Raw genomic sequence first — 285,283 nt, 5'->3', positions numbered from 1 at the left:
AATCTGTGGGCCCCAGTGCAAAATGAAAATACAGACCAGTTGAGGGGCACATGGCTGGATCAGTCGGTAGAGCCTGACTTTTGATCTCAGGGTTGTGAGTTTGACCCCCACGCTGAGTGTGGAGATTACTTAAAAATAAAATCTTTAAAAACAATGGGGCGCCTGGGTGGCTCAGTGGGTTAAGCCGCTGCCTTCTGCTCAGGTCATGATCTCAGGGTCCTGGGATCGAGTCCCGCGTCGGGCTCTCTGCTCAGCAGGGAGCCTGCTTCCTCCTCTCTCTCTCTGCCTGCCTCTCTGCCTACTTGTGATCTCTCTCTGTCAAATAAATAAATAAAATCTTTTAAAAAAAAATAAAAAAAATAAAAACAAATATATGGGGGCACCAGGGTGGCTCAGTGGGTTAAGCCTTTGCCTTCGGCTCAGGTCATGATCTCAGGGTCCTGGGATGGGTCCTGTATCGGGCTCTCTGCTCAGCTGGGAGCCTGCTTCCCCCTCTCTCTCTGCCTGCCTCTCTGCCTACTTGTGATCTCTCTGTCAAATAAATAAAATCTTTTTTTTTTTAATATTTTATTTATTTATTTGACAGACAGAGATCACAAGCAGGCAGAGAGGCAGGCAGAGAGAGAGAGAGGAGGAAGCAGAGAGCCCGATGCGGGGCTCGATCCCAGGACCCTGGGATCATGACCTGAGCCGAAAGCAGAGGCTTTAACCCACTGAGCCACCCAGGCGCCCCTCAAATAAATAAAATCTTTAAAAAAAAAAACAAATATAGGGGCGCCTGGCTGGCTCAGTGGGTTAAGCCTCTGCCTTTGGCTCAGGTCATGATCTCAGGGTCCTGGGATCGAGCCCCGCATCGGGCTCTCTGCTTCCTCCTCTCTCTCTCTCTGCCTGCCTCTCTGCCTGCTTGTGATCTCTGTCTGTCTTGACCTGTTGCTGGAAATTCTGATAATCATTATGAAATGTACACTTATGGGACATCCTGAGGTTGGGCCCTGTAGGGAAATACTTTTTTTTTTTTTTAAATCAATTTTACCGTGGGGCGCCTGGGTGGCTCAGTTGGTGGGGCAACCGACTTTTGATTTTGGTTCAGATCATGATCTCCCAGGTCGTGGGATGGAGCCCCGTGCTGGGCTCCCTGCTCAGGTGGGGAGTCTGCTTGAAGATTCTCTCCCTCTGCCACTCCCCCTGCTCGTGCACGTGCATGCACTCTCTCTCAAATAAATAAATAAATCTTTAGAAATAATAAAAATTTTATTAAAAATTTTATTAAAAAAAATGAAAATCCATTTTACCAGGCTATAACTTACATGCCATAAGATAACACTTATTTGAACTGCCCAGCTTGTAGCACTTAGATAAATATATAAGCTCACATTCTGCTTGCTTTTTTTTTTTTTTTTAATTGTGGTTAAAAAAAATACCTAACATTAAATTTACTATCTTAATTATTTTTAAGTGTCTGGTTTGATAGTGTGAAATAAATTCATATTTTGTGACCCACCATTAGGATCTTTTCATCTTGTAAAACTGAAACTCCAGTAAATACCAATTCCCCCCTTACTGCAGGGGAAACGTTTCTTTTTACTTAAAAATGGAGCATTCAGGGAGCACCTGGGTGGCTCAGTGGGTTAAGCCTCTGCCTTTGGCTCAGGTCATGATCCCGGGGTCCTGGGATTGAGCCCCGCATCAGACTCTCTGCTTAGCGGGGAGCCTGCTTCCCTTCCTCTCTCTCTGCCTGCCTCTCTGCCTACTTGTGATCTCTCTCTGTCAAATAAATAAATAAAAATCTTTTTTAAAAAATGGAGCATTCAGAATGTATAAGGAACTTCTTAAAATAGTCTCAAAATAGGGCTACTTCCAGAAAAAGTCAGTGAGTCATTAAGGTGCAAATAAGGATTCTTAAGGGTGCAAATAAAAGAAAAACAGTCTGACTCAAATTGGCTAAATAGTAAAAGGGAATTTGGAGACTCCGGTAATAAAACATTCTTCTATCCAGAGCTTAAATGATGTGACCTGCCCTAGCTTCTCTCTTTGCCTCTCAGCTCTGTCCCTGGGGGCTGTGTCCTCTCCCAGACAGAGGACAGCACCACCAGCCCACCCTCTCTTTCTGGACCTTTCTGGCAACCCAGGCACATGCCTCCCCGGATCCCCACTGGATCAGCTCAGGTTTCCTGCCCACAGTGGAACTGATCTCTATAACCAGAGCAATGGAGTCTGTTGATTATCTTAAGCCAGTTGGGGTCCATGTGGGAGCTCAGGTAGGGGGTTGATCCCTTAAAACTGCATGCCTGAGAATGGGAGAGCGACAATTTAACCAAGGAAAATTGGGTGCAGGTGATAAAGGGGGAACAGATGCTGGGGCAACATTGTGATGTTATCACTGATATGCATTTTATATAATTAGGTCAGTCGATCAGTACTCAGAGAGTCCCATAACAAAGTAACATCCTGATGAACCTCTGGGGTATGGATCAGGTTGTCCCCAAATCAAGGGTTCAGGTGTAAGTGATTTATGAAGATGGTGCTCCCAGGAGAAACCTGTAAGGGACTGGGGTAGAAGGAGCAAGACGGGGAAGGGGAGGGAGGCCCAGCAAGGAAGCCATTGGGGTGATGATTCAGCCTCAGCCTGATCCCTCCAGAACTGAGTATCAAATCACACCCCCAGGGGTGCCTGGGTGGCTAAGTCAGTTACGCATCTGCCTTCGACTCAGGTCATGACCCCAGGGACCTGGAATCTAATTCCAAGTTGGGCTCCCTGCTCAGCCAGGATCCTGCCTCTCCCTCTCCCTCCGCCTCTCTCCCCTGCTCACACTCTCTCTCACTCTGTCTCAAATGAATAAAAAAATTAAAAAAAAAAATAAAATTACACCCCCAGGAAAAGGAACTGGCCTGTCATCATACTTTCACCCCAGTCTTTAGCTACTTGGCCTTTGCAAAGGAGGATCTTAAAACTCTCAGATCTTGTCCCATCCTCCAAGCAGTCAAGGAGGATCTGATGCCCAAGGTGGCCTTCTGCAGCTTGCTGGTGGAGGCCCCTCACAGCAAAGCTGGTGCGATCTGGATGCACAGAGCCAATCAGAGGCAGGCCTTCCGGAGAGCCCACTGCAGAGAGGCAGTGACCAGGATCTGCTATGGAAGCTGATGCCAGATGGGCAGCTCCAGGGGAACTGAGAGCAGGGCTTCGGCAAGTGTAGCACCTAGAAGGGAGACACCTCGGAGAGTGCCACACGGAGCGGTAAGCTGCAGGTGGGGCCAAGGCACACCCCAGTACATGACTGGGAGAATGCCGCTATAGAAGTGAGTGGTGTTGTATACAAAGTGTGGTGTTGATTGGGCCAATCCAGAAGTGAGGATACCCTTCTCCAGAGTCTCCTATGGCAGGGTATCAGCTCCCACCACCCAAGCCTCAGCTCCGAGCTGGCAGCCTGCTTGTCTGGAGTTTGCGAGCTGCTCTGCACCCAGACTCCAGGGCTCTGGGGCCCTGAGATCCCAGACCTTCTGCTTGGATTAGGCTCCATCTCTGTCCCTCAGTAGCGCCTTGCTAAAACCCTGTAGCCTATGGGTCGAGCCACTGAGGTCCAGGGCCCGGGAAGGAAACACGGAGGACCTCCAGGCAGGCTCTGTCTGGGCTCAGCCTCTGCATAGCTGTTACTACCAGCGCGGGGTCCAGATCCTGGGGCAGCTCTCTCCCCTGTGTTCAGCCTGTGGGCGCTTCCCGTTCTCCCCCATGCCTGTGACTTTTGTGGGAGGCCTGTCCTGGACTTCTGGAGTTGTTCCGTAGGCATGGGATCTTGCCTTTCCCAGGGCAGCCCTTAATCACTGAGTGAGAGTATGGGAGAGGGCAAGCCCAGTTTTCTCGCCAGGAGGCACGACAACCTTAGCATAGAATCAACACTCCGGAGCTTCCTGAGGGACCAGATGAGGCTCGTACTTCACCTGGATCGCCACCCTACCTCAGCTTCCTCCTTCTACCCGCCTCCTACTTTTCCCACTCCCTTCCTGTCACCCCTACAAACCCTTCAATATCCTCAGTATCCTCTAGTGCACACGGAAGCCTCATTTCAATCTCTTTCTGGGGAATCTGACCCAAGTCCCCTCCGGAAGCTGGAGCACGATCTTTGAGAAGCTCCAAGCTCAAGTTCTTACAGCCTCATGTCCTGCAAAGGAAAAAGCTCTTCCCTGTCAAACTCCGAAGAGAAAAATCCCAGAGAGAGTTCTGCTTGGCGGACATGGGTCATGTGTCCATCCCTGTAATCATCACCATGGACGGGAAAATGGGGTCCTACAAACTCCCCAACAACTACACAGTGAGAAAGTGGGGCACCTGAGGGGCTGAATCGGTGGAGCTGCTGACTCTTGAATTCAGCTTAGGTCATGGTCTCGGGTTGTGGGATCGAGCCCCACATCAGTCTCCACACTCGGCATGGAGTCTGCTTGAGATTCTCTTTCTCTGTCTCCCTCTGTCCCTCCCGTCTGCTCTCTCTCTCTAACAAATACATAAAGTCTTTTTTTTTTTTTTAAGATTTTTATTTATTAATTTGACAGAGAGAGATCACAAGTAGGCAGAGAGGCAGGCAGAGAGAGAAAGGGAAGCAAGCTTCCTGCTGAGCAGAGAGCCCCATGTGGGGCTCAATCCCAGGACCCTGAGATCATGACCTGAGCCGAAGGCAGAGGCTTTAACCCACTGAGCCACCCAGGCGCCCCCCAAATACATAAAGTCTTACCAAAAAAAAAAAAAAAAAAGGTGAGGAAGCATTTCCTAAGTGACAGAGCTACTGTTCCAGTCAAACAAAACAATAAATGGTGATTGCATTTGTTTTAGTTTTTTTTTTAAGATTTTTTTTTTTTTTTGGACAGTCAGAGATCACAAGTAGGCAGAGAGGCAGACAGAGACAGAGGAGGAAGCAGGCTCCCCGCTGAGCAGAGAGCCCAATGCAGAGCTCCATCCCAGGACCCTGGGATCACTACCTGAGCTGAAGGCAGAGGCTTTAACCCACTGAGCCACTCAGGCGCCCAAGATGATTGCTTTTGTAAGAATATAGGTTTTGGGGGACACCTGGGTGGCCCAGTTAGTTAACTGTCTGACTTTTGATTTTGGCTCAGCTCTTGATCTCAGGGTCCTGGGACTGAGCTCCACATCAGGCTTCACCACATCGGGGAGTCTGCTTGGGATTCTCCCTCTCACTCTGCCTGCTCCCCCCACCACCACCCTCTGTCTAAAAAAAAAAAAAAATAGTAAGTTTGATTGCATGTGACAGTGATCAAAAATAATACCGCCTCACACAAGGTAGAAATGATGTTTTCTCTGACATAAAGGTACAAGGCAGTATACCATCTCAGCTCAGTGATGTTGCCAGAAGCTTTGGCTCCTTCTGTCTTCTTGCTCTGCCCTTCCTGCTCTGTGTTGCTTTTAACTGCACTATTCAGTATGGCTCCCTACCCCCCTGCATTGCAATCACTATGGTGGAGGTAGGGGGAAAGAAGAGGGGAGAGCATATTCCTTTTTCCTATAACCTTTTCTCTCATTGTCCCATGGACCAGTACCTAATCATGTGGCCACATCCAGCCGCGAGTGAGGCTGGGCAGAGTCCATTTTATTTTTGACAGCCATGTGCCCAGCTAAAATATCATTATACTGCAAGAAAGGGAAAAGAGACTTTGGGAGATAACAGGTCTTCCAAGACTCCCTTCAAATATTATATTTATGGGCATCTGGAAAAAGCAACTGAGATTTCAAAGAAATGGTGGGCAGGCCAGTGTGAAAAAGAAACAACTTAAAGTAATGTGTCTGGGTGGCTCAGTTGGTTAGGAATCTGCCTTCAGCTCTGGTCATGATCCCAGGGTCCTGGGATCGAGTCTTGCATGGGCTCCCTGCCCAGTGGGGGGCCTTCTTCTCCCTCCACCCCCTCACCCCACTCAGGCTCTCTCTCTGTCTCGCTCTTTCTCAAATAAATAAATAAATAAAATATCCCCCCCTCCAAATAAAGTAGTGCCTCTCAGTCATATTCTACAAAACCTTTTTTCCCAAGGGTTACTGAGAGGGGTGGCAGGAAATTGGGGTTCCACAATCAGACGCATTTGGGACATGCTGTGCTAAATTCAAGGTATGTTAGGAAGTTCTTTGGTTGTGTTTGTTTCGAATCACAGGACTTCTCAGAACTGTAAATGTGTGCATGTACCTCTAACACGCCCACAGAGGACACCAATGGCATTCACACTCCCTGATACTTCTGGGAAGGAGGGGTGTTTTCAGGAACTAGGCTTATGGGGCACCTGGGTGGCTCAGTCAGTTAAGCATCTGACTTTGGCTTAGATCATGATCCTGAGATCCTGGGATTGAGCCCTATGTTGAGCTCCCTGCTCAGTGGGGAGTCTGCTTATCCCTCTCCCTCTCCCCCAGCTTGTGCTGTCTCTGTCTTAAATAAATAAATAAAATCTTTTTTTTTAAAGTTTATTTATTCAAGTTATCTCTGTGCCCCATGTGGGGCTCGAACCCCCAAAATCAAGAGTCAGGTGCTCCAACAACTGAGCCAGTCAGGCGCCCCTGTAATGAGTTATTTTTAAATTCTAATTCTTAAAAATAAAAATACTAATAATAAATTCTAATTCTTTTAATAACATGACATTAGTAATGTGTAATAATATAAACAAGAATCACTTAGACTTGGTTTAAAATTTTATTAGTTTCCTTGCTCACCACTATTTCTTTTATATAACATTTTCTTTTCTTCGTTTTTAATTGTGGGAAGGTGCCTATAACATAAAACTTGCCGTCTTAAGCATTTTTCAGTATGAAGTTCAACGGTATTAAGGACGTTCTGGTTGGACTCCATCCTCACCATCCATCTCCAGAGCTCTTCTCACATTGTTCAACTGAAACCACACCCACTGAGCACAAGTTCCCTGTGCTCCTCCCCCCAGCGCTGGCACCTACCTCTCTGCCTTCGGGCTCTGGTCATTCAGCTTCTCCAAGTACCTCAGATGAGAAGACTCAGACAATATCAGTCTTTCTGTGGCTAGCTAATTGCACTTAGCATAATGTCCTCCAAGTTTATCCTGTTGTTGCAGTTGTCAGAACTTCCTTCCTGTCTAAGGCTGCATAATATACATTGCACACACACATGCACACACCCGTACACACACCACTCATTTTGTTCATCCATATACAACTCTTTCTTAAGCTCTCTCTCTCTCTTTTTTTTAAATATTTATTTGAGAGAGAGAGCATAGGCACAGGTGCAGTGGGTGGGGAGTGGAGGGAAGAGAAGGAAAGGGAGAGAATCCCAAGCAGACTCCATGCTGAGCGCAAAACCCAACACAGGGCTGGATTCCCAGACCCTGAGATCACAACGTGAACCAAATCCAAGAGTCAGGAGCTTAACCGACAAAACCACCTGGCCACCCCAAGCTTTTTTTCTTTTTAAATAAATTTGGGGTGCCTGGGTGGCTCAGTCAGTTAAGCGGCTGCCTTCGGCTCAGGTCATGATCCCAGGGTCCTGGGATCGGGCCCCGCATCGGGCTCCCTGCTCAGCAGGGAACCTGCTTTTCCCTCTCCCTCTGCCTATTTGTGTTGTCTCTCCAGCTCTCTAATAAAAAAAATAAAATCTTTTAAATAAATAAGTAAATATTTATTTATTTATAATACATAAAAATAAATAAATTTGTCTGCTGAACTAGCAGTAGACAAATACATTACTTAAACATATAATTAATATTTAAATGATATATAATAATTATAATTTATATTAATACTTAAATTATAATATATATTGCTTTAGATTTTAGTATTACGTAAAATTATTTTGGTAATTTCTCCTTATGCTGAAAATAACACTTCAAGTTATGTTTTCAAGTGGGGCATTTGGTCCATCTTGAACTTCCTACTTTTTGCCTACGGTAGGCAGAATGCTAAAGATAGGATTCTTTCCACACCACATTCTTATCCCCTAGTTATTCAAACACTAACCTATAGGCAACTTTGTCAAGGGATTTTGCAACTGTAATGGAAGTTCCCAGTCCATAGATGTTAACACACAGAGGTTCTCTGGATAGGTCTGAGCTAATCACAATAAGCCTTCCCAAAGCAGCAGAAGAAAGCAGAAGAAAAAGCAATTCATAGCATGAGAACGGCTTGATATGTCATTCCCTGTTAGAAGATTGTGAGAACCACACGAGAAGGGATGTGGGCCCTATTAAGAAACCATGAGAGAGGCCCCCAGTCAATAGCCGGGGAAGAATGGGACCCTCAGTCCTGCTACACGAAGGAACTGAATTTTGCCAACACCTAAAAAAGCTTGGAAGTGGATTCTGGCCCAGTAGAGCCTCCAGAGAGGAATGTGTCCCTACCATAGTTTGATTTCCGCCTTATAACCCCTGAGCAGAAGACGCAGCCTAGCCTGCTTCGATGAATGATCTACAGAAGTATAAGATAATAAATAGGTGTAAGCTTTTGGTTTTTTTATTTTTATTTTTACTTTTTTAGGGAAATGCTACCCACAACTCTGAGATCAAGAGTTACATGCTCTACCAACTGAGCCAGCCAGGCACCCCTCAACATGTGTAGGTGTAAGCTGCTAAGTTTATAATTTCTTTTTAAAGATTTAATTTATTTATCTGACAGAGAGATAGAGAGAGATCACAAGTAGGCAGAGTGGCAAGCAGAGGGAAAGGGAGAAATAAGCTCTCTGCTAAGCAGGGAGCCCAACATGAGACTCAATCCCAGGACCCTGCGATCATGACCTGAGCCGAAGGCAGACGCTTAACCAACCGAGCCACCCAGCACCCCAAGTTTATGGTAAGTTTTACACGGCACCAAATAGCAAATACAATGCCTCTTCTAAACCATCTTAGTCCCCACACAGGGTTAGCAATCATGTTTGATGCTTCATCTTTCAAATCCTCCCTCAAAGGATGAAAAGTCGTTTACATGGGTCCATGTAATTATGGACCTATTTGTGGGATTTATTTGAAGTGTGCGCCACAGGCTGTGGAAGCAAAATGTGCATGTAAAGGGCCTCTGGGATCAGGAATACCCACAGAGACTCGTGGCTGTCCTCCTGAAACAGCTGGTTTGCCAATGCATAGTCATCAAAGCCTAACCCTTTTGAGAGAAAGAAACAGCGTGAGGGACGTTATTGGCCATTTGGACCACGGGCATAGCTTTGACCCTTTTTCCAGGGTAGCCAGTTCCCTCTCCTCCCTGATGCTATAAGCCCTCTATTGCCTCAGCCCTAGATGGGAGATAAGTGAAGGTGTCCACTAGTCTGACAGCTTCCTACCAGCTGTTGTATACTTTTTCTCTATCTTCAGTCTTTAAAACAAAACAAAGCAACCCTTATTTTTGGGCAAATGACCCAAGTTCATTTTGGAAAAGCAGAATATATTAGATAAACAGGAAGGGAAAATATCCATGAACATTCTCACCACACACAAATTATACGTACATATTTGTGTGTGTGTGTCTGTTTGTGTAACACCTCTTTGTAATTTTCTGGGTATCTCTTTCTCTAAATGCACACATCGTTGTCTAGATTCATCTTGTTATATATATCACTTTAATTAAAAACCTAGATATCCTTGTATGTCTATTTATGTCCCCATCTTTCTCCAGCTCCACATCTCCCCGTACTCACACCTGTTTCTGTCAGTTTATTTGTGACTGTTTATTTGAGAGTTTTTTGTGACAGTTTATTTGAGAGAGAGAGTGGTGGGGAGGGGCAGAAGGAGAGAGAGAGAATCTTAAGCAGGCCCCACACCCAGCGTGAAACCCGATGTGGGGCTATCTCACGATCATGACCTGAGCCGAAATCAAGAGGCTGATGCTTAACCCACCGAGCCATCCAAGTGCCCCGTCTGTGTATTCTTGACTTGCCGCAGCCCTGCGGTAAGCCACACGGGGCCCAGTGACAAATATTTCCGGAGCCAAGACATTCACGAATGACTGGAGTCAAATACATTCCCATTTCCAAGTTTTCCGGTCATTTCTGGGGCATCTACGGATATCACCCTCTGACTTTTGAGTATTTCCTGACAACCACTCCGTTGCCATTCACCCGGAAAAGAGACAATGCCAGCTCCCAGCAATCAAGGAAAAACAAACACACACACAAACAAAATCCCTAGCATCTTCCGAGAAACCCGTTTCTTTTCCTCTGCCACACACCCGCTCCAGAGCAGACCCTCCACCACCAATCACAACAAACTAATAAAACCTGCCAGGTGATTTGCCCGGAGTGGGCAAAAATCCTCTCCTACAAATATTTGTTGAGTCTTCTCCCACTCAATAATTAAATCCTGCTTTCGCCTTACACCTGGATGACTGGAACCACTGTGGTGGAAGAGTGCCACCTGCCACCTGCCCCAGCTCTTGGCTCACCTGGGACAAGAGGATGGCAGAGCAGGGAGCCTGGGCTTCCACCCCAGGCAGAGTTCTGGGTATCAAGACAACTTCTTCGGGCTTCTCTTCCTTGGATTTCCTTCCTTCCCTGTATCACTTCCGCACTGCTTCCTGGAATCACTCCCAAACTACTTATACCCAAAATCTGCTTCTGTTAGAAGTCAAACTAAGACTAGCGGGGATATTAGCTTCTTCTGAGGTCAATGTGGACACCTAGCAGTTGTAAGCGGGGGCTCAGATCTGAACTGGTTGGGAGCTGGGGACCCTGGTTAGGAGGCGTGGAAATTGCAAACAAAGAAGTCAGTGCGGGGATGAGCACACTCGTGTCTGCGAGCTGACCCAGGTCGGTGATGTTCTGTCTGAGTCCAAAATGTTCCAGGTGTAAACTCTGTGAATCACAGGTGTGAGTAAGGTTCTTTGGGCATGTTTGGGATTTTGATATGTTTTTGTTTTTAAAGAAATATCCTTGTCTCTGCTCCCCAGTCTTGTCCCCCTCGAGGATGGCCTTTAGAACAACACTAGGAGGACAGAGAAGTATTTCACATCCTCCTTCAGGGAAGGCAGTGTCTTTCAGGGAAAACTGACTCCACCCTGACAGGCTGGCGAAATGGCCCAAGGCCAGGACCCAGGACGTGGCTGGCCAGTCCCAGCCCAGTCCAGGAGCCCTGCCAGTGTGGCAACGATGTGTCACCAGCTGGGTGTGCTGGCCATGATTGGCTTGACCATGACTGGGCAAGGCTGTGAGGTTTCCCAGTTTGGGTCAGTGTGGGTGTGTGGGCAGAACAGAACTAGGGCTGAGGGCAGAGACCAAAGCCAGGAAATTTTGTCGGCTCCTTTCATGGCATATCAATCCCTCTGCCCCTTGCTCAGATCAACTTCTGTGGTCTTCTGTGAAGATCACTTTTCTGGTCTTCACACAGATGGGGATTTTCAATGCATCCCACCCCTTATGCTGGCTCTGCCCACCTCCAGTGCAACTCCAATCTGACCTACAGTTGTGGTAGCCGGCCTGTCAGGGCGTGACCTGCATCCCACACAACCAGTGAGTCACAACCTCTATGGTCCAGTCTGTGGGCTGGTCACTTCCTGCCCTTTATGCCAGAGCCCTGCTTTGAGCCCAGTCTTTACACAAGCCCTGACTTTAACCAGTTATTCCAGAAGCATCCCCACATGGGAATCTGGGAAGCTGGTGGTAGTAAGGGGCCTCTGCTCTGGTCTCCTGGCCATAGCCACTGCCTCTCTGCTGCCTACTTGTCTCTAAGATTGTCAGAGCACCTTTGCTGCCCATAACAAGGGCCACTGGGAAAAGCAACAAACAGCTAAGGGAGGTGGACCATGGAAATCAAAGAAAGAGAATTCTTTGTTTCAGTACCTCTTAAGAGTGCCTTCATCGCTCCTGACAACTGGTCAACCTGCATCTAAGCCTTTGAAATTCCCTTCCTAGAGACCTAGGTCATGCCATTCATGGACCATTCCATTTTGTTAGGAAATTATTGCATATGAAGAAACCAAACCTGCTTTCTATGAAATTTTCCATCTTTTCGTATGTTTATTGGAAATTTTTATTTCATTCACAAAATTCATAGAGTTGTCTAAATTTTCAAAGTTGTAGCTATAAAATTATACCTAATATTTTTGTCTATTGAAATGTCTATGCTCCGTTGTTCTTATTACAAATGTTATCTTTTCATTATCCTTTTCTTTCTTTAGTAACATTTTTCAGAAATGTCTATTTTATTGTGTGTGTGTGTTTTTTTTTTTAAGACTTTATTTATAGGGGCACTTGGGTGGGTCAGTGGATTAAAGCCTCTGCCTTTGACTCAGGTAATGATCCCAGTAGTGGTAATGGCGGTCCGGCTTTGCCAATATACTAAGAACCGCTGAACTATATACTTTAAACAGTGAATACTAAGGTGTGCGAGTTGTATCACAATTTTTAAAAGTATGGGGCACCTGGGTGGCTCAGTGGGTTAAAGCCTCTGCCTTTGGCTCAGGTCATGATCCCAGGGTCTTGGGATCAAGCTCCGCATCAAGCTCTCTGCTCAGCAAGGAGCCTCCTTCCCCCTCTCTCTCTGCCTGCCTCTCTGCCTACTTGTGATCTCTCTCTGTCAAGAAAATAAATAAATAAATATTTTTAAAAATATATTTTATTTATTTACTTGACAGAGAGAGATCACAAGTAGGCAAAGGGGGGGCAGGAAGCAGGCTCCCTGCTAAGCCGAGAGCCTGATGCGGGGATCGACCCTAGGACCCTGGGATCATGACCTTAGCCGAAGGCAGAGGCTAAACCCACTGAGCCACCCAGGTGCCCCTATTTTATTGTCTTTCTTTTTCTTTTTTAAGATTTTATTTATTTATTTGACAGAGAGAAATCACAAGTAGATGGAGAGGCAGGCAGAGAGAGAGAGAGGGAAGCAAGCTCCCTGCTGAGCAGAGAGGCCGATGCGGGACTCGATCCCAGGACCCTGGGATCATGACCTGAGCCAAAGGCAGCGGCTTAACCCACTGAGCCACCCAGGCGCCCCTTTATTGTGTTTCTTTCAGTGAATTAGCATTGCATTTGCTTGATCAAATTTATTATTGTGTTTCATTTGCCTTTGTTTTGCTTACTTCTGCTTTTATTTAGAATAATTTCTGCTTATACTTTCTTTGGATTTATTTTGCTGTTCACCCGCCAGCTTCTTGGGCTGGAAACTCAATTCACCTTCCGGTTTTGTTATCAATGCACCTATGGGTATGCATTGTCCCAAGTACTGCTTTGCACACATCTCCCAGATGTTGACATGTAGCTCTCTAATTATTGTTTATTTCTGAATACTTTGAAAATTTTTAATTTTTTTAAAGATTTTATTTATCTGTCAGAGATAGAGAGAGAGAGCACAAGCAGGGGGAGTGACAGGCAGAGGGAGAAGCAGGCTCCCCACTGAACAGGAGCCCAATACAGAACTTGATCCCAGGACCCCATCATGACCTAAGTGTAAGGCAGACACTCAATTGACTGAGCCACCCAGGCGTCCCATTACTTTTTAATTTTTCTTTAATTTCCTTTTGAAACCAAGAATCTTTGCATAAGCTTTCATATGATTTTTCAAGTTAACAAATTTTTGGTTAAATTTTTATTGTTATTTTGTAATTCTACTGCCTAGTTGTCAGAGGATACAAGTTGTATGAATTTTCACTTATTTGTAACGGTCATCCATCTGTCTCTGGTCTGTTCTCTGGTTCCTCTCGAAGACATTTTAATTCCTCTTTCACAGGATGCTCCGAAAATTTGATAGCAGCTACTTAGCAGTCCCTGGGGAAGAAGGGGACTACCCCAGAGCATTGTCCATCTTCTGGGGACTTTTTAAGCTGTTCGGATGCCCCTGCCCTCTGTCCCTCACCCCATCATTGTCATCATGTGTTGAGACAGGAAAGGAAAATCTGCTCTGAGTTAAACATTCACTGTAAGACAGTTGTGGCGTAGCCCATCCTGTCCTGAGGCTCATCTCTGGAGACATTTGAACCTTTCAGTGTCCCTCTTTAGTAAACCTCTGAAGTCAACATAGTGCTCATCAGACTGTAGGGCGCTGTGCACTTCCTCTCTCCCCGAAAACATACTTCCCTTTATGTGTTTCAGAGCTCGCTTTGTCTTTTTCTTTTTTTAAAAAAAGATTTTATTTATTTATTTGACAGACAGAGATCACAAGTTGGCAGAGAGGCAGGCAGAGAGAGAGAGGGAGAAGCAGGCTCCCCGCTGAGCAGAGAGCCCAATGCGGGGCTCGATCCCAGCACCCTGGGATCATGACCTGAGCCAAAGGCAGAGGCTTTAACCCACTGAGCCACCCAGGCGCCCCTAACTTTATCTTTTTCATAGACTGTAAACTAAGCCCCAAACCAGAGTTTACCACACTAGGTTCCATGGAACACCAATTCTGTAGGTATTAATAGGTGATAGACAGAAAGGGTTATGTTTGGGGACTGTTGAATTAAACAAAGATAACTGACTACTATGTCATCTCAGATCCTCTGTATCTGCTAGTGTGTTAACTGACTTTATAAGAGGAGGGAAAAGCATGGCTGTGTTCCTCAAACTAATCTGGAGTGGAACCCTTCTGTAGGACACTAGGTTAATGCTCTAGAACAGACAACATATTCCATGTTGCCCTATTCTTGAATAGACTCCTATGAAACCTTTTGTCTTGGTTGAATTTTGTTCCACCTAATGGTTAGAGTCAGTCCTTTACTTCAGCTTCCCAGTGTTGATTCTGTAATCCAGTTTTTCTTACTGGCGGTGGATCAGAGCAGCCTGCCCTGTGCTCATGCCAGCACAGATAAGTGCTTGGAAAGGACCAAGGACGGAGCCTTGAAGTGTGCCTTGGACTAGGGAGGACATACGTATTTCATCCAATGACTCTGATTGCCAGAGGCTCCCTACCCCAGCACGTCTTAGAGTTCCTTGTGTAGGCAAACCACCTGGGAATATTGCTAAAAGCAGAATCTGAGTCAATGAATTTTTTTTTAAAGATTTTATGTATTTATTTGACAGAGAGAAATCACAGGTAGATGGAGAGGCAGGCAGAGAGAGAGAGGGAAGCAGGCTCCCTGCTGAGCAGAGAGCCGATGCGGGACTTGATCCTAGGACCTTGAGATCATGACCTGAGCCAAAGGCAGCGGCTTAACCCACTGAGCCACCCAGGCGCCGCTGAGTCAATGAATTTAAAGCAAGGTCTGAGATCTTGCATTCCCAACAAAAGCTACCAGATGATGCCGAGGCTGGCAGACCCGGAACTACATTTTGAGTAGCAAGGTCTCAGAGCACTGTGCTGAGAAAGAATCTGAGGCTGCATCTGTGCTTAGTGGGAAAGAGTGCCATGATCCACTAGTAATGTCTGCTGTGGGCAGAGGCGTGAACCGTGAATACAGGCTATCTCTGCCCTATAATCTCTATGTAGAAAATGATGTATTATTCAAGACTAGAGGGAGAAAAAGGTCATTCATACCATACAGTGTTATGTAAGCATGAAAATGAATATCTGTGTCTTCTAGATGGCATAAATTCTAAGATATGTGTAAGAAGGCAAGATTGGAGAATAAATTATATGCTATTCCTCCATTTGTGTAGAATAATCAGTAATCCTATACTCCGAGGATACCAAGACTTGAGAAAGCTATAGAAAACAGGGACATTGTTACACCACTGGTGGGAATATAAACAGGTATAACCACTTTGGAATATTGGGTGGTGCTATTATCGGAATTGAAGGCATGCACCCTCTCCCTCATCCTCTGCCTGCCACTCCCCTGCTTGTGCATGCTCTCTCTATCAAATAAATAAATAAAATCTTTTTGAAAATTCCAGTATAATTGACATTCGGTATTATATTAGTTTCAAGTGTACGATATAGTGATTCAACAATCTATACATTCTTCAGGGGGCATCATGATAAGTGTACTCTTAATCCCCTTCACCCACCTCACCCATCGCCCCCCCCACCTCCCCTCTGGTAACCACCAATTTGTTTTCTGTATTTAAGAGGCTGTTTTTTCCTTATCTCTTTTTATCTTTCTTTCTTGTTTTGTTTCTTAAATTCCATATATAAGTGAAGCCATATGGTATTTGTCTTTCTCTGACTGACTTATTTCACTTAGTATTATCTAGATCCATTCATGTTGCTGCAAATGACAAGACTTCATTCTTTTTTTTTTTAAATATTTTATTTATTTATTTGAGAGGTAGAGAGAGACAATGAAAGAGAGGGAGCATGAGAGTAGAGAGGTCAGTGGGAGAAGCAGACTTCCTGCTGAGCAGGGAGCCCGATGTGGGACTCGATCCCAGGACCCTGGGATCATGACCTGAGCCAAAGGCAGTTGCTTAACGAACTGAGCCACCCAGGCGCCCCCTCATTCTTTATTTATGGCCAAGTAACATTCCACTGTATACATATGTATCATGTCTTCTTTATTCATTCATCTATGGATGGACACTTGGGTTGCTTCCATATTTTGGCTATTGTAAATAATGCTGCAATAAATAAGACTGCATATATCTTTTTAAAAGATTTTTATTTTTTTTAATATTTCTTTTATTTATTTGAGAGAGAGAGAGAACAAGCACACAGAGGGGGACAGGGAGAGGGAGAGAGAGAAACAGACTCTCCACTAAGCAGGGAGCCCGATGCAGGGTTCAATCCCAGGACCCTGGTATCACGACCTGAGCTGAAGGCAGATACTTAACCAACTGAACCTCCCAGGTGCCCCTATTTTTAATTTTTTGAGAAACCTCCATACTGTCTTCCACAGTGACTGTATCAGTTTGCATTCCTATCAGCAGTGCACAAGGGTTCCTTTTTCTCCACATCCTTGCCGAAACTTGTTATTTCTCGTGTTTTTTATTTTAGCCATATTGACAGATGTGAGGTAATACCTAATCAGGCTCTTTCTTCCCCTAAGCCACGTTCAGTTCCATTCATCAGAAATTTAGTGAGTGGGGCGCCTGGGTGGCTCAGTGGATTAAAGCCTCTGCCTTCAGCTCAGGTCATGGTCCCGGGATCCTGGGATCCAGCCCCACATCAGGCTCTCTGCTCAGCAGGAAGCCTGCTTCCTCCTCTCTCTCTGCCTGTCTCTCTGCCTATCTCTCTGCCTACTTGCAATCTCTGTCTGTCAAATAAATAAATAAAATCTTTTTTTTTTTAAGATTTTTTCTTTATTTATCTGACAGAGATCACAAGTAGGCAGAGAGGCAGGCAGAGAGAGAGGAGGAAGCAGGCTCCCTGCAGAGCAGAGAGCCCGATGTGGGGCTCGATCCCAGGACCCTGGGATCATGACCTGAGCCGAAGGCAGAGGCTTAACCCACTGAGCCACCCAGGTGCCCCTAAAATCTTTTTTTAAAAAAAGAAATTTAGTGAATTTAGTGAATACCTGCTATGTGTCAGGCCCTGTGTTAGGTTCTGAGAGTTCAAGGACAAAACACATTGCTTTTCCTCCTCCAAGAGTCCATATTTTAGCAGGAGAAGCCCCACATACAATAAATAACAGAGCAGTGACACAGAGGTTGCTGGTATGCCGTGATAATGGAAAGAGGGAGAACAGACAAGGATGGGGGCGTAGAGAGGTGGTGGGTCCCTGGGAACACTGCAAAATTTTTCCCAGGGAGGATGGAAGGGTAGGGAAAAGCATTCATTCTAGGCAGAGAGGGCAGGTGACGTGAATTAACACCCCATCTGCTGAGTCTGGAAACTGGAAAGGTGAGGAGGGGCCAGCTGGGAAGGGCCTTGAAGGCCATGAGAAGAAATATGGACTGTCTCCTGCTAAGTGAAGGAGGGTGGTATTAGGAGAAAGCTGGGTGGGTCTTAAAAAGTTTCAAACCAGGGACGCCTGGGTGGCTCAGTTGGTTGGACGACTGCCTTCGGCTCAGGTCATCATCCCAGAGTCACGGGATCGAGTCTCGCATCGGGCTCCCAGCTCCATGGGGAGTCTGCTTCACCCTCTGACCTCCTCTTTGCTCATGCTCTCTCTCACCGTCCTCTCTCTCAAATAAATAAATAAAATCTTAAAAAAAAAAAAAGTTTCAAGCCAGACCAAAGTTTACTGTAACAGTTTTACAAGAAGACACTTCGAAGAAAACGTGGAGAAAAAGAGGCAGGGAGCCTTGTTGTGAGCTATTGTCTAGGAAAGAGGTCATGATGACCGACTTAGGATTGTGGTTGTAGGAAGGAGGGGCCAGATTCAGATCACAGATTCAGGTCACTAGTGTCAGTCACTTCCATTTTCCATTCTTAGATTCTAGGGTTAGAATTGGAATAATCCTAGAGAAGACCTAAGATAACACTGTCTTATATCAGGTCCCCTAGAAGCAGAGCCTGATGTGGGAATTCAGGCATACATGAATAACTGGAGGGGTGCTCCCAAAAGAAGGGGAGTGAAGGAGGCAGAATGGTGCAGAGGAAGAAGCTGAGAAAGATGTGGTTTCATGTGGAATCTAGCCTTAGCGTGATCCCAAGACAGCTCCATGGCATGGCTCCCTCCACTATGCTGGTCTCACCTTGAGCCAAGAGGACCAGCCTTTTATTTTATTTATTTATTTATTTATTTTTAAAAGATTTTATTTATTTATTTGACAGAGAGAAATCACAAGTAGACGGAGAGGCAGGCAGAGAGAGAGAGGGAAGCAGGCTCCCCGCCAAGCAGAGAGCCCGATGCAGGACTCGATCCCAGGACCCTGAGATCATGACCCGAGCTGAAGGCAGTGGCTTAACCCACTGAGCCACCCAGGCGCCCAGGACCAGCCTTTTATACAACCAGGTAAGAGTAACCACACAGGCAAGGGGACCCTGGTTGGCCAAGACCAATTCTCTGGAGGAGGGGACAGTTGTAAGTCATTAACAAAAAATACTCAGAATGGCTGCCCCCATTTTCATCCTGTCTCCAAATTCATATGCCCAAGCACTAACCTCCAGGACCTCAGAATGTGACTATATTTGGAGAAAGGGCCTCTAAAGAGGTGATTATGTTAAAATGAGACCATTAGGGTGGACCCTAGCCCAACAGAACTGGCATCCTTATAAGAAGAGACTAGGACCCTCGGAGAGGGATATTCATGCGCACAGAGAGGAGGCTATTGTGAAAGCACGGTGGAAAGGCCGCCATCAGCAAACCAAGGAGACAAGGCCTCAGAAGAAACCAATCCTGCTGACACCTTGATGTCAGACTTTCCAGCTTCCAGAGCTGTGAGAAGGCTCATCTCTATCACGGAAGCCCCCCTCCCCCCACCATCCCCATCCCAGTCTGTGGTATTCTATTATGGTCGCCCCAGCAAATTAAGAAGCTGATCAGCAGGATTTGGATGGTGCCAGCAACATTCACTATATCTTCATTTATGCTCTTCACCCAAACCCTCTCTCCTTTCCTTCCCCACCTCCCTTCACCAAACAGTTCATTTAAATCTGTCTTCCCTCTCATCGTTAAGAACAATGGCCTCCATGGCAAGAACCAGCTGATTTCCTGGATGGGATATGGGCCACCTGCCCCAGACAGGAGTCAGCCAGCAATCTTACTGAAGACGTTGTGACATCTCAGGTCAAAAAAGGGCAACCAAGACTAAAGATTTATGGTCCTTCAGTTACAATGAGCAATCACAAGTGTTGCTATATTTCATCCATTAACCCACCATCAATAGACAGGTCCAATGACTAAGGGTGATGTGTGTGGTCCTGGCCAGTCTACAAAGAGCTAAAGAATTGTTCCCAGGATTTGCTATGAAGGGGGAACAGAGTTGGCTAAGCTTTCAGAGATAAGCTTTTAATTGATGTGACCGTCATTAAGATTAATATTTATTGGTGACTAATTTTCCCTCCACCGCTGGATTTTTCCTGTGGCAACAGTAACTGTGTTGATCTCATTTCCATGTAGCAATGGCAATTCCTCGGCCTGCCAACTTGCTGAAACAATGAGTTCCCAAGAAGCAGGTACCAAGTCTGGTAAATTTATCATTTAGGTCTTGGTAGGTGTGAGTAGAGTTTTGACTTTTTCTCGAGGTGAGATCAGGAGCCATTCTCCAATGGTACATTCGTTTGCTACAGTTACCACAACAAAGTTACCAGAGACGAGGGACCTTAGGCAACAAAAATGGATTTCCTCACAATTCTGAAGGCAGGAAGTCTGAGATCGAGGTGTGGGCAGATCAGTTTCTCCTGAGGCCTCTGTCCCTGGCTGGCAGACGGCCGTCTTCTCCCTGTCTTCACACTGTCCTCCCTCTCTGTGTGTCTGTGTCCACATTTCCTCTTTCCACCCCCAATGACTGCATTTTAACTGAATTACCTCTTTAATAGTCACATTCTGAGGAACTGGGGATTAGGGCTTCAATATAGGAACTTTGTTTTATTCTGTAGATTTTATTTATTTGTTTGACAGAGATCACAAGTAGGCAGAGAGGCAGGCAGAGACTGAGAGAGAGAGGGAAGCAGACTCCCGGCTGGGCAGAAAGCCCGATTTGGGGCTCGATCCTAGGACTCTGGGATCATGACCTGAGCTAAAGGCAGAGGCTTAAACCCACCGAGCCACCCAGGTGCCCCAGTATAGGAACTTTGAAGGGACACATGTCAGTCCCTAACAGACGATTTTGAGCAGGAAGAGATGGTATCTGATTTTTTTTAAGGACCCAGTATGGCTGTGGTGTGACGCACAGACGGCAGGAAAACAAGGGTGTCAGGAGGCCCTGGCAAATAATTCAGAGGACAGAAGGGGGTGTCTCAGCTAGCGGGGATTTGGTGAGGAAGGATCAGACCCTGAATATGTTTTCAAGGTAAAGTGGAGAGGATATGCTGATGGCCTAGAGGCTGACACAAAGAGAAATCCATGAGTCTGTCCCAAGGCTGGTAGAACACCTAAACACCTTTCACCTTGGTCTTTTTCAAATATATCAGAACTACCAGATGTCAGAACTACCCGATGATATCAAAATACAGATTCCTGGGGGATGCCTGGGTGGTTCAGTCGGTTAAGCGTCTGCCTTTGGCTCTGGTCATAATCCCAGGGTCCTGGGATCGAGGCCCACTCACTGCTCAGCAGGGACCCGGCTTCTCCCTCTCCCACTACCCCTGCTTGTGTTCCTTCTCTTTCTGTGTCTCTCTCTGTCAAATAAATAAGTAAAATCATGAGAGAAAGAAGGAACGAAAGAAAGAAAAGAAAGAGAAAGGAAGGAAGGAAAGAAGGAAGAAAATAAACGCAGGGGCGCTTGAGTGGCTCGGTTGGTTAACCCGCTGCCTTCGGCTCAGGTCACGATCCCAGAGTCCTGGAATGGAGCCCCCGCACTGGGCTCCCTGCTCAGCAGGGAGCCTGCTTCTCCCTCTCTCTCTGCTGTTCCCCTGCTTGTGCTCTCTGGCACACTTTCTCAACTAAATAAATAAAATCTTTGAAAAGAAAAGAAAATGCAGTCCATATAGCAAGAAGTAGGAAATAAAGAAAAAGCACAAGAAAAAACCTCAATGCATAAATAAGATGAATTACAGCAATTATAATAATAATACAAGCTGTTAAACTCTATTATTGAAAGATAAAAATTTGCAGATTAGGACACAAAACCATAACTATATGCTGTTTATTAGATACATCTATAATGAAGTAACAAAAAGGTAAAAACGGAAGAACAGTAAAAATTACATCAGAGAAATACAAATAAAAAGAAAAGTAGTAAGTGGGCTTCGGTCAGGGAGGATTCAAGGTAGTTATAAGGTGACAATGATAAAATTCAAAATTTTAGTTCTACGCATTAAAATATTAGAAATAAAAATTGTTCAGGGGTACCTAGGTGGCTCACTTGAGCGCCTAACTCTTGGTTTCGACTCAAGTCACAATCTCAGGGTGCTGAGGTTTAATCCCAAGTAGGGCTCCTTGCTCAGTGCGGAGTCTGCTTGAGATTCCTTTCCCTCCTTTTTCCTCCCACTCTGCTTGTCCCCATGCTCCCACTCTCTCTGTCCCTAAAATAAATAAATGCGGGGCACCTGAGCGGCTCAGTGGGTTGAGCCTCTACCTTCTGCTCGGGTCATGATCTCAGGGTCCTGGGATCGGCCCTGTGGGTCGGGCTCTCTGCTCAGCAGGCAGTCTGCTTTCCCCCCACCCCACCTGCCTCCTGCCTACTTGTGATCTCTGTCAAATAAACAAAATCTTTAAAAAATAAATAAATAAAAATAAATAAATACAATCTTTAAAAAATTGTTCAGTCTTAAGAGAAAGTAAACAGAACAGTCATTATAGAAATTTTATTTACCTTCAGTATTAACCTATCACAGAGGATAAGAAATAAATAACATTAAAGAGGTTCTGAATAACACAATTAATAAAATTGATTTATTAATTGTAAATCAAAGCGTGTCTCCTAGAAACATAGAATATATCATTATATTCAGCACCGAAGACATTGGAAACATGCACTATTTATTAGACTACTAAAAAAAATTAAAGAGGTTAAAAAGTCAGTGTACTTGCAAAAGCAGGAAACATCCAGGCCATTTTCTCTGACTACAATGCAATAAAATCTGCAGATGAAAAGTGAATGTTTAATTAAAAAAAAAAGTTAACTACTTGGGAAATTTTGGAAGGTACCTTTCTAAGTAACATTTAAGACAACAAAGAAAGAAGCCAAAACTGTAGTTAGTTAGAGGAAAATTCATACCTTAAAAAGTTTTCAATATTGACAAGACATTAATAGAGTTCAAGAAGTTGAGAAAATTGCAATGAGATAAAATTAGGGAAACACAAATAAAGGAAATCGATCAGTTAAGAGCATCACCTAATAAAATAGTAGAACACAAAATAAGCTTCTCGCTTCTGTTGAGTTAATTTCTAAACAAAGGATCAAACTTTGTCACTGTTAAATAATACTTATTATGATAATATTTTTCGGGGGCTCTGTCAGGATAATTCCGCATGAGGTCACCTAGATTTTCTGATTATCATTTACCTCACACTGGTCTGAATTAAGGATGGAGGCTTGGTTGAGGCTGTAGAACCTTCTTATTTAAAAAAATATTTTTTAAAATTAAGCTTGTTAAATCTTTAAAAAATGGATTATTGAGGTGCCTGGGTGACTCAGTTGGTTAAGCGTCTGCCTTTGGCTCAGGTCATGATCCCAGGGTCCTGGGAATGAGCCCCTCATTGGGCTCCCTGCTTACCAGGGAGCCGGCCTCTCCCTCTCCTTCCATCTGCCACTCCCCCTGATTGTCATACGAATAAATAAAATCTTAAGACAAATAGATCATTGAGGTGTGCCTGGCTGGCTCAGTGAAAAGAGCATGAGACTCGATCTCAGGGTCAGTAGCTCAAGCTCCATGTTGGGTACAGAGAGTACTAAAAGAATAAACTTAAAAAAATGAATTATTTGGAAAGGTTAACGGAATAGTCAAGTCCCTGGCAAGTGTATCATTAAGGAGTGCTCACATACATATGCAAGATTTTAAGGATTAAAAGATTTAAAAGACCAGGGAATTACAAGAGAATCCACAGATCAAAGAAGAATTTTTTTTGAAGATTTTTAAAAAAGATTTTATTTATTTACTTATTATTTGACAGAGAGAACACAAGCAGGGGGAGCAGGAGAGGGAGAAGCGGGCGCCCATTAAGAAGGGAGCCCCATGTGGGCTCAATCCCAGGACCCTGGGATCATGACCTGAGCCAAAGGCAGATGCTTAATCCACTGAGCCTCTCAGACAACCTGAAGAAGAATTGTTTTTAAATTAAGGAAATAACTCACTCAACAACATAACACAAAGAACAAGGAAGGATTTTTCAAGAAATTGTATTAACTGATTAGTAATGGGGGGGATATATTTAATTTTTCCTTTCAAATAATTCACCAAAAACTGATTTACAGTACATTGTATGTTCTCTCTAGGGCTGATTATTTAAGTTTAAAAAAATTTTTTTTAAGATGTTATTTATTTATTTATTTGAGAGAGAGAGAGAGCACAAGCTGAGAGAGGAGGCAGAGAGAAAGTGAGAAGCAGACACCCCACTCAGCAGGGAACCCGAACTGGGGCTCAGTATCATGACTCTGATCATGACCTGAGCCGAAATCAAAAGAGGGGAGCTTAACTGACTGAGCCATGCAGGTGCCCTCTTAGCTCTTATATTTGGGTCTCTGATCCATTTTGAATTAATTTTTGTATGCAGCACTAGGTAAGGGACTAACTTCATTTTTTTGGCATGTGGATATGCAGTTGTCCCAGCACCATATTTTGAAAAGACTGTCCTTTCCCCCCATTGAATGATCTTGGCAACCTTGTCAAAATCATTTGACTATATATGTGAGGGTTTCTTTTCAGGCTCAGTCTTCACAGCGGAATCACCTGGAGGGCTTTAAAAAACTCTGACGCCTGGGCTCCACCCTTCAGGGGTTCTGATGTCAGTGCAACCTGGGCGCGGAGAGGTTTTACTCATCCACAGGGGCTTTCAAGGTGCATCCAAGGTTAAGTAAGGAAGAGCTAATATTGACCAAGCGCTTATGCTGAGCCAGGCTCCATTCTCCAAATTTGACATCCTTGAAATCGAACCTAATAACCTGATGAGATTAATCTATTGTTTTCTCATACAGAGTGGCCAATGAGTCACAAAGAGATTAAGTACTTGCCAAAGACACACAGCTCACAAGTGGCAGGGTCTCCACTTCAACTCCAGAGCCCATGCCCCTTATTAAAATGCTGCGTTGTTGGGGCACCTGGGTGGCTAGTGGGTTGGGCCTCTGCCTTCAGCTCGGGTCTTGATCTCAGGGTCCTGGGATTGAGTCCCACATCAGGCTGCTCAGTGGGGAGCCTGTGCTTTCCCCCTCTCTCTCTCTCTGCCTGTCTATCTGCCTACTTGTGATCTCTGTCAAATACATAAATAAAATCTTTTTTTAAAAAAAAATGCTACATTGCCAATGGTCACCTGCCAGTCTCAGCCATGAGCCCTGCCTCAAGATGCCCCTCGAAGTAAAGATGGCCCATAATTTAGAAGGCAAGGATATGTCCACCCTTGGTAGACTGGTCTGACAGTCAAGATTACAAAAGAGAACCAGGAGTCTGTCTGAAGTTCCGGAGACCAACTCCAGCATGGACCCTCCAAGGATGTGACCCCAAAGCCCTGGGCTGCCTTTCAGAGACGTCAGAGCTGTGATGTAAGGCCACCTGGCCCCTCTTTGGACTCTTCTCTCTTTTTTTTTTTTTTTTTAAAGATTTTATTTATTTATTTGACAGACAGAGATCACAAGTAGGCAGAGAGGCAGGCAGAGAGAGAGGAGGAAGCAGTTTCCCTGCTGAGCAGAGATCCCGATGCAGGGCTCGATCCCAGGACGCTGGGATCATGACCCAAGTCGAAGGCAGAGGCTTTCACCCACTGAGCCACTCAGGCACACCTTTCTCTCTCTGGACTCTTCTTATTGACATCCCCAATCCAAGCTCATGGATTTCATCATGATGTGTCGTTCTTCACATGATGCTTGTGGGCTCCAAGCCCCCAGCATTGTCCCAGTCAAACAAATGTGCATGTTGGGGCCTGTGGCCCTATAGAGAATTGAAGTGGTCATTTCCCCCAGTCTTCTGAGAGATCTGAAGAGTATTTCAGGGCTGTCCTCACCCCAGCTGAGGAGTTCCAGGGAGCTTGAGGGAAGCCAGGGACGAAAAAGTCCCTGTTCCCCATTCCCTTTCAGTCATTGTACAAGTAAGTCCTGAAAAGAAAAGGGGGTTTCAAATCATGGAAAGTTGAGGAATTTAAAAGAATAAAAAAAAAAAAGGCCTAAAATATGAGTTCAGAACATAATCTTCATTTTATTTTATTTTTATTTTAGGAAATAAACTTTATTTTATTTTATTATTTTAAAAAAGATTTTATTTATTTTTTTGACAGAGAGTGATCACAAGTAGGTAGAGAGACAGGCAGAGAGAGAGAGAAGCAGGCTCCCTGCTGAGCAAAGAGCCTGATGTGGGGCTCAATCCCAGGACCCTGAGATCATGACCCAAGCCGAAGGCAGCAGGTTAACCCACTGAGCCACCCAGGTGTCACAGAAAATAACGTTTATTTTTATTTTTATTTTTATTTTTATTTTTATTTTTTTTTAAGATTTTATTTATTTATTTGACAGGGAGAAATCACAAGTAGATGGAGAGGCAGGCAGAGAGAGAGAGAGAGGGAAGCAGGCTCCCTGCTGAGCAGAGAGCCCGATGTGGGACTCGATCCCAGGACCCTGAGATCATGACCTGAGCCGAAGGCAGCGGCTTAACCCACTGAGCCACCCAGGCGCCCCAATAACGTTTATTTTTAAAAAAACGAGTCTAGGGGCGCCTGGGTGGCTCAGTGGGTTTAAGCCTCTGCCTTCGGCTCAGGTCATGGTTCCAGGGTCCTGGGATCCAGGCCTGCATCGGGTACCCTTCTCAGCGGGGAGCCTGCTTCCCTTCCTCCCTCTCTGCCTGCCTCTCTGCCTACTTGTGATCTCTCTCTGTCAAATAAATAAATAAAATCTTTTAAAAATAAATAAATAAAAATTAAAAAACGAGTCCAGTGAGAAATTTTATTTTATTTATTTATTTTTTTAAGATTTTATTTATCTATTTATTTGACAGACAGAGATCACAAGTGGGCAGAGAGGCAGGCAGAGAGAGAGGAAGGGAAGCAGGCTCCCCTTCGAGCAGAGAGCCCAATGCGGGGCTTGATCCCAGGACCCTAAGATCATGATCTGAGCCAAAGGCAGAGGCCTTAACCCACTGAGCCACCCAGGCGCCCCCAGTGAGAAATTTTAAAAGCTACATGTATGGGTTATCTATTAATGCATAATAAGTTACCTCAAAATTTGGCAGCATAACATTGCTATACACATTCATTATCTCACTAGTTTCTGTGAGTGGGTCAGGAATTTGGGGAACAGCTTAGCTGGGCATTTCTGCCTCAGTGTCTCAGGGGTTTGTGGCCCTCCAAAGTCTTAACAGAGCAAGGATCTACTTCCATGGTTCCCATGGTGATTAGTACAAGGCCTCAGTACCCCAGGACATGGCAGTTGGTTTCCTGCAGAGGGAGTGACCTGAGATGTCCAAGATGATCAGCCATCATTCCTATAGCGTCCTATTCATTCCCCAGGTCACTTCCCTACCCCATTCGATAGGAAGGGGAGCACCCAGGGGCTGGAATACCCAGAGGTAAGATCACTGGGGACCATCTTCGAGCCTGAATGCCATACTATGTAAATACAAAGAAGAGGTAATGTGTCTGTATTCTGAGCAAGGCACTGCCCTAATGTAGTAACACGTTTAGTTCTCCCTATAACCCTGTAGCTTCAATGTCTTCTTATTCTTGCTTTACACATGAGGAAACAGGCCCAGAGACATCCAGCTACCAACCGAACGCTTCACAGCTAGTAGAGATGGAGGCAGAAATTGAACTCAGGTAACCTGGGGCTGAAGTCGTGCTGTGTGCCACCCAGGGAATCCCACTGCCTTGATGGGCACCAGGGGGTGGGCATGAAAAAAGTGAGGGTTAAATCAGAAGAGCTAGAGCGAAAATGGAAAGTAAAGAAATAGAGCAGGAAAAAGAAAGCGAGGAGCGGGGTGAGAAAGGAGTGAAAAATAAAGGGATAAGGTAGATCAATAAAATAGGGATGGTTTAAAACAGAAGCTGAAGACAAAGCAGGAAGACTATACTTTAAAATCCCACCAAGTAAGATTAGGAGTTTTAAAAACAATCAAGGAAGAAACACAAAGCTAAAGCCCAATGAAAGGAAGGTTTGGTTTACAAAGCTATAAAAGAAACCGAAGCCAAACCCATGCATGGTAAAATAATCTGTGAAGAGGGTTAAAGAGGAGAAGGGGTGGAAAAGTCTCATTGGAGGCAGCTGAGCAGACTCAAAGAGGGTTTTTAGGACACGACAAGTTTCTAGCTTGTCCTAAAATAGGCAGGAAAGCCTCGGACATCCTCTCCCTCTGCAGCCCCCGATGGCAGGGCCCCTAGCTTCCACTTAAGGAGACCTGGGGCAGAATTTTCTAGAACACTGCTTCTCAAAGTGGGGCCCTTGACCAGCGACACCTCATCACTAGAGCTTGTTAGGAATGCAGAGCCCCAGGCTTCTCCCCAGGGCCCCTGATTCAGCATCTGCTTTTTAGCACAAAAAAGACGGAGCCCTGCTGCTTTGTAAGAAATGTCACATTTCTTCCCTCAGTGTTTCCTTTAGGAAGTTATTTTAAATCTCTGAAGCAGTATAAAAATAATGCAACCAACACTTAGGAACATACAATGCAGATATAACAAATTTAGCATTTTGACCAATTTGCTTCACATCTGCTTTGTTTGTCCTTAAAACAGGGATAGTAGAGTTTCTTCCTCCCTTGCCACTCGCCACCCCCCACCCCGAGGGGCACCCCCCACCACCTCGGTTCTCCTTCCTTTCCCAGAGATAGCGGCTGCTATGAAGTTGGCATTTTCTCCCCTGTATTTTATGTACACCTTTATTACAGATGTAGGAATGCAGAAACACAATCATTTTGTGTGCATTTAACTTTACATGAATGGTATTGTAGCTTATGTACCTTTCTTCAACTTGCCTCTGTAATTCAGCACTGGGTTTTGTTTTTGTTCTTGTTTTTGTTTTAAGATTTATTTATTTATTTGAGGCATGGGACTGAGAGGTGGGAAGGGGAAGGCGCAAAGGGAGAGGGAAAGAGAATCTTGAGCAGACTCCCTGCTTAGCCTGGAGCCCGATGTGGGGGGCTTGATCTCACCATGCTGAGATCATGACCTGAGATGAAATCTACAGTCTGATGCTCACCTGAGCCACCCAGACGCCCGTGTAACCTGGCATTGAGTCTTACAGGCCGATATGTGTTGACAGACTGCGGCTGAGTTCATTCATTTTAATAGCTGTCTAGTTTTCCTTTGATGGCATATTGTGAAATGTATGGCTTAGCTCTCCTGCTGAGTGACATTTAGGCTGTTTTCAATTTTTGGCCATGATCCAAGGAAAAGCTGAAATGAACATTTGCCCGTCTTTGGGCACATGGATGAGTGTTTCACAAGGGCACATACCAAGGAGAGATTTTCCAAACCAGTTTGCACTGGTGCCAACCGTGTACAAGTATTCCTCTCTGTTCAAGTTCTTGCCACCTTTGATTGCATTGCTGTTTTAGACACTGTGGGCTGGATACCCAGGTCGTGTTCTAGCCCTTTCTGCCGGCTTTCTCTCTATTGCAGAGACGGGACAAGCAAATACCCACTTTCTCATCTCCCTTTTGTCTGTGGTGGCCATGGAACACAGCTCTGGATCTTATACCTCCCATGCTTCATTCAAGAAAAAGAGTCAGAAACAGAACTGACAAAATGTCCACATGAAGAATTGATTGCAGGTGCAAAGGTGTCATTGTATCATTCTCTTCCTTGGTGGATGTTTGAAATACTTCATACAGCAAAAATCTGCCAGGCGGAGGTTAAAACGTTTGCTTCTCAGACAAAGAGGATCAGGATGTTAGCTTTCTTCTTCCCTCTTTGATTCTGCCTTTAAAACTGGGTGAGATGGGGCACCTGGGTGGCTCAGTGGGTTGGGCCTCTGCCTTCGGCTCGGGTCATGATCTCAGGGTTCTGGGATCGAGCCCCACATTGGGTTGTCTGCTCAGCGGGGAGCCTGCTTCCTCCTCTCTCTCTGCCTGCCTGTCTGCCTACTTGTGATCTCTATCTGTCAAATAAATACATAAAATCTTTAAAAAATAATAATAAAAATAAAACTGGGTGAGATGCCAGGAGGCACACCAGCTACTTTACAATTGTGCAGTTGAGGTCTTGAACTGGTGCCCCAAGTTGGTTATCTCCAGATTTCTCCAGACTTCCTGTTATGTGAGAAAAAGAATCTTGTAATTGTCTGAGTTTCTGTTAGTTAGATCTTCTCTTACTTGTAGCCTAATGCATTCCTGATTTATACAGCCAGGTTTGCTAGTTTTTGCCAGTCTGAAGATATAAGTGATATCTCACTATGGATTTGGGTTTTGGGTTTTTTTTTTTTTTTAAGATTTTGTTTATTTGAGAGAGAGCACAAGTGCAGGGAGGGGCAGAGGAAGAGGGAAAAGCAGACTTCCTGCTGAGCAGGGAACCTGACAAAGGACTCTATCCCATGACCCCAGGAGCATGACCTGACCTGAAGGCAGACGCTTAACGACTGAGCCAGCAAGGCATTCTTCATTTTTTTTTTTTTTTAAGATTTTATTTATTTATTTGACAGACAGAGATCACAAATAGGCAGAGAGGCAGGCGGAGAGAGAGAGAGAGGAGGAAGCAGGCTCCCTGCTGAACAGAGAGCCCAATGTGGAGCTAGATCTCAGGCCGGGAGATCATGACCTAAGCCGAAGGCAGAGGCTTTAACACACTGAGCCACCCAGGCGCCCCTTCATTGTATTTTAATATGCATTTTCCTGCGTGCTGAAGAAGCTGTTTCTCTACATGTTCTATGTTTTGCGTGTTTATTGATCATAGAAACCATTCCTTTGCCTGTTTTCCTTTTGGATTTTTGCCTTTATTATTTGTAGGTTAAAAAAATAACTGGGATACCAATTCTTTTTCAATTGTATACATTACAGGGGTGTGTGGGTGGCTCAGATGGTTAAGCATCTGCCTTTGGATCAAGTCGTGATCTCTAGGTCCTGGCATCAAGCCCCAGGTCGGGCTCCCAGCTCAGCAGGGAGTCTGCTTCTCCCTCTGCCTCTGCAGCCCCCATGGCTTGTGCTCTCTCTGTCTCTCAAATGAATAGATAAAATCTTTTTTAAAAATTACATATATCACAAATAGTCTCTCTCAGTTTGTAGCTTTTCTTTTTCCCTTTGTTCAAGGCTTTCCATGACTATGTGAGAGTTGTCAATGTATCTGTACAAACGCTTTACATTTTAATGTAGTTAAATTTGACAGTATAGAATCGTGTTAAACATTCTTCCCTATCCAGAGACCTAAAGATAATTCTCCAAAATTTTCTTCCACAAGTTTTATTTTTAATATTTAGGTCTTTAATCCCCTTGGAATTTATTTTGAGTGTGGTATGAGCTAAGGATCTCGTCGATGCTTTTCTCTATGTGGAAAACCAATCATCCCAGTCCCAGTTACTAAAGAGTCCACCCCTTTCTCCCTGTGTTGGTAACTCCACCTCCCTTACGCACTGTGGTAGTAGCCCCATTGCTAGCTAGACCCCCAATGATCCCATGTCCTGGTACTCAGGTTCTTATTAGTCCCTGCCCTTGAGAGGACTCACTTGGAATGAATGGAATGTGCTAGTAATGAGTGTATGTCACTTTTGAGAGTAGGTTGTTATCAGAAGACTGTGGCTTCCATCTTGGCCTTTCTATCTCTCAGTTTCTCAAATCACTCACTCTGAGAGAAGCCAGCGGCCATGTTGTGTGAGCAGCCCTCTCTATGGATAGCCCCATACGGTGAAAACCGGAAGCTTCTTGCTAGAAGCTATGTGGATACGCTTAGAAGTGGCTTTTCCTCCCTTCATATTGTTACAACCCTGGCCAAGGATTTGCTTACAAGCTCAGGAAAGACCCCGAGCTAGGACCATTCTGTCACTCTTAATTGCTAATCTTCAGGAAGTGTATGAGATAATGAGTGTTTGTGGTTTTAAGCTGTTAAAATTGGGATAACTTGTGACACAGCATTACTCGCATATTATCTGCAGTTTTTTATTTGTTTGTGTGTTTCTTACCAATTCTTGCACTTTTCTTCTTTTTCTCTAAATCTTCCCTTATTATGAACAACTATATAAAGAGATCTCTCTCTCTCTATATATATATATATTTTTTTAAAGATTTTATTTATTTATTTGACAGAGAGAGATCACAAGTAGGCAGAGAGGCAGGCAGAGAGAGAGGAAGGGAAGCAGGCTCCCCGCTGAGCAGAGAGCCCGATGCGGGACTCGATCCCAGGATCCTGAGATCATGACCTGAGCCAAAGGCAGCGGCTTAACCCACTGAGCCACCCAGGCGCCCCTCTCTCTATATTTTTTAAGATTTTATATATTTGACAGAGAGCGAGAGCACAAGCAGAGAGAAGAGCAGGCAGAGGGAGAGGGAGAAGCAGGCTCCCCGCCCTCAAAGCAGGGAGCCTGACTTGGGGCTCAGTCCGAGAACTCTGGGATCATGACCTGAGCTGAAGGCAGACGCTTAACCAACTGAGCCACCCAAGCTCTCCGAAAAAAATATTGATAGAGGCTATCCTTGTCCTTGTTTCTGTCTTTAAAGGGAATTCTTTTAACATTTCACGCTAAGAATTTATACTTTTTGTTTGGTAAATTTCTTTCTTTTTAAATAATTTTTAAATTTTTTAATAAACCTATAATGTATTATTAGCCCCAGGGGTACAGGTCTGTGAATCGCCAGGTTTACACACTTCACAGCACTCTTGTTTGGTAAATTTCTTAACAACAAGAACAGGGTAAAGTAATTCTCTCTCTCTCTTTCTTTTTTTAATTTTTTTTATTTTTTTTGGGGGGTGCCTGAGCTCAGTAGGTTAAGTGTCTGCCTTCAGCTGAGGTTGTGATCCCAGGGTCCTGGGATCAAGCCTGGCCTTGGACTCCCTGCTCAGTGGGGACCCTACTTCTCCCTCTGCCTGCCACTGTCTCCTGCTTGTGCTCTCTTACCCTCTCTTTGTCAAATAAATTGAAAGAAAATTTTTTTATTTTATTAGATTTTATTATTTTTTAAAAGATCATTTATTTTATTATTTATTTATTTTTTAACAGAGAGAGAGAGAGACAGAGTGAGAGAGGGAGCACAAGCAGGGGGAGTAGGAGAGGGAGAAGCAGGCTTCCTGCCGAGCTGGGAGCCTGATGTGGGGGCTCCATCCCAGGACCCTGGGGCCATGACCTGAGCTGAAGGCAGAGGCTTAACGACTGAGCCACCCAGGCGCCCCTATTTTTTTTTTTAATTTTTATTTTAGAGAGAATGGGGGCAGGGGCAGAGAGAGGGACAAGCAGACTAGAGCCCAATGTGGGGCTTGATCCTATGACCCTGAGATCATGACCTGAGCCAAAATCAAGAGTTGGCACCTTGACCGACTTAGCTACTCAGGTGACCCAAAGTAATTCTCTTCTGTTTCTAGTATGCTGAGTGCACCCCGCTCATAACTTAGACCTTTTAGGATGCCTGCGCCCACTTAAATGCCAGAGTCAGCTTCTCTGGGCGGGAGGGCTCCTGTGATTCTCCCCAAACGAAGGAAGCTTGCTTTGCCCAGTGAAGAGAAGGGAGGCTGAATGCGCTGGGGAATCGACAGCACCAGGGTCAGTTCTCAGCAATGACTTTCTCTTGGGAACTGGAGAACAAATCCCCCAGCTCACTCACCCCTCTGCCCTCTGCTGGGATAATCATGACAGTCTGCTTCCGGGGGGAATTCAAAGGAAGACACTGCTTTCATAAAATGCTTGTGAGATTTATCGCTTGTTTTTTTTCTGAATCTATTGAGATGGCCATGTGGTTTTTGCTTCTTTAATCTATAGCTGTGTAAATTATATTCCTATGTTTCAATGGTCAAATAACATCCTTAATTTCTGGGATGAACACTACTTGGTAATGCTTTTTCCCACATTGCTGCGTTCGATTCACTAATGGATTTTTCAGAATTGTTCCATCTCTACACATGATATTAGACATTCCCTCCTGCCCCTGTCCTTGCTGGCTTGGTGTCAGGGTTATACTAGCCGTAGTCCGGTGACTAGCTTCATACAAATTAATGAAGCTTATTTCTGAGCTTGAGGAAGCTAGAGGTTTTCTGTTCCTGGAGGGTAGTAAGAGCACCTGTGAAGACACGGGGGCTTGGTGCAGTGTTTTGTAGAATTTTTTTTTATCTGGGTTCAATCTTTAATGTATAAGTGTGGTTAGGTTTTCTGATTCTTGAACAATTTTGGTAATCGATATTTTTTCAGGTAATTATCCACTTTATCTCATATTTCACTTGTATAGTTTAACCTGCAGAGTTCAGAGTTTCAGGACAACTGCTTGTCTCCCCACCACCCCTATTCCTCACCCTCCCCTGCCCTTGTCTAAATTGGGCAGACACCAAAGGGGCAAGGAAAAAGGGTGTTTTCATTCTCCACAAGATCCAACAAGCTTAAAAGAAATGGGGGAAGGTGCTGATAATTTCTTTAAAGATTTTTCATTGTAATTTTAAAAGAAAACTCATTAAAGACACAGATGTTCTTAGTGGGTAGCCTGGTTCACAAGGGCCCACAGGCTAGGCAAGAGCCCCAAGGGTGATTTCAGGGAAAGGTGAGAACCAACTGGGCAGCAGAGTGACTTTCTTGGCACGGGGACCAAGATAAGGCCAGAGGTTTATCTGGCACCAAGTCTGTGGCCGCAGTATGGAAACCTGGAGGCTAAGTCAAGGAGGTGGAACTTGACCCCATAGTTACCTGGTCTCCTATCTTTTGCCAAATGCCTAGTTCTGGAGAATTGCAGGGTTGGGGTGGGGGAGACAGACATTTTCTTATTATTTTTAAGCTATATTTTAAAAGACAGCTTGGGAGTGGAGGAGAGATAAAGCTGGGGAGAGGCTGGAGCACTGGTGGGGGGGGGACGCCTTCCCCCCACCCCCTCCCGCCACCTGAATCTCACCAGAGCAGGAAAATTCTGCAATCAGGTGGGATGATTTCGCCTGGGTGTTGGGAGGAAAGGGTGTGAAAGTGCCTTCTGACAAGAATGCACAGGGGGTTGGGAAAATCCAGGGCTTTGCAGCTGTGTGACCTCGGGCAAGTTAATTCCTAAAGCCTTGAAATACCGGAATAAGGTCTCTGATTTGCAACGGAGTTTCCTGCAATTTTAAATGTCTTTGGCTGGGCCAGAAGGATCTGGAGATTGGTGGAGTTGGGAGGAAACCTCAGGGTCCTATTTCCCCAAGGCCCCTTCTCCAACCTCAGTAATACCCCTATTCTAATTTCACTGGTCTACTGTACACTGGGGATTGAGCAGAGAACTTTGTGATGAGGAAGCCATAAGATTCTGTGATTTAAAAAATTGAATAGTAGGGGTGCCTGGGTGGCTCAGTCAGTTAAGCATATAACTCTTTTTTAAAAATATTTTATTTATTTATTTGACAGAGAGAGAGAGAGAGATCACAAGCAGGTAGAGAGCTGAACAGAGAGTCCAATGTGGGGCTCGATCCCAGGACCCTGGGGGATCATGACCCGATCCGAAGGCAGAGGCTTTAACCCACTGAGGCACCCAGGCGCCCCAAGCATGTGACTCTCGATCTCAGCTCAGGTCTCAGTCTCCGGGTTGGGTTAAAGTCCCATGTTGGGCTCCACGCTGGGCCTGGAACCTGCTTTTAAAAATAAATAAATAAATAAATAAAAGAATGTTAAATAGTGAAAGGAACTGCCATTGATATTCAGTAACCACTGGATTTTTAAAATTGTTTTAATTATAAAAAAAACTTTTAGGGAGCTCAGGTCATGATCTCAGGGTCCTGGGATGGACCCCCAAATTGGGTTCTCTGCTCAGCAAGGAGCCTGCTTCCCTGCCCCCCTCTCTGCCTGCTGCTCTGTCTACTTGTGATCTCTCTCTCTGTGTCAAATGAATAAAAATAAAATCTTAAAGAAAAAAACTTTTAAAAGATTTTATTTGTTTATTTGTCAGAGAGAGAGCACAAGCAGTGGGAGCAGGAGGTAGAAAAGGGGAGCCAGGGCGCCTGGGTGGCTCAGTGGGTTAAGCCGCTGCCTTCGGCTCAGGTCATGATCTCAGGGTCCTGGGATCGAGTCCTGCATCGGGCTCTCTGCTCAGCAGGGAGCCTGCTTCCTCCTCTCTCTCTCTGCCTGCCTCTCTGCCTACTTGTGATCTCTGTCTGTCAAATAAATAAATAAAATCTTTAAAAAAATATATGTAAAAAAAACAAAGAAAGAAAGAAAGAAAAGGGGAGCCAGATGCGGGACTTGATTCCGGGACCCTGGGATCATGACCTGAGCAGAGCCAAAGGCAGATGCTTAACTAGCTGAACCATCAGGCATCCCCCACTGGGATTTTTTTTTAAACAGCAAAACATAACATTCAAAGAAAGAAATGCACAATGATGTACAAGATGGACTGGGGAGGGGAGAGACTAGATCCTTCGTCCTCAAGGAATGGTCTGTAGACCATGAAACATTAGCATCACCTGGAAGCTTATAAGAAAGGTAGAATCTCAAGTCCCAACTCAGACCTACTGAAGCAAAATTTGCATTTTAACTTTAGGTGATTTAGAAATACTTTAAGCCTGCATCAGTGAGGTCCAAAACCAGGGGTTTCAAACCCAGTTACCCAGAAGGACCAGAGAGGTCCTGTAAATGAATGAGGAGTCCATGGCATGGGTGGAGTAAATGGCAGGAAGACCCCACCCCTTGTCCCCAGGGGCTGGGACCCTCAGCTACAGCTCTGAAGACTGGCCATGCCCTAACAGAAGCATTTCCAGCACTTCTGATTTTCTAAGAAAAGCATGAAATCCAAATTCCAATGTGAACTCTCCTGAATTTTTAATCTTGACAAGTTTTGTTTTTTTTTTTTTTTTTAAGATTTTATTTATTTATTTGACAGAGAGAAATCACAAGTAGATGGAGAGGCAGGCAGAGAGAGAGAGAGGGAAGCAGGCTCCCTGCTGAGCAGAGAGCCCGATGCCGGCCTCGATCCCAGGACCCTGAGATCATGACCTGAGCCGAAGGCAGCGGCTTAACCCACTGAGCCACCCAGGCGCCCATAATCTTGACGAGTTTTTACATTGTGCTTAATTTTGAGATTTTTAAAAATATTTTATTATTTTTTTAAATTAATTTATTTATTTTCAGAAAAAACAGTATTCATTATTAATTTTGAGATTTAAAAAAAATGGAAATGAGAATAATAAAACGAGTTTGTTTTCTTCTAACCAGAAAGGGAAGTAAGAGAGGAAGGAAGGAAGGAAGGATGGATGGAAGGAAGGAAGGAAGGAAGGAAAGAAAGAAAGAGAAAAGAAAATAAATGAAATGAAAAGGGCAAAGGAAAGAAAAGGGGAAAGGAAAGGAAAAGAAAGGAACAGAGAAGAGAGAAAAGGAAAGAAAGGAAAGGGAAGAAGAGGAAAGGACTCCAGGACTCCATAGGCTAAAGCAGATTCCTCTGGGAATGACATTTTGTAGCTCTGATAATTTATATAGTACAGAGCAAGAGAGGGAGAGAGGGGGTGGGTTAGGGCTGCATCCCAGATTTTGGGAGGGGTGCTTGGGAGAATCATGGAAGCCCGAAAGGGTGGAGAGAGAGAACAGGCCAGCTTCAGGGAAAGTTGGCTAGCCCCGTTTCCTGACACGATGAGTGAGTTGAGGCTGTCCCTTTCCCATGGCCGTGGATGGGGATAGACTATGTTGCCCCCAATAAGAATCAGGAAGGCTTGGTGTTCGTCGTGATATGAGACTATTTCCAGGTTATGTCCATCAAACCAAGCATGCCACGAAATAGTGTGTAGGGTATACTGTGAGTCTTGGTTTGGGTAAATTCTGAGACAAGAACTTGAAAGCAAGTAGTTTATTTGGGAGGTGAGCTGGGGAAACACTAGGAAGGTGGTGAAGAAGTGAAACAGGGAAGAACAGCCAGTAAATGAGTGGCTTATCCATCAAACAACTACTCAGGGCAATGAAGCTGAATCCTGCTGAGAAACTCTAGAACCAAACCCCCACCCTAAGTTATCCTTCCAGATGTATGGGTGGAGAGTCAAGAGTGTTAAGACTTTAATCCAAATCTAAGTATGAGGAAACCACAGCAAACCCAAATAGAGGGACATTCTGCAAACCAAGGGACTTGAACTCTTCAAACACACACACAGTATGAAAAATAAAAAGAGGCAAAGAAACTCTTCCAGATGGAAAGAAATTAAAAGGGCAGGACAACCAAATGCAACTGGGGATCCTTAATTGGACTCAAGATCAAAAAGAAAAAAATAGAGGTGCCTCGGTGGCTCTGTTGGTTGATCGTCCCACTCTCCTCCGTGTGCTCGGGTATCTCAGGATCAAGATGGAAAAGACAATGCCTCCCTGCAGTAGGGGGTGAGACACTCGTGATGGAAAGAACACCTGGCAGCCAGTGAACACAGCACACGTGTTCATTTGAACTTCAGTTTCACAATTTTGCCCTGGGCCAGTACACACACGAGAGAAAGAAGTCAGTATCCAGAATATCCAGAGTCTATGGAAGATTCTTTTTTTTTTCTTACCATGATGAAATGCTCTCTATTACCGTGGAAATCTATTCATTACTTGTCTATAGCCACATAGCACACATTTCCATACCTGAAGTTTACCTGTTGGGTATTTTACATGGAAAAAAAAAAAAAAAAAAAGCTTTATTGATGGGTGCCTGGGTGGCTCAAGTCAGCTGAGTATCCGAGTCTTGATCTCAGCTCAGGTTTGATCTCAGGGTCGTGAGATCTCAAGGTCTTGATCTCAAGCCCGAACTCTATGCTGGGTGCGAAGCCTACTTAAAAATTTTTTTAAATAACTGTATTGAGATAATTCATCTATCATACAATTCACTCTTTTAAAGTGTACAATATAAAGGTTTTCAATAATCCACAGAGTTGCGCAACCCGCACCACCTCCATTGTTTGCTGTCTTCCATCACTCCCAAGAGAAGCCACTGTCCATTTCCCTCCAACTCTGCCAGTGTTAGCCACCATTAATCTCATCAAGCATCATGAGGAAAGTACTAGTTGTCGGACCTCAGGCAGGTTACTTAATGTCTCTGAGCCTCCGTGTCTTCATCTGTCACATGGGGACAATGATTGTGCCTCCCTCCCAGGGTAGTGGTGAGGGTTAGCTAAAGTAACGACTGTAACCTCTTTGAAACCAACAGTATCTTTTTTTTTTTTTAAAGATTTTATTTATTTATTTGACAGAGAGAGATCACAAGTAGACAGAGAGGCAGGCAGAGAGAGAGAGAGAGGGAAGCAGGCTCCCCGCTGAGCAGAGAGCCCGATGCAGGCCTTGATCCCAGGACCCTGAGATCATGACCTGAGCCGAAGGCAGAGGCTTAACCCACTGAGCCACCCAGGCGCCCCAACAGTATCTTTTTTTAAAAAAATATTTTATTTATTTATTTGTCAGAGAAAGATCACAAGTAGGCAGAGAGGCAGGCAGAGAGAGAGGAGGAAGCAGTCTCCCTGCCGAGCAGAGAGCCCAATGTAGGGCTTGATCCCAGGACCCTGAGACCATGACCCGAGCTGAAGGCAGAGGCTTAACCCACTGAGCCACCCAGGTGCCCCTGGAACCAACAGTGTCTTGATCAGAGTGAAGTGCTCAATAAATGTTACTCCCTCTCCTCTTTCTTTTTCACTTTTATTACAATGGACCCAGGGAGGTTAAGCAACTCTTCCAAGCTCATAGAGCTGGGATATTTTCCAAGCCCAGCTCTCTGTGTATGTCCCCACTGCTAGGACACTCCTTAGTTCTTTTTTTTTTTTTTTTTAAGATTTTATTTATTTATTTGACAGAGAGAGATCACAAGTAGGCAGAAAGGCAGGCAGAGAGAGAGAGGGGAAAGCAGGCTCCCCGCTGAGCAGAGAGCCGGATGTGGGGCTTGATCCCAGGACCCTGAGATCATGACCTAAGCTGAAGGCAGAGGCTTAACCCATTGAGCCACCCAGGTACCCTGTCACTCGTTACTTCTTATCCAGACTTTTCGTCACCTAAGTAGTCTTCTTTCCATCTAGCTCTTTGTCCACTGCTTTTCCTCCACACTTAGTGACAGGGAGCTTCGTAATAAACATCTTAAATCCCCACGTGGGGTGTTAGTAGACACTCTCAGTGCTCCACCCAGGGGCCCAAGGGTCCAGCAATCCCACTTCTGGGTATATAGTCAAAAGAATTCAAAGCAGGATCTCAAAGAGATATTTATACATTCATGACTGCAACATTATCACGAGAGCCAAGATGTGGAAACAACTTAAATGTCCGCCCACGAATAAACAGATAAAGAAAATGTAGGATGTATACACACAATGGAATATTATGCAGCCTTAAAAAAGGAGATCCTGTTACTTGCTACAACATTGATGAATCTTGAGGACATTATGTTGAGGAAAGTAAACCAGCTACAAAAGGACAAAGACTATATGAGTCCACTAATATGAAACCTCTAAAGCGGTCAAAATAATAGAAACATAAGGTACAGTATTGGTTGCCAAGGGCTGGGGAAAGGAGAAATTAGTGTTTAATGGGTAGTTTTCGTTTTGCAAGATGAAAAAGTCATAGATATCTGTTGTACGACAATGTGAATGTATAGAATACTGCTAAACTGTACACTGAAAAATGGTTAAGATGGGGTCACGATGGGGGGCACTTGGGTGGCTCAGTCAGTTGAGCCTCTGACTCTTGGTTTCAACTCAGGATATGATCTCATGGTCCTAAGACTGAGCCACTTCGGGCTCTGCACTCAGTAGGCCGTCTGCTTGAGATTCTCTCCCTCTGCCCCTCTCTCTCCCTGTTCATGCCCTGTGTCTTTCTCTCTCTCTCTAAAATAATAAATACAATCTTTAAGAAAATGGTTAAGATGGTAAGTTTAGTGTTATGTGTTTTTTGCCACAATAAAAAAGAAATCACAGAATGACTCCCCACCAAACCACACAGAACTGGGATGGCAAGCATTCTGTTGTCGCTGTTACACTCAGGATGTTGTAAACAAAGAAGGTGCTGCCACATTGGCCACCACCAGAACCCCCACACCTGTGCCAAGTTCATACTAGCAAGTCACTATTCTGAGTCTTGCCTCTCCTCCTTGTGACTCAGCTTTCATACAGGAGCTCACATGAGCATTTTGATAGGTGGACATGTTGTTTTAGCTTCCAGCCTTTTCAGTCCGGGAAGATGCTCTAGAAAATGAATCCCAATATCACAGCAAAGGGCATCTTTTCAGGTATTCCCAATGCAAGAGCAAATCCTGAATAGTCCAAGTCCATCAAACATTATAATCACCTGGAGGGTTTGTTAAAACACAGATTCCTGGGTCCCACCTCCAGAGTTTCAGAATTAGAAAACCCAGGGTGGGGCCCAAGGATTTATCTTTTAAAACAATTCCTTTGCCATGCTGTTGGCTTAAGGATCACGTTTTGAGAACCACTGGTCTAAGCACTGTTTCCAAACACATTCCACACCCTGCCCCATCCAGCTTCTTGGATGCTGCTGTCTGAGGGCTTCTGGGACCAACAGCTTGACCTACCTGTAGACCACTCACAGCCCAAGCACACCTCAGTGATTGGTTCAGCGGGGGGCACACAGATGCCTTTCTGATCAGCTGAGCTGAGACATAAGGTTCCCTTTTCTTTCTTCCTTCCTTTCTTCCTTCTATCCTTCCTTCCTTCCTTCCTTCTTTTTAGGTTTTGTTTCTTAAGTAATCTCTACCCCCAATGTGGGGCTCCAACTCACAATGCCAAGATCAAGAGATCAAGAGTCGCATGCTCCGTTGACTGAGCCAGCCAGGTGCCCCTAGATGTGAGGTTCTGGTGATGGCCATTGGAAGAGTTCCTTGTTCTGAAAAAGATGCGTAGGAAAAAACCAGTCCCATGTTACACCTGCAGCCATCGAGCCATCCTGCAACCCTGAGGGGAGGTAAGCTGCTTTGTTGATGAGATGGGCTGGACAGATGAAAAGGACCTGGGTCTTTGAAGATGTCATCAAACCATTCATCAGCACAAACACATCCTTACCTCTGGGTTTCTTGCTATCAGAGAGAATGCATTTTCCTTACTTCCTTATATTCATTATCTCTTGCACAGAAGTAGAACTCAGCATTCTGTGTGATTTTTGGCCAAGAGCAATCTAGTTTATATACATTTTAATCAGCTTTTCACTTATATTCCATGAACACTCCTTCCTGTCATTTGTTATTTTTCTACATCATCAAATAGAATGGCCGTATAACACTTGGGCTGTGATGTATTTAACAGTTCCCTCTTATTAGACATTCAGGAGACTTCCAATTTTTTATTACTTTAGACCATGCTATGATAGACACCCATGGCCATAAATCTTTGCACACATCCATAATGATTTCCTTAAAATCAGCTTCAGTGAGTAGACTTGTAAGATTAAAAGGTAGGCATGTTTTAAAAGTTTTAAAGTGTGTCTTACTAAGGTTTCCAAAAAGGTTCAACTGATTTAACCCCACCACCAGGAATGTGGGAGAGTTTTCATCTCCTGACATTGTCACCAACACAAAGTATTATGTTTTCAGACATTTTTGCCTCATTGAGAAGCAAAATATGCTACCTTGTTTGGATTTATGTTTTCTGGAACCAGTATTTGCCATGCTATAAATTAAAGATGAAAAGGTTGTATCTTAATTACCTAGGTCACTTAAAGTCTGTATTTTAAAAATTGAATTGTGGACTCTATTTTTATGCCCTGAATAAGCTGATAAGCTATTTCCACATATAATTTCTGTTTAAAGAAATCAGGTAAGGAAGACATGCTAGGGAGCAAAGGGCAGGTAGCAGGGACAGTATTTTGAAGTGTGGTGACGGAGGGCTGCTCCAGCAGAGGCTGTCCTAAGAGGCTATCCACTTGTCCAAAAAATGTCTGCAGAACAGTGGTGAGGCAGCCCCAGAAAGCAGGCACCTATAACGCTGGAAGAACACACAATCCATTTCAAAATTTGATTTTTAGGCAGCCGTCCGCATTTTCCGACATAGAGTTCCACACCTCTATATGTTGGACCTAGATTCTGAATAAACTTGTTATTTTTTATTTATTTAAAAATTTATTTATTTATTTATTTGACAGAGATCCCAAGTAGGTAGAGAGGCAGGCAGAGAGAGATGAAGGGAAGCAGGCTCCCCACTGAGCAGAGAGCCTGATATGGGGCTCGATCCCAGGACCCCGGGCTCACGACCTGAGCCGAAGGCAGAGGCTTTAACTCACGGAGCCACCCAGGCACCCCTAAACTTGTTATTTAAAAAAAAAAGATTCTTTTTGTTTATTTGAGAGAGAGACAGAGAGAGCAAAAGCAGGGCGTACGTAGGAGCAGAGGGAGAAGGAGAAGCAGGCTCCCTGCTGAGCAGGGAGCCCAACTCAGGGCTTGATTCCAGATCCCTGAGATCATGACCTGAGCTGAAAGCAGATGCTTAACCAACTAAGCCACCCAGACGCCACTAGAATAAACTTATTATTAAAAGAAAATCAGAACAAATAAATATAGATCCCATCTCTCCAGAGAATGACCAACACCCTGCAAAATGCCTCAGAAGGTTTTTTCCTTTTGTTTTGAATTGAAGTAGCGTTAACACAGAATGTTACATGAGTTTCAGGTGCACAACATAGTGATCTAACAAGTCTACCTGTCGTAACTCCCATCTGTTCACCATACAACGCTACTGATTCATTCCATATTCATTCCATAACTGGAAGCCTGTGCATCCTACTGCCCTTCACCCATTTTGCCTATCCCCCCACTCCCCTCCCCTCTGGCAACCACCAGTTTTTCTCTCTATTTGTAAAGACCATCTGCTTTGTTTGTTTGTTTTTTACTTTAGATTCCACATACAAGTGAAATTATATGGTACTTCTCTTTCTCTGACGTATTTCACTTAGCATAATGCCCTCCATCCACCCGTGTTGTCATAAGCGGGAAGATCACCTTCATTTTATGGCTTAACAGTATTTCATTTCATGTATATCACATCTTCTTTACCCATTCATCTATTGAGGACACTTAGGTTGCTTCCATACCATGGCTATTGTAAATAATGCTGCAATAAACAAACGGGTGCATATATCTTTGTGTGTGTGTGTGTGTGTGTGTGTGTGTGTGTGTATTTAGTGTCTTTTTTTTGTATTTATTTTTTATTTATTATTTATTTATTATTATTTATTTATTTATTTTTTGTATTTATTTAGGTAATCTCTACACCCAGTGTGGGGCTTGAACTCATGACCCCAGCATCAAGACTTGTATGTTTTTTTGACTTGAGCCAGCCAGGCACTTCTTTTTGAATTAGTGTTTTTGTATTCTTTGGGTGAAAATATTCAGGAGGCTTTTTTCCACAGGAGATCTAGTTAGCATGAATTGATGGAGAAGAGACACAACCAGATGCATTCATAGCTCATTAAAAATATTTTAATAGGGGCACCTGGGTGGCTCATTGGGTTAAAACCTCTGCCTTTGGCTTAGGTCATGGTCTCAGGGTCCTGGGCTCTCTGCTCAGCAGGGAGTCTGCTCCCCCCCCACCTACCTGCTTCTTGGTCTACTTGTGATCTCTCTCTGTTAAATAAATAAATAAAGTCTTTTTTTTTTTTTTAAAGATTTTATTTATTTATTTGACAGACAGAGATCACAAGTAGGCCCCGAGAGGCAGGCAGAGAGGGGGTGGGGAAGCAGGCTCCCTGCTGAGCAGAGAGAGCCCAATGTGGGGTTTGATCCCAGGACCCTGGGATCATGACCTGAGCCGAAGACAGAGGCATTAACCCACTGAGCCACCCAGGTGCCTCAATAAATAAAATCTTTAGAAAATATATTTTATGAAGAACTTAACATATACAAAAAAATGAGCTCAGGTCTGATAGGGTTACCAGACTTAACAAATAAAAATACAAGATCCTCAGTTAAATGTGAACTTCAGATACATAATGAATATTTTTTTTAGCATATGGATGTTCACAACATATATGACACCTCTAGCTGGAAGGAGTCCTACTTGTGTCTTCTTTCTATCTCCTTGAATTTTAGTGAAACTCTGTTGGTACTTATCTGAGGCTGTTCTTTTCTTTTTTATTTTTTAAAAAATATTTTATTTATCTATTTATTTGGCAGAGAGAGACACACACAGCAAGAGAAGGAACACAAACAGGGGGAGTGGGAGAGGGAGAAGCAGGCTTCCCGCTGAGCAGGGAGCCTGACGTGGGACTCAATCCCAGGACATTGGCTGGGATTACGACCTGAGCCCAAGGCAGACGCCTAACCACTGAGCCACCCAGGTGCCCCTGAGGCTGTTCTTAGAACCACATGAGAACTTAAATGCAAACCTTTCACAAAAGACTTGTATAAAAATGTTCACAGCATATAATATTCCCAACTGGGAACAATTCCAATGCCCATCCATGGCAAAATGAGTGAATAAATGGTGGTCTTCGTGCAATGGAACTCTGTGCAGCAGTGGAAGACAATAAATTCCCGTCACTTGTAACAACATGAATGAATGTCAGACATTATGCTGCGTAAAAATTGCCGGGCACAAAAGAGCACGTGCTGCATAATTCTTTTTATAAAAAAGTTCAAAAATGGGCAAACCCAACTGATGGTGATACAGTAGTGGTTTTATGGGGAAGGTGGGTAATGACCAGAGGAGGGCATAAAGGAACTTTCTAGAAGTTATATCCAGAATCCTAGAAAGTGCGTGTGTGTGCACACCTGTGTGTATACATATATTTGTGTATTTTAACTTATACAAATCCATACACAGGTAGAAATTCATCAAGCAGCACTTTCAGCTGTGTGCTTTATTGTAGTTATATTATACCTTAGTTTAAAAAAGGGGGGGTCAGGCGCCTGGGTGGCTCAGTGGGTTAAGCCGCTGCCTTCTGCTCAGGTCATGATCTCAGGGTCCTGGGATCAAGTCCCGCATCGGGCTCTCTGCTCAGCAGGGAGCCTGCTTCCTCCTCTCTCTCTCTGCCTGCCTCTCTGCCTACTTGTGATCTCTGTCAAATAAATGGATAAAATCTTACAAAAAAAAGGGGGGGTCTAATCACCCTCAGACCAAGATCTCTAACTTTCTCCAAGTCGGTTTCATGCATGCACCTCTTTTTACACCGTGATTTCCCTCTAAATTCCCTCTAGCTGGGCTGAGTACGAATTTTTAAGGGAAGTTTTATTGCTGGAGGGTCTCCATCAACTACTAGACGATGTTCTGTGTCCTCATCACCCACTGTTCTCTCCCGCTTAACTTCAGTCTCCTGTGCTGGAGGAGCCCCCAGACCTTATTACCAGGCCTTGGTTCCTTTCCCTCTATGCTCTTTCCCTCCATGGTCCTACTGAATCCACTGGCTTTGAGTATCGTATGTCACTGTTGGCTCCGATGTGTGCAACTCTGGCCCTGTCCTCCTCTCTGAGGTCAATAAGGGAATCCAGAGGCAGCTATGACATTGTTTGCTCTGGGGGTGTCACAGGTTGAAGTCTCCCCGCCCCAACCCCTCCTCTATCCAGAACCCATTGACAGAGTGGCCGCTCACCTACGGGCTGCCCAAGCTCCAAACACAGATGTCCCCAGATTTCTCTCTTTCCTTTGTGTTCCACATACAGCCCATTAGCAAGCCCTATCATTTTTATCTCCAAAGCATTTTGAATCTGCTCCATATATCTATCTCTCCTGTTCTCATCCCAAGCCACCATCTTCCACCTAATTGGCTGTAACTCCTCCATATTCGATTTGCTCTATACTTGACCCTCCCATCCATTCTCCACAGGGCAGCAGAGTGACCTGAAAACAAGAAATGAGGTCATGTCACTCCCTTGCTGGACCCGTCAGATGACTTCCCTTCATACTTAGAAGGCCTGCTCCATCTAGCCCTCTCATGACCAACTCTTCAATCTCATTCCTTTCCTCTTCCCACTGTCCATGTCCCAACCATACCAACCACTTCTCAGTTTCTCAAATGTGACAAGTTCTTTCCTGCCCCAGCACCTTTGTACTCACTGTCCCCTCTTCCTGGAATGTTCTTCCCCTAGCTCTTTGCATAATTGGCTTCTTCAAATTTTAGCAATAATATCCCCTCTTTAGGGCTTCTTCATTACCTTACCGATGATGGCCACCCCCCCCCCCAATCTGGATCATGGTCAGTCTTTTTGATGACTCCTTTTTAGCACTCACCACCAACATAATTATATTTTATTTGCTTTTTCGCTGGTTGCCATATCATGTCTTAGAAAAAGTCCTCTGAGCATCAGGAGCCCAACCAGACACTGGGTAGATGACGATTTCTTCTCTAGCCTCCATACTTACCAGTATACAGGCTCACATGGAGCAGGTGAAGTGAATTTCCTATTTATCAGTTTTGTCGATGGTGTCTAGCCCCATGTCTGCCAGGTTGCATGTGATCATCACCATGTGATCAAGAGTGGCTGTCCAAACTTGTATTGGATGAGTGAGTGGGACAGCCAACAGTCTGGGCACAAAGGTTCTAAATTCCAAGTGAGCTTGCATAACTGGAGACCTTATCAAAAACAAAGAGAATGAAATTTCATATAAATGAAGTGTAAACACAGTCCAAGGAAAGATCGAGTGTGTGATTTCGGCTCAAAACCAATCGTGGGCTCAGTCCTGCAACTAGATTAGGCCTCTTGTGCTAATAATTTATATTTGTAAAAGGCAGTAGAAAACATTTGCAGAAAACATGTTTGCGGTAAGTATATCATTTAATGCTTATACCAACCTGGGGGTAGATGGGCAGACAGAATTATCTTCACTTTGCATATTGGGAGACATACCTGTAGGTTGGTAAAATGATTTCCCCAAGGTCATCCACAAGGCATAGTTGGGGCAGGGACCCTGTGCCTTTTCCCCAAGGGTACGTGAGTTGTGTGATACATTTGTTCTAAGACCAAAGGCATATTCTAAATTAAACCTTCACATCCTATAGTATATATGCACATCTTTGTTTCCTAACATGCACATTCCTGGAGACTAGTTTGGACCAATTTATGTCCTGGAGCCTGACTTTCTGCTAGGGCCCATGCTAGGAAGGGGATTCGTCTCTACTTTCTTCTGGAGATGGACCATGTTATTTAAAACAGAACACCCAATTTACTAAATGTAATTTTTTTTTCTAAGTCGGTTGTTGCATTTACTTAATAAAAATGTTTGTAATATACATACAGAAAACCACACATAAGTGTACACCCTAATGAAATCTCACTAATTGAATATGCTTGCCTGCCTGGCACCCAGATGAAGGCATAGAACATGACCAGCTCCTCAGAAGACCCTGTGGGTCTTTCCTTAGTCACTGTCCCTCCACAGGGTGATAGATAGCATCCTGAATTCCAACAGCTTGGGTTAATTTTACCTCTTTTCTACTTTGTATAAATATTGATGGATTTTGTGCTTTTCCCATTCCCTCCCCCTCCAGAGACTAAGACTATGAGATTCTAGGCTCAAATGACTCCTTTACTGGATAAAAGTGTTTACCCAGGCAATTTAAGCCTTTCGGGCTTTGCCTCTAACTTTTGTTTCCCTCTTGGTTTCCAATTCTCCAGGAACCGGGAGTTAATCCTGAGTCTTCCCCTCCGTTCATACTGTATCTCCCATCAGTGCTTAGGCCCTGGTGGTTCAGTCCAACAGCTGACATCCTTGACTATTCACTGAGCATCTACTGTGTGGCAGGCATCATGTGACCAGCCAGCAGGCAAAAGTTCGTACATAAATCAAGGTCTCTGCCCTGGGGGAGCTGACAGTTAGTGAGGCAGGGGAACAAGGCAGAAAAATAAGGTATTTCAATATAATTTCATTCTAAGTCCTAGGAAGTATGCAGGGGTACACCTATAGCCACCTAGGGGCTCAGGGGAGATTTCCAGGAGAGTCCAAGGGCGGGGGTGGAGGGAACTTAAACAATGAGCACAAATGATCTAGAGAAAAGGTTAATATGATCCAGGCAGAAGGAATAGTGAAGCTGCTGAAGGGTTTTTGAGGAGAATGGACAGAACAGAAATGGACCGAAATGGACATACTCCCCCACTCCTAACACGAGGGTTTGAAGGAACAGGAGGAATGGGAGTCTAAGCAAGTTGGGGGGTGCGGGGGGATATGGCCAGAGACCTAGAAAAACCAACAGGAAATGCAGCCACAAAGCCAAACAAAGGAGGAGAGATTTTCCTAAGAAAACACAGCCCTGGCTGTGCCAAATACCTCCAGAAATTTCCAATAAGCTACCCACAGAGAAGGTCCCCTAGATTGTGCAATTTGGGGCAAATGGCGAGTTTACCTGGTAGGTCCAAAGGAAAACAGGGACAGAAGCCAGATTGCCAGAGGGAGAAGAAAGGAGGATGTCAGGATGGAGACAGGGACGGAGGTGGCTCTTTAAGAAGCTGAACTGAGAAGGGAAGAAAGGTGCAAGAGCTGGGAGGATGTGGGTTGTGGAAGGGGGTGGTGAGTGCTGAGATGCTACCTGAGGGAGGGGACTCTCCAGAAAGGCTGCGTGGCGAGGGGGGGGGGGTCCCTCACAGGCAGGTGGGGCTGAGGGAAGCACCTCCCAGGAATGGTCTCCCAGGTGGGAAGCAGGAAGTTGGGAGTAGGGACAAATGGTTAGATAGGGAATTTGAGATTGGGGTGGGGGGGTGTGGAGTGCAGGTTGGAGAGGTCACTTGTGGAGGACAAATAAAAGGCAGAGGGCTGTTCCCATGGGCAAACCCTCTTGTGTCATGGCACAGACATTCGTGGCTGCCCTGAGCTGGGCTTCCTGCTGGAACTGGTATTCTGGGTTAAAGGTGTGTACATTTAAATAGATATTTTAACAGATACGGGGCATGCATTGAAACAGATAGATGTTGCCAAATTACATTCCCAAAGGCAGACTAACTTAGAATCCTTCCCACAGATTTTGAGAAAGTCTATTTCCATGTGCTTTTACCAGCCTTGGATGTTATTAATCTTTGCCAGTCTGATAGGGGAGAAACTGTATATATATATATATAAAATATTTTTAAAAGATTTTATTCATTTATTTGAAAGCCTGGAGCCTGACAGGAGGCTCGATCCCAGCACTCTGGGATCATGACCTGAACCAAAGGCAGATGCTTAACCAATTGAGCCACCCAGGTACCCGGAAAATGATATATTGATGACTATATTCCTGCCCCTTGGGAAAGAGAGGCCCTAGCTCTCAGAGAAGGGCTGGGTGGGGTCCTCTAGTCCTCAACCACTGAACCCAGGTCCTTCCCAGGCCTCAGGCCAGCCCTGCCCTGCCTGCTCCCAGCCTGAACTCTTGGGCTATCATGACCCCTCCTGTGCCCTTAGCTTCTCATCCTGCCTTCCTCCTTGCAGATTGTTTTCCCTGCACTCCTAGTCACTCCTGCGACACCGAGGACACTCTGTACCCGAGAACAGCTTTACTTATAGCTGGGTCTTTCCTGGTGGCCAGCCCACAAGGAGGGGACATTTTATGGTACAACCGGACAACGGAGTATTTTTCTACCTTAAAAAGGAATGGAACTCTGATACAAGCTCCAGCAGAGACGACGCCTGAAAACATTATTCTAATGGAAAGAAGTTGGATGCAAAAAGATAAATATTGTATGACTCCACGTACCTGAGGCACCCAGACTAGGCAAATTCACAGAGGAGGAAGCAGAATAGTCATTACCAGTGGGCCATGGGGAGTTAGTGTTTCATAAGGACGCAGTTTGTTTGAGATCATGAAAACATTCCGGAGGTGGACAGTGACAGCGGTTACAGAGCAGTGCGAATGCACTTCATGCCCCTGAATTGTACACTTCAATAGTTAAAATGGTAAATTTTGTGTTGTAGAGATATTTGACCACAACTTAAAAAAGAAACGAGGGGCAGCTGGGTGGTAAAGTCAGTTGAGAATCAGACTCTTGGTTTCTGCTTAGGAAGTGATCTCTAGTCCTGAGATGGAGCCCCTCATTGGGCTCCACACCGGGTGCAGAGTCTGCTCGAGATTCTCTCCCTCCATCCCTTCCCCACCTGCATTCTTATGGGCCTGCTCGCACTCTCACTATCTCTAAAATGAATAAATAAAATCTTTTTTTAAAAAAAGATTAAAAAAAAATTTTTTAAAAGATTTTTTTCTTTATTTGACAGACAGAGACCACAAATAGGCAGAGATGCAGGCAGAAAGAGGGGGAAGCAGGCTCCCCACTGAGCAGAGATTCCCAACACGGGGCTGGATCCCAAGACCCTGAGATCATGACCAGAGATGAAGGCAGACGCTTTAACCCACTGAACCACCCAGGTGCCCCTAAATAAATCTTAAAAAAAGAAAGACAGTGCTGACACCTGTTACAACATGGATGAACCTTGAAAACATTGTGCTAGGTGAAAAAAGCTGATTGCAGAGGATCACCTATTAATGTGGTTTAATTTATATTCAATGCCCAGAATAGGCAAATGCATAGAAATAGAGTATAGATTAGTGGTTGCCATCTATGGCCATACTACCCTGAAGGCGCCCTATCTCGTCTGATCTCAGAAGCTAAGCAGGGTCGGGCCTGGTTAGTACTTGGATGGGAGATTAATGGTTGCCAGGGGCTGGAGGGAGGGGAAAGAGGAGGAACTGCTGATAATAAGTATAAGGGTTCTTTTTGGGGTGATGAAACGTTCTGAAGTTGCAGTGGTAATGGCAGTCCAGCTTTGCCAATATACTAAGAACCACTGAACTGTATACTTTAAACGGTGAATACTAAGGTGTGCGAGTTGTATCACAATTTTAAAAAGCATGAGGGCTACATGGTATTTCATACAGTGCTTATATGCCAGTTTATTCAGTCATTCCCCAGTTGATGCCCATCAGGGTTGCGTTTCAGTTTTTTTTTCCTGTTTGAAACAATGCTGCAGTGAACATCCTTGAAGATGTGAAAAAAAAAAAAAGAGAGAGAAAGAGAGAGAGAATATTTAGGCAGATCTTTTTTTTTTTTTTTTTTTTTTTAAGATTTTATTTATTTATTTATTTGTCAGAGAGAGAGAGAGTGAGCCAAGCACAGGCGGACAGAATGGCAGGCAGAGGCAGAGGGAGAAGCAGGCTCCCCGCCGAGCAAGGAGCCCGATGTGGGACTCGATCCCAGGACGCTGGGATCATGACCTGAGCTGAAGGCAGCTGCTTAACCAACTGAGCCACACAGGTGTCCCTATTTAGGCAGATCTTGGGCTCTCCCAGGCTGCCTCATATCTGGGCATATCCTTATGTGAGTCTGATTTAGAAAAGTGTCACTTCCTCTGACACCAAGGCATGGTGTAGGGAAGAAGCTTTCACCCTCTTCTCCAAGCACTTTCTCAGAAGAAAAGACTTTGAAATGACTGTCATTTTGCTTTCTTCTATCGTTCGAAGACCTATTATAAGTTATATCAGCCCCATATTACCCTGAAGGGACAACTCGAAGTGGGGGGACTTATGGTTTAGATCAGGGCTTGGCCTGTTTTTGTACCAGCTAAGAATGGTTTTTACAGATGCACATTTGTGACTGATTTGATGATAGGAGACACTAGCTTCAAGCTCAAATTAAGCAGAATCTTATTCTCTGTTGCCCGCCCCCTCAAATTCCATTTTTTTTCCTTAGCAGACTTGTACTACCAAAAGCTTATACTCAATTACTATTGTTGTATTTTGAATTTTTTAAAAAAATATATTTATTTATTTGACAGACAGAGATCACAAGTAGGTAGAGAGGCAGGCAGAGAGAGAGAGGGAGGCAGGCTCCCCTGCTGAGCAGAGAGCCTGATGTGGGGCTCGATCCCAGGACCCCCAGGACCATGACCGGAGCTGAAAGCAGAGGCTTTAACCCACTGAGCTACCCAGGCATCCAGTGTATTTTGAATTTTATCAATAAAAAAATTTGTGGAAATTTTCTCTCATTTTATAACCACCCCTATAATCTCCTAGGTTTTGCCTCTTGGCCCACGAAGCCTAAAACATTCGCTATCAGGCCCTTTGTGGAAAGTTTGCCAATCTCGGTTCTATACTCCAGAGAGATATCGGAAATAAATATTGTAAAGAAAAGCACTGTATAAAGATGGAATGGCCCCAAGCTATAATTACCTCTCAAAAATAACACAGCCTGGAAATGACAGAAATTTCAATCAAATTATCCAGGTCACAAAACGTTCTGCTGATTTAGTTTAGAGAAGTTAAGGGGAAAGAAAAAACACCGTTTATATCTTCTATAATAGGAAAGGAAAATGAATAGGAAATAGGGAAATGAAACAAATAGGAAATTATTCATGTATTTTTTGAGTTGATGATAAAAATAATTATATAACAATAAGGACATGGATACGTATTGACTATGTAAAATATACTTACGTATTCCAGCCCTGAATAAGCATTTTATATTAAAGATCTCACTTAATCCTCATAAAAACCCTGCAAGGTTGAAGTCAAGGTCATCCCCTGTCTGCCTGCAGCAAAAAATGGTACTTTGTTCAGAAAAAAAGAAGCAGCTGGAGACTAGCTGGTAAAGGGCCTTGAATGCTGTGCTGGGAAATAGCCTATATTCTGTTTCTTTTTACCAGGTTACTCTGTAGACCCAGAGGCCCTCAAGAATTTCCAGAAGGGGGGAAGGGTCAATTCTGTGTTTTGGGATGATAACAAGGATGGCTTTGGGAGATAACTCTTGAGGCCAAGAGGCCAGAGAGAAACTTTTTCAACAGTCCGAGGAAGAACCGGTGAGGGCCTGGGATGGTGCACATAGAGAAAAGAATTCCAGACACACGTCTTTTTTCGATTGGCCAATAGGTTGACAAAATGTACAAGGGGGCTGGGGAACAGGCAGTCAAAGGCAACTTCAAAGTTTCTGGTGGCAAAATGGGAGAACCCGGATAAGAAGTTTGTAGTAGGAGAAGGAGTAGGGAGATACTTAAAATTCCTGGGTAGTATCTAGGGAGGTTGTGTAGGACAATCGGAAATGTCCAGAAGATCAGAAAAATCCAGAAGTTCAGAAAAACATCTGATCAAGAGAGAGAGATTTGGAACCATGAGGAAATGGCTGCTTTTCAGATGGGGTTCGAGAAGGAAGAGACAAGGGAAAAGATGGGAGAGAAAGGAAATGTCAGTAAAAACTAACCTTTTTAAGGGTTGAGCATGGGGCAACTGAGAAGGAAGTGAGGGGGGAGTATAGGACATGCAAGACCCAGAGGAGGAGGAGGGAGAAGGAGGGAGAAGTCAATGGAAGATTACAGAGCCCTCTCAGTAGAAAAGAAGGGCTCTAAACAGGCAATTGGATTTGGTCCTTAGAAGGTCACTGGTGACGTCTGAGAAAGCAGGGAGTGACAGCATCAGCCTGAGGAGGGATGGGGAAGAGGGATGAGGAAGAGAGGCTGGGACAGTGGAAGATTTTTTTAGGATAGAGAAAATCTGTGAGGGAGAAAGGGACACTGAAGATGCAATAAAGACTCTCCCGCTTTTCTATCCCAGATCTCACATCCTGGCTGAGCAAGACACAGAGTACTCCTGCCCCACCCCCCAAAATAGACTTTGGCTGGAAAATAGTCTCACTGCTGGGGATGTTACAGGGAGAGGGGACATGAATTTTTCTCTAGGTGTTTGGTCACAAACTTTTAATCTCTTATTTCCTCCATCTTCCGTGAGGCTCTGAACACCTGACATTCCAATGTAGAAAAAATTTTTTTAATTCAAATATAGTTGACATACAATAGAATGTGTACTGAATTTTACAAGCTAACTCTTGTATTTTAAACCTACAAGTTATTAGAGAGGTAAATATGATGACACACTATTGATTCTTACAAACACAGACTATACTTTGTATTTGGTGAAATTCCCAGCGGCTAGTCATACCCCTCCCCCCTCATTGATATGTATGATACCTATACCATGGAGTTCCCCAAAGTGGGTGAATCAGGCAGAAATTCCGATGATGAAATCTGCTCCTCCCCATGTCAGGTCAAACACAGTCCTCGATTCTTCAGCTCTCTCGAGACTTGCTTGGGGGAACTAGTCAGTTATTATTCGGTGGAAACAGCAACCACGACAGTGGTTTCAAGATGGAAGGTGCTATGAGAGCGCTAATTATTAGTGTTTTGTTTGTTTGTTTGCTTGTTTGTTTCTGGCCATATATTCAGAGGGTCTTCAGCAGTGGCTCGCGAAGTGTGAATATCGGACAGCAGCCGCAGCAGCATCACCTGGAAGCTGTCAGAAATGCAAGTTCCTCTCGTTCCAGACCTCCGGCCTCAGCAGCCAGGGGGTGGGGCCCAACCACGTGCGTCTCACTCGTGCACTCAAGGTGGGGCTGCGAGGCGCTAAATTTTACCCGCAGCCCCTTCCGCTCGGCGGCCCTGACCCAGCGGCATCACCCGGGGGCTTCTTTAGAAATGCAAAATCTCCGGCTGCCCCCCAGACTCGCTGCATCACAACCCGCAGTTAAACAGGATCCCCGGGGCAGCGGAGTGTGAGAAACCCCGGGCTGTGTTACGGTGTCCGCATGATGTAAGGAGGCCCTCTCCTCCAGTAAGTTGAAAAACCTGACGGCCTAACCCGAGAAACGGTGAAATTGCCGTGAAACCTCCAGCCACCCCCCCCCACCCCCAGCCCAATGCGCCGCGCCAATTGCACGATTATCTTCCCGCAGCGGTGACAGGGCTCAGTGTCAGGCAGGGTAAAAGGGGAGAGCCAGGAGGGGGAGCCTCCGGGCGGGCGCTCTGCCTTCCAGGTGGGCCCCAGGAGCAGGTGTGGCGGCAAGGCGCGAGGAGGGGGGCGACTTCCACGCAGGGGAGGGAGCTAAAGGGGACCTGGGGTGGGGGGCGCGCAGGGAACGCCGCGGGGGGCGGCTGGGGTGGGGGCCGGTTGCCCCGCCCGGGGTCCCGCGTGAGAGGGGGCACAGCCCCTCCCCTGGGGGGAGGGAGGCCGCCGGGCGGGGGGTCGGGGGCGGAGAGGGAGGTGGGTCCCGGGCCGGCGCGGGGGCGGGCGGCTCCACGGCTCCCCGCCCCCGGCCCGCCCCTCCGCGGCGCCATTTTGCAGGCGGCTGTCGCGGGGACCGGAGGCGGAGGCGGCGGCGGCTGGCACTGCGGCGCCGAGGCGCGGCGGCAGGACGGGAGACCAGCGAGCTGCAGCCAGGTGAGAGCCGGACCGCCGCGCCCCCGGCCCGGCCCGCGAGCCGCACCTGCCGGGCCGGGCCGCGAGGTGCCCGCCGCACCCACGAGGCCGGCCTGGCACGGCCCCCGCGCGCTGTCACCGGCCCCGCGGCGCGGCCTGCGCCCCCCAAGCCCCGGCCGGTTCCCCGGGTCCCCGCACCCGCGGGCCAGGGTGGCCGCGGAGCCCGTGGATGCCCCGCAACCCCCCAGCCTCCGCCGCCCCACCCGGCCCGGTCTGGCCCCTGGGCGCTCACCCTGGCCGCCCCGGGAGACGCAGCGCGCTCGGGCCCTCAGGCCGCGCCGCGGGGAGGCAAGTGGGTCCCCCCGGGACCGGGCTGGCCGGCCGCCGCCGCCTCCTCCCGGGCCCTCGGCCCACGCGTCCTGGGGTCGCTCTCTCCTCGTCCCTCCCCGCGAGGTGCGCGCGGGCATCCCCGCGCCCCCCGGAATTCAGGGCCATCAAGAGGGCGGCGGGGGGGGGGTGGTTTGCCTTGTACATTTTTTGCTTTCTTCTCTCCTACAAAGGCTGTGCCAAGTAATTTTAGAAGCTGCTGCTCCGACCCCAGGGCCTTTCTCTCAGGCCTGTTCCCCCGGGGGTCGCGAATTCCCGTTGTTGCTACCTTGCTGGAAGGAGAAATTGACGTTCTTGAGTGTAATTACTTCAAGGGCTCAGGATTTTCTCCTTCCTTTGACTCTGGATGTACCCTTGAGTGGGTAGCTGACAGGAACTCGGCCTACAGTCTGGGGGTTTTAAGCATGACTGATGAGAAATTCTTGATTGTCAGGGCAAAGGGTAAATGAGGGCAACTGCAGGTGGAAGAAAGTCACCCATAAGGGATTTCTAGGTCTGGGGTGTCAGCCGCGGCTGTTACTTTTATTCCTGCAATGCTGGAAGATGGGAGGGGGAAGATGCTGCCCCTGCTGACGTTTGGGTGTGCTGAGGAGGCCGGTGATGTGCGAGGACATGGGACCGGGAGTCCCGAGGCAGTCTGGTTTGAGCTGTCATTAATTAGCCATGTGACTTCTCGCGGCCAGTTTTCTTCCTCTCTAAAGCCAGAGACCAGAATCAGGGGTAGCTGAAGCTTTTTTATTTTTATGTTTTTGTATTTGAATGCTGTTGGGCTGGGGCCTCACTCTTTCCAGTTGTCTGCACCTGCCTTTTTAGCTTAGCACATGACTTTTCCCTGAATAGCCCCGGAGGTGTTGGAAACGGGTGAGATTTATAAAGGGCCTTTCTGCTCAGACATTCTGAATTCTGTCCCGGGTTATGGTTGGCTGTCTCAGGATGACTTGTGAACCGGTCACTCGTAGTCTCTTTTCCCTTACCAGAATTTAATAGCTTTTGGGCACTAGCCTCTGAAATGGCTGGCAGTGGGTATGCAGTGGAAGGCCTCCTAGCACACCTGGTAGTTGAAAGGAGGTGAGCAGGTGTGTCTAGCCCAGCTACCTGTTTCACCTGACAGCCTGAGCGTGAGTTACCTGCTTTCTAGACCATTTCCTTTGTCAAAATGGCGACCGGCTTCTTTCTTTGAATTCCAGGGCATTTCTCTTGGGTTTTTTTTTTTTTTTTTTGGCTCTGAGTGGGGAATGATTTTTTTTTTTTTTTAAAAAGGAAAGGTATTTCAGGAACTTTCCATATTGACGTTCCCCCCCCCCCCCCCCTTATTCACATGGTTGCATGGCAGTTGTATTTTCTGACTGGCAAAAGTTAATTAAGCTGAGTTTTAATGTTTCTTAGGATGTTTCAAAAATGCTTTTGAAAGTACTTGGGTAGAATATTGGAAAGGGTTTTGCTAGGTTTCATGCCAGCCACATTGCCTGTCGCATTTGTACAGCAAAGCCTAGAGGTCTTAGTCCTTCCTGCAGGAGTTAGATCTCACAGGACCAAGCTCACATAGCCTTCCGTTAGTCCATCTGCTAATTTGGTGTCAGGTGCTATTGAACAAATAATTGTGGAATCACACTCAGTCTTCTGCCCTCAAGAAGGCCAAGGTCTGGGGTATTAGAAATCCCGAGTTGGCTATTGCCTTCCTTTGCAGTGTCTCTAAAGACAAACCTGGGATCCTCTTGGGGACTCCTTTCTGGCACCACTGGTACCTTGAGAAATTTTCCCATTTTGCTTAAGGGGACTAAAAGTCAGCATCATAATTTGCAATTACATAGTGCTTTGTACTTGTAAATGAAAGCTTTTTAAAAACTTATTTTTATTTAATCCTCTTAGGCTTTTTTTAAATTTAAACATTTTACAGTCCTTCCCTGACCTGTTTCTGGGCCTTGCCTATAAAACTCCCAACACACTAGTCTGTTCCCAATGCCAGATAAACTCATTAACTCATTTTCTTACTCCCTGCTGTTCTTCCAGTTATTCTCTCCTCAGAGGGCTGCCGGTTTGGGCTTTTATTCTTTTGCTGGAGAACATTCCTGCTCCAGGTTATGCTGTGGCTGTACATTATTGACTTAGGATTTAAAGGAGCTCTGTGTGCTTTATGGAACTATCTTCCTTTTCTCCCCAGCTTTACTTTTTCTAACCTGTTATTTTGTCACAGGTTCTATATTGACTGTCAAATCATGGAGGTTTGCTTGCAGCTTCTACTTTTCACAGGATTTGACATATTTAGTACATTTTAATTAATTAATTTATTTTTTAAAAAGATTTTATTTATTTATTTGACAGATCACAAGTAGGCAGAGAGGCAGGCAGAGAGAGAGGAGGAAGCAGGCTCCCCGCTGAGCAGAGAGCCCCTATTTAGTACATTTATTGAGAACCTGCTGTGAGCCCGGAAGTGTTTTTGGTGCTCTGGTTGCTGCATGGAGATTCTCTGCCCTAATGGAGCTCACACTCTTGGTAAGGTGGCAGACAGAGATTTCATGCCCTGAAGAAGAATCTGGCAGGATTGAGGGTACTAAGTGTTGACATTGAAGCTGAAATTTTAGGAAGGATAGACAGGAAAGCCCTGAGTCACGTCTGAGTGAAGATGTGAAGGAAGTGAGTCATGTGGATATCTGAGGGCAGAACATTCCCAGTTGAGGAAGCAGCAGGTGCAAAGGCCCTGAGGCAGGAGAGCATTTGGTTTTGCTGTCAAAGAGACAGTGGGAATTGAAACATGTAAGGCCATGTGACAGTAAGGCTTATGGGTTTTACTTTGATGGGAATGGGAGCTGATGGAAGGTTTTGAGTAGAGGGGACAGGGACTGACCTAGGTTTTAACAGGGATTTGCTGGTTATTACTGTTTGAGAATCAACTAGAAGCAGGGAGGGCGGGGCAGCACTGTGTCTTCTTGGGTGAGGGCTGAGGGTGGTGGTCAGACCAGGGTGATTCTGAGGGGATTCTGAGGTGGGGATGAGGAGATGCTGATGGACCAGATATGTGAGGGGAGGGTAGTGGTGTACCAAAGAGAGTTGAGGGCAGTGTCCAAGTTTCTGGCCTGTGCACTTAGAACGAAAGGAACCCAAGATGTCCAAGGTAACAAAGGGCATGGTGACCAACCTGACAAGCCCGAATGCAGTCAGAAAGGGAGGGAGTGGGTGTTTTGGGGGAGCTCCTCCTTCACGGAAATGTAAATCTTTTGGGGTACTTCTGTTGTCCATAGTCTTAATTCTCTCCTCTGACCTCGGCAAGTCTCTGACCTCAGGTGTAGGTGGCTTCTAAGGCCCTCTGAGGATGTACTCTATGAAGGAGAGTTCCATCTACTCTCTATTCAATAGCACTTTCTTGTGCCCCTTCAGTGGGGTTGCATGTTATGCAGGCCTAGAATCTAAAGATAGCACAAAAAGCAAAGAGCTGGATTCATCAGAAATGACCTTTGAAAATTCCTATTTCCCAGGAAGTGTGGCAGGCATGAGCTGCACATACAGTTTGTACTGAGACATCTGAGTCTGTGAATGTGACAAACACAGGTGAGAACTGTGGCTAATTTCACAGTAGATAATATTTGGGACTTGGTGCAGTGTCCTCACTGCCGGCCACTGCTCAAAGGCTTTAGGTCGCAGCCCCAGACCCTTCTGCTGGCCATCGTTTGATTGCAGTTCTTACTCACCATATCTCTGCAGCCTCAGTGAGGGGGGGTCCCAGTTGCCTTGGGCTGTTGCTCACCCGGCCGCCCCAGACCATGGCTTTCTCTGGTCACCGGTCAGGAAAGCCTTCATCCGCAGTTCTTTCCATAGGTTCTGCCCTCGGGTCTGTTGCACTGGGGTGCCTCTGAAGCCCGCTGGAGGCTCACCCTCCCGGCAGCCACCTCCCTCTCAGTTCACTCTGAACATGAGTCTTACAGTGTTGAGTCCCCCCATCTTCTAAGATGAATATGAGTGCGATTTAACAAAGCGCACTTCTTGTCTGGGAGCCTTCCCAGGCAATAGAAGGGACCCGAGATGGGCTCAGTGCTAAGCACTGGACATCAGTATGGTTAGGCAACTGGCAGGTAGAGGCGTCCTGGGCTGCATTTTATTGATGAAGAAATTGGAATTTGGTTAACTTACCTGAGTTAACTCCTCCTGGGTCTTGATTTCTCCTCTTCAGCTCCAGTAGTCCAGGGATAGAATGCTCTTCCCAGGTTTTGTCTGAAGCTCTGGGTTTGTAAGTCCCTGTTGGCCTAGAAGAGGGTAGAGAAGCTAGAGTTGGGTGCCAGGTGCTCTGCCAGCACCTCCTGTGATCACGAATGTCTTTTGATCATGGCAGCCCCGGTTGAAGGCCATTACTCTGGTTCCCACTTCACAGCTGAGGAGGCTGAGGTTGGGATCATTCTTGCTTTGTACCCTCCTTTTTCTCTTACTGGCCTGTTTTTCATTCCCAGCTATGGTGTTCCTCTGTGTACTCCAGCTTGGTCCTTGGCTCCTCCTTTTTTTTTTTTTTTTTTTTTTTTTTTTTTTTAAAGTAATGTCTACACTTGGCACCCAACATGGGGCTTGAACCCACGACCCCGAGATGAAGAGTTGTACACTTCACTGACTAAGCCAGCCAGGCGCCCTGTGTCCTTTGTTCCTTCTGTTAGCTCTCCCTGGCATCTCCTGTAGGAGTCTTCCGCAACCCCCACCCCAATCTCAGCATATAGTCCTTTCTTTTACTTGGTCTCCCTTCAAGGTGGCATCCCTTTCCCACCAGCTTCATTTAATTAAACTTGCATTAGCATTTTCGTTCTGGACCATCCCTTTTTAGGAGGCCGTGGTGTTATGACTCTAGGGATGGTCTTCTCCACCCTTCTTCTGGTGGAGAGTCCTGCTGGAAATGCTGTTCTTCACATATTGCCACTGTAGTTGGGATTTCAGCCTCAAATTGGTTTGGCTCTCTTGTCCCCTCCGCAGTGCTGGCTGAAATCCTTTGCTGTCTCCAAAGGCAAATCCCCTGGCTTGGGGGGTGCAGTCTCTTCCTTGTCTGACGTGGTAGAACTCAAACTGGAGAGTTTCTCCTTCAGAAGGTCTGGGGTGGGGCCCAATAATTTGCATTTCGGATGCTGCCAATGAGAGAATCCTTGGCACCTGTTCTGGTAAATCGAGTTTTACTGAGGCACAGCCGTGTGCATTCAGGACACCATATGACCTGCAGGCCTGAAATATTTGTTCTCTGGCCCTTTATACAAAGAGTTTGATTACCTCTGCTTCACAGTGGTATGGATGACCTCAGTGCTGAACATTTTCTGTTGAATTCATATTTTATCATTGAGAACTCTATATATTAAAGAGACTGATTCACAAATTATTCCTCAGAAGTATGATATGGGGGATATATGCATATTTTGAAGTGTTAGGGAGTATAACAAGCATGGTACTTTTAAGTCTTCTGTTTTATCTAAAAATAATGTGAGTTTTTTTATTCTATTCCAGAAACATCAGTGCTTGGTTTAATATGAAACATTTTTCCTCCTTAATCTTTGAGTAAAGTTGATGCTACTGGATATGTTATTTTAATCCTACTTTCACTCTGTTTGAGAAATAAGCCATTAAGATTTGCATTTTTTTGTCATAAGTTGCAAATATTTGTCTATGCTTTGAATTCAGATCTGTCAATCTTTTTCTTTCTCGTCCTCTCTGTATCCTAAGAATTTATTAATATTTTTTATATGTTTTTTCGTTCTTTTAAAAAAATATTTGGCTGTTATTTAATACTTGGAGTGTGGCGTGGAGTATGGATTTTTTTTCCTGTACATTTTTTCCAGCACCATTTGTTAATTCATCCTTGTCTTATTAAATTAAAATGACACCTTAATCATAATGAATCCTTAGATCTGTTGTGGGAATTGCTCTTTTATTCCATTTATCTGTCTGTTCCTTTGCCATGACCTTGCTATTTTCATCATTATAATCACTCTATAGTAGGCTTTACTCTCTGGTAGTGCCTATGCTCTGTTTTTGTTGTTGTTTTATCCCGTATTTTTCAGTTTAGGGTTTCAAAATAACTTATTGGGAAATCTCATTAAATGTATATAAATTTGGGGAGACTTGTCATCTTTATAATATTGAATTATTCTGTGATTATGAATCTTTGGGTTTATGCAATCTTTTATAGCTTTTGTTTTTTCCCTAATGTCTGCAGATTACTTGTTTCTTGCTCTTTATTTAAAAATATTTATTTAGAATGAGGTGATTTCCCCTTGCCCCTCCCTTCTTCCCAGTGGTAAAGAGCAAGAATAGAGAAAGAAACTGATTACATTCTATGTATCTTCCAACCAAGCACCTGTATTACTCAGGGTGGTTATGTTAGCCAAAATCGGTGTCCTAACAAAATAAAAAGTTACCCCCCCGGGCGCCTGGGTGGCTCAGTGGGTTGGGCCGCTGCCTTTGGCTCGGGTCATGATCTCAGGGTCCTGGGATCGAGTCCCGCATCGGGCTCTCTGCTCAGCAGGGAGCCTGCTTCCCTCTCTCTCTCTCTCTCTCTCTCTGCCTGCCTCTCCATCTACTTGTGATTTCTCTCTGTCAAATAAATAAATAAAATCTTAAAAAAAAAAAAAAAAAGTTACCCCCCCCAAACATTTACTTCTTTGAGAGAACACACAAGGTGGAGGGGGAGAGGGAGAGAGAATCTCAAACAGACACCCCGCTGAGCAGGGAACCCTATGTGGGGCTTGATCACAGGGCCCCAAGATCATGACCTGAGCAGAAGTCAGATGCTTAACCCACTAAGCCATGCAGGAGCCCCCATTTGCGGTCTTTTTCTTATACATTTCTTTTTTTCTTTTTTTAAAGTAGGCTCTGTGCCCAGTGCAAGGCTTGGACTTGCTACCCCAAGATCAAGAGTTGCATGCTCTCCTGATCCGCTCATATGCCTCATACATTTCTTTTTCTTAATAAATTATAGAGTATTTATAGAACAGGTTTTAATGTGACAGTCCTTTTAGTTTTTACCGGAATGCATTATTGTATATAATCTTCAATGATATTAAAGAAGTGTCCTCTTCTCAAGGTCTGTTTCACTAAATTTCAGTATTCTATGTACATAATGTTTTTGACAAAGTTTGTCACCTTGACATTGACCCTGCAGTTTTCTGTACCACAAAAATCCTTGGTAGAGTCTGACCCTGTTATTGTGGTAATTCTCCACAAAGAAGTTCAGTTTCCCTGCTGATTTGAGGATGACCTCAAATTTCTTGCCAGGAGGAATTATAGGAGTTCTATCTTATCTTCAGGTTCATCCCAAGGGCTTCTATTTTCTGACCATGCTGTCGTATTGTGCAGCTGCTGGCGTCTTTTGTGTCCAGGTTTCTGGCCCACAGTCTTTGAAAATGTGCTCTTCCTCAGAGAAGTTTTTGTGGCTTCTTGTTTCCCTTCCTTTCTCTTTCATCCCTGTGAAGATGAACTGAATACTCTAGCAATCTCCATTTGCCTCCTCTGTTGAAGTTCTGCTTTTTGCACCTGCTTCCTGACCCCTGGTGTGAGTTCAGGCCCTGCCCTGTCCTGCAGCCTGTGGGTCCCTCCCCACACCCCATTTCAAGTGATGGGTTTGTGCCCTCACCTCTTGAGCTCCCTGTGGGATCTGCTGTGGGCTCCCCCACGGGGGGGGGGGGGTGCCCAGATGCTGCTCTGCTCCCCCTCAGAAGCCCTGGTGGAGGTAGATGGGGCAGGGAATCTTTTATTCCTTGGGCAGTAAAGGCAGATGGGGTCCAGCTCACTTGTCCTAGCCTTTAGTTCAGTGCCTGGGGCAATGCTCCAGAGTGGCTTCAAATTTTTTTCTCCCAATTTCTGTTTTCAACTCTTAACATCTCATACTTTCTTTCTTTTTTTTTTTGGAATAGGTGGCAGGTGTCAGTCAACTCCTAAAATACATTTTCCAGACTTTGTTTTGACTGACTCCCTTTCATTGAGAAGTATATACACATCAAGTGTGCCCGTGCGCATCTCAAGCAAGTTTCACAGAAACCATACCTAACTTCGTGTACTGTGGGTTCTGAAATCTTATACTCCTGTTTGATGAAAAAATCAGTTGTGATGCCCTGAACTGAGATTGAGATCTGGCCATGAAATCCATACATGACTCCGCCTGTGAGTTGGAAAGGTTATCTATCCATACTGTCCTCTGGTTAAGGAACTGCATGGGCTTCAGAAGGAACAATGGGGAAGGAGCTCGACACAGAATAACCTGCAAAAAAAAGAAAAGTTTCATTGAGTTGTTATTCCATAAACCCCACCTTTGTATTTATTTATTTATTTATTTATTTTAACCCCACCTTTTAAATTAAAAAAAAATTTTTTTTAAAAAGATTTTATTTCTTTGACAGAGAGATCACAAGTAGGCAGAGAGGCAGGCAGAGTTAGAGAGAGGGAAGCAGGCTCCCCGCCAAGCAGAGAGCCCGATGCGGGGCTCGATCCCAGGACCCCGGGACCACGACCCAAGCCTAAGGCAGAGGCTCAACCCACCGAGCCACCCAGGTGCCCCAAATTTTTTTAAATTTTTAAAAAAGATTTTATTTATCCATTTGACACAGAAATCACAAGTAGGCAGAGAGGCAGGCAGAGAGAGAGGGGAAGCAGGCTCCCCACTGAGCAGAGAGCCTGATGTGTAGGGCTCTATCCCAGGACGCCGCACCCCCCTTCCCCGAGATCATGACCTAAACCAAAGGCAGAGGCCCAACCTTCTGAGCCACCCGGGTGCCCCTGAGCCCCACCTTTTTAAAGGGTGTGCTTCAGTTGTTTTAGTATGTTCACAGAGTTGTGGCCCCCACCACTATCTCCTCTCCACACCATTTTTGTGAGCCCAGACAGAAAACCCTGTACCTATCAGTGGTCGGTCCCCAGCCTTCCCTCCCCTTCCCTCCCCTCAGCCAGCCTCTGGCAACCACGCACCTGCACTGTTTCTGTGGATTTGCTTTATCTAGATATTTCCTGTAAGTGGAATCCTACCATATGTGCTCTTTTGTGATGGGCTTTTAGCCTGTTTTCATAATTTATCCACATGGTGGCAGGTGTCAGTGCTACATTATTAGTCGATGGACATTTGGGTGTTTCTCCATGGTGGCTTCTATGAGTTCTGCTTCCCTGCATGTTCCTGTGCATGGGTTAGTGTGAGCATGTTTCCCTTCTTTTGGATAAATATCAAAGTGTGGGATTACTGGGTTATATGATAATTCTATGTTTAACACTTTTGGGAACTGCCAGACTTTTCCAGGGTAGTGGGTCGGCAAGATGACAGTTGTCCTCATCCTCAATGACCCTTGTTAGTGCCTGTTTGGTTGTAGCCATTCCAGTGGATATGAAGTGTTATCTCACTGTTGATTTCATTTGCATTTCCCTAATGACTAAAGAGGGGGAGAGCATCTTTTCATGTGCTTATTGGCCATTTATATAATGTCTCTGGAGAAATGTCTATTCAGATCCTTTTTAACTGGGTCATTGTCTTGTTATTGTTAATGTTTTATGTACTAGTTTCTTATCTATAAAAAGTTTATAAACTTTCCCCATTTTATGGGTTACCTTTTACTTTCTGATGTCCTTTTCAAACAAAAGTTGTTTTGTTTTAATTTTGATTTATTTTAGAAAGAGAGTGCAAGTGGGGTGAGGGGTAGAGGGAGAGAGTAAGAATCTCAAGTAGCCTCCCTGCTGAGTTTGGAGCCTGACATGGGGCTCAGATCTCACAACGCTGAGATCATGACCTGAGCCAAAATCAAGAGTTGGGTGCTTAGTCAACCAAGCCACCAGGCACCCAAAACATAAGTTTTTAATTCTGGGGGAAGTCTCATTTACCTATTTTGTTGTTGTTGTGCTTTTGATGTTTTATCTAACGAATCATTGCCTCACCCAAAGTCGCCAAGATTTGCCCCTATGTTTTTTTTAAGAGTTTAAAAAAAAAAAAATATATATATATATATATATAGTTTTAAGTAGTCTACCTGACTTGGGGCTCAAACTCATGAATGCTCCTCCAACCAATCCATCCACAGTGAGTTTTGTGATTTTTTTTTTTCTTAAGAGTTTTATAGTTTTATCTTTTAGATTTAGGTCTTTGATTGGTTTTGAGTTAATTTTTGTATATGGTATGAGGTAGGGGTCCAGCTTCATTCCTTTATGTGTGATTTCCGGTTCTCTCGGCACCGTTTGTTGAAGACTGTTCTTTCCTCATTGAATTGTCCTGGCACCCTTGTTGTAAATCACCTGATCATAAATGTTACAGTTTACTTCTGGATTCTCTCTTCTGTCCTTAGATCTGTTTGTCCATCCTTATAGCAGGGTGTCATAATTACTGTAGATTTGTACTAAGTTTTGAAATTGGAAAACATGAGTCCTCCAGTTTTGTTCTTTCTCAAGATTGTTTTGTCTATTCTGGGTCCTTTGCATTTTTATTTGAATTTTAGGATCATTTTGTCGATTTTTGCCAGAAAGGCAGATGGGATTTTTGATAGTGATTGCATTGAATCTGTAGATCAGTCTCAATAGTATTGCCAAGAACTACATATTTTTAACTGAAAAATTTCACGAGATATTATCTATTTGCACTAGGAGCAATGCATTTTATGTTCTAGCTTATTCTAGCCCATTCCATTCTTTTTTTTTTTTTTTTTTTTTTTTTTTTAGTTAAAATAATTGCTGGCCCCAGCTCCCTGAATTGATTCCTCTATTCATGTTCGTGGGTTGTTAATTTATTGTTTGTAAAACATGCCTTGGGTCAGTGGTCCTCAACCTTGACAACAAATTGGAATCATCTGGAGAACTAAGAAATGACAGCTGCCTGGTCTCATCTGAGAAGCTAAGGTACACTTGATCAGGAGTATAGCCTAACTGTTGGGGTTAAGAAAAAAAAAATTCCCAGGTGATTTCAGTGTGCAACTAGGGCTGGGAACTTTTGCTCTCAGTGAAGTCAAGTGCAGCTATTTGCCCCTTTGAGAGCCTCTGCCTAGTTGACTGAATGTACTGTGGGATGAAGAGTGCGTAATGTTAGCTGCAGAGCCTCATGCTAGAGAGGTCCGTGGGCTTTTTCTTCATTTAACCTGAGCACTGACATTGTTTTTCCAAGAGATAAAAGGCTTTAACTTTCTCCTGGGTGTGTGTAGTTGTCAGTGGTCTGTAGAGAGGGCAAGGATAGAGCAGTCCCTGGGGAGTGTCCTTTCTCAGGAATTTTTGTGTCTTGCTTTTCTGTGATAGGAAATGGACTGATTTGAGAAGAATATGCAGGAAATGCATGACTTTTTTAGGGATTGTTGTATAAAGAATCCTGAAACTATTGGTTAGTTATTATTGAAGTATATGAGGCTGTTGGTTAGAACTGATCAGAATTAAAGTCAGAATTACTGGAAAAATAGCTGAAAGTGAGTCCTGTCTCAGAATATTAAGGAATATTAAGACTGTGGTGGAAACACACAAAATAGCTTGTTTTACTCCATGAATATTTCTTTTCTCAATTTACTTGAAAGTAAAATTTTTTGTTTGTGCACCTGTACATATGCACATGTGTATATTCGTATTTTGAAATAGAGATACAGGGGCTTTTTAAACCATTAAAAAAAAATTTAGCAATGTACTTTAGGCATATGACTAAATCATTAAATAGCCCTTTAAAACATGGCTTTTACAGCTCATTTGTGCTGAATGCATCATGTTTTATTTGACAAATCCTTCTATTGTTGGGCATTTAGCTTATGAGCCGTTTTGTGCTGCGGTGAACACAACACAATAGTGAACAGCCTTGTATGGAAATCTGGGTGCATTTTTCAGATTATTTCTTTAGGCTGCTTTTTTGGAAAGGACATCATTTGCATTTTTAAGGCTTTGCTACATAACATATACAGGATACTTACTGTATCCAGGTTAACATACTGGGAATCATTGTTATGGTTAAGCTTTCCTCCCTCCTCCCTTTTTTTAAAAACCAGTTTGGGCAAAGAATAGAATCATATTTATTTTGCTTTTCTTTGATAACTAGTGGGTTTGAACACTTTTGAGTTTTGGGGGCCGTTTATATTTTGTTTGGCTTATTTATTTCTTTTACCAATTTTTCTAGCTTTGTGTTCCATTTTTTTCCTGGTGATTTATAGCAGTTCTTTTTACAGCCAGGATATTAGCATTTTAGTAAATGTTACAAATATGTTTCCCAGTTTGTCTTGTTATTTTATGATGTATCCAGGAAGTGTTGTGTGGTTTTTTTTTTTTTTTTTTAAGGTTTTATTTATTTATTTGACAGAGATCCCAAGTAAGCAGAGAGGCAGAGAGAGAGAGGAGGAAGTAGCCTCCCCACCAAGCAGAGAGAGCCTGATTCGGGGCTTGATCCCAGGACCCTGGGATCATGACCTAAGCGAAAGACAAAGGCTTTAACCCACTGAGCCACCCAGGCGCACTCCAGGAAGTTTTATTTATAGATCATTTTTAGGGCTTTAGCTTTTAAAAAAAAAAAAGTCATTTTTCAGACTCTAAGGTTTCAAACAAAGCATTTTTCTTAAAAATGAATAAAAATCTGTCAGAATGTGATTTTGCTTAAAAGGTTTTTTAGATTTCAAATCTGCTTGTCTTTCTAAGTATGATGGGAATAATCAGCTGAATTTTAAAAAGTTAGATATGAACTTGAAGGTTTTTCACCATCCTGGTCCCAATAATTAGGAACTTTAAGTGGGAGCACCCGGAAGTTGGGTGCTGTTATTCTGAAGAACCAGAAAGGGGGGCTAGAGGTCATCGACAAGCTTTCCACTCCACTTTTAAATTTCGACAGTTCTGGTGTTTCGTACTTTTCTGTTTGGGCATGTATGGTGTCTCTTTGAGGTTGATGGAGTTCTTGAGCTTTCATTCCTTGTTTTTATGCCGGTACTATTAAAAAATGGAGACTTTTGCATCATACTTAAATAATAGCCTCTAGTAACTCTTTCTAATTATGTCCTTTAGGCTTTTTCCAAAATATGGACTTGCTGTGTATTCCAGGTCTCTGGAAACGCTTGTCCTAACTAGTTTTTAGTCTTTGTTAGTCTTGTTAACTCCTGAGGTCGTGGGCGGGATTTTAATAACACGTGCAGCACAGGACTCAGAGAAGGTGCTCTGGGCTCTCTCTGCCTATCCACACTATTCTCTTTCCCTTTCCACGGTTCCTAGTGGGAAATGAGACTGGTTTGGTATCCTCTTGCTGCTTCTGGCTGGGTGTGAGACCCTGCTTTCCCTCTGTGCCCCTCCCTTCCTTGGCTGGTGAGTCTGTGGGTTTTCTAATCGATCCTTTGTGTTCATTCTGAGGATACTGAGGTACATCTGGGGAGAAGTGGCCTGTCTGAGACCTCCGCATGACCATCTCCAGGTCTTTCCTGGTTCTGAGTTCAAAATTCTGACCCTGAGTCACTTCAGTCTGATGACAGGGATTATCTAATTGTGATCATTCTTAGACACTGGAGAAGTTTTCAGGAGTTCTGGGGCTAGCAGGTTCCTGGGGGGATCTTGTCATCCCTCTTCACACACACTCCTGGTTCTATTCCAGAATTATTCCTGTCTTCCATAGTAATGAGGCCGTGGAAATGGGTACAGGAGGGGGGAGCAATAGCAGGGGAGCCCCCTTGAGCTGTCAAGTCTGGGTGGGTCAAGGAGCAAGCACCCCACACCAGCAGGCAGAGAATGGGGCTGTTCAGAGAGAGATTGGGGCATTAGAGGATAAAGACACGTCCAGTCTGATGGGAAGCTTTTGGGGTTAGCTTTTCAGCTTAGTTGAACTTAGCTGTACTTGTTCACGTGCTAAGGCACAGTTTGTTAAGGAAAAATGGAATGGTTTGTGTTAGCTGAGCTTGACTTATTACCACTGATCATTGTCATTGGGCTGTTTTTTTTAATTTGGTCATTTTGCCAGGAGTATAAATCAGACATTACTCCTTAGATCTTTGGGTAATTAAGGAAGATTGGCAACCCTCCATTTTTCTTGAATTAAGTCATTATTATCCTATTTGTAATATGGGATTAAATGTGTTAAGCAAAGGAAAGGCATTTTTAATTTTTTTGAAAGACAGTTGCAACTTAAGCATGTGGGCAAAATTATTTTTATTGGCTTGTTTTGCATGTATATTTACGAGTTTTAAGCTTTTTTTTCTAATCACAAATGTAATACATGTTCATTAATAATGTAAAACAGACAAGCATAAAGAAATAGGACCCCACAAACAATCTGACACTCAGGAAGGATCACTGTTAATATTTAGGTAAAGTATCTAGACTGCCTGTTTACCAAACAAACATAGTTTTTATATAAAAATGGGGAGGGTATTCTGCCTCTTCCCTCCCTCCCCCCACTTAGTAACAGAGCGGGACTGTTTTCCTGAATGGCTTTTGAAGTGTTTTATTGTAAAGCATTTTATTGTCATAATTTAGTTAGCCAGCCCTTAAATATTGAATATCGACTTATTCTATAACTAAAGTAAATAAAATTATACTCATCTAGTTATATTCCTAGAGCTATGATTTTATTGGATATGCATTTTTATTTTTTTAAAGAATTGATTTATTTGAGAGAATGGGGGAGGAGGGATGGGTAGGCTCATACCAGCAGGGGGAGGGGCAGAGGGAAAGGGAGAGAATCTCAAGCAGACTCCCTGCTGAGTGGGGATGTGACACTGGTCTCCATCCAGGAACCCTGAGATCATGACTGAAGTGGGAAGAGCCGTCTGCTTGACCAGCTAAGCTACCCAGGCGCTCCTGGATATGCATTTTTAAAGGGATGGATGTTAAACATTTAAAAGTTATTTTGACCAAAAACATATAGATGAAAATGAAGGTGAATATTGCTTTCATCTTGGAGTGAGGAGGGGCTTCCTAAGTACAAAAGTATTAGAAGCAATTGAAAAAGATGTGAGATTGGACTTAAGGGAGGTGAAAAAGCTGTTCTTTATTTCAAGTGATATAAACAAAAAGAAAAAAGCAGTCTTTGACTTTTTCTGGGGGAAAATGTTTGCAACATGACAAACAGTTAATGTCCATAATTTGTAAGGAGCTCTGACCAGGGAATAAGAAAAAAGTCAAACCTACTGAAAAAAATGGACAAAAGGCACTTTAACAGTTCATAAGAGAATTATAGACGCATGGATCAAAGAAATCAAGACTGAAACCAGATGTCATTATTCGCATGTCAAATATGCAAAAGTTAAAAAAAAAATCCAGGACTGGCAAGTGAATTTAACATACAGTTTTCTTCTCTTGTGCTTTCTTTGTTAGCTTGTCAGTTTTCCCAGAAGGAATTGGGAAGGTTTCCCATTTCCTATTTCGTTACCAGGAGGTTAGGATGTAACTGACCTATAAATTTGTCTTAAGCCTGGCATCTTTTTTTGGGGCATCATTCTTTGTTTTTGTAGTTTTCTCTATTTGTGTACTGTTACTTGTTCAGGATTTTAAAAAATTGTTTTAAAAAAGTTGCCCATTTTGCTTAAAATTTGGAGTACATTCATGTGTACTTTTAAGTCAGTTACAAAATACAAACTCAATGTAAGAGCATGAAGAGTAAGTAGTACGTAATATCTTGTGTTTTGCCCTCGTTTTCAGAAGATAGCCTTTGTCCTGTTCAACAAGTATTTTAAGTTTCATGGAAGAGGTTTGGTATTTGTTTTTTGATTTAGGAGTAGGTATTTTGTCCGCCTTTTTGGCATCTATGGAATTGACAAAATGATTTGGTTGCTCTGTTTCTGGTCTGAGAATGGTACTGGCCCCAGGGCTATGTCCTTCTTGCTTCTGAAGTATTAACATCCTTTTTTAAGGAAATAGTAAAATATAAAGATAACAGTTCTATATATATGTCTGTTACTCACCCCCCCAAAAATTTTGTGTGTGTGTGTTTTTTTCTCTGTGAAATCAAAACCTTGAAACTGTAGCACTTAGTACCTTTGCATATCCCAATTAAGAAACTAGAGAAGAGTTGTAAATATTTTTGTGTGCGTTCAGAGTGGCCTTTACAGGGGGAAAGTCAGGAGGAACGTTATTGAGCTGCAAGTGATGTTTCCTCTCAACTGCTCACAGGGGCCTTGGCTTTGATCTCAGCCTTGTAACCCTGTGTGCAAAGGGCAGGTCTTCACATTTCCAGAGTGTGGTGGCATACAAAGGGGAAGGGTGCTGGCTGGTGCTGGGACAGAAGTTCAAGGATGCACACTGATAACTCAGTCTTGCTTTTGTGGAGTGGCTCCTCCTGCTTAATTTTTCTCTCAAAAATACACTTGTATTTTTCCAGTATTAGAACTTCTGACCCGATTTCTGTGTTTTGGTGTCTGATAGTCTAGTGGAGTAGAAAGCCAGTCCTTCCAAACCCTGGTTTTACTAATCAGCTTAAAAAAATACTTTCCAAAAACAAATCTTCGTAGGGTCATAATACTTGCCCTTGTCCTTTGACGATTTTTCTCTGATTTGTAACTAAAGTGACATTTTGGTAATATGCAGCTTTGCCCTCATGGAAGCTTTTTTCCTTAATTAATATTTTTTAGCCTTTTAAAGGATTTATGAAAGAAGCATACACATGTTGGAAAATAATTCTAACTTGTCAGAATTGGATAAAGCAAATTGTAAAAGTCACATGGGCCTCTTTTACCTCCCTGCACTTCCTGGCAGTTTGCTCTTTATCCTTCCCAGCCCTTTCTTATGTCCACAAATATGTTCGGTAAAATTATACTTTTAATAAAAATGGGATTATACTACACATACTGTGCAACTTGCATTTCTCAAAGGACAACATACATAATTTCAGTTTAACTGAAAATAAGCTATTCTTCAAAAGCGTTTCTTTAGTTACTTTTTTCCCTGGTAATTCCATTATTCCTCTTCTTGACATAATCTTCACTGATGGATGTTGCCTTGGTGCTTTTCTTCTGAATCTTTACATTTTTAATAAACATAGCTTAGAATGGATTTATGGTTATGCAGATTTTATTTTTGGAAATAAATTACCTTTCTCTTCTGCCCTGAATGTAGCGTTTTAGCAAGAGAAAAACCGTTTCTCCATTCATATGCTCATTATTTCAAACTGAGTAGTAATTTTTGTCCCCAAACAGCAAAAGACCAATATTTAGTTTCTGAAATTTAAAAAAAAAAAAAAAAGGATCCCTGGAGGCTTCCTGAAGGCTGGACTGATACAAGTGTGATGGCATGTGTATGCTTATTTGCCTCAAGGCCGTCAGTGATTGTGATGCTAACTCACTCCTGAACAAACAGTAGAAAAAGTTGCAGCATTAAAAAAAAAAAGTTTGCAGTGGAACTTTTCTCTTTTTTTGGGTAAAGATTTTATTTATTTGACACAGAGAGATCACAAGCAGGCAGAGAGGCAGGCAGAGAGAGAGGGGCGGGAAGCAGGCTCCCTGCTGAGCAGAGAGCCCGATGTGGGGCTCTTTCCCAGGACCCCAAGATCATGACCTGAGCCAAAGACAGACCGTCAACCCACTGAACAACCCAGGCGCCCCTGGAACTGTTTTCTAACAGGAAACTTGGTATCTGGCTAAACTCACCTGTGTTTTTCTTTACAGTGGTGGGCCAGACTCCTGACTGGTGTTCCAGAGACAGCTGCCCCAGGTCAGGCTCTGGGTTCGTTTTTATTGTGAAACATATGCACAGGTATAAGGGTTTGTAAAACAATAAAATGAACATCTGTGTACCTATTGATAATCCAGCTTAATAAATAGAGTACGAGCCAGCTTTTTTTTTTTTTCTAGAAGCACCCTCACAATACATTTGTAAGAGGCTTTAAAAGAAGGTGATTTTTAAGTAATCACATCTTCTCTCCGTTTCACCACAAACAGCATTGGTGGGGTGTTGTGGTGCTGGCATTGAACACAGTGTAGAGTCATAAAGCCCAATCGTCATAGGCGTGGTGGTCCCTGACCCCAATTTTGTCACATAGGAGCTCCAGGACCTTGACCAGGCTTCGCCCCTCTTGGTTTTCTTACTTGTGAAGTGTGGACCCAGTCATTTCCGAGGGCCGTTGCGAAAATAAAGTGCACAGGTATGATACGTTAACCTGAAAAATAAAAGTTATTTTATGGGTTTATTAACCGAGATTTGCAACTTTGGACATAAAAGCTATGGCCAACAAACAAAGGAGAAAAAGGTTACTTTATGGAGAATGAGGAAGTCTGAAATCCTTGGAAGAAAAGTAGGAGTTCAGGGTGATGTGAGGGTTTGTCTTTGGCTGAGTTGCAGGAGTGGTTAATTTCTTAGATGAGATACTATACATTTTCCCCTCTTCCGGCCTGTTATTGATGATTCTTTCCTCTTGAGATTCTTCTGTTAGGGTTGTAATTTACAATTCTTATAGTTGGCATTCAGTGATACTGGCTCCCCCTTCTAACTTCCTGACTCTATTTTAGTGAAGTTTCCCTTTATAAATCTTTGTATTTCCCCCTTTTGATTGAGATTTTTCTCCAAAAGCATTACTGATCAGTAGTCAGAGTCTTATAATTTAGTGGCTTTTGTCTCTCAGTGCTAGGATGGACCTTTCCTGTGTGTCATGTCCCACACTGGGAGAAAATTCTACAGATTGGAAATTCTACAGATTGAGGTCACTTTTGAGTAACAAGGAGGGGTGCAGGGAGAACTCTCTGGCATCTCCCATTTCTAGTGCATAGTTATCCAGATTGTAAGCATTGGAGATTTTCTCTTTATTGGGTATGTTCATTAAAAAAAAAAAAAAAAGATTTTATTTATTTGACAGAGAGAAAGAGGAGCACAAGCGAGGGAAGCAGCAGGCAGAGGGAGAGGGAGAAGCAGGCTCATGGCCCAGCAGGGAGCCCAACGCAGGGCTCTATTCTGGGACTCTGGGATCATGAACTGAGCCAGAGGCAGACACTTAACAGACTCAGCCACCCTTGTGCCCATGGGTATGTCATTTTTATAAAAGTTTGACAGGCAACAAGTACAGAATCAAAAGTAACATGACAGTTCCAAATTCTGTGATGGTTCTTTTTTTCTTTCTTTCTTTTTTTTTTTTTTAAAGATTTTATTTATTTATTTGACAGAGAGAGATCACAAGTAGGCAGAGAGGCAGGCAGAGAGAGAGAGAGAGAAGGAAGCAGGCTTCCCGCTGAGCAGAGAGCCCGATGCGAGACTCGATCCCAGGACCCTGAGATCATGACCTGAGCCAAAGGCAGAGGCTTTAACCCACTGAGCCACCCAGGCGCCGCTCCCCCTCCTTTTTTAAAGATTTTATTTATTTGACAGAGATCACAAGTAGACAGAGAGGCAGGTAGAGAGAGGGAGAGGAGGAAGCAGGCTCCCCACCGAGCCAAGAGCCCAACTCAGGACCTGATCCTAGGACCCTGGAATCATGACCCAAGCTGAAGGCAGAGGCTTAACCCACTGAGCCACCCAGGCATCCTTGTGTGATGGTTCTAAACCAGAATCCTAGATCTGAAAGTAGCCATCTAGGGGCACGTGGGGGGCTCAGTTGGTGGAGCGTTCAACCCTTGATCTCTGGGTTGTGAGTTTGAGCCCCTTGCTGGGTGTGGAGATTACTCAAATAAAATTTTTGAAAGGAGCCAACTAAAAATATTCATTGGCACTGATTACAATTTAGGGGAGAAAATTCTCTCTATAGGAAGCAGACCCAGAGTTCATTATGCCTACTAGAAGTCATCCCTTTGAGCCCATCATGAAAACAGAATAATGAATATGACAGGAGCATTTTTAAGAATGAACTGAGTTCATTTGGGAAGGTACAGTGCAGGTATAAATATGAAGCAATAGCTGGTGGGCTTTTTGCGAAACAGCAAACTTCTGCAGATACTTTAAAACAGTATTGTTATCTTGAAAGAACTGTTCTAACCAAATGTAATAATACAGTAAAGTTGATAATTCAGAAACCATGAGTTTTGGATTAGAATCTAGACTCTGTTAATAGTCCAGATGAAAAAGAGACTTTGTGAATCCTGAACCTTCTAACAGGCCAGGGCTGGACATGTTGGGGGAAGCAGTCTCATCCAGATGTGTCTGCTTCAATTCTAGGAAATCATTACTTTCAGGTCAGCAGGCAGTGTGGAGGTCCAGTCAGGGTTTGCTGACTTTCGACAGGTTGTGTGAATGCAGCATGTCTGTTCCCTGGGGTTTGGCAGCACGTGGGTGGGTTAGCAGCACCTAGGAGGGGTCTTTCCAGGGAGGCTGAAGAGAGTCTTTCTGGAGGTCTTTTACTGTAGATGAAATTTCCAGGTGCAAGGTGTGATTCTGAAGTTTTCATCTCCAGAGTGTGTGGTGAAAACACGTCTCTACTAGCGCCTGGTTATTTTCAACAGGAGCTACGAGGCTTTTACACAGTTGAAGTGTATCTCTATCAACCATGGGTCAAAGGCGGCGGGGACGGAGTGTATCAGTCGTTCTCCGGTTATTTCAGAGGGTCAAAGTCTGAAGGGCTGGGTCTGAGTTAGCAAGGGCCAATGTCAGTGCTTTAGGCCCAGATAAGAGGGGAGGTCTCTGCCGATTTTGCCTGTTGAATCTTAATAGTGCCCTTAGCACATTGGACCAATCTGAGGGCAGAAGTGTCGTAAAACTGGCTGAGCGGCGCAGATTTGCTGAAACACCTGCCTGCCAAAATGGGTTCCTCCATCACTCTGAAGTTAAAGAGGAGTTCTCCACATGAGGATGATTTTTTTTCTAACAGAATTTTAGCTGCAGAAACAGTAGTGGCCTCGGGTGCGAGAGACAGCAGTGGTCCAGGGAGAAAACATAAGAACCATGACTAAAACATATTTAAATCCGTGAGATGGGGGGTAGCTCTATGAAATCCATTTGCCAAACCTTGAATGGCCCCTTTGGTAATTTCAAGTGAGTGGTGTGAGTGAATTTTTTGCATTATGTTTTGGACACATGGGGCAGGTGAGGTAGGCACTTTTTGTGGCTTTATTTATATCTCCCCACTGTATTGGTTCATGAATTGGGCCAGATTATTTGGTCCAAACCACAGTTTATTTATTTTTTTTTTTATCAAAGCAACAATGATTAGATTCCCAGTATTGTTTTTCCTATTCTGGGGGCCAGTTGTCAGGTGTCTCTGGTCAGTTTTTCAAAAGCCTCATTTGGGAGAGTATCTCATTGGACTGTGAAGGAGGTTTGGCTCTTGATTTCTTTGAGAGCAGTGTTTTGGTGGCAGTATCGTGGGGTGGTTTCCTTCGGCCTCCAAAGAGTTGAATCTGGAATGCCCAGGAAATGCAGTAAAAGAGCAGCTGGCAAAAGTAGGGCATTTAATGAATTTTAACCCTAGGAGCCATTTTTAATCTTATCCTCCTTGGATATAAGGGTACCACATTGTTGGCGTAACATTCCAGAGTGCTGAGCTACCTGAAGGCAGACCAGCTGTGGGTATAAATGTTTGTGGTTTGATCTTTGGCCAAGGTACAAGCTTGCCTGAGAGCGTGAAACTCAGCCTGTGGGGCTCAAGTAGCTAAAGGTAGAAGTGCTGCCTGGGTCCCTTCCAGAGGGGCCACACTAGCATTCCCAGCATGGTACTTGTCATTCTCATCCTCTAAACCAGCACCATTGGTAAAACATGAAAAATCCGCCTTGGTTAGAGGAGTTTGCTAGGAATTGTCACAGGAAGTCCAGAGGTGATCTGTCGGTTTCAGGCATTTGTGAGGGGTCTCCTCCGTGAAGGAGGAGAGGAGAATAGCAGGCTTAATTATGGTTATGGCAGTGAGAAGGAGTTCCGTGACGAGCAGGTAGCAGAGGGATCCCCTAGGAGGTGAGGCGGCTGACTAAGCCCCTGAGTGTGGTGAGATTTTAGGGGGGTTTCTGCAGGCAGCACAAGCTTGGTTAGAGGGAATCCTGAGACTCTTTCTTCACGGGCCTGAACCAGAAGGGCAGTGACAGGAATGGTTCTGAGGTGGGGGCTGAAGGGACATCCCTGGGCACAGGTTCCAGTGTTTGGCTCTCCTATCCTGTGGGTTAGTGATGGTCCCCCATATTTTTGGGTAAGTACTCCAGGCATTTTCTTTCTTCTCACACACAATGAGGAAGGGGGAAGTTGATCATTAGGATGTCGAGGGCAGGAGGGCAGGAGGCTTTATTAGGCTTTTCTTTAAAGTCTCCAAAGCTAGGTCTTCTCGATCTTTCTGAATGACAGGGTCAGGTTTGTCATTTTTCAAGTAAAGCATACAATGGTTGAGCTGTAAGAGAGAAGTTTGGAATCTCAGTTTTGACAGTAAACAGCCAGCCCCCAAATACTTTGTAATTGGCACTTAGTTTAGGTTTTGGGTGCTGTGAAACCAGCCTGAGTCTAAATGTAGTCCTTGTTCTGAGATCAGGTGCCCTAAGATGAACCTGAGTTGTTGCAAGCTGCAATTTGTCTTTGAAGACTTTATGTTTTGTTTTGTTTTTAAAGGATTTTATTAATTTATTTGACAGAGAAAGACATCGAGAGAGGGAACACAGCAGGGAGAGTGGGAGAGGGAGATGGAGAAGCAGGCTGCTCGCCAAACAGGGAGCCCGATGCGGGGCTCAATCCCAGGACCCTGGGATCCTGACTGGAGCCGAAGGCAGATGCTTAACCGACTGAGCCACCCAGGTGCCCCAATTTTATGTCCTTTTGAGGCCAAAAGTTTTTAACAGATGAATGCTGCCTCCTGTGGAAATGTTTAAGAAAAGGAGCAGAAAAGCAGAACATAAATACATATTGTAACCAACTAGAGCCTGCAGGAAACTTTATATCCTCTGAATCAACTTTTAAGGTTTATAAGGAGTTAAGAAGGACTGCCTGTGTAATCTGGAGCATTACTGTCCAGGTTTATTACTGTTCTTCCCAGGTGAAAGCAAGAAGATACTGTCCTTATGAACTGGAACACTAAAAGTGCACTATATAGAACAATTACAGGGAAGGAGGATTTGCTTTTAGTGGGAAAGGACATCAGTGTGTGGGGGTTGAGAACAACAGGGTGCCCAGGGATAATGTTACTTACTGCTCTGAGGTCCTGGACTAGCCTCCATCCTGGGCTAGCCTCCATCCTGGGCCAGGTGTCTTCTCACAGGTAAAGTAGGGGCTCCCAGGGCCTAATACAGGGGATGATAAGGCCCTGAGTCTGTGGTCTCCTACTCCGGGCTTGATGCCTTAAAGGGCTTCTTTATTTATAGGGCATTTGTTCTGGGGAGAGGTGGCGAGGGATCTGTTTGAATCTTGGTGGGAGGCGTGCTGTGAATCCTGCCAGTATCAGTTGAGGAATCTGCCTATAAAGAGGGTGGCAGCTGACCCGATGGGGACAAATGCGCCGTGTCCCCAGACTCCCCTATCGTGCCATCAGAGATGGAGCAAACAGAAGAGGCTGAAGGCTCATTTAATCCACCTGGTTGGCAATTTTGATTCTAAACTTATTTCCTTCTTTCGGGAGAAATTCTGGCATAATACTTTTCCTAAGAAATCTTGTCCCAGTGAATGAATGGGATGGAGAAACTAAGGAGAAAAGGGTGGGAATCTCCAAGGGTCTAACCGAAAAGGAATAGGTGCAGAGACAGGAACCTGTGAGGTTTATGAGAGAAGCCCCTTTCTCCACCCCAATTATTTGGGCTGTTTTCATGCTCTGTTGCCTGTAGGACCTACTTTCCAGGAGTGGCATAGCGCACAGAGAATATAGCTGTGGAGATTTCATTCTCAGTCTGAAGAGTGGTTTCTTCAGGCCAGTTAAGAGTGGGGACTGGGAAGAGCCCCTGTAGGTCCTTGGAGCCCCATTGCTGGGAATTAGGAGGACGTTGGAAAGGCTGGCAAGAGGGCTGAAGGCTTCTGGAATGTTTAGGTTTGTAACAGACTTTTTTCCCATTGCCCTGGCCCTTTGCACCTATAGCAGAAACCAAGGGGTTTTGGTCTGTTTAGGGGCTGTCATTGGCCAGAGTTGAAAATTGAGAGTTTAGTGGTCTTTCTTTTAGGTGGCCCTTGTGGGTGTGAGTGAGCTGGTTTGCCAAGCTAGCTAAATGTGGAGTAGATGCAGTTTCCCATTCCATGCTGCTCCTTCAACTAAAAAATCCTGGTTCAACCTGTTAGTAAATGAGAGCTAAATGCTACCCAGGTGTATTCTCTAAAGGAAGACTAGAATCTTCCCCAGAGACACTTTGGAGTTGGTTATAGTAGTTACGATGAGGTCATCAGGCTGTTGTGTGCAAATCTGAATTTTGTTCCAGTCAACAGGCTTAGGAAAAGCTACTGTAATTGTCTGATGGAGATTTCCGGTGAGCGTTCTAGGATCTTGCCAAAGTTAGGGGTTTGTTTCTCTAAATGTTTTAGGATGTTCTCATGGGGCTAATTTCATCCAGTGTTTGGCGTGATCCTCCCCGAGCGCATGGCCTGGCTGATACAAATCTTAGAAACCAGGGTGGTAAGTTGGAATAAGTGTGTTAAATTCTTTAGCAAATGTGAATTCTGAGTCACTTTAGGAAACTCTTCAACTCTGGTGCACAGTCTGGCATTGGTCCAGGGAACACAAGAGATTTGGGTTTTCAGATCCTCAGAAGACTTAACTTTATTTTTTTAATTTTTTTTTTTTAAAGATTTTATTTATTTATTTGACAGAGAGAAATCACAAGTAGATGGAGAGGCAGGCAGAGAGAGAGAGGGAAGCGGGCTCTCTGCTCAGCAGAGACTCGATCCCAGGACTCTGAGATCATGACCCAAGCCGAAGGCAGCGGCTTAACCCACTGAGCCACCCAGGCGCCCAGAAGACTTAACTTTAAAGGGGCAGTTTTTATTATGTTCAGGAAAGGAGGGAGTGGGAGAGTTTCAGAGGAAAAGGGAAGTTCAGGAGTGAACGCAAGACAGCTGCTGCACATCCTGAGACATAGAAGACAGGAAGGAAAAAGGCCTCAGAAGCCCTCTTCTCTCTTTGTTTGCCTCCGTTATTCTAGAAATTGTATTTTGTAGACAAGCAATTTTAGATTCCTGATAATATTCCCTGTTCCCAAGAAGTTGGGTAAAAGGCTAGCACAGTTTCAGTCGGAGTAGCCTGGTTCATAACAGGAGCCCAAATGAGCATTCTTATAAAGAACAAAGCCTTAAAACAGATGCCAAATAATTCTTAGAGAGCTTAAAACACAGAATGGAGCTCAAAATCCAGGAGAAAAATTATGTTCAAGTTCTAGGGTTGGCGAGAAAGCAGTGAGCTCAGGTAGCTCTGTGGATATGGGTACCTTTTTGTTCATCAGCCTTGGAGTTGTTGGCAGTCTTCTGGATCCCACTTCTAATCACCAAATAATGTTAACCTTCAAAATTTTTTTTACCAGCAAAAATGAGTTATTTGGGACATTATGGACAAACCATAGGCAGGTACAGCAGAGAGGATGATTATTTTATGGAGAAGGAAGAAGTTGGGAGTTTGTAGCAGAGCCCGTTGGAGGAAGACACTAGTTCAGGGTAATGGTGGCTTGTCATGGGCTGAGTTGGCCAGGGTTGCAGATTTCTTGTAGGGGCTGCAGTGCACTGTCTTGCTGTTTTGAGCCCTATCATTGATAATTCTTTCCTGTTGAGATTCTTCTGTTGGGGTCTGTGATGGACAGTTCTTCCTGTGCTTAACTGAGTTTTACTGGCTCCCCCTTATAGCGTCCCCTGCTTTCTTCCCACTGCATATTAATGATGTGTCCCTTTATTAAGTTTTTTAAAGATTATATTTATTTATTTGACAGAAAGAGATCACAAGTAGGCAGAGAGGCAGGTGGGGGTGGGGGAAGGCAGGCTCCCCGCTGAGCAGAGAGCCCGATGTGGGTTTCGATCCCAGGACCCTGAGATCATGACCAAGCTGAAGGCAGAGGCTTAACCCATGGAGCCACCCAGGTGCCCCATCCCTTTATTAATTTTAACAGGTCCCTGGGGCTCCTGGGTGGCTTCATCGGTTGAGCATCTGACTCTTGGTTTCGGCTCAGGTCATGATCATCTCAGGGTTATGGGATTGAGCCCTGCGTGTGTTTCTGTGCTTGGTGGAATCTGCTTGTCCCTCTCCCTTTCCCACTGCTCCTCCCCTCCTCTTTGAGCTTGTTCTCTCAAAGAAAGAAAATCTTAAAGATTTTTAAGAGGTACTTAGTATGATGAGCACTAGAGAACACTAGAGAAGTATGTAAAAAGATTTTTTTTTTTTTGGTGAAAAATTGAGGTGTTATGCTAAGGAATATAGAGTTTCAAAGATTATCAAGGAAGAAACCCCAACTAAGTACAAGATTGCTTTTCCCATGTATTCTAAAATACCATCTTCCAAAATATTCAGTGCAGATGAAGAGCCGATGTTGAAGGGCAAGAAGGTGCGTTGTGTGATCCTGCCCAGGGGCTGGCTGGGGCCTCCTAGATGCTCCTTAAGAATGAATGTGTCATAGAACAGGTTCTAGGATTAGCCACAATGAGTGAGAAGTAGACTCCATTCATGCGGAGTGCCTCCTGGTAGGTTCATTATTGCTCTGTTTTTATTTACCATCTGTTTTTCTCTAGCTAGGACTTGACTCTGCTAACCGGGATCCCCCTGTGGTTTCGAGCTTGGACCTCAGCACGAGGAAATGTAGCTCAGCGGCTTGTAACGGAAAGCATATGGACAGGTCTGCGGCGCGGCATTTAGGTGCGTCTGAAACCCAGTCTTTCTCGTTCTGCATTTCACGATGCGGTTGTGCTAACAGCCCTTTAGTGTTAGAATTCATCTGTGCTTGACCTTGTCTTTGCACATGTCCCCAACAGTCTAAATGCAATCCAGGGAATAATTAATAGTTCTATTAATGCTAATGATAAGGTAATAGACTGCTTTAGGCCAGATTCCTTGTAAGCAGATTAAAGTAGAAAACAGGCAAAGTGTTGCTACTAACGGGTAGTGATAAGGTAGGAAGTAAATATTCTCATTTTCCTTTATATGCTTTTGACTTTTTTATCATTAAAATTTGAGTACTTATCACCAGTTGAGGCTCCTTGTCTGGGTCCCAGGTCTGAACCCTGGAGGTAGACTGAAGCCCTCTTCTTTTTCTAGCATTCCACAATTTAAGTGGTGATATTTATTACATTACTCCCCCCCCCCCCCCATCCCAAAGCTTGATAGGCATTTTGGCTATTTTAAATGTTTCGCTAATACAAACAATACTGCAATGAAATTTCTTGTACATATTTTAGGGAGAATACCCGTAAGTTTCTAGCAGTAGAATTGTCGGGTACAGTGCTTAAGATTTTTTAGTATTTTAAATTTTGACAAATTGTCCTATAGGGAAGCTGCAAGAATTAAGTCTTATTAATAATTGTTCTCTCAAACAGGTTGTCTTGTCAAAACTAACTTATTCAGTATGGTAGGTATAGAATGTTATGTTGGTGGTACTTTTATTTATTTACTTCTAACAAACTAAAATTCACAATTATAAGTGCTTTCACAAATGCTAAAAAGGGGATCATTAAAATATTTCATTTTCTAATAGAAAGTCTGTACTTTCTATTTAAAAAAAAACAAGAAACAAAAAACAAACATGGTAATTCCAAGAATTTAGGAGGAAGATCTTTGATGATCCTACCACCTAATGACACCACGGTGAGCATTTGTGGATTTGACTTTTTTTCTGTGTGCAGTTTTTTTTTCTCCTTAAGCCAGTATCAAATTATATGTAATCCATTCTTAAAATTTTTTTATTGTTTATTAAATGTTTATTAAATGTTTATTAACCACAAGAGAGGTGAGGGGAAGACTGTTCTGCCGGGGGAGTATCTGCAAAGTATGTGGTCTCTCAGCTCTCAGAGTTTCAGTTACAGTCTTTATATTTCAGTTCACACCTCTCTTTCTCTGCTCTGTGCACAGAACTTCTCTCTCAGATCTCTGGTCTTCGATGGGTGCTTGCTGGGTGTACATACCACCCCCAGCTCAAATTCAGCATGTCTAGACTTTGTTCATTACTTGCCTTGTCAAGCCCGTTTCCTTATTTAAAGGAGACACTCTAGTTCTTTCTTTCGAGGTCCTCTTTGACACTAGATCTTTTATTTTTTCTTGTTCAGCTCATTCCCTCTATCCCTTTTTTTCACTGTCCCATTCACCGTCCCAATGGCCGGAATCCTTGTACTTGGATTAACACAGCAGCTTCTTGAGGAAAATCTTGAGATTTTTCAGCAGTGGACTCTTTCTGTTCTCACCTGCCCAGAAGCTCATGTTTCATAAAGCTGTGTTGCATTTACTCGAACTCCTTTGACCCTGCAGGGGTATGTATGCTGTATGCTGTGGCTCAGTTGTTCTCGTGGCCTAGAGGCTGCCAGACTTTGGCCTACCTTGGTCTTCGTGGCAGCCCACCGCTCAGGAGACTCCATCCTCCGAAGTTGACCCCCCACCCCCCAAGCCCCACGTCCCCAAATTCATTTCTGACCATTTCTGGCCCTTTTGGGTTCCTTTCTCCGAGTGCTCATGCCCAGTTTGATAATGATCACATCTCTATAATTCACTCACTGTTCCAGTCACTGAGATGGCACACGTAATCCATTTCCATCAGTGCGGAGACTCGTGGCAGTTTAGGAAACTAGCCAAACGGTTGGTTTATTCCTCCCCCCGCCTCCTCCCCACCCCATACAGATGCTAAATATTAAGTTTACAAAGCTGAGAAGTGAGAAGCCTGCCAGTTAGTGTGTTACCCGGAGCACATAGGTGATAGATAGTTCGCTGTCCGGGCAGTCATTGCTGAGAGTACCAGCTCTGCCTGGTGCTGGCAGCCTGCTGACCAGGTGCCTGTGTCTGATCTCGGGCACATTTTAGAAGCTGATCCATAGGTGTGGACGGACTTGGATAGAAACTGGATTAAAGACTTGGAGCTGCGAGGAAGTGTGTTTTACTGGTGGCTGATTTCGAGAGGCTGCATCTGGTAGTTCTGGAGTCTTTGGTTTATAGACTGTGTGCTGTTGACGTCAGTGTCCCAATTTCTCATAACTAAACATGTTATATAAAATGCTCATTGTTGATAGTTTGATCGGTTGCAGCAAGAGAATTAAATATTTACTGGAAAAAATGGGTACTTTCAAAAGCCTCTGTAAACACTGGTGAAGACCAGGGAGCTTGCATAAGAAGGGGAGGATGATGGCTACTATGGAACAGTTATTGTGAAGGGACTCCAAGCACATTAGGTGAGCGCTGGCCTTTTCGGTGGGATGGGTTATAAAATCAGTGTGTTAGTGTTGGATTAAGACCAGCTGTTGATAAATTGCCTAAGTCCTTGGCTGACTTTGGTATGGAAAAATCTCATCAATAAATATGTCCCAGTCCTTCTAATGACTATTATTATTATTATTTTTTTTAACAAAAATGCAGGTATTATTCTGTTTTAGCTTTGCCATATGAAACCAGAACTTGCAGTTCAGTAGTTACAACGCCCCTCTGGCTCTGAGACTTGGATGGATGCTGTTAGTTTTATTTAGGTTTTGTGCTGGTCTTGAGCTTCCGGCGCAGAGCCCCTGGATCCCCTTAGGACCTTCAGCTCGTGCTCGCTGTCAGCCCATGGATTTCTGCTTTGGATTTTTCCACATCTGGCTCCCTCCCATCTTCCAGGAAAGGGAAATTAGGTTATGGCAGCTGCTCCCCTCCATCAGGGAAAGCAGATACGAGGAAAAGAGAGAAGTTAGGCAGAGTATACAACCATGGTAATCATGGCCACAGTCCACCGAAAGAGTCTGTTCTGCTTAGATTGTTACCCACACACTGACACATAACACAGGCCAGGCCGTGTCTCCTTCCCCAATCAGAACAGGCCCTGTATTACTGGGCTACACCACCAGCTCTGCAGTCTGCACCCCGGTGCCCTCATTTCTTTGAAATAAAGAATTTGATGACCCAGGAAAATCTGAAGAAGTACACTACTGTTTTTAGATAAAATCAGCCTTTAGGGATGCCCGGGTGGCTCAGTTGATTGAGCAGCTGCCTTCAGCTCAGGTCATGATCTCAGGACCCTGAGATTGATTGGGTCCCTGCTCAGCAGAGAGTCTGCTTCTCCTCCCTCTGCCTGCTCCCTGCCCAACTACCCCCGCCTTATGCGCTCTCTCTCTCTCTCTCTCTCTCTCGCTCACTCTCTTTCTCTCAAAACAAAACAAAACAAAACAACTCACTCAAAGCCTTTAGAAGTAGTTAGAATTTAGGGCTATGAGGAAATAGAGGAAAATCAGGAATCCCTGAGCACAGTACGTTTGCAGAACATTGAGAATGCCTCCCTTTTGACCACACTTTGGTCTCTTTACTCAGCTTCTGTCAGCAAGTCTTTGGAAGTGAGAGGCTGAGCATCTTGTTACAGGGATTGGAGTGCTATACTTTCTCCTTCTGGTTTGTCTTGCCTGTGTATTTACTTTATATTGTCCATAGGCAATGACTTCAGATTTAAAAATTAAAATAGGGGCACCTGGCTGGCTCAGTCTGTAGAGCCTGTGATTCGTGATCTTGGGGTTGTGAGTTCCAGTCCCACATTGGATATGGAGATGACTTTAAAGAAATGTTTAAAATGATACATATACTGTAGAAAAATAGGAGCAAAAAGTCATAATCCTGTCATCTGGAGTTAATCAGAAAATCACAAAACACTTGGGCACATCCCCTTCATTTTGTGTGTGTGTATGTACACACTGTAATGGGGATATCACGTATATTTTGTAACCTTCCTTTTCCTCCACTCAGGGATACACTCAGCACATTTCCTTAAATGTCAGTGAGTACTTCTGTTACCAGTTTTTAAATCCCCACAGTGTTCTGAGAATGTATCTACAGATTTTTTTTTTTTTTTTTTTTTTAAGAGACTACGTGAGAGCAGGGGGAGAGGGGTGGAGTGTAGCAGAGAATTTTTTAAAAAAGATTTTATTTACTTACTTGAGAGAGAGAGCGTGTAAGGAGAGCATGAGTGGAGAGGAGGGGCAGAGGGAGAAACAGATTACCTGCTGAGCAAGGGAGCTGGGTGAGGGGCTCAATCCCAGGATCCTGGGATCATGACCTGAGCCGAAGGCAGATTTTTAACTGACTGAGCCACCCAGGTGCCCTGGGAGAGACAATCTTAAGCAGGCTCCATGCCTAATGTGGAGCCTGATAGGGGCTCCATCTCATGGCCTGAGATCGTGACCTGAGCTGAACTCAAGAATCAGATGCTTAACTGACTGAGCCACCCAGATGCCCCAGAATGTATCCACAATTTAACCAACCAGTTTAGGCATTAATATTTTCCCCTTCAGGTTTGGATTATTCTACACATTATTTTAGTGAATGTTCTCATAATTAAAAACTGAGCCTATTTTAATTATTTTGTTAAATTCACTAAGAGTAGAATTGTTGGGTCAGAGACTTTATGTATTTTTAGAGCTTTTGATGTTGTTAAATGGCCACCTAGAAATGTTAAACCAATTATTATTCCCACTAGCAGCTTATCTAAGTGCCTGTCTACTAAAGGAACATTAATTATTCAGTAATCTTAAGATTTGTTGAATGAGTAATAAGTGATGCATTTTATTTGTGCTCTTTTAGACTTTTCATGTTTTTAAAAAATGTTGTCTTTTTTCTTTTTTTTAAGATTTTATTTATTTGACAGAGAGGGACAGTGAGAGAAGGAACATAAGCAGGAGGAGGTGGGAGAGGGAGAGCAGGTTTTCAGTTGAGCAGGGAACCGATGTGGGGTTCGATCCTAGGACCCTAGGATCATGACATGAGCCAAAAGCAGACACTTAATGACTGAGCCACCCAGGTGCCCCTAGACTTTTCGCCTTTTTTTTTTTTTTTTAAGATTTTATTTATTTGAGAGAGAGAGAGAGAGAATGAATGAGAGGGGAGAAGGTCAGAGGGAGAAGCAGACTCCCCATGGAGCTGGGAGCCCAATATGGGACTTGATCCACAGACTCCAGGATCATAAACTGAGCCGAAGGCAGTTGCTTAACCAGCTGAGCTACCCAGGCGGCCCCTGACTTTTCACATTTTTTTATAAGAAAGTTTATGCATGACTAGACTCCCATCAGCAATACAGTGAGAACCACATTAAATTAGGAAGTAAAACCTCTCTGCCTACTTGTGATCTCTGTCTGTCAAATAAATAATAAAAAAAATCTTAAAAAAAAAGAAGGTAAAGGGAATTTTGACAGTATTAGGAATTCTTACAGCCACACAGACTTCTCCCAAGCAGACTGCTTTTTAAACATGTGTGGTAAAGTGTTCTGAAGTCAGTTTACCTGAGAACTGTCTTCCTGACCTGGTGGCTCTCTGGATAATTTTTAGGTATATACCCTCCGTTCTCTGAAATCGTATTTTACTGTTAGCCCAAACTTAGGAACCATGTAGGTTCAGAAGAACTTGGGTTCCTCATTGTGGGACCTCAGGAAGAACATATGTTTGAACAATGAGGGATACTTGGTATGAATTGTGGTTGTTGCTTTAGAGGGAACAGCAAAGGGAAGTATGCGATTTGATTTGGATTTTAAGGGGTCCGGGAAGGATTTTCTGAGGAATTGGTAATTTAAGTAAAGATCTGAAGTGTAAATGGGGAATTCTCTGGATGTTACATCCTTCTAGGATTCAATAATGCCTGCCATTTTGAAGGCCACCCGAGTCTGTGACCTGACCCTCCGCTTACCTTTTTGCTTTCATCTACCAACTTCTTGACCATTCCTACTAATGAGAACATTGGTGCCTGTTTTGCTCCCTTTCCTCCTACTGTTTCTTCTAACATCGTTTTTGAGTTCTTGGCTCCTCAGGCCTGTGAACCTCACCCTCCCTTCACGGGATCCTTTCTGGCAGTTTTACTTCGAGTTACTTCAGCTCTCCTGAACCTTGCCCTCTCCCATATGACACTTGTGGAGTCTCTGCACACATCCTGTCCTTCATTAGGTCTCATTTGTTCTCTCCTGGTTCTTGTTCTCCTCAGGTACTTTGGCATTCTCTGGCTTCTTCTTCCCTTCTTCACTCTTTGTACCTGCTGTGGGTCCACAGGGAGTCATGTGACTATCCTCTTACTGACATCTTGGTTTCCTCAGTGAACTGTCTGGGTGACTTACCAGCCTTCTTCAGTGGCACAGTCCCGTTTTTTTTAGTTTTTCCATGTTTCTTCTCCCGTTACACTCTGCTGGAGAGAAACCAGGTATCAGAGTGACTTTCTCCTTCACCTATTTACAAGTTCTGGGCTCAGCTAGACCCTTGACTTTTTTTTTTCTTTTTCCTTATGGGAGTCCTTTCACTCCTCTTTCCTCCAGTGTCCTCCTCCATCTCTCCTCTCCACCATGACTTCCACTTCTTAGTTCATTAAGAAAACAAGTCATCTGATAGATGCTCCCTCCACTTCCTGCCCTCCTCCCTCAACTAGCATTGAGAGACCGTGGCTATCTGTATACATCTCTGCCCACTTTGTTCCACAGAGGGTATGAGGCAACCCCACAGATGGTCTGTGTGGAACGGTTTTCATACATCCTGGAAGTTTTCCTGCCAGGGCCACAGGAGAACCACTTGCTGCTCCCAGTGGCATCGTTAGGACTTCTGATCCCTGGTTTACAGAGAAATGTTTGTGTTTTCACAGAAGGCAGAGTCTTAGAAGTGGCCCACCCTCAGGCCTCTTGAGTCAACAGAGCCCATCCGGGGCATAGTCAGTGCTGCACATGCCATCGCCTCTTCAGCAGCCTTGCCTTATCTTAGATGAAAATACTTTAGATGGACGTTTTCTCCCCTGAGTGGGAGGTAGGGTTGGAGGTGACGAGGACATGAAATTTATTTATAATTAAAGAAAAATGGATAGTGGGTCTACATAGAACAAAGTCTGAGAGCTTCCAAGGACAGACAAGGCAATTAGGTCTCCTTCCTGTCTGACTGCAGCTCTGTTCTCTGCAGGCAACAACTTGTACCAGGTTTTATGTGTCTGATTTGTGTATCTTTTGGTAAGAGTTTATTTGTGAAATTTGTAAAATTGTGAAATTTCAGATACAAAGAAAACGAAAGGATGAACACTCATACCAGATACTCAGGTTTAATAAATCTAAACATGCTCTTGTCTTTGCTTTAGGTCTTTCTTTTATTCTTATTAATTTTCATTTATTTTATTCATTTATTTGAAAGAGAATGAGAGAGAGAGACTATGAGATCGGGGAGGGTCAGAGGGAAAACAGACTCCCTCCTGAGCAGGGAGCCCGATGCAGGACTTGATCCTGGGACTCCAGGATCACGACCAGAGCCAAAGGCAGCTGCTTAATCAGCTGAGCCCCCCAGGCACCTCTGCTTTAGGTCTTTCTTTTAAAAAAATAAAACATTTTAGATATTCTCTTTGTATTCTTTGCTAGTGTTCTCTTCTTCTCTCCCATATTTTTACCGTTGTTTGTTTTTGTTTTCATTTTTAAATAGGAAGGAGAGGGCGGGGAGGGGCAGAGGGAGAGAATCTTAAGCAGGCTCCACAACCAGCGCAGAGCCTGACATGCCATCATAGGACCCCGAGATCATGACCTGAGCCGACATCAAGGGTCGGAAGTTTAAGTGACTGAGCCACCCCTTGTATTTTGACTTGTGTATTACATGTTTATATACCAATAAAGCCACATTCAGTCCCACATTCAGTATTGACTGCATGATTTAAAACCTTAAGTAATAGATCTCATGTGGTCTGTATTCTGCAGCCTGCTCGCTCATTCAGGAATGTTCTCGAGGCATGTTGACCCAAGCGGCTAGATAGAGTTCATTTTAAGTGCTCTTTTTGAATTCTGTTTGAGCCTCAGAACTTACATATTCTATTGATGTGTTGGTTGTGTACTATTAAAAGCAGGGTCAAGATGCTGAGGCACGGCATTGCTGAATCCTAGTGCAAACACATTTACAACCTACTAGATGCCACCAAATTGTTTCGCTGAGAGTTTGAACCAATTTACATCTCTGGCAACAGAGTGGGGAAGTTCCTGTTTATCCACAGTCTTGCCAGCAGTTGGTATTATTAAGCTTCTTTCTACCGGCCTTATCTGGTCAGTGTGGAATGACCTCATTAATAGGATTATGCCACAGTTGGTTTATCCATTTACTGGCTAAAGGTGAACAAGTCCAGGTTTTGGCTAATATAAATAAAGCCACCAAACACACTTATGTGCAGGTGTTTCATTGAATGTAAGTTTTCATTTCTCTGGGTAGATAGCTAGGAGTGCTGTTGCTGGGTCATAGGGTAAATGTATCTTTTAACTTTGTAAGAAATGGCCAAAATGTTTTTCCAAAATGTTCATGCCATTTTTACATCCTGACCCAGGAGTGTATGATTGTCCAGTCACTCTGTGTTCTTATCAGCATGTGGTGTATCACCTTAGTTTTAATTTTTGTTTTAGCCATTCTAGCAAGTAGGTCATATACTTTTTTAACACAAAGAATTAAATTTTTAAAATTGGATATTTTAAGGACTTGAAGTAATAGATTTTTGCTATTTTTAAAAATATTTTATTTATTTATTTGACAAAGCATAAGTAGGCAGAGAGGCAGGCAAAGAGAGAGGGGGAAGCAGATTCCTGCTGAGTAGAGAGCCTGACGCAGGGCCTGATTCCAGGACCTTAGGTGAAGGCAGATTCTTAACCCACTGAGCCAGCCAGGCGCCCTTGAATTTTGCTAATTTTTTTTTCCTCCTTTAATTCAAAATCAGAGCATTTTGTTAGATGTGTGAGAATTACCAAAGAGTGATAACGGAGGCGGTACAATATAGTGCAGCATTCGAAGGCTGCTGCTAGAAAATTGGGTAAAGGTGTTTTTCTTGCTGCTGTCAGCAAAGTTCTTTAAGTTATGGTCTCTTTGATTTACTGATTGGACTTCTTTTTTTTTTTTATTGCTTTTCCTGGAAAATATGTATTAAAACTTTACAGTGAAGCGTATGCAGTCCCCATTTTAATGACATCATACACCTACTTATGATCTGCCCCCCCAACCCCTGCCAGGCCTCAAATAAGATTTAATTTGAGAATGCTTGTTGCATTATGAAAAACAGAAGTGCTGAAACTACAGAAGTAGGCCAACACCATTATTTTACAGAGCAAGATGTTTGAGGCCCACTGGCCTCAAACATAACTCCCGTGCCCACACCCCTGTGTGCGTGTACCGGGCTTCTGGGTTCCGGGGACGTGTTCTTGTGCAGACCCTGGAGCTCTGCTGCATGTTGCTGACCAGGCCATGCTGTAGCCTGTACCTGGGGTTGGGAGGCAATAGTCTTCCCAATGGATTTGCTTTGAGAGTTGGAGAAATTTGATTTTACTCTCAGTGATGGAGTTCTGGCACACACTGTCAGCACACATTCCGAACTGTGCTTTGAGACCGTGAACCAGTGGCTGGCCTTTAAATGTCAGAGAAGCAAATTTAAGGTGAACAGTGAATTTGCTTCTCTCACCCAGATGTTTACCCTTTACCACGATGCCCCCCTTTGAAGGAAAATAACACTCATCATCATTCATCTGGGTTTTAAATACATACTGATCCATTTCCCTTTGAGAATTTAGTTACTAGGCTTATTCCAAAATGTGTTGTCTTGCCAGATTGTGTCTCTGCATGTTTTGTTTTGTTTGTTTTTATTTAAGAGTATAGTTCAGGCAGTTCTAATATAACCAAATGTGAAATAGAAGCTCTTTTCTCTTATGTAATTTGGCACCTTTATTTCTTACTGGTTCACCATTGTTAGCATACTGATGGATTAATACGCCTCAAGATGGTTCTTGCAGCCAGCCAGGGGTGGGGGTGGGGTGGTGGGGTGGTGGTGGATAGGACTTACTTCCACTCCTATCCCATGCGCCAGAACTTAGTTACGTGGCCATGTCTAGCTGCTGAGGAGGCTGGGAAATGTTTCCTGAATTTTGTTGATTCTGTGCCCAGCCTAAAATCAGGGTTTTCATTTTTAAGTTATTTGTTTATTTTAATTTTATATATATATTTTTAAAGATTTTGTTTGTGAGAGAGAGAGAGTGCCAGAGAGAGCATGTACAAGCAGGAGGAGTAGCGGGCAGAGAGAGAAGCAAGCTCCCCACTGAGCAGGGAGCCCGATGTGGGACTTGATCCCAAGGACCCTGGGATCATGAGCTGAGCCACCCACACATCCCAGTCAAGGGTTTTTATAACAATTAATTGATGAGAAAACTCTTGGAGACACCTGCTGGCATCTGACACTTTTGATGAAATATAGAAGTTGCCACACAAAACAATACATATTTGGAAATAAGTTGTATATGAAATGTGTCTTAATTCTGTTTACTGTTCTGTGTATTTGAAATTATCCAAAATAGTTTTTTGAAACAGTTGTATTTTCCAGTACTTTACGGAGAGCTAGTTAAATTTTGTAACACTAGGGGGTGCTGTTAGACAATGCATTTGCTGTTTATGTTTCTAGAGCCAATTTTTTTTTTTTAAACCCCCAGGTTGGCTCATTACAGAATCAGAGCAGGTTTTGTCCAGCTGATAATTCTAAACCTTCTTTGTTGTTTTACTCAGTTTTTCAACATTTTTCTGCATTGAAATGTCAGTATATAACATTTATTTGGAAAGACAGAAGTAAGCACAACCTATATGGAAGGGTATTTTTCAAAACAATTTAGATTTTGTCGTTTAAAGGAAACATGAACTAGAGATTGCATTAATCAAATTACATATTTTCAAATGCATAATTATTTCTGAAATGTTAAGCAGGTTTTTTTTAGTATTTGTCTTCAGCTTAGCCTTTTAGTTGTTTTGCATGATTTTTTGTTCCTAAATTTACTAACCTTATAGGTACTAAGATTTGAGCTGCTTCTAATTTGTCCCTTAATACAATGGGAGAGGCATAAAACTTAGAAAATAAGATGAACGAAAAGAAGAAATACTCAGAATCCCACTTTATAGAGATGACCACTGTAAAGTAATTGGGGTATTGCCTTACTTTCCTAGTTCACTTGTCCATGTGTGTATACAATACTTCACAAAAGGGAGGAATTAATATAGGTTAATGCTAGTGCTAAGGATGTTTTTTCTGTTTTTCATTTTGTAACTCCCTACCTTTCTGACGTATCTTATTCTAGGTTTTTATTTTATTTATTTATTTTTATTACTATTTTTTAAAGATTTTATTTATTTATTTGACACAGAGAGAGAGATCACAAGTAGGCAGAGAGGCAGGCAGAGAGAGGAGGAAGGAGGCTCCCTGCTGAGCAAAGAGCCTGATGCAGGATGATCCCAGGACCCTGAGATCATGACCTGAGCCGAAGGCAGAGGTTTTAACCTACTGAGTCACCCAAGCACCCCTTATTCTAGGTTTTTAAACTCATTTGCTGAGTCAGACCTATTACCTATAAATAATTATTTTGTCTTTGATTTTCCAATATTAGCACTTTGTTTTTCTTAAAGATTATATCTATTCATTTGAGAGAGAGGGAGATCACAAGCAGGGAGTGGGTAGGAAGAGTAGAGGGAGAAACAGACTCCCCTCTGAGCAGGGAGCCTGATGAGGGGCTCAATCCCAGGACCCCGAGATCACAACCTGAGCCAAAGGCAGGTGTTTAACCTACTGAGCCATCCAGATACCCCCACAGTATTAGTATTTCAAAACCTTTTTCTTACTGTAGTTGTTGGGACAGTTTTCTGTAATGGAGGCTATCAGACTCCTTCTGTTCCTGGCTTTAATGGACACCTTGTGGGGTTTTTCAGGGCACATATCTTGCTGGCTATGGCACGAGTTGGGGATTCTTTTTGAGGATTTTTTTTCTTCTGTGTTGAATGTGCTAAGAGCTTTTTTTGTTTGTTTTTTTTAAAATATTTTAGTTATTTTTGACAGAGATCACAAGTAGGCAGAGAGGCAGACAAAGAGAGAGGAAGGGAAGCAGGCTCCTCACTGAGCAGAGAGCCCTATGCAGAACTCAATCCCAGGACCCTAAGATCACGACCTGAGCCAAAGGCAGAGGCTTTAATTCACTGAATGTGCCCCATGAATGTGCTAAGAGTTTTATTTGAAAATTGATGCTGAATTGTATTTGGTTTTTGTTTATCTTACAATTTTTTTTTCTTCTACCCATTAATGTAAGTTGTAATACTAGCTTTTTTTCTTTGTCAGGCTTGTGATCTGGATGATGCTAGATTTCTAAAATGGCTGATAGGCTTTTTTTTTTTTTTTTTTTTTTAAGATTTTTTATTTATTTATTTGACAGGGATCACAAATAGAAAGGCAGAGAGAGAGAGAGAGGAGGAAGCAGGCTCCCCACTGAACAACAGAGAGCCCGATACGGAATTCGATCCCAGAACCCTGGGATCATGACCTGAGCCGAAGGCAGAGGCTTTAACCCACTGAGCCACCCAGGCACCCCTGATAGGCTTTTTAAATTTTCATTCTCCAGTGCTTTGAACCTGAGTAGCCTAGGAAGTTCTGTTCCTTAGTGCTTACAGGCATTTGCCTAGGAAGCTACCTGGGCCCATGTATTTTGGAGTGGAAGGTTTCTATCTGCCTTGGCCTTGGGAAGCTTGTTTAAGAAATTTCTTGGCTGTATTTATCCTCTTTTTTTTTTTTTTTTGCTTTTCTAGCCAATTTTTCTTTCTCTCATTTCTTGTCCTTTAGGGTATTTTCTTACTTATTCTTTTATGTTGTAAGAGTGTTTTTACAGTTTCAGTTTCATCTTTGACCCAACAGTAATTTGGGAGAAAGGTTGAAAATTTGGAAGTTGGTACAACTTTGTTGATTAACAATTCTTTTGATCTCTTCTGGCATTATGGTCAGGCAATGAGAAATAATAAAGGCTCCTTTTTGTGGGGGATTGAACTTTTCATTTGGCATGATGGCCAGTTTTCACAAATGCTCTTTAATCAGTAGAAGGAAGGCTCTATTTTCTGGTTGTGCACAGTTTGGTTTTGTTAGCTTTATCCATTAAATTGGTGGCATTTTCTCATCAATAAAAAATAAAGCTCACATGAAGATGGAGCCTTTGCCCCTGTCTCTCTACCCTCTTGTCCCCATCTTCTTGGAGACACTGAAGTACATTTGTGAACTGTTGGTCCTTTCTTCTGTATTGTTAGCCAGCCCGTGGACTTAATTTCATTGAAATGATGCTTGGAACATAAAAATTGACATAGTATTTCTGTTGTGAATTCTTTCCCTCTTTTCCCCTGTTTAATACTTCTGGTGTGATTTCATTGTGTCTGATATTTAAGAAATAATGAGGCAGGCAGCATTAACGTTGCTTTATTTTTGTTTCACTTTGCTTAAGGTGTATTTTCGGGCATTGGCATTTGTATTCTGACACATCTGAGAATACTTTATATTTAATTCATTTATAGGTTTAGTTTGTGTTATAGTCTGTGATCTGTTTCCAATTTTAATAGTGGTTTCCTTTAAATTAAAAAAAGAAAAAAAAAACACTAAAAAACAAAACAAATCACCTCCCAAACAGACAAACAAAACCCCCTGTTTTCTCCGTAATTATTGCGAAGGTCTAACAGTGTTTTCAGAGTCCTGCTTGTTTGGGAGATGGGTTTGAGCATTATCTTATTCCCTGTCTTCAGTCTTCAATAGTGTAATCTTGCTCGATCTGCTTTATTGTTATTAGTTATATTTTTCACGTAACCTAGCGTATGTTTAGGGAATAATTTGACATATAGGTTCAGTTTTATAATCAGGTTGATCTTCACTATTTAAGAAACTTCTTCATTATTTAAGAAATCTTGATGGTTTTGACTGGTATATGTCATTAGCAGCCCTGTGTATAATGTCTCTGAATTTTGCCTCTTAGGCATTGGAATAATACCCTGAACCCCCACCCTAACCGCCCTTCTGAGCCCCTGCATATATGAGGTTGCAATTTTTTTTCTATTTTTTAAGTTTTTAAAAATTTTTTAAATTTATTTTTTTTTTGCTTTCCCACATGAAGGGCAGCTTGTCTAGGTATAAAATTCTTTGGGATAACCTTTTCTTCAGTTCTCTGTTTTCATTTTCTATAGACTTTTGGCATTTTCATGCTGCCTTGGAAAATCCTGGGGTTCATCTTAATTATTGCTATTACTTAAGTGACCCTAACACGTTCTCCTCTCCCTTCTACAACTTTTTCTTCCTGTAGTTAAATTATTTTGCCAGAATGTGTCCAAGAACAGGTTTCTTCCCCCTGATTTTTGCATGAATCTGGCATGCCTTTGTAATTTGTTTAGTCAGATTTTAATCTCAGAGTAGTTGGTTTCTAGTCTGTATCTTTCTTGAATCTTTAAGCCTGTTCTGTTGGTTGTTTATACAACAGTTCGGTGGAGCTAGAATTCACCACCATAAAGTTCTGCTGGTGAACCTGTGCAGTGCAGCAGCTCCCAGGGAATCAGACTTGTATAACCATCACTGTCAAGCTTAGCACATTTTCTTCATCCCATAAAGAAATCCCAAACTCATTAATAGTCCCTCCCCATTCCTCTCCCCCATCTCCACCCCAGCCCCAGGCAACCACTGATCTACTTTCTGTCTCACAGTGAATTTGCCCAATCTGGACATTTCATGTAAATGGAGTCCTATATGACTGGCTTCTTTGTTCTTTTTCAGTCTAGTCAAGGGGCACTGGTTATTCATATCCTGGGTTTGCTCTTTGCTTTTGTCTCTCCACGATTCTCCTCTGTGAACTGTTACTTCCTTTCTGGACTTTTCCTTGTCTCTGTGTTTTTCAAACCTGTCCTCCACCCTTTAGTTTTCTGCTGTTTCCTTGGGTTTTCACTTCTCTCTTTTGCTTCTTCACCACCCACAGCTGTCCTTCTTGGTGTCTGTCCATTTTCTTCATGTAATTGTGTGATCCTGTTTCCCTTTTTTAAAAAATAGCAACTGTTTTGTTTTTTAATTCTGTTCCAAATTGAAATTTTTCTTTGGTTCCTAGAGTTAAACCTTTTCGAAGCTAGAGTCTTCAAGAGAACAGCTTGAGGATTGATCTTGTGTTCACGATACAGAGACTGGACTCTTTTTCCCGTAGGCCACATTCTAGCTATTTCCTCTCAGCTCACTTTGGAGTGGAGGGGCCTTCTGGTCTACCTGGACATGTTGCCGCAAGGCGTTGGGTATGTCCTTGTGACCTCTGCTCCTGCTCCTGAACAGTTAAAGCTCTTGGCTTCTCCCCACTTTCACTGCAGCTTCTACTGCAGTCAGGTGGCATCTTTCTTCTGTGCCCACCACTGACTTTCCAAAGATGATTCATGAAATGAGTGTCTGTCAGAGCTGCAGTTCTCCAGGCTGTCCTGTCTCTTCCTCTGCCTTTATCACATCTTCAGGATGCCCTGTGCTGCTGGGAGATGCCCTTTCTGCCTGCCTGTTTCCCAACAGAGCCATGTGGTCCCTGCGTGGTGTTGGGGAGATGGAGGCAGGTTCTAGCCCTCTAAAAGCACCACCCAGGGGAGCAGGTGCCCACTGCTCGGCTTCCTGACAGGCCCTGGCCTGAAGACAGGACTACAGAGGACAGAGTCTGACCATAGGTGTGGCTTCTTCACTCTTCCTGGCACTAGGTTGTCAGCATGGGTTTGCCTTTCTGAGTGTTTGTGTGGGCACTTCCACTCTTCCATATGGCCTCTGTGGCTGGGACCTGCATGCCAGAGGCCACACACTGCCAGGCTCTGGCAGCTGGCTCTCAGTAGCGCAACTTCTTGTTGCTTTTCCCGGCATTTCAATGAAGAGATCATGCTTTGAGGTGTATTCTTAATCTTTGAAAGTCCTTGGGCTTTGAAAACAATTGTTTTGGGAGCCCCCCATCGGGGAAATGTTTCTGGGCCCTCAGTTGGGGAAATGAAACATTACCAGGAAGCAACATGACTCTCCCCCCCACCCCCCAACTCCTTCACTGAGCTTGAAAGCAGTGCAGGTGGACTCCTTCCTCTGGACAGGAGTGTTCAGAAAGATAGGTTTTAATTTCCCTTACTTGTGTGGGTTTGAGAAATGTAATCCCAGCAACTGCCTGGTTTCCACAATAGACAAACCACCCTGTCCCATGAAACCTGGGCCACACTGATGGTGAGCAGGCCCTACCAGGAGCCTGTAGTAACCATCTGTAACCAGGTGGTGGCTGTTGTGTAACTTCTGACTAGGTGGTGTGATTATACAATTTTGGCGAGCCTGTGTGGATTATAAAAGTCGAAATTCCTTCGGCTCCTAACACGGCCACTACTGAGCATCAGGGTGATCCCGGCCCTGTACAGATGCCCCTGTGGAGCTGGTGGGTCGGACACTGACGAACAAGTGTTTCTGTGGATAGGGTAAGATTTCTCTCTCCAGGTAGGACCATTTCTTGGTACATTAGCTCTGCTTTGGGGAATTAATGTCTCTGTGTCTGTGTGTCTGTGCATCTGGGGCTACGGGGGTCTGTTCCCATTCTTGTCTGGGACTGTGTGCACTCCGGGCTGTGGCCGTGGCTGGTTTTCTGCAAGTACATAGCTATGCCTGCCTGTGTCTCTGTAGGGGGGTGAGGAGCCTGGGGCTCAAGTTTGCCCAGCTGCTTACCAGAAAGTATTCGAAGTCTGAGTTTTTCACTGTTGCTGTCAATATTTAAATAACCTCATATTATCATTTATGCGACTCATAGAATTAGAGGGGAGTGCCCCTCATTAAACGTGCGAGAAAGAGTGACCTTAGAACCCGATCTGCAACAATTGAAATATCAGATGTGTTGTTTTTCAGGTGCTCTTTTACCTTATTTTCTGAGTGAGGTCCATTGCTGGGTCACCCACGACTTTGTGTGCTCTTATGCTTTCATTTCTGCAGAATTTTAGAGCCTCAAAGAAAAGTAAGGAACACAGATTAAACTTCATGGAAAGTTGGAGTCTTTTATAGCTGAATATATAAATTTTTTGATCCTGTAAGGTTTGGGGATTATGAAAATGTTAGATTCATCCTGTCCGTGGCACAGGATTCTAAGCGATTGCAGTCTCTGTACTGAATGTATTTTTTTTTTTTAAGTTTTATTTATTTAAGTACTCCCTATACCCAACTCGGGGCTCAAACTCACAACCTGGAGATCAAGAGTTACTCACTCTTCACTTGAGCCAGCAAGATGCTGCTGAATGGCTGTTTTATGAATTGGGAAGAACATGTTTCTTTGCAGGGCAAAAAAGCCCCCCAGCCCAACTATATAACTAACCTACTCTCAGGCATGAGATGTTTATTGACTGTCAGGAACAGGGTCCCATTTATTGAAGGTCAGGGAGAGCCTTATTATTTGGATCACCGTGTACTTGGGATTAACTTTGAGAAGAATTACAGTGTCCCAGCCCCAGGTAATTGCAGTTTAGGCAGACCTACTGTTCAGTCATCAGGTAATCCACCAGAGTAGGTGAAATTTCAGAGCGCCCTTTTCATTATCTTGGGAAAGGGTGTGAGGAGGGGAACTTGTGGTAAAGTGGGGGTTGGGTGAGGAGAGAAAAGATACTGCAGAAGAGATTTGCAAATGGAACAGGTGGTAGGAAGGAAGCAGCAGGTGGCGGAGAGAGCTAAGGGTGTGTGTTGAAGTCCAGCAAAGCCCGGCAGGTATTGTCGGCAGACAGGAAACAAGGGAACGTGGGAGCTTGACCTCTGTCGGCAGGTGAGAGGAGGACCTTTGGCTTTGACGCTGAGGGCAGGAAGAGCTGATAAGAACATTCCAGAGAGGAAGGGAATGGTCTGAGTAGTTCAGAGCGAGGGCTGATAATTAGGGCTGATAATTACGTGGGGCTTGAGGCGATGGAGTGATAAAACACTCCTGCGGGCACCTGTGCTTTTCCATTGGCGGCAGCCGGACAGAGTAGCTGGAGGGGACCCAGTGCCCTCTTGAGGAGGCGTGAGTCCTCATTGTGCTGGAAACGAGTCTGGAGCAGTACCGAGAGGGGGGCACAGGGTTAGCACGGCTCAGCCAGCCCTGGAAGTTACCTGAACACCCAGGTTTGTCTGTGTACTGGGAACTGGGAAAGGGGTGGGGGAGAGAGCAGATGACAAAGGTCATTTGGAGGTGTGCAAGAGGAGGAAGCTTTCTTTCCATTCCTAGATAGTAACTGGTGGACTTTTTCCAGCTGCGTCCAGAATGACTTTTAGAGATAACCCTCCAGGCCTCTTCTGGCCGCTCATCTTGGGAGCTTGTTCTGCTAGTCTCTAAGGGAACTGAGAGCAGCTTTCATGCTCTCAGAATGATTGTTGTGCCTTCCACTTGCCCTTGGCTGTTGTCTAAGTGAAAATCAGCTTCTCTGCCTCAGTTTTTGAAGCTGTGACAGGATGATGGGAACAGCCCTTCCCAGCACTGTTGTAAGGGTTAAGTGAAATCCTGTTTGTGTCATATGATAGGCAGTCAATTCTGAACATGTTTTTATCTTGTCATTAAAATTGCATACAAAATTTCTTTCTAGTTGCCCCTAAAATGACTCACTAATACATTTAAAATAGTCTTTTTTTTTAAAAGATTTTATTTATTTATTTGACAGAGATCACAGGTAGGTAGAGAGGCTGGCAGAGAGAGAGAGAGAGAGAGAGAGAAGCAGGCTCCCTGCCGAGCAGAGAGCCCGACGTGGGACTCGATCCCAGGATCCTGAGATCATGACCTGAGCCGAAGGCAGTGGCTTAACCCACTGAGCCATCCAGGCGCCCCTAAAATAGTCTTTAATTAAAAACACTATTGGTACAAAAAATGAGATGTTAAATCATATAGCAGGAATAAATGCAATCAAACCAATCTTGATTCTGCTTGAGTTTTCTCAGATATACCTCTGTATTTTGATTCTGGCCTATAAGCTCTTTCTTTTGCTCCATTATTTCTCCTTCTGCCCTCACTTGTCCAGGGCACATGCTTTCCCTGAATGAATAGGGAGGTTTGGGATTAGATTTTGTTTCAGGTGTATCACTTACCTCTGGAAAAATGGTCGAATTTTCTTTAGACATTTTGAGTGTCTTTTATGTGGTGGACACTGTGTCCCTGTCCCTATCCCTGCCTGGTTGGGGGAGTTGGACCACGAAGCCATGTGCTAACATGGGACAGCTAACCCAGGAATGCTTCTTGGAGGAGGCTGCTTCCTGAGCTCCGACATGGAAACTGCAGGTCATTGTGGTCCAGGTGGATGCTACCTGGGGCAGGAGAGTCATGGTTAGGATAGTCAAGTCTTAAGGCCTTATCATAATTTTATTTAAATGAAGTTTGAGCAACACATTTCTGCTGGATGAGATCAGGCCCAGAAGCTGTTGTAGCATCTGATACCTACAGCATTAGGTCAGAAACATGAAGATCACTGATGGCTATCGATCTTAAAGCCTCCAAACCAGCAGAACGTCAGCTGCTTTGACCTTTTACTGTACGCTCACCTCCCATCTTCCCCTGACCAAGACGTCAGTGAGTCAGCGTCTTCCCCTCTAGGTCCCGTGACCATCACTCTTCATGGCTCAGCCTGTGTGGAAACGGACGTCAGCAGGACAGCCCCTCTCAGGCTGGATTCAAGAGCTCTCCCAGGATTTAGAGTTTTGTTTGGGTTTAGAGCATACTCTGTCCCAGGGCTTCTTGGGCCCAATCTCCAGAAGAGATGGAAGGGTCTCCCGCAGGCAGGGAGTCGTCTTTAACATCTTCTGTTTCATTTTTCTGCTCCATAAAGCACTCGCTTTCAGTCAGGAGTGACCCTCCCTTACCCCTAGTGCCGGGAGGGTTTGCAGTGTCTGTCCTGTGGCCCCACGACCCTGGGGCCCACGGTTGCGGCACCTGGCTCCACTTCTACGGGATACCTGAGTAGTCCAGCACTGTTTTCCCAGAGGCCTTTCCTTTCCGCTTCAGAGTGAGGTTGTTGATGTGGGGCACCTTACAGGCCCTGGGGCAGGGGTGACCGCTATGGCACTGTCCCTCCTGAGTTCTCAGCAGCTGTGTTTCTGATGGGGAGCCTGGCAGTGGACTCTGGGCTCCCCTTCAGAAATCCAGGTTTTATCTGCCTTCTTTTAAACTTTTCTTTCTATTGAGGGGACAAGTTGACAGATCGGGATAGTGACAAAAGACTGACCCAGCTCGTTGCGGGGAGGTGGAGATTTTCCTGACTCTGGTCAGTGAGGTCATTTGGTGTCAGGCTCTGACAGGTGTTAGAGAGAGGCCACTTGGAGGCTGGGATCTGGGGTACTCTCTACGCTTACAGCAAGGACGTTTTAGGATATTTTGTTATCTGTGTCCTTATCTTATACTACGTGAACAAACATTTTCTATGGGTGTGCTCCTTGAAGCCCAGCAAATAAGCTGATGTAAGTTGGGGTATCCAGACTATGCCCTTTATGGCACTTGCTGGGGCTTCAGTTACATCAGTGACTTTCAGGCTCGAATTTGTTGTTGTTGTTTGACCCAAGCCACAGTGAAGTATTTTATCTTGAAACTAGAATCCCTTATCTTACGAGGTGTACTCTGAAGTTTTTTGTTCTGTTGAGATCCACTGAGTTGATATCCTAGCCCACTACTAGTGGGTAGTGACTTGCAGTTTGAAAAAAAATAAGAGCAAAAGTTCTTGGAGTGTTTTGGAAAAGGCTTTAGGAGGATTTCCCCCCCTCCCAGTTATACCCCATGACATCGTCTGTAACTGTTATCACAAGATCAAGTAATAACCACCACTTACAGGTTCATTCGTTGCTGCCTAAAGGGAGTAATAATAGCTAGGATAAATGTCAGCATTTTAAACTTTCTAAAGCAGGACCCTGTGTATTGGGCAGCTATTCAAGTCCTTTCATTTAATGGGAGTTGAGCACATATAAATTGAGGTTGTGTGTTCCAATAATCTTTTTTGGTCTTGGATTAAAAGCATTTAGGTCAAATGTTAGCATTTAACAGAATTTAATGGAGCAGCCACAGTTGAGCTATAATCCTCTAATGATGGGATTTAAGCAGAGAGGGAGCCATGGATTGGCTTTCGAAATGTGCTTTATCATTGAACCTGGCCAGCTCTGAAAGGTCTTGTTTGTACCTTGGTAAGAACCAAACTACAGCTTGGCAAGTGGAGGTTTAGAATTTCCTTATCCCAAAGTTTTCCTTGTTAGTCACACTCAGTTGTTTGGATAGGTTTCTGCAGGCAGAGAAACTATCCCACCCCTGGTTGCCCGTGCAAAGGTGGGGGCGGTCTGAGGTCCTCTAGCATCAGAACGTTTGTGCGTTTGTTAAAAATATTCCCAAGTCCCAGTGTAGGTGTATGGAATCAGAATCTGGAGGAGGGGACATTTTTTAAGTTGGTGTGATTATGGAAATTTTTAAATTCTTTTTTTTCTTTGAAAATTGATTTTTCTTTTTTTTTCTTTTTTCTTTTCTTTCTTTTTTTTTTTTTTTTTTTTAAGATTTTATTTATTTATTTGAGAGAGAGACAATGAGAGAGAGCATGAGCAAGGAGGTCAGAGAGCGAAGCCAAATCCCCATGGAGCTGGGAGCCTGATGCGGGACTCAATCCCGGGACTCCGGGATCATGACCTGAGCTGAAGGCAGTCGTCCAACCAACTGAGCCACCCAGGCGTCCCGAAAATTGATTTTTATTGAAGTATAGTTTACATACTGTAAACGGATACACACGGATGGAACCATGTTCACAGTGTAGACGATTTCTCTGTTTCTTTCCTCTGCCTTTGGAGTCGCTCCGTCCACTCCCGTGCTAGGTCGCTACTACCTGCTTCCTGTCGCTGGAGGTCAGGGAATCCGGCAGCGTATCTTGTGTCCAGCTTCTTTCTGTGTGGTATCTGTGCACTTTCTCCCTGTTCTGTACGTTAGCAGTTGCTTCCTTTCTGTTGCTGAGTACTTTTTGTAGGGACCTGCTGGGGCTTGTTTATCCATTCACTTGTTGATGGACCTTTTGATGTCTTGAGTTCTGGGTCTGTTATAATGAAAACAGCTTTGAGAACTTGTCTGCAAGTATTTGTGTAGAAGAAGCCTGCATTTTGAAGAATCTTTGCAAGTGAGTCTTAGGCATGTGAACTATTGACTCTTTCTTATACTTCATGTATCATTTTGGAGACTGTAGATTTTTGTGTCAAAAGGTGGATTTGCCGTGCATGTATGTTTTTGTTGTAGTATTGCCATCAATGTGGGATAAATGTATATTTCATTAATACTTATTGAGTATTCTGTGCTAAGAGCTGGGACTATAAAGATGAATTGTACACATGGGGGAGTCAGCCCTTTGGGAGGATTCTTAGTGGTTACTTCATCTGTTGAGTGCTTGGACTAGGAGCTGCCAGATGCTGATGGAAAGACACATTTTTTTAGGGTTTGGTTTTGCTTCCAAGAAACATGAAAAGGCTTGGTTGGTAGTAAACTCCAGGAGCAGCTCAGCCTTTAAATTCTCTGTTTGGGTAGTACTGTCCTACTTCCAAGACAGGTGGCCGTGGTAAGCCACAGCAGGAAGTTGACCCATTCCTGGACAGCAGAGAAATTGTCAGATTAAGAAAAAAATAAAGTGCAAAAGAAATGATCACTGGCTGAAAAGCTGATCAAAGAAGTGCTAATTCAAAGCTTTTATTCTGTATTTGTTCATGATTATTGGTGGCTGGAGAGCTGGTTCAATCCCTGGGGTATTGGAAGTTTGTTAAACTTCCAATTAAAGTTTAAATATTTTACTTCCCTGTTGGCTCATAGCAGCATTTGCCAAATTACCGTTTTTCTGCTCTGGCAGGCTTAGATTTATTTTGAGGTTGAAAAAGAAATATTTTTTAATGAGACTGTAATATTTTCCTGCTTGCTTTAAGGTGGTGATTTTTAATCCTGGCTGTAGGAAAGTTTTGTAAACTAGATGCTCAGGCTCCGTAGACCTACTTGATCAGGTTCAGTGGGCAGGGGACCCAACAGTAGTATGTTTAAAATTCTTAGGTGGTTTCAACATGAAATCAAAGTTGAGGATGATTTCTTTGGGGGCAGCCTTGGTTATTGGTACACCTCTTTTGTTGCCTGTTCCCCCCCTTTCCCAGCTGAGCGTAATTTACAAAACCTTTGCTTTTCTCCATTTCTCTTCTGACAATAGAAGTTATTTTACAACTCGAAACCCAAGAGCTTTGTTCCATGTGTCTTGTCACTCCAAGGCTGTGTCCTGACCACTCAACGGAAGGGACCAGACTTCTTTGTGTGACCTTGTTGAGGGGAACTGACCATGTCTCTCAATTTGATTCTCAGCAGAGGGGTGGAACCAAGTGCTGCTGTGGACATCATCAGGCTCTTCAGGGAGAAGGGGGCACGCCTTTCACTGTCCAGTAAATAGCTTTAGAAAATACGGAGACTTAAGCCCTTTGCCATCCATTAATCAGCATTTTAGTTAACACTTTGGTGTGTGCGTGTGTGTGTGCACACTTAATATCACACAGTGGTTAGGTTAGTTCTTTATCTGTTTTTATCCCTGTATGAATTGCCTTTAATTCTTTTTATTTATTATCTGATTTTTAAAAAATTGGTACCTTCTTTTATTATTGTTGTGTTTCATTATTATTGTCGTGTATCAGAAAATGCACATGCACAAGAACTTTCAGCCTAAGATCTATCCTCTTAACAAACCTTTAAATGTCTTGTTAACTGTGCAGTGTTCTACAGCAGATCCCTAGAATTTACCTTGCATAATAAACTTTACACATGTTGAGTGGCACCCCCCCAAGTCCCTGGCAACCTTGATTATATTCTCTGCCTCTGTGAATTTGACTATTTTAGATACCTCCTATAAATGCAATCGTGCGGTATTTGTCCTTCCATGACTGGCTTACTTCACTTAGCATAGTGTTGTACATACTGTTTTTTTTTTCCTTACATAATATTGGGTGAACATCTTCCCATGTCAGTAGATATTTCTATGTCATCTTTTTAATGTCTACATGGTATTCCTTTGCAGGAACATACCATAATTTTGTCATTCAATTCCCTAGTGTTGGATATTAGATTTTTCCTGATAATTTGGATTTGTTTTGTTTTGTTTTTATTTATTTGACACAGAGAGAGAGTTTACAAGTAGGCAGAAAGGCAGGCAGAGGGAGAGGGGGAAGCAGGCTCCCTGCCCAGCAGAGAGCCCGATATGGGTCTTGATCCCAGGACCCTGAGACCATGACCTGAGCCAAAGGCAGAGGCTTAATCTACTGAGCCGCCCAGGTGCCCCAATTTTTGGTTTTATTAATATTGCTAACATGCATGATTTTGGAGCTAAATTTTTCTGTCCTAATTAACAAATATTAGAAGTAAACATGAGTATACGTCTTCAGATACATATAGCCCAACTCTCTACTCATTAGCAAATTTATTTTTCATTAGGAGTGTGAGTTTGTGTATTTGTTCACTACCTTACCAATAAGGGCATTAAAAATAACCCACAAAGGTTAATAAAAAGGTACCTCATTTCAGTATACTTTGATTTGATTTTAAACAAGGATGGAACATTTATTTTGCTGCTTTTATTTGAGGGGGATTGAAGATAAGCTCATATTTTGTCCATTTTTAAAAAATATTTTTTATTTATTTGCCAGAGAGAGAGAAGGAAGCAGTAGGGGGAGGAGCAGCAGGAGAGGGAGAGTCAGGCTTCCCACTGAGCAGGGGGCCTGATGGGGGACTCAGATCCAAGGACCCTGGGATCATGACCTGAGCCAAGGGCAGATGTTTACCTGACTAAACCACCCAGGTGCCCCTGTTCTGTCCATTTTTATATTAAGGACTTTTATTTCCTGTGTATTTATAAGAGCTCTTCAAATAGTAAAGATACGAACACATGATCTTATATAGATCATATTTTGCTTTTTAACTTTGTGATTTTCTTTTCTCCATACAGAAACCTAAAAAAATCTCATATTGCCTAATCACGACATAGTATGCTAAGAAAGGAGTCCTCTGCCATAATGTTACATAACCATTAGTGGTCCTTCCTCCCTCCGGCCCTCCCTCTTTTGCACTAGCCTTAGGACTTAAACATTTTCTGGATTTTATTACCTAGTATTGCCCTGGTTGTTTTGGCATGTTGTATTGAAAAATCCGTACTTTTCCTTATGATTTAAAGTGCTTCCATATTCTATATTTCTCAGTTTTTAGGGTTCCTCTTGTCTATTTTTCTGCCTTTGTGAACTCTATTTATTACAACTTTATGTTAGGGTTCCTATCTGATAGAACACATTCTTACTCTTTTTTCAGATATTTGTGGCTATTTTTGCTTATCCTTCCACAAGAATTTTAGCAAGCCCCCTTTCTCTCCTTTTGGGATATTAATTGATTTTCATAAAATTTATATGCATTATGAATATCAGAAAATGTACATACTTATAGAAGCATTCTTATTCTGGGATCTGGTCTATTTCTCTGATTATTTAAATCTGTTTTGTAGCCCTGTTTTATTCATAAAGGTCATGCCCAATTTTGATAAAACCTAAGTGATGCTGTTATTGTCATCTTACACAGTAAGATGTAAGTAAGTAAGATACATCCTCTTATCTTCACGGGTGGGTAAACTTTTCTGTAGGTGTCTCAGGTTTTGTGGCCCAGATAATCCTGTCACATGTTCTTCCTTGTTGCTGTTTACCACCTGAAAAAAGGTGAAAACCGCTCTCAGCTGGGGACCCTGCACAACCAGGCAAGGCAGCACACAACCAGATGCTTGCTGCTGGCGTTAGGGGAACGCTTTAGGTTCATTAGCTGAGTAGGAAACTCAGTAGCAAACCTAAAAGAGCCTTGGGTCCTTTTTCTTTTTATTTTTTTAAGGTTATGTGGGCTATTTTGAATGCCCTTGTTTGTAAGGTAGTAAACAAACACACTCCTAATCAACCAGCAGGTTCTCTCAGATTTTCTCATCTCTTGGTTGTGGTTCTCATTTGGTCTTTTCCTTTCAAATACTTCCTTCCTCTTCCTCTGTCAGCCAAGCAACACCGCGGTGGTGTCGACACCCTGGCTTATCCCTGACATCAGCGCATCTGGTGTGTCACAGATGGGCTTGATGTTGGCTCTTGATTTCCTTACCCAATTTCGGAGAAGTATTAAGCAAGAATGAATGTTACATTGTATCAGGTAGCTTTATTATTATTTTTTAAACCATTTATTTATCCCACAAAGGTTGGGGAGCCTTCAGTACAGCTGCCAAGTCTGGCCCCGGGAGCTGGGGGTCAGGCGATGGCTGTTGCCCCTTGTCCTGACCACCCTGGTGGTCCAGCTGGGCAGAGCTGGCCTCGTGGCTCCCCTGTGCCACAGTGACGTGGCGGCCAGAGGATGAGGGAAAGGGAGTTTGTTTTGGAGGTGGGGCTCATGCAGAGAAGCTGGTGGAGGACCCAGCACCTGAGGACTCGAGAGATGGAGATGACAGCACAGTGGGGCCAGGCTTCCCAGTAGGTGCCACGGTGACCCCGCAGCCTTGCTGTCATTCTGAGGTGACAGACGGACTGGGGGCATGCAGACCTTCCCCAGTTTAAGATTCCCTGGGAGATTTTGCCTTTTCTTTTAACAAACACTAAACCAGACCCTAAATTCCACCCACACCTTTTTTCTCTGTCTGGGCCTTGGCATTTCCCCCACTCAAGTTGAGCCTGTGTGGACGAAGCACTCTGATCTCAGGTTGGTGCATGGGTTCTGGCCTTGAGGCTGTCTTTCTAATGCTCCAGGACTTGGCTGTGGAATGCTGTCACGTGGGGACTTCCGAGGATACATTTCTGTGCTCAGTGTTCCCTGTCTCCTCCCCTTCTTTCCCCGTCTGTGTCTTAACCTAGTAAAGCGTATCCCCTCCTTCCGAGTCTTGGCGCCCCTCTGCCCCGAAGCCTCTGTCAGAGAGAGCATCACTGCCTTGCGCTTTGCTTGGATACATCCCCTCTTTTACGCACTTGGCCCCCTGTCTTCATGGTGCGCCAAAGAGTTCTGCCCTGTAAGAGATCGCAAAGGCCGGGGCTAGGTCCCAGTAGAGCTCATGAGGGCCAGTTAAACACTCAGTGGAGAAACACAGTGCTTGGGGCGCCAGGGCAACTCAGTTGGTTACAGGACTGCCTTCTGCTCGGGTCATGATACTGGGATTGAGTCACACATCTGGCTCCCCCTGCTCTGTGGGGAGCCTGCTTCTCCCTCTCCCTCTGTCTGCTACTCCCCCTGCTTCTTGTGCGCTCGCTCGCTCACGCTCTCTCTCTGTGTCAAATAAGTAATAAAATCTTTAAAAAAAAAAAAAAAAAAAAACAAGAAATACAGACTGCTTGATGAAAAGTGGTCTTGCCACAGTGGAATTGTCCCCTTTTGTTCCTGGTCATGGGGGCAGTGGGGAAGGTTGGCTGCTGCAGGGATGATCAGGTCTGAAATGAGCATGAAGATGCAATTCACCCAGGAGAGTAAATACATTCTACATTAAAAAGCCCTATCCTGGAGCACCTGGTTGGCTCAGTCATTAAGCGTCTGCCTTCAGCTCAGGTCACGATCCTGGGATTCTGGGATTGAGTCCTGCAAGAGGCCTGCTTCTCCTCCTCCCTCTGCCTGCTACTCCCCCTGCTTGTGCTCTTTTTCATTCTCGCTCATAAATAAATAAATAAATAAATAAATAAATAAATAAAATCGATCTTAAAAGACTCTATCCAAATAAATGAATACATAAATAAATAAATTAATTAATTAAAAAAAAATCGATCTTAAAAGACTCTACCTTTTCCCTAAGGTTAACTTGGGTTTGAGAGCTCCGCTTGGTCTGCTGGTTCCCTGATGGCCATGGCTGCATGTGGAGCCAAGGGCTCATTTGATGCTTCGTATAACTATAGCATGTAGTCTTGTAAAAAAACCTTTCAGTGGTTCACTGTCCTCTTTGCTTGTCCCATCTTCAGGGAAACCTAAGCTTCTGGCCGTTATGGTACAGGTCTGTCTGGGCTACTTCAGGTATGTTCAGAGTCCTGCTGTATGTGTTTTTTGCTGTTGTTTTAGCTCATGGGAAACTGATGGGTGGAAGTAGTGAAGTCATGATGTATAGAAGATGGATAGATTCGATTATAAACATAAGAAACATAAGAATAATTCTAGAAGATCATCCACAAAATTCATGAACACACAAAAAGCTGGGTTAAGATATTTAGAATCAATAGAACAGAATTAAAGGATTAATAGCCTTACAAAAATAAAGATTTGTAAACACTAGAGGCAGAGGGCAGGAGATAAACCACAAGAGTCTCTGTACTTGCTAGAAAACATGAAAAACTCATGAGTCAGCACCTCCCAAAAATCTGAAAAATTCTCCACTGTTGCAGCTTTGTAGTAGCGTTCCTGAATGTGGGTGAGATGGACTGATTTGTTGCTGGTGGCACTGCCAAGTAGAGTCTTTCAGGATGAGAATTTTATGTCTCAAGAGCCTCTTCTATGTCCTTAGTCCTCTTCGGGAGCTCTGTTCAGGGGTTGGGGTTTGCCAAGGTTTTGTTACCCATTCTATCATTTTCCTGCCTCTCTGCAAACTTTGCCTTTGCAAGCAGTTCTTTGTGTTGTGTTGTTTTTGAATTGTCATAAAACACTTTAAGTGAGAACACGAGAAAAGGTTAATTCGGAGTGAAATCTCTGTTAGGGCTGCAGGTAGAGCCTTTAGGGTTTTCTAAGCAGTAGCCATAACTTCCCCTCCGAGGACAGAAAATCCCCACTTTTATGTATTATGTATTTACTACATAGTAATATGGGTCCCCATATTCCCCATGAGCAGCAGAAAACAGAAATGCCCCACTCATCCCCATTATTGTAAAGGGAAAGCTATTTTATTTTTATTTTTATTTTTTTTTAAGATTCTTATTTATTTGACAGATCACAAGTAGGCAGAAGGAGGCAGGCAGAGAGAGGAGGAAGCAGGCTCCCTGCTGAGCAGAGAACCTGATATGGGGCTCGATCCCAGGACCCTGGGATCATGACCTGAGCCAAAGGCAGAGGCTTTAATCCACTGAGCCACCCAGGCACCCCGGGAAAACTATTTTTAAAAAGTCACAGAATTGCAGTAAGTCACACAGATTTACTCCTTTAGGGAGTTTTCTCTATCTGATGACATCCATGTCCCTGCTTCCCAATCTGGAACACATATCCCTTGTTCTGTGCTTAGGATTCAGATGGCACACTGGGGTGTCATTTTGGGGAGGAGGGAGATGTATTTAAACCAGGGTTTCTCAGCCTTGGTACTATTCACATTTGGGGCCAGGTAGTTCTTTATTATGGAATCTGCTCCAGGCACTGTAGGATGTTTCACAGCACTCCTGGCCTCTTCCTGTTAGATACTAGTAGCTTTCCCCTGGTCTGATGACCAGGAGGGTCTTCAGACATTGCCAGACGTCCCCTGGAGGGAACACCACTCCTGGTTGAGGGCTCCTGCGTTCAACAGACGTGGATACAATAAGGCGATGTGTATGTGCAAACATTTAATCAGAAGAGCCCCTCTAACCAGTTTGATGTGTGCGCTTTATTCTCTTCTACTTGAGGCAGCATGATGTTCTGGCAACTGTTTCTTTTATTTTTTCTTTTTGTGTTCTTCCCACTGAACTCCCAAATTTTTGTATAATTCCTTCTCTTTTCTTTTTTGTCTGTATTTCAGTTTCTCCCCTGGCTCATCCAGTCATTGTTGAATGAAAGAGTCTCTAACAGAGTTCCTCGAACAGATTTCCTCCTTGTATTTCTAAACTTGGCGTTGGTGTGTCTTCAGAGTTGCCGCACAGCTTGGCTGGGTTATTCACCCTCAGTGGCACATTCACTGGCGTGGAGTCTGACATCATTTTAATGAATGCTCTGTCCCCTCTCACCCCTACCTGCTCGTGTATGTGTGTTTTTTTAAATAAAACTTGGGGCATACTTAGGCAGGTTTTATTGACCATGTGCCAACCCTTGTAGGGATCCTTTGTGTCCTCTCATTTTTTGAAGCTGAAATTCCCCAAATGCTTGTTAATTTTTGGGTGGATCTCTTTTATTGTCCAAGTCATACTTTGTTTGAAATTGAGTTTTTACTTTTCTTCTACCCTGAAACTTGGCTGCATAGAATTGTTTAGTAATTTCTTACACTTGACTTTTGCCTAGATTTTTCTCTTAGCCTGGAGCGTTGCACTTTTCCCCATCCACCCACGTTTCTCTGAGCATTCCGGATCCATCATGCTCTCCTTCCCCTTCCTTCCTTATCTCTTGCCATTTTACCTCCCTTCCTTTTTATTTATTTTTTTTCTTGATTTCTTCCTTAGGTTTATGCTGTTTATTTGATTGATAGGAATGTGTGGGCTTGGTGTTTTGTATGGCATTCTTCTAGCCCATTTAAAGGTCATCTTGAGGCGTTCCTAGAATGTTGTGCGGTCATTTAATCCTAGATTGGTTTCATCTCCTTTTTTTTTTTTTTTTAATTTAAATGCTTATGAGTGTCTCCCCCTGCCTTTAGTTAGGCATCTATAGGGGAATTCAGAACTTGGATATCCATGCAGTCATACTGGATTAAGCTATAACTGCACTCACTGTCTAGTATGGTCAACCCTAGTCACATATGACTATTTAAATTCAAATTGATTAAAATTAAATACAAGTAAAAATTGAGTTTCTTAGGGTGCCTGGGTGGCTCAGTGGGTTAAAGTCTCTGCCTTTAGCTTGGGTCATGATTCCAGGGTCCTGGGATTGAACCCCACATCGAGCTCTCTGCTCGCGGGGAGCCTGCTTCCCCCCTTCTCTCTGTCTACCTCTCTGCCTGCTTGTTATCTCTGTTGAATGAATAAATAAAATCTTTTTAAAAAGAGGGGGGGTTTGTTTTTGTTATTGTTTTGTTTTGTTTTGTTTTGTTTTTAGTTTCTCCAACAGCCCTGTGGGAAGAGACAATTGGGTTGGACAGGGCATTTTCATCCCTGCAGTGGTTTCTGCTGGAGAGTGCTGGGCTGTGAGAGCTGTACCATCATATGTGTCAGAGAGATCCCCATGTAGCCTTCTCACCCTTGGACTTGGGTATTGCTGGACCAGTTCAATGGTCCTCCTCTCAAGGGGGTGGTTCAGAATCTGCAGGGCTCCCTGAAGATTGTGGGGACTTGAAAAGTGTGATTAAGTGATGTGCTTTTTTTCCTGTTTGGATGTAACATACACTATATTTCTCTCTAGGACACACAGAGAATGTGTGTCCTGTGCCCTTGACGCGCCTGTGGTGATTTGGCTGCTTCCTCTCTCTCTCTCTAGGTGCTGAGAGATGGCGGCGCTTGTGGAGCTCCTCTCTGCCTGAGCATCGGGCCCTCCAGGCACCGGAAGAGCCAGCTCAGACCCTGGGCGCCTTGCCTGCACAAGCCTTCTCTTCCAGCCCCTGCAGTCCAGAGGCTGAACTGCTCATTTTTTCTTGATGATGGGTATCGGTAAGAACACTACGTCCAAATCCATGGAGGCTGGAAGTTCAACTGAAGGCAAATATGAAGATGAAGCGAAGCATCCTGCTTTCTTCACTCTTCCGGTAACTCTTCCCTTCTCTCTCTCCCCTTGACTCACTCTCCAGTTGTTTCCATATTGAATCAACATAGGATTAGCTGTAATACTCCTGTTTTCAGTGGAGGTTAAGGCGTTCAAAAACTGAAGGCTTTGCACGTGAGATGGTCTTTGGGAACCCTCTTGGGTGACTGTGGCTTTGGCCGTGCTGTGTGTTGGAGTCACCTGATGGGATTAACTCTGGGAAGGAAGCATGTGTGGCTGTGAACGTCATAAAACCACCCTGCCCAGTGCTTACTGTGTGCTGGAGGGTGCTGAAAGCTGCATTCTGGCTCCCAAAATGTGTTCCAATGAAATAACCTAAGACCCAGCTTCACACTCACATTTGCAGGGTAGAGAATGACTGAATGACCAACCAAAGCCAGAAGTCTTGCTTTGTATCATGGCGGCAGTATCCCAGATGCAGTTTTAGCTGAAGAGGTGTTACCAGTTAGAGAAGGCTGCTTATGCACATTCATTAATTCAGTGCTAATACTTTTCCAGATGTAGGATTATGATTTGATGTGTATAAAGTTTTACCTGAAGTGTTGGTTCAAAAAAGGAAAAAGCTCTTTAGTGAGAACTTGCTTCCAAGTGTTTTTCTCTTAGTAAGTTCATGAGGTTAAGGGCAAGAATATCATTCTAGAATTCCTGAAAGCATGGTCCTGGAATTGGCCTTACTGTGGCATTACCCAGTAAGAAGGATGTGAACACGTATCCTTAAGTACATTGATTGACTTGACTGGCATTCATATTTTGATTTTTATCCTATTAATTCCCAGAAAGATGTCCCTGATTTTACAACCAACATCACTGTTTTCTTTGTTCCTACAAAGTGAAATTTTTAAAATGCATAGAGGGAGGACGTGGGATTTTTTTTTTTTTTAAGATTTTTAAATTTATTTTATTTGACAGAGAGAGAGATCACAAGTAGGCAGAGGCAGGCAGAGACAGAGGGGGAAGCAGGCTCCCTGCTGAGCAGAGGGCCTGATGCGGGGCTCGATCCCAGAACACTGAGATCATGACCTGAGCCGAAGGCAGCGGCTTAATCCACTGAGCCACCCAGGCACCCCCAAAGTGAAATTTTTAAACTTTTAAAAATTTTAAATTTAAATTGTTTAAAATTTAAAATTTAAACTGTTTAAAATTTAAAAATTTAAATTTAAACTGTTAAGAAAAACTGATTCTCTGTTGTGTTGAAGGCTTAGGGTTGACAGGTTTTCTAGAGGAAGAGGCAAGGTGGTTTTCCAAGTTTAAATTAGATCGTCTTTGAAAAATGAAAAGGAATATTTGTGCCTGGGTGTTGATTTGTCTCTCCTGCTGCCTGAGAGCTCAGCACACAGTTTACCCTCACCCTCTACTTGAGAGACATGAACTTGAGCTTGCCTTTCCCTCCCACCTGCCCTGTCACTATGGCAGAGAGTTTTAGGTTGACTTGTTTTCATTTTATTTTTATTTTTATTTTTTTAAGATTTTTATTTATTTATTTGACAGACAGAGATCACAAGTAGGCAGAGGCAGGCAGAGAGAGGAGGAAGCAGTCTCCCCACGGAGCAGAGAGCCCGATGCGGGGCTCGATCCCAGGACTCTGAGATCATGACCCGAGCTGAAGGCAGAGGCTTTTACCCACTGAGCCACCCAGGCGCCCCTTGTTTTCATTTTCAAATTGTGATACTCTACAGATAGTTAAATCCACAGCATATTTATCTTTTTTCATATTTATTCCCTGTTGTTGGTTTTCCTCTTCCTCCCTCTTTGATCACTTTTCATTAAACCAAACAAAAACACTGAGGTTCTGTGAATGGTCGCTACCTTTGTCTTTGTATATCTGAAAATAACTGTATTTTGCTCTCAACTATTGGGTGAACATCTGTTAATTACACACTACAGTTTTCCAGTCTGTGTTTCTCTTTAACTACTTTCTCGTGGTTTGGCTGTCTTCTGCTAGTGTTAACTTCTGATTGGTTTCCCTAGTGTTATTTTACAGTTTACTAATTCCTTGTGGATAGTCGTGTGTTTATGTTAAATTTTTGTTTCAGGTTTTGTAGTTTTTATTTCTGAGATTTCTGTTTCCATTCCTGCCTGTTTTTGGTTGTTAATTTCTTGTGTATATATGTTTGTGTTGTTTAAAAATGATTCTTCATTTAAATCACCGAGGACCCTAATGTACTTATTTTAAAATAATTCTCCAGTTGTTCTGTTTTCTGTTTGGTGTAAAATCCCCTTCTGAGTGTTTCTTCTGAGATTTTTTTTCCCTCTCCTGCCACCCGGACAGGTCTCCCAGCTTCTGTTGCTGTGGTTTTGCATTGTGTTGGATAAGAATTTCCTCAGATGTGGCAAGGGCTGATTTTTTTTTTTTTTTGAAACTCACATGGAATGGGAATCAGTTTCTTTTTTTCTTTTTTTTTTTTTAAGATTTTATTTATTTATCAGAGAGAGAGAGGGGGAGAGAGCGAGCACAGGCAGACAGAATGGCAGGCAGAGGCAGAGGGAGAAGCAGGCTCCCCGCCGAGCAAGGAGCCCGAAGTGGGACTCGATCCCAGGATGCTGAGATCATGACCTGAGCCGAAGGCAGCTGCTTAACCAACTGAGCCACCCAGGCGTCCCGGGAATCAGTTTCTTTATATTTCAATTTTTTTTTAGAGAGCACATGCATGCGTGAGCAAGGGCGGCTGGAGGGGGGAATCTTAAGCAGGCCCCATGCCCAGCGCCGAGCCTGACACAGGACTCGATCTCATGACTCTGAGATCATAACCTGGGCCAAAATCAAGAGTTTGATGCTTAACCCACAGAACCACCCAGGCATCCTAGGAATTAGAATTTCTTTACACAAAGTAAAACAAAGGTGCATGACAATACTTTAAAGAGAAAAAGAGTAAATCCTTATTTAGTAAAGGAATAATGAATAGGTCACAGTAAGAGCAGGAGCTTTGCAACTTCTTACAGAAGTTAGATCATGTGATCAGAGTTGATATTAAGTAAGAGAAACATAATAAAAGCTCTCCTTATCCCACGGGAATCTTGTTAGGCAAATTTGTGTGCTTTTAAAGGCAAGTAGGAAATGTGTAATACAAGTGAATGCCACATGGAGAGAAATTAGAACCAGAAAAACAGTGAATAGTCTTGAAGAACTGTCCTGCCCTAAGGACACAGGCCAGGAAGGACTGCAGGAGAAGGTCTGCATTTGGGTGTGGAGAGCTCTGTGTCATCTGAACTCGGAGGGCTGTGCAGGGGACACCAAGTTAATAGCCTGAACTTCGTGTTGGCAGAGTCCCACTTGTAGTACAGCAGGTTTCAGCACGTCGGCATTTCAGTGCCAAGTTCACAGCTGGCTGAAGTTTTGAAGGTTCCCTAAGGCAAGTCTGCAATCAAACCCTAAGTGTCAGAGTTTGAGTTCAGTCTGGGGTGCTGCGTGAGCACCCTGGAAGGACCCCTGCCCAGCCATGTTTATGGGGGTAGGCTTGGCCTGTCAAGAGATTCTCAGGGGAGATGGCCTCAAAGTCCTGAAAAACATCTCAGTGAAGCAGCTCAAGAGGAGGGAAATAGACAGGGAGCAGCCTGGCCGTATCTTGTTCTGGGCATGAGGTTGGTGCAGTCAGAATACAGAGAACGGAGGTGGGCAGCCGGGGATGAATGCTTGCAGCCGAGTTGCTTGATCTTCGGGGTAGAGAATTCCTGCCATGGGTGCTGTGAGAGGAAGGGCCTGGAGACAGAAATCCTGGTCACGGGGGCTCTGGCAGCCCAGGTGAGAATGGCTTGTGGTCTGGGAAGGCAGGCGGGAAAGGGACTCTTTGCCTGCAGCCCATGTTCGCTGGGGGCCTGTGTGGCTCCTGCGTTCTTGGCCTTGACTTCCAACAATGGGAGGAGGTGGAAGATGGACAAAGAAGCAGAAGCATCAAATGGCAGCCAGTGACAAATTCTGGGAAGAGAATAAATCACAGAAGAGGGATCACGAGGAGCAGAATGTGAAGTCAGATAAAGATCATTTAGCCACAGGCCATTAATTGATTTATCCCTTAAAAATAGGGAGAGAGCTTCCCACAGGTTTAAGGCTCTGGGAAACAGGAGGGATTTAGACCAAAATCCCTGACCTCACAGAGCTTCCACGCTGGTCACGACATAGGCAGCACATGCTAGAGATAGGTCAGATGTGTAGATGTAGGTAAATATGAATGGAACAATAAACTCGGGAAGTGGAGTAGAAGCTGCTAGGGGTGAAGTGTTGCACGTTCAGCTGGCCGGGAAAGGCTGCCCTGAGGAGATGCCCTCTGAGTGAAGGCCGCTGTGGCCGTAATGTCTGAGGAACCGTGAGGAGGTGGTGTGGCTGGACAGAGGGCAGGATGGGGTCAATAGAGAAGATGTAGGCCATGTGGCCCTGGGAGGGATTTTGGCTTTTCCTGACCCTGAGGAAAAGCTGTTGGAGGGCTTTGAGCAGAGCGACCTGCTCTGCCTAGTTTTAAGTTTCTCTGTGGCTGCCGAGCAGGGAGCAGACCAGTCAGGAGTTGAGTGCCACAGGGCGGCTGAGCTGACAGTGGCTCCAGCCAGGGTTCTGGCTCGTGGGCGTTGTGAGAGGTGGTCGGGCCACGGATCAGAGCTGACCAGGGTACCCAAAGACTGGAGGGGGATGGAAGTACGAGAGGGCAGGCCAGGACAGCTTCCGGTATCTCACTTGAGCCTCAGGAAGAAGTGGCCAGGTACTGAGGTGTGGGGAGGCAGACGGGTGAGCAGGCCAGGGTGGGGAGCTGGGGGCAGTAAAGGAGTGTGGAGCCGGCCGCCGGGACCCTGAGTAGAATCTAGCAGGGCTGGAGATTGTGGTGCTTGGGGGAAGCAGTGTGGGTCGGAGCTACTTACTGGGTGTGAGCAGAGGGAGAGGATATTTAAAGCTGGGGAATGGAATGTTAGCACGTGGGGGATAATGTCCTTAGGGGTGAAAGGGAAGGTCCAAGGGCCTAGAAGGGTGTAGAGGTGGAGGAGAGTCAGCAAAGGTGTAGGTAAGGAGTAGTTGCTGCAGCGGGAGGGAAACCAAGAAAGCTGTGTGGACAGTCAGTGACAAAGGCATTGTGAGCCTTGTAGACGGCGAGTAAGGGTGGGCTGCTGGATTTACCAGGGCGTGGCCTGTGCCGGACGGAGTGGATTGATGGTTTGTGGGAGAGTTGTTGCAGGCTGTACCCCAGACACCAGTGGGGTAATGAGGCCATGAGAAGGTATTTGGGTCAGGGTTTGGCAGACCTGCCAGGGTGGAGAAACTGGGGATTGGGGTCTTTGGGGCTATCTAGGAGGAAAACCAGGTGGGTGAGGCCCAAGTGGCTCTGAGAGGAGCAAAGAGGTCAATGTGACCTGGGACCAGATTTAGTGTTGGGTTGGGTGTGGGCTATGAGGTCAGGGTTGGAGGCACTGGGGTTGGGCACCCGGGGGTGTGTTGAGGGAATGAAGTATGAAATAAGCACATGGATCACCAGGGCTTTTGTTTGTTTCTTTTAAAGTTGGTGTGGGGAGATGAGGTATTGATCAAACATGGAGTTGAATTAGAGTGCTCTTTTGTGATGCTTTGTGTCCATTTCCGATCAGGGAAATTCTGATCCCTTGGCACCTGGGAAATCTGTTGCCTCCTCTTCGGTCAGCCAGGGTGCAGGTCCTGTTGTGTTACTGCAGGCGTGACCAGCTGAAATCCACGCTGAACACTGTTGCGTTGGCATCTTGTAGCACAGAAAACCGCTTCTGAGTCACCAGGTAGGAAGCGGCTTGTAAGGGACGCCTGGGTGGCTCAGTTGGTTGGACGACTGCCTTCAGCTCAGGTCATGATCCCGGAGTCCCGGGATCGAGTCCTGCATCAGGCTCCCAGCTCCATGGGGAGTCTGCTTCGCTCTCTGACCTTCTCTTTGCTCATGCTCTCTCTCACTGTTTCTCTCTCAAATAAATAAATAAAATCTTTAAAAAAAAAAAAAAAAGACGGTCACACGCAGGCTCTCTGACGTTTGGGTTTGTTGGGGCGGTCCTGGTTCGGGTCTATTGTTCCTGCACACACGTCCATCCAGTTTCCCTGTCCTCCTGGAGGGGCCTGGTTTGGCGACCTTGATTATAACCAAGCATAAGCCTGGAAATATTTTAGCTCTTTGAGAGAAACTTTTAGAAAATTCTTCCATATGATTAGACTTAAACATGAAAACCCCAGCTCTGGTTGTAAAAGTCATACCTGTTGACATTAGGAAATGTGGAAAATACAGTAAAGCATTTAAATGAGAAAAACTATTTTTGAATTGGAAGGCTATGAAATGGATCAGAAAATATAGGTGGGTCTCCTTCCTCCCACTTTCTGTAGTTACTACAAATTCATTTTTCTCTTCCTGTATACATGTGCCAGCGTTGACCACTTCTGTAATCCAGCAAACCAGAGAAATGGAGGGCCTTCCTTGTTGGCCGTTGATTTGTGGGATTTTATCAGCATCGGTAAAGACATTGTCCTTGTTTTTCAAGCTATTGGTGAAGGGAGGGAAGTTTAAACCTTGAGTGGAGAAGGTGATAGATTGTGAGATGAGAAAGGAGGTCACAATATAGCAGGCCGAAAGAGATCCCCAATGCAGCTGGGTGTACTGGGTCGGGGAGCAGCAGCTCAGCCATGCTGTGGAAACCGCTGCCAGGAGACAGGTGCCCGTTCTTTCCTGTCCCGTCCTCTTTACTTCCTTCCCTCCCCTTGCTTTTTCTTCAAGAGAAGGGAGCTGGGCAGACATGGGTGAGTGAAGAAATCATGTTATGTAACTGTGACTCCTCTAAGCCCCTGACCCCGTGATGGCAGATTTGAACAGGCTCGTCCTTAGCAGTGAAAAGAAGGCACAAGATTTGTGCAAATAGTTCTCTTTAAAAAACAGCACGGAAGCCTGGAAAACACCCTTGTTCTTGTGACTTTAATGCCAGGGGCTGTGGGGTCTCTTTAGTGCATTCCTAAGTAGGCTTCGAGTTGTTAGATCTTAACACCAAGGTCTCAGTAGATGGTAATAATAGGGAAATGTTCTCTTCCTGAAGAATAATTAGATCTTGGGATCAACAGTGTGTGATTCTGAGAATGGTTAGAGGATGAGGAGAATGAAGTTTGCTGCAGTTTCCCAGAGGGTTGGTTTCACTCCTCTCTTTGTGCAGGATAAGAGCTTGAATCTATTGCGTTGTGGCCGTGATAAGGGAGGGTATGTGCTCAACAGGTCAAAACTGAATAGCCAAGATAATCAGTCTTTTCTGTTCGAAGTCTATCAGTTAGAAAATATTTTTTAGGAAAGGGGATATCGTGATACAGGCTTTGAAGTAAAAACACTGGAAAAACACTGGAAAGATGGGATACAAATGATTTTGATGCATGGTGTGAGATTCTTTCTGTTTTTTCTTTTTAGAATTTGTGTTCTTAAAAATTAATTTTAAAGGGGCACGTGGGTGGCTCAGTTGGTTAAGTGTCTGCCTTTGGCTCAGCTCATGATCCCAGGGTCCTGGGATCGAGCCTCTACTGGGGCTCTCCCCACTCAACAGGAAGTCTGCTTATCCCTCTCCCTCTGTCCCTCTCCCCTGCTCATGCTATCTCTGTCTAAAGTAAATCTTTAAATAATTTTTAAGATTTTTATTTTTAAGTAATATCTATACCCAAGTGGGGCTCGAACTCACAACTCTGAGAATAAGAGTTGTATATTCCATTGACTGAGCCTGCCAAGTGCCCTATTAAAAACCAATTTTTATGCTCTGGTTTTGAAATTTCAGATAGTATTTAGTATTTCAGCCTTTTTAAAAAAAATTTTTATTATTTGAGAGTGCACGCATGCGCACGTGAGAGAGAGAGAGAGAGAGAATGGGGGAGGGGCAGAGGGGGAGAGAGAAGCGGACTCTCCATGGATGCAGCGCTCCACGTGGGGCTCAATCCCAGGACCCTGAGATCACTACCTCAGTGGAAGTCAGACGCTTAACCAACTGAGCCATCCAGGCACCCCTAGTGTTTCAGCTTTTAATTCAAATAGAGTTTGGTAGTTTTTCTTTTTTCCTTTCCTTCCTTTCTTTACCTCATTTTTGAGAGAGAGAGAGAATGTGCTCATGAGTTGGGGGTGGTGCAGAAGGAGAGGGAGAGAGATTCTTAAGCGGGTGGGCTCCACGCCCAACACTGGGCCCAGTCTCAGGACCCCACAAACACAGCTGAAATCAGGAGCTGGACGTTCAACCGACTGAGCCACTCAGGCGCCCCTGAGCTTTGGTAGTTTTAAATGAGAGATGTTCATAATAAAAAAAATTACCGCCTAGTAGTTAGGACACAGACAATGTGGTATAAATGATGATAAAATAACAGAGTTGGTGCAGTCACTTCCTAGAGGAGGTTTACAAAGTCGACGAGCATTTTAGCTGATTGTCTTTTACTTTTGCATGTGGCCAAATCCACAGAATCTGGGCCTTAAAGCACCTCCTGTCCATTCTGCTCTTATTTAAGGGTTGCTTTGTGCTCCAGGCTTTACGAGATGTGATGAGCGTGCAACAGAAGCAGTTGCCCAGGCTTCCCCTTCCCCACCTGATCAAGCCCTCCCACCATCAGCGCCATCCCTGGGGCCACTGGGTTCTTTGGATACTCATGTCAGCTGGGGTCTTTGGTCTCCCTGCCCCCTGGCCATGTTCCTTTCCAAGCCCTGTCTGTCATTCCTGTGCCTTTTGCATTCAGATATCTTTTTCTTGGAGGTGTTTATACCTCCTGAACCCCTTACCTCTAAATTCTCAATTCACTCCTGCCCTGTGTTTACCTAAGCTAGGTAGGCAGGATCCCTGACTTGAACAGTTAGAGGTAAGGTATTTCAGATGGATTTCTTTACCGTAATCTAAGTCTGTAATTCTGATGGAGAAAAGGCTCCTTTCCTGTTAGGATTTGGTGCAGTACTTGAGGAGGATGATAGGCTTGGGTAATTGCATGGCACCAATTACCCGGTGTTTGTTTCCCCCACCCCCTTTAATTGTACCTGTTCTAAAGCATCCACGTTTTCCCCCAGGCTTTATGGTACAGACGTGGTGTTGGAATAAAATGGGAGTGTAGTTTTCTTTTCCTTGTTGTTTCTTATAGTGCACATAGGTTTCTTTTCTGTCATTGTTTCATTATTTGTATAAGTTCTTTACTTACAAGAGAAATATGTTCACTCTGGAAAATTTAGAAACTATGGAGCGACATAAGGAGGGGAAAACAAATCATTTAGAGTCCCATCAGCCAGAAAAACAGTATGCTGTTTTTGCGTATTTCTTTCTAGAGATTTGAAGTAAATATTTGAGAGTTCTTTTATAAAAGTCTGATGCACACACACACTGCTTTATAAAGCCCTTTAGCTTCATGTTTTAACCTGGCATATTGATGCCATTGAAAACGCCATTTGTGGAACACCTGGGTGGCTCAGTGGGTTAAAAGCCTCTGCCTTCGGCTCAGGTCATGATCCCAGGGTCCTGGGATCAAGCCCCGCATCGGGCTCTCTGCTCAGCAGGGAGCCTGCTTCCTCCTCTCTCTCTCTGCCTGCCTCTCTGCCTACTTGTGATCTCTGTCAAATAAATAAATAAAATCTTTTAAAAAAATTTAAAAAAAAGTTGTTTGTAGTGTGACATATGGCAAATTATGGATCTAACTTTTGCACTTTCACTGGGGTCTTGGGTTGTTTCTCAAGTGTTTGCGAGAGTAGATGTTAGCCTAATGTATGTTAAACTTATTGCAAAGCATACTAGTTTTGAATTTTCATGAGGGAGGGTACTTTTTTTCCTGTGTTCCTTGGCTGTTCATGTTCTTTGTGAATGTCTGTCTTCCCCACCCGAACCCATTTGTCTGTGCTGAGCTGTACCAAAGATCAGAAATGCCACAGACCTATTAGAAGTTACTGTCGTAGCAGTTTGAGGGGATGGAGGGGGAACTGGTGGCACTCCAGCCAGAGCTGTGCCTGTCACTACTGGTAGTCACAGCCTCCTTGTCTGCGTCTGGGATGTTTGAGAAGTAAATGAGATCATGCGTATTAGCCTCAGATAATGTACAGGGTAGGCAGTGAATAAATGTTCTACTTATCTTCTGCATCTCCACTCTGTTCCCTAAACCAGAGATCAACAGAGAGGCAGGCAGGGGACCTTAAAGGAGATGAGTGCCAGTACTGGTGTGAATCTGTGCCCCACAAACATCAGCTGTCCCATCACCATTGTCACGGGCTGTGTGGGAGGAGGAGCACTGGAGTTTTCTTCGTGGGCCACCGACAGGCACATCAGCCCACAAAGTGCTTCGGCATGGGGGCTGGAGCCAGGGAGAGGTGATGCCCCTCTGACTCCTCTCAAAGAACAGTCGTGCTGAGGGCCGGGGGCGGGGGAGGGGAGTGGACCTGGAACTCCTAGGGTACTCTGGCCACTACATCCCTAGGCGCCTTCTGGAGAGGGCTGAGGAAATGAAGAGGCTGCCCTAAGAAGCTGAGAGTGCAAGTGAAGGAGGCTGCAGTAGTGGTTGTCGAAGAGTGTCGTGGGGCTGCCATATTTGAGGAAACAGGGGAAACAGGGTAAGGGACTTTGTTGCCTCAGACAACTTCAGGGTTGCAACTATATCTTTTGGAGTATCTTTTTTTTTTTTTTTTAAGATTTTATTTATTAATTTGACAGAAATCACAAGTAGATGGAGAGGCAGCCAGAGAGAGAGAGATAGGGAAGCATGCTCCCTGCTGAGCAGAGAGCCCGATGCGGGACTCGATCCCACGACCCTCATGACCTGAGCTGAAGGCAGCGGCTTAACCCACTGAGGCACCCAGGCGCCCTCTTTTGGAGTATCTTAATCTAAGACCCACAGGCTCTGGAGGCTTAGTGTGTGTTGTAGAATACTCCCTTTGATTTCTTTTTCATGGTAGTTAATTTTGAAGTTTCAGAGAATATTGAAAGTAGTTGGGAGGTTTTTTATGTTCTTTTATAATCTTTTAAAAGGGGTTTGGGTAAAAGGCTGAGAAACACTAATCTTGATTGATACCTCTGTTCTTTTTATTTATTTAATTTTTTTATTTTAGAGAGCGCAAGTGCTGCGAGCCAGGGCGTGGGGGGTAGGGGCAGAAGGAGCGAAAGAGAGAATCCCAAGCAGGTTCCATGCCCAGCCTGGAGCCCGACTTGGAGCTTGATCCCATGACTCTGAGATCATGACCCGAGCCAAAATCAAGAGTCAGAAGCCTCACCGATTGAGCCACACAGGCTCCCTGATGCTGCTGTTCTTTAAAGACATTTTAATTATAGATACGGATACTAGAGGAAATAATCTCGTGTGTGTGTGTGTGTGTGTGTGTGTGTGTAGGAGGGAAAGAATAATGCTACCTTCTTATTAAAAGAGTAGAAAACAGTTAATTTAGGGTACTTCATTTTTACTTTCAAAGTGAGTACGTAGAAAACAGCTCACTTAGTTATTGGACACGTGAGAGTGGTAGGTGACTTATACCACACCCCAAGCAGGTGATGGACTGAGCTCTGAACCTCTGATCAGAGGCACAAGGTTTCCCAGGTCCCTGTCCCCTTCCACTTGCAGGTGTCCTCAGCTGCCATTCACTGCCACTTTGTGTGAGTAACACAGGCTCATTTGCTGTCGGTGTAAACGGACATTGCTGTGACACTGACCCTCAGCACTGCACTCCTCTATTGCGCCTGTCTCTCCTGCTTCCCATACGTTTGGCCGTCTTAGGATTACTGTTTAGAAACAAGTACATTAGCATTATTGTCTTTGTTTACTAGAAATAAAATACTTGAGTAAGAAAGACATGTTTACAGAGTGATAGACACACTGTCCCACACAGAGACCACCTCAGTCTTGCATACTGGGAACAAACGCAGGCAGAGAAAACCTGCTTGATTCACAGCTGATGGAGTGATTCTATAATACTGGTGTAGCAGAAAAATTTAAAGCCATCAGGTCTGGTTTCAAATAGTTTTGGTTGGTGGGGAGAAAGGACATCCTGTTCCCAAAAATAATCCCCTCCCCCTTTTTAAAAATAAAAACTAGATCAGTTTCCTAGGATGAAAGATGCCAAGATGCGGTGTTACAGCCATGCTATGAATAACACAAAAGGAAACGTGTTTTATTACATTAAAGAGGCTTTCCAACTTGTGTTTTATTTCCCAGTTGAAGTAATATTTAGAGATTCAAATATGTGAAATTTTTTTTAAATCCTTTTAAAAATCTGTGCTTTTCTGAAGAATGGATTTTAAATTTGATTTTTAAAAAAATTCACATTTAGAAAAAAGCCTAAAGTATCAGAATAGCTAATTTAGTAAACCAAAGGAAACATATTAGTAAAACAAAGCAGTGTTTTATTTTTTCAGTCATGTTTGGTCGTTTCCTGCATGCACACACAGTGGAGGCGGCGGGTCAGGCAGGCGCCCTTGTGGGCATCCCCACCTCCTGTCCCCCTCACTTCTCTCCGTTGCCAGGTCTTCCTCTCCCTTCAGTAGAAACTTCGTTCATCTGCTGCTTGCTCCAGAACCTCCCACCTTCCAGGACATGGCAGAGTGCTGGGAGTAGGATGTGAGGGCGCCAGGGTGGAGGGCAGCAGTGCAGCTCTGGAACTGGAGGCTGATAGGGATGGAAGTTGGACTCTGAGGTCCTCAGGCATGGCTTGACCTGTGGAAAAATGTTAGAAATCACGGTGATTTAGGTCAGTCCTCTTTATAGTTAAATAAACATCCTGCACTGGCCTGGGAAAGTAAGCGTCCTGTGTGATTTCCAGGAATCAGCCACCTTTCTGATAGGTTTACAACCACTGCTCTTGTAACAGTTGATTTCTCTGGCCCTGCCTGCACCAGCCTCTTTGGGACCAGGACTCACATCTGCCCAGGGCCCAGGCGATTGAACTGGACAGTGGCTGGGGTGCCTTCCCCCTGACCCTGACATTCAGTGCAGGGCTAGTGTGTTACCCGTCTGACTGTGGTGGTGTCTGCCTGGCGCCCATACCCAGCAGCCACAATGCTGTGCTCCCATCCCGGCAGTCTCCAGGGGCATTAGGACCACATCCTTGCTCTCTCCCGAACCACACTACCTGTCCCAGAGCGCTGTTCACACCTTGGCCCAGACTGCTGTCTTGAGTGCCCAGCAGCAGCTTCATTAAAGGTTTGCCTGCTTCTGTTCCCGTTGTCAAGCCCTTTACCGCACCTCGCCCTTCCACTCGCCTGCCGCCAGCAGAGCAGCCGTCTGCAGGGGCATCCTGTCGTGGCCAGCCTCTGCTTGACCCTGCTTTGCAGCTCCCTGGGGCCCCTTGTCTCCAGTCCGAATTCCTGAGCCTGGCACCTGTTGCAGGTGGCACCCCTTGGAGGCAGGGGTGGGGGTGGTGGTGGCATGCCAGGACTGTATCTTCATGGCCTGGGCACTGCAGGTGTTCAGACCTTTCGTCAAATGAATATGTGAGTATTTGCCTGGGCTGGGAAGCATTTGCATCTTATAGTACTTACCTCATTGTGTGTGTGTGTGTGTGTGTGTGTGTGTGTGTGTGTGTGTGGAGTAAGTCCGAAAAGGCGTGGGAATTGATAAATCCTGCCAAAATCTCCTGTTTCATGCCGATATATGAATTTAAAAAAATCATTGAGGTGAAATGCTCACAATTGGTTAGCAAAATTAACCACTTTAAAGCGAACAATTCAGTGACATGTAGCACGTTCAGTGTTGGGCAACCATCACTGCTGCCTAATTCTGAGACCTTTTCAACACCTTGAAGGAAGCCCTGTCCCCACGGAGCAGTTGTTCCATGGCAGTGGGCCATGTGTGCAGATGAAGGGGGTTTTAGCCAGGACAGGACGTTGAATCCCATCTGGGTTTCTTTGATGATTTAGTAACTGAGCGTTGTTGTAGTAGGAGAGTTCATCATGAGTGTGTGTACATCTTGGCGTCTCCGTGGGCTGAGCACTGCTGTGATAGGACTTGGAGAATGGCTCTGATAGTATGTTAGTGTTTCCTGTTGTAGACTTGAACTTGGCTGGGAAGGTCTCTCTTGCTGGCAGCTGGTTTTACGGGCAAACAAATGTCCCAAACCCAGGTAACTTGTGTAAAAAAGCTGTCGCATGACTTAAGAGGTAGTCCTAGAAATAAATCTTCAAGGTGCCGTAAGAAAACTCTGCTCTGTAAAAATTACGTACTAGTTAGTGCAGATCTCTGGCATTCTTTAAAGTAGCCTCAATGCTTAGGTTATCAGTCTGTATAAGAAGTTGAATTTTTCACTGCCTGATTTTTTCAACTATTTAAAAAAGGGGGGATTGAAATATCTTTGGACCACCTCAATCTAAGCTGTGCTGCTTACTAGATCTTTAGTTGTTATAATTTCTTCCCCATTCCAAAAAGTAGTTGTCTTCATTATAGGTAATTCCAGAATACATAAAGGGAAAAAGATGAAAATGGCCCCACTGATTAAAGACAACCACAGTTAATACTTTGGTGGACATCTTTTTTATTGTTTGTTTAGAAAGGGTTGGGTATTAAGGAGGGCCTGTATTGCATGGAGCACTGGGTGTTATACGTAAACAGTGAATCTTGGATCACTAACAAAAACTAATGACGTACTTGTATGGTGACTAATGTAACATAAAATATAAAAAAAAATTTTTTTTTTTAAAAAGGCAGCAAACAAATAACTCAAAAATACATGCCAATTCTAAAAGACCCAAATGTTAAAGGAGGAGTGGGAATAAAAAATGAAATGTGTGCCCATCATTAGTCCTTGTCCCTAGGATAGCCTTCCTATCATTGGTTTGGAGTCTTTCTACATCCTTTCCCAACTGTTCAAAACAGGGAGGTTATTAAGATTTTTTTAAAAAGCATAATTAGGATAATTCTAGGCTATTTTGTGACTTTTTTTTTTTTTAAAGATTTTATTTATTTATTTGACAGACAGATCACAAGTAGGCAGAGAGGCAGGCAGAGAGAGGGGAGGAAGCAGGCTCCCTGCTGAGCAGAGAGTCTGATGCGGGGCTTGATCCCAGGACCCTGGGATCGTGACTTGAGTGGAAAGCAGAGGCTTTAACCCACTGAGACACCCAGCACCCCTATTTTGTGACTTTTTAAAGAAGCAATATTTTTTGGAGTTCTTTCCTTGTTAGTACCTTAGTTTATTTTTTCTTTTTTAATGGCTTTTTCTTTCCAGTCACATTATTTTTGAAATCAGTATCTTATATCTTACAATGTTTATCTTTTTTTCTCCCATTGGTTGTAGTGTCTTTTTTTTCTTTTTTGAACATTTAGGTTGTTTCCAGGGATTCAGCATTTTAAATATCAGTCATCAGTCTTGAATGCACATATCATTTGCATGGATATTTCTGGAGGGATAAGTTTCTGTGAGTGCAATTGCTGGGTCCAAGAAGATGCCTATTTTGTTCTGGTGCTAACTTACCCTCCAGAAAGGCCAGTCCACCAAGAATGTAATCTCTCTAATAACTGAGAGTAGCTTTTCTCCCTACACCCTGGTCAACAGCAGATTCATCTTTTAAAATATCCCCCTAGGGGCGCCTGGGTGGCTCAGTGGGTTGAGCCACTGCCTTCGGCTCAGGTCATGATCTCAGGGTCCTGGGATCGAGTCCCGCATCTGGCTCTCTGCTCAGCGGGGAGCCTGCTTCCCTCTCTCTCTCTGCCTGCCTCTCTGCCTACTTGTGATTTCTCTCTGTCAAATAAATAAATAAAATCTTTAAAAAAATAAAATATCCCCCTAGTTTATGTTAAAAAATGAAAATTTAAAAAATTTCATTTCTATAATTTTAAATGAGGTTGGACAGCTAATCAGATTAAATATTTAATAATTAAATAATTTAATTATTAAATATTTAAATATTTAGATATTTAAGTTTTTTCCTGTGAGTTGTAGATTCCTGTCAGTTGCCCATTTCCTGTAGATTGTTTTATTGATTTGCAGGTATTTACCAACTACTGATACCGACCTTTGTGGCCTATAGTCGTTGCGCTGGACCGTCTTTTACCCCATCACTGATTTTTTACTTCTCTCTAATATACTTTACAATACCAGATGTTAAACTTTTTATGTACTTTGTCTTTTTTTCTCTATATTTTAAAAATAAAGTTGTGCTGCTATTCTTGCATAGTTATTTTTCAGTACCAATTTTTCAAGATAGATCGCTAGAAATGGAGCCATTTGGCTAAAGAGTAAAAATATTTTAAGATTGCTACAGGCTTCCAAGACCTAAGATGACTCCATTTGCCTCATCAGGGCAGGCACATGTGACGGTGGTGATGAATTCTGGTCCTTACTTTGAGGGCCCAGAAACTAGATTTTGTCAGCATGAACAGCCCCAACGCCCGTCCAGTGCCACCCGTTACTGCCTGCCTGCGCCTGTGCTGGCAAGCTAGTTTGTATAGTAACCACAGTGTGAAACGTCAGCCCGTTGGGTTATGAGCAGTGTGTGTTGCTTCTCCCGGGGGGATGCCGCTCAGAATCCTCATCATGCGGTGACTTGGGAAGGGATCTTGACCAAGGCAGCATAGGATGCTTTCCCCCGACCCCCACCAGAGTCTGCGGCTCCGGCACCCCACTACGCCTCCTGGGAGTTAGGGGGCACTCCCAGGGCTTTCTGGGGCCACTCCATTTCCGGCCTCCCATGTAGGACCTGCAGTGCACTGCTTGCCGCTGCCAGAAACACACACAGTTGCTGAGGCGGTGCACACTTGTCCAGGGGTTCTTTTAAGAAAACCTGAAACTCGGCCGATTTGGTAGGCAGAACACACACGGCTTGGGTCTGTTACGAAGATTATAAAAGGCGTCTGGGGAGAATGTTACCACACAGCGCAGCGATGTGCCGTGAAACAGCCTATAAATGAAGTGCTTCTCTGCAGGTGGTGATAAATGGAGGTGCCACGTCCAGCGGGGAACAGGACAATGAAGACACCGAACTCATGGCCATCTACACGACGGAAAACGGCATAGCAGAAAAGGTACCCCCTGGGCCCAGCCTCCTCCCCGTGTCCCAGGCCCGCTGCAGGGCGTGGCTGTCTTTCCTGGGGACTCCTCTCCATGCCCCTGACTGGGTGTGTTCTTTTCACAATGGAAATAGAAGGGATGAGGAGGAGTGGAAGTGACTTAATTGTCTTGATGGCAGTTAAGGTGAGACCCATATAGAAGTCCTTACTTTTAAAGACCTCAAGCAGGATGCTGAGGGAGGTGGTTCAGAGTGTGAGTCTGGACTCAGCTCTGGGTGCTACTGTGACCCAGATCCCTGGGGGAATTACTTAAGCTCTCTGGGTATCAGGTGCCTCAACTCCAAAGAGGGAATAAAAATGTTAGTGTCTGTTCAGTTTGTTAGGATTAGATGAAATAGTAACATAGGTGGTTATTAGTGTTGTGCCTGGTACTATTCTGTTGTGGTAAACGAGAATAAGAGAAGCCAGTAGATCTTGCGTAGCATACATTTAAAAATGACCTAGCACCGATACTTTAGAATGTTTTATAATGTATTAATTGGATATTATTGCCACATTAGTGGCATTAGAAGATTTCATATTCCTCACTCCTGTCTTTCAGGAGATGATTTGGATGATGGGAAAACTCAGATTGAAACTGTCTTTGAGAGTATTAAATATCCTTAGTTAAAGTACTTAAAGCTTTATTAAATTGTTTCATAATGTAAAAAAAGAGAAGCCTGTGGATGGCTTATGTAGACTGTGACAATGAACAGAGTGATAGAAATCACATGCTGAGATGGGAAAATCTTTTTTTTTTTTTTTTTTTTGCCTCCTCCCATCTCTTTGAGGTCAGTATATGTGAACCTATTCACAGGGGCCAGGAGAGACCTGCCCAAAGAGGGTCCAGATGTCTTCATTTATTTTTTCCCCTTTTTTTGGGGGGGGTCGGTCACTATGGCTAATTATGAAAAGTGACATATTTACAGGTTTCACGACAGCTCTAAAACATCTCAACTTCATTTGAGTTTTACTTGGTAGACTTTTATTTTTTAATTTTTAATTTTTTATTTTTAGAGAGAAAGGAGGGTGAGGTAGAGGGAGAAGGAGGGAATCTTAGGCAGGCTCCATGCCCAGTGCAGAGCATGACCCCGAGGTCGTGACCTGAGCTGAAATCAAGAGTCAGACACTTAAAAGACTGAACCATCCAGGCCACTCCAATTTGGTAGACTTTTAAAGCACATTTTATTTTCACTGTGAAAATTTACTAATTAGTTTCTATAATGTAATGTTATTCTAGAACAGTTGTATTTTTTTAAGGTAAGCTGTGCACCTACTGTGGGGTTTGAACTCAAAACCCTGAGATTGAGAGGTGCATGCTCTACTGACTGAGTCAGCCAGGCGACCCTGGATGGTACTTTAGGTAATGTTCACTTAATATTCTAGATAGTGTTCACTTAATATTTTAGAAACAGACCACTAGAAAGTCGATGCCTGCAAATAGTACCCAGCCTGGGTATTAGCACTGGAAGTTTACAGTGTCATCACTAAAATGATAAAGAACAAGGATGCTAATATTGAAATTCTAGAATAATCAAATTTTTGTGTTTGTGGTTTTTTTCCATTTTTGGCTATCTTGGCCAGTATTGCTTTTTGGTCAAGCTGTTATAAATTTGGTCAGTCTATTATAAATTTTATGGAGGCTTATTAGATTCATGCTGAGATGTTAAAATTCCTGTGGTCTTGGATTCCAAAGTGGTCCTCAGAGTGCAGGAATTCAAGTGGCCACTGTTGACATGTTGGCCTATGCCTACGTCCGCAGCTGAGATACAGCCCATGGAGCAGGATCTGGGCAGGGAGCCACCGCCCGGCCTGCTTGGGTCTCAGCATCCAGTGCTACATCTTGTAGTAGAGTGCTTCTGAATTCATAGACTCTTTTGGCTATATCCATTTTTTGTGTACTGGGCCCTTAATCAGAGTCACCAGAATTTCCAGGGTATAGGCTGTCATGATTTTGGACTCCCTCCTACATTATCCAGGAAACGATGGTCATCTTTTGAAATGAATAACAATGAGCATTAACACTGAGGGCTTTTTAACATCTCTGGCAGTACCTTTTACTGATTCTAGTGAACTGTTGGCAGGAAGAATGTCTGGCTCATTTATGCTAGACATTTATTTGCCTGTTTGAAAATCTTTTTCACTGTCTAAACTTTGAAACATTCGTATTTCTTTGAGTACTAGGGAGAGAAGATATCTTTCTGTTTCACTGGCTGCTTTTCTTTATGAAATGACAGGTTTCGGGGGAAGAGCTGTCATGTATTAAATGGTGCGAATGGTCCAGACCTTGGGCTCTATGATTCAGGCAAGGGGCCACTGTTAGTCTTCACCACAACCCAATTAGAGAGGTGCTATCACAATCCGTGTTTTAGAGAAAAAATGAAATTTAGGCCTTCTGCTGTCTTGAATTCATGCAAAGAAAACTTCGGAGGATACTACCCTGTGGGATCTTGCTTTTTCAAGGGCATGGAAAGGCTGTGTCTTGAACACTTGACCATGAAGTAACACTGGAACCTTGCAGGAGAGACAGGATGAGTGGGGGCCAGAGAGATCACCCCACATGTTCTCCATATTCATGTTTGTTTTCCTAATTATAGCAAGCTGTTAGTTGTTATGTATTTTCTTATTTTATACAAAACTTGACTTCTGGTATCTTTTAATACTCTTGAGCTCCTTATAGTAAATGCTGGTTAATATGGTGTTAGCTACAAGATACCCATCTTGGAATGTGCTCAAAGGGATTTATTCATGAAAGGGACCAGAAGGATAATGCCTTGAGTCCCGGACCATGAATCTTTAAGACCATAGCATTGAGACCCACGCCCAATACATTCTGAACTTGACCTTGGTATTACTGGGATTCCTCTTTGGGGGATGTTGAAGGAATTGAACTTTGTTTATAGTGAGGGTATTTGGAACAGGAATGAAGTAACTACATAAACGGTTTAGATGTTCCCATTGAAATATCAGCAATTTGTTGTTTTACAGTGTTTACAGCAGCACGTGAAGTGGTTGCAGCAGTATTGGGCAAAATATGTTTATAGCATGTGTGTTTACAGCAGCACGTGAAGTGGTTGCAGCGGTATTGGGCAAATCACTATTAATCACAATTTCAGAGAGTCCATTGTTTCTGGCAATTTCTAAGCAGCAACCCTGCTCTTCCTGGGAGGCTGTGTAGCATGGTGGCAAGTGCAGCCTTTGTGGACAGCCTGTTTTCAACTGCTGGGCGACCCGCTTGGCTCCTCAGGGTCTCTACCTTCTCATCTATAAAATGGGGTTATTATGATGTGTGACTTCCTAGGTCCCTTGCATGGGGGACCGGAGAATGTAAAACAGCATGCATGAGGTTTTTAGGAAGCAGAGATTGCCAAAATGTGGAACTAGTTACAAGTGAAGTAGTTATAATGTGTACCCACTTGAATATCCCACTGGCTTGGCACTGGGGTCTTTTGCTGCCCATTGTTTCAACAGCTGGGTGGTTGCAATGGTTACCAAGCTTGTTAAATAGAAGATGAACCTATTTTTTTTTTAATTTTTTATTTTTTATAAACATATATTTTTATCCCCAGGGGTACAGGTCTGTGAATCGCCAGGTCCACACACCCCATAGCACTCACCAAAGCACACCCCCCCGCCAATGTCCATAACCCCACCCCCCCTTCACCCAAGCCCCCTCCCCCCAACAACCCTCAGTTTGTTTTGTGAGATTAAAAGTCACTTATGGTTTGTCTCCCTCTCAATCCCATCTTGTTTCATTTATTCTAAAGATGAACCTATTTTTGTAATGTTGAGATTTATTTTTAAAGTTAAAGACCTTTTAAACTTTCAATCCTTGTGGATTCTGTTTAAAATTAAGGTACCAGCAGTTCTTGAAAAAGGAAGTTCCCTTGGAATAGATTAGACAAGAATACAGCATTGGTAATTTTTGAAGCTAGAGAGAGATTTGGAAATATTCCATATTTCCACCTTTGTATATGCTTGGAAAATTGTGTAGTACAAAGATAAGAGAATAATTGAGTCATACCTTGTTGTTGCTACTCTTTGGTTCTCTGGTATTGATTTTGGCTGTGGAGAAATTGGGCCAGTCTTGTTTTCTTTTTATCAGCATCTTGGTATTTTTGCCTGTTTTTTGGATTCTTTGTTTATCTTTGATATTCAGTAACTTTACTTAGATATGTTTTGATGTTGACTATTCTGGGTCAGTGTTTTTTGGCACTTGGAGTATTTAGCATTAAGGACCCTTTTATTTTAGGAAAGCTGTCTTAAATTCTGTCTTTATTTTTTGTTTCAGTCTATTCTTTTGGTTTTCTTATTTGAGGGACATATTTTGGATCTCTTTTGCTAGCCTTCGCTAGCTATCCTTTCTCTCTAATCATTTTTTCTTATGTTGTTTGATTTCTTTTTTTTCTCCCACTTCCAGCCTGTGACCCTTACTTTGTTACTCATATCTGTTTTCTCTTATGCTCCTTCATGTGCACTTTTTATTCCTTTTCTTAAAAAAAATTCTGTCAACATGTTTTATTTCCCTTTGTTTTTAAATTTCTGTTTTAAGGTCTTTCTTAATGCAGTTGATTGTTTTATTGAGTTTTCAAAATATCTGAGTCTGAGCAACATTGGTGGTATCATGGCTGCCTTCCAGAATATCTGAATAGTTTTTCGTTAATTCATTGGTGGGTTTTTCTAATTTGTAAACATATCCGTTAGTTCTTGGAAATTTTATTATCTCTTAAATTCATTTTTATATTACATTTTAGACTTTTAAAAGCTTTTTTTTTTTTTTTTTTTTTTTTTTTTTAAAGATCCATTTGAGAGAAAGTGTGTGTGTGAGAGAGACAGAGACAGAGTTGGGCGGGAGGGGCAGAGGAAGAGGGAATCTCAAGCAGTTTGGGTGCTGAGTGCGAAGCCCAATGCAAGGCAGATCCTATGACCCATGAGTTCATGATCCGAACTGAAACCAAGAGTTGGACATTCAATTGACTGAGCCCCCCAGGTACCCCTAGACACATTCTTAAGAGCAGGATTCTCCTTCTCCCTCCCCACTCTGCTCCTCCCTGCTCACTCACTTTTTCTCCCTCCCTCCCTGTCTCAAATGAACAGAAAAACTTAAACCAAAAAACCCCAGGCTATTCCAAGGATTAACAGGCTGTCTCCCAATTGCCAGGCAAGGACCTAGCCATTTTTTTCTTTTTTAAAGATTTTATTTATTTTGACAGAGAGATCACAAGTAGGCAGAGCTGCAGGCAGAGAAAGAGGGCGAAGCAGGCTCTCCACTGAGCAGAGAGCTTGATGTGGGGCTCAATCCCAGGACCCTGAGATCATGACCTGAGCCAAAGGCAGAGGCTTAACCTACTGAGCCACCCAACCACCCCCCAAGCCATTTTTTTGAAATGTGTGAGGGCTTGGACAACCCAGACCTGCTGAATTAACCCTTTCCTGCACATTAGTGCATACAACACTGTTCACACCCATGTGTTTTCGCTACCACCCCTACCAACAGATTTTTTAAAGGCACACGTGATCCATTTTAACTTATTCAGGAATGCAGATCTGCCACTATCTTGTTTAAAATGGAAGGAAAAGTTCTCTGAAAGGTCAACCTCAGTTCTCGTTTGGATTAGCTCAAATGTCAACTTACATCAGACGTTTATTTACCCTTAGGCTTTAAAAGGTGAGGCTGAACTGCGTCACTTCCTTTGTTCAGTGGTATTTGGGCCCCAAATCCTTGTCTGCCTCTGCACAAGAAATCGATTGACGAACAGGGAGTCAGTGTCTTTCTGTGGACCATATCCATGGACAAGAGGGCACAAGTGGGGCTAGATAATGTCAGAAGGTCATCATCTTTTTTGTGAACCATCTTACTTTTTCTTTTTAGGCACTTTTTTTAAGTTACAAAAGACTTAAAGTGCCCATCTCGGATTCTAAGAAATTGTTCATAGAGTTTTAGAACCCAGAGCAGTTTTGAGGGTACATGAGATGACTTGAGGTTATCTTGAGTTTTCTGTTTAGCTGAGAAGTAATGTAGACATCAACTGAATACGTCTAGACTATAATCTAAAGTGTCCAGTCTTTGTGAAGATTTTGGCTCAAAAAGCATACAACACTTAATGTTTTTAGAAGTCTGTAGTAATGGGGAGGGGGAAGGAAAGGAAAAAACCCTGTCCCCTAAACTATCAATATATCTTTAGTCTGTTTTTAAACAAAAATTGAAATCCTGTGTCCTTTCGAATTTTACTTTTCACTCGCCATGTGTCAGAGCAGCTGTGTTTTGATAGGAGGGTGTAGGACTTTGTTTTGAAGTTCAGCGATCATCCCTGCAAGGAGAAAGAGAAGGGTAGAAGGGACAGATTAGTGCTCTTTGTCTGAAAGTGGTTAGCGTTTTAAAACGTTTTCTTCCTTTGAGGCACCACTCGAGAACTGCTCATGCCAAGGCATCCGTTTATGGGGTCAACCAGGGAACGTCCCTCTCTGTGTAGGGCCCCCTGGGCTTGGAGAGAAACCCTGAGCAAGCTGGGTGCTCTTGGGGATGAGTCTGTGACAAGGGATACCGAGCCCCCAAACTCTGAGGACTGGTCGTCTCGCTGAGTGTGTTGAGCCTTGCATCAAAGGCAGCCAAGGCTGATTTTTGCAAAAGCATGGCCACCACTTCATAAAGTTGTTTCTCAGTAATAGTGGCCTGCTCCAAGCTGAGTGTGTTCCTGGTCCTTGCTTCTATTAAATAATGCCTTTTCTCCCTGTCACTCACAGAGCTCTCTTGCCGAAACCCTGGATAGTACCGGCAGTCTAGACCCCCAGAGATCGGACATGATTTATACCATAGAAGATGTACCCCCCTGGTACCTGTGCATATTTCTGGGGTTACAGGTAAGATGGCTCCCTTAGAATGTAACTACCAGCAGATGTTCAACTTGTCTGTCTGGATTCTTTAAAAATTCAATTTTGATTTTTATTTATGGACAACTTTATTATAAATTTCTATTTTAACAATGGCGACTGGGACTCATTAGCATCCGTTTCATAGTAGTGAAAGGAAGAAAAGAACAGGAGGAAGAGGTGGACGCAGGCATGAAAGAGGGAAAACTCTCAAGGAATGAGCAGACGAGTGATGTGGCAGGAAAGAGGAGGGGCCGGTGAGATAGAGAAAGAGGGGAGAATGCAGTGAGGGAGGGAGGAGAAGTTTTGATCTTCACTCCTGGTCATGTAGTCCAGTCGTGGTCATTTCTGCTGTGAAACAGGGGTGACACCAACAAGTGCCCTGTTGGCCGGGATGCACATAGGAGGTTTCAGTCTTCTCTGCATGGGAAGGGAGACCCGCTGTCGTAGAGGCTTCGTCTGCTGCGGACTGCCGTGGGAACACAGTGGGCAAGCCACCAGATGCTGGGAGACCAGACAGGTGGTGACCCAGCTTGACGCGGGCCCTGCATCTTGGGTGTTTTTCTCCCCTCTCTCTGTACCCTTTTCCCACTTAGGGGTTGGTGGGAGGCCCAGAGGCCCTGACGCCCTGGCCTATATCTGCCTTGGTTGTTTTAGCCCGGACTCTGTTCTGAGGTTTGACTTCCTTTTTTCCTTTCTCAAGTTGGAATGGGTTGTTCCACCTGAGGTATTTCAGATGCTGAGAAAAATCGGTCCCAATGCACCCCAGACACGTGTAGTCACTTGGAGGAGGGGAAGTCTCTGCAGACATCTGATGCTTTGGTCTGGTTCCCAGCGCCCTCAGCACCTCTGTCCCCACCTCCCACACGGGCACCAAAGCAGCTGGTTACCTGGACTGAAAGGTGTCTAGTAAAGGAGGAGTCACAGCCAAAGGAGCTAAGTTGTCTTTAGCTTGGGCTGAGTATCCTGAATCAGATTCACGAAACTCACTTTTGGAAATGTTTATATTACATATGTCTTTAGAAGTTTTCCCTGGTCTTATAGGATCAGGAAACCTTGCATGTGTCATGCCTTTCTTGACGATCTGCAGTGCTCTTAAGCTTATGAGCAGCTCTGCAAAGTCCCAGACAGGAACGTTCTGTTCCCCGTCCGGAACACCTCACAGTGTTGCATAGTGGAGTGTCGGGCGTTAGGCAACCCATTCTGGCAAATGAGAGCAGAGACGGGAAACTTGGGAAGGGAAGTAGGAAGTTTGCAGATCAGAAGAGGGACCTGAATAGACAGACCTCTGGGAGGAAGGGAGGTGAGCAGCGAGTGCCCGGAATGTCCCACCAGGGGCCAAAAGCGGGGGCTAGGTCCCAAAGGAGGAATGGGGGATGGGCACTTTCTGGAGGGTTCCCACAGCTCCCACACACCCATAACCCTTTCCCGATGGTAGTCAAACAATGCCAGGCCCTAGAAAAAGATGGGAAACACCCTGTGCGTAGACGCTTGAGTAACTTTAACCTACAGACTGGAGAGAATTTAAGAAAAAATAAATAAATAAAAGGAAGACGGATGATCTCAAGAATATATATAGAATGCCACGTGAAATATTGGCAAATCACACCCGAGAAGAAAAACCTAGCATGACTGCTGAGGGCTTGTTTTAAGAATAGTTCCATGCAACACAATTTGTGTCAACAGATTAGAGGAAAGGGATCTCAGATCTTAGTAACTGATGCTAAAAAAGCATTTGAACAAAGCAGGTGTTCCCAGTCAGAGTTCTGTAAATAAACCTCACCTGTGCAGGCCGGGCTCAGGCGAGCCATAGACAGGAAACTGCCAGGAAGGTGAAGCGCTAAAGAACGGAGAGGATGTGCTACAGGGTAGGCATATGTACCCTGAACACCAGAGAGTCTTCCTGTGGGCTGTTGTTCACAAACAGCCGGGACTCCGGTTCGGATAGGATCGGACAGAAACACGAGGAAGCGCTCCTCTCTCCCCAACCCCTCCTGTCGCCCACAGCACTACCTGACGTGCTTCAGTGGCACCATCGCCGTGCCCTTTCTGCTGGCCGACGCCATGTGCGTGGGCTACGACCAGTGGGCCACCAGCCAGCTCATCGGGACCATTTTCTTCTGCGTGGGAATCACAACCTTGCTGCAGACAACGTTTGGATGCAGGTGAGATTGGGGTGTTGAATTGGGGTGCTGAAGCCCCCTGAGGCATGGAGTGAGGCCACTCACTCAGGGCTGCTTGGAAGGACTAGCTGGAGCTGGCAGGGTGGGGGGCATCCTAGTGGCCACGGTCAACCCTCCAACCCCCACCCCCGTGTTTCTTTTCTTGGTGGAGGGCCCAGCCTCTCTTCCCCAGGTGGGCAAGCTGGAGACTCAGACTCACTCTCCTCTCCTTCTGGGTCCCCAGTGGGCAAGTCTCATTCTCTCCAGGATCCCCTTCCTGTCCCCCTTCCTTTAGTTCAGACTTAACTGCTCTGCTCGTGCCCACTGGTTTCCCTGCCTCCAGGGTGGCTCTGCTCTCCACTCTGTGCCCCCCCTGCCCATCTTGCTCCCGTTGCATCTTCCCCTGGGCTGCCTGCCAGGTTGTAGCCCCACTCCCCCTTCAAAGTCTGACCACTCCCACCCCATAGGCTTCTCCCTTGCTCTCTGTCCCACCACCCTGCCGTGGGCTGGCCTCTGAGCCCTGCACTTGCTTTGGGCTGAGCTCCTCCCTGAGCCCCCTGTTTCTCCTCCTATGCTTGTGCTCCCCAGCAACCAGTAAACCCTGCTTATCCTCCCGGCTTGTCCCTCCCCCTCTGTGAAGCACGCTTGTGTCCCCAAGGCTTCTGTTGTTGCCTCCTCTGAATCCCCACACATGCATCTCGTGTACAGTCTTCTGATGTGGCTCTTAGTCCACTCTGTCCTTTTTTGTTTTCGTGTCTTTTCCCATGGGATTGTGCTCCCCTCGGTACCAGGGCTCTGGCTGGTTCACCTTGCATCCCCAGCCCCCAGCTCAAATGGGTATGGAGCCGGCACGGGAAGGAAAAGAACCGTCCTTGCCTGCCTCCTTGTGCGGGCCGCTCATTCCTCTGCTCTCTGCTCTTCCACCCTCATCACAGTTCAGCCTCCTCCTTTGCCCCCGGCTCTGCTCTCGGCCTGGAGCCTGCTGCAGCAGGACCCTCTGTCCCCACTGGAAGGGCAGCAGATTACACTCGGGAGTTCTGTCCCCTGCTCTGTCAGAGACAGCCTGAGGAGGGCTTTGCCTTCTCTGCTGGGGGAACAAGAACAAGAAGCTACAGAAAGCAGCTTGAGACTCATGAACTGTATTCTGAGGAGTCTGAACCCTCAGGGACCTCCCGAGGGTTGCCCTTACCTGGGGACAGGAGAAATATGGGAAGGGCTGTGAGCAGAGTTAAGGTGTTCTGATTGGCCTTGCAGGCTGCGTCCTGGGAAGGGATAGGGCAGCTTCCTGGCAGGTCTGTGGATGGATAGAAGGCTGTGGGGGTGTCCAGCTCTTGGAGTTGTCCAACCCCAGCCCCTGAAAGCCTGCCTATATCCACCACTCTGAGCACCTCTCTTACCCCAGGAGGATGGTCTCCTTAGAGGACCTGTGAGGGGAGGGGCAGGGTGTCATTGACCTGTGAGAGGGAAGGGATGTGTTCTGGGCATTCCAAGGAGGACTTGAGTTATTTTCTTAGAGCCAGGTAGATAAATTTGGTTGGGAGCATCTTTCAGTCCTTTGAGAAAGCATTCGAGGTTCTGTATTTCAAATCCAGAGTGTATTAAAAAGCTTTTGTTGACTGACTCGGGAGCCTTACCTTCTATACAGGCCATTGGTTCTTTGGCAGGGTGGCTGGGGATTGTTCTTTTTCTAAACAGCTGACTCCTTGGGGAACTCGTTGCACAAACCATCTGTAAAACTGGGCAGTGCTTACAGTTGAGATTGCTAGTTGATCTGAAGAGTGAAGATTGCTGATTGATCAGAAGAGTGGAAGCATATGTCTTTAGTGTAGTAAAATATGCAGTATGCAGCTCTGCCCTGGTCTTATGCCAAGGAGGCTAGTCCTGGCTGGCAGTTGAGCCTGGCAGCCGCAGGCACAGTTGCCTGCTGGTGAGACAGAAGTGGGGGGCCCTTTGGGTGAGGGCAAAGAGATGGGAGGGCACCCATTCAGGACCCCCTTACCCCTTACCCATCTTGGGGCACAAGAGACCTAAACAGAACAGCTTGGGTCTATGCACCCACCCCCTAGCAGCTGAGCTGAGAAGGAACAGGAGAGGGCTTTGAAATACCTGCTGGGATCGCTTGGGGACCCAGCCTGTAGAGCTGCAGTAGATGTGCGCATGCAAACATTTGTGTGTGCACTAAGTGCCTGTCTGCACCCTGTGCCCAAGAGGCGTGGTGAGTGTGGCTTTCTTTGCTCGGTTTCATGGTGGGAGCGTTGTGTCGGGGAAGCCCCACCCATGTCCTTGGGAGGTGTGGGAAGCCGTGGGTCCCATCCTCACTGTGGTGTGGCTGTGTGCCTAGCTATAGATTGGGAGGTGGGTCTCCGTCTGCCAACCGTGTTAGTGAATGTGTGCAACTGGGGCAGGACAACGTGTGTTGAGGTGCTTTCATGTGGTTTCGTCTTGGGATGTGGATTTTCTGTGGCTGTCACAGTGTGGTGGTGTCCATACTCTTAACGTGGGAAAAAAGAGGAGTAAAGTACTGACCTGTTCCAGCAGATAGGCAGCGAACAGTCTGTGTGGGAGGCCCCGGGTGCCTGGACCCAGCTGTGCGAATTGTTGAGATGAGCGTGTGCTATGAGGCTTATGGGACAGCCACCTGCACCTTTGGGGATTTGAAGGGAGAGTCCTAGGAGAGGTGATAGCATGTGAGATGGGTCTTGATGACTCAGTGGGCTCCTGGCCCAGGAGGGTTGAAGGAACTTCCATCCTGGGCAGGGCAGGGGCAAAGTCAGGAAGTCAGCCTGATGAGGCCTCCCCCTTGACCAGAGGCCAGGCTGTGGGCCAGTCTCTGATGCTTGGGTGTTCTCTCAGCGGGACAAGAGAGCTTGCTTGGGCTCCACTGGCGGGGCACTTGCCTACTGGGGCTGTGCCTCGAAAGACATTACTTGGATGTAGTATGGAGAGGGTGATGGGCCAGATTCAGGGGACCAGGGATATCTAGGAGAAAGACAGTGGGATTCATGCAAGGATTCTGGAGGGGAAATAGGAAGGAAAATGTTAGAGGTTTCAGGGTCCCTGTGTGGAGCTAGCCAGGGGCCAGTGGGGAGAGACAGATGGAGACAGAGTGTGTGTACGTGTGTGTTTTTCAGGGTTGAATGATGAGTTCAGCTGTAGCCTGCGTTCTGGAAGTCCATTTCTGCTTTTGATCCTAAAGTGGAAAGAAAAACATGGGTGTGCCTTGGTGTGTGTTGATTATTAAAGAATATGATTGGATGAATTTGAATCAGCTGCCTTTGGGTCTGGGGAGAATTGAGGGAGCAACCCACCCCCCAGTGTCACCCCCTCAGGCTTCTGGCCCTTCTTGCACTGGGTTAACTCTTGCTCTCCTTCTCTGTGCTAGCAGCACTGTTTTCCTGCCTGGGATCCTTCCTGCTAGTGCTGTGGATTCCAACTCTGCAAAGCCTTAAGCTGTTATTGATACATTCGTTTCAGTGTTTGTCCACTGTATATTTGAGGGCCTGCTGAGCACAGGTGAACTGAGATGGTGAGGGGTGTTTCCCCCTTCCTGCCTGGCTGGTCACCACCTCTGAGGTTTGTTTGCTGCACCTATATATTCAAGTGTTCTATCTCCTCTGCATCTCCCCACCCTTCACCCCTCCCACTAGAGAACTGACTTCTCTAATCCCTGCTCTTTCCCTTCTTCCTCTGGGCCCCAAGGGGCAGGGCTCCCCTCTCCAGTGGAACCACTTCCTATGCCCTTGGCCCATTTCCTGTAGGTTGAGTGAGAGAAGAGCAGAAATCCAAACAGTGGCCACATATCCCCCTGCCACCCCTACACAGCCCCTCCTCCCATGTTTCCAGCGGAGCAAGGCAGGCCTAGGACCTCAGCGGGAGGAGCCGTCCATGGTACTGAGATACCCGGCTCCACCCGGCTCCTCCTCAGGATGGGGTGGAGGAGGGGCCTCCCAGGGTCTGTTCCAGAGGCTCCCCAAGGCCATGCAGCTGGCGCTGACCCAGATAAAGGTGGGATGCACGTGTCAGGTGTTTAATTGTGTGTGGTTAATTTGGCAGTGCGGTGATGCTGCTTTAATGGATGAGTAACACTAAAAGTGAAGTATTACTGTTCTAAGGAAAACTAACAGGATTGCAACTAATAAAGGTAATTGATCTACTTTAAAAAAAAATCAGGGTGTTGGATATTTTATTTTATTTTAAAGATTTTATTTATTTATCTGACAGAGATCATAGTAGGCAGAGAGGCAGGCAGAGAGAGAGAGAGGGAAGCAGACTCCCTGCTGAGCAGAGAGCCCAATGCGGGGCTCCATCCCAGGACCCTGAGATCATGACCCGAGCCGAAGGCAGAGGCTTAACCCACTGAGCCACCCAGGCACCCTCTTGTTGGACATTTTAATGATGAACTGTAATCCTGTGGGCCGTCAGAACCTACAGTACTTGGTGTAAAGCATTAGCTGAAGGCAGGTGGCAAATAATGGTTTCTTTTCCCGTCACACATGGGGGAGTGCAGCAAGGACAGGAGGTTAGAGGGACCTGCTCAGCCCTCTGATTTGGAGCAGATGACCTCCCCAGCTCTATTTCCTTTTGTGAAAAGGAGAGGTGTCTCTTCTGAAGTTGGCCTGTAGGTGACATTTTGCCATTATTGTGCAAATAGATTATTACAAGCTTCCTAAAGTCCATCTGAGACTTGATAGAGAATGAGTCCTTGGAAGATCTTACAGTTCTGCTGGATGCTCACTATAGGCCGTGAAGGATCATTTTAACAGACTCACGTATTTACTTCCGGATCACCACAGGATCAAAGAAATAGATAAAGCCGTTGGGGTTGCGGGGATGGCAAGGGTGGGACAGTGTGGGAGGGGGGCTGCTGGTGTTGGGAGCAGGCTTTATTCTCCGTGTCCCAGCTGTAAGGATTGTAGGTGGTCTGTGTATGCGTGTGTTTGTAGTTTAGTGCCCATTTCCTTAGGCTTAGAGCCGCAGAGGGAAAAAAGTTTCATGTTCAGCTTGCATGGTATCTAGGACCTATTGTCAGACCACGAAGTGTCTGAGTTCTGTACGGGGTTTTGCCTACACTCCCCCATCCCCCTGCCTTGTGCTGAGTGCCCAGTGCTCTCTTGTACCGTGTGCAGTGGGCACGGGCCCTTCACTTTGAGAAAGCTGGGTTTAGAGCCGAAGATGGAGGAAAGTGTCAGTGTCCCTGAGCTGTGGGCTATGACCAGGTTGTCCCTCCTCCTCACTTCACACAGGCACCCAGGTGGAGAGTGGCACACTATTCCTGGAAACCTGTTTTATTCCTGAGAATTGCTCAGGAACCGGTGGAGGTGAAGCCAGTGTGTGTCTTTGTGTAAGTCCCAAGCGCCAGCTTCAGGATGCTGCCAAGTGAAGGCTCCTTGGGGGCGGGTCACGGGCGGGGCTGGCCGAGGCCACACCATGTGTGCTGCAGACCCTCCTCCCTTCCCTGCACACCTCCCTCTGCACCAAGTGCTTTCCTTTCCTCTGGGGACCATGATGGTTTGGAAATGGTGGTCGTTGTGGGTCTCAGTCCCTGATGCCCCATGATTCCTGTGGCTTTCGTGCTGCCCAGAGCCTCAGCCTGCTGGGGATAGCCATTCTGCCAAGGCTGCTGTGCCGCCGCCTCCCTCCTCCCCACCTTGCCTTTTCCTTCTTGCTCCTGCCCATTGACCTTTACCCCCTGCACTCTGCTTTCAACAACGTCTTCATTGCTGAGTTCCCTCAACTGAGGTTTTAACAGTTCTCATTTTGGTTCGTTTGTGATGTCAGTCCCGGGAACTCCTGAGCCTTGTTCCAAGAATTAATGCAAAGCTTTGAAATCCTGAGAGATTGGGGCAAGTTTGTTCCGATTCCCCTGCGCCTCCCCCTCTCCCCCCACCCCCCAATGCTAGCCAGCTGGCAGCAGTGTTGCCTCCCTGGCTTCAGGGAGGACTCAGCTACTGTATCACTTTGGCTGCTGCCACCTCTTAAAATAGAGGCCAAGTCTCTGTACAGCTCTGAGCTTTCCAGAGTCCTCACCCCTCACTCCAGGTGTCAGTGCAGAACTAGGGGTGAAGGAGGATCCGGGAACCCTGCCCCCCCACACCATCTTTCCTGAAGTGTGGCAGGTGCTTTGTTTGGGGGTTACCTCAGTCTTTTGCCTGGGCAAAACCTCCCTCTAAGCTCTCTCACAAAAGACTAGACTGCAGGTGGGCTGGCCCCTTCCCAGAGGAGCCCCTCCAGTTCACCACAGGCCTGCCACAGGCAGGCCCAGCCTTTCTTTGCTGAGAAATGGTAGGGATTGGGCCAAGAGCATCCTAGTAGCTGGTGCAGCAGCCTGTTTTCTAAGCAGATTGTCTGTCCTGAAGAGGGCGCTCCCCTCTCTCTCACCTTCCTGAGTTCTTGGGGCCTGTACGTGATGTGTGCTCACTGAGTACGGGGTGGCTGAAGGATACCTCCAACTCTCAGGTCTGGGGCTCTGAAATCTCTTTTTTTAAGATTTTATTTATTTATTTGACAGAGAGCGCAAGAGAGGGAGTATAATACAAACAGGGTCAGAGGGAGAGGGAGAAGCAGGCTTTCCCGCTGAGCGGGAGCCTGGTGTGGAGTTCAATCCCAGAACCCTGGGATCATGACCTGAGCCGAAGGCAGCACTTAACTACTGAACACCACCCAGGCGGCCCTGAGGGCTCTGAACTCTTAACTGTTCATAAAACTTGCAAGGGTGGAGGGAAGCAGTGATTAGATTGGGGATGGGGGAGATTGGGAAGTCTCCTGCATTCTGTTTCCCTATATGTACTTGGGGTATACGTGCAGTTTTTTGAACCCCTTGAAAGTAAAGTGGCTTCCGTGCCAGCTGACCCATAAAAACTTGTGGGACTGAGGGTCCCACTGGATGACTTACCACATCTGAGAGCACTGTTGTTCTGCTATACAATCTAACATGCAGGCTGTTAATTTCCCAGGAGGTCCCTAAAATATCTTCCCTACTGTCCTCTCCACCTTCCTGAATCTGGATGCAGTCTAGGTCATGTGGACATTTGTTTAGTGTATCTCTTTGGTCTCTGAATAATAGGCTGTCCCACATCTTTCCTCCATAGTTTTGCCTCCATAAAGCACCCAGGCCAGATGTCTTGTTGAGTCCAGTGGTTTGAATTTGTCTGACTGTGTCCTCAGGGTGGTATTTGATTTTTTTCGACAATTGCCCTTCTCTGTTGTAACCTGCGGGATGGGGCCAGAAGCACTGTTGATTCAGGGTGAGCCATGTTTGCCAGAATAACCATGAGGGTGAGAGTCTTTCATATTCTGTCACATGAAGCAGGCATATAGTAGCAGATCGCAAGGTTTTCCCCTAACTTAAAAAAAAAAAAAAAAAAAAAAAGTCCATTTAACTCAAATTTTGGGTAGGAGGTTATAGAATTGGGAGCCAGTGAGAACTTGGAGCTAATGACTTTTGAGGTCATTAGCTTTGCCTCAGCCCCCAACCAGCTGTATTGGAGAGCTTTGGCGTCAGAGCAGGCATCATTCCTGTTCCACTGTTTTCCAGCCTTGTGACTTTGGACAAGCTGCCTGTTCTCTGAAAGCTGTCTTCCCTCATCTGTAAAGTGGTAATTAATAATGGTGAAATTGTTAGCATCAAATGAGATAATGCCTGGAACCTGTCCACACCTGCCTGTTTGCTCTCATTATTTTAGTGGGCCTTCTGGAAGGGAAGGAGGCAGGCGGGTGCAGGTGAGGTGGCGGGGTGCAGGGGGGCAAGGGCTAGGCTGTCTGGCTGAGCATCATGTCCTTGGTCCATGTGGTAGGTGGTTGCGTGCACTCCTCAGCCACACTGACAGCGTCCCCTGGCCAGGGTGGGGCCCTGAATCTGTCTCAGGCCATCAGAAAATGGTTAGGGTACGTCATCCACTCCTCGTGCGGCCTGAGCACCCGCCACCTCTCCACTGAGCCTACTCAGGTTTAGCTCCTTCAACACTGGCTTTTCCAGGATATTTCCCCTTCATTTGACATGCTGTTTCTCTGTGAGCGTTTCTGATGCTCCCGGGGCTAGGAGACTTAGTACATGTGGGGTTATCAAATTCAGTTATCCACGAAAGTGTTTTAGGCTAACAAAGTCTTGACTGGAAGTAGTTGATACTGTTACACTTGACAAGGAGGTTATCAAAATCATATCCAGCTAGCCCTCATGAATTCCTGTGCTCTGTCTGGACAAAGCCCCGGCTGTGAGCTGTGGCTTGGGAGGGAAGCGAGTTGGCTGCTTCCACTGAGGATCTCCAGGACTCTGTGACTGGAAGTGCTGACTGGAGCGTTCATCTAATTTTAGCATTTGCCTGTAAAACAAGAACAGCACATACTTGAAGAGAAAATATTATACTTGGGGGTGAAAAACAGAAAAGATAACACTTGTCTTTAGTGAGGAGGTTTTGTTTTGTTTTGTTTTATTTAGTCAATCCAGAATGGATTAGAGATCCAAATGCAAGAATCATGGAACTATATAAGTATTAGAATAAAACAAGGGTTAAATCCTACATAACCTAGAAGTAGGGAAAGACTTTTAAACTAGGACTCAAACCCCAAAAACAAAAGGATAACAAATTTGATAACATTAAATATAAAAAATTTTAAACTTTACATTGTAAAAATATACCATAAAAATGACAAACTGGGAAAGTATTTCTAATGTATCACAGATAAAGTCCAAATCTCTAATACAAAAAGGACTCTTAAAAGTCCAAGTATTTTAAGAATGAAAGAATATATTTTTATTTATTTCTTCCATTTTAAAAAATATTTAAAAAATTTTAAATTTCAATGTAGTTAACATAGTGTTATGTTAGTTTCTTGTATATAAGACAGTGATTCAACAATTCCATACATCACCCAGTGCTTACCACAAGTGTACTTTTTTAAAAAAAATTAACGTATAATATATTACTTGTCTGTGAATCATCAGTCTTACATAATTCATAGCACTCACCATAGCACATACTCTCCCCAGTGTCCATCACCCAGCCACCCTATCCCTCCTACCCCACTCCCCTCCAGCAACCTCAGTTTGTTTCCTGAGATTAAGATTCTCTTACGGTTTGTCTCCCTCCTGATCCCATCTTGTTTCAATTTTTTCCCTCCCTACCCCTACAACCCCCCCACCGCATCTCAAAATCCTCCTATCAGAGAGATCATATAATTGTCTTTCTCTGATTGACTTATTTCTCTTAGCATAATACCCTCTAGTTCCATCCATGGCGTTGCAATTTTGGGGGGTTTTGATGACTGCATAGTATTCCATTGTGTGGGGGGGGTGTGCACACGTATGCGTTTGTGTATATATGTATGTATGTATACCACATCTTTATCCAGTAATCTGTTGATGGACATCTAGGTTCTTTCCATAGTTTGGCTATTGTGGACATTGCTGCTATAAACATTCAGGTGCATGTGCCCCTTTGGATCACTACATTTGTATCTTTAGGGTAAATACCCAGTTGCGTGATTGCTGAGTCGTAGGGTGGCTCTGTTTTCAACTTTTTGAGGAACCTCCATTCTGTTTTCCAGAATGGTTTCACCAGCTACAAGTGAACATATTTTAAAAAGGTTCCAAAAATTATGTAGGCAGAAAAAGCAGAAGACATGAATAGATCATAGAAAAGTTCTTCTCCATATGTAAGATTGTCAATTTATAATAATTAAACTAAAGCTACTCTCAGATACCACTTCTCACCTTTGGTAGATTCACAAAAAATAAAAATTTCAATGAGCCACTCTGATGGCAAGACTGTAGAAGAACATTTTATACATTGCTGTCAGGAGTGAAAATAGTTCAACCCTTATAAAGAATTTTACAATATCTAGAGTATATATGCATTTACCATTTGATCTAGCAATCCCACTTACAGAAATTTACACTGAAGATACACTCCCATACATGCAAAACAGTGCCCCAAAGTTGTTTATTGCTATATCATTTGTAATGGCAAAATATTTAACAACTCAGCAGCAGGAGACTGGCTGCTGTTTGTGCATCACACACTATAGTCCATGCAGCCCTGAGAAGAAATGGGGGCGATCTCTGTAGTGGTAGAGAGTAAGTTCCAGGATATGCAGGAAAAAACAAGTGGCAAAAAAGTGTGAGTGCAGGCATGGGAACAAGGATAATTACGAAGGAAGGAAAATGGTTACCTGTAGGAAGTAGCTGAGAATGGGATGGAAGGGATGGGGTAGGAGTGAGACTCTTCTGGTATCTCTCTCTGTGGTTTGATTTTTAAACTGTACAAATGTTCAACATGCTCAAAACCTAAATCTGAAAGGATGAAGAAAAGCAAATCCTAAAATTACAGAAACCCATGAGCCTAACTACATGTCAAATTGCTAACCACACAGAAAAGAATTCATTCACAGACTTCAGAACACAGTACTTTCCATGCCCTGAATGGGATGGAAAACAGAAATCTTAAGTCCTTTTTTTTTTTTTTAAAGAGTTTATTCAACAGAGAGAGCACAGGCAGATGGAACGGCAGGCAGAGGGCAAGGGAGAAGCAGGCCCCCTGCTAAGCAGGGATCCTGACCTGGGGCTTGATCCCAGGACCCTGAGATCTTGACCTGAGCTGAAGGCAGACACGTTAGCCAAATGAGCCACCCAGGTGCCCCAAAATATTAATAGCCTTAATAATCTTAGTAGTCTTTTTTTTTTTTTTTTTTTAAAGGATTTCATTTATTTATTCATGAGAGACAAAGAGAGAGGCAGAGGCTGAGCAGGGAGCCTGATGCAGGACTCTTGATCCCAGGACTCTGGGATCATGACCTGAACCGAAGGCAGATGCCCAACCATCTGAGCCACCCAGGTCCCTTTAGTAGTCTTGTTAGTTATGGTTTTGGTGTAATTCTGTGCTGTATTTTGTTACAGGATAAACCAAATGAATAACATATTGATGGTGATGGAAATCGGGACGCTCAGTGTAGGGAAAGGAGAGACATAAATATGGAAAGAAAGGAGATAATACTGGGCTGAGCTACAGGTGTCATTGTGACCCCACGATTCAACAATGAATCCTAGCTCTATTCACTAAATGCCACCCTAGTAACTGTGAGCACACCTGGTGTTTCATCTCGGTTTCTAAATCCCACTCTCCACTAAAATGGACTGGGCTTCCTCGGCAGCTCGGGGGTTGTTTTTTCTGTCACTGTAAAGCAGTAAATCCCTTTACTGGCACAGGGGTAGTCTGCCTTTGTGGTGCCTGGTGCCTCAGCTTTAGCCAGAAATGATTGTTCCGTATGCAGACTGGAGGCCTCATCCGAGACTGATGCACCAAGCCAGGGTGAGATGCAGAAATTGCTGTTTTCAACCAGCACCCCAGGGATCATGAAGCAGCTTCCTGGCAGCTTGCAGGGTGACTTGGAGAAGTCGCGGACAGAAAAGCTTGAGTTATAGGGGAAAGCATTTTGAACCCGAGGAAGGAGATCTTGGAATGTTTCCTGGAGGACGTGGTATTTTCTCTGTGCCTTTGAATGAAGAATAAAAATTGATTGTTGGAAGTGAGTTGATGACTGAGAAGGGCAAAGGCTCAGAAGTGAGAAGCTAGAGTGCAGGTCTGTGAAGGGGCTGTTGAGAAAGAGCATGGGGCCCGGGGCTCTGGTCTCCTGGGTTCAGAGGAGGAAATGGGACGCCTCCAACTGAGTTCTAAAGAAAATAAGGCTGAGGTTAGGTTTTTCTCCATCCTAAGGCTAGAGCCCGACATGGGAATGCGTCAGCACAGTAAAGGTGCCTGTCTGCTCAGATTTGTTTCCTCATAACGTTTAGGGGCACTATTAACCTTAAAAGCTCATCTGCAAAAACCCACCACCTCTTCCCGTGTTTCAGATAATACTTTTCCTCTACACTGAGGCAGCACACTTTTCCTGTAAAGGGACAAGCAGTAAACATTTTGGGCTCTGTGGTCTCTCTTGGGATTACTAGGCTCTACCATTGTAACCCCAAAGCAGCTGCAGACAACTGTGGCTGTGTCCTGGGGAAACCTTCCTCACAAAGACAAGTCATTTGCTAGATTGGGTTCATGGGCCGGTTTGCCAGCCCCCGGTGTAAAGAAAGGCACAGTTTGATTCGTTTCCCTTCCTGCTGTCAGGACAAAGTAAAAGAGTGGGCAGTCCTGCCCACAATGGGGGAGCCCAGGGACCCAAGGTGGTGACTGGTGTGTGACCAAGTGTAGAGGGATGAGCCCTGTGCAGGCAGAAGGTCAGCTGTCTGCTGGGGAAGAGCTTCAGAAAGCCCCGTCAGCCCCTGAGAGTATCTAGTGTGTACAGCAGCCACCCCTGTCCTCCTGCCAGTGCTGCGTGGGGTGGGCAGTGTGCTCGGGGTTGAACCATGAACGTGTGAGCCAGCCCTTTCCAGAGTCCTGCGAGCCTGGGGTAGAACAGGTGGGGATTTTCTGTTACCACACACTTTCAAAGGAATGCAGGAGCCCCAGTTGCTTGAAATGAGGGAGATTCTTTGCAGCTGTGTTCTCAGCACCTTTGGTCATGGTTAAGCCATAAAATATTTGCCCTGAAAGGTGCCCAGGTGATGGTCTGGTCCAGACGAGGTCAGGAGTAGTTCATGTCCCTGGGAGTGGAACCCAGAGCCAGTCTTTACTTTGCTACCAGTGAGTCAAGCAGTATGGTGTCGATGGCACCATTTCTAGGACGAGGTCTCTAAATGCAATCCATGTTATGTGGCCCTGGGATATGATGCTGAAAATCCAAAACGATAGTAAAGCAGATGCTATTTGGGTCATTTGAGATGGCATCCATTCCAGATGAGATGTTGACCTCCCTTTGCCCCTTCAGAGCATTTCTGAAAATTTATCCAACCAAACAGTGTTTTCCTTTAATGTATATTCCCACTTCAGGTCACCTTCACTCCCACTTTCGATGGTACTGTGCTCTGGGCCCTTCTGACAGGTAATCGTAAATGGACGGTTGGTAGAGGGCGTGCCCACATGAATGACGGCCGGCAATGCCTCTGGTCTGCCCTGTGCAGCCCTATGGCACCCTAGCGCCAGCCAGCATCCTGCCTGCTCACAGTGATTTCATGGCATGACTGAAACAGCCAGGAGAACAAGAGAATCTTGAGCCCGTGGCTGGCGCAGAGAGGTGTGTGTCAGCGCTGGGCTTGTAACAAGGCTCCTTCAGCCAGAGCCACCTCCTCTTAGCCCACTTCCTGTTCCAGTTGGGGTCAGATGTGCTGTCAGAGCACAGGGGGGCATGTGCCGGGTGCCGGTCCACTGGCCAGGACGCTGACACAAGGCTGCTGGGGAATATTTCAGAAGGATCTCTACATCTGGGAGTTGCCAGCCCTGCCAATAGAAGGAGTCATTTTTAGATTTCACCCTGAAAAGATTAAAAATAGCAGTCAAGTTCTCATGTTAGCCTGTAAAGCTACCTTCATACATTTATAGTTGAAATGTTGTACACATTCAAAAATCTTTTGAATTTGAGTAGCTTAGGTGTTCAAAAAGGCAGCATGGAATATCTAAAATGTAATTGAATGGTGGCATTTGAGGATTGAAGGCAGGAGATTTTACAGAGAGTCTGCATGCTTTCGGGGTTCTTTAAAAATAGGGTTTAGAACTCTTGAGTATTTTTTATGATTAAGCAGGATATTATATCTACTGCTGATTTGTAACTTACAGCTTTTCTTTCCTCAGTAGTTCTAGATCACTAATGTGATTATGATGCTTATCCTGTAGGATTTAGGGCAGTTTTTGATTTACAAAATGGAATGATGGGTTGGGGGGATAGATTTTTCTCCTGTGATAACCAATAAAGATGTGAAGGGGAAGAGGAGGAGGGTGGTAAATTGGAAGACACACCTGTGTTTAAGAAGGAGCTCACAAGCTCAGCAGGAGAGCAAGACGCCCGAATGCCCGACATCCCCCACCCCCGAGGGGAAAGGTGGTGATGGCAGGGCCTGGTATTGGGGTGTGGGCGCTGACCACAGGGCTCCCCCAGGGCCCATGCAGGGCTGTGTTTGGGGAGAGCAGCAGGAGGGGAGGACGGAGAAGCTGGCGGCCCTGGCCGCGTGCAGAGGAGATCTGTGTAGCCCGGGGCTCTTTCTCCCGCGCGTGCCTGCATTTACTCATGTGCTGTGTGTCTATGGAAAAGACTGTTAAGCTGTCAAATCGTGAACTACCTCGGTAGTTCCTGATGCCGTGATCATGGTTTTGGTCTCGTTTCTTTTAGGTTACCCCTGTTTCAGGCCAGTGCTTTTGCATTTCTGGCCCCTGCTCGAGCCATCCTGTCTTTAGATAAATGGAAATGTAACACCACAGGTAACTGCAGTTATTTCCACGTACGTCATTGGGGTCCCTTAGCGCAGGTGATAGAAGGGAGGCCTGGACGTGCTGCCCTCGGCGGCCTTAAATCCTTTCTGGAATCAGGCACAGAACACAGAAGCAACAAACCGCTTAGAATACTCCAGTCTGTGGATCGTGTTTCTGTCTCTCTCTCTCCCCCACTCATTCATCCCTAACCCCAGAGCAAGTAAGGACCAGAAGGAGCCTCATTTCTCTATGCTAATGAAATTGATAAATATGGGAATGGACTAGAACAACATTTGTGCTATTTTTCTGCCTCTTTTCTTTCAGTGGATTTTATGAACCACCAGTAATCACTCTCTTTGCTGCATCAGCATCCCTTCTCTGAACCATCTTTGCTTTTGAAGGACCTGGCTGCTTTGGTTTTCTGCAAATGACTTTCACTCCCCACCCCCACCCCACCCCGTTAGTGATTACAGAGATCCTTAAATAGCCTGATAAGGTCAGGAAAAAATCAGATAGGGGGTTTGAGAAAAATCAGATAGTCCTGTTGTACTCTCAAAATACTGTTACACTTTTTGGCTCTAGGAGCAAAGTTTTCCAACCTTCGTTTCCTTCCTTGCTCCTAGGAGTTAGTTGGTGACCACGGATTTGATTTAGGAACTGGAAAAGGCCCTCTGTTTTCTCCAGACTTTAGAAAAACCTCAGTCAGCAGCCTTGCTATCAGGCATTTCAGTTAGTTCCGCTGCTTGCAAAGGTTGGTCTTTGTGTGAGGAGGCCACTAGCAGTATGAATCCCCAGTTCAGTCAGCTTTTGACGCTCCGGGAGCGCTCAGTCAATGACTACATGTGGTTACGTTAGCGTTGGGAGTCCACCTTTCAGTATGGTAAGCCATACTGTCATAACAGGAATTTCAGGGATGGGTATTTTATACAAATATACGTAAAACAGGGAAGAAATTTCTCCTTACAAAGAGTGAAATGAATATATCCTGTGAAGCATCAGTGTCACTCCAAAAAAATACTGTCTTTGTTTTTGTTTTCAAGATGTTTCAGTGTCCAATGGAACCACAGAGCTGCTGCACACAGAGCACATTTGGTACCCCCGGATACGCGAGGTAAAACTTGAGCACGGTCTGCATGCGGCTTCTTTGTGTTTCTTCCCCGCTTCCCAAGAATTTGTGCTTCCTTGCGCTAAGCCCTCCTTTTCTTTTCCAACTTTGGACATGTTTATTTCTTCTGTGAAACTAAGGTGCCATCACTATGAAATGAAGTGTGCAGAAATGCTTTATGCCACCATCCAGTGTTGTTTCTTGCCCTTCATTTCCCTCCCTACCCCTTACGGTGTGCCCACGGACCGGATACACAACCTCCAGTGTAACTGGCCCAGCGGGACACGGCTCCCTGGCAGGGAGTGACAGAGGCTGGCCTATGGGCAGCAGAACTCTTCATCCCAGCCTGTGTTTGCCTGTGTGTGGGGAAGGAATTAAAGATACTGGTCTGCTGTGGTGCACTTGAACAGAACAGGGCAAGAGAACACAGCTGGGAGTCCTCAGCCATGAAGAATGGCTGACTGTTTATCCAGATCTTCCCAAACCTGGAAGATCTTTTACCATTAGTTCATAATGGACGCAGACACAGCCCTTCCCCACTGTAGGAGGGTTCTTTTAGAATTTGTATCAATAATACCTCCTTCTCCATATCCCTCAGGGACTCACTCTAGAGTCTGTGCTGGAGTGTTCCTCTGAGGCTGGCTTTGAATGTCCCATGTCTTGAGCGGGAATGATAACTCTCTCACTTGTCCGTGGGGTGGCAGGTTGGCGGTACATCTATCAGTGCCCGTTTATGTGATGCTCCTATAGTGACCATGTGATTCATAGGTTGGCTAGACCCCACTCACTCCACTGGTTTCTTTTGAGGCCTCAGGAATTTTCCAGCTGTGTCATGCCTGTTAGGTAGTAAGTCGCTGCTTGGCAGAACTGTCCAGTGTGATTGTGGGTGACATTTGGAGTGTACGATCTACAGGCTGCTCACTCTCCTGTCTCTGGCCTCTCTCGTTCCAGATCCAGGGCGCCATCATCATGTCCTCACTGATAGAAGTGGTCATTGGCCTCCTCGGCCTGCCTGGGGCTCTGCTGAAATACATCGGGCCCCTGACCATTACACCCACGGTGGCTCTCATCGGGCTGTCCGGCTTCCAGGCAGCAGGAGAGAGAGCGGGGAAGCACTGGGGCATCGCCATGCTGTGAGTGCTCTGGACCGCTTGGCACAGACTGTCAGCACCTCCCCTTCCCACCACCCAGCGGCAACCTCGGCGGTGTGGGATGGGGGGGTTCGTGGTGTTCTGAGCATTTACACAGAGCTTAGGAGATAGGTGGTGTTTTTGGTTTTTTTTTTTATTTTAAACTTGATCTGTTTCTTGGCAGAAAGTTATTGAAGGGTTTAAGTCCCAGAGGTTGGGGAGTGACATTGCAGTCAAGGTATTCCAAAGACCTGTTTGGCAGCCATGTGTAGAGTGAGGGTTGTAAGGCTTCGGGCTTTAGGAAGGGGGTATAAAATGGTGATGCCATTAGTTTTTAACTTTTGAGGTCATGCCAAGTCTCTTGCATACATGAATGGAAACACTGAGAAGCCAGATCCTATAGGTGAGACTCAAAAAAACCTTTCCCGATTGGCAGGAGACAGGGATGCTGTAGGACTGTGTGTTGGCATTGATAGGAGATGTGACTCCCCAGGCTCCTGCCTGAGTCCTGCCAGGCATTGCTGGTCCTTCAGTGTGGAAGTGCGAGTCCATTAAAGATGTCATTTACCCCTTGATGTGTTGTCAGAAAAGACATCCAGGACTTTGGTAATATTATAAGATTGATTATTAGAGCCATAGAACTCTATACCACAAATAGAACCCATATTCTTTTTGTGTGCCTGAAGAGCACATATAAGAGTTGATCTTGTCAGAGGGAAATGGTACAAAACCTGGAATTTTGCCAATCAGTGAAATTCCTAAAACCAAATAAATAATCATAGAAAGGAATTTTCTAGTTGTTTTGTTTTGTAAGATCTTCTGTAATTGTCTAACAGCATGCGCCCTGCCTGAGCCTGTGCTTTGGTACAGCTTTGTATGCACTGTAAGTTAAGGTAGGCACTGCCGCTCGCCCCATTCAACAGGAAAAGAAGCAGAGGCACAAAGAGGCAAAGTTCGTTGCCCAAGCTTGCACAGCCAGTAGGTGGCTGCCATGGTTTTCAGAACTCAAACAGTTTGACCAGAATTTACCCTGTAACACTTAATCCTGCCGGTCTGTGCTGGAACGAGTAAAGTGCATCCTTGCGAAATTATAATCCATCTCTCCTTACAGATTAAGGTATGTGGAAATGTCCAGGATTGTTCTTAATTTTCTCATTTTACTGAAGGTTGGTCAGTATTGCCCACACCAGCACGGGTGTGTAGAAGGGCGTGGAAGAATGTCTGTTCAGTGAAGTGCAGTAAGTTGCAAGAAGGAGAAGATGTAATTACCATCACACGGTAATTAGAAACCAGCAGCAAAAGGGTGAACAAAACCCCAGATCACTTAGAAGCTGGAAAGTGCTGTTATAAATCGCTCCTAGTCAGAGGGGAAATTGAAAGTTCACAATTACTGATAATTTTAGAAGATTAGGGTAAGAATTGACCAATCCCACAGAGCAGTCAGAGTACTAAAAAAAATGCACAGTCTTAGGGTGCCTGGGTGGCTGTCTGCTTATTCCTCTCCCTCTGCTCTCCCCTGCACCACTCTCACTCTCTCAAATAAATTTTAAAAATCTTAAAAAAACAAACAAGCCCACACAATCTTAAAGGCAAAGTACATGAAGAGCTTATCTCTAGAATCTAGAAAAACAGGATAAAAATGGAGGCTAATGGAAGCAGGGGACCAAAAATTAATATATATACAAAAATACAGAAAAAATAAAAGTGAAGAATCCCAACATTGGTTCTTTGGAAAATAACACATGGACACGCTTCTGGCAAGGCTAACTGAGCAGGGAAGGGGGTGAAGGCCCAAATGGAGGATAAAGCTCTAGGTCCATGGAGGAAGAGTTCTAGCTGTGCTTGCTGTCCCCAAATTTAAAAAGAATGACAGCAAATTAATAAAATGGGTGGTTTCCAGAAAAACATAAAAACCCAAACAGGCTCCTCCTCACCCTGATCATTCAATGCCAGGGTTCCTCAGAACCTGGTTTCAGGCTGCCTCCCCACCACATGCTTTTCCCCTGGGGGACCCCGTCTAGTGCACAACCCTGGCAAGCCTCTGTTATGCTGGTGACTTCCACAGAAGCCTGAAGCCAGACCTCCAGACGCTAGACTTCAGGTCCAAGCCCTGGCCTGCACCCTCCAGGTGCTGGGACACAAGACACCTCAAACTTCAGAGGAAGAAAGGGTCAAGCTTTTGACTCCCAAACCACTCCTCCCCTCCTGCCATCTTGTTCTCGATCAGAGCCACAATACACAGCCAGCTGGTGAAGCCAGAAGTCCTGCAGGTGTCCCTGATTCTTTGCTTCCTCTCTCTCCCCACGTCCACGCCATCTTTCTGCCTCACCTCCAGAGCCCGTCCCGCCACTGGACAGTCCTCATCCTCGGTCATTGCTTCCAGACTGGTCTCCAACTTCTGCTTGCTCCCTTCTTGCCCATTCACAGCCCTGTGAAGTACTTGGTCACTCTCTACTCCTTTCTCCACCTTGTGAAACTCTACTTGGACACAAGCTAGAATTTTGGAAGCTTGTAGGTCTTTTCGTTGTCTGTGTCTGAAGCCTTCCTCACAGTCCCTCATTCTGTTTATATCTCGCACTGGGCACTTGGGGCCTTTTCACTCTGGAATCTCAGACATTTGGGGGTGGGGGTGGGGTGGAAATGATCCTGAATTATTTCAAGGATGCCTTCCTCCCCTCCATTCCTGCTTGTCCCTTTCTGGAACTTTTAGAATGTTGGACCTTCCAAGCCCTTCCTCTGCTTTCCAAATCATTTTTTTCTCTGTTCATGGGAAAATTTCCTCAGTTGTTTCTGTGTATCCATTGTCCATCTTTTCCTTTTGGCTCTCCTGTTTTTTTAGTTTCCGGCCAACTCCTTTTGTACTTGGGCTTCAGCTCAGTTCTGGTCCCCTTGGCACCTCCAGCACCTGGCCCACTGCCTGTGTTTAGTAAGCACCTCATAATAAGCAAGGGGAGGACTGGGGCTTGTGAGTATACCCCTGACGCAAGAAGAGGCAAGAATGCTGTCAGAGGATTTTATCTCTAATAAAAGTTCTGGGCTCCAGTGGTTAGTGAGTATATTGTATTTCAAGGAAGGGCAAATTCCCACACTCGTTAAGTGGTTCTGGCACTTTGAGAAACCAGGGAAACTTCCCAGCCAGTTTTATCTACATGGCAGATTCTTTTTTTTTTTTTTTTTTTTTTTTAAAGATTTTATTTTTTTATTTATTTATTTGACAGACAGAGATCACAAGTAGGCAGAGAGGCAGGCAGAGGGGGCAGGGGGGAAGCAGGCTCCCTGCTGAGCAGAAAGCCCAATGTGGGGCTCCATCCCAGGACCCTGGGATCATGACCTGAGCGGAAGGCAGAGGCTTGAACCCACTGAGCCACTCAGGCACCCCTACATGGCAGATTCTGACAGAGCTAATACCGTAGGGAGGTTCTGGACCAACATTTTCTTTCCTCCCTATGGCTGGTGTCAAGCCTCAAGCTTAGTACAGATTTGTTTAGGTAGTGGCATGCCAAAGCTCAGCATCTTTTTCTACTTTGTCTCCTTGTGATCTTTTATTTATTTATTTTTAAAGATTTTATTTATTTCACAGACAGAGATCACAAATAGAGAGGCAGGAAGAGAGAGAGGGAAGCAGGCTCTCTGCTGAGCAGAGAGACCAATGTGGGGCTCTATTCCAGGACCCTGGGATCATGACCTGAGCCAAAGGCAGAGACTTTAACCCACTGAGCAACCCAGGCGCCCCTGATCTTTTAAAAGGCAAGTGTGCAGAAGACTCTTTTCAGAAAAAGGCCTTAGTGTACAGCTCTGCACACACAGTTTATTTTTTTAGTGCCATATCTAGTAGCATATTTTGAAAGAATGTTCTTTGGAACATGGTTTGGGAAAATGATCTTATAGATAATAATACAAAAGCCAGCACACTATGTGTGTCATTTTAGGAACTCAAGGATGATTAAATATTAGGGGAAAAAAGTTTATTTTTATTTTTATTTTTTTTTAAGATTTTATTTATTTGACAGAGATCATAAGTAGGCAGAGAGGCAGGTGGGGCGGGGGTTGGGGGGAGCAGGCTCCCTGCTGAGTACAGAGCCTGATGCCAAGTTGGATCCCAGGACCCTGAGATCATGACCTGAGCCGAAGGCAGAGGCTTAACCCACTGAGCCACCCAGGTGCCCCCCCCAAAAAAAGTTTTTAAAGATTTATTTGTCAGAGAGCAAGAACACAAGTGGGGTGTAGCAGTAGGCAAAGGGAGAAGCAGGCTCCCCGCTGAGCAGGGAGCCCAATGTAGGGCTCCATCCCAGGACCCTGAGATCATGACCTGAGCTGAAGGCAGATGCTTAATCAACTGAGCCACCCAGACGTCCCTAGAAAATTTATTATAGGCCCATGGTGGATTTAATTAATAAAAAACCATGATGACAACTACATCAGTCAAATTCAGTCTCTATCTCTGCTGCCAATTACTAGCAGTATGGGAATAGAAGGATCTTTCATGAATAAAAGTTTTAAGTGCCTCATCCTTTAACAGTGAGAGACAGATATCAGGCCTGCCTGCCGAAATCAGAAACCAAGATAAGCGTGTTTGTTATTACCAGTATCATTTAAGATTGTTCTGGACGTGCTAGTCAGTGAAAAAGAAAATAAAGTAATATGAGCCATTCCCAAAGAAGTCAGAGAGAAGGAAATGGTGACTTGCTCTTACAAGAATTAAAATACATTTCAGAACTTAATAACAATACTGTAGCCCTGGGAAGGATAGACATTGGTAGAGCAGAATAGGAGTGACCGAAACAGAACCAAGAAGAAATTAATATTTAGTGTAAGATGGTAATCATATCAGAAATCAGTGGGGAATAGAAGAATTACATGAGAAAAATTATTTAGAAAAAATTTAGATTCCTAGTTTATATTAAATTATATTTCGGTTGAATTAAAGACTTAAGTATAGAAAGTAAAACAATAAATGTGCCAGAAGAAAATGTACATAAATATTTAATCATGGGCGGAGAAGATATGTTTTTTTAAAGATTATTTATTTTTGCAAGAGAGAGTGTGTGAGGTCAGAGGGAGAAGCAGACGCCCCACAGAACAGGGATCCTGATGTGGGACTCCATCTCGGGACCCTGGTGTCATAACATGAGCTAAAGGCAGACATTTAACCCATTGAGCCACCCAGCCGTCCAGAGGAAGATCCTTCTTAAAGCAGATAATGTAAAGGGAAAGACTGATTTTACTACTGATGCATCTAAAACTCCCATCAAAACCCACTGAAATTAAGCCTCTGCCTTTGGCTCAGGTCATGATCCCAGGGTCCTGGGATCAAGCCCTAAATCGGGCTCTCTGCTTGGTGGGGAGCCTGCTTCCTCCTCTTTCTCTGCCTGCCTCTCTGCCTACTTGTGATCTCTGTGAAATAAATACATAAAATCTTAAAAAAAAATAAACCACAAACTAAACTATAAATGAATCTTGGATATATTTACAACAAATTCCATTAAAAAGGTTAAGGTCCTTAATTTATAGTTTCATTAAGGGAGAGTCCTGGTGGAATAATGGATGAAGGGTATCATATGAGCAGCCATTTAATCAAATAAAGGAAGTATAAATAGCTAACTAGTATGTAAAAAGGGTTAGCCTCCCCGGTTATCACAATGCTGCATATTCACAGGGATTTTTTTTTTAATTTATTTATTTTAGAGAGCTGGGGGAGGGACAAAGTGAGAGAGAGAGAATCCCGAAGCAGACTCCCCGCTGAGCGTGGAGCCCAATGTGGGGCTCGATCCCAGGACCCAGAGATCATGACCTGAGCCAAAATCAAGAGTCAGCTGCTTAACTGCTGGAGCCACCTAGGTGCCCCTTCACAGGGATTTTATATAGCAGTGGGGGCAGTGGTGGTAGGTCAGACTATACTGACACGGGTTCCTAAGTCAGCCAAGAGAGGCACAGTTAGAGGCAGGTTCTCAAGAGAGGATAAATGGGGTGACATTCCCAACTCTAAGCATTGGTTCTGGATGACAGCTGCTTTTCATGAGAAAACATTATTTTGATTACTTTCATACAGTTTTCAAACCTGTTCAAATACAGAATAGTGTAAGGAACCCCCATGTACCATCACCACATATATTAAATATATTAAAATTCTAGTCATTTGAAGTTTAACAGTAATTAGACAGGGAAATCTAAATTAAAATAATATTTCCTCCCACCCACTCCCTCACCTCAAAAACAAACAAATAAATAAATAAATAAAGTCACAATTGATGAGTGAGAAGTTCGTATTTGCCCTGTATGCCTGAACACAAACATAGTGACAGATGCAGCTTTACCAGGATCGTCTGCTTTTCACCCTAACAGTTTTCTGGGCTCATCTCTCTAAGACTGTGTGTTTAGATCTGCTCCATTCTTTGTAAAATTGCACAATGCTGAATAGTATGGAATAGTGTAGAATTTATGAAACCATTCCCCCATTGATACTCATGCTTGTTGTTTAAAGTATTCGCTGTTGTGAACAATGCTGAGATACATACTCTTCAGTGTAAGGAATGAAAGTTAAACAACGATAATTTTTTAAATTGACGAAATTGGTAGGTATTTAAAAGTATAAGACTTTATGGGGCGCCAGCGTGGCTCAGTTGGTTAAGCCTCTGACTCTTGATTTCGGCTCAGGCCATGATCTCGGGGTCCTGGAATCAGGCCCTGGTGGGCTCCCAGCTCAGCAGGGACCCTGTCCCTCTGCCCCTCCTCACTTGCGCTGTCTCGATGTCTCTCTCTCTCAAATAAATCTTTAAAAAAAAAAGTATAAGACCTGGTATTGCAGTGAGAAGCAAGTGGATGTCTTTGGTCTCTGGGTGGGATTTGTAAATTCTTTCAGCTTTTGTGTATTTGGCAGTTTGTATCAGAAGCTTTTTAATAAGGAAAAAAAGAGCTTTTTCATAAGGCATTTACTGTTTGACAGATCCATTCCAGTCCTAGGATCCTGCCCTAAGGAAATGTGTAGATAGGTGCCAGGAGGGGTGATCTACCACAGTTGTTTATGCTCCTGGTGTCACACCATATGGAAATTGTGTAACAAGACGTGGTATGTGCATAAGGCAGAATGCTAAGTAGCCACTGAGGTGCAGTTGCTTATTTCCATCTGTTGAGGTGGCATTAATAGGGGCTACAGGCTAGTTAGGAAGCATGTTGTGAAGTGTGATTCCTTTTTGGGTCAGATGATGGACCTATTAGTGCTTCAAGGGCAAGGGTGACGTCAGTGGTCCCATGTCCCTGTCTAACCCTGGTGCCCCAGACCCAGTGATGCCCTGTAAATATCCAGGGAGTGGAAGCTGCTCAGAATCTATAGGCCGAATGTTACATTGTTGTTAAGCTGGGGTGATGAGTGGTCTTCAGGATTTTGTCTTTCTTTTTGCTTATTCACCTTTTATAATTTTCCTACATTGTAGTCTGCATTGCTTGCATAATATTTGTAAGGTAGAAAGTCAGCAAGCCTGTGGTTGGACAGAACCCTGGGCTGAGGACCTGTGGCTGGCTTATCCTTTCCCCTTCTCTGCTTGGCCAAGATGCATGGGCTCAGGCACACCCCTCACCTCTGAGCCTCTGCTGTGGCCTCTCTGTGATGGGACTGCCTGCTCCACCTGCTACACAGGCTGTTTGAGGACAAACAAATTAGAAGGGGGGGGATGGGTTTTAGAGTGGCAGGAAAATGAAGTGTTCATCTGCCTAGTCCACCCTAGTTCATTTGCACTGCCAGATTTGGCCTGAGATCTGGGTGTCCTTCCTGGAATTCTCTCTCCCCCTTCCCCTTGTAAACATGCTTTAAAACGTGAACACCATGGTGCAGGCAATGACAGGTGGCTGTTGCCTGAATAATAGACTTGGGGTCTTTTGGAATCTCAGAGTGTTCACTTTGAAATAAATCAGCATTTTTTTGGAACATGAAAACTTTATGTTAATCTAAATTTAAAGTAAACCAGTTTTAGCACCCATCATTACCATAACATTTTTTTAAAAGATTTTATTTGTCAGAGAGCATGAGAGAGCGAGCACAAGCAGGGGGAGCAGCAGACAGAGAGGGAGAAGCAGACTCACCACTGAGCAGGGAGCCCGATAATTGGACTTGATCCCAGGATCCTGGGATCATGACCTGAGCTGAAGGTAGACGCTTAGCCAACTGAGCCACCCAAGTGTTCACCATAACCTTTTTTTTTTTTTAAGATACATATTTATTTATTTGACAGACAGAGATCTCAAATAGGTGGAGAGGCAGGCAGAGAGAGAGAGGAGGAAGCAGTCTCCCCACTTAGCAGAGAGCCCGATGCGGGGCTTGATCCCAGGACCTCGAGATCATCACCTGAGCTAAATGCAGAGGTTTAACCCACTGAGCCATCCAGGTGCCCCCACCATAACATTTTTAAGTTAAACTTTACCACCCTGGGGGGAATTAAAATAGCTTGGGCACATGTGTATTTCCAACTTCAAACTGGTACTGGCTCGATGACTTTGTATTTGGGCTGAGATCCCCATCGCCAGGTGGACAAAGAACTTGGGCAGGTGGGGAGAAGGGAGAAGATGGAGCAGCATGAGCCTGTTCTCCGGCTAGCTATAGACCACGTGCCTCGTTAGGAATGTGACAGTGAAGCTGCACTTGACCCACTGTCAGCGGAGCTGATAATTCCATCTCTGCAATTGGAGCTGTGCCCAGGAACAATTAAGCTGAACTTTGACTGGGAACCCACTTTTGTGCCAACTCTCCCTCGGGTCGTAAGTGAGAGTGTATCCCTATGGGCGATGAAACACATCTTTGTAGACCTTCATTGTGTCAGCAATGGGAAGTCGTCCCACACCTGCTGTGCTTGGTAGCGGGCGTGCCGGGTCCTGCTGCAGAGCAGTCATCTGATGTTGCTGCCTCCTCTGTTCCTCAGTGCAGCTGGGTCAGGGGTGGGGGGCTCGAGGTAGATGGCTTTCTGAGCCAGCCCTAGTATCCCTGCTCTTAGGATAGTGTGGCAAAGTAGTTCAGAGCCAGGCTGCAGAGCTAGACCCCTTGGCCCAACCCCCCTGCAAACTCATGCCTGCGTAATATTGGACCATTGGCTTTATCTGTCTGGGACGTGGATGGTCACAGAAGCCACCGCTGCAGAAGGCTGGGATGGTGGGCGGCATGACCCTCAATATCTGACACACAAACCTCTCAGGAAAGTTATTAATACTGAATCCTGTATGTAGGCCTTAAATGTTGAAGCTTTTTGCTTTTTGAAGCTAACTTTATGCTCTTGATATAGATCAGAAAATACGGGAAAGTAGAAAAGTCTCAAAACATTGCTATTGGTAGTCAATCCCTGAGAGCATTTTGGACCCCCTTACCTGTTTGCACATGTGCGTGTGTGTTCATGCCCGTGTGGCAAGTGCGTGTCTTGTAGCTGATTCATAGTTGTGATTCTAGTGTGCATTGTCTTGTAGGTATCTTTTTCCCTTACACAGTGTGAGCATCTTTCCTGAGTATGTGCATTCTTCAGGTTTTCTTGTCCTGTTCAGGAAAATTTAGCCAAAACATTTATATGGCAGTTTCCTTTAGCATCAAGATATGCTTAGAACTAGTATCTTTCCCAAAATGGCATTTCCAAAAAGATAAGATTTCCCAAATAACAGTTAAAAGGACTAGTAGCTCCTAGAGAAAGGAGTTGAATAATATGGTCAGTTTTGCTGTTGAAGCTTTGAGTATTATTTTAAAACACAGATAGCCTTTAACATAGTTTATTTTCTTTCTCTCTCTCTCTCATCAGGACAATTTTCCTAGTATTATTGTTTTCGCAGTACGCCAGAAATGTTAAATTTCCTCTCCCAATTTACAAATCCAAGAAAGGATGGACTGCGTACAAGTTACAGCTTTTCAAAATGTTCCCTGTGAGTAGTCACTTTCATTTTTTGACAACATTGCTTTTGTTTGTGTGGAAGGAAGTTTTAAGCAGGTCTTCCTGGGGGAATCAAGTCAGGATGGTAACATCAGGGTACTGATGACCACAAAATTGTCATTGGCATAAAGTTTACCAGTGGCAGAAGGTTCTGATTCTAAAATCCTTCCAGCAGTGTAGGAGGACACAGTTTGAGATGGGGAGATCTGTATTCCCATGGCCTCTGCAAGCACATTGTCCATTATTCTTACTTTCTAGCCAGGCTGAGGGTTCCAGTAACTTTACCTGCATAAAACTTCTTTCTTGGAATGTGATTCCATCCAGGAATGGGCTCTCAGCAGATCTGTGGTGTGTTTTTTTCCTGCAAAGTGCCAACGATGGTGGAGGTTGTGGGGTGTGAGATGCAGCCCACAGGAGGAAGGTGTGTGTTTTGCCAGCCTCCACCACCTCAGTTGGCCTCATGGAGCTTTTCCCTTTGACCACTTTAGATCATCCTGGCCATCCTCGTGTCCTGGCTGCTGTGCTTCATCTTCACAGTGACCGACGTCTTCCCTCCCGACAGCACAAAATACGGCTTCTATGCTCGGACAGATGCCAGGCAGGGTGTGCTTCTGGTAGCCCCGTGGTTTAAGGTCCCATACCCATGTAAGTACTCTGGTGGCCAGAGGGAGAGGGGTTGGGAGCTCTGAGAGCCTCTTTTAGAGGAGCTGGAAGGTGGCAGAAGGCTCTGCAGCTTGAAAAGCCTTCTTTGGTCTAGAATGTCCCATGAAGGTCTTATAATTTGGAGGATTTGACAGCGGACAGGGGGAGGCCCTGTCCCCAGAAGGCTGGGACTAATGCTCGGAGACTCGTGCCAGCTCCCTTCCCAGATGAACTAATTCTTTTGGTTCCACTGGGATGAAATCCTGGACAAGGAATCCCTTGCCAGCGTTGAAGAAGGCAAATAGAGAGCCACATGGTACCCGAGCTGCCCACACAGAGCAGGCTTAATTAGGAGAGGCCTGATGATCAGCAAGTCGACTGCTCAGCATGATGGGATTTGTGTCATCTCTTAATGGGGAGCTATACTCTGTTTTTTATTTGGTCACAGCTGTCAGAAGTGAACAGATACTCACTAATGGGTGGGAGATGGCTCTTGAGTTATAATTTAAGTGTTGGGTAACTCTTGGCAAGGTGTGGGGGGTAGGGGGTGTAGTCCTAAGCTGAGGTATCACTTGGATTCACACAGAGGACTTTGGGGCCAGCCCCAAAAGTGACTTGTATGAATCCAGCGGTTATTAATGCTTGGTTGTTCTGTTGTAAAGACCCTGTTCCCGGCACTTGGGCCTTTTAATTAGAACTGAAACCTGACCTTAGTCGGGTTCTGCTGATTTATTCCCCTGCTCAGCAGCCACATCCTCACATTTTATGATGATGAGAAAAAGTAGGAGAAGCTGAGAATAGCAAGGTTGGGTCAAAGAAAACTGTTCCAAGCATGTTAAATGACAGTGATATTGGCAGTTGTTCCATCACTAACCTGTTCATACTTAACAAAAGTTTATTCTTTCTAAAATAACATTCTCATCAGATCATATGGTCTGTGTATTTATGTACATCTGTCCCTCCCCCCAAAAAAACAATAAATGCATGTTTTATAAACAGACACAGAATCTGATATAAAATGAGGTGAAACCGGTTGGCCAGGCAGTCAGGAGGAGGAGGTGTGGGAGGTAGGAGGAGCACTGCCAGGAGGTCTTCTCTGTGGCGCCGGCCAGTCCTAAGATGAGCACAAACGAGGAACACGGGGTGGGCTGTTCCGGAAGAGCAGCTGTGCATGTGCTGAGAAACCAGAGAGATGTCCCCAGGGTCCTCCCGGCCTGTGCGTGGAGGGGTGTGGCCAAGTGGACTGGGCTTCTGGCCCCAGGATGGTGGCCCACGCTGTCGGGCTCCTCTTCACCACAGCCCTTTGCTGCCATGAGCTGCTCTGGGGCCACCAGTCATGGGGCAGAAGGGGACCCCCAGACAGCAAGAGAGTTCACCCCGACAGTTTGGCTTCATCTGGAGACAGGTTTTCAGATATCTACAACAGTGGTCCTTGGTCTTTAGCATGAGAAAAATGGTGAAAATACAGATGGGGGACCCAAAATGTCAGTAGTGCTGAGATTGAGAAACTGCTGTGAAGTGACAACATAAATTAGGCATTCTAGTTATAAGGGGAGATGAAATAACAGTTCAGACAGAAGGCTGGAAGCCAACAAAGTTTATACACACACCTGTAGTTGACTCTTGAACGAGTGGGCAGTGGTGGGGAGATGCGCCTCACCCCCGCAGCTGAAAATCTGCATATAACCTTTCTCCCCAAAACTTAACTACTAACAGCCCTACTGTTGTCCGGAAGTCTTACTCACAACGTCAACAGTCAATTAACATGTTTTGTATGTTACATGTTTTATATATTGTACCCTTACAGAAAAATAAGAGAAAAGAAAATGTTATTAAGAAAATTACAAGGGAGAGAAAATACATTTTCACTACTGTACTGTATTTATTGGGAAAAACCTGCTAGTAAGTGGACCAGTGCAGTTCAAACCTATGTTGTTCAAGGGTATACTGTATATAGAAATGAGTGGAAGGAAGAGGGATCAAAAATTTAGATGAGTACAATTTAAAATGTTGGAGTACATGGAATAAAGATTTTAAAAATCACATTTAATTTAAGGCTGCAGGCAAAATGGGAAAAAAAAAAGAAAACAGAGTAAAGAGACTAAGAAATAAAAGGAAATAGAAACAATGGGAAAGTAAGTATCCCTCCCAAAAACAAGACACTAAAATGAAACTATAGTACTCTGTCAGTAACACAATAACTATGTTAAAGATTATTTAGATTAGAGATGATATGCAAAATGTTGCTGGATAAAGAAATTATCAGCATGAGAAAAATCTCCAAACCCACCCGGAAACGCCATGTTGACCAGGCACTCCCCTCTCTACTCCCAGACAGGAACAGTCCTGCCTTCATACACATCCCAGGCTTATCTGCACACTTTACTTCTTGTCCTCTTTCTCTTCCCAAACCCATTCTCCCTGTGTGGCTCGTGTGGCAATCCAGATATCCAACACAAAGTGTCCTGAGGTCTTTTCTTTGCTTTTCTAAAGGAAACTATTTTATTTAACACAACATGGTTTACTTTTAAGGAAAAAAAAAAAAAAGCACTGATCTTACATTAGGGGACTGTCTGTATCTGGTGCTATGCTTTACTGCTGAGATTTAAATTTAGCTAGTGACTTTTCGCCACTTTTTCATTTAATGCCACCCCCTGGGCAAGATCGCCACTGTTTTGTGTCGTGCCTTCACAGCAGGGTTAAAAATCTTCTTCATACAAATATCCCATCCCAATAGGAATTTCCACCACAGCAGGCTGTGTTAAATTGTAATTTAGTAGACACCAAGCGTGGCTTGGAAGCAGCCTCTGCTTCTAATCACTTTATCTCTCCAGACCAATCCTGGTTGTGGCCACCTTCATCTGATTTAGAAACTGTCCCCAGGCATGTAGTATACTGAAGAGTGACATTTAAAAATCAACAAAGATTTTCCCCGAGGCTCGGAACCTGGGTGTGTGGTGTGGAGTCCTCTGCTGTCCTGCTTACTTTCTCCTGTTTGCCTTCCGTAGTTCAGTGGGGACTGCCCACCGTCTCTGCCGCTGGCGTCATCGGCATGCTCAGCGCGGTGGTCGCCAGTATTATTGAGTCCATTGGGGACTACTACGCCTGCGCAAGGCTCTCCTGTGCTCCGCCGCCTCCCATCCATGCAATAAACAGGTACGTTCCTCTGACCATGGAGCTCTTCCTTGGGCCCAGTGCCTCCTCACCTGGCTCTTTGGTTAATCTTGGAGAAGAGAGGGAGGTTCAGCATGGAAGTAGCCAGCCATCAGGGCTCCTTATTGGTTGTCTGCTTTGGACAAGTCACTGCCCCCATTTTGCTCTCATTTTCCTTATCTGGGACATGGAGGGCAGTTCCACCCTTCCTGCCGTGTTGACAGTCACAGAAGACACTGTCTTTGAGACCCTGCCAGACCTTAAACTCACCACAGCAGATGCGGGACGCTGCCCTTGTTCTTTGCTTGATTTGGGGTCATGGAAGGATGTTCCTTTTGATTTCTTTATTCTCTTACTGTTCTTAGGGCTAAAAGCTGTGTCATCTATTCACAGTTATAATCCCTGTATAGAGAGACGAGAAGAGCAGGCGTAGGTGCAGTCTGCAGAATTTGGAGACTTATGGGCTGTGGGGTTTATCTCCTCAGTACACCTGGTCTTCCATTTCTGGATGCTGAGAGCAAACTGGACCCTGCGGAGGCCTTAGAGAAAAGCACAGATTTGCCCCTTCCCCGCCTCGGCCAGCCAGCCGCTGCCCTTCCAGAGGGATAGAGGGTGATGAGATCCAGTGCGCTGCTGTCTGAGCATGTCTCGCTTCGGTTCTGTTCGTGTTCACACTCCTGGTTTTTACAGCTTCCTCTAAAGGATGCTGCACATGACGGAGCTACTTATATATTGATTCTTTAAAAAGTTGCAGTGTTGACAGAATTACGAAGCGTTTCCTTCCTGATGAAACTATTAATAGTAAAAGAATCAGATCAGCAGACAGCCTGTATTTGTCTTCGATCCCAACCAATGGCTCTGTTTTCTGGTTAAAAGCCTTTAATTTGGAATGTTTTTTAAACACCTGTGTCTAATGTGTGGTTCCCAGAAGTGCTTCTCACAGTTGGATGAGCATGGGGGATCCTGTTAAAATAGAATGCAGGCTCTGCTCCGGCAGGTCTGGGGGTGGGGGCCCAAGATTCGGCACTCGTGACCCTTCCCAGGAGTGTGGAGGCTCCCCGCCCAAGCACGCCACCTTTGGGGTGCAGCCACTTGGAGCATATTTCAGAGTGTTTCCCCCATTGAATGAATGCTTCTCTTTCCCCCATTCCTTTACATTTTAGGGGGATTTTCGTGGAGGGTCTCTCCTGTGTTCTCGATGGCATATTTGGTACTGGGAATGGCTCTACTTCATCCAGTCCCAACATTGGAGTTTTGGGAATTACTAAGGTAAGCTATTTTTCTAATTAAATGGTTGGGCCTCTAAGTGTTGATCCATTTCATCAATTGGTCTAACCACCATGAATCCCAAAAGGAAGGCTTCCAATTCCGAGATCATCTCCATCACCCACCCCACCCTTTTCCTTTTTCTCATTGATGGGTTTCTGGAGTGCTGATGGAGGTCTCCCTTCCTTGGCTGCCTGGGTAGCCAGGCACTCAGAGCTGTCACTGCTTCATAGGCATTCTGCAAATACTAAGCACCAACCCATGCCAGGCTATGGGCACTTGGGATACAATAGCGAATAAAACAAAATTCCCGCTGTCAGTGTTTACATTCTAGACAGAGGTAGACAAACTGCAGACAGTACGCATAGTGTGAGAAATCACAGGGCAGGTGTGGGTATTGGGAGTGAGGGCTGGTAAGTGTGAAATAGGGTCAGGCTAAGCCTCACCAAGAAGATGACCTTGAGCAAGGACCTGAACAGGGGAGGTGGAGGGAGCCATGCAAGCCCTTGGGGAAGAGCATTCAGGCCAAGGACGTGGCCGGTGTGAAGCCCTGTCCTGAGAGCAGGTCCACATGCTGCCCTTCAGCAAGGAGGCCGGTGGGGCAAGAGCAGAGTATGGGGTGCGGGTGGTAATAGAAGGTAACATCTTCCAGGTAATGGAGGACCAGGTCACATAGGCCCCAGAAGCTGCCAGAGACAGGGAAAGGACATCCCCTGGACTGTGGCTCCATTAGGCTTTGGGTTTTTTTGTTTTTGTTTTTGCTTTTGGTTTTTTTAGAGAGGAAGAGGGAGTGCATCCTTGTACACACACATGTGCAAGTTGGGCGGTGGTGCAGATGGAAACAGAGAATCTTAAGCAGGCTCCATGTCCAGCACGGAGCCCATCATGAGGCCTGATCCCCTGACTCTGAGATCATGACCTGAGCCAAAAATCAGGAGTCAGATATTTAGGGCGCCTGGGTGGCTCAGTGAGTTAAAGCCTCTGCCTTTGGCTCGGGTAGTGATCCTGGGGTCCTGGGATCGAGCCCTGCATTGGGCTATCTGATCAGCAGGGAGCCTGCTTCCCTTCCTCTCTCTTTCTCTGCCTCCCTTTCTGCCTACTTGTGATCTCTGCCTGTCAAATAAATAAATAAATAAATATTTACACCACCACCCCCTAAAAAAAGAGTCAGATACTTAACCAACTGAACTGACATCAGGATATTTTGTGAGTCTCACTTTGGCTGTTATGATGAGAGTGGACCTCAGGGTCAGGGGAGGAGGTAGAAACTGGAGCAGGAGACAGCACTAGTTCTAGATGTGAGATGGTCCCATTCCTTACAGGAAAACATCAATCTTACAGTAAAGAATTAATGTTTTCAAACCAAAGCCACAGGGACCCTCTCTTTCAGATGAAATCTGGCACAAAGTTAGTGGGTTTGCCAGGCCACAGGCCCCCAGGTTGAGCAAGGTCTGGGTCTGGAGTCCTCCCCGTGGGCCTCTTCTGCCCCTGTCCCCACACAGATCTTTGACCTGGGGCTGTCCCACGCTACAGTCCAGCTTCTGTGAAGAACCGCTCCTAGGCCTTTCTCACTTAGTACTGAACTCTAGAACCCAGTTGTCTTGCCAGAGCTCACTGTCTGCGGGGCTGGAACGTGCCTCTGCCCCAGCCACTGTACGCCGAGCAGCTGGACACCTGCTCACCATCTGGGATGGCTGTGTACACCATAGGTCTCCCTCACCCAAGCACTGTGTCCTGAGAATCTACAGCCAAGCTGTAGTCTTCTTAAGCTATCTGACCTCTGTACAGTTAGAAATACCGCCCCCCCTTCCCTGCTCTCTGCAAGATTGTATGACCAGACCCAAAGAAACCAGAGACTGCTTGGTTCATCCTGACTGTGAGTCCAGGTGAGAAGGGCGCATGGTTCTGACACTTTGATTTCCTTGGATGTCAGCAGGGCCTTTGCAGAGCCCAGTGTCCTGTGTGCACACAGCCCTGTCAGGTGCTCCTGGTTCTCAAATGCCCTATGTCCTCCAGCGCCATTTTGGGGTCCTGGCACTGTCCCTGGGGAGAAGCTGATGCCGAGCACACAGAGCTCAGGGCCATGCCTCTCTTTAACCAGTTTGCTGCCATGACCCTGTGATTCTGGGACAGACCTAGAATGAATCGGAAATACCATAGTAATGAAATTCTTATAGACAGAGGGACTTAGGGCAAAACAGTTTAACAAGCCAGCTCCCTTCTGCACCCCTTTAAAACTGATCCTCCCCTCACATAACGTAATCAGAGTCACTGTAGGGAGTAGGGGGTGTTGTTCATGGAGGTTCTTTTCTGAAATGTCACTGAAGTGGTTTGGGGAATAATTAATTACAATTTGAATGTTGCCAGCTTATTCTGAAAAGGCAACCTGCTAGCTCTCTTTAATGAGCTAATTGATCTTACCTCTGAACCCCTTTGGATTACTATCCCCAGGCAAAGGCGGCATGCATTCAGGGGCCTAGAGTTGATTTTCATTGCCCCGACTCACAGTGGGGATGATTGAGCTGTCCGTGTAGCTGCCTTGGGGTGGGAAGTGGGTCTCACAGTAGAAATTTCTCTTTGGCCCCAGCCATGCGACCATTGGAAGGACTCTGTCCAGGAGGAAGGAGGCACATGTTGGAGGCTATATTCTGCCCCTCATCTAGTGGAAGGACTTGGGACAAGTCACTTGTCTGAGCAGAACTCTCAGCTCTGAAATCTGACAATTCTAGTCCTGGATCTGTGCTGCCCAATTTGAGAGTAGCTGTATGTGGCTCTTTTTGTTAAAAAGGAAAATTAAGTTCCTTAGTCACACTAGCTACATTTCAAGGGCTCAGTAGTCACATGTGGCTAGTGGCTGTCGATGGGTAGTACAGATATAAGACATGTCCATTCTTGTAGAAAGTTCTGCAGACAGCACTGATCTGGGCCATTGTGTCCAGCTTCCAGGGCTGTGGAAAGAGGGTGATCTCTGGTTCTTCCCAGGGATCTGCCTCCATGTCCTGGCAGTTCGGGTTCTTGTTACCCCATATCCACTCCTGTCGTTCTCTGTATGTGGAGATCCTAAGCTGTTTGATCAGGAGCTGAGGCCACCAGCTTCCCTGTTGTGTGCTTGGAAGCCGTCAGGTGGGATTCCAGGAGTAGGTCTTCTCTTCTGAGTGTGCTCCGGTGTCTGTCCTGCAAAGGGGGGGTGGCTGTTTGGTATTGCAGCCCTGGTGCCATGACTTTGTCCCGGTGTGGCTGTGGGCAGATTACGTCACCTCCCTGTGTCTCCATGCTCTTGTCTATAAAGACGACTGGCCAGCCATTAGAATTAATAAATTGGTATAATGCATGTAGCAGAGTCGGACGTGTAGGTACACAGTAAGCAGTAGGTAGTGTCCCTGCTTGATATTTAGCCCTAAGTTTATTTCTAGGGACGGAGTAAACCCCACCTCTCCTGCCAGCGCAGTCCCTTCAGAGGAAGGCCGTTTCTCCCCTGCCGTGTCCCACACTGTTGAAGACTTGGGCAAGTCAGAAATGAGGGTTCAGTGTTTTGATGGCCCTAGAGGCAAAGTCAGAGTTCAAGAAAGAGTTCAGAATGGAGGCAGGGAAGGGAGTCCAGAGAGTGGGCATCAGGAGGGGTGAGGCCAAGGCTCTACATCAGCACTGAAGGGACAGGGATTAGGCCTGTGCTCCCCGCATCGCTCACAGAAGTGTGTAATAGGCACCTGGCACTTGGTTCAGTCATCAAGCTGAAGAATGGCTTAGTTGCTGCTTGTTTGTTTTGAGCCTTCAAGGCAGATCAGCTTCCCTGAAGGTTAGTCTTCATAAAGGTTTATTATTTCAAGGGTCCCTAGGGCCTCCTCCTGGCACCTCTGATCTGCTGGGAGGGTGGGCTTTGCACAGGCGGTTCCCCGTGTGCCTGGATGCTCTTCCTCCAGGAGCTCTTGCTCATCCCCTGAGACCGTCTCTGTGGAGCCCTCCGCAGCTCCTCCTTCCACCTGGCTTCCCACAGCCCGTAACAACTGTGGCAGTGCTGTGATGTGATCGTGAGTCTATGGCTTACTCCTCTCCATATTCCCCTCCCCCTCCAGTCTAACAAGTGCTGGTCACAGAGTAGGTTCCCAAAAACGTTTGCTGAGTAGCGGCAGGCTTCCTTACGATGTAACGCCACCCAGCAGAAGTCATTTTTGCTCGATTCTCCAGTTTGCATACCCTTTCTTGCTGCTTCCCTGCTCTCGAAGATTCAGTGGGAGAAGTGGGGAACCATAGATCATAACAGCCGAGCCTGGCCTCCGGGGTCAGCTGGGCGGAACAGCCATCCCTCTGTTGGCTCAGTAAGATTCTTCTCTGATTCTTAACCAACTGACGTTTGGGTCCTCTGAGATGCTGCTGGAAGCTCTAGATCAATGCGAGCCAGCGAAAGCATGGTGTGGTGGTGGGCACAGCGGACATTCACCTGCGCTGCTATTCTGTGCAGGGACCACCCAACATGTTCCTGATGGGCACTTGATATAGTGGCTGGTGCGGCTGAGGGACTAGAGCTGACATTTCATTTCATTTCATTTTAATTAAATTTAAGTAGCCATCTTCTCACTGTAAGTCATTCTTAAAGCCCTACAGACACTCCCCAGTCACTTCTGGAACCTCTTTTACTCAGTTTATGTGCTCAGGGTGTTTTCCTGGAAGAGACATCACACAGTAGGGGCCAACAGTACAGGACTCTTGAGCCTATTGTCCGCTCCACATCCCACTGCCTAGGGTACAGCAGGGTAGGTAGAAGTTTCCGGAAGGCAGAGAGCAGGTTGAGCAGATAAAGATGAGACCGTGTGGAAAATATAACGGTTCTGCAGAGGCCCAGTGTGGAAAGGCAGAGCCTTGGAATCAAGGAAGACTTTTTTTAAAGAGGAGGTAACATTTGGGCAGTCTTCTGAAGGACGTGTCTAGAACTAACCAGAAAGGGGGGGATGTGGGTGTGTTCTGGGTAGACAGGTCTAGGGATGTCTGCGAAGGGATTTTATTTCATGAGCACCAGAGGATTTAAGGAGGGGGGCAGAGGAGCATTGACATCCCACATCGCTGTGTTTGAAAGGTCACTCTACCACAGTGGAGAGGACAGGGAGGCAAAGGAAAGGTCAGAGTCAGCAAACCTACCTGGGAAGCTGTCATGGCCTCATGCTTGCCAGGTGCTGTTCACACTGTTTTCCACCTTGTCTCATTTAACGCCTAAAGCCAGACCTTGTGGTTTATCATTATAAAAGTAAGGATCCCGCCACCCAGAGAGGCCAAGTGACTTGCCCTGGTCACATGGATAGAGCAGAGTGGGGTACACACCAGGCAGGGCGCACTGAGAATCCACACTCCTTTGCCTCTTGGCTGTGCCACCTCTCACAAGCAAAGCTCCTTGAGGAGAGGGGATTCCAGAATTATCCAGGGCTGTTGTCTGATTCGGGGTGTGGGGAAGATGGAGACGAAGGTGAATTGCTTTGGGGTGGTTAACTTGGTAATGGGTGATTCTAAGAGCCCAGAAGAGAAAAGCAGGATGAACCAGGGTTTTTGTGTTTGATGTTAGGTCATCCTAGCTGCTGACTATAAGGGCATTCGAAACCTGGGACCCGAGAGCTGGAGCACAGCCACGCCGAAATGACATTACCCAGAGTGCAGGGAAGCACAGGCCGAGCCCTGGTGCTGCCTTCCTCCTGGAGCGTGGACAGGATGAGCTAGAGGAGAGGAATCTCTTTATTTGGGGTGTCTGTGTAGCAGTGGTTCCCTGAGGTCAATCATCACTATCTGACGAGACCTGTCTTAACAATAAGTTTTCAGGATCTAGGAGATGTGTGGGGTTTTGTTACACTTGCTCCGGGACGGGGGTAGGGCGGGGGGCACTGGATGAGAATGGGCGCAGAACTGGCACTGAGTGCCATCTGCTTCTGGTGTGTCCCGCAGGTCGGCAGTCGCCGGGTGATCCAGTATGGCGCGGCCCTCATGCTGGCGCTGGGCATGATCGGCAAGTTCAGTGCCCTCTTCGCCTCCCTCCCCGATCCCGTGCTTGGTGCCCTCTTCTGTACTCTCTTCGGTGAGATCCCATTTCCTCGGTAGCCTGACCTCTCTCCTCCTCTGCACATTTGCTAACGAATCCCTTCCGTGAGATGGGAGGTAATAATATATTTCTGTTTAAAAATACAAAGGGGATACATCTTCAAAACATGAAAACCTTCAGCCATCTCTGAGTTGAATTTATGTTAAAGGTAGAACCAAATATAGAATACTTGTGCTAGGAAAAATAAGATGACCTTAATCTTTAATTGGTGTATCTAATTGATTTAACTTCTCCCCTGAATGGCCATTTAAAACTGACCATTTTTACCTTGGCTCTCGACATGATCTCTGTGCCATCCAGTTGTGAACAGGGCCCAGATCTTCGGGTGGGTTTCCCAGTTGAGTCAAGATGTTTGCATAGAGGTTTTCAGGGGTAACCGATGTCCTCAGTTTTCTGCTTGGTTTAAAGAAGGTGTCGTTTGATGTTTGTGTCCCTGTGACAGCCGTGAGCCGTTTGGATCAGAGAGCCAGGTGGTCACTTTCTGACCGCATCCTGTCACTGTTCTGTGTCCCAGCTGGTTTCTGGTGGGACAGAGAAGGGACGATGTGGGGAGTCTGCAAGGCCCGTCACCCGTCTGTAGGTGAGCTCCGTGCAACTTGCCATCTGCTGTTTCTTTCCAGGAATGATCACAGCTGTTGGGCTCTCCAACCTGCAGTTCATCGACTTAAATTCTTCCCGGAACCTCTTTGTGCTTGGATTTTCAATATTCTTCGGGCTCGTCCTTCCAAGTTACCTCAGACAGAACCCTCTCGTCACAGGTAAGGAAAACTGGCCTTGAGTCTTGGGAGTAGTTGGAATCCCAGCTGTCGGTTCACAGACACCCCACGCCTGTCACAGAGGGCATTGGAACCTCAGGAGTTGTCTCCTCTGACATGTGTTTGATTCAAGCCTCACTCTGCCACCGCCGATCTGGAAGCCCCTTGCACATCCAGCATGAGCTGGCGGGTGCACGTGACTCATGTGTATGTTAAGGTCTCTTTATTGACTGGGACCCTGTCTTTTGGGACAGTGCCTGTGTGTAAAACCTTTTGATTTCTCAGACTAATGCTTTATGAAAATGTATAATTCCTAAAAACTCAACTTCATAGACTTTCAAATACATGTCTTTCTACCAGGATTGTAACTTTTGAATTCAAGATTAACCTTTTTAACACCTTTTAATTTTAATAACCTGATGTCATGAAAAATGAACAAAGGAAAACTGTTTTTTTTAAGCGGGGGAGGGCAAAGACAGAGTGGGAGAGAGAACCTCTAGCAGACTCTATACCTATCGTGGAGCCTGATGCAGGGCTTGATCTCACGACTCTGAGATCATGACCTGAGCCAAAACCCACTGAGCCACCCAGGCACTCCTAAGGATCATATGTTTTTAATATAGAAAGTGTGAGAGTTTCTAATAACAAGGAGATTCTTGCTCCTTTTTATATTTTAATATATCACGTTCATATGAGTTCATTTATATACATGCAGTTGCTCCTAATTAAAAGCAGCTAAGCACAGGAGCGCCTGGGTGGCTCAGTCGGTTAAGCGGCTGCCTTCGGCTCAGGTCATGATCCCAGGGTCCTGGGATCAAGTCCCACGTTGGGCTCTCTGCTCAGTGGAGAGCCTGCTTCTCCCTCTCCCTCTGCCTGCCACTCTGCCTACTTATGCTCTCTTTCTCTCTCTCTCTCTCTCTCTCTCTGTCAAATAAATAAATAAATAAAATCCTTTATAAAGCAGCTAAGCACAAATCAGTGATCCAGGATTCTGAAACCCTTTATCTGATTGCAAACACCACAGATGTTTTTGTTGTCTTACTCACTTTGTAATATTTTCAGCCTTAAAACAGCCATCTTTTTATTAATTTTCTTTTCCTAATCTGCTAACACCACACCCCAGTGGCTTTTTAGTTCATTATAGGGTGAGCTTCACTCTTAGATTTCTTTTCTGGGGACCACTGTTGGGGGATTTTCCTTATAGGAATAACCTCTTGATTATTGTTGAAATTATTTATAAAAGTTTAAAATGTTACTGGCAAAAATTTATCTACTTGTGTCCAACAGAAATTTGTACTTTCATGCATTGCATTGACTGGTGATTGGTGGCTCCCCTACCCCCCTGTCCTGCCCCCAGTGCTCCTTCCTGGCCATGGCTGTGACCCTACCACTGTGTTCTGTTTCCAGGGATAACAGGAATCGATCAGGTGTTGAACGTTCTTCTCACAACTGCCATGTTTGTAGGAGGCTGTGTGGCTTTTATTTTGGATAATACCATCCCAGGTATGTGGTACATACACACATGCTTATTTCACGTGTGAAGCACTCATTTTGCCAAATAAATAGGGAAGCAGGCAGAAGGAATCAGCTCGGAGCCATTGGTGGTTGAGACGGTCTTTTAAGTGGTTAAGATGACACTCCCAGCCTCCTTTTGTGAGTCCATTTTTTTGCTGATAAACCTAGCAGGTTTTTTCCTCCTTGCTCAGTTAGGAGAAAGCAAGGAAGTCCCTCACCGTGGTCACTCTCCAGGCTGTCTGCCCCCCCGTGCTGCCTGGCTCAGTCCCCGCAGCGGCTTTCATCAGCCTGCTCAGACAACGCCTCTGAGCTGCTGACAGCCCATGGGGGTTCCTTCTCCTTCCTGAGGCAGGCCCCTGCCAACTAAGACCTCAAGATAGTGAGTATGGTCGGCACGGGCTGTTGTCAGGATCGGTGACTGAGGGACCAATGGAGGTGGCTCTCTTCCCGACATCTGCAACCCTTGTTCCTCCGGTGTGCGTTCTATGCCCAGTGCTGGGTGCTGGACGAGGAGGTGATGTGGGTCCTGCCTTGCAGCCTTCCCAGCTTCCCAGAGGAGGCTGAAAAATGCTTCTGTGGACGCGTGGGTAGATTCACCTTCCCTCAAGGAAGGCTGATGCTTATTCTTGAGCTAGAAGGTTTTGTTGAGGTGTTTCCCTTGAAGACCGCACACCTTCAAAAAGCCTCTGTGAAGAGGTTGCTGGGGAAACCAGGGATGAACAACACATCAGGCAGAGGGAGTCACGTGCACAAATTAGTGGATTGCGTTAGATTCATGGATGTCAGTAACACACACTCTCAGAGCAAACTGAGAGGCAGGCTTAGGAGTCAGACAGGTGGGAATGAGAGCCCTGTCACAGAAACACTGATGGGAGGGCATAGGGCATAGTTTGGATGTAAGAGAATAATGATGTTCCTTCTACTCACTGGGGACTCGAACTCGTCATCTAGGCTTGGGCACAGAAGTATGTCCTGTGTAGCCAAGAGCAGGTTCCAGTGTACCTCTCTGCACTGGAAAGATTTATGAATCGAATCTAAGGCTCAGCATTTGCTGAGAATGAGCCCACATCATTCTCCCTCACTCCTCTGTTGGGGTACAGTGTCCCCGAATGTTAATGCCAGTAGAAGTTCATCCTCACAAAAGGGACATGACAAGTGGAGAATACAGAGCAGGTGTATCCCTCTCCTTGTCTCCCTCCACCCCATCTCTCTCTGTCTCTCTCTCTCTCTCACACGTGCACGCACACACACAGAGCGAAGTAGGATAGAACTCATTATGCCTGGATGCAGGTGGTTTGCCCTGACCAGTTGTTGAAGGCATTATAAATGGGTCCCATTTTGTGGTTTTGTGAGAACGGATTGGAGGAAGGAGATGGTGAGATGGAAGAGCAGGCAGTAAGGGGACTGTTGTGATGACCCCGGAAAGCGGCAATGAGGCGTGCTCCGGACCTCAACAGTGACGGGAGGAAATGGGTCATGTGGAAGGACAGGGAGGAGGCTGGAGCTGTCAGATGGCTTGAATGTGGAGCAAAAAGCACAAGGATGGGTTAGCGATTCTTAGATTTCTGGCTCAGGCACCTGGATGGCTGAGTGCCATCCACTCCTCCTTAAGGGCTCCTTGCTGTCCTCCTGGCAGCTCCCTGTGCGGGACAGCATGCTGGGCAAGCTCAGTTCCTGGTGGAACTGTCAGGCTAAACATTCCTTTGTATTGTTCTGTGTGTGTCTGTATGTGTGTGTTCCAGGTACTCCAGAGGAAAGAGGAATCAGGAAATGGAAGAAGGGTGTGAGCAAAGGGAGCAAGTCGCTCGATGGCATGGAGTCCTACGATTTGCCATTTGGCATGAACATTATTAAAAAATACAGATGCTTCAGCTACTTACCCGTCAGCCCAACCTTCGCGGGCTACACGTGGAAAGGCCTCGGGAAGAGTGCCACCAGCCGGAGTCCGGATGAGGACTCACAGGCCACGGTATAGCTGTAGGTCACCTGTGGCCCGGCCGCAGTGGGGCATGAATCTGTAGTTCCTTGCTGAGTAACAAGCAGTAACCTATATGTTTGTATATCTGCATTTACATTCTGCACCCGGAGCTAAGACGATTACAGATAGCTTTTTTGTTGTGGGTGGTGATCGTGTCTAATATCGTGTCTCACTTGTCTCCTTATTTAAGCCCTACCCCTTGCCCTTAAGAGCGTCCATTGAACCTGAAGCTCCTATCATCCTGTAGGAGTGGGTATTTGAAATCCACAGCGGTTCCTTGGTTTTGGTCTCCTTCCAGCACCCTGGGCTAGCTTTCCTACAAGCTGCCTCCATGGTCCAGGGACTTTCTGTCCCAGAAGCACCTGGACCTGCTCCTATTTAATTTGACCTTGGCCTACAACCCACAGAGAACCCCTCTGGTCATGGGGCACCAGTATCCTCACACTGTCACAACTGATGGGTCAAATGTGATTCTGTGTTCCCTGATTAGAGGGAAGCTATTGGCCTGATTGAAAACTGTGACATGGTTACCCCAGGCCCATGTCTGTGTGTGAGTAAGGTCTGTACAGATGTTCTTAGAATTGAAATCTGTTTGGGGGATTGGAGGGGAAGGGAAAGTACCTTGAAGTTGAATCTGATTCTCAACTGCTCTTTCTTGGTGCCATCGTGGCCCAGGCTGGGCCAGCACATTTCATATGGGCTTCTTTTTCACTCTAATGGAGACACTCTATCTGACATTTATCACTCCAGGCTGGTGCGATGGGTGTAGAGTGCCACACGATGGCACTTAGCAGATGTTCATGGGAGTCTTGACTCTGCTGTCATGTGGATGTCAGTTACTGTTGCGCGTGTCTATAAATTACAAGATTTTATTCCTATTTAATGTTATTGACTATAGCAGGTTTTTGAAATCAGTGTTTTCCACGTGACCCTCTTACCTTGCATCCCTGTCTCTTGTCCCCCACCCCTCACCTCCCATTAAGAAAAGAACCAGCATTTGTAAAGCTGTGGACACCATCAGGGAAGCTTGTCATCATGGCTTTTGAAGGCCAGTAACCATTATTGTGATTGTGTTTTGTATTGCTTGATACCATGAAAGTGTAAATACTGTAATGCCTAATCTATTTATCAAAACTGACTACTGGACCAGAGCCCAGAAACCTTATGGGTTAAGTTATACGTGAATTTGTTTTGTGAAGAAGGGAAGCTGGGGGCAGGTAATCGACAGAGTCGCCATATTGAATGGTCAGACATCCTGGTTAAATTCATCACTGCAGTTCTGTTTCGAGTCTTTTCTGGCACTTAAGGCTTACGGAGACTCTGTGTGGGTTGCCATGTTGTGTGTCAACTGGATCTTGATTTTTGCAGAGGGGTAGAGTAGACCCCCCTGGCCAAATGCACCTTTCCTATTTAAGTCATTGCAGAATGGTGGTGAGAAAAGTAGGTGGCGGGCCCCTTCTCTCGCGTTCTCATTAATAACACTAAATCCTTTCTGAAAAAAGTGACTTCTTTGAAATTTGGTTTGAAATTTGTCAGCCAAAGGAAAACCCTGAAACACCAAGTAGTGACCTTGCCACGTGAGGTGGTGCTTCCTAGGTGGTTCGTTGACCTGGCTGAGCCTTGGGTGGCCACAGGTGTTCCTGTCTCTGATAGCAGAGCATGGCTCCCCGCAGCCTCGTGTCCCGAGGGTACGTTCCCTGCTCCCACAGCCAGCTCCGTGCCACAGCACTGGGGTGTCTTTGGCAGCGTGATTGTGACTGCAGCCTCCCTGGCTCCTGGGAAGTTTGGGGCTGCAAAGTGTATTCTAGCAAGAACAGTTCAGAGCCACTGCATTGTTCTGCCAAGATCTGGTTGCAGATTAAGTTTAAAAAATTAGATTCTAAATTACTTTTAATTTTGTATGTTGTTTTTAAAAATTGTACCTGATGCCTAGTTAACTTTGGAAGCACACTGTTTAGCGACTGTCGTCCCCGTGACTTGGTTGGTAAGCACTTGATGTCAAAAGCCCTCCTGCTCCAAGGCGCTCTTAGTTTCCTTCTGTTTGTGTTTTTGCTCAGCATCTCTAATTTCTCTGCCCTGAAAAGTGGGGAAAACTGTTAAACATGCCAGAGATCCTAGCTCACTAAGGGAGCAGAAGGACCAAATATACAAATAAAAGCATCTGAACCATTGAATAATCTTCACTTTCAACCTGGCATCGTCCGTCCCAGTGGGTGACACTCAGGACATGTGCTTCAAACATCCAGACACTCCCTCCCTTCTGAAACCCCTCCTTGGACTGGGTTTTGTTGGGAGGTTGCAGGTCTGCTGGTCTGGAGGGATGGATGTCTTCTGCAAGCATTTAATTGTGGAGGGAAGCCCTGGACCTCGACCCTCTGTCAGAAATGAGGCGTTTTACCCTTCTTGCTCCATTGAGGCCAACTTTGGATTCCCTAAGTCATGGGGAAAGGGGACAGGAGGTGGGGAGGAGAGAGGGCAGCCAGACTCCAGATCCCATTGAGTCTGGTACTTCTGCGCGGCCTGTGAAACTCACCTTTGCTTGAGTGGTTGGAGTCTTCTGATGAATGCCATTTTTGACAGTGGTCCTCCTGCTGGTAGATATACTGTAGAACCAGTCTATAATCAAGAGAAAAACTTGATTCATCTGCTCTTGAGGCTTAAGCACACACGTGAAAGGGAAGTTTGGGGGAACACAGTGGCCGTGCCTCATCTGTACCTGTATACTTACCACTTACATTGTTGGCCTGCACTGCTGGGGCACATACCCACCAGGCTTTGTTTGGCCAGTGGAATGTTTCAAAGTGTTTTGGATGTAAATGTCCTTGGGCAGGCCATGCAGACTCCAGTTTCCATAGTGACCACGTACCCACCATCTTTACATTCACCTTGGTGATCTTGATGTGAGAAGTAGAAAGTGTTTGTAAGGACGATAGATGCTGTCATATCATGGTGGGTGGCAAGGGGGATCCCACCACTGGTTTTAATAAAACATCTAACATGGTTGACAGAATAGTGGGCAATGGCTCCAGTCTTTGCCTCACTAGGTAATTAAACTTAGATTCCTTCATAGAGTCTTTCTCAAAATGGTTTTAGCTGTTAACATGTAGTGAGTTTCTGGTGATTGGTGAAGGAGAAAAGTGGCTTAACCAGGCCAGCTGAAGCATCACAAGTCCCAATGGTTTCCCATTTTCATGGCAACAAAGTCACAAGCAGGATTTGCTTTATACTGTAGAATACTTCCTTTCCTGATGACGCCTTGGTTTATGCATGAATATTGCAGTATTTCCATATAGTAAAGTAACATTTCTACCCAGGATAATAGTCACAGTTTTCCAGGGAGGGAATGATATAATTTTCATGACAATGTCATGTGATAATAGAATTTCTCCATTGATGAATCTCTAGTATGTGTGTATACTTTATTTACCCACGCATCTGTTTTATCACCACGAGCTAAGTTGTTACTTCCTTAGTTCACGGCCCTGCTGAAATACCGGTACTGGCAACTTAGACTTGAAGTTGGCAATGGTAATCTTGCATAATACCAATGCGGTAGGAGTGGCAGGTGGCTAGGTGGCTGTGGCAGAGGCCTCATTCTGGGACCTGGCCGGCGCTGGGTGGCAGCATTGCACGGGTACCCCACCCCTGGGCCCCGGGGGGCTGTGCTTGCCCACGTGAATGGGCCTGAGACTTTGGGGGCTCTCTTTGCGGGCGCCACTCTTGGCCTCAGAGAAGCACCTGAGGCTTTCACACGCTGTGCGTGTGGTACTCTGTCTTAGGATTTGGATCCTCGCCACTTCACCTGCAGTGGCAGCGCGAGAAGACTGCCCGTGGTGCCGGCACTCGGCTCCCCCCAGCCCCGTGGATGCAGAAAGCACGTTAGCGCTGGGCACCCCTTTGCGGCAGCCTCACACACATTCCTGTCCTTTGAGGTGGTTCTTGACTGTGCCTCGTCCTCACTCCGTAGAAGTCCCATCCAGCGCCCCTCGACTTCCTGTGTTTGTTTCCTGGCACGTAGGGCCCCCACACTGGGGCAGCCGTCCTACTGACAATTCGAGTTAATACCCTTTTCTGTAAGTTGGTAACCACCTTTGTTTGACACATTAATAAATTTCTTGACTGTTCTTAAAGCAGTGGGGATGCCTATATTTTCCTTGAGTTTTTGTGACTGACTTTGGCTATATACCTTTCGGGGATTTTCTTTGTTTGTTTTTTATGTTTATTTTGCATACCGAGGGTATTTGGGGGTGGGGTTGTTTTTTGAGATGTGTAATTCTTTTATGGAATTTTTAAAAAGAATTTTCATATTGTTTTTCTAACATGGCTTCATTAAACGTTTAAGTATTTTAAAAATATGTACTATTTGGACCAGATGTTGTGAATAATAGTAGAGATAAAGCTATTTTATTCTGTATTTTTAAAACTGTTCCGTACGAATAAAAGCTCTCCTGGATGCAGTTCTGTGTTTATGTGCCTCCTTCTTTGGCTTGTCTTTAAGAAATGTGTCATTGGGGCACCTGGGTGGCTCAGTGGGTTAAGCCGCTGCCTTCAGCTCGGGTCATGATCTCAGGGTCCTGGGATCGAGTCCCACATCGGGCTCTCTGCTCAGCAGGGAGCCTGCTTCCCTCTCTCTCTCTGCCTGCCTCTCTGTCGAATAAATAATAAAATCTTAAAAAAAAAAAAAAAGAAATGTGTCATTAATTAAAAGTCATCACCTATGGGAGGGAAATCGACTAATAAAAAACTTGCTTCAGCAAGTCTCCGATGTTACCATGGTCAGGGTCCTGGAAGACTCAAAGGGAGGAAAGCAGGAGCCAAAGCGTCATCTGTCCCCACGACCAGAGAACCACAGCGGGGTCCCCGCGGGGATGCCTGAGTGAGGCTTCCATTCTGAGACGCAGCCTGCAGGACGGTGGGTGAAACTCTTGAGTCTCTTATTAAGGCCACAACCTCTGGAGGCTGGACAGAGAAGCAGTCTGTGCACACAGTGGAGTCCAAGGCTCCCAGAGCGGCCTGGGCCAAACCGAGTATTGATGCTGGGGCAGGAGCCGCGGAGGCGTAGGTGCCCTAAAGGCCTGGAGCTGAGCTGAAAGCAGCTGGGGACAGCTTGTTCTGTCAGGCCTCCCGGTGGGGACGTGAAGATGGGCGCAGATGTACCCCAATGTATTTCTTAATTTAGAGCAAACTTAGAGTTCCCCCATTCCTATCCCCATCCCTGATTCATCTCTGGCAGTTTGGGCCGTGAGTGGCCCCCCATAGTTACTCTCATAGGGTGTGGACCCTGCTGCACCCAGTCACCAGTACCCTGACCTGTAAGCCGCCGCTGGACATCCAGTCTGTCACAAGGTATTTACTTGATGCTATGGACATGCCCCCCCCCCAAAAAATATAAGGTATTAAAATAATAGAATACCCATGTTCCCACCTCCAGTGGGACAAAAGCACACGGTCAGTACTTCAGAGCCCTCACCACACCGTACCCCATGTACCTCTCTCCTGGTGTAACCCATCCACCATGAGAGAACCACCGTCTGGGTTTCGGGTTGGTCGTCTCCTTGCTTCACAATCTTGCCCATATAGACACATCTCTGAATAGTTTACCGCTGAGTCTGTTTTGTGTGTTTTTTAAGGTTACGTAAAAAGAGTAACAGTATTATCACATTTCCCCCACTATCGTGAGAATCTTTCAAATCGTGTTGGTATGTGTCTAGAATGTAGTTCATCCATCTTCACTGCTGGCTAGTGAACTCGAGCATTCACAAAGACGAAGCTCATTCTGAAAACTGGAGACCATGAACCAGAAGCAATGGACGTGAGGTATTCTAGCAGCAGCCCTGTGTGTGGAGTTACCATTTCTAAGGACCAAAGGAAAAGAAAAAACTTCAAACTTGAGAATTTCACGTCTAGCCACCCAAATGTCCCCATTTAAATACTTTGGGATGAAGTAGTTGATTGTGAGGAGGAAACAAAGCCGGGAGGCATTGTAGGAGATGATAGAGGGCGAGGTGAGCCGCACAGACCTCGGTTAACCTGCTCTCTTGACCCATTTTGGCTGCAATCACAGAAAACCATAGACAGGGTGGCTTATGAACAAACATTTCTTGCAGTTTCGGAGGCTGGAAGTCAAGGCCCCAGTAGATGCAGTGTCTGGTGAGGACCAGGCCCCCAGACCATAGACGGCCATCCCCTCACTGTGTCTTCACATGGTGGGAGAGGCGCAGGATCTCTCGGGGGCCTCTTGGATGAGGCCACTAGTCACACTCGTGAGGATTCCGCATCCCACCTCATGACCTGATCACCCGAAAGGCTCCGCTCCTAATACTATCATTCTGGGAATTCCGTTCTACGATGAATTGGTGGGGGTGTGTTGGGAGGCACAGTCTAAAGCACCTGGTCTCAAATTGTAATTCAAGGCCGTGTGAACTTGGCGTTGGGGGAAAAGAGGAACCTTACAGAGGAGAGAAACGTGTCAAATTCATCAATAACGATAAATGAACTAAACTTGCCGGTTAAAAGGTATATGTTAGGACAGAACAAAATCCTGATGTGTGTTTAAAACACTGGTATTCAAAAGCGTGGCTCTGTTTCTGAAAGCTGTGAGAAAATCTGTTTAGGAGTTGATAAGATCTTAGAAGCTTCATGTGAAAAAGTTTCCAAGCAATTCGACAGTCATTTTATGTGTGTTGGATCCAATACGAAAATATCTCGCCTGTATTTTACATGTCTTTAAGTCCAGAATTTTATTAATCTTTTAAAACATTTTTTTAAAAGTCTGAGGCTATAATGGTTTGGGGAAAACAAAAAATCTTTCACCACAGGTAGGTTTAAGAGCACCATTTACAAAAAACTGATTTCCATTAGTGCAAAATCGACAAAGGATGGGGGAAAATCACATGGGACAAATACAAACCATCTATTTTATTCTCAGACAAAATCTGAGACAGCTTTGTGAAGGATATGAAAATTCATGATGTAATGATAGGTTCAATTTACAAAGAGTCCTTAATTTTAAACGCAACCTCAAAATTCATCCATAAATGGATAGAACTATAGGAAGAAAGTGGCAAATCCACCTACCAGTGGAAAATTCTAGCACTTCCCTTTTGATATGTCAGACAAGCAAAAACTAGGCAACGCACAGAAGTGACCAAAGGGCATGGTTAGAACTCCACCCAAGAACTAGAGAATAGATTTTCACAAGCACTCAGGCATGTTTCTAGAAACTACTTGTCCTAGTCATTAAAACAAGCCCTGAAAAAATTTCAATAATAGGTATTATGCAAAACATGTTCCCTAACTATGCGCAATTAAGTTGGAAGTTAATAATAAAAACTTGAATTTACAAGTTTGCATATTTGGATGTATAACATATTGCTAAATAACTCCATGACTAAAGGAGAAACCGATAATGGAAATGTTCTTTAATGAAGTGTATTGGGCGTCCTCTGGTGGTTCTGTACATGCCTCCTAGAACTCTGATTTTATGTCCGCCTTTCATCTCCTGGGTCTCTCCTATGGGTTTCGTATAGTTTCACTTATGCTTTTTTCCATTTCCTCTAAGTTCTGGGAGAAGTTCTTGAGCAATGATCTAGGTTACTGGCTGGCTTTTCTAGAATACTCAACCTCTTACTTGTGTCATCTAGTGCAACTTTTAAACAATTTATTTTGGTCATTTTCCAAATGTATACAAAAATAGAAGAGCATAACCACTCCCCATGTGCCCGCAGCCCAGCTTAACAGATACCGACTCCTGGCCAACCTAATTTCATCTACACCCCTCAACTTTCCCTCCTCCATTGTTTGATCAAATCCCAGACATCTTACTTCATCTATAAATATTTCACTGGTTACCACTAAAAGGTTTTATATATATATATATATATATATATATATATATATATATATATATATATATATATATATGCTACTCGGTCTTAAAATTAATAGTATTTGATATGGTCAAATAGTTATGCAGTGTTCAAATTTGCAGTTGTCTCATGAATGTTTGAAATGTTCAGATTTTGTCATTGGTATTGGTTGATAAGTCTCTTTCTTCATTGCAGCTTATTTGTTGAGCAAATTATTGGTCCTGCAGTTTCCTACAGAAGTGCTGAGTGCAGCCCTTTAAACATGTTCTTTGCCCTGAACCTGGTGTTGGTCCCAGAGGGGAGGGGGGAGCACTACTTTGTAAGTGGCTGTGGGTCCTTTTGTGAGGCAGCACATAGTCTCTCCTCTTGTGATGTTTACAGCCATTGACACTCAGTTCCCATACCAAAGTTTTTCTGGGGACATTGCCTTTTTTTATTTGGCTCTGTAATTGCATTGCAGATTAAACACTCTTTCATGATGAGATGTTTTCCTAGATGGTGTAACCTCACAAGTCCTACCGAAAATATATCTTGGGACTTTGCTTAAAAGTTTTCTCCAATTCCTTATGTTTCATTGGGAAGTGTTTCTCTCAGTTACTCTGAATGTAACCTTCTTTGGGACTGGAAACTTTTCATGTTATCTGGTGATTTTTTTTTTTTTTTTTTCTGACTGCTTATGCTCAAGAAGGAGGTCTGTGCTTGCTCAACAGTAGGATTTATGGTGAATTTGGTTGATTACTTTCCCCCCCAAAGCTTCTGAGTTGAAATTAAAATCCTTTAGACCCCTTGAGTAGGCCTCTCCTTGGACTTTCTTCATTTTGGTTCTATCTGCATCCATTTGCCAGACTCTGGTTTACTTAGCAATAACTCAGAGGTGTTCTTCTAACATTTCAATTTTATCACAAATATCTTCATATTTACGTGAACGTGTGCTTAAAGGGAAGTAATGAAAATGTACCTCAAGATCTTTGGTTATTATCTTTGGGAAGTGGGGTTATAGTTACATTTATTCCATTTGTTCTGTCTTAATATTTTTGTAATTTTAAACTATTTTAAATACAAATCACTCAAATCTTTTTTCAAAGAAGATAAAAATTGCATTATGAATACTTAGTAATATCATAGTTTTAAAAATAAGGAAGTCCTGTACTCTTCTAATACAAATATAAAACATTGCACTTCCTCAAATTGTACTTCACATTAAAATAAGTTGTAGCCTGGGACACCTGGGTGTCTCAGTTGGTTAAGCAGCTGCCTTCGGCTCAGGTCATGATCCCAGTGTCCTGGGATCAAGTCCCACATCGGGCTCCTTGCTCTGCAGGGAGCCTGCTTCTCCCTCTGACTCTGCCTTCCACTCTGTCTGCCTGTGCTCGCTCTCACTCTCTCTCTCTCTGACAAATAAATAAATAAAATCTTTAATAAAAAAATAAATAAGTTGTAGCCAAATACTCCTCGGTTGAAATATGAAACAGCTAAAGCTACCACTCAATGTGTTGGCTGCCATTTGTCCTGTACAGGAAGATTTTGCCTTATAAATGACATGGCTTGGTGGACAAAATCTTCCAGAACATTCCATCCTTAGGGACCGGAGGAGGGGTCGCTTGGGGAGGACACAGTGATGTTTGAAAACACAAGCTCAAGCTGAATGACCCTCAGATGGTGGAATTTTGGCACTTACCCTGAGCTGTGCCCAAAAGTCTGTAATGACCACTCTTGCACCATGCCCTGTCTGTAATGACAGTGCCCAAAAGTCTGTAATGACCACTCCTGCACCAAGGCAGCCCCAGTCTGAACTGGGCTGATGTGGTCTCTGGAAAACTTCCATTGCAGCCCCAACCTTCCAACCACTACTGAGATGCTGAACCTCAAATTGCCAATTTATATCAATATGAAGCAACTGTCCTTGGATACTCAAAGTAGTCAGAGGGCCTTTTATATATTTATGTGTGTGTGCATACACATATGAGCACATGTACAATTTGTTTTGTTTTACCTCTTGGGCAGTGAGTGATCCACTGTGGTTTCAGGAAAATTATGAGAATGAATTTGAAGCAGGAAGAATCACCCTTAGAGGGATCATCTAGGAATGAGCCTCTTGCACAACAGAAGAGTTTTTTGAAATAAAAAGATTTCACATGGAGTAGCAGCCTAGTCATTTTTATTATGGTTCAGTGATCAGGTAATGAGCTTTGCAGGTATACAGATCCATGCTCAAATCTCAGAAGTCCTCTTTCCACTGTGGCAGACACTACCAAGTGTTCCCCAGGGTCTATTCCCCCACTCTCCCATGGTCATGCAGTTTCAAAAGGGTTCAAGACTACCTTTCCCAACCTTGCTACATTGTAGCTCCCTATGACCATATGATCAGGCTTGTGTGAGTGAGGGGTAAGTAAGGCTGAAGGTATAACTTCCGGGTTGTGTTCTTAAAGGATGGATGTTTACCCACATCCTTGCTTTCCCTTACAACCCCCAATTCTCCCTGCTGGAAGGCAGAGGTAGTGGCCAGCCAACGTGGTCCATTTCAACAAGGACAACACGTGGCAGGGCACGAAGATATGGAAGAAGCCTGAACTCCTCATGACAGCAGCCCAAACTTTGAAGTGAGAGAGAAACACACTGGTTTAAACCATTATTACTTGTGTATCTGTTGTAGCTACCAAAAGTGTGCCCTATTGGAGGTTAAAAACCAGTCTAAAATTGGATTAGCAATTCACACATTTCCACCTACAAGTGACCAGCTTATATAGCCTTGAGCAAGCTATTTAACTTCTCTATAAAACAGAAGTAATACTCATCCAGAGTTTGGGGATTATTGGGGTTAAGATATAAAGCCTCAACAGGCTAGGTTCCATTCCTCCTCAACTCTCCAGGCCTTGTAGGCACACACACATATTTTTATAGAGCCACAATCATGGCACATGTGTTTTTATTGGAAGAATTGCCCAGGCTAGCGCTGAGACTTGGGTATGTCAATGTGTACAGCTGTGGGTCCCATCCCTTGTTCCTCTGTGTTCTCTAGACTACCCAAGTCCTTAAGCGGCCCAGAATTTTCAAAAAGCCTCATAGATACCCAGACACATTCTCTGAATTTGACCACCACCCGGGATTTTTGTGGAAGGTAACATCAAGACCCTCTACAAATGGGACTCAAATGTCTACAAACACTTGAGGTAGAGTGAGATGGTTGCTGGGAAGCTGGGCTCCATCCAGAGCCCGATGTTCAGGGGCAAATGGAGATGGAAAAAGAAGGAAACCTGTCACTACTTTAGAGTTTTTGTCTCTCTGGATGTTTTGAAACTATCAAAGTAATATGTGCTTGTCGTGACAGTTCCGTCAATACAAAGATGTGAACAGTGAAACTCCCCCTCCCCCACTCCATCGCAGTCCCACCCCACCACGCTTAACCATCGCTACCCATCTGGTGTATCCTCTCACAACGTTCTCTTGAACCTTTTTTTTTTTTTTTTTTTTTTTTTTTTTTTAAAGATTTTATTTATTTATTTGACAGACAGAGATTACAAGTAGGCAGAGAGGCAGGCAGAGAGAGAGAGAGGAGGAAGCAGGCTCCCTGCTGAGCGGAGAGCCCGATGCGGGACTCGATCCCAGGACCCTGAGATCATGACCTGAGCCGAAGGCAGCGGCTTAACCCACTGAGCCACCCAGGCGCCCTCACAACGTTCTCTTTGTTCGACAAATGCATATAATCATAAATCGACATCTAAAAACGTTGTGCTTGTGATTTGTTGGTGTTTGTTTGTTTGTTTTTTTTTTTTTGAAATAGAATGGTGGTGTACTACATTCTGAAACCCGTTTTTTTTTTTTTTTTTTTTTTCATTTCACAGTATAGCATGGACATTCCTACAACTGGAAAGACGTCGATCTTTTTCCTGATCCTTTCTGCGCTGAGATACAATTTAACATAAAAATGATCTTACACACCATTTCTTTTTTTGTGCAGACTTCTTTCCATCATTTCTGTCTGCTCACTTCTCTTCCTCCATCTCCCTCTCCCTCTGCCCACCCTTCTGCATCGCTCTAGTAACCCACGTTGGCAACCTGCTTTGTAGCATTCCTACATTTTTCCGTGTTCACGTGACCACGTAAACTACCCACCTAACTGTGCGCACACATGATCGACACCACACCTATGTATTCATTCATTCATCTTTACTCAGGGTTTGTTCTACCAAAAAAAAAAAGATCCACTTATACACACTGTTCTGTACTTTGCAGTGTTCTCTCAACAGTATCTTATGGAGATCTCTACGAGTCAGCAGCCTTCACCTGAACTCATTTTTTTTATAAAGATTTCATAATATTCTTTGCTGAGGACTCACAGTAGTTTATTCAGAGTTGATATTGGTGTTCTCCATTTTTAAAAAAGATTTTTATTTATTTATTTGACAGAGATCACACGTAGGCAAAGAAGCAGGCAGAAAGAGAGGAGGAAGCAGGCTCCCCGCCGAGCAGAGAGCCCAATGCGGAGCTCAATCCCAGAACATGAGATCATGACCTGGGCCAAAGGCAGAGGCTTTAACCTACTGAGCCACCCAGGCACCCCTGGTGTTCTCCATTTTTAACCATCCTATATAGCTACAGTAAACATTTTTGTACACACATCTTAACAAATGCTAAAATACATTCCCACAACCAGGATGGGTAGGCTAGAGAGTATGTGTATTTTAAATGTTAAGGGATCTTACCAGATTGCTTTCTAAAGACAGACATAATTCTCTTTCCATCAGCAAAGCAGGACAACACCTCATTTCTGTCCTCACTCTTGCAGCTCTGCTGGCAATGATGCTACCTTTCTCTTAATGTCAGCCCAACGACTATAACATGGTGTCTCGCTGGACTTCGACTTACCTTTCCTTGACCACTAGTGTGTTTGAGCAGTTTGTTTAATTTCTCAGTCCCTTCAATTTTCCCTTCTATGAATGGTCTGTTCCTATTCTTGCTCATTTTTCATTTGCTTTTTTACGTTTATTTTTTTTTTAAGTTTTTGTTTGTTTGTTTTTGTTTTTTTGTAGTTTTTTTTTTTTTTTTTTTTTTTTTTTTGACAGATCACAAGTAGACGGAGAGGCAGACAGAGGTGGGGGAAGCAGGCTTCCTGCTGAGCAGAGAGCCCTATGCGGGACTTGCTCCCAGGACCCTGAGACCATGACCTGAAACAAAGGCAGAGGCTTAACCCACTGAACCACCCAACTGCCATTAGGTTTATCTTTTATTTTGTGAGAATTTTTTGTGTGTTATGGATATTTAAGTCCTCGTCTGTGTTGCAAATTTTTTCCCGAAATGTATTTGTTTTAGTATTATTTCCTGGCAAGAAATATCAGAAACAATGTTAATGGAAAAATAAATTTGGGGGAAAAATTTCACAATACAGGTAGAGCCAAATATCCATAATACATAAAGACTTTATTAACAGTTATATGGTTAACTATGTCCACGCCTGCAGAGTAACTGTGTCTTCTGCTTTAAGACAATCTCCCCACCCCTAGATTACATGTGTAATCCAAGATTTCATTCTTAATTTTTTATTTTTAATACTTTATGTTTACATGTTTTAACACTTCTGGAGGTTATTTTTATGATTGGCTGTTCTACTAATCTATCTGTCCCTGTTCCAATAAGAAGGCAAATCCAGGCTTACTGTTCTTTTCCTTATATTTGTTTTTTTTCCCCAGGTTTTTATTTTATTTTTTAAAAATACATTGCTTATTAATACCACCAGGGGTGTCCTGGATGGGGTACCCTGGGCTCAGGGTATACCTGAACCGTGCCCTGTTGGTTGGGAAGCTGGAAAGAGGTTGGGTTTGGAGGCCAGGCCCAAGGGCTTCTCAGATTAGTTTATGGAAATGGGTAGCCACAGCTACGTGGCCAAGAAGACTGAGAACTTCTTGGAGATCTGGCTTCCCTTCAGAGTTGAGGTTCCATTTTTGTACCAGGGTCCTTCTGGCTCTCTGTGAAGGCAGCCAGTTTCATATTCATGAGGCTTAAGAACTCTTGGAGAGTCTGCTGTTGTTACCATCCTTACCAGCATACTTCTGAAACACAGCAATCAGGGACTCAGAGCTCCAGTCAGTCTCTGTGGAGCTGAAGATTTTTGCCTTGTTGGAGTTGAACCACGGCTGTGTTTGGGGAGTGGCTCAGGCATTTCTTGTTTATCAACACCGTCTTGATGAACTCATCCAAATCCCTAAGCCTTGAGATTCTAACTAGAATTACATTATATACTAATCCCCAATAAAGTATGTGATACATCCTTTCATTTGTTTAGAATCTTGCTTTTAAGGCCCTCAAAAAGATTTTACAGTTTTTCAGTTATGTCTTACGGCTCTCATTAGATTTATTCAAAAGAAGTTAACAATTTCATTGCTATTGTGTATGGAATATTTTTCCAGTATCTACTTCTCCACATGTATTGTACAAACCAGATATTACTATTTATATATTTATCTTGTATCAACCAGCTTCCTAACTTCTTTTATTAGTCCTTTTAGTTTTCTTTTATTAGGCCAATTTTGAATTCAAAGTGTTGTGTTGTTGGCAAAAACAAGATTGTGTCAGATTTTCTTGCCTGATGTTCTGATTCTTCTCTTTTTTCCCTGATCGTATTGCAATTACTAGAGCTCCAAGACAAGGTTGACTAATAATGAAGATGTCAGGCGTCCTGTGCATTTCAACAAAGACAACACGGGGGAGGGCACGAATTGAGTGTTTTTCCCTTTAGAATATTTGCTCCTGGATCTTAGTAAATAGAGTTTATTATATATTTAAGCCATTTTCAGTTTTATTTAGCATTTTAAATAAGAGTGCCTGCTGATTTTTATCAGATGGCTTTTCAGCATTGAATTATTTTATTAGATGGTTTTGTCTTTTAATTTGCTGTAATGAATTACCTTGCCAGAGCTCCTGATTGTAAGCCAGATTTGCATTCGTGGAATACGGCACACAGGGCCACAGTGTCCCACTCTCCGTACATGGCTGAGTTCTATTTATTAACAATTGGTCAAAAATTGGACAGCCGTACCCATGAGGGCAACTGACCGTAAGTTTTCTATTTTTGTTGTGCCATATCAGAATTTAGTCTTCAAATTAGTGTGGCTTCGTTTAATACATTATGAAGGTTTAAATTATCCATTGCCTAAAAAAATTTAAATAGCACTAAAATCATTCCTTCTTTAGAGGAAAATAGAATGTGGCTGCGACCCCATCTGGTTCTTTTTCCGTGGCTGGTGTTTGACCACCACTCTCTTATTATAGTCTATTCAAATCTCCACTTCTGGAAATCTTTTTGCCAGAAAATCAACTGTTTTCTGTGAAATTCAAATGTATTTCTATAGAGGTGGGTAGGTATTCTTGATCATTTTTATAATACCTACGGCATCTCCTTTCTTTATTAATCAACTTTTAATTTCCTCTTCCTGTTTTCTTTTGCTTTAACTTTTTGTTCTTTTTCTAATTTCTAAAAACTGATGTCTATATTAATTTACCTCTTTTTAAAAGATTTTATTTATTTATTTGGCAAACAGAGATCACAAGTAGGCAGAGAGACAGGCAGAGAGAGAGAGAGAGAGAGAGAGAGAGAAGCAGGCTCCCTGCCAAGCAGAGAGCCCGATGCAGAACTCGACCCCAGGACCCCGAGATCATGACCCAAGTGGAAGGCAGAGACTTTAACCCACTGAGCCACCCAGGCACCCTTCTAGTTTACTTTTTTAAAAACTTTGTATTAGGGGCACCTGGGTGGCTCAGTGGGTTAAGCCTCTGCCTTCGGCTCAGGTCATAATCTCAGGGTTTTGCGATCAAGCCCCGCATGGGGCTCTCTGCTTGACAGGGAGCCTGTTTCCCTCTCTCTCCCTTTCTCTGCCTGCCTCTCTGCCTATTTGTCTATCAAATAAATAAATAAAATCTTTAAAAAAACAACAACTTTGTATTAATTGGACAAAGTTATGCTCATTTCTTCCTTCCTTTCCCTTCTCTGCCCAATTAGGTAGAGGAGATCATTGAACTTCCCCCAGATTTCGTAATTCAACAAGTAAAATTCTATTTTACTTATTTATATATTTTTTAAAGATTTTATTTATTTTTTTGGCAGTAAGAGAGAGAGAGACAGAGCACAAGCAGGCAGAGTGGCAGGCAGAGGGAGAGAGAGAAGCAGGCTCCCTGTTGAGCAGGGAGCCCCATTAGGGACTCGATTCCAGGACGCTGGGATCATGACCTAAGCTGAGAGCAGCTGCTTAACCAACTGAGCCATCCAGGCATCCCTAAAATTCCATTGTAAAAACAAAACACCAGCCATTCCTCTCCCTATTCCCATCTTTTCCCCTCAATAAGTTGAGGCAAGCTTAATACTTGCATTTCTTCGTCTTTTTAGATGACATTTAGAAAGCTGCTACTTCCCAAACCCCGCCTGTCACCCTATTACTCCTAAATTTTTAGAGATAGTTTAATAGACTTCATCCCAGCTGATTACTTGAATTTCTCTTACAGTACGTCTCTTCTATGCATAAACCTTTGCTAAGTGTTTATACCACACAATTTCACACCGTGTCTTATTTAACAGTGCGCCCTTTTAAAGGTCCACTGGTGAGCACTGTTTCCTCTTTTCTTCACCTTCTCTCAACTTGAAATCTCTGTTCTGAGTCATTTGTTTTTGGACAAGGTTCTTTCTTGAGAATTTCCCTAAGGGACAGTACATTCTGATTCTTATCCTATCCACAAATATCTTCCTTTTACGCTAACATGTTAATGAATCTTGGTTGAGTAGAGGATTTTTGGTCTGGTAGGGTTTTTTTGCTTTTTAATTTTTGATCAGTGCATGTTATCCCACTGTCCATTAGATTCCTGGGTTACCGATTAAAAGTCTGATGCCAGTTTGATTATTTTTCGTGTGTAACTGCCTGGTTCTTTCTTTCTTTTTTTTTTTTTTTTTAGTTTTTAAATTTTTTTCCTGTGTTTTCTTTCAAATCTCAGCATCAGCCATCCTTTCCTTCAGTTCATTTGCTGAACATTTTAATTAAGAAAAAAAAATCACACTTTTATAGGGACACCTGGGTGGCTCAGTCTGTTAAGCGTCTGCCTTCAGCTCAGGTCATGATCCCAGGATCCTGGGATTAAATCCTGCATTAAGCTCCCTGCCCAGCAGGGAGCCTACTTCTCCCTCTGCCTGCTGTTCCCCCTGCTTGTGTTCCCCCCCGCCCGACAAATAAACAAAATCCTTAAAAAAATAAATAAAAATCACGTTTTTATCATTGTGATTAGATGGTACAATGTCCATATGTTTTAGAGAACTGAATTTGTTACTTTTGCAAAGTAGAAAAGTAGATAAAGCAAGGGTTAAATTTGGGTTAGAAGAGAGCAAGTATGTAGTTTTTGAGCTGGATCCTGAAGGATGAAGGTGATAGGACTTGGTGTCTGGAATGGGCTTTAAAATACTTAGTAGGGAAGAAAAGGAGATAGATTTTGCCTGTGGCAAAATCTTTCTACTTGCTGAATCTGGGTGACGGGTGTGTGGGAATTCACAGTACTTTCTATGTGTAAGTATTCATCTTAAGCCTCAATAATATTTTAGTTCCTCATTTTTTGTGTTGTTCTTACATCTTGCTGGGCAGTGTTATTAATTTTTTGCTCCTGCTGCGGTGCGATGGCTAACAGCCAAGTCCAGGAAAAGCGACCCCGGAGAGCGTTTTAGGGGATGACAAACACTTGGGCATTGCTGGAGCATAAGGTGTGAGCCAGAGAGAAGTCAGTCATAAAGATGCACCTTAGGTAAGAGCTAGTTAATGGACAGCCTTGCAGGCTGGAGTCAGTGACATTGAGACCCTCCATTTCCTATCCCCCGGGCTACCTGAGTTCCCTGGGCAGAGGGGGCAGCTGTCCCTAGGCAAAGGAAGCCCAGGGACAGCTTCCTACCTCAAGCATATGTACGTTTCACTTTTTCTCTGCTTCAAGCTTGGGCATCACAGCAGTTTGCTCAGGTGAAGGCAGGGGTTCCAGAAGTGGAAGATGCAGGGATTTCTCCTCTTCCAGTACCAGACTGGTCACAGTGGGTCAGGCCCCAGACTTCCGCCCTCCGGTGGGATGACTCTAAGGCACATTCTGTGTACTGTTCCAGAGAACTCACGGGTTGGAGTCCCATTTGCCACAGTGACAGACGCCCTCCCTCCCTCCCTGGTGTTTCCTAGGATTACTTCCCCCCCAAAAAGTATGTGGTGATTTCACGATGGATTCACGAATTCTTTGACATGCCTTCCTTCCAAAGGTGGAGCTAATTTCCCTCCCCTTGAGGGCAGTGGCTTTCATCACTATGTCTAATGAATAGAATGTCGTAGTAATCACAAGGTATGTCTTCAAGTCTAGCTCACACAAGACAGAACAACTTCTACTTGCTTCTCCTGGATCCTTTGCTCTGGGGGAAGCTACTGGCCATGCTGTGAGGACATGTGAGCCGCCCTTTTGAGAGGTCCAGGCTGTGGGGCAGAACTGAGGCTTCTTGACAACACCTGTGTGCACGAGCCATCTTGGAAATGGGTTCTCTGACCCCGGTCAAGCCTTCAGATAGACTGTAGCCTCTGTGAGAGATCTTGAAGCAGAATCATTTAGCTAATCCACTCCCAACTCCCTGACCCACAGTAAAGGTAGGAAATTACCATCATTTTTTAGTGCTTTAAGCTAACTTTGTTTGGGGGGTTAATTTGTTATATGACAATAGTTAATTAAAATACAGATTCTGCTTTGGGGTAAGACATGGGAGGCTTCAGGACCTAATCCTCTAGGTGTAGGAAGTTGCAAAAGGATTTTAAGGGGGAACCCCCCAGCTCCAACGAGCAGATCCCGACTTGGGTCTTTTCTCTCTTCAGGGCACCTACTGTCATCCATGGCCATGGCTTACATTATCTTCCAACGTGGCATGCGCAAATTGGATCTCTGCCAAAAGGAAACCTTTCTGACTGTTCTCTTGACTCTGAGACCCATTAGGATTTTCTGGGTCCTCTAGTCCAGGCAGGCCGGGGGGTGACTTTATTCCAACCCTGGATCTGTTGGGTCCAGCTCCTCTGTAGTCTGCGCACCCCCCCCCCCCCCAGCTTCCATCCCTGCACCAACTCCAGAGTGCAGGGCCGCGGTGTGGTTGGTGCCTGAGGGTCCGGGAGCCTGTCTGACCGTGTTTGCAGACCCCCGGCTGCTCCTGTTTCTCCGCGGCTGACGTCCAGGTGCTCTTTTCTCTGCACCCCAGAGCCCTGAAACCGCCTCTCTCGGACGAGAGGTCTGAAGACTCTGCATCCTTGAGTGGGAGACTTCCTCCAGAACGGAAGCCGTGTCACACATCCCCACCCCCTCCCACTCTAGGTGACCTGGGACATGAGTTCCTGAAATGGTCTCCTGAGGTGGCCACGCTCACCTTGCCACCCCAGGTGGCGTCCCTGGTTCCCAGACACCGTGAAAGTAGCCTGTCCCTCCTGCCAACACCTGTAGACATATTGCGGGGAGGAAGGCGGCCTTTCTGTGCACCCCATGTGAGGGACAGAACGATGGCCTTCCCTGCCATGGGAGAGGCTGTCAGTGTCTACCCGCGTCCTCTAGGCACAGACACTCACTCGACCAATGCCGCTGTCTGGGAAGCTTTCAAGCAAACAGGAAGTGCCCGGGGACAACGCCCACAGGAGAAGCTCTCAGCCAATTGGCTGAAGGGAATCAGGGACCAGCAGCCTCATCCACTGGGTGGGGGGCTGAGGTATGCTCTACACTCTCTCCCAGAATCCCCAGCAAGACTGAGTCCCAGTTGCCCACAGTGGTACCGGGCTCCACAGGCCCCGGGTGGGTGTCCTCCACTCCCCCACTCCCCACCTCCCACCCAGGCAACCTGCACTGGCATCTGTGTCTTCGGACCTACGTTGGAGGGGACCCAAATTCTGACACCCACCCGTGGTTATCACTGAACTTCACAGGTGCCTCATCCTGGAAGTGAGGGAAGGGGGAGGTTGCATAGTGCTCCGAAGCGTCTACAAATAACTTTCTCAAAAACCAAACTAGAACAAAAATCCTCTTCCCAGCCCCATGCAGAATTTCTCTTCTTTCAGCTTCTCTGAACCTGACAGAGAATTGTCCTCTCATGTGGCAGCTTGGTGTCCCTTCCACTTAGTCACCTGGGGTCTCATGTCTTCAGGGGTCTGTGTCAGGGTGTGGGATTGGGGCGAGGAGAACAGATCTCCCAGGGCATCACAGATTGTGGCCACAAGCAAAAACCCTCTGGTAGACTTTGGTAAGCTGATGACTGGCCATTCTAAACCCTCACCCAGACCTCGTCTCCAAGTTCCTGACCCTAGGGCCAACTGCTTACTTGACATAACCACAGGATGTGCCTCAAACCAGAGACATCCCCGTCCCTCTCCACCAAAGATGCTTCTCTTCCAGCTTGTGATTCCTCTACTCTCTGGTCTTCTGGCCCCAGGCTGTCACCTGTGAGTCCTGCCCCGCCACCACCTCCTGAATTGATCGCCTCCTCTGCACCCCCACCGTTACCCCATCACACGATTAGGGCTATGTGGTGTTACCACTGGTAACCCTGCAACGTGGTTGCATCTGAGTCTGCCCAGAATCCACAACCTTTGACACATGACTGTGGTTTTTCTCACTAGCAGTGCAGTGTTCTTCCCATACTTTGGCTTTGGCTTTGGCCATGTGACCCACTTTGGCCAACGAGATGTTTTAAAGACTTGAAATGTGCTGGTGGGACGAGATGAGTTCTCTTGTGCCTCAACCATCATGAAGAGGAGAACATACCGTGGCGAGCACACTGGTCTCTGGAAGGGGAGAGAACACCAAGCGGAGCTTGAGGTCTGCAACATGAAGCAGAGCTGTCCCAACGGCCCCCCACAAAGGGTAAGTGTTTTCAACCCTGAGTTTTAGGGCTGTGTGTCGCGCCACGGTATGTGGCCCTACACGACTGACACCCCTCTGCGGTGTAAACCATCACAATTTTGTTCCTTCAATGACGTAATAACCTCTCGGCTGGTTTCCAGGTTCTAGCCTTACCCCTTGCTAATCCATTCTCCTAATGGTAGCCTGAATACAGAAGCACCAGCCTGTCCTCGAGTTCTCTGCCATGTTCCCTGTTTCATGGCTTCGACTCGTGACTTTTCTGATCTCTCAACAATTTTCTTTCAGATGTTACCTCACCATCTCCCACTAGGGAGGTGAGGTCCATGGCGCTATGAAATTCATGATTCAAGGTTCTCACTGCCAACATGGGTGAAACCCAAGCTCCTCACTGTGGGCTGCGGTGCGAGGCCTGACCAGCGCCTCACCTGTGCCCATCTCCCTGCGCCCTCTCCCTGCTCCTCCACACACTACTTTCGCCATTCCTTCATGACCAAAGCCAGCTGGCAGGACACTGGACCCTTCTCTTGCCTGGCCACTCAGCGGCTTCCAGATCCTTCTTGCCCTCCCTTCCCTGGGAGTGGGTCAGGGGAGGAAGAGGTTAAGGTTGTTGGAAGGCCTGGACAGCCCAGGCCTGTTCTTAATCAGGGCCCAGCAGGTAGGCGTGGGGCTGCTGGCTGGGTCCTGGGAAGTCTCCACAGCAGAGCGATTAGGTGCAGTGAAGGAGAGAACATGCTGAAGGTTCGTCTCTGTGCACAGCGGGGGGTGCGGCGGTCAAGGCCTCAAAGTGGTAAAGCCCTGAGAGTTGGCTTTGTGGCTGTGGAGACTCGGCCAGCTCCGGGTGGAGGGTCAGCGTCTCACACAGGCCGGGAGAGGCCCACGGACTGCTCCTCCTGGCTGAGCTGTCCTGCCCTCCCCTCCTTGGCTCCTTCCAGACATTTCTTGGCCCGGGAAGCATGCTGGTCCTCCAAGAAACTCCCCCCAGCTGGCTCCACTCGGCTGGTCTGCCTCTCCGCGAGAGAGGTGGCGTTGGCTCTTCGTCCGGCCCTGCAGTTTGAACAGTGTTCAGGCCGAGGCCCAGGGGAGCTGTGTTCCTGAGACGCCACAGGAGCCAGGGATCTCAACTCGTCCTGAACTTTGTTTCTTGGCTGTACAAATGGAACGTAAAACACGTCTCACCTTCCACCTTCTGTTCCAGCCACCCCAGACCACACACAGCCCTCTGACACGTGCAGGCTTTTCGGGGCTTAGAGCCTACTACAGCTCTGCCTGGAATAGCCTTTGCTGCCCAAGGAACTTCTGGTTGCCCTTTAAGCCTCAATCCAGATGTTACCTCCTTCTGAAGTTCCCCCCCTTCCTATATACCCAGTCCTGTCTTTCTAGGTGCTTCCACGGAGCACCTGAAACTATCATATCAGGGGCCTCTACCATTAGGGTTCCTTTGGAGCACCTGACCCCTTATTAAAACTGAACCTGGCCTAAGGCCTGGTTCTGGACTTATAGCCAACTCCTGAGGTCAGTGCTGCTGTCCCTGGGCCACAGTCCAGGAAGCAAAGATTTAAAGCATTTATCTCATTCTCTCGCTTGTCTGACAAGCCACACGTGAAACGGTTTGAAAAAAATACAACTTACCCTCTCCTTTGAACTCCCACTCAGCTAGTAGCAGAAAGCATGCTGGTTAATTTCTGGTAAACTTGCTCATTCCAGGTTAAATTAATTCTAAAATTAATGGTTAAATCTAAAGTTTTCCTGTCTGCCCGCCACCCCCCTCCCCTTCTCTCTAGGTTCTCATCTCAGTTTTGTTGCAAATGCTGCTGCTGCCAGTGGTGGGGGTGGGGGGCTTGTGTGACGTCTTGGCAGCTGCGGGCTGGGAGAGGCATGTGATGCTGGGTGGATGTCCTGCTGGTTGTGGGTAAAGCACCCTTCCACTCCGGCTCCCCCAAGATGTCTGAGCTCCCATATGGTCCTCGGGCATGGCCCAGACTACCGCCTTTTTGTGGGTGCCCTTGTCCTGAGCTACCCTCAGGTCCCTCAGCTTTTCCCATCTGGCTTCCATGCCCTTCTCTGGGGTAAGGAGAATGTCAGTTGTATCCCACACCCCCCTCCAATGGCCGCCAGAAGCTTTCTGTACCTGCCTAGGTCCCTCCCTTGACCTAGGCAGACCCCAGGTCACGGGTACTAGCTTACTGCAGGCGCCTGATGGGAAGTGACGGAGTTCCTCCCCACTTTCAGGTCCCAAACTGATCCAGAAATCTGAGGGTCTTCTTGTCCACTCCCCCAACCTTCTGGATCTAACTCTAGAGAGGAGGCAGCCTGTGGACCCCTCAGAAATCTCCACCAGCTACTAACTGTCTTGCTTCATGGCCTGCTCACCCTCCCTCCCACCTCCCTGCCTCCCATAGGGCTACGTTTACTTTGTAATTTTTTACTACTTAATATATGCATATTAAACAAGTAATTCACATAGTACAAAACCACTCAAATTGTTACACAATTTATTTACTTTTCTTATCTAAGACAACGTTGTTCAAGTCTCTACCATAGTGACGGCAAATCCCCATGCCTCCACTCTGCCTCATCTCTTCCCCTCCCCTCTTCTCCCCTCCCCTCCCTTGCCCTCCTCTCTGCTCTCCTCCTTTCATTCTCCCCTCCCCACCCCTCCCCTCCTGCCTCCCCTCTCCTCTGCTCTCCTCTCCTCAGTTCTGGTTGATTGTTACTATTGGTTCTAGGGCTTTATTACTCCGTGGGGATGAATTAATGTACTTCTGGGAGACAGATCTTCTTTGTGTAAGACGGGCGAGCACTTTGCACTTGCTCCTAAGCTTTGATCCCAACCCACAGGAAGGCGTGAGTGCTGCTGAAGCTCCGGGACCACCAAAGATGCAGACACCGCCCCTGGCTGAAACCTGCCTTCAGTGGACCCTTGGACACCCCTCCCCATAACTCTATTACCTGGGCTGTCTGCTTGCAACGTCTTTTTTCATTCCCTTGCTGTGAAAAAATGAAGAAATCAGGATACTTTACAATCTCTTACCTCCCTTGGTTTTATGGTTTTTGTATCATAATGGGGTATAACATTTATGTGGTTTTTGGAACCATAATTCCAAAAGTTGTCTTAACTTTAATCCCAAACATTAGTACATTCAGTGATCTCTTTGGATGCTTTTCCCCCTGTTTCTTGATCCATTTGCTTACCAGACTTTGTCTTTCTTCAGGTATTTTCTTCAAGATGGCTGAAGTTGTGTCGATGTGAAATATTAGTGTGTTTTATATTTGGGTTACAGTTTGGGTTGAGGTCAATTCTTGGGTCAGGTTTTCTTTCTCTGTGGACGCCATGGTGTTGTAAGAGGTACCCGACTGTTTCATTGTTTTCTAGCTTGGAATGTTGTTGTGCTGTTGTTTGTAGCCAGCCTGACCTTTCTTCCCCCAAAGAGTGATTGATTGATCCATCCATTGGTTATTTATTTATTTATGAGAGAGCACAAGCAGGGGGAGCACCAGAGGGGGAGGGAGAAACAGCCCCTACTGAGCAGGGAGTTGGATGTGGGACTCAATGTCGGGACTCTGGGATCATGACCTGAGCTGAAGGCAGACCTGTGACCCACTGAGACACCCAGGTGCCCTGGTTTTTTAATTTTTTTATTTTTCAAATAGGTGATTTGACTTTACTGCTAGGTAACTAAAGGAATCTTTATCTTTGAAGTACGGTAACATTATTAGGACGTGTTGGTGTTGGTTGGTCTATTCCTTTACCAATTCATTCAGTCAATGTTTATTGGGACTCTCCGGTGCCAGGCATGATTTTAAACGTGGGGGACAGGGCGCCTGGGTGGCTCAGTGGGTTAAAGCCTCTGCCTCTGCTCCACAGGGAGCCTGCTTCCCGCCCTTCCTCTCTCTCTGCCTGCCTCTCTGCCTACTTGTGATCTCTCTCTGTCAAATAAATAAATAGAAGCTTAAAACAAAACAAAACAAAACATGGGAGACACAGCAGTGAACAAAAAGGACAAGAACCCCTGTTCCTACACTTCATGAAACTTTCATTTTGGTGAAAAACTTAAGAAAGAAAACTCTACTCTACCCATTTTCTTAGAACATAGTATACCCTTTAAATCTGTAAACTCAAGTTTTTTTTTTTTTTTTTTAAGATTTTATTTATTTATTTGACAGAGAGAGATCACAGGTAGGTAGAGAGGCTGGCAGAGAGAGAGAGAGAGAGAGAGGGAAGCAGGCTCCCTGCCGAACAGAGAGCCCCATGTGGGACTCGATCCCAGGACCTGAGATCATGACCTGAGCCGAAGGCAGCGGCTTAACCCACTGAGCCACCCAGGCGCCCCTCAAGTTTTTTGTTTAGGGAAGTTTTCTCAATTCATATATTTGAATGCCAGTATACATGTGTTGGAATCCTTTGTTTTTGTTCCATATATGTTATTCTCTTCCTTTTAAAATTCACTGTTTTGGGTTCTAAAATATTTTTTTTTTAATTTTGGGGGGGGGCGGGTAACAGAGGGAGAGAGAATCTTAAGCAGGCTCCATGCCCTCTGCGGAGACAAACACTGGGCTCGATCTCACAACCCTGAGATCATGACCTGAGCCGAAATAAAGAGTTGGACACTTCACCAACTGAGCCACCCAGGTGCTCCTAAAACTCATTGTTATTGTCCATGTTATGGTGCTCATTTTTCTGGAATTCCTCTCTGATGTTTGAAGCTGAATTTTTCCTATTTTTTTTAGTGCTTCTCTGAGCCCTTCATTACTGTGATGATTTTATGTTTCTCTTCCACTTTTTTCCCTAAGTCCTGACAGCTTATATTTCTCCTCTTCCCTTTGTCTTAAATTTTTTCTTGTGTGCTTATAACTTTTCTTTGAATTATTGTTTATAGGTGATTTTTTAAAAGATTTTATTTATTTATTTGACAGACAGAGATCACAAGTAGGCAGAGAGGCAGACAGAGAGAGAGGAGGAAGCAGGCTCCCCGCTGAGCAGAGAGCCCGATGTGGGGCTCGATCCCAGGACCCTGGGACCATGACCTGAGCCGAAGCTCAGTGGGACCATAACCCACTGAGCCACCCAGGCGCCCCTATAGGTGATTTTTTTCATTAAGTTATTGAATTTATGAGAAAATCTTCGTCACAACTTACCTATCCAAGACAAAGTCTTTCTCAAGTGGGAGTAAGGGGTCTCTCTCTGTGGCTCTTTAGAAAGCTCTAGACAACAATATAGAATACTAACAGTAATATATATTAACAGTTATTAACAGTGGTACAAACAGTAATACATATTTACTTCTTACACTACACTATAGTAACTTGACAGGCTTTTGTCTCCTGATTGTTGAAAGCACTTCTGACATTGTTCCTATTTATTGAATGTTTGCTGTGACCGACAGAGGCTTCTACATCACGATGGAGGAGAAAATGGGAGTGTGGGACAGGAAGGGAAGATAGGGGAGTGAGGGCAGGGTGCAAGGCCAACTTCCGTTGACTTCACAATTTTTCCAAGAGTGGGTGGGTTCTCACCCCAAGAATTCTGAGGTGATGCTTCTGTTGCTTCCAATGCCCAGCCCTTAGAGATTACAAAGAAGCAATAACCTGACTTTCTCTACTCTCACCCCCGGACATATACCAACCTCAGTTTCCTCATTCAGTTTCAGTTTTTAAGTGAGGCTAGCAGAGTGAGGACCCAGTAGCTGTCATTCTCTACCTGGTCTGGGCTGCTGAGGAGGCAGAAAGCACAAAGGCTGAGAGACACCTTTGATAGACTGCCTAGATTCATATCCTAGCTCTGACTGTTGTTGCTATGATTTTGGGCACGTTATCCAACCACTCTTTGCCTCAGTTTCCTTTTGTGTAAGAATGAAGATAATAATAATACCACCTACCAGGGCTATATGAGAATTAAATGAGCTAAAACTTGTGGCAAGTATTGTGGCAAATAACGTGATAGGATTAATTTTTTCATTTCCTTCATTCACAGATATGTATCGAGCACTCTCAATATGGCTGTTGGAGAAGAACTGATAAACTGATAAATAAGACGCCATCTTGGCTGTTGGGTTGGTCGACCTGAGGAGGGGCTCACTGTAGATACACTTTGAAATGTTGCTGTGAGATCACTGAAGAAGTGACGGAGTAGGTGAGGAAAGGCTCTTCAGGGAGGGCATCCTGAAAGAAGGGGCACTGGAGCCCAGTTTTGGAGAATGAGCAGTCATCAAGAGTAGGTCCCGAATATGGGAAGGGCTTTAAGTAGAGTTCTAATTGGATTATGGAACTTAGGGGATGCAGCAGACGCTATGATTGACTGATCTTTTACTTGGATTGCATGTTTCAGTTGGGAAGATGAAGGGTGGAGGGCACTGATGGACATTACATCAAGGGTAATGGGAGAAAGAGTCCAGCAGAGAGGGGGAGGAAAGAGTATCCAGGAGGGAATGCTCGAGCCAGTTAATGGAGGTGTGAGAAGGCACGGCACGTTCAGGGAACCCACCACTCAGGGTCTCTCAAGAATGCCCAGGGGCCAGGGTTCCGTGGACAGAGATGACAGAGATGAAAGGGCCAACAGGTGGGAGATGAACAGACTATGTGACCACTCAGATAGAGACTCCAAGCAAGCACTTTCCACCTCTGCTCATTTCTTCCTTTTCTGAGATCACTAACCCATTTTACCTGCCCACCTTACTCTGTTGCAAGCCACAGCAGATGATGCCCAGAGACTGTATGAGCTGATGGTGGGCACAGGATCTCTAAGTGCATGTAGACTTAGAGATCAAGACTGCCATCTGGGGAGAAGTTAGAGCAGATATGAGGAGAGAAGGCAATACGAGAAGCAGGGAAGAAGAAAGGGAGGGAGAGAGGGAGACAGAGAGATGGGGGGCAAGAATGAGAGGAGATTGTAGGTCACAGTCTAGCCCTCTTGATGCTGGCTCACTTCCTTCCCATGAGTTCTACAAGGAATTTTATTCCTTAAAATCAGTCTCTCTTTACTTAGGCTGGTTCAGAGGGCTTCTGTTTCTTACCAGAGGGTGCGATGAGTCTACATGTACTTAGAGATCCTGTTTCTCTAAGTCTCGATTTCTGAGTCCACCAAATGCATTATTGGACAAGATGTTGTTTAATGTTTTCTCTTTTTTTGTTTTTAGCTCCTTGATTTTGATATTTCTTTTATTTCACCATGCCTAACATGGTCCCTTGCACACCACAGATGTCTTGTAAACATCTATCAACATAATTTTGAATGTGTATTGCATTATGACAGGATAACATTTTCACACCAAGTAATTAGTATTTCAATACATCCAAGAATGGAGGGGGAGCTTTGATGGAATGTAAACTTGGGGTCAAAGAAACTTCAATAGATAGCTAGAAAAATTATATGAAATCTCCTATCTAATCTGAAACACAGTTCAGTTACCAAATTCTGTTTATTTATTTTTATTTTTTTAAGATTGTATTTATTTATTTGAGAGAGAGCAAGTTAGAGAGTGTGAGCAAAAGCTGGGGGAGGCGCAGAGGGAGAAGCAGATTTTCCCACTGAGCAACGAGCCGGATGTGGAGCTCGATGTGGGGCTCAATCCCAGGACCCTGAGACCATGACCTGAGCTGAAGACAGACACTTAACTGACTGAACCACCCAAGCACCCCACCAAATTCTGTTTATAAGCACTTTGTTTAGGGGGATAGCTGTGCAGAGAGTTTTTGACGTATGCCTCTCTACCAGTACTTACTGGGAAAAGTTGCTTATTTGCAGGGAATGAACTGACTCTAAGCTATATACTTTGAGTCCTTCACTTTCCTTTTCCCCCTCTCACCATCCCCCATCTGCACTTGAAGTGGAGGAGGGAAAAATCCAGGAAAGGCAGGTCTCCTCTCTGGGGCCTCTGGGGCCGGAGACTGGCACACCTGAGTCTTCTTCTTCTTCTTCTTCTTTTTTAAAGATTTTATTTATTTATTTGATAGAGAGAGATCACAAGTAGGCAGAGAGGCAGGCAGAGAAAGAGGGGAAAGCAGGCTCCCTGCTGAGCAGAGAGCCCGATGCGGGGCTCGATCCCAGGACCCCGAGATCATGACCTGAGCCGAAGGCAGAGACTTTAACCCAATGAGCCACCCAGGTGCCACCCAGGCGCCCCGCACCTGAGTCTTCTTAAGTGCCAACTATATGAGAGCTTTAATCTGCCCTCCCATCTCCAAGGATGAGTCCAGACACTGTACTGTATAAATATTTAAGATGCTATGGAAATTTCTTAGTGGTGGATAAAGTGGACGCTTTTAATTAAGAAAGCCCTTCTCCATGACAGATAAAGCTGTGGGGTTCAGTGACAAAGTCTTTGTTACTCAAATTTCCCTATGTCTCTCCACTTTATGAGAACAAATGGTCCCATCAGCAGCCATAAACAGAAATTTCATCAGCTCACTGAGACTTCGGCCAGCCATACTTCCATACTGGTTTTGGAGGTGGGGGTGCCTGTGGGGGGAGAATTCCCAGAGGCCTCCCTTGCAAGCTCATAAGCAAATCCAGGAGGCTCCAGACTCGTGTTCACTGATATCCTGGTTGTGTCGGCCATGCCCACCTCATCTTACTAAGTTCTTTTTCTTCCTTTGTATTATAGGATTTTATCTTATTTATTTATTTTTTAAAAAGATTTATTTATTTGACAGAGAGAGATCACAAGTAGGCAGAGAGGCAGGCAGGGGCGGGGGCAGGGAAGCAGACTTCCTGCTGAGCAGAGGGCTGATGCAGGGCTGGATCCCAGAACCTGGGATCATAACCTGAGCCTAAGGCAGAGGCTTAATCCACTGAGCCACCCAGGCGCCCCCAGGCTTTTATTTTTTTTTTTTGTGCTTTCCCCTCTGGCTTTATTGAGATATAATTGACATACAACATTAAGTAAATGGAAGCTGCACAGCTTGATGATTTGATATATGTGTATATTGCAAAACAATTACACCAATAAGGTTAGTTAACACATCCATCAGTGGCCAGAGTTACCATTTTTTATCAAGTTCTTTAACAGTCACTGCTGTATAAGGAACAACCCAGACCTGAGTGACTTAAGATGCAACCATCTATTGAGCTCAGGGTTGTACTGGTTGGCTGTCTGGACTAGATTCAGCTGGATTTCTTCCTGCATCAGCGGTCAACTCGGGATTGGGTAGAGGGCTTTCAGATCTTGGTTGGGTCTTTCACATGTCTGGGGGGCCTCAGTTGGAACAGCTGGGTTGCCTTGGCTCTGGGTCAAGAGATCTCTCACCTTCCAGCAGGCTAACTCAGGCTTACTCATGTGGCAGTGGAGAGGGTAGAAGAATGCAAGGCTTCTTGAGGTCAGGGTCTGAAAAGGTACAGTGGGACTTCTGCTACATTCTGTTGGCCAAAGCAACAGTATCAACCCAGATTCAAGGTGGGGAAGTAGGTTCCCCTTTTTTGTGGGAGGAACTGTGAAGTGTTTGCCGGGAGGGGAGTAACTGTGACTGTTGTGGCAATTCATCTACTACTTTCTGGGTAATGTCAACATACCAAGCCCTTGAAATGGAGAAGCGGAATGAAGTGTAGGTCTCTCAAGTGTTGCTTAGCAGGAGGGTCCCCAACACATATCTGCTTGGGCCCCAGAGTCTCTCTGCAGTTTATGAAAGAGTTTTTGGAGTTGTAACATAGAGTTTCTATCTTCCTAGGATCCCTGGTGTGTCCAGAGGGCCAAGTTGGGGGCAGAGTTGAATTCCATCTTCCTTCTGGCACTAAAACTTTGTTACTGGACCAAACCAAACATGGTTTCTTCTTTCCTTAGAATGAAAATAATCTCCCAGGAGGACTTTTTTCACCTTCCAAGCAAATAGATTTCCAGCCAGCCCACCATGCTAGTGTGTCAGACATGTCCAGTGGCAGACCTCGCTGAGTCTTCTCTAATTCTCTATAACTCATTAGATTTTCTTTTGCAGAGTCTCTCTTCCTGGATAGCAGAGGGAAAAAAAATGGAGTCTGAGGCAATAATTCAAACAGTCTTTCTGGTATCCTTAGAGACTTCCCAAGTTCTTCCTGTGGTGGCACGTGAGGGGGTGCCTCTGGGTCTCCGCTAGGCCTCCCCGCAGAAAGTCTGCTCCAGATCATTCCTTGAAAGCAGAACGCTGAGGGGTGATGGCCCTATTCCTCAGTGCTCGGCTGCGGAAGCCTGCGGCTTGTGTACCTCATGGACTGGGTGCTCCGTGCTCCTTCAGAGCTCTGCAGTGCTCCCTGACTTCCCCAACGACGTTAACCAATGTTCCTTCACCAATATTCCCTCTGAGACCTCATCATATCCTCCCGTTAGTCCCTGACCAAACCTCCAGGGTCTACTCGTCCCTCTCCATGCTGGGCCTTAGATCAGATGATTCGTGTGTTCTGTGTCACAACCCCTCAGCCTACCTGTGACCCTAGCAGAACCGTGGGGCACAGCTTCATGCACAGTGACTCATCCCACCTCTAGTGACAAAGGCAGTGGCTCTGCTTTTCTGTCCCAGATGTTTCCTTGAAAAACAACCAGAAGTAAGAAGAAGTAAACTTTCCTGGGAGACATCCTCAACTGGTGGGAGATGAGATAAATGCCCCCAGCCCCCTGAACTTCAGAGAGGACCATTTTGAGGCACATTTTATACAGTTCCTCAGAGGGGCCCCAGAAGAATGGAGACCCAGTTGTACACCCTTTATTAGCGTCTCCTCCTGCCCTGTCTTACGTCCCTGCTTTCTGGATCAACTCCAGATAAGTGACCTGTACCCAAATCCTTACCTCAGATTCTGTTTTTGAGAGAACTCAAACTAAGACAGGCCCCGCAGAAAGCCCGAGACTCACAAGTTAGCTTCCTTCTGAGGCCCCTGGTCCTGGGGAGCAGGAAGGAACTTCTGCATTATGTCTGGACCAACAAGGACTTATAGGTGACTCCAGAAACTAAATCTAGGCCAGGCCCTAGCTCTGTATAACCATGGTGATCCACGAAGCTGACTTTAAAGGGGCCGCCCCCTCTCCTAGCCCAGTGCCTGAGGACAGGGGAGGAGGAGGTAGGCAGCCCATGTGGTAATCTCCTGAGAACCTTCCTTAACCCATTGACATACCTCCTCACTCTGGTTAAAGGTCACAATCACGGAGGATGGGACCTTTCCTTCAGACTGTCTGTCTCCTGCTTCTTCCTCTCTTCTCCCAAAATCCACTGGGAACTCAAGAGTGGGCTTTGGGCCTCCAACTCTTCCCTGCAGACCTTCCTTCTCCCCAGGCGTGTGGTAGAGCTCTGATCTACTGGCAAAGCCTGCCCCTTTCGATGTTCTGTGGAGACATGAGGAATTTGGAAAATCAATTTCTCTCTGGCCACACTTGACTTTCCTGCCACTGCTTCGCTAAAAAGATGAGGGAAGTCGACTCTGAGACTCTGAGTCAATCAGTGGCTTCCTCGCTCTCTAATCTTGTGCTGTCCCAATAGGGTAGCCACCAGCCACCTGTGGCTACGGAGCACTGAAACACAGCTGGTACAACTGAAGAACTAAATTTCAAGTTCATTTAATCTTAATTAAAATTTAAATGTAAAAACTGATATACTCAGTTTGGTTATTGGCTAACTTTAGAGTATATCTGAAACAACTTGAGCCTGTGAATCTACTTTCTCAGATAGAGATTTTATAAAGCTTAAACTGAGGTCAAGTATTTTTTTTTTTTTAAAGATTTTATTTATTTATTTGTCAGAGAGACAGCGAGCGAGAATGAGCATAGGCAGACAGAGTGGAAGGCAGAGTCAGAGGGAGAAGCAGGCTCCCTGAGGAGCAAGGAGCCCGATGTGGGACTCGATCCCAGGACGCTGGGATCATGACCTGAGCCGAAGGCAGCTGCTTAACCAACTGAGCCACCCAGGCGTCCCGAGGTCAAGTATTTTTTAAATGAAAATCTAACGTCTGAATTGAGATGTGCTGAAGTAGAGATACTCACCTGATTTCAGCCTTAGTACATTAACAGAATGCAAAATACCTCGAGTCATGTCTTTATATTGTTTACATGGTGAAAATGGTAATATTTTGAATACATTGGGTTAAATAAAATATATCATGAAAATTAATTTCACTTGTTTTGTTTTTAAACTATTTTCAATGTAGAAAGTTTTGAGTCTGTGGCTTGCACTGTATTTCCGTTGGCCAGCCTGTGTTCTAGACAGTGCTATCTGCTGCTTTCCTGGAGCCATGTGCCTCCAGGGCCAGTCCCCAGGGGTGGATGGTGGCAAGAAAAGAAGGTTTTGAGGGTGGGCTTCATATAGCTGTTTAATATTTGTGAAGTATTAAACCTGTTACAGATGTATTGTCCCTATACCCACTGGAAGGATAAGAACCTTTTCCTTTCTCTTCTGTGGCTTCTGTATGGGGAAACTGATGAAAAGAAAGATGTTTTCTGGTATCTTGAATTAATCAATTTATTCACCAGCATGGAAATATAAGCAGAGGGTAATGGATTCTTTATTTCTTTTTTTTTAAAGATTTATTTTAGACAGAAAAAGAGAGAAAGTGGTGGTGGGGGGGGCTGAGGGAGAGGGACAGAGGGAGAGGGAGTCTCTAGCACAACTGGGGCTTGATCCCAGGACCCTGAGATTACAAACTCAGCCAAAACCAAGAGTCTGTTGCTTAACCCACCAGCCAACCAGGGGTCCCAAGGACTGGACTGTTTTAAACAGGGCCTAACGGCAGGGTCCCTGACAGCCCAGTTTGTACAAGAGTCCTCCACCCCAGCTGATTGGTCATACATAGCATGGTTACCTGACTCAACCTGGGCCAGAGTTGCTCTCTTGGGGGATTGAGTAAAGGCAAAGGGACTCCAGCTCCACCTGGCTGCCGGTCTTCAAAAGGGGAGCTCCAAGCCCCAGTGATGTAAATGAGGGCCACCCTTTGTCATGTATCTGGGGCACAAGAAGGCCCATTTGTGAGCCAAGGGAAGAGCTGGCATCTCAGAGAAGACTTTCTGAGTTCCTGGAAGCGCTCCAGGCTCTGGTTGTGCCTCTCATGCAGCTCTCCCTACCGTTCTGACCTCGAGGTCATAGAGAAAACACCCTGTCCTCCAAATACATCCCCGGGTTGGTGCTCATGTTACCTGCAAAGGAGCAACTTACCAATACAGAGTAGAGGCTGAGGGGTAGGGGAGAATATTAATGGGAGAGCTTTGTGTTTATAGGTCAAGGGGAATGTACAAGTAGATTTTTTTTTTTCTTTTTTCCCTACAGAAAATGCTGATCAGTGGCCTCCTTGTTCCAGGGTAGCTGACACAGTCTTGGGCACCACCCTACAGCTGCGTTTTGGGTTCAAAGGCTTTTGTGGCTGGGCTGGGAAGCACATCACCATTTATAACATTGTTTCTAAGGGAGACACATTCCAAGATCCAAACAATGAATTTAGTAAAGAATGTTTGGCTTTTAGGAGGGATGAGCAGAGCCGGCTGTATCCTGGGGGCTGGCTATGCATTAACCATTAGCTTCCCTTCCCTTTAGACAAGGAGATTTACCGTGCAGGGCTGGGGCATGTATGGGAGGAGGGGTTTATGATAAGAGGAAGGAAATAGATAAGGGGCCCCGCAGTTGGGATTCTCCAAGTCTTCCTCCGCACTGAGCGTCCCCATAGTCCAGGGATGGATGAGTGAGGGAGGTAAGAGGTGGACAAAGAAACTTGTCTTCCTTCCCTCACGGTCACGTCTGCCCGCCCGCCTGTCGAAGTGGGCTTGCCTAGCCCCTGCTCAGCTCAAACCCTTTTTGGAATAAGGCGGGGTGTTAGAAAATGAATCCCACATCCTCTGCCTGGGGAATCCGGGGCGCTCGAGGTGGGCTCTGCGGGGCGGTGTGACCATTCCCTGGGAGTGGCTGTCACAGCTTGGGGCGAGCCAAGGGGCTTGGGCCAAGACTCCATCCGGCTTAAGAGGGCAGAGGCGAATGGGGTGAGGGGAGCCAGTCCAACCTCTCCACCCCTGCACTTCTACCCCCGCCCCGCCACCGCACCCCCCCCCCCCCCCCCCACGCCGCCAGCCCGGAAGAAGCGCTGGCAGCCTGAGCCCAGACTCGCAGGAGGGGAAGGAGGGGACGCGCAGCCCCAGCATTGTCTGGGAGGGAGGGGAGAAGCTCCGCCCCCCAGGAGGAGGGGAGGGGAGGAGGGGGATAGGGGACGGAGGGCGGGAGACGCGGGGAGGAAGAAAGGCGAGGGAAGTGGGGCGGGGGAGAGATGGAGAGCTAGAGAAAGACGGGGAGAGAGGCCGATCCGACGCGGTAGGGACGGATAAAGGCAGGGGGGCGGGATAGAGGGCGGGAGGGGAGGTGAGGAGGGCGGGGCGCCCGACCCCCAATCGCGCGTCCGCCGCCTGCGCCGCCCGGCTGGATTTGAGCCGGGCCCGCGGCTAGCAGACCCAGGCGCTGGCTGGAGCAACGCCCCCCCACCCCCGCGCAGAGGCACCCCCACTTTCCAACTCCGCGGGCGATGCAGCCGACTCAGGACGCAGGCAAGGTTCGGGGCGCGGGGCACTGGGCGCGGGATGCGGGTCGCAAGGTGCCGGGCACGGGCCGGTCCTCTCTCCCCTGCCCTCCCTCCAGCCCCGCCGAAAGTTTTCCCGCGGTGTTCCCAGCCTGGTCCAGGTCAGCGCCTCAGTCTTCCCCTGCCCTGGTCTCCTCTCTCCTCCCAGGGCCTCTGGGGGTTCCCGGGAGTGCGGAACCCCCGGGGGCCGCGTAGGAGCCAGCCCCTGAGCGCCCAGCTGCTGGCCGGAGAAAGTTGTGGCTCCAAGCTTGCCTTCCCTCTGCGACCCTTGGGGGTCCTTCTTCCCTCCGGCGCCCCCGCCCCAACCGCGGGGTTCTCGGGACTCCTTGGCAAGCTGGGGCCGCGCAGCAGGTGCCGGGATGGGAGGCCTGGACAGCGCTGGGAAGTGTCTAACCCCAAACGGGTCCCCATTTTCCCAGCCCAACGGACGGTTCCCCAGAGGGGGATCCAGCACCCGGCGCGGGCAGGCGTCGCTCCCGAGGCCACATCTGAAGGGCGCGCGGCCTCGGGGGCCCTCGGTCCTCGTGGCACTTCCCGTTTCGGTCTCCCCCCTCCGCCTACCGAGCTAGCGCCGAGGTCGTTGAGGACCTCAGCTTTGCGTCCTCTCTCTCCGGAGAGGGGCAGTTTCTTTGGGCGACCCGGCCACTTCTGCATTTCGGTCGCCTGCTTTGCATTCAGCACTTAAACTGGGAGAACCCTGGGGACAGCGCGGAGCGGCGCGGTGGCCCGACAGGGCGACGGAGGGCTTCCTCTTCCTCCGGGGCTCTTATGGGTCCTCGTTTGTTCACACCCCCCCACCCCCGCCACAGAGTGACAGCAGGAGCTGAGCGCCGCGCTTCTCAATGCTGCCCATACTTTATTCCCAGGTGTCCAGAATCCGGGTTCTCCCAGAGGACAGAGGCCGTGACTAACTAGCGTGGGCCAGGTTTCTAGTAAGTACCTTAATGGGATGAATGAAAATTAGACCCAGGGAGCTGCCAAGTAACAATTCATCCTGGAGTGGGACTCTGTTCCTGTCACAGCTGATCTTGGTACAATGGGAGGAAAGAATTAGAAACAATGATTCTTTTAAACAGCTGGGATTCAGAGCCTGGGGCCTGCTTTCCAGAGCATCTGGGGGAGGAATCTGGGTTTGGATTTATTCTACTTATCAGTCCACACTTATTTACTGGGAACTTTTTCTGGAGTGGTCTTTGGAATTAAAGAAACTTCTCGTGGCTAAGATATATTGGGTTTTTTGAGGGGAGGTGGGTTAGTTATTGGTGTGTGTGTGTGTGTGTGTGTGTTTCAACTTGTGTCTACATGTGGTGTCCCAGGGACTAAGTGTGAATCAGCCTGGGAGGCTCCCACTTGGGATCAGAGACCTTGCAGTGGGGTCGTGATCTGTGCTTTGTCCTCTGGACCTGGCAGCCTGGGAGCTGCTGCAGAGTCCTCTGGGCCCTGACAGGCTAACAGCCACATGGTGGCTGGGTTTGGGAGAGGTGGGATAGTTTGGGAAAGAGGGTAGGTGGTTCTTGCCCTGGCTGGAAGGACAGGGAGTCAGAGAGGCTGCCCTCCTGGGGAACCTCAGAGCGTGGGCTGGGCTGGGCTGGGCAGGCTGGGCTGTGAGTCCTGACCCCCCTTCAGAAGACGAAAGAGCAGGGGTAGCGTATATGGAGACAGGATAATCTGGCTGGGGTGCAGCTGAGATGTATCCCATGCTCCTTGCCCTTTTGAAATCTAGGTGCATCTTCAGGGAGCCTGGCTGAAAGGAGGCCAGGTGACCTGGGGCCCCCAGGCATGCCCCCCTCCAGGGGAAGCCCTGGGAAATGGGTGGGAAGGGGTGCCCCTTTCCCCCAAATGTGCAGACCACAGCATGCGTCCCTGTGCCTCAGGTGGCAGCATCTCCACCATCATGAGCTGGGTATGGGGAGTCTCATCCTGCCCCCGGGGCTCTGGAACCCCCCTCTCTGCATTCTGCAGAGCTTCTGTTCTTCCTGTTCCCTTAGAGGTCACTTAGCAGGGATAAATGCCCCACACCTGTTTTCCCTCCCTCAAGCTTCCATTTCTCAGCTTCGCTGTCCTAACCAGGAACTTTCAGTCACCCACTGGTTTTGCTTTGATTTCTTGGTCTATTTCCTGGAATCCCAGAGCCAAGCTTCGTGTCTGCCTTCTGTGCGTGAGCTGCTTAGGAATGACCAGGAGACTTGGCTGGAGAGGTGCCCAGGACTGCGCTTCTAATGGCGTGCCCATGACTGTCCCACAGCATAAAAGAACGCTGGCCTGATGATTGCCTTCGGTTCTCCCTAGGATACTTGGGCCAGAAGTGTCCTCACTGGGAGGGGGTTTACAGGCAGGACCTGAGGGCCAGAGAATCCTGCTGGGGTGCCAGGAAAGGGACTGGGACTTGCCAGGGTCTCCCTCTTTCCCCCAGGGGGAGAAACTGGGCAGGTCTCAGCAGTGTTCCTGGGACAGAACAGGACGGCCAGTCTCTGGGTTCAAGACAGAGCTGTTGAGAGCTGCTGCCACTGGGTTTCTAAAACTAGGGCAGTGGGGGTGCCTGGGTGGCTCAGTGGGTTAAAGCCTCTGCCTTCGGCTCAGGTCATGATCCCAGAGTCCTGGGATCAAGCCCTGCATCGGGCTCTCTGCTCAGAAGTGAGCCTGCTTCCCCCCATCTCTCTCTGCCTACTTGTGATCTCTGTCTGTCAAATAAATAAATAAAATTAAAAAAAAAAGAAAGAAAGAAAGAAAAACTAGGGCAGTGGTCCCCTTCTGCCACCTCCTTGTTTCTCTCACGGCTCCTTACAGTATCGTCCAGTGATCTACCCTCATGACACACTGTCTTATTAAACACCTCCCTGCATCTCCAGAAGAATGTTAAGTGAGTCCTTAAGATGGGGTCAGCTCCTGCAGACCTGTGATTGCTGGTTTCATTTCTTTGGCCTCCTTGTGGGTTCCCGTGGAGGGCATGTGTGTGTGTGAGGTTGGAGGGAGGGGATAGGGGATGGAGGCACAGGGGAAGTGGGGCACAGTAAACAGGGACATCCTCCGGACTCGGCTGGCAGGGCATCTCGTGGGTCATTTGGGATCGTCCCTGGGATGGAAGGCGGACTCTGGAGCCTATAATCGGCTGATGAAGCTGCTTGGGATGACAGTTTGAGGCTGTAGGACTCTGCCCAGGCCAGCTGTGGCTGATTCCGAGAGGGAAAGCTTACACCGGAGAAGGGGGCAGTGACAGGGTCTTGACTAATTCCCAGGGGATGAGCAAAGTGATATAGAAGGGCTTTCCCCTAGTCATCCCATTGATTAAACTTGACAAAAAGATACCCTTGCTGTCCTTGGACATCCCAACCCAAAGTGATTTGGCAAAGTGGGTTTATTTCACCAGCATGGCGCTCTCCCCGTGGCTGGCATGCAGTTCAATGTTTGTTTAACTGCTCATTTCTAAAAGAGGAATACAGTGTTGGATTTGGGGTTTGAATGGCATTCGACGGCTTCCAGCTCGATGATATTGGGCAACGTAATAGATGCTCTCAGCATCCTTCCTGTGTTCCCTTGGCCTCAGCCAGTGACCAAAGAAAGCTCCCTCACTTCTCTGCTGGGGTGGCATGGGGGCACGTGCTATGCTGTGTCTTAGAGTCGCCTAGTAACTGGTCCCCCTCACCGGCTGCTGTCCCTTCCCTGTTTCCCTTTCCAGCCCCCTTCCACTTGCACCCTGATCCTTGTTTTAGGGCCAGCTTCTTGGGGAAAGCAACTGAGGATGGGTTTCAGGCTGCAGTCAAACAGTCACGTAAAGCCTCTCAGCCTCAGTTTCCCCAGCTGTAAGACCACAGTTATAATTGTCTCCCGGTGATACTGTGATGGGCATTCAGAGGAGAGCCTGGCACACAGCAAACATTCAGGCTGCCATGGGCCGCTCATTGATCAAGATGGAAGAGGCCATGGAGGTTCTGGGAGTGGGCATTATGATGGCTCATGAATGGCCAGTTATAACGCCTTGGTGGAGAGAGGCTATCCTTCGGCTAGGTGAGAAAGCTGAGTGCACCTGCTCATGGCTGTCACATTTAGGCTGTGACCGGTGATAGATGCTGAACAGCCGCTTGGGTGGCACTGGGCCATCCTGGAGTCCTGCTGTGGTCTTTCCTGTTGCCAAGGGGAATTCAGCCCCGCCACCTTCTGCCTTCCTGGCATAATGGTTTCTCTTCATGACAGAGGCATGTTGTGTTCCCTGAGGAGGGGACTGATTTCTTATGGAAAGGACAGTCCCTACTTTGCTGAACTGCTATGCCATGCCACAGACACCCAAGTGAGAGTCCAGAAAATTCTATGTGGCGAAAAAGACCCTTGTGTGGCAGAATTCAACGTCCCTGCTGTGATTTTTATCCCCAAAGCTCTGTAGACAGTCCTGCAGAGGGAGTCCCGGACTCCACGGTGGCTCTGGTGGGAAATCTTATCCTAGGGATGTAATTAGGCAAGTGCAGAAAAATATGTGCACAGGGATGTCCCTTGCAGCATTCTTTGTAATAATAACCACTGAAATGGAGAGTAAACCTCAACAAAAGCAAACATGTTAATTCTGGTCCAGGTAGCCCTGACTTTTCCAAAGTTGTTTGCCTTAGGCTGCTTGGTTGTTTTTGGTTTTGTTTTAAAGATTTTATTTATTTATTTGACAGAGAAATCACAAGTAGGCAGAGAGAGTGGGGCGGGGGGGGGGGGCGACAGGCTCCCCACCAAGCAGAGAGCCTGATGTAGGGCTTGATTCCAGGAACTTGAGATCACAACCTCAGCCGAAGGCAGAGGCTTTAACCCACTGAGCCACCCAGGCACCCCCGCTGCTTGTTTTTTTTAAGAAGGATCTACCTGTTTTGTTAAAGAAAGAAATCCAAAAGGATTTTCAGTTTCTTAAATTTATTTATTTATCAGAGAGAGCGAGCAAGCACACAAGCAGAGGGAGTGGCAGAAGGAGAGGGAGAAGCAGGCTCCCCGCTAATCAGGGAGCCTAATCTGATGTATGACTGGATCCCAGGATCCTGGGATCATGACCTGAGCTGAAAGCAGATGCTTAGCCAACTGAGCCACCCAGGCGTCCCAGGATTTTTGTTTTTACGAAAAAAAGGCAAAAAGCATAAGTAGCACTCAGCATTTGTTCTGCAGTGAGCCCTTATGGAGGCTGTACCCCCCACCTCCACCGCCCGTGATGAGAGTGGCCCCTCCGAGCTCCTTCCCTGGGACCTACTCTCAGCATCTCACCGTCTCAGCATCAAGCCAACGCCGGAGCTTTGGACTGTGTCTGTGAGCATCTGTGCTTTGTCTTGATTTATTTTGTGTTACCTGTTAGCAAGATGTGTCCCAAGGTATCAGAAAAACCTAAACGAGGTTATGTTTGGGTCTGGGAACGCTAACACATTTTCCCATATAGATTAATGGTAATTGATTCTTTGCTTTAGGTCGCTTTGGCTCACGAAAAGGTTCATAGGAACTCTCTGCTTTTGGGTGGCCAGGAAACACCTCCATATGTACACACTAGAATACCATGGGGCTGCAAAAAATACAGGGGAGAGATGTGCATCTATTACTGTGGAAAAATATAATATTTCTCAAAAGCAGGTTACCCAACTGTGTTCTTTGCAAATATATCATCCCCTCCATTTTATATTTGTCTCTGGAAGGATGTGCAGGCAAATGTTCGCAGTGATTGTCTCTGTGTGGTGGCATTTCGGGGAGATACTGATCTTAGTCTTTTTTTAAGTTAAATATTTTTGTTTTTAATGATGGTAAAATATATGTAATAGAAAATTTGTCCTTTTCAGCATTTTTAAGTGTGGAATTCAAGGGCTGTGCAGTCTCTTGTCAGAGGATGCCATAGACTGAATGAGTTGAAAACCCCAGAGATGACTTTCTCGAAGTTCTGGAGGCTGGAAGTGTGGATTAGGGTGCCCACAGAGGTGGGCGAGAGGCTGTTCTAGATCTCAGACTTCTCGTTATAACTTCATGTGGCAGGAAGGATGGGGGAGCTCCATGGGGTCTCTGAGCAGGGCACTAATCCCCTTTGGGGATTAGTCACCCCTGTGAGTCATGCCCAAAGGCCTCGCTTCCTAATCCAGGCCATTCTGGGTTAATATTTCAATGTTAAAACTTGTCGGGACCCAAATGTTTCAACGACAACAGTGACATTATGTGTACTCCCTATGTTGTATGACCCTCGCCGGACTCCCTCTCCAGAGCTCTTCCCTTGTCCCAGAGACCCTGTACCCATCAGCTGTCAACTTCCCATTCCCGACCTGAGAGCCCCTGGCAACCTCATTTCCACGCACTGCCTTTGTGAATTTGCCTGTCCTAGGGATGGCATAGAATTAGAATCATTCAATAATCTTTGTGCTTCCCTATATTTGTCAAAGAAATAGAAATGTTTTACATAACAAGGAATGAAACAGCCCCATGGGAGAGTGGCGGTGTTTTGTCCCTGGGGGTTTCGTTTCAGGCAGGGCCATGAGGTCCTTGTCCTGGCCATCCGTCCCAACCCTGCCATCTTCCCCATTGGGGTTGGGGGCAGGCTCTGACCTCCCCGTTGGCCTGGGGGAGCCAAGGGCAGGTGGCCAGGCACTGACGAATGCAGCGCCCCTGGCCTCGGAGTTGACCGCAGGTGTGGCTTTCTGGTTGCTGGCAGCTGGGCCTCAGGTCCCAGACGGCGGCTTCTGTGGTGGGTTTGAGTGGGTGTGCTTGGGGTTCACTGTGCCTTGAACCTCAGAGCCGTCTTGCAGTGAGAAAGGTCCGAACCTGCTAGAGGTGGGTTATTGGGACCATCCGTCTTGAAGGCTGAGAACGACAGCCTCATCATTTTGATTTCAAGCGTCCTCTGTGTGTGTTCCAGATCCCGGGGCTGAACTTGACCTGCCAACTCCCCACCATAACCTGTTAAATTGCCACCATGGTGGCTGGGGGTATGGCTGTTGAATGTTCTGTCAGCAGGTGGGGTGGGCGGGCTGGTGTGCAGCAGGGGCATTAGCTGGTGGGGTTTGTGAGGCCCCAAGTGCTCCGGAGAGATGGGTGGTGGCCTTAGGTGGGCGGAGCCCTCTTCCTGAAGCTCCATATGGAACTTCACAGTTGATCACACAGACATTTGGGACAAGGATGGCTCTCTGGTGCATGTGACAAGGTAGTCCGGGACGTGGTGCAGTGGGGTGGGGAGCAGGGAAGATGGTGTGTCGACTCTGAGGTGAAAGGGGTCAGGAAGCTTCGGGACCCAGAACTGGGTCTTGTGGCCCTGTTTAGGCGTCATGGGAGTGGATCAAGTGGCTTTTCAATGGGACACCTTGTTCTGTGTGAAAAGCTTTTAGTTCCTTGATAAGTGAGCTTCCAGAAGGCCTGTCGGGCTTTCCAGAGAGTCAGTAAGAGGATTTAGGTGTGGGAGGGACAGACTTGCCCACTGAACTCTGAAGTCTCTTTACCTGGTTCGGCCTGTCTTCTCTCTGTCCAGTGGGAGGCTGCTCTTTTAATCCTGGGCAGTTGGGGGAGTGTAAAGATTTTACAGAGACAGCCTTTGAAGCCCATCTTGAGGAGAGGTTCTGTGTTGCACGGTGCTGATTTTTCTTCAGGGTTAGTTAGCTGGTGGCAGAGCAGGCAGAGGAGGGTAGGAACGTGGTTTTGTGGAAAACTCCCCCTGTCAGCCTCCTGGAAATGCTCTGGAAACCCCCAGATAAACCGTCTTTCCTGGTACTCGGAAGGATCTGAGATCTGTTGTGTGAGGGTGAATTTTTCCACACACTGGGTATTAAGGAGGTAGCTGCCCCAGGGGAGGGCTCAGGGTCCACAGGATTCCTCCTTTGCTCTCCCTTCTTTACTGTTTCTGAAATGCCAGGAACCTGCCCATCTTGGGGGTGGGAGGGGAGAGATGGTGGGGGGCATGGATAAAGCCCACGCTCCTCTTGGGTGCCCAATCCTGGCCCCAGGTAGCGAGGAGCAGAAACCCCATTATCTCTGCACACAAAGCTCGGCCTTAGCTTCTAGCACCAAAAAAGGAAGAGCTGCTGGGGTTCCCTGAGGAAGGGGAAGTGAGGTCAGAGATGAGTCTCAGAGAAATCGCTCAGTAAACAGGAAGAATGGCCAGAAAGAAACCTGTGCTTGTAGGAAATGGGGAGCCCGTCCTCACCTGCCCTGATAGGTCAACACATCCCTGCATAGCTGAGAGACTAACCACGGACAGCAAGCGGGGGCTCCAGGCCTCAGGCCCTCCCTGTGGGACAGGCTCCACCTAAATCCCATAATTATCAGATGGAGGAAAGCTTAATTTGCCCTTCCTGAGGTAGCACATGAAATTACCCTATAAAATAGACCTTGGTTTTAAGAGATGCAGGTCAAGGAATGTTTCATCTTTCTTCCCTTATTAGGGCCAGTGTGGCCTCTTGCTGACTTCCCACTTTTTCCTCAGGCTACCTCAGCCACACAGAAGTTGGCATGTTGCTGAATCCTAGCCTGTGAGGGGCTGATCTTGGCAAGACCCCTCTGGTGGGTGGTGATGAAGCGGTTGCTTTGGGGAAGCAGGAGGGTCTGTCGAATTGGAGGGTTGGCTTTCTAGATCTCTGGTTCCTCGGAGCCAGAGTTTAAATTCTACATATGTGCACACACACACACACACACAGCATTTTCTGTCTGGAGTTTTTACTTCCTTAATGCCTTTTTTTTTCGTCCTGCTCCAACACCCTGGTTCTCTGATAGAAGATTAGGGGACTTTGGGTTTCCTTCTAAACATCCAGAAGGTCAAAATCTTGTGGACACTGGTGGGACTTTCCTATAAGCAAGTAGTTGCTCATCCGGGCCTCTGAGATGATTGTTTGGGTGAGTCGCAGTGGTGACCTTCACCACCTGGTGGTCACTCACCTGGCCACCCGCCCGCTGGTGTGGAAGGGGAGGCAGGCCCTTCTGGCAGGAATCCCAGGACTGTTTCCTCAGATCTGCCCCAGCCACACTGGGGACTCAGCCTTGTGTACAGAAGGCCCGAGCAGAGTGGGCTAGGGTCCCATTTGGTGGCAGAAAGAGCAGGGACTTCATAGGTCAAGCTGCTGGTGGGGAGCCCAGCGTGGCTGGAATCTCAGCTCCTTACCGGAGAGGGTGGGCCAGGCAGGGGCTGCCTCTGGGGATGGGAGCCATGTTTCCCGTCAGCAGGGGCCTCATACCTGTCCTCAGTCAGGGCCCCCAGCTTTTTCCGGGTTGGAGGAGCCAGTGGTTTTGGGATCCATGAGGTGAGGGGTAGCTCTTCTTTGGACAGAGGGTAGATTTGACTTAGGGTCTGTGGCAGGTGCCCAGGTCCCTGGCTGAGGTCTCTATCCTTGGCCCCTGAAGGGTCTGCTCTACCTACATCCTGTCTGTCCAGCTATTTACTCACTGCCCCCCCTTTCCCCAGGCCCCCTGGGCCTGCTGTGGCTGGCAGCAGAAGCCCCCCATACCCAGTGCTTAGCCAGGGCACCACAGAAGGAGGCTCTGGGCTTCATGTTGGCTCTGTGACCTGGATCGAGTTGCCTGACCTCTAGGACCTTCTGTTTCCTCATCTGTAAATGGTGAAAATAAAGCCTTCCCAGTGGGTTCTTTCTTGTAAGGAAGAAGGTAAAGCTTCTAGAGCCTTGTTACCCACAAGGTTGGCATCACTGGGGAGGTGGCTTGTTAGGAATGCACGTCCTCTGACCCCATCCAGAAGGACTGAATCTGTAGCTGGGGGTGGGGGATGGGGGAAAGCAATCTGTACTGAAGTAGCCCTCCAGAGCCTTCTGGTCCACACTCCAGTGTGAGAGCCCCTCCTCTAGGGTACCGCTGGCTCAGTTGAGTTTTAGCTGAAACTCTTTTTTCCCCTTCACCTCAAGAGGGTTCTGCTTTGCCAGAACTCACACAGTTCCAGGTTTGACCCCCACCTCCCTCCTGGCTGTGTACTTGGGGACCAGGGACTTCGCTTCTTTGTGCCTCATTGGCTTCATCTGCAAAATGGGGATATTGAGGTTTCTCCATGAGGTCATTGTGGGGATGAAACGAGCCAAAGCAGATACTAGGTGGCCCACAGTGAACTCTCGTTTATGGTAGCTGTCTATGATTCACATCTGGTGTCTTGTTATTAGCTTAATAATAATAGTGTGATTGTTCTGTTCTTGACTGATGAGGGAAACAGGCGTCAAGGTGCCTCCCGAGACCTGTCTTCTCCTAGTTCAGAACTCCTAGTTCTCCTGAGCCTTTTTCCACCTTCCCACCTCTTACCAAATACCTTCCACTTCCCCTTTCGTGATGCTTAGCATGCTTTTGGGGCGGGGACTGAATGAAAGCCTTTATTCACTGTCAGATGGAAAGCTGAGAGAGTGCTGTCCATATACTCAAGACATTTGACCTTAGCTCCCTCTTTGGTGGTGTTTGGTGCCAGACTCTTTCTGAGCGGAGCGACTGGGATAGCCATGTGGGTAGGTCACCGGGGGCCTCTAGGCCTGGAAAAGGGGACAGAGGTGGTACATTCAGGGAAGGGAGCATCAGTAAGGTGAATAGGCCCTGGAGAGGACCCAGGCCTGGCCAGTAAGTGGCCTTTTATTGAATGAAGGTGAAAGGCAAGGTGAGCTGCTTGCTTCCCGGCCAGCCAGAATTTTGCCCATTCTGGGGCAGGTTCAGCTTCAGGAACCAGGTGGTGGAATCTCTGGTAATCTCTAGAACTTGGCAGGGTCCCAGGCCACAACTCTAGTCTCCTTCCTCGGGTGGCGCAATAGGGCTGGGGTTTCCTGTTTGCCATCGACACTTCTTCCTGCCCCTCTACCAAGGGGCTGAAGTCCACAGGGGTCAGCCCGATCTCCTCTGTAACCCCTGCTTGGTTACAAAGCAGAGTCCCTCAGGATACCCGACGAGACTGTCTTTAATACTATAGTATGAAGCACTGTGCAGGAGAATTTTCTACTCCAGCCCAGGAGCTTTAGACCATCCCCCTGGGGAGCAGGGCAGAGCAGGACTCAGAGAAGAGGTGGGGACAGGCCCTAAAAGGGGAAGCTGTGGGCCTCCAGTGTGCATTTCCTTTGTTTCTGGGGCCCAGAGCTGACTTCCTGCCCTCTCTGCTCTGGTGCTCTGGTTTGCGTGTCACGGGGCCCTTTGCGTCAACTCGCTCCTCTGTCCCTGCCTACACCCACCCTTTGGGATGCTCTGTGCCGCCCTCTCTTCCCTGCTGAGATATTAGTAATGGGGAGGGGGGTGCTGAAGACCCAACTCAGTTGGCTTTCAGAAAATTCTATTCCTTCCATTCCTGAAAGGCTGTTTTGAGACGCACTGAGTGGTGTCCTCAGTCTACTCAGCTCTGTCCCTATCAGATTTCTAGGTCGTTCTCAGTTCTGGTTGTACATCGGCACCCCCTGGGGAAGACTATAAAAATGCTCATACCTGGGCCCCTTTCAGTGGGTTTGATGTCATTGGGATGAGGGGCAGCCTGGACATGCGGAATTTTAAATCAACCCTGCTAACCTCCCTCTCCACACCTCGCTGTCCTCACTCAGAGAGAGTCTCAGGAGCACCTACAAGCAGAGCCTCTGAGCTGCAGTGTGTCTCAAGGCCAGCTGCTTCTCCTTCCTGCTTTGGTTTCCACTGTGGCCTCGCAGATGGCACGTCCCTCTCATCAGTCAGATGGGAGCTCTCTGCGGTTTGCCCCTCTGGGCATTCTCTGTGGAAAGCCCTCCCATCCCCTAGCCTGTCTCACTCTCCTCGCTGTCCTGTCTTAGAGACTGGGACTGCCTGGGTCCTGTTAATGGGCAGTGGCCACTCCCCCCACCCCCATCCTGCCCTAGTTGCTGAGGTCAAGGCTGGCTCCCGCTGCGCCACCAGGAAGACGGTGTCAGAAATGAAGTGGATTCTTCATCTCCTCCGGGCTCTCCTGCCAAGGCCTGGGTTGCCAGCCTTTCTGTTCTGCCTTTGCCCTTCTCTCTCTGGGGACCTTCCAGTGACTCAATAAGATGAGACACACGTGGTCCATAGGCTGGAGCAGAAACTGCCTGGCTTAGCCAGCGTCCCAGGGAGGTTCTGAGGCCAGATGAACCTCAGTGTGTTTTCCAGGTGTCCAGCAGAACGGGAGTGAGGGCCCTGGGCTTTGGAGGAACCAAGAGCTAAGAATACAGATTTTGCTCTCCTTGAAGAGAGCTTTGGATGCCTTCTCTCCCTCCTGGAGCAAGTTGAAGGCTCGATGTTTGCCTTCCTCATAGGAAGCTGAGCTGGTGACTGTCAGCGGCTTGCACGGCCCCTCATTTATTCTTGGGAAAGCTGGAGACACCTGTGCAAGGGCAGGTCTGTGAAGAGGAAGAGGAAGGGCCCCTTTGTACCACAGCTGCAGGGCTATGATTGGTCCAGAGCTCTGGCAAGTGAGTGTCCCCATTCCTGTACCTCAGCCTCACAGTGCACCTGGCCAGCTTGGGGGGTGCGGGGTGGGCAGCTGCTTCCTCCCTGCTGGATGGCAGGTGGGAGAAAGGGGATTCCTGCTCAGTCTTAGTGGCTCCCTTGTCCTCAGATGGGTTCTTGCAGGGCCGTGTGTGGGAGCTCACCCCTCCTCCCAGGACGGCTCTCAGCTGACGACAGACTAGCCCAGGGCTACAGAGGCCAGCCTGCCTGTCCAAGTCCGTGGAGCTCTTGACACCCCGGAGCTCCCACGGGATCAGGCTGTGGCTGGGCTCCAGCTGAATGAATCCGGTCACCCGGCTCCTTCCCCGGCCTGGTCCCGCTTCCCTCACTTGCTGACAGGGCTCTCTTGAGAACACGTCCTCATTAACTCATGTGTCCAAAAATCCTTGTGTGGGGCCCTGCTTCTGGAAATCCTCTTACCTAGGACAGCAGGAATCCACTCCCTCCCTTGAAAATATAATGATCATGGGAAGATTCACAGGAGAGAATCATAGGCTGGGGGCTGGGGTCCAGAAAGGGGAAGCTCCAAGCCCAGGAGGGGGAAAGCAACACCAGATGGATGATTTCTGGGTGGTGGCTAGCACTGTGAGGAGCTGGCTGAGGTGTGAGCGCCTGCCCCCCAACACTGCCCAGGGGCAGGGAAGATACTTTGAAGGGGGAGCTAAGTTTTGGATCAGGGTCTAGGGACCACGTGAGTTTGCTTGGGTCTGTAGAGGAGCATGGACACACTCATGGAGCTTGAAGAGCAGGCCTAGAAAGTTCTCTGTGGCTGGGATGTCATCACCTCCAATGGCTGAGGAAAATTCCAGTTGTCAAGACATTCTCTTGGATCTTAGGGAAGGTTGTACAAGCAGGATGTAATGGATGGGTCTTCCTATCTACCACTAGCAAAGATTCATGGTACTGCCCAGGCATTTGATGGAGCTGAAGAGAACCTAGAAGATTCTGCCAGGGTGTGAAGTCTGGGTCAGAAGGAAGGACTGATTACTTGGTGGCCCCAATGGGTCTCCAGTGTGACTGAGCCCTGAGAGGCTCCTGTCCCAACGTGGCAGACCCAATGATACATGCACCTCCAGACCTTTAAGCAGACGTGCTTCAATATACATTTTACCTCTTAAAGTCTTTCTACAGGGAAGTTGTACTGATTTAGAATTCTTGAGGGGTGAATAACGATGTTCCTAGAGGGAGGTCAGTCGGTTTTAATATGATTCAGACTTCCAAAGAGCAACTCCGCGTTAACGATTTTTTTATGAATAGTTTTTTTGAAAGTTATTTTTCTATAAAATTTATGTGTTGTGTCCAAGTCGTCCTTGCGTTTGCATCCCCTACTCTCCCCTTCCTTTTCTGTGTGGGCACCTGCGAGCTGTTTCAGTTCTGTGTCTGAGATGCTGACCCACAGGGGAAGTCCCGCCTTCCTCCCCATTGTGCTCTCTCTTCCTCAAAAAGATGGTGATGGCCCCTTGCCCCTTTGCCATTTTCAAGACATCGTGGAAGCATTGCAGGCAAATGATTCTTACAAGGCATTTTGGAGTCCCGGAGAACCCCATAAATTCTTGATAATAACAGATAAGGCCGAAGAGTTGCAACGAGCCAGCTGAACCAGTCCCTCTCCCCAAGGCTGCAGATTTCGGCAAGCGCCCTTGGAGGAAGTGTCCCATTGAATCCACATTCCAGCCCCATCAGCCATCTTCCTCTGACCCTTCCTTGTGTGAGGAACAATACTCTGTTTAAGGAATATCAGGAATATCAGAACATTGCTTCCTTGAGATAGACAAAGAAGGGTTGGGTCCTGGTATCAGTGACCTATATGTTTAATTCAACAATGTGGTAGACTAATAAGTGTTTTCCTAACACCCCAAATTCAAGATTTATAAAAGTAAGAAAAAAGGTGGGAAGAAGTTCAGGTTGGAGAAAAAGATTGAGCAACATGATCCTGGGGGTTCTGATACACAGCGATGGCCTAGCTAATATCACCCAACAGGTAGTGATGGAATCTTGGAGAATCCCCACATTTGGGCCATCAGACTACTTGATTTATATTAATCTGGCAAGTAAAAAAATTAGTGATTAGGGAGTTTGAACATCTTTTCATAAATCAATTAACTATTTGTACTTATTTATTAACTATGAATTAACTGTGTCCTTTGCCCAATTTTGTATTAGGTAGAGAACCTTTTTCTTATGGATTTATCAATTTTATAAATTAATGACATTAACCCTTTGTCTATTGTATTGCAAATGTTTTCTCTCAATTTGTCATTGACTTTTGACTTTGGATAGTGTAAAAATTTTTTTTCTGAAAGAAGTCAGAAATTTTTACAGATTGGTTCCATTTCTTTCTTTCTTTTCTTTTCTTTTTTTTTTTTCATTTATACCTTCTAGATTTGGGGTCTTTCGCAGCAGAGTTTTTCCCACTTCAAGTTGATATATGTCTTATGTTTCCTTTCAGTATTTCACGTTTTAATGTTTAAATTTTTTATTCATTTATGATTTCTTTTGGTGGCAGGAGTAAGGTAGGGATTTAGCTTCCCCAACCTCCCCTTTCCAAAGGTCAGTCAATTCTCCAACAACATTTTAACAGTTACTCTATCTTTCCCTGGCTATTTAGAGATGCTCCCCACATTCTGTATCCCCAAATATATTTGGGTCTGTTTCCATATGCTATATTGTTTCATTGATCTGCCTATTTTTTTCTCAAGTACCAAGTAGTTTTAGTAACTATAGAGAAGACTTAAATTCCCTAATTGGTGTGTGGTCTGTAGATTTAAGAGGGCATGCTATCAAAGGGAATTGTCTTGAGAACAGGACAGACTGCTTTCAGATGCAGAACAAAATTACTAAATTATAGCTTAGATAGAGGCAGTGAACAAAAGAGAGTCCTGCCCCAAACCCAATCCACGAGTTAGAAGATTAGCTGCAGAATTCTAAGGAGAAGAAGGAGATGGAAGGCAATGAGTGAAATGAGATGGTACTTTGGGGGAGATCGGGGCAGGGATGGATGGTTGGGTGGATGGATGGACAGACAGGCAGACAGTGCTCGAGAGAGGGCTAGAGACGTTGCCGAACCAAGAATGGAAGGAAGAGAATAGAACGAAGAAAGGCTCAAACAACATTTCCCTAGTTGGAGGAAGACTTGAACACTCAGGGTGAGAATTTCTGTGGACAGCTAGGCACCGCTAATCTGATTTCTACACCAGGCAGGCTGCAGAATGGGCTCTGGTTGAGGTCCCCCATGACTGCCCTGAGGCTGCTCTGGGCTTTCTACTTTGGGCTTCTACCACCAGCTTCTGGTTCTGCTGACCAGCCTCCTTTGCAAGGCATCTTATTCTCTTGTCTTCCGGGACAACATGTCTCCCTCCTTCTTTTCGAGAGATTCCTTTTCCTCTGCCCATAGCTGACCTACTGGGTACATCAGAGCCCTCCGTGCGTTCCAGACCTCCCTCTCTGGGAGCTCCATGCGGTTGCCTTCCCAGGCCGCAGACCTGGCTTTGCTTGTTGTCGTCTGCCCCAAAGGGTTCCGTGGGCCTGTCTCAAAGTCAGCCCCTGTTCCTTAGCTTGCCACGTGCGAATGTGACACCACCCCCAGCCCTGTATCATCCTGGACTCTGCCTTTATCCCCACGGTGACTCTGGCCTTGGACCCTTTTCCATATCTTTTTGCTGCTATTTCTCCCTCTGCCTCTTGAAATCCTATAGATGCGGTGAATCTGCCCCCATCCCCCCCTTCCCCGGGTCAGGCCCCTCCAGGGGTCCCCCTGCCTCTGTTCTCTGCCACAATCCTTTCTTAAAGTAGACTGCGTGGGGCAGCTGTTCCAACATTCAAGTCTGATCACACCCTCCCCTGGTCTCCTGAGGGCGGCTGTAAACACCATCCTAGATGGGGTGGTTGAAAACAACAAACTTACTCTCTCACATTCTGGAGGCCAGAGGTCGGAAATGGGTTTCATCTGGCCCAAACACAGATGTCAGGAGGGCTCTGGGGGGCAGGGGGCGGGGAAATCATTTGCTTGCCTGTTCTGACTGGGCGAGCTGTGTGCCTTAGCTCGCAGACCTTTCTCCATCCTCATCCAGCTTAGTACCTTCCCGTCTCTCTGTCTCTCTGCTGGGGTTGGTGTTCCAGAAGCTCCCTCTGCCTCTCTTATAAGGACACGTGTAATTACGTTCAGGGCCCACCCAGGTAACTTAGGATGGTCTCCCTATTCCAAGAACCTTAATTTAATCACACCTGGGGGGTTCCCTGTACTGTACAAGGTAACGTTCACAGGCTCCCTAGATTAGGACCTGGGTAACTTTGGGTCCATTATTCAGCCTACCATACCTCCCATGGCACCTCGAACTCCTTGACATGGTCAAGGTCCCAGATGCACCCTCCTCCCCATTTTGCACAGCTCTGGGGTGCGTGCGGCTTCCATCTGGACCACTCTGTCCTAAACTTCTGCCAGTTCCTTCTCATCCCGGAGGCCTCAGCCTAGACAATGCTTCCTTCAGAAAGCTCCCGGGAGGGGCGCCTGGGTGGCTCAGTGGGTTAGGGCCTCTGCCTTTGGCTCGGGGCATGATCCCGGGGTCCTGGGATCGAGCCCCTCGTTGAGCTCTCTGCTTGGCAGGGAGCCTGCTTCCCTCTCACTCTCTGCCTGCCTTTCTGCCTACTTGTGATCTCTGTCAAATAAATAAATTAAAAATCTTAAAAAAAAAATGGAAGAAAGAAAGAAAGCTCCTGGGACCCCACTCATGTCCAGTTTAGGTGCCCTTCTGTGTGCTGCCCTAGCACCTGCTTCCCTTGCTAGAACAGTCTCCTGTTACCATCTCTTACTGCACCTTGAGGATGGGGCTGTGCCTGTTCTCTTTGCTGTTGAATCACCATCAGTAAGGGCAAAAGACACATACATGTCAGGCACAGGAGAAGTGATTGTGAAATGTGTACATTTAAATCTGCATAGGGGTGCCTGAGTGGCTCAGTGTATTAAGCGCTGCCTTCTGCTCAGGTCATGATCCCAGGGTCCTGGGTTCGAGTCCTGTGTTGGGCTCCCTGCTCAGCAAGGAGTCTTCTTCTCCCTCTGCTTCTGCCTGCTGTTTCCCCTGCTTGTGGTTTCTCTCTCTCTCTGTCAAATAAAAAATAAATAAATAAGTAAATAAATAAACCATAAAAAGGGGACTTTTTTTTTCATTTTTAAAATTTAAATTCAATTTAATTAACATATACTATATTACTTGTTTCAGAGGTAGAATTCAGTGATTCATCAGTTGCATATAATACCCAGTGCTCATTACGGCAAGTGCCCTCCTTAATGCCCATCACCCAGTTACCCCATCCCCCACCCCCAACAACCCTCAGTTTGTTTCCTAGTTGAAGAGTCTCTTTTGGTTTGCCTCCTGCTCTGTTTTTCTCTTAGAAAGGATACTTTTTTAAAAAGTGGGCACTGACTAGTTATGGGTAATTATCACTTAAAAAACCACAAAACTTTCTCACCAGTCTGATTTTCTTTCCCCTTTTTCTTTCATTCTTTTCTTTTCTTCCTTCCTTCCTTCCTTCCTTCCTTCCTTCCTTCTCTTCCTCTTCTTCTTCTTCTTTGCAGTACATATGTATTCTGATTTTTTTTTTTTTAAGGTAGTATGGAGCCCAGTGCAGGGCTTGAACTCACGACCCTGAGATCAAGACCTGAGCTGAGGGGGTGCCTGGGTGGCACAGTCGGTTAGGCGTCTGACTCTTGGTTTCAGCTCCAGTCATGATCTCAGGGTTTTGGGATCGAGCCCCATGTCAGGCTCCCTGATCAGCGTGGAGTCTGCTTGAAGATTTCTCTCCCTCTCTCTTTGCCATTCTTTCCTGCTTGTGTGAGCTCTCTCTTGCTCCCTCCATAAAATAAATAAATAAGTCTTAAAAACAGAAACAAAAACAAAACCTGAGCTGAGATCAACAGTTAGACGCTTAACCCATGAAGCCACCCAGGCACCTCTGAACTCCCATTTTTTATGATTTTTTTTTCCTTTTAGGAAAAATCAATAAATTAAAATTTAGAACTTAGAATGACTGTGTCCTTAGGATACCACTTTTGGGTACACAGTTGGGAACTGAGTTTTCAGAATGAAACTCAGCCTTCAACTCCCCTCCCTGCACCGATGCCCCCTTTATTAGGGGAACTCTTATATTTGTCTCCTGCAACTCCTTTAACAAAGTGTCAACATATAACAGCTTAAAACAACACAAATTTATGATCTTAGGGTTTTTTAGGTCAGTACCTACAGGGTCTCACTGGGCTAAAATCAAGGTATCAGCAAGGCTATGTTCTAAAGGACCTAGGGAAAAATTCATTTGCTCATCCTTTTCAGCTTCTAGAGTACACCATGTTCTTTGGATTTGTGACCCTCTTCCTCTAGCTTCAAAGCCAGCAATAACAGATTGTGTCCTTTTCACATTGTATCACCATCACACTGGCTTTTCTGCCTCCCTCTTTCATTCTCTTTTATATCATGGTGATATCTTTTATATCATGTATCAACTTCATCATTTTTAAGTGCATAGTTCAGTGGCATTAAGGACATTCCTGTTTTTGCCCTAGCAACACCACCATCCATCCACACAATGCTTAATGTTGCAAAACTAAAACTCTATTCTTTAGACACTAATTCTGCTCCTCCCCAGCCTTGGCAACCAAATTTCTGCCTTATGTTTCTATGATGTTGACTACTTTGGAGACTTCCTATTAATGGCATGACACAGTATTTGTCCTTTGGTTGCTGGCTTATTTCACTTGGCTGAATGTCCTCAAGGTTCTTCCATGTTATAGCATGTGTTAAAATCCCCTTCTTTTTTAAGGCTGCAGAATATTCCATGGTATGTGTCTAACATGAATTGCTAATCCATTCATATGTTGATGAACACTTGAGTGGCTTCCATCTTTCAGCTGTTGTGTTTTATGCTGCTATAGATGTGGATGTATAAATATCTCTTCAATATCCTGCTTTCAGTTCTTTTGGGTATATACCCGGATGTGGAGTTGCTGGATCATATGGTAATTCTATTTTTAACTCTTTGAGGAACTGCTGTACTGTTGTTTACATTGGCTGCACCATTTTACATTGCCACCAGTGGTGCACAAGGTGCCCTATCCTTCCACATTCTTGACACTTGTTATCTTGTGTCTTTTAAAAAAAAATATTTTATTTATTTGACAGAGAGAGAGAGAGAGATCACAAGTAGGCAGAGGCAGACGGGGCGGGGGGTGGGGAGCAGGCCCCCTGCTGAGCAGAGAGCCTGATGTGGGACTCGATCCCAGGACCCCGGGATCATGACCTGAGCTGAAGGCAGAGGCTTAACCCACTGAGCCACCCAGGCGCCTTTTTGATACCTAGCCATTCTAGGTAGAGACACCTAGGTGTCTTTTTGATACCTAGCCATTCTAACACAAATGAGGTGATAATGTGATTTTGACTGGCTTTTCCCTACCAACCTGCTATTGAGCATCTTCTTATGTGCTGTTGTTCACTTGTATGTCTTCTTTGGGAAAATGTCTATTTGGTTTCCCTGCCCATTTATTAATTGAATTGTTGGGTTTCTTTTGCTATTGAGTTCTTTGTGTTCCTTATATATTTTGGATAGTAACCCTTTACCAGATTTATAGTTTGCAAATATTTTCTCCCATTCTGTAGGTGGCCTTTCCATCTTGCTCTTTGTTTCCTTTGCTGTACAGAAGGTTTTTAGTTTTATATAGTCCCACTTATTTATTTCTACTTTTGTTGTTCATGACTTGGGTGTCATATCCAAAAAGTTGTTGCCAAGACCAGTGCCTAGGAACTTTATTTCTGTTTTCTTCTTTAGAGTTTTATAGTTTCAGGTCTTACATTTAGTCTAACTCATTTCAAGTTAATTTTTTTTTAAAGTAGCCTCCACACTTAACATGGGGCTTGAACTCATGACCTCAAGAGTTGCATGCTGTACTGGCTGAGCCAGCCAGGTGCCCCTCAAGTTAATTTTTGTGATTGTATAAGATAGGGGTCTAATGCCATTCTTCTGCATGTGAGTTTCCAATTTTTCCAACATTCATTGAAGACACTATTCTTCCCTCATTGAATATTCTTGGCTCCCTTCTCAAATATTAATTTCATGTGCATGGGTTTTTTGCTGGGCTCTTAATTCTGTTCCATTGGTTTATGTGTCAGCATCACGCTGTTTTGATTGCTATAGCTTTGTAGTACAGTTTGAATTCAGGAAGCGTGATGCCTCCAGCTTTGTTCTTTCTGAGGATTGCTTTAGCTGTTTGAGTTTTTTTGTGGTTCCCTATAGACTTCAGGATTATTTTTTCTGTGTCTGTGAAAAATGCCATTGGAATTTTGATAAGGATTCTGTTGATCAAGAGGTGGCGTTGGGTAGTATGGACATTTTAACAATATTCTTCTGATCCATGAACATGGGATATCTTTCCATTTATTTGTTTTTGTTTTTTTCAATTTCTTTCATCAGTATCATTCAACTTTTAGTGTGAAGGTCTATCAAACACTTGGTTAATTTATTCCTAAGAATTATATTTTTTGATGCTATTGTAAATGGGATTTTTAAATCTCTTTTTCAGATAGTTTGCTGTTAGTGTATAGAAACACAACTATTTTTGTATGCTGATTTTGTATGCCGTGACTTTACTGAATTCATTGATTAAGTTTAACAGTTTTTTGGAAAAATCCTTAAGATTCTTAAAAAAAGATTTATTTATTTTAGAGAGAGAGTGAGTGTGTATGAGTCAGGGGAGAGACAGAGGGAGAGGAAGAGAAGCAGATTCCCCACTGAGTGCGGAGCCCAACTCAGGGCTCAATCTCACAACCCTGAGTTCATGATCTGAGCCAAAATCAAGAGTTGATGCTTAACTGACTGAGCCACGGATATTCTATGTATAAGATCATATTATGCAAACAGAGACAATTTTACTTCTTCCTTTTTGACTTGAATGCCTTTTATTTATTTTTATTGCTTGAAGACTCTGGCAAGGATATTCAGTACTGTGTTGAATAGGAGTGGTCTAAGTAGACACCCTTGTCTTACTTCTGGTTGCAGAAGAAAAGCTTTCAGGTTTTCACTGTTGAGTATGATGGTAGCTGTGGGCTTGTCATGTCTGTCTTCTATTATGTTGAGGCATATTCCTTCTATACTTAATTGGTTGGAGTTTTTATCATGAAAGGATGTTGAATTTTATCAAGTGCTTTTTTTTTTTGCATCTGTTGAGGTAATCGTGTATGATTTCCATGTGTGGAGCTATCCTTGTATCCCAGGGGTAAATCCAACTTGATCATGTTGTATGATCTTTTTCATGTATTGTTGAATTTGCTTTGCTAGTTGTTGAGAATCTTTACATTTACACTCATTCTTTAGGTATATCAGCCTGTAATTTTCTTTTTCTGGTCGTATGTTTACCTGGCTGTGGGTATCAGGGTAACACGGGCCTCATAAAATGAGTTTAGGAGTATTTCCTCCTCTTCGGTTCTCTGGGAGAGTTTGAGAAGGATTGGGTATTGATTCTTCTTTAAATATTTGGTAGAATAGGCTTTGCTTTTCTTTTCACAACCTGGGAAGTTTTTGATTACTAATTCAATCTTACTCATTATTGGTTTATTCAGATTTTCTTTTTCCTCGTGATTCAGTCTTGGTATGTTATATGTTTCTAGGAATGTATCCATTTCTTCTAGGTTATCCAATTTATTAGCATATAATTGTTCATAGTAGTCTCTTAAGATGATTTGCATTTCTCTCATGTCAGTTGTAATGTCTCCTTTTCATGTCTAATTTTGTTTATTTGAGTTTTTTCTCTTAGTCCAGCAAAAGGTTTGTCAATTTTGTTTATCTTTTCTAAAAACCAGCTTAGTTTCATTTATCTTTTCTATTGTTTTTTCTGATCTCTTGTTTATTTCTGCTCTGATCTTTGTTATTTCCTTCCTTCTTCTAATTTGGGGCTTAGTTTATTCTTTTTCTAGTTCCTCGAGGTTGTTTATTTGGGATCTTCCTCTTTTTTTAATGTAGGTGTTTATTGCTATAAAGTTCCCTCTTAGAACCGCTTTTGTTGTATCCCATTACTTTTGGTATGCTCTATTTCCATTTTTGTTTGTTTCCAGATATTTTTGACCTCCATTTTGATTTCCTCTTTGACCGATTGGTTGTTCAGGAGTGTGTTGTTCAATTTCCACATATTCATGAATTTTCCAGTTTTCCTCCTCCTATTGATTTCTAGTTTCTACCACCATGGTTGGAGAAGATACTGGTATGATCTCAATCTTAAGTTATGAAACTTGTTTTGTCTGTAATTTACTTTGAAATGCATAAAAAATAAGATGGATTATTGAATAGATAAAGGAATGTATAGCTGGCCCGCTGTGTGATAAGGATAGTAATTTTTCTTAAAGACTATGATTTATTTATTTAAAGTATTTTATTTATTTATTTGACAGAGAGAGATCACAAGTTGGCAGAGAGGCAGGCAGAGAGAGAGGAGGAAGCAGGCTCCCTGCCGAGCAGAGAGCCTGATGTGGGGCTCAATCCCAGGACCCTGGGATCATGACCAAAGGCAGAGGCTTTAACTCACTGAGCCACCCAGGCACCCTAAAGATTATTTATTTGAGAGAGAGAGAGAACATGGGAGAGTGAACACAAGTGTGGGGGAGGGGCAGAGGGAGCTGGAGAAGCAGATCATCCGCTGAGCAGGGAGCCCAATGTGGGGCTCACTCGATCCTGGGAGCCTGGGATCATGATCTGAGGCAAAGGCAGACACTTAACTGACTGAGCCACCCAGGCACCGCAGCAAATGTTAAGGGTAGAATAAGCATATATTCATGGCCGTTCATTGTCTTCTTCATCTTTATGTTTGAAAATTCTCATAATAAAATGTTGGAAAAAACTTTGGGGTAATGCCATTCCCCAGAGAGAGTCAATCCTTCATTCCTTTATATATAGATAGACACATGCTGGGGATTCTTAACTGGGGGACGTTTAGCCCCCAGGGGACACTTGGTAATTTTTGATCGTCATGACTGGATGGTGCTGCTGGCATCCAGTGGGTAGAGGCCCGGGATGCTGCTAACAGTGCCCTCCGATGCAGAGGACAGTCTGCACAACAAAGAATGTTTTAGCCCAAATGTCGACAGTACTGAGGCTGAGAAACCCTGACATATATATCTGAATATCTGAATATTTATACCCATTCATATTAATGTGTATATACATATATATATGTATATACACACACACACATTTTAGGCTTACATATATTTTAAACAAAATTGAACTCATGTTGTTATTTTCCCAGGTAATTAACTGCCTTAAACCTTATCCTATTTTAATGGCAATTGTAGGTGTCTATGCTAGATTCATTGCACCCAGCTCTATCTGGGCATTTTCAGGTGGCTGGCCAGTCTCTAGTGTACCTTAGTGGAGTCTGAGTCTTCCCTGACAGACATATCTCTATTCTGTGTGGTGAAGTTCTCTTCAGGGAAGACTTGTTGGTCACCCTTGGGACCACCTTGGGCATCAAACATTCTTAGTGACTGGAGCCCTCCAAGGGTTGTCAGTCTCCCCTTTGGGTGTTCCCCCCCCCCCCCCCCAGAGGCTGTGCCAAGCAGAGGCAGCAGCTAGCAGTGTGGCATCTCACTAGCCCTGGGTCAGCATTGGGTTGCCTAAGCTGTGGATCTGGGGTGGGAACAGAGAGCCATGTGCCCCCTCCCCTGGCCCAAGTTCTGCATCCCTAAGGACCCAACTTGACTTTGACCTCTGTCTTTTTTCAAACATAGGTCTCCCCTTCTGATGAAAAGAGAACAGAAGAATGGACTACAGTCACCAAACCTCCCTCGTCCCGTGTGGACAAGATAAATACATCTCCAAGTAAGATTTTTGGCTTTAGTGTTATGCCCCCAGTGGCCAGTTCCATGTGGATGGAAGCCCCTGGCAGAGGAGCCTCTTCTGCCCATGGATGGCAGGGGCTCCCGTGTGTGGGAAGTAGGGAGCACAGCAAGGTTGGTGCTCTAGAATAAAACATAGCCCTGGGGCTGGCCATGGACAGCAAAGCAAAGGGGACCTTCAAGACACAGATAGTGTCCTGGAAGGACAAATTAATGGTGGTTGCCCTTTGTGCTGTCTGTGGTGTCCCCTGAGGCAGTCCCCGCTGGGTCATATCCCTGTGCACTGGGGGTCTGTCCGGAATGGACTCAGGTGAGCTCTGAACAGAAAGAGACAGCCTTATGGCTTTATATGCACTTAAATCTCTTGAGCTTAGATTTTTTTGCTAATGGGAGCCAAAATGGACTTTTTCAAATGATAATTTCGAGAATAGATTTTTCTATCCAGCACAGGGATTCACTCATACTGAATGCTCTCTATCTGAAATAAATGTTTAACTTATCCGAGGCCAAATTGTTTTAATTCCTTTACACATATTTGGCCACATACAGACATGCAGTTGTGTGAACTGCGGCTTGTTCTTATTGCTTCACTGAGGGATTTCTTCAGGGCCCTTGACTGGACTGGCCAGTTATATTAGATCTCTGTGCTCAAAAGTCCCAAACAGCTTTTGCGTTAGGTTATTTGGAGTCACATTTTTCAACTAATTCATTTAGGCTTGCATAGAATGACTCCAATTTTTCTAGGTTTAACTTGTCAGGAGCTTCTTGGAATTTCAAGCCAGCTCTGACCTGTGGTGTGGCCCCAAATCGCTCCACTGAATGGTGGCATTCAGAGAGTCCAAACTTTTGCCTGAGAGCAGGCAAGAGCACAGGACGATGTCTTCAAGCCCCTGCCTTCCCAGCCCGCAGGTGCTAGCATGCACCTTCAGATAAAACCGGAGTAGATTGTTCTCAGGTTGGATGAGGGCTCATCCAAATCACAAAGGTGGGAAGTCCTTGCTCTCTCTCATTCAGTAGAGCTGTGTTTCCAGGGGGCCACCTGAAAACCAGGATTTAACAGCAAAGCAGGCTAATATGGGGGGTTTTAGAGGAAGATTTGCAAGTTAAGAAAACATTTTTTTTAAAAGTTTATTTATTTAAATAATCTCTATACCCAACATGGGGCTTGAACTCACGACCCTGAAATCAAGAGTCACACACCCCTCCCACAGAGCCAGCCAAGCACCGACCCCAATTTTTTTTTTTTTTTAATAAACTTAAAAGCACTTAGAATAGAATGAAAAGATAAAAACTTGTGGAACAGAATACTGCCAGGGCCCAGAATCCCCTCCTGCCCCCTTGTGGTCACTGCTCCCCAAGGTGAACTGCTCTCCGGAATTCTAACACCCATTTTGAACTCTGTATACACGGGATCATTCAATACGTGGCCTTTGGAGTTAGGCATCTTTTCCTCAATGTAAGGTCTGTGAGATCCATCCGTGGGGGTGAGGCTCATTCATATTCTTGTTACTATGTAACATTCCACTGTATGACTTCAGCTTCCTTTATTCATTCTCTGAGCTGTTGACGGGAATTTGTGAGTTTTTAAACCCGCTGTAAGGTCATGTCTCTGAAGCATTAGTCAGTGGGTCCAGATCGTCCCTTTTAACTTGCAGCAAAGCCTAGAAGTTCCAGAGTCTCCCACAAGCCTGTATTGATTGCCCTGTCCTCACAGCAGGGGTGAGGGAGAAAAAACAGTGGGGCCCCAGCAGGCTTATACATGGACTTAGTCGTGTGTCTGCCTCTCTGAATCTCGCCTCACCAAGGACTGTGTGTGGAGTTTGGTTTGGGGAGTGTTGTCAGAGCTGCGAGCCTGGGTTTGCTGGAGTTGCTCCTTGCACTCTGTTCTTGACCTGTTCTTGACCTTGATCCTGGGGAAAATGGAGATGGGGGCGGTGGCTGTGTGTGTGTGTGTATGCATGTGTGGACAGACACCCAGACTGGGGCAGCTGGAGGCCAGTTTCGAGGTGAGAAAAGAGGGAACAGGTGCATTACAAGTGGCTTCAGCTGAGAATGTCACACCTTTTGTATCTTGCTCTAAGGAACGAACTTCTCCTTCATCTGAAGACCTATAATTTGTACTATGAAGGCCAGAATTTGCAGCTCCGACACCGTGAGGTAAGGAGACCGCGGGGGAGCCTGTGGGCCAGCCCAGTCTGTCTCCATGTCTCCAGGGTCTCGGGGTCCCTGCCTCTCCTACCCCCACCCACGGGTGGCCTCTCATTGAGGATGTTAGCGGGAGCCCCTGGAGTTCTTTGGAAGGAGACTCCAGGCTTGTTTTGTACTAATGAGGATGAGCTTTTCTGTTTCAGAGATATTCCTGGGGATGTGAGCCTGGGCTAGCCTCTGCTTCAGAGGGGGGTCTTTCAAAGGGGACGTTCATGAAATGATCCTTTCCTATGGCTCTCAAGCAAGCTCTTTCTTCTTGGGCAATTCAGGAATCTTACCCAGTCCTCTGTGTTTACATACCTGGGCCCACATCAGTCAGCTCGGCATGGAAACACTTGGCCCTTCTGTATGACTGCAGTGGTCTTCCTCGGGTGCCTTCCTGGGATGCCCTTTGCTCTCCGTCCGGCTTCTCCCAGCCCCCAGCCTGAATCTAAGCTTACTCATCCCATATCCATTTCCGTTGAAGCCTGTTATCGGGTAGATGGTGAGTTATGGAGGAGCCAGGTGGAGTAATTTATACTCAAGTGTTCTAGACTGATAAGATGTGTGTAATACCTTCTAAACACATTTCAGCTCCTCAAGCCATGGCGATCCAATCCACAGAAACAGATATCAGATGGTAGAATTTCAGCTACAAAGGCAGGCTCGTTGGGGAGAGTATGTGAGATGCAGTGGCCTTTTCTGTGTCCCTCAAACCAGTCCATGTAGGCAAAGCCCTAGTGTGGGTTAAATCCTGTCCTAAAATCATACTATGTAACAGTAGGCATGCCAGCCTCAGGCTTTACCAGCAAGAAAGGCCCTCTATATGGCCTGCTCTTACATAAAGCCTTTCCCCGCAAGACCCCTCCCAGCCTGAAAGTTGTTTTCATCTCCTGCCGTCTTTGGCTCTTCCCTCCTCTCTGTGGATGATCCTGGGATCTGGGTCTGTTGTTCGGTGGACAGGTGTCCTCCTCATCCATATGGTTCATCCTGAAGATGTAGCTGTGGCCCAGGTCTGACAGCTGTAGGTTTTTTTGAGACCCTCTAAAAGGCCTGACCCTTTTAGGCACTGCCCTTAAAGCTTCTTGTAGTGAGTGGCTCTACCATTTGTAAGATTTTGGTCCTTGGATAGCTTTTCAGCAGTGTGTCTTATAGAATAAATTCTCAGAATGCTCTATGATTAAATAGAGACTCATTATAATAAATGAGATTCAGTTCTTTGAGACAAAACACACCAATGCCCTTAGAAGGGTCTGATGTTTAACCTGTTAGCAGTCAACCACCCTTGAGTATAAATTTGGAATTCTTAGAGGATTTATTCACCTCTTGGAGAGCCATAATGTTGTAGCACATTAGCTAATTAAAGTCTCTGGGATGTTATGCTGGTAGGAAATCTGATGAACATATCCTGTCTCAGCTCGTGATCGCCTGACACCCTATTTAAGGGAATGGTTGATCTGCGAGAGAAGCTAGTATTCGATAGAACAAACTTGGGGAAATGTTACTGCAAATCTCCTTCATCCAGCGGGTCAGATTGGTAAGCATATGTTCTAGCTGAAGACATAGCTTCCCATGGTGGGGGAGGGGAAAGTAGCTAATTCAAGAATCTGGCTCTGACTTCTGTTAGCAGGGCTCATCTCACGCTAAGCGATGTCTTCTTCTTTCTTTAAAGTATAAAAACAAAACAAAAAAACCCCACCATTTTTATCATTGACACACATGTGCTTGATTTTGAGGCAACTTTTGTGTTGACCTTGAGATCGTCTTCGGGGCGTCAGGGGTCGTTTGCGGTGGGGTGTGTCTCAGAGCTGGCCTGCGGGTGTAACTTGGGTGCGCCCAGCCAGGACGTGTCAGGGGCGCTGTCCATTGTCCCTCGATGTGCTGCTGGCTTCTGCGGGGTTTTCAGGGCTGGCTCATGGTGCCAATTGCTTTGTGGGCAGGAGGAAGACGAGTTCATCGTGGAGGGGCTGCTGAACATCTCCTGGGGGCTGCGACGGCCCATCCGTCTACAGATGCAGGATGACAATGAGCGCATTCGCCCCCCACCATCCTCTTCCTCCTGGCACTCTGGCTGTAACTTGGGGGCGCAGGGGTGAGTGAAGAGAGCGGGGCCCAGGGGTGACTGGGGTTCTGTTCTTAAATGTCCTTGAGCAGAGAAATGCCACCTTCTTCCAGCAAGCCTTGACCCTGGCCCCCATTCTCCCCCCTGCACTACGCACCTGTTCTGGGCTTAGGAGGAAGAGGAAGGAGCAGGTGTTGGTGTGATCAGGCCACTGTGCCTGTCACCACATCAGAGGGGGGAAATGCTAAGGCCTGCTTGCAGTGTGTCCTCCCTCGCAGAGAATTTCTGAGTCTCTGAGGGGGTGTAGCTTGTGGTGAGCTGGGCCTCGCCTGCAGATTTCTAAGGGACAGCCGGCCTCGGCATCTCCCCATGGGGACCACTCCTTATAGAGTGGCCCTGCTGTGGAGACAGCAAGGGCTTGAACCTTGTCTCCAAAGCTTTCCATGACTTGGGGTGGAGGAACCTGGAAGAAGAAAAGGAACATCACAGCTTGTCCAAACCGCTCCTGCGAGGCCAGCCAGGGGACTGCGTCCTTCAGGCCACACCTGGAGCTGGGCTTCAGTGTGACAGTCAGTAGTCTGGGAGGCTCCCTCCTCTGGATTCCCACTGCAAGGTCTGCAAAGCCCAAGACTGGTTGCCCGCTCCCTCTGCTGCCAGCTGAGTAGCCAAGTGCCATGTTTTGAGGCCTGCCCTCTCCGCTGGGACTTCCTTCAGGACTTCGGTTTTGGGTATCAGTGACCGGCCGTGTTCCCTCCCCAAACTGGCTGGTGCTGCCCTGAGGCCAGAGTGTGGGGGATGTGTGCTGACCTCCCAGCCAAACCACGGTGACGTGTTTTCTGTTTTCAACCGGACCTAAGCCGTCTCTGTTGGACACACTGGAATTCTGCTCAACTCCGCAGCCAAATCCATCATTCTCTAAAGTTGAGAGACGCCTGCATGGTGGCCAAGCCCTGGAGCTGATGTGCTTTCTTTCCCAGGGAATTTTAGGAGGGACGTCGCCCGTCCCATCGGCTGCTGGGATGTCTGGTCAAGGTTCTTGGGCTTCATCTCCTTGGTTAGTTTCACGCTCTAATTTGATTTCAGCCCTTTTGCCTTCTTGGATTTCCTGCGGGCCAAACCCTTTTCCATGGCCGCATCCGGACGACGCCCAGGCTGTGTTCCATTGCGTCCCCTCCACGAGGGGATTTTGAGAACGCTGTTGACTGCGTGATTTTTGGCTGAACCTGCTGGCCGGTCCTTCACTCCGCACACTCATTTCTCCTCCCTTCCCTGCAACGCCAAGCTGGACTTCGCTAGTTCTTGAAACCCACCAGGGCTTTTGACCGGGTTGTCAGGAACGGTAATGAATGTCATCCCTGATGCTGGCTAGAATCAAGCAACTACCTGGGCCACTGGGCTAAGAAGGGGGCTGAGACCAGTTTCTGCTGCGGCGAGGGAGTGGGCGGTGGGAGCAGCCCTCCCTAGCTCCAGTCTGCAGTCAGAAGTCCAGAGTTAGACCACAGTGGGGAGTCCTTCCAGATTTTCAGTTTTTATGGTCTTCCCTTAAAACTGTCATCTCCGGATCCTGAGTCCCATCTCGACTGGATCCCAGGGAGCCCATGCTCTTCTCACAATGGGATGGTCCTAATGGGTTAAATACGATTCTCCTCTCTGCTCAAATCTCCTGTTGATTTGGGGTATGCATCTCTGAGCTGCAGTCATTATTCTTTTTGGCTTATAAGGGGGTCATTTGCCAGTTATCCGGGCCTCTGCTCAGGCTGGCTGTGTGGGGTCCAGCTTGGCTGAGCAACCCGTCCAGCAACCCCAAGGAGACTATCATCAGTGGCCCTTCCAACGCTGCTCTGACCCTTGTGGGCAGCCAATGTATTGCTTCTCCTCCTTGAAGATGCCAGAAGCAATTTCTGAGTTACTCCAACAGAAAAGGCTCTGAACTGGAATCTTGTCTGGAGAAGCAAATGCTCATTGTTACAGGGTTTTCCAAATATGCTGTAGAAGCTGTACGTGCTCAGAAACAGTGCAGACAATACCTGGATTTTCTTCTTTGGTGTTCTCCATCCCGGGCTTGATGAACTTGGGGCTTGTGTTGGGATGGATGCTGGGAAAGAGCATCTTTTCTGGAACACCCCCTCCCCTCCCAGTGCTTATCCCTGGAGCAGGGCCAGCTTCACGGGCCGCCCGCACGGGGCTGTGCTAGTTCCCAGCCCGGCCCAGGCCAAGTGCTCTTGCAGGAGAGAGAGGGTCCCCCTGCAGGAGCTGAACCGCTCTCCGTTTTGTGTTCTTTCTTCCCAGCACCATCCTCAAGCCCCTCACCATGCCCAACATTCAGATCTCAGAAGCGGATGCCCCGCCTGAGGGCGAGCAGACACCGAGCCCCACAGGTACAGGTGCGGCGGGAGGGGTCCCGCTTTGGGCTCACCTTTGGGAGGACTGGTGTGATCTAGATGCTGTAAATGGAATTAATAAAAGTCATGTGGTTTGAGATTCAATGTGTGTTCAAAGGAGGCAGTCAGAGGTTCCCCCATTTCTTCTCCCCACCATAAGTGGTTCCCTCCCCAGAAAATCCTCGAAGGCATTCTTTCTGAGGTATTCTAGACAGGGAAAAGCAAATACACAGCAACATGCCTTTATAGTTGGAGGTCATTTCTTTTCTTCCCCTCTTCTGTTTCTGCACATCCCTGTTTCTGTTGGTTTGTTTTGAGGAGTGTTCCACACAAATCCATCAAGAACTTTGGCCTTCTTATCCAGCTGTGTTCCACTGTGTAGAGAAAACGAGAGTTGAATCGCTCCTCGGTGATGGACGTTGAAGTCATTCCAGTCTGTTGCTGTGACAAACGGCAGTTAGTGGCCCTGGACACGTGTCATTTCACACATTTGTCATATCTGTAGGATTCGTTCAAATGGAGTGTCTAGGTCTGAGGTTATGAGCATTTGTAATTTTGATAAATACTGTCAGGTCCTTAGGTCATGCTTCTCCTGTGCCAAACACTATTTTCAGTGCTTTGCATGAATTAATTCAGGAAACCCTCACGACAACCCCGTGATGGGGGTGCTATTAGTATGCCCATTTTATAGATAAAGGAACTGAGGCGTGGAGAGGTTAGTGAAACATGGCAATGGTGAGGCTGGGATTTGGCCCTGGGAATCTGGCTCCTGAGTCTCTCCTCTGAATCTTGTCACTATAGAGCTTCTCCGTAAATTATACCATAGGTTTTTGCCCCGGCAAGAAATACTGTTTTGATGAAATGTATTTCAGTGGGAGGCCATGGCTAGTACCGACGGTAGCATTGGCCACAAAGAGGGGACTGTGTGCAAACCGCCACAACCCTGGGCTGGGCAGACGGAGCTCATCTCTCCCTTCCCTCTTAGACTCCAGGGGCCTCAAGCCCCTGCAGGAAGATACCCCCCAGCTGATGCGCACACGCAGTGATGTTGGGGTGCGTCGCCGTGGCAACGTGAGGACACCCGGTGACCAGAGACGAATCAGACGCCACCGCTTCTCCATCAATGGCCATTTCTACAACCACAAGGTAGAGAGGATGGGGGAGGGGAGGGGCTGGGGGCCAAGGGAATAAGGCCTCTTCTTGGGCAGCGGCCACCTCAAGGTTACAGACGAGTGGGAAGCCAAGTGTTTGCTATTCTGTCTTGGGTCATGGGTGGGCTGCAGGCTCTGCAGGCTTTGGGAGGGATGAGGGACCCCAGATCAGAGCCCCCTCATAGGGTGGTGAATGAGATGACCCCACAAACATCAGATTTTCCCTGGAAAATCCACATGTACCCCCTTCCTATACCGTGGGCCTCTCGCTGCTGGGTGGTCTCACTTTTCTGTGAGCTGTGTGCTACACACTGAGTCAGGGCTGCAGGGCTCAAATCAGGGGGTGTCCGTGCACTACCAGACCCCCCAACCCCGCCAATTCTAGCTGATCCTCCTTTCCTCCCACTGCCTGGTCTGAATCCAGCCCCAGAAGCAAGTGCCTCACGGGAGGGTCAGAGACCCCTTGCGTTGAAGTCACAGTGGAAGGGGCCTTGTGCATGTCTTCTTTGGCAAGAGGGCCTTCCTTACCTGGATCCATTCCCCCTCCTTGCTAAGCCCAGACCCCTCCAGCTTCCCATGGGGACAGTGGGGAGGAGACCACCGGAGTTAGGCACAGCTCTCTGGGGCGGGGTGGGGGAGGAGGGGGCCTCTCAGGGTGCACGGGGAGAGTGCCCTTTACCCCAGGTCATGGGGCCGGGACACCTGGGTTTTAGAGCCCAGTTCTTGTCCCATCTTGTCCCCACTGCCACCCTAAGCCATCCCCCTCTCTTGACAGACATCGGTGTTCACGCCAGCCTACGGCTCCGTCACCAACGTCCGCATCAACAGCACCATGACCACCCCCCAGGTCCTGAAGCTGCTGCTCAACAAATTCAAGGCAAGTTCCCTCCGTGGTTGTGGCGCAGGGGCCTGCGGCACCCCCGAGGTGGGAAGGGGGACCGTGGAGAGTGTGCAGTAAGCGGGGGGCACTGGGCGACGGGGCCTGGGGTTTTCCGACCCAGTGGCATTAGTATCCCAAGGGAGATTGTTAGCCAGGCAGCTTCCCAGTCCCCAGCCCTGAAGCAGACCTACTGAATCTGAAGCCCAAGGACCAGGGAAACTGTTTTGGCAAATGGCAGGAGATTGGTCCGCTGAATTCTGAGAAGCAGCCCAGAGCCCAGGCACAGACCCCAGGCCCTAGGCACACACCTCAGAGCCCAGGCACAGACTGGCTTCTGAAACACATTTGGGAAATGTATTCTGAAAAATGAACTTCAGTACACGTGCAAGTTCTAGTGCATGAGTCCGTAAAGTCCTGTTACTCTGCAGGTTTTACACGATTCCTTTACAAGAAATCTTTAGGAGACAGGGATCCCCATTTTTCCCTGAGGCCACTGGCAGCTGGTGGTCTCTGGGTTCAAAACCCCAGCCGTCACCTGCTGATTGGAGGAGCCGAGATAGTAACTTAAGCTCCCTGTGCTTCTCCTTCGTCTTCTCTAAAATGAGGGTTCACGGAACCCCCGCTGAGGGCCTGTCAGGAACATGAGATGAGTTAACACGTGCCAAGTGTGTCGCCCAGTGCTTGGCAGGGTGCCAGAAAGGGGAGTCCTTCTTATCGACTGTGATCAGCCGCTCTCCTCATCCCTTCTGAGAGCTGGAGAGAAACGGCTCCCCCTCAGAAGCACCGAAAATCCATTTAGCTTTGCAACGTTCCAGAAGGAATGGCTCAGAGGTAGGATATGTAAATATGCACTCTCTTCAAGCATCTCTTGTTTCTGATTTAGATCGAGAATTCTGCAGAGGAGTTTGCTTTGTACGTGGTCCATACCAGCGGTGGTAAGTCTGAAAAACACGGTGTACTTGAAAATGTTTATGTCACTCAAATCGGCCTCATTTGCTTGTTGTTTGGCCTTTGGAAAGTTCCAAGTGTTGTTTGCTCCTGAGGCTGGTGGGGTCACTGTCTGAGTCCACTGGGGAAGGCCGTAGGTGGTCTAAAACCTAACTGCTTATTTAAAAGGCAACTGGATTTTCTCAAGAGGTAGATGAAACCGATTCCTCCCATGTAGCGTCTTATAGCGGGGCTGGAGCCTGGTAGTTTTGTCCGGGAGAGCGGGGAAGGAATGGTTGCTTTGAACCAGAATTGTTCATTCACAAGTCAGTCTCCTGACGTAGCTGGCCACATCTTCTAAGGGGCCTGGGTCATCTGGGCCCCTGAGTTGGCCGCTTCTTACGGTGAGAAAGGCCTCAGGCCTAACTCGGGGCTGTTCCTGGCTGTGTGTGTGGTTCCAGAGAAACAGAAGCTGAAGAACACCGATTACCCTCTGGTTGCCCGAATCCTCCAGGGACCGTGTGAGCAAGTCTCCAAAGTGTTTCTTATGGAGAAGGACCAGGTGCAGGAGATCACCTACGATGTGAGTCCCCTTCTGGTGGGCGGTCCGAGATTTGCTTGGGTTACGTGCAGCTTGACTCTCTGGCCAAGGACCAAGTCCCATTTTCCTGCCGTTCCTCCATACCAGATTTTCTTTTCTTTTCTTTCTTTCTTAAAGTTTAACTTATTTTTTATTACTTTTTTCCATCTTTAAAACATTTTCAAATTTCTGATTTTTAACATTTAAACATTTTTATTCTAATTCATTTATCTTATTTTTTGAATTTTAAAACTTATTTTTTAATTGTATTTATTTATTTTATTTTTAATGAAACATTTTATTATGATTAAAAATTTTTTTTAATTTTTCATTTTTTCTTTCTTTTTCTTTTATTATTATTACTTTTAGTACCAGGTTTTCTTGAAGCAGGAATGGTCATGAGGCCGGGAGAATGAACACAAAAGCTAGGCAGAGGGCATGCGCTGGGGGAGCTGTTGAGGGAATGTTCTGGCACAAAGTGGTTTACCCAGAAAAAGTAAATGTCTTCAACCTTTCTAGGGTACTGTAAAGGGCTGAGAAGTTTCTGCAGACCTCTCTCAGCAACTTGAAGCTGTTGGCAGGGTTTTTCCCTTATCTTGTGTGTTAGTCAACTTTTGCTACAGTAACAAACATCTCCAAATCCTAGCTGCTTGCCACAGCAAATGTTCACTTTCTTGCTCAGGGCACCGCAGGCTGGTGGCTACCTGCTCTGCTCCCAGCCTGGGGTTGAGTTCACGTCTCAGTCCGAGACCCAGGTATGAGGGGTAGTGGCTTCCTGGGGTACACTTCCCAGGGCAGGTGCCTGGAGGGCGAGATACCAGACCAAACCTCATAAGCTCCTCTGAAACCACTCAAACGGACCTTATATCATGTCCACACACGTTCCATCGACCAAAGGAGTCTTAGAGCAGTTCAACATGAATAGGCTTTTCCCATGGAAAAGAGTTGATCGAGTAGGAGGGGGATTCTTGTGGAGGCAAGGGCACAGCTGCTTTAACTTCAGCTCACCTGGAGGCACCCTCACCCCCATGGCCTCTCTGGAGCAAGTTCCCATTTGGATGCCCATGTGAGACTCCAAATGCAAATTATCGTCCTGAGCCATAGGTCCCTGAATCCCGATAGGGCAGAACGTACAGGTTTATTGACTTGGGGGTTCAGGTGTTCTCAGCATCACTGCCTCAAGAGAGAGTGCTTTGCATGTTGGATAGCAACTTGTCGTGCATTAGATACATGGGACGAGAGAGGAGAAGTTCCAAGATCTGTGTCACGGATAGGGAGTGATCGTCACCACAGACTCGGTGCCAGCCGCGAGATGAACGGGGCTTGGCTACTGTAGCCTTTAAAGGAATCTTGGATCCATGCAGAAATAGGTTTCCCACCCCGTTGCACCTTGCATGAGACAGACAACAAAAGGAATTGGAATAAGTTTGGGATGGGGCGTGCACTCACCCCAGACGGATTTCTTCCTCCCCAGGTGGCCCAGTACATAAAGTTTGAGATGCCTGTCTTAAAAAGCTTCATTCAGAAGCTCCAAGAGGAAGAAGATCGAGAAGTCAAGAAACTGATGCGCAAGTACGTGCGGCTGGCCCCGGGGCAGCTGCTTGGGCTTCTTCTTGGGACCTCCGGGAGCCGGCTCTCTGATGGGTGCCTCCCGGGGACTGTGCTGAGTGGCTGTGTGGGCCTGGGTCCTGGGGACCTTCTTCCCGGGGGCTCCCTGTGACACATGTGGATCTCAGATGGTGACACAAAGCTTAAGTGTGTTGGTCTCTCTGCTTCCTCAGTCAGCTTCTTATTTTGATGTGGGACAGAAAAATGTTCTGGGGATTTCAGGAAGGCTGTCGTAGAAGTGGGAATTAGCCGAAGCTACCTACCTCTGAAATCCTTCTCTCCTACCCTTCTTCTTTCTCAATGCTTCTCTTCTGGAAATTACATTTAGCGTGAAAAGTCCAGTAAAGCTTCTCTCTGGAGAGGATTTTTTTTTTTTTTTTTAAATTTTATGATCGTAGTGTCGTTGACATACAGTGTTATATTTGCTTCAGGCGTCTGGCGTAGCGATGCAACGGTTCCATACATTATTCAGTGCTCACCATGATAAGCAAAGTCCCCATCTGTCACCATCCAACGTTTTGACACTTTATTGACTGTATTCCCGACGCTCCACTTTTCATTCTTGTGACTTTTTATTTTATAACTGGAAGTTCGTACCTTCCAATCCCCGTCACCGGTTTCACCCTATTTCTCTGGGGAGAATTGTATGATTTTTAAATTTTTTTTTGCCATATTTATTCGTAAAGTGGACAGCTTTCCATGGATATGGCAGAACAATTGATTGACTTCTGCCCCTGGAGAATAGCGCCAATGCTCTATTTGTCTTAACAATGATGATCGCGCAAAAGCAGTTAACATTTACTGAACGCTACTGTAGTCCAATTGTCTAGTTTGGATTGGGTCTGCTCGGTTCCTCTCCTCTGGGTGCAGAAATAAACACAAGCCACACAGGGTGGCTGGCAGCTGGGCCACTGATAGAAGTAAAGGGACTGACAGGGGGCTCCCAGGAACCCGGGCTGTGGGGGAAGATCAAGAGGGAGCATGTGTTGCTTTCTGCTGCCCATGGTAGCTGTTCCTGTCCCCAGGTATACTGTGCTCCGGCTCATGATCCGGCAGAGGCTGGAAGAGATGGCCGAGACCCCAGCAACAATCTGAGCCACACGAAGGAGGGGATCCAGACGCCACAGGGGCCGCCACTGGCACAAGAAGACGCACAGGAAGCTGGGAGCCTTCCTTCCATGGGAATGTGTAGCTACAGAACCCTCCAGCTCCTGCGGAGCCACTATCCATTGCCTATAGCAGGATGGAGAAGCCAGCAGACAGCTCCCCATCCTCGGATCCCCACACGCCTCTTCTTTCTCTCACTCACAGGACTTTTGAATTTTGTTATAAGGACCCAACGTGTGTGTGTGTGTGTGTGTGTGTGCATTTGAGCACACACATGCACTAGTAAGCGCGTGTGCACACATGGTACACATTCACGTGCCTACCTGATATTTACACGGAACTGAATTCCGAGCCACCAGCACCCACCTGGGGGGTTGACATTGATGTCCTCCCTCAAGGGCCAGGGAGCAGCCATGCATGTTTGGAAGGGAAGGGGTTTCCGCAAACTCACCATTTGGGGTATTTATATATTGGTGGAGATCTTCCCCGTACGTCTAGAAAGACTGGGCATTGGAAATTAACAAAATAGCCGCCCCATGCCCTTCGGGAAGGTCGGATGGAAAAAGAAAAATAAATCATCTGTGGGGTAGATGCAATAAACCCACAAGTTTTTACACTGGAAACTTTGTTTAAAATAACAAAGACGTATGTGATCTGTGTGGATTCTGCTTCTGTCCTCACCTCTGTGGCCATGCCTAGGAGAAGAGACTGATGTTTCACTCAGCATGCCAACCCCATGCTGTGAAGGCCAACCCCAACTCTTTGGCGCCTCCTTGAGTTGAAGGAAATGTCTCATGGGTTTTTCCGTGGCCAACTGGCTAGAATGGCCCAGATCTGGACTTGTCCTTGGGTGGTAACCAGAGTTTCCCTCTTTAGGGAATCATAGAAGCTCCTTGCAGAAGTGACAGATGCCTGGGAGGCCAGCCCATTTCCCATCATCAAGGGCTCTCCCTGCACTTGGAGCTGAGGCCATGTGTTTGAGGTCAAGGCCAAGGGTTTCTTCTTCCCAACCACAGGATTCTTGTAAGTTGCCCTCAACTTATGCATGGAGATGGACTCCAAGCATGAGGAAGACCCTGCTACTGACTGAGTGTGGGGCTCAGGGAAGCTCTGTGGGCTGTCCTATGCAGGTGCACATGGAGGGTGGAGCTTCTCTGAGCAGCCACCTGGGTGATCTTTGGAACAGACCTCAAATGGGGGAGAAAGAGTAGGACAGTCTGTCACCTGTGTCTCCTCTCAGGAAGACCACTGGGTAGCTGGGCATCAGTGTGGCTGGTACAGTTTGAAGAGGGACAGACAGATGCTGGGAGCAGAGGATGGGCCAGGCAAGGGTGGGAGCTCCTAGCAGCAGGTGTTTCAGCCTTTTTTGGGGGGGGGTGTCCCCATCTCTTCTCCTCTCCAAGAAAGGTTTCGGGAACCGGGCAGTTGGTGGAAGGAGAGCCGTGTCTGCAAAGAAGGTGGATGCTTTCAGCAGAGCCGTTCCTGCCTCCTCCTGCCCCCTGCTCCCCTCTGTGGCTTCCGTAGCCTCGTTAGATGGCTTGCAGCTGTGGTCTTGTTGACTTTCACAAAGATGGCGTTCTGCCACCTGGAATCTTGCCGGGGGTCTTTTAGCAAGGCGACCTCCTCTTTGGGGACAGCGCCACCAGCCCTATGGGGCGTGGACTGGAAATCCGGAGTCTTTAGTCTCCATCATACCCCTCGGTGGGCCTCCGCAAAATGCACAGAAAACCCCGGGGGCAGGGGGAGAGACTTCCTTTGTTAGAGCTGGGAAAGAGCCGGTTGGTGAATGCAAACAGACTTCCTGAGTTTTGCATTTGCGAAAATGACCTAAGAAATTCTCTTCCAGTTACTTTTATTTTGAATGTTCAAAGCCTGCGTTGGTCCCATAACTCTCTTTGGTGGGTTAGGCAGAAAAATTTCCACAGAGCAGATGACTAACCTCTAACTTTTGTTAGATGGCGACTTCTGGTTTATAAAAGTTCTCTTTGATTTGCACTAGCACTACAATTGCTTCAATACGGAAATGTTGCAAAACGTAGGGTAGATCTGGCCTCTTAAAGATGGGGTTGGGGGGGCAGGTGTCAAGGTGAAAGTCAGGGGAAATCGCGTCTTATTGGATACATTCCCCTTACCACAGGCTGTACTTTTCCGTTTTGGCCCACCCTGTTTGGAGATCATTTCTCACATCCTAATAACCCCATCAGGAATTTTGGAAAGGTCTTTTGAAATAGCAGCGATTGAAACAGAGACACTTCTCCATGGTGTGGAGCCGGATTTTCCCACTGGTATCGTATGGCTTTGCAGCTTTGAATTCCTCTACTGATTTGTGTGGTTTTATGTAATTGCGTGCAATGAACCTGAAATCGGGTGAGGAACAAAAGGCCAATTTATAGGGTTTTTTCCCTAACTTGTGAAAAGCAGGCTAGCCACATCTGGCTTTCTTTTCCTGGGGGCTGTGTTACAAGGTGATCAAATGAAGGAAAAGCCTGAGTCTCATCTGGCGGGGTGGGGGTGGGGGGTCCGTTCTGCCAGGTGTTGGTGGAATTAAGCACAAGGTCACATTTTCAGTGATCACGTGAGTGGGCAGGTGAAGTGTTAAAGGGGAGCGTAGGAGGGTGGGGGAATCTTGGGGAAGGACTGACAAGCACAAGCAGCCGGCTTGCCTGTGCGGGCTGGTGAGGAATGGGCTGGTGAGGAATGTGTGCACCGGACTCCAGGCTGATAAACTTGAATTCTATGTGAAGTTTAAGAGAGAGGAGATCAGATTAGCGATCCACCCACTGGGTCCCATGCTAGGACCAAGAGCTGAGGTTTTGGTCTGAGACTTCAAGGAGAAATATTCACACCCTTCCCTTCTCCCTAGCAGAAAGGAAACAATACACTCTCCTGGAGATCCTCATGTAGACATTTTATCACCATTGTACACAATAAGACTTTGAAATATAATGATACACACACACGCAAATCTGTTCTCGGATGTAAAACTTCTTGGCACAAATTCTTTTCTGCAGGGTTGGGTGGTTATTTTGGTGTCAGGAGCAAAGAGGTGCGATGGCTCCCAGTAGGGCAAGAAACTCTCTTAAGAGAAACTCTCCTTCCCCTTCTCCCGCCTCGAAAAATGCCAAGCTCCACGGCACAGAGAATATGGTGTCCTAGATAAACGGCCAAGAGAGAAATTTTCTACGCGCAGGGGAATTTCAGGGTCTCGTGGCCAAGCCATGATGTGGGAGCTGAGATAGCAAGCAGGGAATTTCCCAGCATCCTCGAGCCGTAGCACACATTTCCGAGCTGCTGCTGAAGTTGTTTTACACAAAGTCCTGCTTGAGTCAGGTGAGACGAGGATCTCAGAGAGAGGCAGAAATACAGAGAAATGTGGCAGCCCTTCTTTCAGTGGAACTGAAAGCACTTCCCCTGCCACGGGAGGTTATAGCGCCCCCCTGTGTTTGAACCAAGCACAAGACGTGGACAAGCCCGGAAGGGAAAGCCCAGTTTGCCCTTTCCGAGCCTGCTCAGCTGATTGCAGACCTGCTTCCCCGGCTGATGGTTTCTGGTGTGTTAGTGCTAGTGTTTCTTCAGGGTTTCCCCACTTATGTTAGCTTCGCGAGGTATTGGTTTCTTTATCATAGTTTGCCTTCAACAATGGTACATGACCCGGTTCAATGTTTGGTTCTGAACTTTTAAAATGATGCATCTGGGTATCCTAACATAATTTGACGAGGCCTCAGTGGGAGCCATAAATGTCTGTAACATTTTGATATGTTTTCATGCACCTAACTTAGATCTTGTTGAAATAAAGCACTTTTCAAAGAGAAGTCACTCTGTGGATGAGTCCATGTGTGGCCGCTGGGTGGGGACCCCTGCCTTGTGGGAGGGCCGGGGATGGGGGTGTGAAGGCATATCCAGGGAATAAGTTGATTTTCTTCCCTAAGAGTTTATGGTTTGAACAGGCTCAGGCTTGGCTGTAATATTCCAAATAGGAAGTGAAATGAGAACGTCCCTTAGGAGTCTTGAGTTCAGGTCCTGCTGGAGCCAAGAGTTGTAGCGGAAAGAGCTGGGTAGGAATACCATAGATGCTGGATTTTGCCCTGACTCTACCCCAGGCCTGTTTTGATCCTGGGCCCAAATCATGGAACCTTTTGCTAGTACTTGGTCATCTTAGTCCTTAGTCCTTCCCCATGTCTAAAATTGCTGAGTCACCCCATAGGGGAGTAGGGACCTGGGTTTGCCTCAGGAGTTGCTTCTGCTGGAGGTAGCTCCCCAGGGGTTGCCAGATGTAAGACCCCAGACAAGGGCCCAAGTTCTACCCTATGGTGTGGGGCCAATGTTCGGTAATTCTGTGTCAGCCTGGCTAGGCCACAGGGCCCAGATATTTGGCCAAACACGGGTCTAGATGTTGCTCTGAAGTGTTTTTTTAGATGAGATTAATGTTTATATCAGTAGACTTGGAATAAAGCAGATGACCTTCCACAATGGGGGGGGACTCATCCGATCCGTTGAAGGCCTTAAAAAAAATAGTACCTCCCGTGATGGAGAAAGAATTCTACGTCCAGACTGCCTCTGGACTTGAGCTGCAACGTTGGCTTTCTTCCTCGGGTCTCCAGACTGCCACGTCCTGTTGGTTCTGTTTTTCTGGAGAGCTTTAACACAGAGGGGTTGTACGGTTGGTCACAACATTTGAATAGGTGATTGATAAGAGCTCTTCCTAAGAGCATAAATAGTGACCAACATAATTTGGGCTCTAAAAAAAAACTAACAACCAAGATAAGATTTTTTAAATAATTTTTTATTTTTTTATTCCAAGATGGGATTTTTAACAATGCCCCCAAATGATACTTATATGTTTTTTTTTTTTAACTTTTTAAAAGATTTTTTTATTCATTTGAGAAAGACAGAGACAGCCAAGTGAGAGCATGGGAGGGGGGAATGTGCGGTAAGGAGAAGCAAATTCTCTGCGGAGCAGGGAGCTGGATGCGGGGCTCAATCCCAGGACCCTGGAATCATGACCTGAGCTGAAGGAAGACGCTTAACCAATTGAGCCACCCAGACACCCCTATATGTTTCTTTTAAAAGAGAGAGAAAGGGACACCTGGGTAGCTCTGTTTCTTAAGTGTCCAACTCTTGATTTTAGCTCAAGTCATGATTTCAGGGTCCTGGACTCAACAACCCCCCTGCTGAGACCCACACCGGGCTCCCCGCTCAGCAGGGAGTCTCCTTGACATTCTCTCTCCCCCTCTTCCTCTGCCCATCCCTCCAACTCATGCTCTCTAAAATAAATCTTTTAAAAAAGAAAAGAAGAAAAAAATTTGGATGGATCAAAGCTTGTCTTAAGTGTGGTCTTGATTTTTTATATTTTCCACTCTGAGCAGTAGCTTTTTGGTTGCTGAATTGAGTGAAACAGACGAGCAGACAGTTAAAACACTTCAAAGAAAGTGTGGTTTTTGTACAGTTCGGATGGTGCATGTAGGTGACAAAGACAAAAGATAAACTGTCTGGGGTCCCACCAACACCCCAAATTAGGCTGTAAGCCTTACCGAAATTAGAGTGCAGAAAATTATCCAGCAAATACCAATAACTTTCTCCCCAAGGAGCCAGCAGTTCTTGGCTTTCTTTATGGAAACAGATTTTATGAAATAATTTGGTTTTGTCTATTTTAGGTAATGAAGCTAGTACTGAATGGGGTTTGCTGAGGGCACAGACTGAGCTGTCAAGTGCTGAATGCACTTGAAGAGGTTTTGCTGAGGTGCTTAGATGCAAGGAAACCTACTGAAAACTGAACTTTGGTAAAATTGACATTGCTCTTTTCATTTTAAAACCACACAAAATAAAGATGATTACTTATGATTTAAGGGGCACCTGGGGGGCTCAGTTGGTTAAGCGCCCTTTTTTTTTTTTAAAGATTTTATTTATTTATTTGACAGACAGAGATCACAAGTAGGCAGAGAGGCAGGCAGAGGGGTTGGGGGGAGAAGCAGGCTTCCTGCTGAGCAGAGAGCCTGACTCGGGGCTTGATCCCAGGACTCTGAGATTATGACCTAAGCCAAAGGCAGAGGCTTAACCCATTGAGCCACCCAGGCACCCCAGCAACTTTTTAAAAAGGATTCTATTTATCTATTTGACAGAAAGAGGTGCAGCAAGAGAGAACACAAGCAGGGGCAGTGGAAAAGAAAGAAGCAGGCTTCCTGCCCAGCAGGGAGCCCGTGCAGGGCTCAATCCCAGGACCCGGGGATCAGGACCTGAGCTGAAGGCAGATACTTAACAACTGAGCCACCCAGGTGCCCCAAGTGTCTAACTCTTGATCTCAGCTCAGGTCCTGATCTCAGGGTGCTGAGTTTGAGTCCCGTGTTGGGCTCCACGCCAGGCATGAAGCCTACTTAAAAAAAAAAAAAAAAAAAAAAAGATTACTTATGACTTAAGTAGATACTTTAGTTAACTTTAGAAGCTTTAAAACCACATGCGCCTTGGTACGGACCACAAGTTCTGGTTTGCTCAGGACAGTCTCAGGTTATACCTGTCGTTCTGTTGTAATTATCAAAAGCAGCCCCTATTTCTCTCAAAATGTCCCAGTGTGGCTAATTAATATGGTCACTCTGCGTATGGGCTAGAGAAACAGCGTGCTGTAATTATAATGTGTGAGGTTGTCAAGATGAAGCCGTAAGCGGGAACTCAAATTTACATTTTATGACAGAACTGAAATCTAAACACATGTTTTGGTGAAAGGCAAGATATAACATGGATATTTTATTTTTAAAGATTATTTATTTTTAGAGAGCACATTCCTGGGGGGGGAAGCGGATGAGGGGCAGAGGAAGAGGGCGAATCCCTAGCAGATTCCCTGTTGAGCAGAGATGGGGGGTACGGCTCCATCTCAGGACCCTGAGATCATGCCCTGAGCCGAGATCAAGAGTGGGACGCTTAACCAACTGAGCCACCGGGGCGCTGTGATACAGATATTTTACATAACAATATTTTGAGAACACTGATTTAACGTTCTTGTGTTCCAGTGAGATCCTTTTTTCCTTAAGGAGTTTTTGAACTGGACACATTAGCATTAACTTTTGGTTGAACTCTGCCCACAGCTGCCGAGCCATCTAAGGGGTGGGCAACCCCCAGATTCTGGGTCTCTTAAAATATCCTCCACAGAGAGAAATCTGGGCTCCCGGGAGGGTAACTGGTGCTAAAGACTGGGGCAGAAGACAGCGTGGGTATGGCTTGCTAATGGAAAGTAATTATGTCTCAGACATGTCTGGGGTATAATTTCGGGAACAAACTGCTGACGAGAACTCCCACATATAGCAATAGCAAATATTGAATAGCAAATATTGAATGTCTAGGACTATGAAAAACCTTGAGTCCAAAATGATTCCCAAGGAAAGATTTTAAAGGTAAGGTATATATTTACAGAAATGGGATATATTATTCAACTTAAATTGTTAAAGTTCCTTAGCCAAATTTTGTCTATAACACAAGTCACAAAAATGCATTTGGGTAGTTTGCTCTAAAGCACTTGAGTTACCTAAGCAAAAAGAACAAATGATAACATCCATGACCCATTAAAAGAAACCAACAAGGGAGAGCTGAATTTAAAATGGTCATAATAATCTAGAAATTATTTTGAAGTACCAAATAAATTTTGCAGGGTTGCCAAAATGACGTGAATATATAAAAATTTATTTTTTTTCTATGTATGGGCAATAAGAGATTAGAAAATAAAACCTAAAAATGGAAAGGTATAACTCATTTATGCATTGGAAAGACAGCAGCTCTTCCTAAATTGATCTAAACAGTCCTGATGAAAAGCCAAGTAATATACCTCAATTAAAAAAGAAAAGCCAAGACTTTTTCTTCCTTTTGTGATAATGCTATAGATAAAATAGAAACCATAATCATGAATATTATTCAACCATTAAAGGTATAATGATGAAGCTTTTGTAGAAACATGGTAGATATTGTTACATACAGTGAATAACATAGCATATTCAAGAGGATGGCAGGCTTCTATTTAAAGCTAATGCAGGAGCCCCTGGGTGGCTCAGTGGGTTATGCCTTTGGCTCAGGTTATGATCTCAGGGTCCTGGGATCGAGCCCCACATCAGCTTTCTGCTCAGTGGGGAGCCTGCTTCTCTCTCTCTGCCTGCCTCTCCGCCTACTTGTGATCTCTCTGTCAAATAAATAAATAAAAACTTTAAAAAAGCCAATAACTTTTATAAAAAGTTACATTGGAATGCTAAGATTATGTTTTCTTCATGTTTCTACTACATTGGCTTTTAGGTTAAAATTTCCTGCTAGTGTGTCCAAAAATGTTGAGGGTCCAAAAGCACATATATGCATAAGAAACACACACAAAACACAAACAGTAGCCAGAACATGAAAACCAGCAAGACTTTCATTCCTCCTCTGCTTGGGTCCATCTTCTCTGAGGGCAAGGCTTAAGTCCTTGTTGTCCTAGGAGGCCCGTCATGCAATTGAAATGCAGTCCCTGTGTCTGTGCATGTAGCATACATCACATGCATACACACTGATGTAACAACACACACAACACACACACACACACACACACACACACACACACACCACACACACACACACCAGAAAGCAAGGCTCACATCCATAGAGCCTGCGAGAAAACAAGTAGGAGCTGGAGGGATTGGGGAATGCCTTGACTTTGGGCTCAGTCACTCTGGACACCAAATCCGCTTTCTAATCGTACCCTACTGCTTCTTTCAGGAATTAGAAAAGCAACAGCTTTCAAAAGGAGGAAAAAAACAACAGCCCTATTATAAATTCTGGAAACCTGAGGTCATCCAGAATATGCTGTCAGACTGTTGAACTTGGGCTCTGAACTTCTGAAGTTCTCTTTATTAAGAATTGGGTACCAGAGGCACTGCCCTGATTAGCTAACCGAGGCCTCGTGTGGTAGATTCTGGAATATGTATGCTTCGCCCCACCCTGGCACAGGGGACAGTCTCTGTTCCTCTTACTTCCCACACCAGAAGGTCTCTGATCTTGGGAGCTGCTTTGAGCAACATCCCCACAGAGCAGGGGCTTTCCTCCTCCAAAGGGTTTTAGGGGAGGAGAGAGGTCCAGGCATGGTGGCAGCAAAGATTACTTTTGGATTCAGGGAATTATCCAATTAACCTATTTTAAAAATAATTGCCTCACATGTCCACCCATACCCTACAAAGATAAATGCACTAAGCCAACCATGAAGAACCCTAAATGAACCCAAATGATAATAAGGGACCCTAAAATGCCCTTAGAAGCCTCCATCCTAATAAAAGCTTCAAGGGTCCTGAAGATTCTTGTAAACTCAGTGCCAGGAGTTTTGAATGTATTAGAATCACCAGGGGAACTTTTATTTATTTATTTATTTTTTTGGTAAGGTTTTATTTAATTATTTGACAGAGAGATAGAGAGCACAAGTAGGCAGAGTGGCAGGCAGAGGGACAAGCAGGCTCTCCTGCCAAGTAGGGAGCTGGATGTGGGACTTGATCCTAGGACCCTAGGATCATGACCTGGTTTAGTTTGTTGATTTATCTCCTCCAGTAGAACCCAAACCTCATGAGGGTAACCCCAACCCTTGGAGTACTGCCTGACCCTGGGTGGGCACCTTGATAACATCTGTGGAATGCACGAGTCAATATCCAGTGGTACCCTGAACACAAACACCTTAAGATGCCAAGAACGTCCACGCTAATAACAGCTTTACAGTCTTGGCCCAAGTTCCTTAACAATTGTAACCCCTGGAATCCCTGCGAAAATGACCTTGGATGTCCCAGGCTCTCTAATGGGCGTTAAATCACTCCAAATGCTCCTGAACATTTTGGTATCCTAAATGACCCGAAATGGCCTAAGACTTCAAACACGTAAAGCTTAAAAAGCTCCAAGTGACCCAGAAAGAACCTGAACCTTTGAAATCTCTAAAGGATCTTCAGTATTTTTGAACCCTAGATGACTCTAACTCTAAATGCATAAAATATCCCAAATGAAGAAAATGATCTTCATTCCAGCCCTAAAGGACCCAGTCATTTCAAAAGCTCCACGGCTAGTGTGTCTTACAACCCCAAAGCTCTAATGATTGGAAATGGTCCCAAATGGCCCTAAAGGTCTTAGAACAGAGGGACTCTTGATGGTGGTGGTGGTGGGAGGGCAGGAGTCTTATTAAAATGTTGATTTGGTTTCAGCAGATGTGTGGGGGTGGCGGGAGATACTGCCTTACTGTCACACTTCTGGGGATTGTGGGGGCTGCTGGTCCATAGGCCACACTCTGTATAGCAAGACTGTAAGTTACATAACCCTAAATTCCTCAAAAGGATCCTAAAACAGGTAGAACTACTCTACTTTCTAAAATGTCCTCAAAGATCCTCAACAAAATGAAACCCTAAATCTTAAATAACCCTAAATCATTTTTTTTTAAATTTTTTTAATAAACATATATTTTGATCCCCAGGGGTACAGGTCCATGAATCACCAGGCCCACATACCCCACAGCACTCACCAAAGTACACCCCCCACAATGTCCATAACCCCACCCCCGCTTCTCCCAACCCCCCTCTCCCCAGCAACCCTCAGTTTGTTTTGTGAGATTAAGAGTCACTTATGGTTTGTCTCCCTCCCAATCCCCTCTTGTTTCATTTATTCTTCTCCTACCTACTTAAGCCCCCATGTTGCATCACCACTTCCTCATATCAGGGAGATCATATGATAGTTGTCTTTCTCTGCTTGACTTATTTCACTAAGCATGATACGCTCTAGTTCCATCCATAATAACCCTAAATCTTAAATAACCCTAAACACCCTAAAATTTCTCAAATGATGCTAAAAACCCTAAGCCCCAAAGTATCCCACATGGCCCTGTTCTAACTCGGGCAACTCTGAATGTACCTAAGGTTCACAGTGGACTCTAAAGGATCTTAAACCCTGCACTCCTCCCCCCAAATGCCTTAAAAATTCACGTTTAAATGATTCTAAAACCCAACAGTCCAAAAGATCCTAAAAGACCCAAGAGAGCCTAATTACACCTAAAATCCCAGACTCTTGAAACAATTCTAAGTGATCCAAAATTATCCTAAACCCAAAATGACCTTAAATCGTTTAAATGGAGATTAGCTCTAATGAGCCTGACTTTCCCACTGTCAGCGACATTAGTGCTAACAACTTCAATGAACTTGACAGTGATGACGCAGAGATCTAAAAACCCTAAGAGGCAATGGCGCAGACACTCTGTTGATGGTCTGTCCTGACCCTGATTACCCCACACCCCAGTGACTCAGCATCCATGCTCCAAAGAGCAGGGTTCTGTTTATATACCTGCTTTTTTTTTTTTTTTTTTAAAGATTTTATTTATTTATTTGACAGAGAGAGATCACAAGTAGACAGAGAGGCAGGCAGAGAGAGAGAGGGAAGCAGGCTCCCTGCCAAGCAGAGAGCCCGATGCGGGGCTCGATCCCAGGACCCCGGGACCATGACATGAGCTGAAGGCAGCGGCTTTAACCCACTGAACCACCTACTTTTAACCCTGTGTATATACCTGCTTTTATATACATATACCTACTTTTAACCCTGACCCAGGGAGGCCATTCACGCTGAACCCAAGACTCTGAGTTCCAAATGACAGAGGATTAATGTATGGTTGACTCAGACTCCCCTGACCTAACCCAAATGTCTGATTACCCTAAACTAATGACCCTACACTGTCAACTCTGGAAAACAGACTAGAGCAGACCCTCGTATATCCTGACCTCAAACTCAATCTTACACTCTTCTCCCTAATGATGCTATGCCTTCATCCTAATAATCCCAATAATATGAGAACTGTGACAGAGGTTACCCCGAGGCTTACCTGGACCTAAACGTGACTTTGCCTTTGATATCCAGAACCGTAAACCCTAACAACACTGACCTTAAGCCCTAAACACTGAAAAATGAGAAAGCAGTGTTAAGATAGCCTGCAGCACCAGCTGGTATTCCTGATCTGGAAGGTCAGATAACATAACACTCCTTACCCTGAGTTCCATGTACATACCCGTCACCTAAGGATCTAGTTAAAAACGATGAAATAATACTTTTTAGAAGTTTATCCAGCTTTTGAGTGAGGACCCAAAAATCCCTCTGGGGATCATAAGCCATGTTCTTCTCAATGTAATCACTGAAATTTACCCTGAAATGAAATGAAAGTAGTGCAGATTTTAGGCTTTATAATACTAACTTTAAGCTGCCCTTAAAATCGTGAATTTGCTTTTCAAGGCCACTGTGACATTCGGCATGGTGAGGGAGAGAGAGCAGAGAGCCCGATGCGGGAATCGATCCCAGGACCCCGGGACCATGACATGAGCTGAAGGCAGCGGCTTTAACCCACTGAACCACCTGCTTTTAACCCTGTATATATACATATCCAAAACCAGAATCCCAGGAGCCCCCACTTAAAGGATAAGCCACCCAAAGATTCCATACAGGATATTATAAAAGGACCCTGCTGAGAGGTCATGACTTAACCTACTTTCTCCCCCAAAAGGAAGACACTTCAAAAATGTATCCCCCCAAGATCAAGATCTGTAATACTGTCTTTCTTGGAGGACATGGTGAAAGATAACAATTTGGTTTCAGTGAACTGCATGAAAGAGCTTTACGTCCAGGCGATAAGGTTGTGTTTCACTGTGTGTAATACTTTCCTTATTCAGAATTTGTAGAGAAAGTATGTTAAAGTCTATGATGTACCATAAGACCAATTTCACTATCTGAAAGTAGATGCCAAAACAGAGAGTTGGTGAGACAGCTGGCTGGTAAGAGACAGAGACAGGATGGTATCCCATCCTGATCCTTGTGGATCCCATGCACACACACACACACGTGCACACACAGACTGCATATAAATTAAGTTACTTCTCTGGGCAACTGGAGCTCCATCCCACCTGAGACTTCTGAAAGCCAGGATAGAGAACAGTTCAGAGTCCTCCCACCGAGGGGTGAGAAAGCCGGGGTACTTACACACCAACTTCCATCAAGCATCGGTGGCAGAGAGAGAGGGCTGCCCTTGGAGGCTGGGGAGGCATTAATTCCCTGGCATCTCTGGCTTTCAGGGTCCACGGGCAGAGGAAGCTATGGTGGCCAAAGAAAAGTCCACAGGCCAAGGGACACAAGGGCTGGCCTTTAGAGGTCAAGTGTATGTGCACAGAAACGGCAAGTGGATATGGACAAGGTCTGCTACATGAACTTGGTGTATCCGTATGTGTTAAAAGTAGCAATGTGTTAGATGTGGATATATAAACTATTTTTAAACTATTCCACACTTTAGTAAACTTGCTTCTGCATTTCTTCAGCCTGTAATTTTCTGGATGCCCCCCAAAGAAAGGCTTCTCTCCTCTGCCCTATGTGACACTCCAGAAATTTATTTATGGCCTACCTAAATAATCCATGATAATTTCCCTTTCTCAAGAGCCTTAAGTTAATCACATCGGCAAAGAGCCCCTTTTCATATAAGGTAACATTAGCAAGTTCTTGGTATCTTTGGGGGCCATTTTCCAGCCTACCCCTATTATGGTAAACTGGAATTAGTTCGGGAAAAATGAAATTAGACAAAAAGGAGTGCCTGCAGTCCTTGGATGACCCTGTTTAGGAGACAAGAGAATGCATACCAGTGGAAGCCTGGAACATTGTCCTGGGATGAAAAACAAAGATAAGTGAAATGGGGCCAAGGCAGGGCTGACCTCAGTCCCCCAGCCCCTAACACCCTGCTTCTAGGGGATCACTCTCTTCTTGTAATCCACCTCAAGGCTGTCGCATACTTATGGGAAATTCCCAAAGCACTGAATGACCCTGGGAAGCTTCGGTTCTTTCCCCCTGTTGTTCACTGAACACTGGAAACCATTAAGATCCCATTATGACACAGAGAGCCAAGAAATAGGGCGTTTTCATGTCTCAGCAGACAGTCCTTCCTGGGGAGGGGTTGCTGGTAATTCAGAAGGCCATGCCCTCCTCTGTGTCAGCCTGAATGATGTGCTGAAATTGCCCCTCTGTTACCTTGCTCCCTGCCCTAGGGATTTGCTCCAACTTGTCTCACCTTGGGTGAGGTCGTCTCCATTCTCAAGTGACAGCAGATAACCCCATCTCAGATGCTCAACTTGGCTTTTCCTTCCCTAAGAAGTCTAGCCCACTGGGTATTTTAAGAGCAACTTCGAGCTCATTTGCTTTATTCACCTCAGAGCTCATAGCTGTCAAGACAAAGGTATCTGCCCGACAGAAATAGTGACTGAGGATCTTTGGGGGACATACTGATGAGTTTCCAGCCACCTGCCCACATTACAGAAACCCTTTGCCCCACAGACTCAGGGATAAATACACCGTGTGAGCCAACCAGGCATGTTTCCTGGAGAAGCGATCTTCCTTGGGCTGTGACCAGAGGTTGGCCTGTGCACTCCTGTAAGGGGGTATCCATGGAGCTCAGGCCAGTAGCTGGGGAGTGCTCTTCCTGCTGATGGCATTCGGCCTTGTCCCTTTTCTTCTGACTCACTTTTTGGCTGTGTTCCTGGCCTTATTTTGGGAGCATGCATTGGTGTCTACTTGTGGATCACCCCAGGCCTTGGGGTTCTCTCAAGTGTCCCTAGATCTTCCTGAGTCTTCTAGGTCCTGCCCATTCCCTGCTGTACCTTCCACCTGTGGCCACAATGCCCTCGCTGGACATCTTGGGGTCTAGTTGCCCACCTGCTGCCCAGGTCATGCCGACCACTGGTCCTCAGGTAGCTGCTCAACTTGGCTGCTTTCTCCTGCCCTTCCTTACGCTCTGCCTAGGGCCAATCAGATTGGGAAATTCTATCTTTTCTCTATCTGGTCCCCCAGGGGCTTCCAACTGCACTTAGAATGAACTCCTACACAGTCTTCATGGCCCTCATCACCAGCTCTCCTCAACCTCATCTCACACACCTGCCATTTTGCTTCCTTTGCTCACACCTGGCTCCCTGTGCCTTCCACAATTCTCTACTTGGGCCTTTTGAATGCACCGGCTCCTCTTCTTGAAGCATCTTGGCAGGAAGAGACACCAGATGTTGGCGTGGAAAACTTAACTCTAGCTCATTCTTAGTGTTCAAGTCTCAGCTCCAATGTTCACCTTGCACAGAGGACATCTTGATCACTCTAGCTAATGTCTTCCTTTCCATCACTCTTTTCATTATTTCTAAAGGTTTTTAATTGAGATAAAATCTACCTCTAATGAGATGAATCTAGTTTATCTTGAGTGGAGAGTTTGGAGAGTTTTGACAGTTGTTTACATATGTGTATCAATATCCCATCCAAAATACCAACTCTCCCCAGGGCCTTGTTACCTTGCTGCCTTGTTTCATTACTTCATTCAGCTGGTGGAGGATATTGTCTCTCTTATTTAACTGTTTACACCCCTTCAAAGGAAACTCCCAGAAACAGGTCTCATCCATCTGGTTGGTTCACTGCTGTATTCCCCGGGTTCAAGACATCTTTCTGGCTTGCACTGAACAAATGAATGGCCTTTGCCTTTTTTTTTTTTCTTCAAGATTTTATTTATTTATTTGACAGAGAGACAGAGATCACAAGTAGGCAGAGAGGCAGGCAGAGAGAGAGAGAGAGGGAGAGAGGGAAGCAGGCTCTCCACTGAGCAGAGAGCCCGATTGGGAACTCGATCCCAAGACCCTGAGGTAAAGGCAGAGGATTAACCCACTGAGCCACCCAGGTGCCCCTGTCTTTGCCTTTTCTCTGAGCAGATAATCCCTGGCTCCTAATGTTGTAGACCCTAGTACTCTGTGGGATTGGGCATGGCCCTTCCCTTGTTGGAACTGAATTCAGGATGCAGGTTCCCTAGTGTGGGCAACACTCTTAGTTCCTGGTCTTGTGGGTGAGAACTCTTTTTTCTCCCTTGTGCTCTGTCTCACCATTTCCACATCCCACATCTGCCCCGTCTGAGAGCGCCATCTTGGAACGTCATGGTCAGGGCGATGAGACAGAGTCCTGTCATGTTAACCTTGGAACATTTGGATGACACATGAGTGAGTAAGAGTTCGCCTAGCGAGAGGCGCCCTTCAAAATCCATTTCTGTTTAGGAAGAATGTCCTGCTGGAGCTTCCCCCTAAAATCAGGAAGAAGATCTTCAAAAACATGTCTCAGGACGTTGTAAAAACAAAACAAAACAAAACAAAACAAAACAAAACAAAACAAAACAAAACACGTGGCGGCAGAAGAGAAGGGCAGCATCTCCAGGGGGTGCCTTCTGGCTCTGCAACTCCCTGCGAATTTCATGGTCATTGCCCTATCTGGTTATTAGCAGTGTCGCGGCCCAGCTCCCTCTCCTGAGCTCACCCCTGCGAAGGATCTGGGGCTAAGAACAGCAGGCCCATTTGTTAGACTGGGTGAGCCGGAGGGCCCATGAGGGTTTGGAAAGTGAACTCTGCTGAAAGCCACCGTCCTCAGGTTGCCTGCGCTGCCGGCGAGGTCCACCGCGCCCATCGGGGTCAGTGGTTTTGGAGCGCCCCCTCGTGGTCTAGATGCTGCACTACTCTCCCTCTCTCACCGCTTAGGAGCCCGGGCGGCCAAAGTGGGGCCCGGAAAGAAAAGACTACAACCTCTATTTTAACTGCAGTAATTGAATTTTTAAAATCTTACAAATAGCAACATTTTGACCTTGGCGCCCTTCCGTAGCTTGTGTGTCCGCCTTGTATCCCGTTGCGTAAAATAAAAGGGGAAGGAGTACCCTGTGGGCACAGGAGGGCCCCCACACCTAGGAAGGCCGCTGGTGAGCCCTCCCCGGGCTCAGTGTCTGGGACATAAAGCTTTGGACACATGCCTGGTGCATTTTGACGCTTTCTGCACCAGGTGGCTCTGGTTCAAACCCTTGTTCCACTGTGGTGAGCCCTTGACTGCTCTCTGAGCACCTCCATTTCTTCATCTGTTTAACGGGGCGGCTGTAGGGATGGAACGCCTCGGTAGGGACTGTCTAAGTGGCAACAGCTACAACTTTTTAGTTTTTCTTAGACTAAAGTGCTCAAAAAATCCTAAGGGACACAACATGTAGATCAAAGATAATACGAACGGGTTGCTGGGGTGGCTCAGTCGGTTGAGTGTCCGACTCTTGGTTTTGGCTCAAGTCATTATCTCAGGATCGTGGGTTTGGCTCAAGTCATTATCTCAGGATCGTGGGATCAAGCCCTGAGGGGTCTCTGTGCTCAGCGTGGAGTCTGCTTGAGAATCTCTTTCCCTCTCCCTCTGCTCTCCCCCCTCGCCTCTCTAAAATAAATTAACAACAAAATTTTAGATTTATTTAGTTATTTGTAAGAGCGATAGCAAGGGAGAGAGAGCACAAGCTGGGAAGAGGGGGAGAAGCAGACTCCCTGCCAAGCAGGGAGACAGACGCGGACCTCCATCCCAGGACCCTGGGATCACGACCTGAGCCAAAGGCACACACTTAACCGACTGAGCCACCCAGGTGCTCCAATAAATAAATCTTTTTTAAAAAGATAATATGAAGAATGTAAATGCAGGAAGTCCAGAAGATGGGCCATTAGAATGAAAGATACTTAAAAGTGTATGGATATACTTTATAAATAAGAGTATTAAGCATATTATGAATTCTCCCTGGGGGGTGTCCCCTGTGAAAAGCTTGGCTACCATCGCTTGCAAACCTGGATAGAGACACCCCACAGAGGTGTGGGCTTTGCCCCACACATCTTCCTCCATTTGCTTAGCAGCCCTGTTCGGAGTTACATGGTATTTGGCAGTTTGATGGTACAGCAGTAGGCACTCCAGACCCTGAAGCCAGAGTTACTCACTGTGCTCACTGGCTGAGCTGGGCCTCCTCATGGCCAAGGCCGCTGGTTTTCATGCTCCTAGGTGCTTTCCACAACAGTTTAACTACTTGTCTGCCCCACTCTCCTTCGAGGCACAAGGGGAGCACCGTCAACCTTTGTAACTTACTTACTCTCTGGCTACCTCTGCTCACTCCCTTCTCTGAAGGATAAACAGGTTTGAGGCCGGAAGAGTTTGGGGCCAGGTCCTGCGCTGATCTTTTCAGTTCTGCCCTCTCCAGGGCAGAGAAGGCCTTGCCTAGTTTTTGCCTTGATCAAGGCCATTCTCTTGGGCTTTTTCTGCCATTCTAGACCATAGCATGGCTGTTGTAATTCTTAAGCCATGTCCAAAACAATTGCTAACAATTTGGTATGAAACTGCATGTGATTAATAAAAGTCTCCATTGTTAAGCAAAAAATGTGTTTGTGTTCGAGGCAATCTCCCACAGAAGCCATTTCTGGAAATCCACCTGTCAGGATGCCTTTGCAGAATGTTGCTTGGACTTCAACATGGACTTGTGGTTCAGGGCTTATTCAGATGCTAGCTAATAAAGGACTGGTTGACCATCTGTCACATGCCAGGCACTGTTCCAGGTATTGTAGAGACCAGGTAAAGATGCCTGAGATAGACAAGTTCCTTGCTTGCTCCGAGCTTACACTCCAGTAGAGAAGGGAGGAACAAGGAAGCCAATCACAAATCCCCGATGGTGACAGTTGACTGCTTGGCTCAGTTTCTTGTCTCTCCCTGCCTCTGTGTGCCTGCTTGGCTGCCTTACGGATGGAGGACACTTCTCCACTCCTTGATGTGGGGATTAACCACAAGACTTTCTCTGCCCCATGGAATGTGAGTAGAAGTGACAGCGTGTCCATGTTGAGTTGAGGTCTGAAGAGATGTCCCACCTTTCTGCTTGCTTTGTTGTCCCCGTGATGCTGCCACGAGAAAATGTGCCCAGTCTAATCCCAGTGGGAGGATGAGAAACATGAGCAGCTGACTCACGGTCCTCCCGGGAGGAGCACAGCTGTCCAGCGGAGCCCAGCCTTGTGGTTGAACCCCAGCCAATCTGCAGGAGCCTGCCTTGAAGCCACGGAGTTTAGAGGCAGCTTGTTACGCAGCAGTAGCTGGCTGATACAGGTGCTTTGAAGGGAACAGGGAGCTGAGATAGTTGAGGATACAGCAAAAGGAAGCTGCTCCTGGCGGAATGGCCTGGCAAGGTCTGGTGAGGGATTGCTGCTTAGGCTGAGGCCTGAAGGTTAAGAAGGACCTTTCTACACAGGGAAGAGAGTGGAGAAACAACAGACAAGGTCCTGAGGCTGGAAAGAACTTGAGTTTCAGGACCTGACAGAAGGCCTGGGGGTCTGAAGCAGAGTTAGTGAGGGAAAAGGACAGACGAGGCAGTGAGAGAGAGGCACAGAGCTTTTGAAGCCAGTGTAAGGAGGTCTGCCCCAGAGTTAATGGTCTTTATTGGCCAAGAAGAAGCTTCTCGAGTCAATTAGCCACCATCCAGGGATGGGGGCAAAGCCGGCTTTGCAGCTCGGGTCAAAGGTGGGTTGACAACGATCCAGAGAGGTTTCTGCCACCAAACAACATGTGAGAGGTGCTCCGGGGCTTCCAGCACCCAGACGCCCAGCTCTGATGCCTCAGAGTTGGGAGGCATTGCTTGGATCTGAAGAGGGGACCTCCGACAAGCCTCACAAAGGCAAGCCCCACACAGAGACTGCGCAGAACCCTAGATCACTCTGCTCCTCCTACCAGCTATATGGGGCTGACCTTGAGGTGGTTCCCCACCTGCGGGGTGTCGCCATCTCCTTTGCCATCTCCTCCTCTGCAAGGGGATGATAATGACCTACTTCTTGGGGTCGGCAAGAGACCCTTGAGTGCTTTGTGCGGGGTCTAGAACATAGGAAGCGCTCAGCAAATAGGAGCAAGCACCCTGCCGTGTGCCCTCTGCCCTCTCAGTCACGTGCCGCACACATACCCGCCGTCTACCCACCCTCCGTTCTCTCTGCCTTTCCAGGAAAGGTTCTGGGGGAGGGGAATCGGTAGCTGGGGGTAGTTTTCCATCACACCCAAACCAGAAGCTGTGGTCTACTCTGGATTACGTTATTAAGTCACTGGCTTCCCCATAAGGCCATGGTCACCGCCTGGTGTGGCTCCCGTCGCCTCCTCTGTACATGGCGCTGCCCCAGAGTTAATGTTTGCTTTTTAATGGGAGTTCTGTTTTAAATGTATATGGAAAAAGTCAAGTTTTTCAAAGTCAGTTTTAGGTCCCTTTTGAGATCCTGAAAGTCAGATTGGGGGGCTGGACTCTGGTTTGGTTGTGGAGGGCATGCGCCTCTCCTAGGGCTTGAGGCAGATTCCTGGGCAGCAGCTTGTTCTCACACAGGTACCCCCCCCCTCCGCCCCCCCGCCCCTCCCCACGCTCAAATGAGCACCTGGGCCAGCTGTCACTTCTCCCCAGGGAACCTCTGATTTTTTTCTCTCTTTGTTCGGTTTCCCTTCCTGCCAGCTCCCATTCTTCCCTCAGCAGGAAGAGGTGGCGAAACCCGGGAGCCAAGGCTTCCTTTAGCTGGCCTTCACCGTGTCCTGCATGAACACGTCCTAGCCTCTAGCCTCGAGGAGAACAAAGGAGCCCTCATGGGTGGGGGGGGGGGCTTTGGGGCTGCTCCCTCTGGTTCATCTTCATCCTTATTGGCTGGCCTGCTTCAACCCTGTGGATCGTTGCCTGTTAGAAGTTGTGCCTTAGGAGGCCATGGACATTCTGGTTTGTCTTTTGGGGGATCTGACACTCCTTTCTCTTATGTCTGTAGCTGGAACTGGAACAGAGAGTCCGTATCTAAGGACTGGTAAATTAGATGGGGGGCTCCATCAGTGAAGCGTCTGCCTACGGCTCAGGTCATGATCCTGGGGTCCTGGGATCGAGCCCCGCATTGGGATCCCTGCTCAGTGAGAGTCTGCTTCTCCCTCTCCTTCTCTGCCTGCCGCTCCCCCGTCTTGTGTGCTCTCCCTGTCATATAATCAAAAATCTTAAAAAAAAAAAAAAAAAAAAAAGAGAGAGAGAGACTGGTAAATGAAGGTCTGCCGAATTTGCAGGCTTGATGAGCCACGCCACAGGTGAAGGCAGAGAGTGAACCGGCCTTGGGCACATAGACTCTCGGACTTCGGCAGGCGCCCCCATCGGAGTTGCAGCAATCCTTTCACGGAGAGATGGCCCAGTCCACCCCTCGGCCACTTGGCCCATGTCTCCTGTGAACCCCAAGTGCCTATGTGAAAGAGGCGGGGGCTCTGGCCATTCTTCCCTGCGAGGGTGCAGGCAATGGAAACAGATGAGAAAACAGTTGGGACCAAGCAGGGACTGCCTATGTGACCTGTAAGCTGAAAGCAGGATTGTGGATCCCAGGCTTCCCTAACCTCTGGCAGGGCACCTGGGACCAGGAATGCCAACCTACATGGTCTTGCTGTGGGTAGGGAGTGGGAAAATGTAGAGTCAGGTGGAGGCATCTATCTGCTCCTCACTGCCCCTGCAAGAGGGCCATGACCTTCAGCTGAAGACCCCAGCAGCAAGAGATGAACTTCCAACTTTATTGATGAAAATTAGAAAAGTTTATTTATTTAGTTTAAAGATTTTATTTATTCACCTGACAGGCAGAGATCACAAATAGGCAGAGAGAGGGGAAGGGAAGCAGGCTCCCTGCTGAGCAGAGAGCCTGATGTGGGACTCAATCCCAGGACCCTGAGATCCTGACCTGAGCCGAAGGCAGAGGCTTTAACCCACTGAGCCACCCAGGTGCCCCTAGAAAAGTTTATTAAAAGGAGGCAACAAGATATGGAGATTAAAGTGTGGCCTTTGAAGCCTGGGTCACCTGCTTACTACCAGTCCTGCCTAGTCCCTAAGCCTCAGTCTTCCCTTTGTGAAATGAGAATAATTAGAATGTCCACCCGATGCAGGTTAAGCAAGCGGCAGTGACTTCTTAGAACAGGGCTCAGCGAATACTGAGCCCTCAAGAAATGTTACCTGGCATTTTTGAAGCTTGAAAATAGTCAGCATCTCTAGTGGTTAAATAATTTTATTTGTATGAGTTTTCATTTTCCATTTTAAGCTTTTAATTAAAATCCTCATAGATCAGCAGAAGCAAGTAAAGTGCAAAGAGAATGGGTGGATACGAGAGAGATTGTGTAATTGAATTAAAACTTGAAACAAAAAAATAGTCTTCTGTATGTCTACTCCTTAAGCTCCCAAGTGGACCAGGCTGGAACCACATGCCAGACCCTGTCCTTGCCCTTGAGAAATAGACTGTTTGGGCACTTTGGGGAAACATCCCTTCTTCTGGATCCTGCTGCCTTACCCTCATCGGCCTCTAGAGCATTACCCAAGAAGGAGACACGCGTCACAAAGGAGCTGTCTGGAGCTGCTGAGGCCCTGGGGAGCCCTCCGGGGTTTGATTGCTGACTTGAAACTCACCAGAAGGAGTTAATTAACATCTCCTTCTCAGCCCTCAGTACTTCTGTCTTAATAGATCTTGCAGTTGGAGGGACTTGCGGTTCATTGGGGGTTCCCTGGCTTGCTGCTGCTGGCACCCCCTCTGTATCACCTGACAGAGGCATGGATGTTCCACGATGAGAGCCCCAGGTTTGGGGGTGACTCCCTGCCACCCCACCTCCTTCCATGCTGGAACTCCTTCTTTTCTCCGACCCCCAGCGGATTCCAGCTGTGCCCCCCGAGGCTGCACAGAGACCAGAACAACTTCTTTGGTTCATCCGTTTGGGGTCCTTGGCTACCCCGGGAGTGAAAAGGCGGCCACGGGAGCCCATGTCCCAGGATCCAAGGGCTTCAGCCCAGACAGAGTCCTTATGTGTCTCCCCCTATCAGGACAGACACCCGCCTCTGCCCTGCAGTTTTCTTGGAGATATGATTCCCATACTGTCAAATTCACCCCTTTCCAGTGTACGGTTCAGTGGTTTTTAGTACATTGATAAAGATGTCCAAGTACAACCACTATCTAACTCCAGAACATTTTCATCACTCCGAAAAGAACCCCCATGTCTGTAAGAGTCACTTCCCATTCCTCCCTCCCCATAACCACGAATCTACTTCCTGTCTTCATGGAATTGCCTGTTCTGGACATTTCCGCTAAATGGAATCATACAGCACGTTGTCTTTGGTGTCTGGTTTGTTTCACTCAGCAGCATGTTTTCAAGAGTCACCCCATCTTCATGTTGCCTTATGGCTGTGGCTGAATAATATTCCCTTATGTGGAAGGACCACATTGTATTTATCATTCCTCTGTTTTTTTTTTTTTTAATTTTTTAAAAAGATTTTTATTTATTTATTTGACATAGAGAGATCACAAGTAGGCAGAGAGGCAGGCAGAGAGAGAGAGGAGGAAGCAGGCTCCCTGCTGAGCAGAGAGCCTGATGTGGGACTCGATCCCAGGACCCCGAGATCATGACTGAGCCGAAGGCAGTGGCCCAACCCACTGAGCCACCCAGGCGCCCTATCATTCCTTGGTTTTAAGGAGTCCTCTTGAAATCTGACCTCCACATCATACAGTGGGTTAAGCCAAGTGATTCTCATTTGGCAGTAAATTACCCCATTTCCAAAGACTCATCTGTCTCTTCCTTTTCCTTTATGTGTTTACTAAGACATAAGAAAATGCACACACCTTACCTACATCTCTACCTGAATAATCTCGATGCCACCCAATTTCCCCCAAAAGGAAAGGGCTGTTATCATTTCTATCACCTTAGATTAACTTTGCCTATCCTTGAACTTCAAAAAAATGGAGCCATACCATATGTGTTTTTTGTTTTGTTTTGTTTCATTTCGGTTTTTTGTGCCTGATTTCTCCTGCGCAGCAATGTCTGTGAGACTCGTTCCTCTCGTATGTGTCAACAGTCGGTCCTCTTCGGTTGCAGGGCCGAATTCCAGGGTGTGACTGTCCTACCCTTTAGCCCTTCTCCCACGCACAGACATTTGGGTTGTTCCCAGTGTCTAGCTCTCATGGCTAAAACATTACAAACACTTTGGCGTGTGTCATTTGGTGGCCAGAAGCTCTCACGTTTGTGGGGTATTTGCCGAAAAGTGGATTTGCTGGGACTCAACAGCAGGTGCGTGGCTAGCTTGAGTGGATCCTGCCCAAGCGAACTTTTCAAAGTGGGTGGAGCCAATCCCACCCTATGGGTTCGAAGGTCTGATTGGTCTACATCCTCATCAGCATTTGCCAAGGTTGGCTACTCTGGTGTGTAGTAGTGCTTCCTGGAAGTTCCCATTTGCATTTGACTGAGGCTGACCGAGACCCGCATTCTCATTGGCCACTGGATACCTACCCATCATTTTGAGTCAAAATTACCCCGAGAGTCTGGCAAAGGGATAATGCTTTTCCTTATTTCTGAGTTTTTTGGAAAAAAAAATGCATCATGTCAACTTATATTTAAATACGTAAGTTTTATTCAAACATGTTAGTATTGTTTCTTTTTCATCCTCTTGCTCGGACTGCAGATCACACGTCTTTTGAGTTGATAAGGGAAAACATGTGCATTCCTGTGATTGTTAGTGAGATCAAGCATTTTTTTCCCCTTATGCTTCCGGTCACTTGCATTTCTTCTCTGTGTTGCCTTCTCATATTCTTTGTCATTGTTTTTTCTGTTGGCTTGTTTATCTTTCCTTCACTGATAATAGAAGTTATTTATATAGTCTATGTAATAATCTGTTATCTGTTACATACCACAAATACTTTCTCTTCTTCTGCTTCTTGTGTTTTTAAACAAGACCTTATTATTTAGAACAGTTTTAGATTTACAGAAAAATTCAGAAGACGGTACAGAATGTTCCCATAGGCCCCACACACCCTGTGTCCTCGATTATTAACACCTTACATTAGTATGGTTCTTTTGTTACAATTAATGATTGTACACTATTTTTTGGTCATGTCTCCTTAGGCTGCTCTTGGCTGTGACAATTTCTGAGACTTTTCTGGCTTTTGATGGCCTTGACAGATTTAAGGAGGGCTGTAGACTCTCCCTTTACTGGATTTGTCTGATGGTTTTCTCATGATTTATTTTGAGTTATGAGTTTCGGAGAGGAAAGACCACAATGGTAAAGCACCATTTCCCTCACTTGGTATCAGTTCACACTCTCAATGTGATTTATCACTGTTGCTGTTGACCTTGATCACCTAGCTCCTCCACTGTAAAATTAGGCTTGCCCCACTTCCCACACTGTCCTCCTTGGAAGGAGGTCTCTATGCACAGCCACACAGAAGGAGAAGGGAGTAGGCCCCGCCCCTTTGAGGGCAGAGTATCTACAGATATTATTTGGAATTCTTCTACCCACAAGAGCAGCATGGCTTTATGGGTATTTATTTTATTTTATTTGGATTATAATCCAATACGACTTTATTTCGTTTCTCAAATTGTCACTGTTTTCACCACTGGGAGCTCTTCCAGTGCTCCTGTGTCCCTTTGATATAGCCCCATGGTTGGAGGTTTGCTTGATTTTTGTTTGTTTTGTAGCCCTTCCTTCTTTTCTGGCACTACAAGGTGCCATGCCCTTCTTGTATATTTCTGCTCCTGTCATACAATCAGCCCTTTCTCCAAGGAGCCCTGGTTCCTCTCATTGGAAAATGGCATCAGAAACCAAGCCCTGGGTTCTAGGTCCATTTGTTAGTACAGGAGTTTTGTTTCTTTCAGGCCTTTTTAGCTGCAGAGAAAGAAAATACATGTATGTACACTAACCAGAGCACAGACACATATCTATAAAAGTTTCTGCACGTAACCTTCTGTGTCCACATTGAGCTACACATGAGTTCATACCAATGTCTCTAACTCTGCTCCATTACCCTATGGGTGATTCTAGCCTCCTCTTGCTTCTCTGCGAATTCCCACTCCAAACAGTGAGGAGCCTGGAACCCGCTCTGCACTATCCATTTAGCCATTTATTCAATTCCAGGGTTTTTGTATCAGAACTGCTAACCCGCATCCCTGTGGGAGACAATATATCAGCCAGAGTAAAATGCCCGACGTATATAACAGAGGAGTCCTTGGTGTTTAAGGAAGGATGGGGTTAACTTGCAGCTATCCACGGAGGTGGGGTGCTCAACTCCAGGCGTGTCTGAGAGACTAATGAATACCCTTGACCAAGATGTGGGTTAATCATTCTTACTGGTGATCTACAAAGTGTTTTTTAAAGTCCAAAACTCCCTTGAAGCCCTCCTGTACTGGGATGTCTACATTATTACTTCAAAAGGCAGACAGTGATGGTGTGCATTTGGTTTTCATTGATTATCCAGCATGACTTTAACTACGTGGCCAGTAGGTATAAAAGACCGGTCAGTCTGTGCCTTGGTTCCGCAAGACCAGGGTGTCCCACAGGTATTAAGAAGAAAGTGCTCCTGTGTTTTTGAAACAAAGGATGAGATAGAAACATTTTTTCATGGTGCTGATAACGCAGTAGGGAACGTGCTTCAGAGAGCTTGCTGAGATGATCTTGGCCACACATTCAGTAGCCAGAAAAGCTTGAAGCTGCAACTTCAGGGTCAAAATGACATGATTTAAAATTCTGGGAGATCCATGACAGCATACCTTAAGACACCTGTCCTATGGTGCAAATGGTTAAACGTGGAGGATTTGATGTTTTCCCAACACTAGAGAATTCTTTTCAGAAAAAGATAATTCATCAGAGAAAGAAATCTACAGTACATTTAAAAGCATATTTAAAAAATACCTCCAGGGGGCCTGAGTGGCTTAGTCGGGTGAATGTCTGCCTTCGGCTCTGCTCATGATCTCGGGGTTCTGAGATCCAGCCCTATGTAGGGCTCTTTGCTCAAGGGGGAGTCTGCTTCTCCCTCTGCCTCTGCCCCTTCCCCCTCCCCGCTTATGCTCTCTCTCTCCAATAGATAAATAAAATCTTAAAAGAAATAAGAAATAAAGGACACATCCAGACACTCCAACAGAATACAAACAGGTACTTTCTAGAACTCAAGGCATCAGAGAGGATTAGAAACCCACCCGTTTCTGGGACTAGGGAGGTTGGGAAAGAGGGAGAAGTTGGGAAAGGGTACCAACTTTCACCTGTCAGATGAATAGGGTCTGAGGCTATAATGTAAAACATGGTGACAATAGCTGAGGACACCGTATTGTGTAATAAAGAGAGTAGAACTTAAGTCTTCTCACCAAAAAAAGAAGATAGATACGTGAGGTGATGGATGTGTTAGTTAACTAGATGCAGAAGGTCCTTTCCCAGTGAATATGTCTATCAAATCACTACTGAACATGCTTTAAATAACTTACAATTTTATATGTCTGTTATACCTCAATAAAGCTGGGGCTGGGTGGGGAGTAACTCGCTTGTCTTTATGTCCCAGCTTAAACTATTTAGCGTTCCTACTTTTGCATGTAACAGGCAAAAAAAAAAAAAAAAAAGGAAAAGAAAAGAAAAAACAAAAAGAAGTCTTGCTGACTCACATCTGATAACATAGTACCAGGCTCCACAATTTCTAGCCCACATTTAATTCATGTATCCGGAACGGACTGGTAAGAGCTTGCTGCCTTTCCAAGCAACCCAGAAAGTCATTTGGGATTTTATAGTTTAATAGAAATTAGGGGTCAGAGAAGAATCTAGGTAAACACGGAAACTGAGGAGTGGCTCAAGCTATCTGCACAGACCAGGGAGATGGGCTCTGTCAGGGAAGATGACCCGAAAACAAAACGGCTTAGTTTGTGTGTTTCTGCACTGCCCCCTGCTGGCTGATCATGGAACAGTAACCCCTCCTGCGGCTGGTCTCTAGGAAGACCTCAGGGGTCTCCTCAGAGCAAGTGCTGAGCTGGCCCTGTATCAGGGAAGACCAGGCCTGGGAAGTGGGCGTGAAGAGCAGCAGGAGAACCACTTCCCCCAAGCGTAACAGAGTAAGTGCTGGTGTTTAAGACAAAAGGATAACATCTTAGTGGAAGGAAAGAGGCTCAGCGGCAGTGGGATTCAGGCAGGTAGAGAGAGATTGAAGACCCCATCTGCGGGCTCTCGTCCTTGCAGGCCGTCTGGCAGGATGGGGGCAGGAGCTGTGTAAAGGAACGCCAGGTGACTAAAATGCATGGCTGGGTTTGGAGACACGGTGCACTCGTAGACACAAGCACGTGAATAATTGTGTCACAAAGTGACAAGGAGGCCAGTTATCTCCCCTAGAATCTTAAGACAGGTCTCCTGGAGGTCATGTCTGACCTGCTCACAGTAGGTGAGTAGGAATTGCAGGGTAAAATTCTGCAGGGGGGAGTGAGGCGGGGGAAGTACTTGAGACGGTTTGGTGATATAGTGGGACTCTAGACACATGCTGGGATTATGGAAGGTGAGCTTGGAGAACCAGGCTGGACCGGCTTATGAGAGACCTCATGCTCTTGGCAGAGGTGCCGTGACCTTCTTCTGGACAAGGTGGAACATCTTTAGAGGATTTTAAATAGATCTGGAGGGCCCTCATAAATGAGGAACCGTAGATCCAAACAAATGGTAGAGATCACGTCATTCTGCTTTCTCGGGAGAATCAGACGTGTTTCCAACCTGTGTTGTTTCTGATACATCTGAAGGGTGTTCTCATAAACCAGCCCGATCTCTTTTCAGTGATTTTGTACTTTGCCTTTTTTATGGTGCAGGTAAATTCCGGAGTACTTGGGCTTTTGTACAAGAGGGAACATGAAGAAAGTCATCCCAGATCACAATGAGCCACTTATCGAATGTTGCTACGACAGTGATGAAGATATATTAAGTTCTACTAAGACATGACAGTCTCTCAGGTGGGAGTAGGAATAGTTCGGAGGGAGTAAACTGGGTTTCCTAGGGCACGATAGTGACATTCATTCATTTAGTCATTCCTTGGGATGATGCACTCAGCTCTGCACTAGGCACCATGTGCCACACAAAAGAGGCAGACATCCCAGCTCTTATCACTAAGGAATCTATATTCTGCTTGGGAATCCATTGAAGGAGGCTATGGCAACCAACGAAGATAGTTCAGTGTGATCTATGGACAGGTGTTCAAGCCATTACAATGGGATACAGGAGATCTTTGTGGCATCAGGGATCCTCAGATGGGGTCAAGGGCAGGTGGATGGCCCTCTATAAGAAGCTTGCAGGATAAGCACCCCAAATCCAGGAACCCTGAGACCTTGGACAGAGAACCTCTGCTGGTTTAGGACTTGCAGAGCAAGCATTAAAAATCTGTTGCATCTGGGCGCCTGGGTGGCTCAGAAGGTTAAGCCTCTGAGGTCATGGTCTCAGGGTCCTGGGATCGAGTCCCACATTGGGCTCTCTGCTCAGCAGGGAGCCTGCTTCCTCCTCTCTCTCTCTCTCTGCCTGCCTGTCTACCTGCTTGTGATCTCTGTCTGTCAAATAAATAAATAAAATCTTAAAAAAAAAATCTGTTGCATCTTGTCTCAACCTGAGCTGCTCTAATGAAGTACTATCCACTGGGTGGTTTCTAAACAACAGACATTTATTTCTCAGTTCTGGAGTCTGAGAGTCCAAGAGAAGGGGCTGGCAGATTCGGGGTGTGGTAGTGTCAGCTACCACACTAACTAAACCGTTGGCTCTTTGTGTTCTCATAGGGCAGAGGAGGGGAGGGAGCTCTCCAGGGTCTCTTCTAGAAGGGCACTAATTCCATTCATGAAGGCTCCGCCCTCATGACCTAATCATCTCCCAGAAGCCCCTCCTCCTAATACTGTTACATTGCGGGTGAGGATTTCAGCAGAAGAATTTTGGGAAGACACAAACATTCAGACTCTAGCACATGTCATTCCCTACCTCCAGGCTCCTCAGGCCTTGTCAATTTGGGCTGTGTATCTGAGACAGGAGTTTCTGAAGCTAATAGTTAGCTGCGTCTTCATTATCTTTAACACTCGCTCAAGATGAGCTGATGAAGCACATTTTTCCTGAAAGATCGCTATAATTATAAGTCAAAGCTACTCTCATCTCATCTTTTGATGCTCAGATGCACACTCTTTGGCTAAACAAGAGCACTTTTTTTTTTTTAAACGGTTGCCCTAGTTTTCTAGCATATTTTTTTTACCAGACCTTCCAACTAAGCTGTGGTGTGCTATTTATAATTAGAAAAAATGAATACTTAAAGCAAGTTTAGAGGCCTTTCTTTATTTCCTGGTTTTGACTGGCAGTGGGAAGGCCACCAGCACTTGGGATTCACAGGTTAAGGTGAGCTACTTGTCAGGCTTGGCTTTGCAGAATGGTCTGTCCTTATGAAAGCAGGTGGAATGGCCTATGGTGCTTAGTAGGGATGGGTGGGCACCCAGAAATTTGAAAGTTGGATTGGGCTCATTTTCTCAGTGCTAAAGTGTCTTTGTCTTGTGTTTCTTTCTTCTCCTGACTTCAACTCTCACCATTAAGAGACAGCTGGCATTGTCTGAAGCCCACTCCAACCATGCAAAGGGCAGGCTGGAAATATTAGGAATCAGTGCCTTTTGGGAGTGGTCCTCAACCAATGATGAGAGTGCTGGTGTATAATTCCCCAGCTCCCCCGCCCTCAGGTGGGATGACTCTGAGCACATTTTCTTTTTTTGATTTTTTAAAAGATATTTATTTATTTATTTATTTTTAAAAAATTTATTTATTTATTTGATAGAGATCACAAGTAGGCAAAGAGGCAGGCAGAGAGAGAGAGGAAGGGAAGCAGGCTCCCTGCTAAGCAGAGAGCCTGATGTGGGGCTCGATCCTAGGAACATGGGATCATGACCTAAGCCGAAGGCAGAGGCTTTAACCCACTGAGCCTCCCAAGCAGCCCTAAAGATTTTTATTTATTTATTTGAGAGAGAGAGAGAGGGAGAGAATGACTGGGGGTTGGGCAAAGGAAGAGGGAGAAATAGGCTCTACACTGAGCAAGGATCCCAAAGCAGCCTTGATTCCAGGATCCTGGGATCATGACCTGAATGGAAGAAAGACGCTTAACTGACTGAATCTCCCAAGTGCCTCTCTGAGCACACGTCACCTCCCAGAGCGTCTGAGCAGAATGAATTCCAGTTGCGTGCAGAGTAAATCTGCTAATGCCCCCTCTACTTCCTCACTTCCAGTGTTTGGGGGTTTGCTTCTCTAATGTAGTACTTGTATATGGATCCTTGTCTTAGGACCGACTTCTGGGGGAACC

At 45.8% G+C, this 285,283-nt stretch overlaps 2 protein-coding genes and 1 long non-coding RNA gene across 16 annotated transcripts; 2 read left to right on the top strand and 1 right to left on the bottom strand.

Moving 5' to 3' along the window:
* Positions 1–55,535: 55,535 nt before the first annotated feature.
* Positions 55,536–186,433, top strand: SLC23A2 (solute carrier family 23 member 2). Of its 9 annotated transcripts, XM_059133876.1 has the most exons (20): positions 55,545–55,634; positions 73,520–73,565; positions 73,894–73,995; positions 82,429–82,552; positions 83,388–83,497; positions 113,932–114,196; positions 131,021–131,119; positions 137,888–138,004; positions 140,021–140,178; positions 154,378–154,466; positions 155,498–155,568; positions 156,514–156,695; positions 166,460–166,580; positions 167,077–167,233; positions 170,239–170,386; positions 171,547–171,652; positions 177,575–177,704; positions 178,349–178,486; positions 179,891–179,986; positions 181,741–186,433. In XM_059133876.1, the coding sequence occupies exons 6-20, from the start codon at positions 114,089–114,091 to the stop codon at positions 181,971–181,973; spliced, it is 1,953 nt and encodes a 650-aa protein (XP_058989859.1). In that variant the 5' UTR covers positions 55,545–55,634; positions 73,520–73,565; positions 73,894–73,995; positions 82,429–82,552; positions 83,388–83,497; positions 113,932–114,088; the 3' UTR covers positions 181,974–186,433. The 9 variants fall into 9 exon arrangements, with proteins under 9 accessions (XP_058989862.1, XP_058989857.1, XP_058989859.1 ...); XM_059133873.1 differs by lacking the exon at positions 83,388–83,497; XM_059133875.1 differs by lacking the exons at positions 73,894–73,995; positions 83,388–83,497.
* Positions 186,434–211,549: 25,116 nt separating this feature from the next.
* Positions 211,550–217,942, bottom strand: LOC131808014 (uncharacterized). Its single transcript, XR_009344648.1, has 4 exons — positions 217,788–217,942; positions 213,798–214,005; positions 213,114–213,215; positions 211,550–212,661 (listed from the first exon to the last, which is right to left on the bottom strand). It is a non-coding gene; the product is annotated as an uncharacterized LOC131808014 (long non-coding RNA).
* Positions 216,898–258,163, top strand: RASSF2 (Ras association domain family member 2). Of its 6 annotated transcripts, none has more exons than XM_059133865.1 (12): positions 216,898–216,964; positions 218,093–218,158; positions 241,361–241,451; positions 243,550–243,625; positions 245,596–245,747; positions 248,007–248,101; positions 249,084–249,244; positions 250,025–250,126; positions 251,013–251,064; positions 251,518–251,639; positions 253,111–253,208; positions 254,270–258,163. In XM_059133865.1, the coding sequence occupies exons 3-12, from the start codon at positions 241,393–241,395 to the stop codon at positions 254,337–254,339; spliced, it is 987 nt and encodes a 328-aa protein (XP_058989848.1). In that variant the 5' UTR covers positions 216,898–216,964; positions 218,093–218,158; positions 241,361–241,392; the 3' UTR covers positions 254,340–258,163. The 6 variants fall into 6 exon arrangements, with proteins under 6 accessions (XP_058989848.1, XP_058989847.1, XP_058989853.1 ...); XM_059133864.1 differs by lacking the exon at positions 216,898–216,964 and adding an exon at positions 217,005–217,199; XM_059133870.1 differs by lacking the exon at positions 216,898–216,964 and adding an exon at positions 217,007–217,199 and having other exon boundaries at positions 248,007–248,095.
* Positions 258,164–285,283: the final 27,120 nt, after the last annotated feature.

This window comes from Mustela lutreola, chromosome 9 (assembly GCF_030435805.1).
Source record: "Mustela lutreola isolate mMusLut2 chromosome 9, mMusLut2.pri, whole genome shotgun sequence".
In the NCBI taxonomy this organism is placed as follows: Eukaryota; Metazoa; Chordata; class Mammalia; order Carnivora; family Mustelidae; genus Mustela; species Mustela lutreola.
This window is presented reverse-complemented; position numbering and strand designations above follow the sequence as displayed.

Bases quoted from the DNA above. Each gene is read 5' to 3' on its own strand.
- SLC23A2 (XM_059133879.1), top strand. From the start codon at position 114,089: ATGATGGGTATCGGTAAGAACACTACGTCCAAATCCATGGAGGCTGGA. The intron at 170,387-171,546 runs GTACGTTCCTCT...TTTACATTTTAG, and splicing joins CCCATCCATGCAATAAACAG to GGGGATTTTCGTGGAGGGTC. The intron at 177,705-178,348 runs GTGAGATCCCAT...GTTTCTTTCCAG, and splicing joins CCTCTTCTGTACTCTCTTCG to GAATGATCACAGCTGTTGGG.
- RASSF2 (XM_059133865.1), top strand. From the start codon at position 241,393: ATGGACTACAGTCACCAAACCTCCCTCGTCCCGTGTGGACAAGATAAA. The intron at 241,452-243,549 runs GTAAGATTTTTG...TCTTGCTCTAAG, and splicing joins CAAGATAAATACATCTCCAA to GAACGAACTTCTCCTTCATC. The intron at 243,626-245,595 runs GTAAGGAGACCG...CTTTGTGGGCAG, and splicing joins TGCAGCTCCGACACCGTGAG to GAGGAAGACGAGTTCATCGT.